Source organism: Acinonyx jubatus, chromosome E3 (genome assembly GCF_027475565.1).
Source record: "Acinonyx jubatus isolate Ajub_Pintada_27869175 chromosome E3, VMU_Ajub_asm_v1.0, whole genome shotgun sequence".
NCBI classification, from domain to species: domain Eukaryota; kingdom Metazoa; phylum Chordata; class Mammalia; order Carnivora; family Felidae; genus Acinonyx; species Acinonyx jubatus.
In genome coordinates this window covers 30,975,453-31,219,245 of record NC_069398.1, presented here as the reverse complement: position 1 = coordinate 31,219,245, position 243,793 = coordinate 30,975,453, and the positions used below count along the sequence as shown (strand labels likewise).

The 243,793-nt window shown below is 45.9% G+C and overlaps 7 protein-coding genes across 14 annotated transcripts; 3 read left to right on the top strand and 4 right to left on the bottom strand.

Annotated features, from left to right (window-relative positions):
• The first annotated feature begins 583 nt into the window (after positions 1-583).
• Positions 584-31,744, top strand: EIF2AK1 (eukaryotic translation initiation factor 2 alpha kinase 1). Of its 3 annotated transcripts, XM_027042248.2 has the most exons (15): positions 584-799; positions 6,750-6,908; positions 9,730-9,863; positions 10,993-11,030; positions 11,758-11,857; positions 12,611-12,691; positions 13,806-13,905; positions 14,705-14,762; positions 15,042-15,363; positions 16,570-16,681; positions 19,846-19,946; positions 26,106-26,220; positions 26,680-26,762; positions 27,839-28,072; positions 31,380-31,744. In XM_027042248.2, exons 1-15 carry the CDS (start codon positions 682-684, stop codon positions 31,548-31,550), a joined length of 1,926 nt encoding a protein of 641 aa, XP_026898049.1. In that variant the 5' UTR covers positions 584-681; the 3' UTR covers positions 31,551-31,744. The 3 variants fall into 3 exon arrangements, with proteins under 3 accessions (XP_026898049.1, XP_053069572.1, XP_026898050.1); XM_053213597.1 differs by lacking the exon at positions 9,730-9,863 and having other exon boundaries at positions 640-799; XM_027042249.2 differs by lacking the exon at positions 584-799 and having other exon boundaries at positions 6,759-6,898.
• On the bottom strand, positions 20,725-24,779 carry ANKRD61 (ankyrin repeat domain 61). Of its 2 annotated transcripts, none has more exons than XM_053213598.1 (3): positions 24,484-24,779; positions 23,451-23,545; positions 20,725-21,834 (listed from the first exon to the last, which is right to left on the bottom strand). In XM_053213598.1, exons 1-3 carry the CDS (start codon positions 24,703-24,705, stop codon positions 20,889-20,891), a joined length of 1,263 nt encoding a protein of 420 aa, XP_053069573.1. In that variant the 5' UTR covers positions 24,706-24,779; the 3' UTR covers positions 20,725-20,888. The 2 variants fall into 2 exon arrangements, with proteins under 2 accessions (XP_053069573.1, XP_026898052.1); XM_027042251.2 differs by having other exon boundaries at positions 23,451-23,548; positions 24,484-24,777.
• A 675-nt stretch (positions 31,745-32,419) lies between the features above and the next one.
• AIMP2 (aminoacyl tRNA synthetase complex interacting multifunctional protein 2) lies at positions 32,420-40,504 on the bottom strand. Of its 3 annotated transcripts, none has more exons than XM_015080790.3 (4): positions 40,350-40,504; positions 36,247-36,453; positions 33,760-33,991; positions 32,420-32,938 (listed from the first exon to the last, which is right to left on the bottom strand). In XM_015080790.3, exons 1-4 carry the CDS (start codon positions 40,362-40,364, stop codon positions 32,550-32,552), a joined length of 843 nt encoding a protein of 280 aa, XP_014936276.1. In that variant the 5' UTR covers positions 40,365-40,504; the 3' UTR covers positions 32,420-32,549. The 3 variants fall into 3 exon arrangements, with proteins under 3 accessions (XP_014936276.1, XP_014936275.1, XP_026898053.1); XM_015080789.3 differs by having other exon boundaries at positions 40,230-40,497; XM_027042252.2 differs by lacking the exon at positions 40,350-40,504 and adding an exon at positions 39,304-40,000.
• A 60-nt stretch (positions 40,505-40,564) lies between these two features.
• Positions 40,565-68,482, top strand: PMS2 (PMS1 homolog 2, mismatch repair system component). 3 transcript variants are annotated; one of them, XM_015080797.3, is made up of 15 exons: positions 40,565-40,732; positions 42,584-42,723; positions 43,343-43,429; positions 43,852-43,954; positions 44,692-44,875; positions 47,913-48,080; positions 48,862-48,959; positions 50,664-50,763; positions 51,880-51,964; positions 53,033-53,188; positions 55,856-56,741; positions 61,073-61,240; positions 63,500-63,600; positions 63,808-63,977; positions 66,707-68,482. In XM_015080797.3, exons 1-15 carry the CDS (start codon positions 40,710-40,712, stop codon positions 66,848-66,850), a joined length of 2,613 nt encoding a protein of 870 aa, XP_014936283.3. In that variant the 5' UTR covers positions 40,565-40,709; the 3' UTR covers positions 66,851-68,482. The 3 variants fall into 3 exon arrangements, with proteins under 3 accessions (XP_014936283.3, XP_026898045.2, XP_026898046.2); XM_027042244.2 differs by lacking the exon at positions 40,565-40,732 and having other exon boundaries at positions 41,282-42,723; XM_027042245.2 differs by lacking the exons at positions 40,565-40,732; positions 61,073-61,240 and having other exon boundaries at positions 41,282-42,723.
• On the top strand, positions 68,329-131,407 carry LOC106981222 (radial spoke head 10 homolog B-like). The gene is made up of 20 exons (XM_053213599.1): positions 68,329-68,482; positions 70,061-70,402; positions 75,872-75,947; positions 80,155-80,223; positions 81,942-82,115; positions 83,929-84,014; positions 85,626-85,746; positions 94,439-94,615; positions 95,936-96,074; positions 97,291-97,412; positions 99,281-99,470; positions 101,145-101,259; positions 102,271-102,350; positions 102,453-102,601; positions 105,243-105,350; positions 109,785-109,916; positions 111,411-111,536; positions 113,388-113,481; positions 130,110-130,308; positions 131,135-131,407. Exons 2-20 carry the CDS (start codon positions 70,152-70,154, stop codon positions 131,307-131,309), a joined length of 2,583 nt encoding a protein of 860 aa, XP_053069574.1. The 5' UTR covers positions 68,329-68,482; positions 70,061-70,151; the 3' UTR covers positions 131,310-131,407.
• A 2,573-nt stretch (positions 131,408-133,980) lies between these two features.
• CCZ1 (CCZ1 homolog, vacuolar protein trafficking and biogenesis associated) lies at positions 133,981-167,496 on the bottom strand. Its single transcript, XM_027042239.2, has 15 exons — positions 167,285-167,496; positions 166,238-166,335; positions 166,041-166,134; positions 165,664-165,741; positions 165,239-165,286; positions 164,587-164,670; positions 162,906-163,081; positions 154,024-154,105; positions 152,007-152,068; positions 151,637-151,748; positions 145,521-145,554; positions 144,766-144,883; positions 136,225-136,383; positions 135,389-135,516; positions 133,981-134,331 (listed from the first exon to the last, which is right to left on the bottom strand). Exons 1-15 carry the CDS (start codon positions 167,408-167,410, stop codon positions 134,276-134,278), a joined length of 1,455 nt encoding a protein of 484 aa, XP_026898040.1. The 5' UTR covers positions 167,411-167,496; the 3' UTR covers positions 133,981-134,275.
• Positions 167,497-178,118: 10,622 nt separating this feature from the next.
• On the bottom strand, positions 178,119-181,982 carry OCM2 (oncomodulin 2). Its single transcript, XM_015079341.3, has 4 exons — positions 181,665-181,982; positions 180,845-180,977; positions 180,287-180,396; positions 178,119-178,398 (listed from the first exon to the last, which is right to left on the bottom strand). Exons 1-4 carry the CDS (start codon positions 181,723-181,725, stop codon positions 178,373-178,375), a joined length of 330 nt encoding a protein of 109 aa, XP_014934827.1. The 5' UTR covers positions 181,726-181,982; the 3' UTR covers positions 178,119-178,372.
• Positions 181,983-243,793: the final 61,811 nt, after the last annotated feature.

The window sequence follows — 243,793 nt, the reverse complement described above, 5'->3', positions numbered from 1 at the left end:
GAGGGCAGAGGATTTTTGAAGCTAAAAGCTTCAAATCACAGTCAATGCAGTGTGGCCATGGGATAACTTGGAAAAGACAGCCGCAGGTTGAAAGCATTTCCGTTGAAAGTTCAGTCTCAAAAGCAGCGAAATTTTTGCTAGGTTGGATTCAGTTTGGCATTTCCCTTTTTTGTTGTTGGTCTAACGGTTGACCAAAATAGGTTCAGTTCTTGTTGAGATAGGTCTTGTAGATGCTTTTGATTTTTTTTTTTTAAACACATGACAAATAGTATTGCATCCGCATTAAGTATGTATTTGGATTAGAATCTGCAGACACAGGATTCTTACACTAGCATCCGAGTCTTGGCGTGAGATGTCAACACCCTGACTTGTGTGCGGGTACTAAGGTCTCCAGGGCGGCCGGGAACACAGGTGGAGGACCCCCGGCGTAGCGAGAACCCAGCACCCACAACCTATGGACCTCCGCGCGAGGACCAGCCCATCCTTTCCCCCAGGAAAGGGGGAAGGGCGGAGCCTGAGGTAGGACCCACCCGCGCTGGCGGCGCGCGGGAGGCCGGGGCGGGTCTTCCGTCTTGCGAGGGGCTACTTCCGGATCCGGTGGCGGAGGCTGGTGCGGAGTGAGGCGGTGTGGTGCTAGCTGGCTGGCGGGCGGGCTGAGCAGCTGCCCGCGCGCTGCGGGCGATGCTGGGAGGCGGCTCCGGGGCCCGGGAGCGCGAGGCGGAGGGCGACGGGGCGGAGGCTGTTCCTGCGCCGCCTGCCATTGAGTTCCCGGCCGACGGCTCGGACCCCAAGTATGATGGTGAGCGACCCGGAATGCTGCGGCGGCCCTCTTCTTGCACCCATCCACCTTCATTCCCGAGCGGGCAGGGCTGCTGCGAGCAGCCCCGAGCTTCGCCGCAGCCCTGGGGCGAATTCGGCTGGACCCCGGCCCAGCGACGGGGGGCGGCGGGCGGGCGGCATGGGTAAGGTAAACATTTGAGCGTCCCCGACCCACTGGTTTGTTTACGTTTCTGTTCCGTGGTTTCCTCTTTGCGGACTCGAAGTCCTTGGTAAGGCTTCGCTCAGGCTGCTTTCCAGCTTTCGAGCCCTGTGGTTTGGTCAGACGTTGAGAGTGAGCTTTGTAAACTACTAGACGGAGATTTTGCGGACCTGATACGCTTAACAGTTTGGGTTAAGCGTTTTAATTTGTAGTTTCTCACTGATAGGGGAGCTGAAGACTTATAGTGGGGCCGTATGGAAATCACCCTTTTCGGTTTAAAGAAAAACAATGCCTCAAGGTTTTTGGGGGGTGAAGGACCTTTGGTTACTAGGAGATACAGGGTTAAGCCAGGCAAGTTATGTTATAGTGAGAGGTACTTAAAACATTGACTCTAACCACTTCAAAGTATCCGCTATTTTATTGAAAGTTCTTAGGGTCTTTAATTAGTACCAGTTGTTTTGGCAGTTTTTAAAATTAAATTGTGCTGTCAGGAATGAATACATTGATTCAGGGAGGTTTTTAGTTTTCGGTAGTTAGGATGATTACAGGGAATACATGCTCAGTTTAAGCATGAAGCAAGTATTAACATGTTGCAGTGGATTTGAAGGTGCAAGTCAAGTTGAAAAGATTCATTTGTTTCTAAAGTCCTTTGAACTTCACCCAAATACTGTCTATAATTCTTGACCCTAATGGGAGACAAAAGCAGACTGCGGTGGTAATTTTAGTAGGTCCTTGACAGAATAGTTTTAAGAGAACTATCTTTTAATGAACCGATTTTTTCACATGAAACCTGGTCTACTAAGGCAGCACAATATTAGGTGAAGTGTTATGTCAGAGGAAAAGTCCCAGCTGTAAACATGCAAGTCTGTGTTATCTGTAACATTGTGATAAGGTTTTCTGCAAAGGAGAGATTATTTTTGAAGGGAGTGATCTTAGATAAGCTTTGGAAAACTTCTACTAGGTTACTAACAGTACTGTTGTGTTTACATATTGCCTTTTCTTCCAAAGAGGCCCAGAATATCCAGACATGATTTATCATTTTACGTGAAAAGTAAGGTCTATGGAAAATAGTTTCATTTTTTAGTAGACTTAGAAACAGAACTGTTACAGAATTTCTTGAAGGTCGTCTATATGATGTGAGGTGGTCACTCTGCCAGTTGATGGTAGAGTCAGAAAATTCAGAACCTAGATGTAACTCTATAACCTGTGTTCTTCAGCCGTCTGTTATGTGGGGACCAACTTTGATCAGTTACTGCATGCCCCCCCCCCCCCCCGCCCCAGCATGCCCTAGAAGGAGAGCAACAGTAAGCCCATTGTCAGACTCACTGGTTTTCTTCTTTCATCTGACACAAGTTTTCCAGAATTTTTTGGCTCAGATTAATCCTCCAGTTTCCTCCTTCATTTAATAATGGACCATTTATTAAGATCATACTTGTCTGAGGAGCCTGAAGTAGGTGATCCTTTTTTCTGTTTGTCTACTCACCTCCTACTTGGCAGAATTCTAGAACTCTAATTCACCTAGGAGCTCATACTATTTCTTATTCTTTTTTATAAGAGGACCCGACCTCATCTTTCCTATTACCCACTTAGATCTTCCTCTTCTACTTAACCAGGATTGAAGCGGGAAGCGTTCAGTGTCAGCCTTCATTGCCTTTCAGTTTTACTCCTTCCTGCGTCTGAGTATTTGTCCACTGGTCTTTTTTATCGTTGCTATTTTCTTGATTTAGTTAGTTCATTTGACTCCACTGATCAGTCATTTTTTTTTTGTTTTGCTTTTTTCTTATTAAAAAGTAGAACTTGGGGCACCTGGGTGGCTCAGTTGGTTGAGCGTCTGACTTCGGCTAGGGTCGTGATCTCGTGGTTCATGAGTTTGAGCCCGCGTAGGGCTCTGTGCTGACAGCTCAGAGCCTGGATCCTGCTTTGGATTCTGTGTCTACCTCCCTCTCTGCCCCTCCCCCGCTCACGTTCTCTCTCTGTCTCTCAAAAATGAATAAATGTTAAAAAAAAAGTAGAATTTAATTATTGTAGAAAATAGGAAAGTATGAGTGTAGAGAAGCAGAAAACTCTCCTAACCATCATTTCACCATTGTTGACAATTTGGTATATTAAAAAAAATTTTTTTTCACATTACAGTGTGTTTTAAAATTATAGAAAAACCTAAAGAAGAAAATTTAAAAACCACAATCTGATCACCCAGAGATTACTGTTTACATTTTGGCAAAGCTAGAGACAATTTATTCGATGACTTACATTTAAAACTATTGTTGGTCGGCACCTGGGTGGCTCAGTTGGTTTATTGTCCGACTCCTGATTTCAGCTCAGGTCATGATCTCAAGGTTCGTGGGATTGAGCCCTGTGTCAGGCTCTGCGCTGAGCACGGAGCCTACCTAAGATTTCTCTCCCTCTGCCCCTCTCTTGTGTGCATGCGCTGTCTCTTTCTCTCTCAAAAAGTATTGTCAAAGATCTCATGAACGGGTTAAAGATTTCTGAGTTTGTCCAAATAAACATTTAGAGAAATAATTCAGAAAAATTTAAGGAAATCAAGGAAAAAGGAGAAAGTCATCTGTACTCTCATCCCAGAGAACTCACTGCTAACAATTTAGTGTGTTCGTTTGCAAATATTAATGAGGGCTACTGTAAGCCAGGTGGATTCCTAGATAGTAAGATCCTAGATACTAAGGATCAAACAGGCAGACTATAAAACAGCGTGTTCACTGTAATTTCATTTCTTGTACAAATTCTATTGATGTATGGTTGAAAACAGAAGGGGCAGAGATTTTGTCTGTTTTGTTCTTTTTGTTGTATATATATATTTCTATAGCTATGAAATAAATGCATTTTTATTTTTTTTAATTTTTAATGGTTATTTCTGAGACAGAGACAGAGCATGAGTGGGGAGGGGCAGAGAGAGAGGGATACAGAATCCAAAGCGGGCTCCAGGCTCTGAGCTGTCAGCACAGAGCCCGATGTGAGGCTCGAACTCACAAACTGTGAGATCACGACCTGAGCCGAAGTCGGTCGCTCAACCGACTGAGCCACCCAGGTGCCCTGAAATAAATGCATTTTTAAATTATGATCATAGTATGGTAAACCTTTTACATTCTGCTTTTTATCTTTTTTTTTTTTTTTTTTAATGCTTATTTCTTAGAGCAGGGAAAGGGCAGAGAGTGGGAGGGAGAGAATCCCAAGCAGGCTCCTTGCTGTCAGCACGGAGCCCGACTCTGGGTGCGATCTCACCAACCATGAGATCATGACCTGAGCCGAAATCAAGAGTCGGACGCTTAACCAACTGAGCCACCCAGGCGCCCAACAAAAGTCTTTATTGATACCTGATTATTTCCTTAGACTACATGTATAGAAGTAGGATTTGTTGGGTTAAAAAAATAGGTTAAAAAAAAAAGTTTTGATACATTTTGATAAAATGATGACCAGAGAGGTTGTGTTAGTTCCTATGGAGCTATCTTGTCTCACCTTCATTAGTATTAGTGTTTTATAGCTTGCTCCTTTGACTGGATAATGGACTAGTCATGATTATCTTTTTATACACCATCGTTTCCAACAGCTGCATAATATTGTTATATATATATAACTTACCTAGCAGGTTTTCAGTATTCTAAACAGTGGTATGCTAAACATCTTATACATTGTGCCTTGTTTACTTATTTTCTTGGTAGATATTTCCAAAAACTAGAAGCGTGAGGCCAAATGTTTGCACATTTTGAATTCTGTATTTATTGCTAGAAGTTGCAAGCACTTTTACCCCCTTGTGATTGAAAGTGTTTGCTTTTCTGTATCCATAACAATACCATGCTTTAAGTTTTTTTTAATGTTTGTTTATTTTTGAGAGAGAGAGCGCGCGCGAGTGAGCACAAGTGGGGGAGGGTCAGAGAGAGAGTGAGACACAGAATCTGAAGCAGGCTTCCGGGTCTGAGCTGTCAGCACAGAGCCTGACGCAGGGCTCGAACTCACAAACTGCGAGATCATGACCTGAGCCAAAGTTGGACGTTTAACCGACTGAGCCGCCCAGGCGCCTCTTCAGACTTTAAAAATAGTTACCAATCTGATGGCAAATTCTGGTACCATAGTTATTTTAATATGTATGTCATTAGTTACTAGTTAGCTTAAACCTATTTGAATTTTATCTGTGCTTCATCTTCTTACTAGCTTATAAGAGCTTTATATAAATTTATTATCTTTTCTTTTTCTTGTCATGTATAGTACAGATCTGTGTATTGTATCTGAATGTGTTATTCAAGTTTTAACTTTAAGATGTCTTTACATAGAGAAGTTTTTACATGGGCACATTTTTCATTCTTTCCCCGCCCCCATACTTGGTTAAGTTTTCTTTTAAAACGAATAGCACATCTGTGTATGCCACAGGTGTTCTTTTGGTCTCCTTACAAGTCAGAGAGGAGATTGGTGATGAAGTCTGGACTTGGAAACTGACTTCTCGAGGACCTTAATAGATTATAGAGGAGGGTGGAATGGAATATTTGAAATGGGGAGGATTTTTAGCAGGTGTAGGATGTATGGTCTCTTTCTGCAGGGCATTTCCAATTGAATGGGTCCACAGCTCTTGAGGGTTTGAGAGGTCTCATCTTTTCTCTAACGGCCCCCTCTTACAGTTTTCACTCCCATTAATGCCTCCATCCTCCTTTTCCTGGTGTTGTATAGTTGGTCAATCCATTTCTTTCTTGACATTTCTGGGACCTGTTCTTTCCTCCATGTTTTTTCTTTCATTTACTCCTTTACTGGGCTCTTGACTGTTGCACACCCCTTCCCGTCTACATATTGCGTGTTTCCAGAGCAGTTTCCTCAAACATTTTTCCTTCTGACTGCTTTTGGCCTGTTCAGTAACATATTAAATAAAGAGTAAGTGAGAACTTACAACCCTCAACTTCAAGTGCCAACTCGTTCATCTGCTTGGTCTTGTGTAGTGGAAAGAGGATGGGCTTTGGGTCCCTGGGTGGCTCAGTCGGTTGAGCGTCAGACTCTTGGTTTCAGCTCAAGGTCATGATCTCACAGTTGGTGAATTCGAGCTCCGTGTTGGGCTCTGTGCTGAGACCATGGAGCCTGCTTGGGATTCTCTCTCTCTCTCTCTCTCTCTCTCTCTCTCTCTCTCTGCCCCTCACCTTCTCACTCGCTATCTCTCAAAATAAATGAACTTTAAAAAAAAAGAAAAGGGAAAGAGGATGGTCTTGGGAGTTATTCTGACCTGTCTGCTTATAAGTTCCTTAACCTCTGAGATCTATAAAGTGAGAACGGTAACACTTCCCTCCCACTGTTTTGTGAGGATTGAATGAGCTTGTGCACATGAAACACCTGGTGTAGACGTAGTGCATGCCCCAGGTGGTTTCCGTCCTTTCTCCCTTGCCCTCTTTCTGCTGCCAAACTCCCTTCTTTATGCCTAGGCCTCGGCTGTCCTCTCGAAGGAAAGAAGCCATCTCATTCCCTCTCGTTTGCTTGAGTGTTGAGTTATTCACCTACCTATTTCTGCCTTTGCACACCTCATTACTACCAAACTCCCCACCCCCCGCCCCCCAGCCCCCAGCCCCCCAATGGCATCCTTCTGCTAGTCTTCCAACTTCCAGAATTCAACTCAAAACTCAGTTCCGGTAAGTCTGTCTTGATTAACCCCACTGGGCATAACTATTGTTTTGTGTTTTATTTCCTTAAATGTAAATAGTTTGTGTTGCATTAATTAGATTCTGCTGTTTTGTCATTATGAGATATGTGTACTGTTAACATTTTTTCCTCTTTTAATTTTTAGAATCTGATGTCCCAGCAGAACTGCAAGTGTTAAAAGGACCCCTACAACAGCCGACTTTCCCTTTTGCGGTTGCAAACCAACTGTTGCTTGTTTCTTTGCTGGAACACTTGAGCCATGTGCATGAACCAAACCCTCTTCGTTCAAGACAGGTGTTTAAATGTTAGTAAATCTTGCTAAATAAGCCTTGCAGAAATACTATGTTGTTTGATGTTGTGGGTCTGAGAAGCAGCTGGTATATAAACATTTGAAATAGGTATTAATAGTTTCTATTTCTTGAATGTATTTTATATTCTTCTTTGGGTAATTGCTAATGAATATTGTCATTGAGGAGCCCAAAAGATTAATAACCATATGATCGTGTGTATTTAAACAAATGAAAGATAGTTTTTTTGTTCCTATAACATGTTCCTTCATATAATTTTTGAAGATCTGTCATGGTTTGGTTGGTGAGCAGGTAAACGAAAAGCACAGCTACTCATTCTGAAGTAGTTCTTAACCAGAGCCCTGGAAGAGCTGCATGCCGTGTTGTTGAACAGGAAACTGTTTTCCTCTACGTGCTGGATACTTCTGACACCCAGTGTGTGGGTATTTTCCCATGCTGACCAGTTCTCTGAAACCAGCTGGGTGTCCTACCATTCAATTCAGTTCTGATACTACTTGGAGTTATTGTCAGTTCCCACAGGTTAAGGGCTCAGTCCCAGACTGCCTTCATTTTGGATGCCAGTTGGCAAGTAGTGGGTCCCCAGTGTCCTCAGGTTACCCATACTTGTGTCCAACTTGGCTGTAAATTGTTCACTATAAAGGGTCGACCTCTCAGGTTTGATAATTTGCTATAATGGCTCACAGTAGTTGGGGAGACACTTCTGCTTACTGGTTGATTATACAGTAGAGAGTATGATAACAATACAGGTGAACAGCCAGATGAAGAGGCACATAGGATGAGGACCAGTAGGATCCAGCGTATGGGAGCCTCTTTCTCCATGGAGATGGGGTGCATCACTCTGCTGGTAGGTGGATGTGTTCACCCAGAAGCTCCCTGGATCCTGTACCTGAGGGATTTGTATGGAGGCTTCATCATGGTGGCATGATCAGTGAACTCAATCTCCTGCTCTTCTCTCCCTGGAGAATGGAGGGGTGGAGCTGAAAGTTCCAAGCTTCTAATCATGGCTTGGTCTTTGTGGTGACCATTCCCCATTTGAAGCTATCTGGGGGACCCTCAGTCGTCTCATCAGCGTAACAAAGACACTCATCCCTCTGGAGATTCCAAGGGTGTTAGGAGCTCTTGTGTCAGGAACTGAGGTCAAAGACCAAATATTAGAACAAAAGATGCTCCTCGCCCCCTCAGCACTTGGGAAATCACAGGAATTTTAGGAGCTGTGTGAATTTTAGGAGATAAGACCAAGCATGTTTCTTATTATACCACAGTGGTTGGAATGTTTATTTTTATTGCTGTCATAGGTTATGTGTATGAGAAACTTGAGCCCCCCCAAAAATAAAAAAAAAAATAAAAAAAGAAACTTGAGCCCAGAAGTGAGCAGAATTACGGGTTATGATGTTTCTGGTCCAGCTCATTGAGAGCATTGTGGCCTCTTTAATAGCTCCAACCAGCCACAGATTCTGAGGATCTTTTCTACTGAAAAAGTCTAAGTCTTGTTTAGTGTTAGGAATCCTCAGACTTACAGATACCTTTATGCCGTCTTAGAACGGAATGTTCTTAGTTAAAGGCAGATTATTATTTTGATGAGCTCGGTGGGACATGAAAAATGTACGCGTGTACACTTATTTTTTTGAATGAGTGGTGGGGAGATGGGTTATACAAAAGCACGTGTTCTGTAGGCTCCAGAACATTGGTGGCTGGGGATTATTGTATTGAGCTCATTGAATAGAAAAGCAGGTTATAACCACCTTTAAGTAGTAATATTCTTCCTAATTAAAGCAAATCTGAATCTTGCTGATTTTAAGATACTTTTGAGTTCCTTTTTAGGTGACTGAACTTTTATTTTTATTTATTTATTATTTATTTATATATTTTTAAAATGTTTATTTTTGAGACAGAGAGAGACAGAGCATGAGTGGGGGAGGGGGAGAGAGAGAGAGAGAGAGAGAGAGAGAGAGACAGACAGACAGACAGACACAGGATCCGAAGCAGGCTCCAGGCTCTGAGCCGTCAGCACAGAGCCTGATGTGGGGCTTGAACTCACATACCGTGAGATCATGACCTGAGCCGAAGTCGGGCGCTTAACCGACTGAGCCACCCAGGCACCCTCACTTCCCCAGGTGACTGAACTTTTAAATGAAATATATTTAAAATGTTTTTGATGTTATTCAGTTAGTTAATAATCTAATGAAATTACCCATATAGAAAGAATATTCTCTATGGGGTGTGTGTGTGTGTGTGTGTGTGTGTGTGTGTGTGTGTGTGTGTTTATGAAAAAATAAAAGCCAAGCACTTCTGTAGAAACTTCTTTTTCTGAGGAGCCTGGTATTGTGACTTCAGACTTGACTTTCCCCCTGGTATTTGGTCTTGATGCACATGTGCTCTTTGTGGGTTAGAGAGGGTCCATAATTGAGAACAACTTTTGTTCTAATAACGTTTTCACTTTGCCTCTGTTCGGACCTCATTGCCTGTCAGCAAAAGGAGATGTGATGTGTTTGAATGTCAGAAGACTAGTAAATTTACATTTTTTTCTTGCCTTTTTAAAAACAGCTTAGTACTTTACCAACTATCCAGGCATGGTAAACAAGCAAGTGCTCAGTATCTAATAAGCGAATGTAGATGTGTTCCTGATCGATGAGTGACGGTTGTTCCTTCTCTATTAGAGGCTCAATATCCAAATTGTAATGTGTATAAAGATAACTTTTTTCTTGCAGAGGTTTTGTTTTTTTTTTTTTTATAGAGGCTATTAATACTCTTTAGTCTCCTTAAAATTGTCATCTTATTGATGGCCTTTCTAATAATAGTTTTCCGTGTTCTTTGTAGTGCTTTGTCAGACCTTTATCAAAATGGGACTGCTGTCTTCTTTTACCTGTAGTGATGAGTTTAGCTCACTGAGACTACATCACAACAGAGCTATTACCCATTTGATGAGGTCCGCCAAAGAGAGAGTTCGTCAGGTAAGCGCTGAAATACACTTCATATATGACAAAAACATTTTAATTTCAAGAGAACTGTATTGTAAAGCATTATGAAGTCCTGATTGTAATACAGGTTTATGAAAACGTTAACCTTAATTTATCCAACAAATATTTATTGAGTGACTACTATGTGTTAGGCTGGGATTCAGGCAGCAAACCAAATAGACAAAAACACCTGCCCTCATGGAGCTTATGTTCTTTTTTTTCTTTTGAGATTATGTTCTGATGAGGGGCAGTCAGCAACAGCAACATAAAAATGTATAAAAATAAATAGGGTGTTACATGGTGGTGAGTGTTAAGGAGAAACAAAGCAGTGAAAGGGCTTAGAAAATGTGAGTTATATACAGAATGGCCAGTTATTTAGGTGAGGAGCCCAAGTTGAGTATGAGCCGTGCACCTGTCTGGGGGAAGAGTGTCCAGGCAGAGAAACAGTGATTCCCGAGGTGGCAGTGTGCTTGGCTCACTGGCAGCCATGTGGCTGGAGTATAGGCAAGGGGAGAGTGTGGAAGAGGTAGGGAAAGAGGGCAGCAAGATGGACAGATGGGGTAGGATCTTGAGACCGTTTTAACATCTTTGGTTTTTTACTCCGAGTAAAATGGGAAGCATTACAGGATTTTGAGCCAAGGAGTGACATGATCTGACTTTCGTTTTAATGGACACCCCCCTGCCCCCCCCCAGCTGCTGTGTTGAGAATAAATGGAGGGAGGCAAGGGTAGAAGCAGGGAGACAGGTGGTCATACAGGGACAGGAAGTGATGGTGGCTTGGAATGGGTGGTAGCAGTGGAGATGTGAGAAGCGGTCTGTTTCTGCATGTATTTTGAAGGCAAAGCCAGAGTTATTTGCTGATAGAACTCCTTGGTCAGTTCTCAACTTTGGCAGTGGATGGCAAGAATATAGCTTTTTAAGTAGTGATCTTTTGGTTAAGAGAGAAGTGTTTTCAACCGTACACCCCTAGGTGATATTGAAAACGCCAGAGTGTTTTTCTTTCTTGGAATGTCGTTTGAGCATTTGAGACTGTTAATGTGAGATGAATCTCACATGAATTTTGTGAGATTCCTCATTCCATGAACTTTTCAAAATGCTTTTAAAAGCAATTTTCTAATTTTAGGATCCTCGTGAGGATAATTCTCATATCCAGAAGATCAGGTATGTGTTAAATACTTCTGTGATTGTGCAAGGAGTAAGCTCTCCAAAAGAAATTAAGAATTTATCCTGAATTAATCAGAAATTAGTTTGGGGATTAAAAATAATGTAGTTCGGGTAATTTATGAAAATTAAAATCTTTGTTCTGAGAAAATAGTTACTGCTCCAAGATTTGTATTACTTCTCATTCCCACTCCCTCTCTTGTCCCCCCTCCACTCCTTTTTCTGTGTGGATTCCACAAGCCCCACCCTTTATTGAGGGCACTGACACCCGGTCTCTGTCAGCAGAACAACATTGAATTTTGGTTGTATGTAGGAAATGCTAGTTTAAAATCTGTAATTGGTCTCATTAAGAAATTTAAATAGGTTTGTTACTGAGCTCAGCTAATCACCTGCTGCTTGTTAGTTATCCTTAGGATTCCTGCTTTAAAACATTGATAATTTCTAATTGGAATGCTAATTACTGGTAACATACTTGATTACTTGATTAATGATCCCTTTCCTGTCTTTATTTTTTCCCCACTCGCTGTCTGTATTACATGTTGATTTGCTTAGCAAATATTTTCTTCCTAGAGAATGAAAAGTGTCATTTTGGCTCATCTTTTCAAATCATCATAATTTAGTGATAAGTAAGGTTTGGTGGGTTAATAATACAATGAACGTGAAATATCCGAGATGCTTGAATCTCTCGTGTTTTGATATTGATTAGTTGTTTGTATTTTGCTTTTAGATCAAGGGAAGTAGCCTTCGAAGCACAGACTTCACGTTACCTAAATGAATTTGAAGAGCTTGCTGTCTTAGGAAAAGGTGGATACGGAAGAGTGTACAAGGTTGCTTCCCACATCCTTGTTTTGACCTCCTACTCTGAATAAGTGCATTTTGAGAAGTTGTTCTCGTGATTATTATTTATTTTTTTTTCGACGTTTATTTATTTTTGGGACAGAGAGAGACAGAGCATGAACGGGGGAGGGGCAGAGAGAGAGGGAGACACAGAATCGGAAACAGGCTCCAGGCTCTGAGCTATCAGCCCAGAGCCCGACGCGGGGCTCGAACTCACGGACCGTGAGATCGTGACCTGGCTGAAGTCAGACGCCCAACCGACTGCGCCACCCAGGCGCCCCATCGTGATTATTATTTAAAGCGCTCAAAGGAAATTCCTAGAAATCATGTAGGCTTACTCTTCGTTGAGATCTGTCATTTACGGGGAAGTCAGCAGGTTTTAACCTTTTCCTAACCATACTGGTGGTTTAGGCAGATTCCGGAAACTATATTAATTTTCTTGAAAACGTATCACTGAAGAAAGTTGTGGTATTGTATTTTGGGCCTTACATAGTTTTTTTTTGCTAACATTCCCATTTTTCAGACCTAGAGTCTCTAGGAGTTGGAGTCTCACTGCAGTTTGGAAGCTTCTAGTCTGGCTGGCTATGGCTGACTTCCCTGAACTCTTTACTATTAAAGAGGAGGCTTGTCTTTCACTTAATTTTATCTCTTTAGCTAGTTTGGATCCTGAGCTCAGGTTAAAATAACTTTCTCTGTTGGAATTTAATGGCACAATGTACTTTCTCTTTCCCTCTACTTTTTAGGTCAGGAATAAATTAGATGGTCAGTATTATGCAATTAAAAAAATCCTGATTAATGGTGCAACTAAAACAGATTGTATGAAGGTATGGTTTTTTAAGTGTATTTGTTTTGAATAGTTGAGTGTTTAAGTCCTTTTGAAAGAGTTGTGTGTGTGTGTGTATTTGGCAAATACTAGATGATATGGGGGCTTTTGGGGGGGAGGGGTTTAAGTTATTTAAATTCCAGTTAACATACAGTGTTATATTAGTACCATATAGTGGTTCCACAGTCCCATACATCACCTGGTGCTCATTAGGCTCTGATAGTTATTTATTTTTTATTAAAAATTTTTTTTAAATTAATACTAGGTGTTGTGGATTGCTGAATTTACTGAGTGGGTTACAGTAAAACAAACATCAAAAGTAAATTTTTATTTGACTTAATTTTCTTTTAAGTTTATTTTGAGAGAGAGAGAGAGAGTGCGAGTGAGGGAAGGGCAGAGAGAGTGGGGAGAGAGAGGGAGAGAGAGAGGGAGAGAGAGAGAATGAATCCCAAGCAGGCTCTGCACTGTCAGTGCAGAGCCCAGTGCAGGGCTCGATCTTACCAACTGTGAGACCATGACCTGAGCCCAAACTAAGAGTCAGACTCTCAACCGACTGAGCCACCCAGGCGTCCCTGACATAATTTTTTATAGACATTCCTGATTGACTACATTTCAGGAGCGTTGCTGGGGAAATTAATTTTTAAAGTAAATCATTCATATACAGTATAGCTTGTTATGAAAATATGAGTTCAGTTCAGGTTCTGGTCTTCCCCCCGACATGTTGTAATGTCCTGGGCAAATGACATAGTCCTCTAAGCCACTTCTGTCTCCTGTCCTTGACGTAGTGACTGCAGTGGTTTTATTTACCTTCAGGGACTAGATTTACTCATAGTATATGTGCTGCTGAAGCAAGCACTGGACTTACTGGTAGTAGTAAAATGAGAGAACGAATATAAATGGGCTCGGTAAAGTGTGAAGCACTCGGTACATGTACGTTATTTTGTCGCTGTAACAATTCCATTTGTCTCAATAATATTACGATTATCTTAACGTAGTTTAGATTTCCTGTTCAGATGGGTTTCGGTTGTTTTGCTCTGAAACAAGTGGTATTTTGGTACGATGGACAGTTAGTCAGCTGTCCGTGAAAGCCAGATCTAAGTGTGTTTCCTTTGTAGGTACTGCGGGAAGTGAAGGTCCTGGCCGGCCTTCAGCATCCTAGTATAGTGGGCTACCACACTGCTTGGATAGAACATGTTCACGTGGCCCAAACACAAGGTAAGCAGGTACACACGATGTAGCTGAAGGGTTGGCAAACTTCGGCCCGTGGGCCAGACCCGGCCCACCCCCATTTTTGTGCATCCCCTGAGCGGAGGGTGTTTTCTTACATTTTTAAATAGTTTAAAAGCGATCAAAAGACGACTATTTTGTGAAAGTTACCTGAAATTCAGATTTCACATCAAAGAGCAAAGTTTGCTAGGTCACCGGCTCATTCATTTGTGTATTGTCTGTGGCTGCTTTTGCACCACAACAGCAGAGCCCAGTAGTTGGGGCCGAGTCCTGGAAGACCCACAGAACCTACAGCAGTAACTCTCGGGTCTTCTGCAGGAAGTTTGCTCCCCGCTACCCTTTTTGGGCATAGTTGAATAGCTCTGTTTCTACAATTCCTAAAGTGAGCCAGGCATTTGAATACGCTTATTATATTTTGCCAGAAGGTATTGACATTTTTAGACTTGTGGTCCCATTTGCTGTTATTTTATTTATTAAAAAACTTTTTTTTTTTAATGTTTATTTGTTTTGGAGAGAGAGAGAGAGAGAGAGAGGGCAAGCAGGGGAGGGGCAGAGAGAGAGGGAGACACAGTATCTCAAGCAGGCTCCAGGGTCTGAGCTGTCAACACGGAGCTCTACATGGGGCTCGAACCCACGAGCTGCGAGATCATGATCTGAGCCGAAGTCGGACACGCAACCGACTGAGCCACCCAGGTGCCCCTCATTTGGTGTTATTTTAGCTCTGCCTTTGACTATGACTTAGAAAGCTAGGCTGCTTGAAGATAATGTTTTTGTTTTTGTCTGACAGATAGAATTTCTATTCAGTTGCCATCTTTGGAAGTGATCTCCGACGAGGACGACGACAGGTGTGTGCACTGGTGTTTAGTTTGGCCGGTTAAGGTATAACCTGCCCTGGGTTGTGTTTGTCTTTTTCCTCATTTTCATTACAAAATGTTAAATTGTTTCCTCCTCTCAGCCATTTCTTGTCAGTGTTTTCAGTAAATGTTGCTCCTAGAGAGATTTGATGCCATTTGCTTCAGGAGTTTACCAGTCGAGATTCTGAGGGCTCGAGGGGACAGCTGAGTTACTCTTTATCTTTTTTTTACGTCGGTTTTTAGCTTTACTGTTTTTTTTTTTCCTTCCAGAAATCAGTATGTTAAAACTGATGAAAGTAACAGCTCATCCATTATCTTCGCCGAGCTCACCTCAGAGAAAGAGAAGTCCTTAGAAGAATCTGGCATTGAAAATCGGAATAACAGATTGGTGAATTACACCACCAATGCAGTTACAAGAGATGCCAGTGAATTTGAATCATCCGGTTTACTCCAGGGAAATGGTTTGGCCGGTTTGCCTTCCCGATCGATCGTCGAACATCAGCTGCCACTTAGGCATCATTCCGACTTAGAAGAGAATTTCGCATCCACTGAGGAATCTTCGGAAAACTTAAGTTTGTTGGGGCAGACGGAGGTAGGTAACTTTCCCAGAACCTACCGATGATTTGATGCTCACCCATAGCAATTATGTCAAGGACCGTGACTAGCTGTGGCCTCTCCGTGCCCCCGCTGACTGCTCACCTTGCCCTCCCCCGTCTCCCCTCTGGCCCTTCATCTGCTCTGGTCAGCCTCTCCCCTCCACGTTCCCCCGCCTGTGGCCCTTGTGTTGGGTCTTCCCCCCTTTGCTTAGTTAGCTTCTGCCACTCCTTTTCTGGCCTTCTCTAGATCTTCTCATTTGTGCTCCCTGGGGCTGGAAGCATCATTCACACTTTTTGTGTTGTGTGTTAGCATCACGCTGCACACATGTGTTTATGCATAAAGGTTTTCTGTATTTTGGGACGTGACTTTAGGAGAGAGGAGAGGAGAGATCCCCAAGTCCATTTTCAGGACACTCATTAGGGTCACACTTACATGTCGGTGAGACTCCTGCATACCCTCCCTGGTGTTGGGAATTTGTGTTTAAAAAAAACAAAATAAATCTTAAACATTAACAGAATCTATATACAGTCCGCATGCTGGGATTACAGAGCTGTATGCCATCTGTATGTATGCAGAATTAATTCTCGTTGTCCAGGACCTTGTGGCTCCGTGCATGTGCTTTTCACGAAACACAAAACTTTGAGCAGATCCAAATCCAAATCCAAAGGAGATGAAGGACTGTTCATCGAAACCATTTCATTTCCCTGTATTACATTTGGGGGATTTTCCTCGGCACCTAAATGGGCTCTAGCAAGCTTAATTTTTTGCTTACCTTTTCCTTGAACAAGTTATTTATGGACCCGGTGAAGCCACCACAGTGCATATACCTTGAGGTATACAGAGAGTAGAATACCACACAGCCATTCTTTGACATGGTGTCTTAGCTTTGGAAACTGTTTGTGTTGTGAGCAGACCACATAGCCTCAGCCCCCGTGCCTCCGTGCCCCATTCAGGAGCTGCTCCCATTCTCCTACTGGGCCTACCCCTGCCCCCTTGGGTTATGACACACCGTTTCCGGTATTCCTTTATTTCTCTGTCTCCTTCACTAGACCCTGGGGCTTCCTGGGTAGACACGTGCTTGTCGTCTCTTTCCTGAGCACTTAGCCCCCGTGCTTGGCCTAGAGTAGGCAGGTGAGTATCTGTTGACTGAGTGATAGGAGCAAATCGTGCACAGGTGGGAGCCAGCTGTGTCGCCCCCCAGGTGCAGTACCACCTGATGCTGCACATCCAGATGCAGCTGTGCCAGCTCTCGCTGTGGGACTGGATAGTCGAGAGAAACCAGCGGGGCCAGGAGTACGTGGACGAATCTGCATGTGAGTACCGTATGTATCTGGAAACATTGGGCTGGGAAATCAAGACATGGGCGGTCTTCCACTGTAGGAACTACCTCCGTGTGCTTTAGGGGAACTACCTCCAGGTGCTGTAGGGGAAAAACATCACGTTTTTAACATAAACAAACAATGGTGCTTATTTCAACATTTTTTAAGAATGGAGGTCTATAAAAAGACGTGGTTTGTTGATACCTAAGCAGTAAGACGCTAGAATTCAGGTTAATGCTTTTGGGCAAAAAAGGTCTTTTAGAATTTTTGCAAGGAAATTTAAATATTTGTGTTATTTTTTGGAACGTGACACTGTGATACTCTTGCAAAATTACACCCTTAAAGAAATCGTTACAGAAGGGTAGGGGGTGAAAAGTTTGTCTCTCTGAAGATCCAGATCCCCTTCCTTCCTCTGTAGTTAGATATCCTCTAGAAATACTCCGTCAGGTTAGTAATTTCTAAAATTACCATCACACTGGTTCTCAACTTGTGCCGCACATTAGAATCACCTAGGGAGCTTTCAGAAAGGTGTCGTTGATGAGAAAGAATAATTTTAAGGTGGAGTAAGCCGACCAACATGACTTTGGCTGGTGTTCAAGTTCAGCATCTGCAGTGAAAACTCCTATTCATAGTGTGTGCCCTTGAGAAGGGGTGATGAGAGGGGCATTGTGTGTCTGGAGTCTTTCTCCCCAAAACCCATAATGCCATCTAGTTGTAAGAAAACATCAGACAAATCTCTGTCTGAGCATGTTCTACGAAGTGTCTGACCAGTACTTCTCAAAACTGTCATGGTCGTCATAAATAGGAAAAGTCTAAGGAACTGTCACAGACCCGAGGAGCCTCGTGAGACATGGCAACTAAATGTAATATGGTGTCCTGGACGGAGTCCTAGAACAGAGAAGGGACATTCAGTAAGAACTAAGGAAGCCTGAATAGTTTGTGGGCTTGTATCAGTATTTGTGCATTATTGTGACAAATGTACCATACTAATGTAGGTGTTATTAAAGGGAAACTGGGTGTGGGGTAAGTGGGAGCCATACTATCATCTCCATTTCTCTGTAGATCTAACATTGTTTTAACAAGTAAAGTCTGTTTTTTTAAAAAGGCTGTTGTCTGAGACCACGCAGTAATTTTTACATAATTGGTATTGGGATAGGGTTTGGCCTTTGGTATTTATTTGAAAATTCTCTTGTCGATTCTAATGTATATTCCGTTACCAAAATTGGGGACACAAGAGACTGGGTTTTAAGTAAAGCCTCAGCTAAATACTGAGTATTAATCATTTGCTGTTCACTCCTGATGACACTGTCACCCTTTATTTGGTCTAAAATACAGGTCATTTAACCCACCCAGAATCTTAGATTAGCTTCCAGTGAAGGCAGAAACATAATGCCTCCCTCAAACATTCGAACTCGACGGCGAACTCGACGTTCGCCGCTTCTTTGGTTTACCATGTAATCAGAACCTGGCACGCTTTTCTCAGTTCAGTCGTGGCAAGGAATAGGCAGGGCGTTTTCAGTGCCCTGTTGGGTTGTATCCGTTGCTGCACAGGCATCGTAGTGCTATACGCAGATGTTTCTACAAGAAGAATGGCTTATTAAAGTCTGTATGGAGTTGTTGATCTTTCAACTTCCGTTTGGAAAATAAGTGACGAGTCCCTCATGATGTATGGGATGTCTCCGATTTACACCATCCAGGACAGTAAGCCACCATCCAGGACAATGAAAACAGGGCAAGACCGTGTATGACGTAGCTAGCTAGCACGATACATATTTTTCTTCTAAAAATACTTTAAAATACAAAGGTTTTACTTTGTAGTACTCCGGCACCGTGTGCGTTCCTTCCTGTCGCGTGTCGTTTTACAGGAGCCATTCCCAACAGTCCAGAAGCGATAGACCCCTGTTTGTATCCTGCCTCTAGCACTCACTGGCCATAAGGCTTGGGTCAAGTCAGGGGGCTGTTCTCTGCCTGTTTCCTCCCCTGTGAAATGTGGATCGGCCCATGTGATCGGGTTTGAGGAGTGAAGCAGTCGGTGTGAAGGGTGCGGTGCTGAGGGAACGGAAAGTGTTCTCCCTGGATCGGGCCCGTGTGCGGCACCGAACCCTCTAGCTGGGGCCCGAGATGGGCACCTCTTACCGACAGACCCAAGGAAGGTAGTTGTTCCAAGGCTGTGAAAGCCCCAAAGCCCTCCTTCATCCCTGCGGACAGGGGGTCGTGGCCTCGGTGCGAGGGGCGCTGGTGGTAGAGGTGCTTGTGAGTGGTACCCTTGTGTACACACCCACGCACACACCCACGCACACAGTGTTCTGTCTTCTCAAGCACTGGGCTAAGGACTTGAGTTTCCTGAGGTACATGCCAGCTGGTGCAAAAGGGGAGTGTGGGGTAGGTGAGCTGCGTAACGACGTAGGCGCATCCAGGAGAAAGGAGCCTGTCTCGTGTTGTGCTTGAAAGTAAGCAGTCTGTTTAAGGTTTACAGTGGCTGACAAGAGAAAAGCTATTAAGTTCTCGTTACGATGTTCACCGAAATAGCTTAGCTGGAAAACTCCAGGATTTTTGTCTTTATCAATTTCTGTTTTAGTCCTACAGAACTTTCCCACCCTCTAAAGTTAGGTGTTATATCATCATGGTAATAGATGAATTAAATTATTTACTTTTCCCTATACTTCATTTTTCATTTGTTAGTCAATTTTGGAAACTGCAGCATTGCAAACGTCCACGTAATGGAAGCTCACTCCTCAAGCTAGCCTAATGTATCTGTTTTTTTATTCCGTTATTTGTAACAGTGTCTCTAATCCACAGTGGGTTTAGGACACCAAATTTATTAGCTGTGAGGGATGTCAGGGGTCGAAGAAGATTTAAACCTAATTTAATCTAGCCACCTGATGCCTGAAGAATGGTTTGCAAGGTAATTATTACAGGGGCTCTTGAGTGAAATTAGTGACACCAATTCTGTTCACTAGGGTGCTGGTTTGTGGTGGTTTCTGAGCCACCTGAGGAGCCCTTCTTGTCTAATTTCTAGCCATTTTGGAATGTTGATTTTGTTGAAAATCTGAACGATGTTAATGTGTTTAATGTATTTAGAACTATGTAACATTGAGATGGTAATGTAATGAGTAAAAAGACAATTAGAGAAATAAAACTTCCTCTTTTACTTGAAGGTCCCTATGTTATGGCCAGTGTTGCAACAAAAATTTTTCAAGAAGTGGTGGAAGGTGTGTTTTACATACACAACATGGGAATTGTACACAGAGATCTGAAGGTAAGTGGAGAGGCTGAGTCATTGAAAGCAGCAGTAATTTCGTATCAGGGAGGACGTGGCATTGGTTCTTTGAATTAGATGGAATTACGTATCCTCTTTCATTTATCTAGAGGATTATCATTATTTTTATGTAAATTATCGTCCTATAGGTCCCGAACTTTAGATTGAATTTAAAGGCAGTGATCTTTGGGCATTTGAAAATTCTCCCTGGAGGATTAGTACTGGTTTTCCAGGTAGTAAGTGTGCGGAGTACTAATATAATTGAGGACATTAAATGTATTTAATGCGGACAAAAATCCTCATAGGTTATTGCAGCCTTAGAGGTAAAATCTGTTTCTATAATTGTGTATCTTCAAGGGAATTTAATATGGCCAATTTTTTTTCTGCTGTTTAAAAAATCTGTGCTTATCCTGATTTTTAATCACAACAGGCTATCAAGAAAGAACACGTTTACCTCTTTGGCAGAAGAGTTTTAAGTGGCTTTTTTTTTTTTTTTTAAATTTTTTTAACGTTTATTTATTTTTGAGACAGAGACAGAGCATGAACGGGGAAGGGTCAGAGAGAGGGAGACACAGAATCTGAAATAGGCTCCAGGCTCTGAGCTGTCAGCACAGAGCCCGACGTGGGGCTCGAACTCACGGACCGCGAGATCATGACCTGAGCCGAAGTCGGCCGCTTAACCGACTGAGCCACCCAGGCGCCCCTTAAGTGGCTTATTTTTGAACAAAAAGTTGAATTGTGGAAAGTGTATTTAAAAGAGTATTTGGGAACAAAAAAGTTAACGTGCAGATCATTTTATTTTTTGAAAAAAGTTTAGGAACCAAATGGTTTGTACATCCGGGATGTGCAAGCTGATGGGTTCAGTGTTGCCCGGGTATGTGTCTTAGCCAGAAACCGCGCGGTGAGTTACTGAAATTCCATGGCCAGTGCCACTTGGGGGTGCTATTTCAGGAGGTAAGCTAAGTCATGAAAGCCATATACAGAATGCCACATCTTCGCGGGGAGAAGTCGCTTCAAGTGCCCTTTGTACTTCTCACCATAAATATTCCTGAGGTTCCTTTTGCAGATGTCCTGTAGGGATAAGGGTCTTTGAGATAGCTTTATGAGGGTTTCCCTTAAGAGGTGGAATTCTGGCAGCATGATTCCCGCAGGTAGAATTCCGTGGTTATTGGTCAGTCTCAAAGGATAAGAGCGATGAAGTAGCCTGGCCAGAAGCTCCGTGTCCCTTATGTTGGAACCGCGCTGAAGGTACATGTAGATGGGAGACTCCCCGTTTCTTGTTAATAGGTTGACATTTGCTTCAAATTCGAGCAAGAGATTGATAATTGCCTCTCTGCCTCCAAAACACGCCTCATGGATAGCCGTTTGACCTTCGTGGTCCCGGGCATTCACTTGGGCTCCGTGAATTAGCAGTAAACGGATGCAGTTCACGCCCGCGGCCAGCGTTCGGCCTGCTTTGCTCGACGCCGTGCACACCGCCAGCTTAAGGGCCGTGTTCCCAGTGGAGGAGATGACGCAGTTAACATCTGCTCCGCAGGCAATTAATGTTTCCATCATCTCCTTGTTGAGCATGTCTGCAGCCGTGTGAAGGGGCGTCATGCTGGATTCATTAACAGCATTGATGTGGGCACCATTTTGGGCTAAAATGGAGAGCACTGGATAGGTCCCGTAGGTTATGGCCAGGTGGAGGGGAGAGTGTTTGTTGCTGTTGTCTACCCGAGCGTTGACTTGGGCTCCGTGTTCGCACAAAATGCGGAGACATGTTATGGCATCGTTCTGAATGTCTGTCAGGATCCTTCGTATTCTGTTCCCCGGTTTTGTCCACGTGGTAGAAATGATCGGCCAGTGCAGCAGCATCAGGTGAAGTGTGGTAAGGCCTCTTGTGTCCCTAAAATAGTTATTCATCACAGATTATACTGTACCCACAAATGTCTGCGCTATATCCACAAGTATCTACACTGTATCCACGAATACCTATGCTGTATCAACGAATGTCTACGCTATATCCATGAATACCTACATTGTATCTACACGAAGAATTAGTGCTCAAGAAGGGAATGTCTATTTGAAGTAATTCTCCTCAACTACTTGGAAGAAGCGTTTGGAAATCTGCATGGCCGTTTAGTCCTCGGGGTATCACGGCATTTTGGGGGGACAGGGTGCTGCACATCACAGCATTGGAGGGGCCTAGCTTCCTACAGCAGTTTCAGTTTTGTTACCCCTGCTGGGACTGGCCTCTCCGAGGCTGTATGTTAGTTAATCCTGTGCCCCAGCACCTCACACGGTGCTGTGGTTTAGCAGCCACGCGGGAGAGTTCCGTGGGCCTGGGTGTGACCTGGTCTTACCGCAGAGCTGAGCCGAACCGGGCCAGAACCCCTGCCGACATGGCTCTTCGTGGCCCTGCATCTGCTCCCCGCGTGTGGGGAGGTGGAACAGAAGACAGAGTCGAATCTGGAGACCCACAGCCCCCAGTTAGTGAAACCAGTTGGTCTTCACTCCCTGCGCCAACTCAGGTGCAGCCAGGGTTTTACAGCGGCCCCCGTGCGCCCCTCTGCTGAGGTCTCTCCGGGTGGCCTCCAAACTTGCTTTATTTGGCAGAGAAAAGGGAAGGCTTATTATGAATAGCTGACCGATCTGCTGAGATTTGGAAATGACTTTCAGTTCGCGTGTATTTATGTAGCATAAGGCCCCAGGCTAGGGAGGGATAGGGTAAAACAGTCTCTGCCCTTGCAGGCCTGACAGTCTGGCACGAAAGGCGATTCAGTAGCTAGGCCAGAATTACCTGTGGGGAGAGTTCTAAGAGTTATGAGGGCCCACGGGGGCGGCCTCTGGTGGAAGGGTCGGAAAGGGTGCACCGAGGGGCCGCTGTGGAGGAGGGGGCGCGTTGGTGATGTCCAGTCGTGGAAGGACAGCGCGAGGGTCTGCAGAGCTGGGCAGGGGTGCGCAGGGGTGAGGGGGGAGCCACACAGGTTGGGGGGCTTTTCTGGAGCATAGTGAGGATTTGGGGCTTTACTTTGTTGTAATGTTATGGGGCCAAGAAGATGTTGCTTCACTAGGTAGTATTTATCGGGCACTTAGTGCCTGGCATTGGTCTAGGTGGTGAAGACAGGTTGAGGAGCCACACAAGCTTCTCTTTTGTGAAGCGTACTTTCTAGGGGTGGGTGATAAAAAGAAAATCCGTTGTCTGTTTCTGTTTACTTATTTTTCACCCTAGCTTAGGGTGTTAAACTCCTTGAGGGCTGCGACCAGGACTTAACGCATTTTCCACAGCATCATTGCTGAGCGCTTAATTCTCAGGATGCTTTCAGTGGGCTGCCTGGTGTGTATTCCTGCGTTTCGGCCAGTTTTTCAGAGGCTCTCATCTAGTCAGTAAGGAAACGGGCTCATTCGAGACCTAGGATTTTGTAGTCCATGACACCGAAGGATGGGTGAATCCGGACGTGACCGGGAAGGGTAACCTAAGTCATGCGTCTCCTCACTTAGAAGTGATCCCCGTCGAGTTACCTTACTTCGGGGTCAGCGCCATGTTCTAGCAAACAGAGCAAACTTTGCGCCTTGCGGTGTTTGGCAGCCAGATGAATGGGGATGATGGACTGCGTCTGCTTCGGGGGAGAAACCGAAATACGTTACAAGGAGCCCTTTGCAGGGAGAAGTGGCCATTGTGTCAGCCTGCTGTTTTGGAGGAAATACGTGTATTTAGTATCTCAGTTCGGTATTTTTTCTGGTATGTGCATGGAAATTTTCCTTCCTTTTGACTGTTTTAAAGGACCCCAAACCAGTGAGTTTCTTATTATAAAACCTGTGTTTTACATAAATGCAGATTTACCAAGGCAACAGAAATCACTTACTGAAAGCTTTGGAAGTTGATTCTTGTGGGGAGCTCACAGGGGAAAGTTAACGGTAATTGCTACTAAGTCACTTTGTCCTTAAATTAACCTGCAGGGTGATTGACAAGTGCGGTTTTGTGTTTTTTCCCACTTTGCCAGAGTTATAGTCTCAGGAGTAACACCCACATTTCCGGGGTCTCAGAGAGAACGTGGCGTGTGTCCTGTGACTCGACGAGCTGTTTATGCCGGTTCTTAAAATGCATATGTATGTAATCAGTGGCTTCACAGTGTGACAGCAGGATGAGGGAAGAAGGTGGGGTAAGGGAGAGGGTGACTTTTTGAAAAAATAACTATAAAGGTAATTGTATAAAAATGTAGAAAATGATAAAGCATATGTAAAAAGGGGAAAAGTAATCCCTTCACACAGCTGTCATCACCATATCTGAGAGGATGGCATCAGCATTGTGCCAACTAAACGCGTTCTAGTCCTTTCGCGTGTCCGTGTGTGTGTGTGGTAACTGGGGGGGGGGGGGGGGCACGTCAACTTAGGAGGGCCTGCTCTGGCCATGCGGTGCGCTGGGGGTGACCCGTGGGGCTGCGGGTGTGGTGGGGCCTCGAGGAGCCCGCGCGAATTACGTGGTGGGCCTTTGGAGCAGCGTGTCTTTTCTCTACAGGTGGCTGAGCAGAAAGTGGGGCGGGGGGGGGGGTACCTGGTTCAGGAGGAGTCGGTAGCTGGAGTCGGAGTTGGCCAGAATGGTCATGGGCTGGTTGACGGGGTGGCTTCTCAGGAGCACCCGGATGGCCGCACAGTCCTCCCTCATGATGGCCTCGTAGAGCCTGATGTGGAGGGCCGCCGCGGCTGGGCCTTCTTCCAGGGGCTTGGCCCCGTCGGCCACCAGCTCCCTGCTGCCTCTCTTGGTTATGTTTCCCATGAGCAAAACTTCAAAGAGTAGGGACTTGGAAGTTCAGGGGACACTTGTGACAGAATTGGTCAATTTTAGTCTCATTATGACCCCTTCAGTTCCATTCTAGAACTGTGAAGGCTTGTATCTGTGAACAAGGTTCACTTTTCTATCAGGCTCAACTTTTTAAAGCTTTGTTGTTAGGTCATACAGTGGCAGATAGAAACATGGTTTGGGGACTTTTTTCAGTCACAAAAACATAGCCAAATTATCTTGTGCATGAGATCATTTCTGTGTTATTCTCCATTCGGCGATAGTTAAAAAAAAAAAAGAACAAAGCTAAAACAGGAATTTATAGGTGCAAATAAAAAATTAAAATTATTACATTTAAAGTAAGAAAAGCCAACTTTTAACCTAAATACGTTTTTTGTTTTGAGTAGAAGGCCTCTTCCCCTCAGTGTGGGCGCAGGTCTGTGCTGGCACAGGACTAGTTACATTGGGAGAAGTTTTGGGTCTGCACCGGTTGCTTAAATAGAGCTGAATGCGTCCCTTCACAGTCGCATCCCTGGCTAACAGAAAAGAATCATCCAGGAGCTTTTTACAAATATCAAAATGTTCTCATTAAAAAAAGAAATCTGGGGCGCCTGGGTGGCTCAATTGGTTGAGCGTCCGACTTCGGCTCAGGTCATGATCTTGCGGTCTGTGAGTTCGAGCCCTGCATGGGGCTCTGTGCTGACAGCACAGGGTCTGCTTGGGATTCGTTCTCTCTCTTTCTCTCTCTGCCCCTCCCCTGCTTGCTCTTGCTCTCTCTCTCTCAAAATAAAAAAATAAACTTAAAAAGAAAATCAGTCTTTGGCTTGTTGGAGAAGATGATAGTTTTTAAAAGCTTCTCAGGGAATTCTGACGCTCGGCTGACCAGTTGTGAACAAAGTGTGCTCTGTGTTAGTGGTTCTCAAACTTGGAGTAACGTGGGGACTTCTATTACTATTTTTTTGTTTATTTATCTAGAGAGAGTGTGGGGCGGGGGGAGGGGCAGGGAGAGCGAATCCCAAGCAGGCTCTGTGCTGCCAGCCTGGAGCCCAATGCAGGGCTCGAACTCATGAACCATGAGATCATGACCTGAGCTGAAATCAAGAGCTGGACACTTAACCAACTGAGCCACCAAGGCACCCCAACATGGAGAACTTTAAATAATACTGCTGCCTGCGTGCACCCCCAAGAATTCTGATTTTATTGGTCTGTGGAATGGCTTGGATATTGGGATTTTTTTTTAAAGCTCCTTGGTGATATTAATGTGCACTTGAGTTTTAGAACCACTGCTCTAATTTTTCATTTTTGAGGGGCTCCCTGCTCCTGAGTTGAAAACTCTTAATGTCTGCATTTTTACAATTTGTTTAAGAACACCAAGGAATTGTTCTGTTTGTTTACAGCCTAGAAATATTTTTCTTCATGGCCCTGATCAGCAAGTAAAAATAGGTGACTTTGGTCTGGCCTGCACGGACATCATACAGAAGAACACAGACTGGATCGATAGAGATGGGAAGAGTAAGTTTATTTTGGTTGTGTTCTTTTCCATCTTTTTTTTTTTTTTTTTTTTTTGGCATTAAGGAAAAAAGAGGCATGATTGAACTTGTGGATATATTTTTACAAATGTTAGAGACATACAGTGCAGGTGGGGGAAGGGCAGAGAGAGGAGGAGACACAGAATCCAAAGCAGGCTCCAAGGCTCCGAGCTGTCAGCACAGAGCCCGATGCGGGGCTCGAGCCCACGAACCACGAGATCATGACCTGAGCTGAAGTCGGACACTTAACCGCCTGAGCCACCCAGGTGCCCCTGTGCTTAAAGAGAATCACAAAAACTTAATATAATAGCAAAAGTAAGATAAAAACAAAAAGCAACCATCGTTCCTTCGGGGGCTACAGTGCCCTGCTCAGAGTCCGTGTTCTTTATTGTAGACAGTGTGAACTCCGCAGTGTTTAAATATCTGGCTTTTCCAATCGTAGGAATGCCCACGCACACTTCCAGAGTGGGTACCTGTCTGTACGCCTCCCCTGAGCAGTTGGAAGGATCCGAGTATGATGCCAAGGTAGTATTCGCTGCCTTTCTCCCTTTTGTTAGACGGAGTCTGCGGTCATGAGTAGCAGAAGCGCAGATAAATGCGATGGCCGCTCTCGTGCAGAGGAACTGGGGAGATAACCGAGCAGGGTACCTTGTCTGTTACATCAAACTGTCAGAACAGGAAAGCTAGCTTTTCAGCAGAGTCTGACGGCACTGACTTTTAGGCTGTTTTACCGCTCATAAATCCGTGGGTGTCATAAATTATTTTTGAAATGAGCCTTCCCTTTAGAAGGTCACTGTTAACCTCAGGATGCTAGAATTCATAGATGCCTGTTTTAGCCTGCCTTTCTTCTGTTTTCTTAAAAAAATGCTAAATAACGCTACAGGAAACTGTGGTTCTTGATTCCCTTTGAAGTAGAATGAAGATACTGAAGAGTTTTAGTCCGTTTTGTTCCTTGAAGGAATGTCAAAGTAAATCCATTTCTCAGAATAACAGCCTAATAGATTTTCTTTCTTTTGATGAATGATTCAGCTTTTTAGTGACTAGGAATAAACTGTCAGAAAAAACCATGGTGGTTCCTAAAATCCTATCTGGCAAAGGCTTTTCTCTAGAAAAACTCTTTCAGGCAAAGTAACACATTTTCTGCAGCTTGTTGAACTTCCCCAGAATGCTTAACCATGTCTAGAGGCAGAGGGGGCACCACTGGAGCAGGCCGCAGGGACACTGTGACCCCCTTAGTTGGGACCAGCCCTTGTGGGCTCACACCTCTCGCTCTGGCTGCTCCAAGCCTGGATTTGCAGGGAAGTGATAGTGTGGTAGTGATTGTGGGTGCTGGGGGTTACCCTGCCGCTCGCCCGGCTGTCCATCCTTTGTGCCCGTGGATGCCCCTTTTTGCTGTTTAGAGACAGGGATTGTGACAGTACCAGTCACCTCTCCCTCAGGGCCATTGCTGCAGGTGGCAGACACATGCTGCTGTGAGGGGTGAGTCCGCCCACTAGGTTTCCTTCCTCGTGAGGTCTGTGAACCATCCTTCCTTACAAAGGAAAGGGTACTCTCTCCCTGTGTGTTTCACCACTAAATTCCCTTTCCTCCGCTTTCTCCAGTCAGATATGTATAGCTTGGGTGTGATCCTGCTGGAGCTCTTTCAGCCGTTTGGAACAGAAATGGAGCGAGTGCAAGTTTTAACAGGTTTAAGAACTGGTCAGATACCTGAATCCCTCAGTAAGAGGTGTCCTGTACAAGCCAAGTATATCCAGCTCTTAACTAGAAAGAACGCATCTCAGAGACCGTCTGCTGTTCAGCTGCTGCAAAGCGAACTTTTCCAGAATTCTGCAAACGTATGTATATATGTATTTTCTTCATTCTTTTTTTTTAAAGTAAACTGCCCAACGTGGGACTCAAACTCACAACCCCAAGATGAAGAGTCACGCGCTCCACTGACTGAGCCGGCCAGGTGCCCCTTGTATATGGATTTTTAATACTGGGGAAAATATGAAGCATAAAATAGAATTTGAATTGTGAATCTGATTTCACGAGGAACAGTTGAGCTTAGAATAAAGTTTGTGGGAGCCAGACATTTAAACTCCTTCCCAGAGTTCCCAGTAACACACTTTTCATAGTCCAAGAAGCGAGGTGACCACTGCCGACCGTCTACCGTAAACATGTAATTGTAGGCTGTGCTTTTTAGCCCCATCTTGCTAAGTCAGAAGGCTTTCTTTTTCTTTCCAACCGTGATGTATAACCTTTTCTAAATGATTATAACACACCTACTAGTAAAAAGGAGCACCTGGCAAAGGGTGAAAGCAGGAATTCGTGGGGAGAGGTGGAGGGACGGTGGCAGAGACCGCCTTAGCCCGTCTACGATCCTTCCGCATGCAGGTGTGTGTCTGGTTCTCAGTCCTGTGATCGCCCCAGGACACCCCCCTTCCTTTCCTCCTTCCAGACATGTTACAGAGCCAAGCACCGTCCCTGGTCTGCATGTACCGGAGAAACATCCGTTCTGTTTCTCTAGAAACTTTCTGAGGTTTAACGAAAGCTTGATTCAAAGATACATTCGCAGATCCTCTAGCGCTTTGCTCCTCCAAGTGTGGGGGAGGGCTGATGAGAATGCACAGGGTCTTGGGCTCCACCCCAGACCTGCCGAGTCAGAATCCGCATTTAACAAGACACCCCGAGTGAGTTGCACACCCTGTGCTGGAGCAGTATTGCATTCACTGCCCTGGTCCTCACGGTGCAGTCTCCAGGCAAGCAGCATAAAATCCTCAGGAACCTGCTAGAATTCTCAGGCCCTCTCTGGTGCCCTGACCTAGTCCGAGAGAAGTCCCGGGGAGGGCGAGGGAGCAGCGGTCTGTGCTTAACACACACCTGAAGTGGCTCTGATGCACGCTAGTCCGGGAACTATTTGTGCCATCTGTTTAGTGGATCTGTTTCCTACTTAAGGCTTACTAATTTTCAAGTAAAACCGTGAATTTCACTGGCTTGAATGATAAACAGGTGGGTGTAGTACTTTGCCGAGTCTTTGAAAATAGCAGATGTGGTTATTAAATTTATCTCCTCCTCCCATTTAAGTCAGATATTAGATGGGGCGCCTGGGTGGCTCAGTCAGTTAAGCGTCTACCTTCAGCTCGGGTCATCATCTCACAGTTCGTGGGTTTGAGCCCCGCATCGGGCTCTGTGCTGACAGCTCAGAGCCTGGAATTCTTTATGATATAGCCTACACATGCCTATAGAGATAAAATTTGTACATACAGGCAGTCATTGCTTTGCGTGGTCATACAGACTAAAAATGACCATGCTGAGCTCAAACCATGCAAATGGATGTTAGTAGTCAATGGGAAGTTACAGTTGTCCCGTGACCTTTAAAAATGTTTCTCAGAGAGGCACCCACATGGCCCAGTCTGTTAAGCATCTGACTTTGGCTCAGGTCATGATCTTGTGGTAAGTTTGAGCCCCGCATCCGGCTCTGTGCTGACAGCTCGGAGCCTGGAGCCTGCTTCAGATTCTGTGTCTCCCTCTCTCTCTGTCCCTCCCCTGCTCATGTTCTCTCACTCACTCTTTCTCAAAAATAGTAAAAAATTGTTTTTAAATAAAAATGTTTCTCCAAACATTAAAACTTGTCAGTTTCAGATGTACATGGAAACGAAGCCAGTTGTAAAACTAGTATTTAGTGCACTGTGATTAAGAAAGTGTTCAGGAGTGGCGTGAACAGCGCCTGCTTCCATCTCCTAAGTAGAATTTAGGATACAGAATGAACGTCTTTTCTATGCCTTGGTGCCTTGTGTATTCCTTTTCTTTTTTTTCTTTAACATGTATGTATTTAAAAAAATTTTTTTTTAATATTTATTTTTGAGAGAGACAGAGCACGAGGGGGGAGCAGGGGCAGAGAGAGAGGGAGACACAGATTCCGAAGCAGGCTCTGAGCTGTGAGCATAGAGCCCGATGCAGGGCTTGAACTCACAGACCGTGAGATCGTGACCTGAGCTGAAGCCGGACACCTAACCGACTGAGCCATCCAGGTGCCCCAGTGTTTATGTATTTTTGAAAGAGTGCACACACACACACAAGTGGGGAAGGAGCAGGGGGAGTTGGGGACAGAGTTTCTGAAGTGGGCTCTGTGCTGACAGCAGAGAGCCTGATGCTGGGCTTGAACTCGTGAACCGTGAGATCCTACCCAAGCTGAAGTCGGACGCTTAACCGACTGAGCCACCCAGGTACCCCTAACTGTACACTCCTAAGTTTGGATTGGCTCCCAACATTTTATCCTTTGCACTTCCAGTGTTGTGAAATATCTCCCAAGGGTTTTTCAACATGAATTTTGCTGTTACTTTCTCTGGGACATCTTCGTCCTTTTCCTCATTTATGTTAAGTCATCTTCCTGGGCCCTGGGGCTGCGCATCCCATCTGTCTGGTGGTGGCAGGAGCAGCAGCCCCACAGTCAGCTGTTTCTTCTCGAACATCACTTAGGTGTGATATGGTTTCCCCTCCAGCATCATCGCTTCTCATTAGCTTGGGGCACTTCTGTCTTGGTTGGCTGGTTCCGTTTTCAGTTATTCATTTTATTTCAGTTATTTATTTATTAATTAATTTATTTAAAAAGATCTTAATTTTTTTTAACGTTTACCTATTTTTGAGAGAGAGACAGACTGCAAGTGGGGGAAGGGCAGAGAGTCGGGGAGACACAGAATCTAAAGCAGGTTCCAGGCTCAGATCTGTCAGCACAGAGCCTGATGCGGGACCGGACCCCATGAACTGTGAGATCATGACACAAGCTGAAGTCGGACGCTTAACCAGCTGAGCCACCAGGGGACCCAGTTATTCATTTTTAAAAACTGTCTCATGGGTTTGTCACTGGGGACGAGTAGGCAACACAACCACACACATTGGCAGTACTGACGCAGTGACCAAGCACTGACAGTCAGAGTGAATGCTTGGCCCCTGGTCGTACATCGTGGACTGAGGTGCTGACAGTTGCGGTTACGCAACAGTGGGAACCTCCCCCTCGAACACGTTGCTGGGTGCCTGGCGCTGCTTCCCTAGCCGCGGTAACGGAATTCAGGCCCACCGGAAGCATGCGGAGGGAGGAATGCCTGGATGTTTAAAATGGAGGAAGCCGTTTTAATGGAGCTTAAAATGTTCTTCTTACAGGTTAACCTCACTCTACAGATGAAAATAGTAGAGCAAGAAAAAGAAATTGAAGAACTGAAGAAGCAGCTGAGTCTCCTTTCTCAGGACAGAAGGGCTAAGGACGACACGAAGGACGGGAGTGTGCCCGTCTCGCCTTCATCAGGCTCTGTAAATGTGAACTTGGACTTCTAATCCTTCAGTCAACTGGAATGTAAATTTTTGGTCTTTATTAGGGTATGGATGGTATACTTGTATTTAGTGAACCTGTACAAGACTTATTAAAGTTGTAGAAGTTCCCCCAAACTGCTTTTCCTTCAGGCATTCTTCCACAAGCCAGCATTCTGGACTGAAGCCTTCTCTAAACTAAACCTATTTTCTTGCCCTTGTCCTTGTCTATGAGTTCCTGATTTTTAATATCACGGTCTCTCCAGTCTCTGAAAGCAGAGATTTAGACACCAGGCTCAATTTGTTCTCCTTTGAGCTCTGCCTGTCGACCACCAAGCCCTCCTCTGGAACATTCTGCACAGATCTGGGTTTGTGCCTATCCCATCACTGCCCACGCCCAGGCCTGCACGCTCGCCGGACTTGATCACTGCCGGTCTTCCTCCCCCTTTCGTGCCATTGCTGCCAGTTAATTACCAGGAAGACATCTGTGCAGATCACTCCCTGGCTCAGAAGCTCCTGCTGGCTGTCTGCTGCCTCTGAGATACAGCTTCAGCTTCTTAGCATTACAGTGTGCATCATCCAGCCTTTCTGTTCCCTTCACCTTCAGCTCGGCATCCTTCCAAAACCACGCCCTTCTTGAGCTTTGTGCCTCTTCCCCCAAATGATCTGAATGATCTCACGGTAGCTCTGGGATGTGTGTTCCTGTTCTCCTCCCCGCCCTGTTCCCACGGGGCGCTCCTTTGCTCCCACAGGGCCGGCTCCTATGTTCCAACCTATGTTCCCCAAAGGCAGCCATGGGATATGTTCACTGCATCTCAGAAATGTCTGCCACGTAGCCTGCAGCCATCCTGGTATATTGCACACAATGTTGCTGAGTTTTAAATAAAGGAAAACCATAAATTATGATACCTTTATTCATTCTAGACAACTGAGCTAAGCAGACTTTGATTTTAGTACAAGTCCTTTACCCCCAACAGGCAGGAAACAGCACCATTCATGAAGTCAGCCTTTTACAGGTACCGAGATTCACTGAAGGAGCTTGAGGGCAGTGTGGAAGGGGGCCAGGTTCTCACACGCCCTCATCCACTTCTGCACGTTGGCCGGCACTGTCATGCTGCCGCCTCCCGTTTGCTGGAGCACGGACCACAGCACCACATCTGCCACAGTGAGTTCATTCCCAACCAGCCAGGGGCTCTTGCCAAGAGCGGAGTTCATGGAGCGGAACACAGCGGCTTTTTCTTTACTGCTTCCCTCTTTTAGCTGAAAAACCGCTATATCTACCCAGCTATCTATGAGGGTTAAATTCACAGCATTCTGCTTCTGGCCAAACAGAGAGAACAGAAACCGGGCGATGTTCCCTTCTCCTTCGATGGGACACATCGTTTGGACGCTGAACTTCATCTGCGTCTTCGGCACTGAAGGGAGAAAAGCACACCATGTAATGGCCATGAGAGGAGCCCTCAGAAGGAAGTGCCTGAACGATGGGGAAGGGGATTTGCCAGTTGTGAACTGGTGGCAAGGGAAAGGGGTTTCAAGATCACGATTTTAGCCTGTCTCCAAAAAGTGCACTTTTCAAGAGAGTTTAAACCGGATGGGTAGAGAACGTAAACTCTGTTGAAAGAGTAAGCGTTTCTGGTATTTGATTATGATGGTTTTCAAGCTAGAAAGGCCCTCAGACCATCTACTCCAACCTCTGTGCCTAACAATTTGCAGGATGAGGACTGGTCACCAGGAGTCCCACGTGCCATGCTGGGAGCTCCGTCTACTTTCACGAGGGCTCCTTACGGGTTGCTGAGGCGGCGAGGGGGTTCTGGATGAACGGTGCTCACTCCACTACCATATAAACGTAACCAGGAGAGGCATACATCAGAGGGATGGCGAAGAAAGGACAGCCTGCCACCCTTTCCAGGCTATTTGAAAAGATAACACTGATGTCCCTGTAATACGTCTGGAAATGGGAGGTCAAGGTGGCCAAGACTGCCCTTTCTCTCCTGCTCTAGCTGGTCAGACAGGATCCTCCCTAAAACCGCTGTCAGAGACGCTAACCTTCCTAGAGGAAGGAGGACATCTTTGCCTCAAGGTTCATCTGTGCTCCTTTTCTAGAACTACCTGACATGCTTCCTAGACTTTGAGAGAATTTGACCTGATAGCAAGTCATGGTCCTGGCCCCTTAGGAAAGGCACGGTGCACGGCTCAGTCAAGGGCGCGTGAGCCCAGCCCAGGGCCGTCTGCTTACCATTCTTCCAAATTAGAGTAAAACCCAGCTGATACTCGTGACGGGGCTGTTTTTTGGTCTGGTCGCCAAAGCACTTGAGGAGGTTTTCTGGCACACTCTTAACTGCAGAGTGCGTGTGAACGGTGGACAGGACCCTGTAGTGGTCACACAGGAGCCTGTGCAGCACGAGCAGGGACAGGGGAGGGGAGGCAGGGTTTGCGTTGATCACGATGTCTTTCAGCGCCCCGTAATCCTGCGGGAGAAACCCAAACATGAGGAACGTTAACAGCAACTTGATTGTATGTAATTGTACCAGGTGCCGTTCTTAGGGCCTGACCAGGGTTATTTAACTGGGTCCTCGACGCCCACGAAGAAGGTCCTGCTCTCACCCCATCTCACAGCTAAGGAAGCTAGTTCTGGGGGGCAGGTGACCCGCCAGGCCCACAGCTCGGTAAGAAGTGGAGCAGGGACGGGAGCCGACTGCAGCCCCTTCACCTCTGCGCTGCTGGCCCTCGACACCGTGAAATCAGGAAAACGACACATGAAGAATGACACCACTGGGGCAGCAGGGTGGCTCCGCTGGTTGAGCACGTGGCTCATGATTTTGGCTCAGGTTGTGATCTTGCAGTTGGTGGGACTGAGTCCCACATCAGGCTCTGCGCTGACTGTGCAGAGCCTGCTTGGGATTCCCTCTCTCCCTCTCTCTGCCCCTGCCCTGCCTGTGGGCGTGCTCTCAAAATAAATACAGGTAAAAAAAATAATGGCACTACTATTTGTTCCTAAGTTATTGAAGAAAAAAAACCCCCCACACACGCAATTACTCCATTTACTGAATCTTTCCAACACCAGACCACCTGACAGGACAGTTTCTATGTCAATTTGTGTGTGAGTTACGTGTCAATAGCAAGTCCCCTGAAAAAGGGCACAGTTCCAAATGTCCTTGGTGATGGCAAGTCTAAAAGTCTAAAAAACTAGGTGTTAACTGAAGTGCTATGAAGTGCTAAAATGTACTGCTCTTTTAGATGCAGACTTTATGCATTCATTTTAATTTTCTTTTTGAGAGAGAATGGGCACATGTGTGCAGGAGGGGCAGGGAGAGGGAATCCCAAGCAGGCTCCACACCCAGTGCCTTGGAGCCCTAAATGGGGCTCGATTTCATGATTGTGAGATCATGAGCTGAGCTGAAATCAAGGGTCAGAAGCTTAAGCAACTGAGCCACCCAGACGCCCCTCCCTCCTTTTTTATTTTAGAGAGAGTGGGCACAAGCAGGGCAAAGGGAGAGAGAGAGATATTCTTAAGCAGGCTCCACACAGCACAGAGCCAAATGCAGGGCTCAATCCCATGACCCTGGGATCATAACCTGAGCCAAACTCAAAAGCTGCACACTCAACAGACTGAAGCACCTAGGAGGCCCATGTTATAATGAATGAACTCTTACAACACTCTGGGGGCCAAGTTCCTCGGCTTTCTGTACACAGCCTGCCACAATCTGGCCAAGAGTCTTGCCCCTCCTGACCGAAGCCTGTCAGGTCAACCTACAATGAATGCGCCGCAATTCTCTGAACAGCATCACTTGACGCTGTGCCTTCTGAGGTAACAAAATTCATCTTATGCACCATGTGCCCTGGGAAGCCTTCCCAGCACCCTGACGCACTGGCACAGCTGTGTGTGATCGCCCACTCATCAACCCGACTGGCTCCCTGAGGAGCCTGGCTGGGTCTCTGGGTGCTCAGTGCAGGCAGACATACCGGATGAGGAAAGAACCCGAGTGCAGAGGTCCTGAGTTACGGGGACGCACTGCGACCACACCTCCACGTGTTCACGCTTCCCCAAGAGCTCCACGTCTATCACCGATTCCAGAGGACGGGATTAGCAGAGGTTCTTGGCACTCCCCTTTTGTGCCCTCAATAAACACCACTTTGAAATGAGATTCTTTCTCTGCATATCAGACTGTCACCTAAGCTAGCTAAATCCTGCAGACTGATCACTAAAGGCGGTGCGCGCAACTTAATTCTAAGACTGCAAACTGAATGTAACAAAAGACACTTGACATGTGAGACTGTAGCTGGGCAGCCAACACTCTGAAGTCCAGGCTGCTGTCAGGGTCAGGATGGACTTACGTGAACCAGAGAAATGCTCAGGTGACCTAAGGTCTGTTTCTCCAGGCTCGGAGGCCATGAATGACACCCACCTCCGGCCTGTGTCACACGTGGCATGGAATGGCGGGAGCTGTGACCGGACTCCTTTCCTTGCCTAAGGGGGTTCCCAGCTCTTCTCCACCAGGTCTGAGAAGTCAAGCAGCTTTAGTGCTTGCTCTGGCTTTGCTTATAGCTCACGAATCTTGTTTTGCGCACAGGCACAATCATTGAGGGGAGAAAAAAAAGAACATGCTCCTTGTACCCACCTCTGAGAACTGGAAAACCAAAGCTTGAATCACACGAGCACAACTTTCTGGCACTCACAGCAGCCGAGCATGCTGATGTTCTTTAGCTCTCCAGGTGAACTTACCTTTCCAAGCACTGAGTTTAAGTCCAACGCGCTGGTCGAGAAAGCAGCGGGCTCGTCAGCTTGGATTATGTTGGTTACGTCCACGTCTGCGTCTGGTGTCTGAATCATCTTCGAGAGGCCGTCAACCGCAGCTTTCAATTCATAGAGACGTTTTAAAATATCATCTTGGCGGGACTCAAGGGCTTGAAGAGATGGGTCGGACTCTTCCTAAACAAACCAACATCAACACGTTCATCTCCTCTAACGTCACAGAAGCATTTACATTTGATCCTTTGTCTTCTGCTGAGTTCCATGAATTCATCAATACCCCCCCACCTCTGAAAAGAATTAAAATGAAGTAGCAGAATCATCTCATTTTCCAATAGGTCCTGCAAATCGATCCACAAATGTTTCAGAACAAATAAAGAATGTGACTGAAAGCCATTCTGAAATTGTAGGACTATTTCAGGTAATTTAAGAACAGAGGAGAATGATGGATGAACATAAATCTTATTTCTTTATTCTCAGTATCAAATTAGTTCAAAATACTTTGCTTCAACAAACAGAAAAAGATGGGGGGGGCAATGAGAATGTAACTGAGAAATTTATACAAATAGGAGAGAAAATGGAGCAGAAGCAGGCTCAACACAAAGTGTCATTGGCTTGGAAAGGTATGTCCATGGAGTCAGATGATCTATTCCCCACATCGTTCTTAAGGCAATGCTGGCGCTCTCTTAGAGTCATCCAGAACTTTTTCACACTAACATCCTTTACTCACTGAATCTTTGCATTCTTCTTGCCTGGTATAGTCACTGCTACACAGTGAGTAACCAATAACATTCACTGAGGAATAAATCTCAAACCTCTACAGGCTTACTTTAAAAAGCACTAACAACCCTCTCAATAAAGTCACATCGTACAACCTATTTCCAGATTCACGAGCTCTCATAACGGATAATCCATTTTGAGCTGAGAGAAGAGTATGTTAAGCAAGAAAAAAATGCTCGTAACTAGAAAGAATAGTCAATACGGCAGTGACCTTGACGTGACTGTAAACGTGCACTCACGATGCACTGTATTTTGTGTGCTGGTAAGCCTGATGTTCTCAGGAACTTTTCTTCCTCGCACAGCCACTCATAACACTGCCCTCGCACAGATCTAGTTCATCACCAGGTGAGGTCCATTTCCTGGAGTTCATCGGCTTCTAAGCTTTCCTCAGCTGTCACTGCCCAAGTTGAAGACACCACTTTTCACCTAGCCTGCTTCCACTGGTCACCTTGCTCCCATTGGGGTCACCCTTCCAATCCGTCCCTAAGATGGCAGAGAGATTAAAACAAATGTTGACCCAGTCACACCACCTCCATGTTAACCTCTTAGGCTCTTTGCCTAAAAAACAAAGCCCTTAAGAAATAGTCTGCATTGGAGCACCTGGGTGGATCAGTCGGTTGAGCGTCCGACTCCAGCTCAGGTCACGGTCTCACGCTTCATGAGTTCGAGACCTGCATCAGGCTTACTGCCATCAGTGAAGAGCCCACTTTGGAACCTCTGTCCCTCTCTCTCAAAAATAAACATTAAGAAAGAAAGAGAGAAAGCAAGCCAGCCAGCCAGCCTGTCTGACTTGTCCTCTGGGTACTTCTCACATATCGCTCCCCCTGGAGCTGTGCTCTACCTATGCTGCCCTTCGGGTCCCTAAAACACACCATGTCCCCACCTACCACAGGGCTCTTATTTATTCTGTTCCCTCTATCTGCAACACTCCTCTCTCTTCTCCTAGACCTTAATCTGCACTTTCTCGCCTCCCCTAGCCTGCCACTCTGGTTTAAGCTCCAACAGCAAAGAAACGGAAGATAATTGGCTTGCGGGTGGAGCAAAGAAGAACAAAGACTTCAGTGTGCCAATTAAATAATTAGGGGCTGACTAGAAAGAAGTCTGAATTCAAGATGTGTGACAGGCACGGCAACTCCTGTGTAACGTCCTTATGTTCTTCAATGATAGTCCTCAAGTGCTCTCCCAGTTTCTTTTAATCAGCCTTATTGGTGCACTGTGTGTGCACAATGTTCTTCAATGATAGTCCTCAAGTGCTCTCCCAGTTTCTTTTAATCAGCCTTATTGGTGCACTGTGTGTGCACAATCGTGCTCCTTTCTACACATGGCAGCAGGGTGTCCCTGACGAGCCAGGGCAGAGAAGCACCTATTGTGTTCACCGTGCCAGTCAACACACCAGTCAACACACCGAAGACGGTCCGAAGACTGACTGGGAGCCCCACTCAGCTTGATTTCACGCCTTCTGGGGTGAGGAATGAGGAAGTGCTCACAATCTGCTTTACCTATGCCATTTTGCTGGCCTGTGGCTTGTTTTCCCGCTCGGATTAGCCTGTGACTCGGCATGTCGTGTTTATCCGTTTTATTTTTTTTTTTTTTTAATTTTTTTTCAACATTTATTTATTTTTGGGACAGAGAGAGACAGCATGAACGGGGGAGGGGCAGAGAGAGAGGGAGACACAGAATCGGAAACAGGCTCCAGGCTCTGAGCCATCAGCTCAGAGCCTGACGCGGGGCTCGAACTCACGGACCGCGAGATCGTGACCTGGCTGAAGTCGGACGCTTAACCAACTGCGCCACCCAGGCGCCCCTATCCGTTTTATTTTAGATGTATTTTAGAAGCGGTTTATTCTTTGTGTTGCTCCCGTTTACCTTGGAGATGCTTGATTTCTAATTCTCTGTCTACACTGTTGTCCTGAGCTTAAGAAGTGGGGCTGGCTGGCTTCTAAGTTAGAGGTTCACAGTTAAAAGTCCAAGGAAGTTAAGCAGCACACCAAGAAGAAAAAAAAAAAAAAAAAAGACTTGGTCTCAAATGAGACAGTGGCACTCCCAACTCTGGGTCTGGGTTTTGTTTTTAATTCCCTGCAACTGTCCTGTGTCCAGTGACGGGCATTGGATCATGGTGCTATTTCTGTCCTAGCTCCCTAGTGAGACAACTGTGTCACCATTTTCCAGCTAACCTAACCACCCGCCTTCCAATCTAGGCAGAAGGCTATTAAATTGAAGGATAACTCTCCCCGGGAGAACAAAAGTTACCTGTTCACTCATCTTCAGTCAGAATGGAGGGAAGGTGTCTCCTGTTGGAAACCTAAGAAGTGTATCTGCGGCCCATAAAAAACGAAACAAAAAACACGAAAGGCTTGGGCAGAGGCTTTGGAAAAGAGACCACTAGAATGGCCAGCCCTCAGGAAAAGGCGCTCCACTGACCCAGAAATCTGGAAAACCCGAACTGAAAGGACACCAGGCTCCCCCGGTCCACCCGCCCGCGCTGGGGAGGGTGCCAGCTCCAGGAGCTCCGGGCCCACCGCCGGGGCGCACACGCCGCTTAGGGAGGCGGTGCACCCGGTGCAGGTGCAGGCGGTCCAGTCCCAGGGCGAGCACGAGCACGCACACCCTAGGCCTGCTCGCGCGCGACAGCGGCCGCTGCGGACCCGCTGCCCGCGATCCCGAGGCAAGCCTGCGGGAGGCGGCACGACAGCGACGCGGCGGCTTGGGGACGCAGGCTTAGGGCGCAGGGACCGCGGAAGTCGGGCCCTGGGGGCGCTGACAACGTTAACCAGGGTGGCGGGGACATCGGGGTTCGCCTAAGGATTCCTCAAAATTAACATTTACGTGCTCCTCACTTTGCTGTGGCCAAAATTTGGTAACAAAAAACCTTAAGTAACCATAAGCGGGAAAAAGAGATACAAGAGGATTAGAGCTTTTAATAGACAAAAGCAGGTACAGAGAACTGGCGGGAGCGTGAAGCCGGGCCTCCACCACTCCCCACTGCAGCTTGTCGGATCTCAGGGCTCCAGCCGGAGGAGACGCGACCCTCAGCCCCTCACCCGCGACTGACCCGGCCAAGGCGCCTGCGCACTGGGAGGAAGACCCGGTGATGTGACTTCGCGCTTGCGCACTGCAAAAGGGTGGAAAACGTACGCACAGGGCGGGTGGGGGCGGGGAGGGACGCGCGCTCCTACCTGCACGTGGCCTGAGTCCGGCGCTGGACTGCCGGTTCTGGCGTGCACGTTGGGGAGCCGGTACATGCAGGTGGGAAGCTCTACACGGAGAGATGCGCTGCCCTCGTGATAGGGCTTTACCTGGTACATCGGCATCGTGGGAACCAAAGGACGGAAAGTGACAGATGAGGGACACGAACGCTGAGAAACCGTCCGAGACGACGACACACTGCGGCCACGTCCTTTCCGATCCGGCTGCGGCCTTTCGGGAAAGCGCAGTCCGTATGGTCTAATTGGCCCGCGCCCTCTTACGTCACGGCCTCGACCTTTTACACAACCAATCAGCAGGAAGGAGGTGTGGGAATCGTCGGCTGCCCCATCCGGAAGGGGCGGGGCACAGTGTCGGAAGCGACCAATGGGCAGCCGGGAGGCCGAGCCTCCGTGGGAGCGGCGACGGCGGGAACTGTCCCGAGTCCCGGAGGTGGGTCACATTCTGGATCCATGGAGCTAGCCGAAGGGCCAAGGTGAGAGGTGCTTGCAGTGTCCCCTCGCGGTCGCTCTCCCTGAGGTCCACGGCGTTCCAGATTCCTGGAATGGAATGGAAGGAGGACGCAGCGTTGGGCGAGCCGGCGCGGAGGCCCCGGAGCGAGCCCCCCTACCTGCTGCCCTTTGGGCTCGGCGGGAGCATCCGGTCGGCTCCGTGCAGACTCTGCTCGGACGCCGCCACACGTCCATGGACTGGAAGCCGGAGCACGAAGTGCCTGGAGACTGAATTCATTTTTTCTCTGCCTGGTTTCTTTCTTTCCTTTTTTTGAAAATTGAGGTTATTTTGGGGAGGCTTCAAGGCAAATGCTAATTTGCATAGCCGCACCGTTTTTGAAAATGCAGAACTTTTGTATCTCTTCGAGTATGTCATTGCTGGTTAGTAAACTGCATGCAGTTCAGAGCGGCGAATCTTCAGCTAGCACTGTTGAATTCAGTGTCAGCTTCCTGAACCCAGATTCGCGGTCTGTGTTTAAATGTTTCATCCCCAGTCCTTAAAATAAGTATCAGAAGTGGACTTGTTAGCCAAATAAATAAGTTTAAGAGATACTTCTTTCCATTTTATATTGTCATCTGCAGTTTCCACATTTAAGAGAAACCTGAGCGAAATTTTTTTCAAGGTAGAATGAAGAGTAAAGATGTTTGTTCCCTTTATCTTATAAGAGTTTATCGAAGGTCTGCTGTGTGTTAGATGCTGTGGGAGAAGACCCAAAGATTTCTCTCCCATGGAGGCTTCTGGGTTCTGTTACATCCACATTATCAATTAAACTGCTTACAAGAAATTGCTAAATCAACGAACATAAGGAATACGTTCTTGGGATGACAGGAGTTTGCCAGGCAGAGGAGGAAGAGGGGAGCAGTCTAGACCAAAAGATTTGTATGTGTGTCTAAAACAGCTTGTGATATTCAGGAAACAGTTTGCTATTACTAGAATGTAAGGGAGTTGGTGAAGGGAGAGGATTGGAGAGAATGAGAGAAAAGTAGACTGGGGTCCAGTTAGGACGAGATTTTAAACTTAATATTGGAGACAGTGGGACGCTAGTAGATTTTTCAAAAAAATTTTTTCCTAAAGTTTATGTATTTTTTTTAGCAATCTGTATGCCCAAGGTGGGACTTGAACCCAGGACCACAAGATCAGAAGTCCCATGCACCTCCGACTGAGCCAGCCAGGTGCCCCAACAGTAGTAGATTTTTCAGCAGAGAAATTATTTGGCCAGATTAATGATTTTTAAACTGATGGTTTCATGGAAGGTGGATTGGAGTAGGGAGAAAGTGGAAACAGATTGGTTGGGAAACTCTTAAAGCAGGTATAGCAAGGACTTTGGGGGAGTCTTTGCTACGGCAGCATCCAGCAGCCTGGATTGGGAGTGGAGATTCAAAGGCTTCTTTGGGAGCAGTAATAGAACCAGTACCCAGTTTCTAAGATGGTTTTGATTTTAACATAAACGCTGTGTATTTCCCACCATACTTGTGGTTTTTCAAATCGTGTGAGAAATGTTGCTTTCACTTTTCGGAAGAAGATCCCATTGTTGCCAAAGATTATTGACCTGTAGGTTTAAGGGTACATGTGTCTCCTCCGTGTAGATCCTAGTATAATAAATTTCTAAATACCCATTACATTTGAAGTATCTATTCAGATTTTTTGACAAATGTGTAAGGATCGTAGAACAACGTTTATATTTAAGAATATGCTCAAGGGATATGTTAATATAATAAATGAACATGTTAGATACATTGACTATTAACGGAGGTGAATCATTTCCCGCAGTTAAAGCCAGGATGAAAACACATAAATGCATATTTGCTTTGTTTCTTGTAACTGGTGTCTTTAGTACAGAACTTGCTAAGGCCATCAAGCCTATCGATCGGAGGTCAGTCCATCAGATTTGTTCTGGACAAGTAGTACTGAGTCTAAGTACTGCTGTGAAGGAGTTGGTAGAAAATAGTGTGGATGCCGGTGCCACTAATATTGGTAAGTTTAGAAGAGTTTTAAGCCACAGGAAATAACCAGTTTATACTGTATTATTCAGGAAACATTTGTGATTGTAATAGGACAACCAGATGTTGATATACTGAGAAATTACTATGTTTTAAACTTAAATTTAGCGTCTTTTATGTGCCTAGGTAGGTAGTAATAATAAAAGCAGTTAACTTTTATTGTGTTCTTACTAGTGCCACACAGCTGTTTCTAATCTGCCGAATAACCGTATGAGATAGGAATTATTATCACTACTATATTCATTTTATAGAACAGAAAATGAAGGCACGGGAATTTACTTTGAGGTCATAGAGCTAGGAAAATGTGATTCCAGGAAGTCTGATTGCAGAGCCTTTTTTCCGTAATGACTCTTGAAATTATCCTTTTGAAAGAAAGGTAGAAAGGAAGGAAAGAGAGAAAAGAGAAAACTATTTTATCTGGGTTAGTAAATTGCCAAGAAGTCCTTTTAAAGAAAATGAAATACACAAAATGACAGTAGTACATTTAAGTAAGTGTAATTATGATTCTAATTTGTGTTACATAAGTTATAAGTAATGTGAGTATAAAGGCTTTTTTACATGGATCAAATAAATTAATTTGTTAAACTTTTTAGATCTAAGGCTCAAAGACTATGGGGTGGATCTCATTGAGGTTTCAGACAATGGATGCGGGGTAGAAGAAGAAAACTTTGAAGGCTTAAGTAAGTGGAGTTTTTCTAATCTTTTTTTCTTTTTCTTTCTTTTTTTTTTTTTTAGTGTTCTACTTATGTTTTGAGAGAGAGACAGAGTACGAGTGGGGAGGGGCAGAGAGAGAGAGGGAGACACAGAATCAAAGCAGGCTCCTGGCTCCGAGCTGTCAGCACAGAGCCCGACGCAGGGCTCGAACTCATGAGATGTGAGATCATGACCTGAGCTGGAGTTTGATGCTTAACGGACAGGCACCCAGGTGCCTCTAGTCCTATTTTTAAATATTTGAGCAAAATGTTTCCAAACTTTGAGTAACACTGTCTTAGGAAACACAAAAACAGCTTTTTAAAACCAGTTGCTTTGGTAGGTGTGGTATTTATTCAGGGGTATATATCCCTTGAAATATTTTTGGTCTTACTGTGTACCTCTCTTTCAGCTCTGAAACATCACACTTCTAAGATTCAAGACTTTGGTGACCTAACTCAGGTTGAAACTTTTGGCTTTCGGGGGGAAGCTCTGAGTTCACTTTGTGCACTGAGGTGATAACAATATTTTTATCCACTAACTTGACCCCTTACGAAAATCTCTCTGAACCTGAAAACGTGGGGTTAGAATCATTGTTGTTTATACTTCTCCATCCTGAGTGTCTCAACTTCAAACTTCCACATTCTGTTTTATCTTACTGCCAATCTAAGTGGTAATACTTCCGAAATGTAAGCAATGAAATGAAATAGTATTGTAAAAGAATTATTACCCTTGTTAAAGCAGTAACTTCTCAATTTTAAAATGGCACGTAGATAATAAGTTACAGATGTGTTGGTTTTGATTTATTTCAGTGTTTAGGAAAAAATTTAACCGAAATACTTATCATATATAACAGAGTCTAGGTTTTTATGAATAATTACTTACACTTTGGAACTATAATATTTTTTGGATCCTTGTTAAAAGTTTTGTTAAACCAGTAGGAATAAAACTGAGAAATAAATCTTTATTTGTTAATATGTAAGCTGTGAGATCTTTTATTTTGCTGTTTAACCATAAAAACAAGTATCAAAGCTTTCATCAAAACAAAGCATTTATAGACCTCTCTGTCTTACTATTAGGCGCCAAGATTTAGATTCTATGATGACCCCTCACCCATATAAACTTTCTCGATTATCTCAGAGGGATCAGCATTTTTTCAGGAGAGGTTTTAGAGAACAGAAGTGGGACAATGAGCATGTGATGTCCAGCGCCTGTCAGTGTCTGACCGTGTCGCACCTGCTCTCTCTCACAGCGATGTGACTATTTCTACCTGCCACGCATCCGCGAAGGTCGGGACTCGGCTTGTGTTTGATCACAATGGGAAAATCGTCCAGAAAACCCCCCACCCACGACCTAGAGGGACAACGGTCAGTGTGCAGCAGCTATTTTATACACTCCCTGTGCGCCATAAGGAGTTTCAAAGGAATATTAAAAAGGTACGTTAGGGGCATCTGGGTGGCTCAGTCGGTTAAGTGTCTGACTTGGGCTCAGGTCACACTCTCGCGGTTCATGAGTTCGAGCCCCAAGTCAAGCTCTGTGCTGACAGCTTGGAGCCTGGAGCCTGCTTTGGATTCTGTGTCTCCCTCTCTCTCTGCCCCTCCCTTGTTCGCGCTCTCTTTCTCTTTCTCTCAAAGATAGATGAACATTAAAAAAAGAAAAATGTACAGTAAATCCAGAACTCCAGCCTCTGAGAGCATTGATACACATGTAGTGAGAGATCTACCACACTAATGTGCACTGAAATTAACTCTTCAGATGATTCTCTTCCCTGAGTTTTTTGGGGCGTGCTTAGTTTGTCTTTTCCTGACCGAAGACTGAGCTTGAGGTTGATGTATCCTCTCTTTTTTTCTTGGAAGAAAAAAAAAAAAGTCATTAAATCATATTTATTAGGTGTTCTAACATGGGAATGAATTCTTTAAGAAGTAACCTTTTTCATTCTGTCTGTAGTTTTTAATAAGATGTTTTTCTTGGTTTCCTGAAAAATGAAGTGTTACAACTTTTATGAATTTGAATGGAAATGAAATAAATATATCAATTGTGCTTAAAAAGCAGTTCTAGGGGCGCCTGGGTGGTTCAATGGGTTAGACGTCCGACTTCGGCTCAGGTCATGATCTCACAGTCCATAAATTCAAGGCCCATAAGTTTGAGCCCCGCGTCGGGCTCTGTGCCGACAGCTCAGAGCCTGGAGCCTACTGCGGGTTCTGTGTGTCTGCCTCTCTCTGCCGCTCCCCCACTTGCTTGCTCTCTCGCTCTCTCTTTCAAAAATAAATGAACATCAAAAAGAAAGCAGTTCTAAACTGTGCAGACGTGTATTTATGTGTGTCTGCGTATATACATGTAATCATATAGTTTTGTAAAAGCAAAGCAGTTAGCCGAAATATGCATAGGAAGAAGGCTGGAAGGGAAGACATGTGATTGTTACCAGTGGTTATTGATGCATGTGCGATCACAGGTGCTTTTTGCTGTCTTCCTTGCACTTTTCTCTTTTGTGTATCTATCTTTTTATAATCAAAAAGTTATTTAAATGGATGCAGCTAAACACTGTCTTGTACAGCAATTTGCACAAGTTATAGTGCAAATTTTACAAGAATGTATATTTACTGTGGATAAAACCATTTTTTCATTTTTATTTAAAAATTAAAAATTTTGAGGTGCCTGGGTGGTTCAGTTGTTTAAACATCTGACTTTGGCTCAGGTCATGATCTCTCAGTTCATGAGTTCGAGCCCCACATCAGGTTCTGTGCTGACAGCTCAGAGCCTGGAGCCTGCTTCGGTTCTGTGTCTCCCTCTCTCACTGCCCCTACCCCGCTCATGCTCTCTTTCTCTCTCGAAAATAAATGAACATTAAAAAAATTTTAAAAACCAAAAAAAATTAAAATTTTTTTGTATAGAAAAAAATTATTATTCATTTTTTATATCTCATGGTAAAAAAAATCAGTGCCTCAAAAACTATAGGAATAAAGAACTTATACTTGCTGGAAAAGACCCTTGTTAATAGTGTGATATATGTGTTTCCAGGCTCCTTTTAATTTCATGTATTTACAAATCTTGAGAAAAAAAATGCAAGATAAATTAATATAATGAAATGAAACAATACAGAATATAAAGATGTAAGTAATACAGGAGTATATGTAGTAGAAAGTTGAGATTGAGGGGCGCCTGGGTGGCTCAGTCGGCTAAGCGCCTGACTTCAGCTCAGGTCATGATTTCGTGGTCCGTGAGTTCGAGCCCCGCGTCGGGCTCTGTGCTGACCGCTCAGAGCCTGGAGCCTGTTTCAGATTCTGTGTCTCCCTCTCTCTCTGCCCCTCCCCTGTTCATGCTCTTGTCTCTCTCTGTCTCAAAAATAAATAAACGTTAAAAAAAAAATTAAAAAAAAAAAAAAAAAAGAAAGTTGAGATTGTGTCTGTCTGCCTCCCAGAGTTTGGTGTATATCCTTTAGACTGATATACAGGTGGAACCTTTATTCCATAGAATGGAGAATAAAGTCCGATCTTTGATTTTCTTTTGTAAAGGTTTTTATTTATTTATTTTTTTAATGCATACGTTTTATTTTTTTTCTTAACAATTAGGATCACATTATACGTTACGGTTCTATAACTTGACCATTTCTATAGTATGTCGTAGGTATCTTTTTTGACCGTGTATTTTTTTTGGCTGACTCGTTACTTTATTCTCTATCATTCTGCCATTATATGGATATACCATAATTTATTAACTCCTTGTTGATGGTAGCTTTTTAATTTTTTCTTTTTAATTTTTCACAATTACAGGGGCACCTGGGTGGCTTAGTCAGTTAAACGTCTGACTCTTGGTTTCAGCTCAGGTCATGATCTCACAGTCTGTGAGTTCAAGCCCTGCATTGGGCTCTGCACTGATGGTGTGGAGCCTGATTGGGATTTTCTCTCTCTCTCTCTCTCTCTCTCTCTCTCTCTCTCTCTTTCTCTTTCTTTCTTTCTCTCCCTCTCTTTCTCTCTCTCTCTCAAAAAATAAACATAAAAACATTTTTTAATGAGAGAAAAAACAGTTTGACCTAATTGACTCACTGTCTGATGAAATAACTTTTAAATAAACTTTTTTTCACAATTACAGACTGTTTCAGTGAACATTTTTGTAATATATCTTTGATTATTTGTGCCAGTCATTCTACAAGGATAAATTTATAAAGGAAGGATTACCAGGTCCAGTGGAATGCACTTTTTGATTTTTATAGCAGTGGGCGTGGACATCGTGGACACAAGAGAAGTGTGGTTAGGAACCTAAGCCTCTTGAGCTCTCTCTTATACTACGTGTGAGGGTATACGTTGAATACAAAGGTATACATGCATAAAGGTATTCACAGCTCCTTCTGTCAGGAACAGTTTTTCTTCTTTGTGCGCCGATATGAGAACCTTGAGTTGGATGTTTTAACTTGAACCATGTAGTTTTTGTAGGATTAAAGTAACGTCGAGTCTCGTATTTGTGTTTTTTAAACAGGAGTATGCCAGAATGGTCCAGGTCTTGCAAGCATACTGTATCATTGCAGCAGGCATCCGTGTAAGTTGCAGCAATCAGGTTGGACAAGGAAAACGCCAGCCTGTGGTTTGCACAAGCGGAAGCTCCAGCATAAAGGAGAATATTGGATCTGTGTTTGGGCAGAAACAGGTAGTGGTGGCCAGTTATTTAAAAAACATTTTATTCCTCTAGTAATTATGGCAGGTTTCCCTTGTCCTTTCCAAAGACGAGAGAAGGAAATCCAATAATTGATTTTGTTTTTTAGGATTTTTATTTTATTTCATTTTTTATTTTTTTTAAAGAGAGAGAGACAGATGGGGGGCGGAGAGCAGAGGTAGAGAGAAAGAGACTCTTAAGCAGGCTCTACACTCAGCACTGAGCCTGACTTGGGGCTCGATCCCACGACCAGGAGATCATGACCTAAGCTGAAATCAAGAGGGACGCTTAACTGACTGAACCACCCAGGCACCCCTAAAGATTTTTATTTTTAAGTAAGCTTTATCCCCAACGTGGGACTCGAACTTAAAACGCTGAGATCAAGAGTCGACTGCTCTGTCGACTGAGCCAGCCAGGAGCCCCCAATAATTGATTTCTTAATTAGGTACTTACCACAAGAGTTAATGCTGAGAGCTGAAAGATTTTTTTATTTTATTCTTCCAGAGAATAAAACCCTCCTTTTACTCTGCATCTGAAAAAGGGTGTTGTGGGCAATGTATTGATTATGGATAAGTATGCGCTCAAGTGGTCCATCCTTCTGATAAAAAAATCAAAATTTCAGTTATGAGAGCTGCCAGAATCAGCCACCGAGATTCCTTGTGCTCTTACCCTGAGTGGCCTGACCAGGAAAAGCAAACACACAAAACCCTTCCTTTCTGAAATTAGGTTCATCCTAATTTTGTTAGGAATTAACTGTGAGTCTTGTCTCTTTTAGCTGCAAAGCCTCATTCCTTTTGTTCAACTGCCCCCTAGTGACTCTGTGTGTGAAGAGTACGGGCTGAGCCACGGTGATGCTTTGCAGACTCTGTTTCGGTGAGTAGATTGCTGCTGGGAAAATTACAATCAAACATTTTGTCTGGGTATGTATGTATGTATGTATTTGTTTTGAGAGAAAGATAGCACAAGCAGGGGAGGGGCAGAGAGAGAGAGAGAGAGAGAGAGAGGGAATCCCCAGCAGGCTCTGTGCTGTCAGCGCGAAGTCTGAAGCAGGGCTCGAACTCATGAACCCATGAGGATCACGACCTGAGCTGAAATCAAGAGTCAGACACTCAGCCAACCGACTGAGCCACCCAGGTGCCCCTGGAGGCTTTTGTTTTTAAAGATCGTGATTTTAAGGTTTATAGTTTTTGTATTCGTTGTAAAGTTATAGGCATTATTATTGCTGAGAAAGAGAATTTTTATAAAGGGGTCCGTTACTTAATTCGTTCAATATCCTGGGTCCCTGGTGCACTTGAGGGGATTTCCTATTGAATTCTTTGGTTTCCTATTGATTTCCTATTGAAACCTTTGTAGTAAGGAAACTGCTTAGTGACAAATTAAAGTAATTTTTAATTTACATATATGTTTTGCCTTATGGGGATTTGACAGAGCGGAATAGTGTTTCCTTTCATTCATGCCTTACCCAGTATCTTGTCCACTGTCACTACTCTCAGGGTAAGAAAAATTGGCATTGCCCCTACTTGGGATTGGCCTTGTGATGGCCCACGCCTGCTCACTGTCTACTTGCCCCTGGCTCACATGCAGAGATTCATTTCTTTTGCGTGCACACCATTCTTACAGAGTGCAGAGTGCACATACCCCGGTAGATCACAGGCAGAGGGAGCACTGTAATTTTTTTTATTTTAGAGAGAAAGAGAGAGTGAGTGCGTTGGGGTGAGGGGCTGAGGGAGAGAGCGCAGCGCCCCAGCGCAGAGCCTGAGTCGGGGCTCCATCCCACAACCCTGGGATCGTGACTGGAGCCTAAATCAAGAGTTGGGTGCTCAACTGACTGAGCCACCGGGTGCCCTGAGGAAGCTCTTTAACAATACCTTAGGAGATAGGAGTTTGCTGATGGAGAACAGATTGTCTTGTCTTGTCTTTTTTTACTTTAAAACTTTTTTTGAAGTTTATTTAGAGAGACCAAGAAAGTGAATGGGGGAAGGGGCAGAGAGAGAGAGAGAGAGAGAGAGGGAGACATTGAATCCCAAGCAGGCTCCGCACTCAGTGCAGAGCCCGATGCAGGGCTTGAACCCACTAACCACGAGCTCTTGACCTGAGCTGAAATCAAGAGACGCTTAACCCACCGAGCCACCCAGGCGCCCCAAGGAGAACACATTCTAAAAGGGCAGGGAGTGCACGCAGAAATCCTGAATACAAGTAGTTGAGCTCCCTGGGCAGGTGGTGGGGACAGCTTGAAGATTCTAGAATGTGAGTTTTGGGTGAGACTCCTTCCTTGCATAGAGGCCAAGAATTTAATAGGGCAAGTGAGAGAAGAGCTGAAGCAAATCTGTTTTGAACCCACTGCATTTCCTGTGGTGGATTCATTGACCGTAGGAGCTGTAGAACATGCCAGAAGGTCTGTGTCCTTTTTATGATTTATCAGAGTGGAACACGGACACGCATCAACTGAAATGTTAATACTTATCAGTGTGTAACCAGGTGTTATATTTTATTTTGTTTTTACTTTATGAATGTGCCCTCTGACACGTTACTGTTTCCATTCTGGAATCCTGTCCTTACTGTGTGAACATTGTACAGCATCTCTGGTTTCATTTCTCACTGTGCTCATGGTGTTGGAAGAAGCTCAACAGACAGACAGTTTTTCTTTATCAATCGGCGGCCTTGTGACCCGGCAAAGGTATTTTTTTTTTTTTTTTAATGGTTGTTTTTTGTTTTTTGTCTTTTTTGAGAGAAACTGAGAGAACACAAACAGGGGAGCGACGGAGGGGGTGGAGAGAGAGAGAATCCCAGCAGGCTCAGCCCTTGTCAGCACAGAGCCTGATGCGAGGCTCAATCCCGCGTCTCTGGGATCATGACCTGAGCCAAAATCAAGAGTCAGACAGACGCTCAACTGACTAAGCCACCCAGGCGCCCCTAGACTGGTCATCTTGATAGGGTTTTAGTGTTTCGGTTTTGATTTTGCATTTTCAGCAATATTGTACCTCGGTCATAGATTCTGTTTTCTTGTGGCACTTGAAAGTGACTTCTGTCTGTTGGATATGGTTCAGTATTGTGCATGGTGCAGTTTTATAGTTTATCTCCAACACTTTTAACAATTATTACAGAATCACATAAATACATTTCTCTGTACGTTGGAGTGTGTTTAATGAGCATTTAAATTGCACCTGCAGCATGTTGGCACTGAAGTTAAAATAACATAATAAACAGATAAATAAATAGGCTGCACCTACATCTTTTGACATGTCTTCAAAAGCAACTTTGGATTGGAAAAAGATTCAGGTTTAGGGATTGATGACTAAAAATATCCCTTTGAGGGGCATGAGGAAACTTTTTTTGGGCAATGGATAGATATATTGATTATCTTGATTATAATCTTACTGATCTTGATTGTAAACTTGTCAAACTGTATAGTTTATTTTTTAAACATTTTTTTAAGTGTTTATTTATTTTTGAGAGAGAGAGGGAGACAGCGTGTGCATGCAAGTCAGGGAGGGGCAGAGAAAGAGGGAGAGAGAGGATCTGAAGCCAGCTTCATGCTGATAGCAGTGAGCCTGATGCGGGGCTTGAACTCACCAACTCTGAGATCGTGACCTGGGCGGAAGTCGGATGCTTAACCGACTGAGCCACCCAGGCACCCCTCAAACTGTATACTTTAAATACATGTAGTTTATTGCAGGCCCCGCTCTACCTCAGTCAATCTGTTAAGATACAGCCGTGTAGTGGCTGATTAGAGCAGCGTGTTGGGGGACACACAGGAATGTTTGTTCTTTTTTAACTTTTGTTTTGTACGTAGGTTTCCAGACTTGTGAACGAGGTCTATCATATGTATAATCGCCATCAGTATCCATTTGTTGTTCTTAACATTTCTGTTGATTCAGGTAAGTTCCACTGAGCTTTTCGTCACATTGGTAACTTACCCCTAAAAGAAAAAAATGAAATCATAAAGCCATGATATGACCAGAAAGGATTTTTGTGGCAACAGTTAATGGCAGTGTATTTTTTGTTTACAGACTTTTAATTATATTGTATAGACTTTTATTTTTTATACAGGCTTTCTTGCTTTCTGCTTGAGACCAGGTTAATGCTATTATTAGAAAAATAGGACTTTTTCATGGCACCTAAGGGAGAAAGCAAACCAAATGTTCCCCCGATTTTAAAAATAATGCTATTTTTCTTCTGATTGGGAAAATTCTGCTTTATTGTTATCTAGGATTTTTTCCTAGGTACTTAGAAATATGTGCACGCCTTAAAATACGTAATGCTATATATATATATCCCTACTCATATCGTTTATAAAAGGGAGAAAATAACTTTGGGAAGTTCGTATCAAGCTCTTTATCCTTTGACATAAATGGTTTTTTTTTTCCATGTCCTAAGAATTATTCAGAAACATGATTTTAACATCTGTACTCATTATATTCCAAGGTACAGATGTATCTTAAACTTTTTAAATTCTTAGCCTTAATTTAGCTGTCTTCAGTTTTTAGAAATTTAAATACTATCCTTATATTAAATTGTTACCTATATCATTGGTAATTTCTTTAAGATACATTCCTGGTACTAGAATTAGTGTGTCCATGACTAGGATCGGGCTGTACTCATTTACACATCTAGAGCCGTGTATTGGGTAGTGTCATTTTTAACCAAACTCAGTGGGCGATACTAGAAGGATCTTATTTTGGTGTGCGGTCTTCTATCCTATGTTTTCATGTGTTTATTTGCTCTTTCTTTATTTTTGCAAATTAACTGTTCAGATACTTGCATATTCTATCCATTTAATAAACGGTTCATCTTTTCCTTGTTTCTCTGAAAGTGCTGATTTTACAGTTTATGAATATTAGTCTGGACACTGTAGTGTTTTTGGTAAGCACAAGAGAATAAAATAGATGGGGAAATTTCTGTTAAAGGTGGTTTTAAACATAAGTGTCTTTTTTTTTTGGCCTTAGAATGTGTTGACGTCAATGTTACTCCCGATAAAAGGCAAATTTTACTGCAAGAGGAGAAGCTTTTGTTGGCAGTTTTAAAAACATCTTTGATAGGAATGTTTGATGGTGATCTCAACAAACTTAATGTCAGTCAGCAGCCGTTGTTGGGTATTGAAGGTAAGAAAATACACAGGTGTATGGACAGCTTCTGAAACTCAGTATCCTTTTTTTTTTTAATTTTTTTAAATTAAAAAAAATTTTTTTAAATTTTTTATTTAATTTTTATTTAGAAGAGAGAATCTCAGGCAGGGTCTGCACTGATAGCATGAAGCCCAGTGTGGGGCTCCATCTCATGAACCGTGAGATCGTGACCCGAGCTGAATTCAAGATTCGGACACTCAAACGACTGAGCCGCCCAGGCGCCCCCAAAATCTCTGAGAGGATGTGTCACACTAGGCAGTGTAGAGCTGCAGATGTAAGGAAATTGGGTAACAAGAGAAATGGAAGGCACATTTGGCACATCCGGGGATGTGTTCTTACCAGGACTCAACCGTTTTCCTTTAATAAACACTCTTGATGGCTGCAAACCTTTTGTTAATTTCCAGAGTTCTGAGAAAAGTCGATTCTGACCATTTTTGCCCATTTTTCTCATTTCTTTACGGAGTGGGGAATTTCTGGGGGCCCTCGCGCTGCCATTTTCCCACCCGTCACCCCTGTGCCTTCTTCGCTGAGTGGCGTATGGGAATGAGCGTCGCCACAAAGCTGATTCAGGATGTGTAGTAGTGATAGGTACAGTCATTATTTCATTGCCTGGCCCTACGTGATCAGATATTTAAGTGGTTTTCTTCTTTTTTATCCAAACCAAGAGCAGCTGGACTTCTGGGAGGGGGCCCAGTGTTGAGCTCCAGCCGCCTTCTTTGGCAGAGGGAAGAGTTGGCCATTACCCCCGCCCCCCATGACCACATCTCCTTGGGGTGCACACTCTCTTCTGTCGGCCAGCCTGCCCTGATCTCCATGTCTGTATGTGCAGAGGTGGTGGGCGCCCATCAGTGCGTCTTCCGAGGGGGGAAGACCAGAGCTGCTGAGGAAGCTGAAACTAGAGTGTGGCAGAAGGCTAAGGTGACAGACGGGTGTGGCTCCCAGTGAGAGGAGAGGTTGTGGGATGACTTTGTGAGCTGAGGGTGCGAGGAGGAGCTGGAAGGGGCTTGGCAAGGGGGTGGGGGAGGGGGTGGGGGTGAGGGGGGGGTTGTTGGCAGGGATCCTGAGCCGCTCTGTCCTAACATTCCTTACACCCCAGGGGCGGGGAGAGGTCGATTTGGAAGAGAGCAAGCAGGCTCTGGTTTTGATAATCAGGGCATAAGGTGGAGGCAAAGCTCCCGAGGGGTGGAGTGGAACAGGAGCGCAGAAATCCGGGCAGTAGAGTGGCAGAGCTTCGCTTTGGACGTGGTGGGCGCCCGTGAGCCCTGGCCGTCCTCGGCGTGGGGTGGCGTGGATGTGGATATGCGTGGGGATGGAGTGGAGGCTGCTCCGCTGTATATACATCTCTGTGGAGGGGGCCACTCACAGACACGCTTCGCCAGACGCTACCCTCTAAGGAGAAACTGCTCAAAATACCGGTGCCTCTCGAAGCCCAGTTGAACCGATGCCCCTTTCGTCCGTTGTATTGAAAACAAACAAACACGAGTGTATCAGCCCTGAGGTCAAGAGATGGCACCGTAGAACCACCCTGCTACCCCTTCTGCTTGCGCCGACCCCCCGTGGTAACCATCTTCCTCACTTCTGACACCACAGATTCATTTTATCTGCTTTTAATTTCTGCTTTTTTGCATCTTCTTTCTCTCATTACCTTGTGGGGTCTGTCCATGTCACATGGCAACTCATTCATTCGTTCTCGTTGCTGTGTGGCATTCCGTTGTAGCTCTTTTTTTTTAATTTTTTAATTTTTATTTTTGAGACAGAGAGAGAGCGAGCGTGAACAGGGGAGGGTCAGAGAAAGAGGGAGACACAGAATCCGAAACAGGCTCCAGGCTCTGAGCCGTCAGCACAGAGCCCGACGCGGGGCTCGAACTCACGGACCATGAGATCATGACCTGGGCCGAAGTCGGACGCTCAACCGACTGAGCCACCCGGGCGCCCCTCCGTTGTAGTTCTTAACGGCATGATTTCTTTGTGGACGGTTGGGTTGTTATGGCCAGAGCGGCGGCCGTGGACACCCCTGTCTGTGGCTCTGGCGGGTGTGGGTGTGCCAGGAGCGCAGTGCCAGGCCACAGGCCTCCACCTGCAGATGCGTCGTGTTTAGATTTAGGAGCTACTCCCAGAAGGTTTCGCAAAGTGACTGTACCGATTTCACTACCACCAACAGTATTTACACCTTCCTTTTAAGCCTCATCTTTGAGAACTTTTGTCGATTGTTAAATTTTTGCCCATTCTGGTGATGGTACAGTAACGTTAAAGTGTGGTTTCAATTTGTATGTCCCTTACGATTAACCATTGTTGTATGTTCTGTTAGCCATCTCTGGATCCCGACTTTTGTAAAACGTATCCTCTTTTTAAAAAAAAAATTTTTTAACGGTTGTTTATTTTTGAGAGAGAGAGAGAGAGAGAAAAAGCACGAGTGAGGGAGGGGCAGAGAGAGAGAGGGAGACACAGAATCCAAAGCAGGCTCCAGGCTCTGAGCCGTCAGCACAGAGCCCGACGCGGGGCTCGAACTCATGAACCACGAGATCATGCCCTGAGCCGAAGTCGGCCGCCTAACTGACTGAGCCCGCCAGGTGCCCCCAGAAATACCCTCTTTCTCCACTTCAGTGCAGCCCCTGATACTCTCCTCTGCTCCTATCTACTCAGGTAACTTAATAAAAAAGCATTCGGCAGAAATGGAGAAGCCCATGCTAGAAAAACAGGATGATCCCGCTTCGTTAAGGACCGGAGGAGAAGCAAAGAGGGCAGTGACCATTTCCAGACTGAGAGACACCTTTTCTCTTCGGCACACGACAGAGACCAAGTCTCAGGGCCCGAACACCACCGAACCGAGACGGATTTCTCCGAGACAGAAGAGACACGTCCAGTGTTCTGGAGCTCCAGACTCCCCGTGTTTCCAGAAGTGCGCCTCGGGCACAGGCTCGTCCGGCCCTGGCGGGGAGGCGATGCGTTTGCGCGGGGGCCCCTGTGACCGCAGGGACGGAGCAGAGACGGGGCAGGACTCGGGGCACAGCCGCACTTCGGCCGGCCCGCAGGAAGGGCCCGGCACCCCAGCAACGGGCGGTCGGTCCGGTGGTGTCTGTGCAGCAAACTCCCCTGAGGACAGGTTTTCACAGGGAAACGCGGAAGCTTCTGAGAAGTTGCCTGAACTTGACCGTCGCCCTGCAGACACGGAGCGCGGTTCCAATCACGAGGACGGTGGACGTCAACATAGGGTCTCGCCTCCGCCCGTAGATGCATCCTCCCCAAGCACACGGCGTTTCAAAAAAGACGGCATTCCTTTGAATCCTGACGTCCCCCAAGGGTTGGTGATTGCGCAGAACACATCAGCGTCTCAGGTCGACGTGGCTGTTAAAATCAGTAAGAAAGTAGTGCCCCTGGCCTTTTCCATGCGGTCTTTAGCGGCACGAATAAAGCAGTTACGTCACCAAGAAAGGCCACAAGAAGGCGAACAGAATTACAGGAAGTTCAGGGCAAAGATCTGCCCCGGAGAAAACCAAGCCGCCGAAGATGAACTGAGAAAGGAGATAAGGTAACGTTCTTTCATAGGATGAGCTGCCGGAGGGGACGAGGCTGGTCCTTCCAGGCCCTGGTTTTGCTCCAGGGCCTGTCAGGATGGTCCTCCCTGGGGGCCTTCTCTGCACCACAGACGTGACATCTCCTGATGTCACACTTTCCCAAGCTTCTGTCTCCCCCTCTCCCGGCCCCCCTTTCTCTCTGCCTTCTCTGTGCTCCTCGAAGATTCTAATTTGGGAGTCTGTTTCCACTCACCGGATTGCTCATTAGCCCTACCGGTGCATCCTTGGTGATGCTGTTTCCACTCGCTACGTTTTCATTGCCCCTCATATGCATCAAATTAACTTTCTTTAAAGAGGTCTTTCTCGGTGAAACCTTTCAAGAATTGTTTCCTTAGATTTTCTTAGCACATCCTGTCCATTTAGTTCAAATTAATCAGGGCCTCCTCAACCCCGATCTCATTCCTCTTCCCCAAGGTTTCACAGTGACTCCTCCCTGCACTGAATCCATGGAGGTTTTAGTGGACATTACTATTTCCCATGATTCATTAAAAAAAATTTTTTTTAACGTTTATTTATTTTTGAGAGAGAGAGACACAGAGTACGAGCAGGGGAGGGCCAGAGAGGGGGACACAGAATCTGAAGCAGGCTCCAGGCTCTGAGCTGTCAGCGCAGAGCCCGACATGGGGCTCAAACCCACGAACCGTGAGATAGTGACCTGAGCTGAAGTTGGACGCTTAACTGACTGAGCCACCTAGGGACCCCTCCCATGATTCATTTTAATGCATATTAGGAAAAATTATAATTTATTATCAAACTTGCGATTTCCAGAAGATTGTGTAGGGTAAGGTTAAGGAAAAAAGAGAGTCAGTTTCAAGAAAACTGTTAATACTGATAACAGAAAACACTGGTCACCACCACTTTCTTGACAGTAATCACGTACAACATTGTAACTTCTAAAAACGATGACTTCTCTTGAAATATTTAACTTTGATTTTTTTTTTTTAATTTTTTTAATGTTTATTCATTTTTGAGAGACAGAGACAGAGCATGAGCGGGGAAGGGACAGAGAGAGGGAGACACAGAATCTGAAACAGGCTCCAGGCTCTGAGCTGTCAGCACAGAGCCTGACACAGGGCTCGAACTCACAGTTTGCGAGATCCTGACCTGAGCCGAAGTCGAGGCTCAACCGACTGAGCCACCCAGGCGCCCCTTAACTTTGATCTTTTTAAAGCATTGTATATGTTTTGTCTCAGTAGATACTGAAATGTGCTGTGTCCTATACACAGAGCACCAGTAATTACGTTGAAATTTTATGGCACTTTTGGTTTGGACTGCACAGGCTTTGCCTGATTTTGATAATCAGTTCTTCAACAGCAAGCGTTACATTAGATAATTCCCTTGATATTCATGGTGCCTAACATTGGGAAGGGTTTTTAGGAAATAGTTCATTTATTTATTTTTTCCAAAAGTTTACTTATTTTGAGAGACAGAGAAAGAGAGCACAAGCAGGGGAGGAGCAGAGAGAGAAAGAGAGTCCCAAGCACTGATGGTGTGGAGCCTGTTGCGGGGCCTGAAGATCATGACCTGAATCGAAAATCACTAGTTGGATGCTTAACTGACTGAGCCACTCAGGCACCATAGGAAATAGTTCCTTTAAATTGTGTGTGATTAAGGGGGGGTGAACATCTTTGGGTGGGGTCTAGGGCCTGTGAACGCTCAGGGACACAGTGAAGAGCTGGGCTCCTGGCTTACATGCACGATCATGGAACACGTGCTTGATGGAGAAAGACCTGTAAGGTGCCCAAAAGGCAAAGTAATTATGCTTTCTCTTTGGGTTCTTTTTTTTTTTTTTTTTTTTTTTTTGAGAGAGAGAGAGAGTGCACACATGAACGGAGGGTGGGGAGGGGGCAGAAAGAGAGAAAGAGATAGAATTCCAAGCAGGCTCCAGGCTCAGCACAGAGTCTGACTCGGGGCTCGATCTCACAGACTGTCAGATCATGACCTGAGCTGATCAGTAGTCGGACGCTCAACCGACTGAGCCCCCCAGGCGTCTGACCCTGGATGCTTTTAGCCTTCTCAGTGAGTGAAATCAACTGTAATTTTTAAAAGCAGTGATTTTAATTCAACAAATATTCATCGATCCCATGTTATGGTAGTTCTTGAATTTGGGGAACACAAAAGAACCGCTTAGGATGCTTGTTCAGAAAGCGGAACCCGTGGTCAGCCTCTGGAGATTCTATTTCAGTAGATGCGGTAGATCGTGGGTGTGGAGCCCAGGAATCTCTGTTTTTGCCAGGTATGAGAAATGCTGATCTACAGTGGGCCTGGCATTGGCATCTGGCCTTCGGTGCACGGCTGCTGAAAGGCCTTTTGTTCTGAGCTGTCCTGCCAATGATTTTCCCAAGACATGTCCGGAGCGGAAGATGAGACAGTAATTGAAATACTGTGGTAGCATTTACCAGCTTTTGTGTTTCTATTTTGAGTTATAACCAAAGAGAGCAAGTCGTAGTTTTGTTTCTTCTTCATTGTTTGAGCCTGATGCTACTTTTTAAGTTTACGGTGGGAGATACACCTGCAGAGACAGAATGCCTGTGTCTTCAGGCCAGTGCAAGTTCTTCCCACGGGGACTCTATCTGGGGAACCAGAGCCAGGGACTTGGTGTTGGTGCTGCTTACAGGTGTGTTGCGTCTCAGTTGGAATCCACTGTAGGCTCCTTACTTTGCAATCTCTGAGGCTGGACCATGTGAGCATCTCTGCTGGTGCACTTCTAGACTTTGTCAGTAGGGGGCGGTAGAGGGACGCCGCGAGAAAGCACCGGAGCCCGGCCTCTCCTTCCTTTTGGCTACCTTGGTCTTTTCCTCCTACAAGGCAGCTGCCAGCAGGAGGCCCAGCATTGCTCACTCTGTTTGCTACCCCTGTGTTTCTTAGCTAACTAGTTAATTACCTTCTACTAGTTTACCATACCTGGTTATGAATTTCCTCTGTTCAAATCGCTGGTGTGGTTTTTGTGTCTTGATTGGACTCTGACACGAAATTACTACCAGGGAATGGTCCCAGGAGATGCATCCTCACAGACAGGGTTTGGGGATTCGTTTGGTCCTGACCTTGGACTTGAGCTCAGTGTGAGCTCCTTGCCAACAGGAAATGGGAGCTTAGTAATCCATGGCACACGGAGGTGTCGCTGTCACACCATCACCCGCGGTTGACTGTGGCAGAGCTCCAAGCAAAGCAAGTCCCACGGGAGCCCAGGTGGGTGCTGTGGTGTGGAAGGGATCTTCCTCGCTGCTCTGGAGCACTCGCAGAAAGAAAGAACCGTCTCAGGTCTCAGCTCGAGTCCCGTCTGAGCACCACAGGGCGGATCCTCATGAAAACCCATTTTCACAAAATTTGGTTGTGTGGGGTACAGAATGGCAATGTCGTTTTTTCACGTGAAGATCTGTGGCGGTATCTGTCTTGTCTGCACTGACGCACGTAGTCATGAATGGAATTGGATTTTGAAGCCACCCACCAAAGGACCTGTCCGTGAGCTTGGCAAATGTTAGAAGGATTGATACCCAGGATTAGTGAAAAGGCACTTTTACACACTTAACAAATCTAGGGATTTATCGTACAGAAATACCCCCAGAATAGAGTGGATTTCTGTCCATGAACGTTTGCTGCAGCGTCGTTTGCGTTACTCAAAATGAAAACACCCGAAAGTCGTTCAGTAGAGGATTTGTCGGACAGGTTATGGTACGTGCTCGCAGTGAGCTCCCGTACGGCCACTAGAAAGAATGAAGCAGATCTACATGAATGGGTCTGAAAAAGCACTGAAGATGCCTTGTTAAGGGAGGGGCGTAGAACGGCCTGAAGAATTATGATTCCATTTTTGGGTTTTTTTGTTTTTTTTTAATATTTATTATGAGAGAGAGATAGAGAGCAAGCGGGAGAGGGGCAGAGGGAGGGAGACCCAGAATGCCAAAGCGGGCCCCACAATGTCAGAGCAGAGCCCGATGTGAGTCTTGAACTCACGAACCCTGAGATCATGACCTGTGCCGAAATCAAGAGTTGGACGCTTAAGTGACCCAGCCACCCAGGCACGCCCGGTTTTTTTTGTTTTGTTTTTAATATGTAAACAAAGGTCGGGGAACATACACACCAAATGAACAGTAGTTACTGATGCCATCTCTGGGGAGCTGGATGAACGAATGAATAACTAATGTTACCTTTAAAAGCGGGATTATTAGGGACTTTCTCTAGTTTATGTTTCTGTATTGTTCATTTTCCTGTTACAGTCTCTTTTATAATCAGAAAAGTAATCTTTTAAAAATCACGATGTCTCATAACGAACATTTTCCACATGCAGTAAAACGATGTTTGCAGACATGGAGATCATTGGTCAGTTTAACTTGGGATTTATAATCACCAAACTCAATGCAGATATCTTCATAGTGGACCAGCATGCCACGGATGAGAAGTACAACTTTGAGATGCTCCAGCAGCACACGGCCCTCCAGGGTCAAAGGCTTATCGCGTAAGTTCTTTCTGGTGTTCAGAATCTTCCGTGTTCTTGCACCCCTAAAGCGTAAGACCCGAGAGCGTATACGTACGTGTGTGTGTGTGTGTGTGTCTCTTTTTTAGCCACAAGCGTCCCTGTGGCCGATTTTTTTGCTTGTCACACAGCAGTCGTAACTGCCATCTCTTGAGTCCTTACTCTGTGCCAGGCACTGTTGAAACCATTGACACGCGTTAACCATTGACACGCGTTAATTCATTTAGTCTTCCCCAACCTACAAAGTGGCGGCTGTTACCATCAGCACTTCACAGGTGATAAAATGGAGGCTCCCGGACACAGAGGTTAGGTGACTTTCCCAAGTTCACACAGCTAATGTTCTTTATTTATCAAGCCCTTTACCTCTTCCGGTTGGCCAGAAAATCTGACGAAGGCCAGTTTATAGTACGTAACGTGTCTGTTTATAGCACATAGAATTTAGCTGTGCAGAAGGGTGGCGCTGCCTGTGTGTCTGTCCTCAGCTAGCATAGATCAAGTTCAGTGATTAGTCACCACAGAGCTTGGTATTTGTCTCTCCTTTGCCAACTCCTGTTTTAGGCTGACCGCTTTACAAGGTGGTGGGATGGTGTATCATGCAGACCAGAAGTCTTTTCTTAAGCCAAGTGATAGGAAGAGGTCATGGATTTTCATTTGGGAAGTTCAGCGACATAGAGAAATACACTGATATCCCAGTAGGAGTAAATCCTGGCACAAACAAACAGTCACTCAGCTGGGAGAAAGCACCGAGTTTACGGAGTAGTCCATTTCCTATGGAATGGTTGAATTCACTTACTTTCAGTAGGTATTAATGGTAATGGAAAAGACATTTATTTTTTAGTTTTTTTAACGTTTGTTTATTTTTGAGAGAGAGAGAGAGACAGAACGTGAGTGGGGAAGGGCAGAGAGAGAGGGAGACACAGAATCCGAAGCAGGCTCCAGGCTCCAGGCTCCGAGCTGCCGGCACAGAGCCCGAGGTGGGGCTCAACCTCATGAACTGTGAATTCATGACCTGAGCTGAAGTCGGACACTTGACTGACTGAGCCACGCAGGTGCCCAGTGTAAAGACATTTAATAAGCTACTTTCTCATACTGGATTCTTCCTGCCTCTTTCACAGAGGTCTTTTCTTTTTAGCCATTTTGCATAAATAGGGTCTTGCTTGTGACATTTCAGGTTGCCCCAGGTAGTCACAGATCACTTGGGGTCCCAGGTGGCCCATGCTCTAAGGATAAAGACTACAGGTCCTTCCTTTCCTACCAGGCCCTTCGTGGTCTGGCCCTCCCTAGGTCCTTCCTCTTGGTTCTCCATGCTTGAGCCACCTGGCCATCTCCTTCTCAGGCCGTTGACAGACCTGATGAATTCCTACCTGGTCATTAAGGAGAATGAAGTAGATCTTTTGTACGTGGCTCTGGGAACATCAGTGGGCCATCCTCGGGCCTTTGCACAGACTTGTCCCTGCCTAGAATGCTTGTCCCTGTGCTCACCCATCCATCCATTGGCTGATAACGGGCGCTCACCCCAGCTCTCAGCTCAGAGGTCCCTTCCTCAGAGACACCATCCTTGACTCCTATCTCCAGGCCCATCTCACTTGCTCTGGCTCTTACGGCGCTGGGCGCCTCTGCCTCCTGATTGGCAGTGTACTTTGTAATTACAGTTTGTGTGACTGCCTGTTTAGTGTCCTTCTTCCCCACTGGTCTCTTACTCCATGCCCATCCTTTCTCCTGCCCTTATCAGTTCCAACTGATTAAGCACTCGCTGAACCAGGAGGACCGGTGGACAGATTGCTACGTGGACAGATGGCGCGGTCAATGATGCAGGCTCGGAAGGGGCGGGATAGCAAAACAGATGCTCTGTGTTCTGCTTTCCGATGCCTGTGATGACCCAGCCGAGCTTTTCACCTGGTCTGTGTCGCAGGAAGGAAAAATAGCGTTTTTATGTTGTATTGTTGTCTTTAAGGAGTGGATTGAGAGAAACATGGGGTCACTGGGATGGGGTGGCAGGCTGAGGAAAAGCCAGCTGCTTTGGTGGTCATTTGAACTTAAAAAAAAAAAGAAGAAGAAAATTAACGGAAATTCTCAGGCAGTTACGTGACAGGAAAGGCACACGGCTGAACAAAGCGTTGTCGCTTACCTGGCTTTTTGAAAGGAATTCAAAGAAGCACGTATTGGCTTTGTTTCATTTCTGCTTTACGGCTAAATGTTTGACTTCGAGACTGGGTTTGAATCTCTTCTCTGTTTTTTCAGACCCCAGACTCTCCACTTAACTGCTGTCAATGAAGCTATCCTAATAGAAAATCTGGAAATATTCAGAAAGAATGGCTTCGATTTTGTTATCGACGAAGGGGGTGAGTGACGACGATGACGGGATTGTCCTGTCAGAGCCGGGAACGGTCTTTGAGGTGCCCTAGATAAGTATATTTTATCAGAGATGGACACGGTTCCCCCAGAAAGGATTTTGCCTCTGCCCTGTGTTTCAGTGTTTGTTACACACAGGCATCAAATGAAACGTACTTTTCGAATCGTGGACTCTTCTCCAAATTTTATTCTTCCAGCTCCAGTCACTGAAAGGGCGAAGTTGATTTCCTTGCCAACCAGTAAAAACTGGACCTTCGGACCTCAGGACATCGATGAACTGATCTTCATGCTCAGGGACAGCCCTGGGGTCATGTGTCGGCCTTCCCGTGTCAGACAGATGTTTGCCTCCAGAGCCTGTCGAAAGTCTGTAAGTCAACAACGCTCTTCTTCCAGGGCCCGGAGGGTCTGTTCGGGCCGGTGGTGGCACGAGTTCTCAGGCCAGCTGCTGACCAGGCAGTGCCGTCGACTGTGGCCGAGACTGCCACGGGTCATCATGTGTAATATGGCCACATCCTACTCTGCCAGTGTGATGTGCGAGCTGGGCGAGTCTGCCTTATCTCTGGCCTCTAACCCGTAATCGCTGTGACGTTTCACCGCCGCCGCTCAGCCTGTCCTGGAGGTGGTGGCGGTGGTGGGTCATCAGCCTGATGTCAGAGCGAAGCAGGTGCGTCTGGATCACCTGACCCCTGGGAGCAGCTGGGATGCCCTTCCTTCATCAGAGGCTCCACCCAGGTGCCGCCCAGGACACAGAGGGGACAAGGCAGATGAGGTCCCCCCCTCTTTGTGGAGTTTAAGGTTTCGTGGGGAGGAAGAGACTTAAGTCAAAGTAGTAACTTCTGATACCAGTAGGCCCAGAAAAGAAGTTAAAACCGTATGGGGACAGGGAGTAGCCTCGGCTCCCGGTCGAGCAGCTGAGATTGGGAGGCAGGGAAGGGCCATGTGAGGAGGACGCATCTGGGCTGACGCCTGGAAGGGGCATGGAGCCCCTCGGGGAAGAGCTCTCCTAGTAGAAGAAACAGCAGGTGCACAGATGGGGCGGGGGGGAGCGTGTGAGCCAAGCCAGAGGCGGCCTGTCCTGGAGGGGGTCCCGGATGTGAGCCGAGCAGCGTCGGGACCCACACGGGGTCTTGCGATCCTGGTGGGAACCGGGGAGCTCGTGCGGAGGGCTGGAAGGGCTGAGGCGCAGGCTGTCGTGGGGGCACCCGAACTTCCAGAACAAGGTGGAGGGGAAGCAGCAGCTTGCTCGCAGTTGGGGGGGTGGGAGGCATAAAAGCTGATTTGGACGTGTGGTATTTGAGGCCCCATGAGGCTGTAAGTGCAGGGGTCTGGAAAACGGTCAGGTTAATGAATCCGAGCTCGGGGGGAAATGTCAGTCGGGAAGCAAAGTTCAGGGGCACCGTGCAGCCTGGGGATTGGATGAAGTTCGGGGCGGGGTGAGGGGAGGATCTGACTTCCGGCCACAGGTATTTCTTTGATGAAGACAGTGTTGGTGCCCCCACCCCGGGGTCGGTGAGCAAGAGGCAGGGCAGACTGGCCTGGGCCGGTGGCCAGGCGGTTTAGAGTGTCCTGCCTTAAGGTGCCACACAGACTCGGGGAGCCACAGGCTGCCCTGCCCTCCCCACCCTGGCGGGGCCGCCGCACTGTGGCTCTTCGTCCTCCCGTCAGCACAGCTGCTGACCGTTGTGGGTGATCCTCTGCCGCACCCCGTGGGCCCGTGCCCTGCCAGCCCCTCAGCCCCTTCTGCTCGCTTGGCTCCTGCCACACGGCCACGTGCCACGTCCCCAGCCACACCAGCCTTCCTCCCACCCGAAGCCCTTTGCACTTGCCCGCCTCACATGCCGCCTTCACACACCCGCCCAGCTCCCTCCAGCCCTGGGCTCTCCCAGGTCCCCCACGGAAGTGGGCTTTCCCGGGTGCCATCCCCCCGCCCTCCCTGGGTGACACCTGTTTCTCTGTTGACTTGTCTGGGGTCTGTCCGCCCCAGTGAGGTGGAGCACCCCACGCACGCTGCCTCTGGTGCTATGCGTGGCACAAGGAAGAAGGAAGGTGACACACGTCTCAGGTTTGTCGTCTCACACCACCTCTCCTGGTTTCTCAGGGGCGCTGATTTCCAGTGCTTGCTGGGGGGCCCGCTCACCTCCAGGAGAGTTCAGCTAGAGATGAGCTGAGTGCTGTTTCATCAAGAGGAGGCAGGGACAGGAGCCTGAAGGGAGGGCGAGTGAGACGGGCAGTATCTGGGGAGGGAGGACCTGGGCAGAGGGCATGGCCAGCACCAAGGTCCCAAGGTAGGTGCTTGTGTAGTGCATCTGTGCGAGAGGAAAGGGGCAGGTGCCTTGGCTGCCTGTGGCTCAGTCAGTCGGTTAGGCGTCCCCCTTCGGCTGAGGTCATGATCTCACAGTTTGTGGGTTCGAGCCCCGCGTCAGGCTCTGTGCTGACAGCTCAGAGCCTGGAGCCTGCTTTTCGGATTCTGTGTCTCCCTCTCTCTCTGCCCCTCCCCTGCTCGCCCTGTCTCTCTCTCTCTCTCTGTCCTCTCAAAAATAAAACAGAAACATTAAAAAAATTAAAAAAGGAAAGGGGGTGCCGGTGTGCTGGAGAGGGGCAGGGAGGGATGCGCTCTAGCAGATGCAGGCACAAGGCCAATGAGGGGCCAAATCCGCCGATGCACGTGGGCTTTTACCCAGGTGAGCAGCGAGCGCTGGCAATGTGATCTGACAGCTTTTGAAAGGAATCACTGGCCGCTGAGTGGAGAACAGGTGGAGGGGGAAAGCGGGGAGGTCTTCAGAGGCCCTGTGATTGCCAAGGTGACAGGTCTGGGCGGCGGGAGGGCCGCTGAGACTGGTTGCATCCTGGACAGGTGTGGTCAGTGTCTGTAACAGAGGTGTGTTGCCGTAAAGGAGCCACGGAAGGGCTGGATTTCACAAAGCGGAGGGGGGCTGAGATATCAGCGGGTAGGGTTCCTCGGAGGAAGATTTTTGAGGGACCGCTGTTTTGAGTAGTCATCGTGTCCATCCTCGTTCCAGAGAAAAATGTTGCTGGAGAGGTGCTCTTGTACCCAAAGCCTTTGTAAAACTTGGAACCGTTGTGTCTCCTACTCAGGTGATGATTGGAACCGCCCTAAACACAAGTGAGATGAAGAAACTGATCACCCACATGGGTGAGATGGACCATCCCTGGAACTGTCCCCACGGAAGGCCGACCATGAGACACATTGCCAACCTGGATTTCATTTCTCAAAAGTGACAACATCTCTCGCTTTCTAGAATTGTACGTTTTATTGCAGATTTTTCCTTTTCAAAAGCAGGGTTTTAACGAGTCAGCTTGTTGCCAAATAAACCTGTTTGAAAAAAAAGAAAATGACCAGATCCACTAGAAACGATCTTGAAAACCTTGTCAAACCACGCGGAGCAGTGCTCGCACCGGCTTTTGTCCCGCACCAGAATGTGTGTGCGCACGTACAGGCAAGAGGAGCATGTCTTACAGAAACAGGAAGAACGCTTCGAAAGCCACCTGGGCCTCTGCTGCTGTGGCCTGAGGTATCTTAGTCAGCAACTTTCAGCCCGTAGTATGATTAAATTCATAATGGCTTTATTTCATAAAATTACGGTCCTTTTGGGTTCGGGGTTGTCCACCCGAATGCACATTAAATTAAAAAAAAAAAACAAAAAAAACCCAAGAGAGATTCTCTGCCCAGCTGGAGGAAGATGGCCAAGTGGGGCCTGGGGTCACTATTTTTAAATGTTCCCCGGCAAACGTTCGTAGACAAGGGGAAATAAAAGATTGACTTTTCTGTAACTTTAATGCTGTGATGTGGTTTTTTGGGGTGGGAATCGCAAGATGTTCCCGTTACTGGTCCTGAGAGCAGAAGCCCTGTTGTCAGATAACTTTTCGTGGAATCTCGTCCTGCCGGAGACGAAAGCAAGCCCCTGTGGACCCAGACGGCTGTGGGCTGCACAGTGACCAGTGTGGCCTCCCCCCCTACTCAGCTGCTATTTGCAAACTTAGAATTCCTTAGACGTATTGAAATAATCGAGTAATTATTGTCCTAAGTGCCTATGCTGTGGTGCCCTCCTACAGGATCTCATTTAATAGTTGCAGGAACTCTACAAATGGGGGTCTTAGGCCACCCCCCTTCCCTCACCGCTGTGTCCTAATCCGAGAGCCCTCAAATACGTGACCCAAGTGGCCAGAGGGGCTCTGAAGATGTGGTTGAGGGGAGGGTCATGAAGCGGGGCACGATCCTGGATTGGCCGGGTGGGCCCAATCTACCCCGTGACTTAAAAACTGGAGAACCTTTCTCAGCTGATACCGAGGATGTAGGAAGGCCGCGTCGAGAAACTGGAAAAACAAAGAGATTCTCCTCTGGAGCCACCGAAGGAACCAGTCCTGCTGGACTCCTAACTTAAAATCGCAAGATGATAAACTCGTGTTGCTTTAAGCCACTAAGTTTGGAGTAATTTGTTTACGGCAGTGGAAGCCGCCTGGATTCCTGTGTTATGGTGAAGATAAACGCTGCGAGGCCACGCGGCAATTAACAGAGCTGGGAAAACCTGCGTCAGGTGCGTCCAGCTCCAGGTTGCCACCTGGACTTCTGGACCAGAGGGGCCGAGCCTTGTGGCTCAGCGGCTTCTCGGCCGGCGGTCCCTTTAAGGGCGGGGCGGGGCCTGTGGTTGCCTGGAGACCAGCCTCGGTCGGGACGCTCCGCAGTCGCCGCACCATCTCTGCCTCCTCCTGGCTGCGCCCCTCCGGAGACCGGAGCCGGAGCCGGAGCCGGGTGGGCGCCCCGCCGGTGGTCCTGCGTGCGCCGCGGCCGACTTCCCGGTCAGGTCCGGCTCTTCCGCCGCCGGGCGGACGCGGCCCCCAGGACCTGAGCAGGTGCGGTGGGCAGGAGTTGCGGGGAGCCCCAAGCTCAGAGAATGCGCGCCCCTTTTGTGCTGCCTCAGAAAGGAATAAATCGCCAGGGTAAAAGGGCCTCAAGCCAGGGGGACCAGAATATAAACAAAAGTTACTGGGAAACAGGCCTCGAGGAAGGAGATGGGCCTTAGTTGTAGTGAAGATTTCACCCAGAGACCGCAAACCTATCTGTAGCAAAGGCTCACCTGGGCTTCCCTGGGCTAGGGGCTGGAGGGAGTAATGGGGTTTGAAGGGCAAGAAAAGCGGGATCATGTTGGTGAGAGCAAAGCCTAGGGGTGTCGATGACTGGCAGGTGGGGTGTCCAGAGGATGCCATCCAAGCAGAGGATGTGGGGGTGTCCCCTTGGAACCCTCAGGGTGTAAGGAGGGACCAGACCTTGCCCCGCACCCCAGGACTCATCTGTGTATATTGTTTGTTGCACTGGGATGTTTTCAATGAGGCCAGTTTGGGAGGCCATGAAAACTGTGGCTTTGGGGACCTGCCCGTCAGCTCCGTGACCTTGGGCAAACGTCACACGGCTCCTTTTCTGGCATGGGAGGCACTCAGTCTGGCATATGGAGTGGGCAGCCCAAGATTTCAAGTTCAAACACAGGAAAGTGACACAATAATCACAACATCATTGATAGTGTGCTGTATCCCACACTTCAGAGGTTTTCTGTGCATCATTTCATATAATTCTTACAAATGAGTCAAGGCCCTGTTTTTTCTGTTTGGTATCTGAAGCAGATGGAGTTTAACCTGCTTAAGGACACACAGCTGGTGAGGAGCAGTGCAGGAACCTGAACACAGCTCTTGAGCACTTTACCACGCAGATATAGATATAGATATTAGTTTACCTATTTTTTCAGAGAGGGAGAGAATCCCAAGCAGGCTCCCCAACTATCAGCACAGAGCCAGACGTGGGGCTCGAACCCATGAACCACAAGGTCATGACCCAAGCAGAAATCAAGAGTCAGATGCTTAACTGGTTAAGCCACCCAATCGCCCCTCCATGCAGACGTATTAAGAGATGGGCTTTCAAAGTAGGAATTGCCAGCATGTAAGACATTAAGGGTTAAGTAGCCATTTTTTAATGTATCGGGTTCCCTTCTTGCTGGAACACTATTTGAAAAGAAATGGTAGGCAGTGTTTCCAGTTTTTAAAAATTTTAGGAATGGGGTGCCTGGGTGGCTCAGTCAAACAACTGACTTCGGCTCTGATCATGATCTCGCAGTTCGTGGGTTCCAGCCCTGAGTCGGGCTCTGTGCTAACAGCTCAGAGCCTGGAGCCTGCTTCGGATTCTGTGTCTCCCTGTCTCTCTGCCTCTCCCCTGCTCAGGCTCTGTTTCTCTCTCTCTCTCTCAAATACATAAACATTAAAAATAAAACAAAAAAAATTTAGGAACAACCAATGCGATATTTTTATAAACTGGTGATACTGGATAATCATAATTTTTCAAGCTTTAAAGAGGAGAATGATAATGACATTGGGTTGTAAAGCTAAAATTTTAGCTACGGATGAAACCCGCAAGTATGTAGAGCTACGATTTTTCTTTTTCAGATAAAACCGATCAACACTTTGAAACAAACAGCTCCCAACCGAAGGAATCATTTGATACTTACATATATAAACTTTAGGACTTCTAAAGACAATGGTGAAAGAAAAGAAAAGAGCGGACAAACGGGCGGATAAGTTTTCCCGCTCTCCCTCCACTGATAATCCAGACTTTTCCACACCAGACAGCAACGCTGCTAGACAAGAACTGTCCCCCAGGGCTGCCCCACCATTGGAAACGCATCTCAGTGAATCAGGGCTCAGAAAAGAGTCCAATGACGATGCCCAGCTGAATGAAGACGCCACTCAGTACGAAGAGCCCATTCTCACCAAACTCATAGTTGAAAGGTGAATTTGATGTGTTGTGTCTTCCGTGTTCCCCTTTCTAGTGTTTTCATGCTCTGTTCTCTCTCTCTCTGCAATCTCTTATTGTGGCTTTCCCTGTCACTCCCCTAGGTGACTGTAAAAGTCTGTGTCTTCAGCCCTGGTCTCTCTCCTGGAGTTTTATATTCAAATTTATAACTCCCTCCTGAACATCATCCAACCCGACTTCAAGCCCCCTGTGTCCAAAAGCAAAGACTGCAGGACTTGAAATAAGATCTGGACCGGAGTCCTGGCTCTATGACATCAACCCCATCCTTGAACCTTTCTGAGCCCCAGATTCTTCACTGGGAAAAACACACCCCATAGATGGTTCCTCTGGGTGCTGCCATGCCTCACCCCCCCCCCCCCCAGCCCTGGGCTTCTCCATTGGTGCCTATTTCTTTTTCTTTTTTTAAAATTTTTTATGTTTATTTCTGAGACAGAGACAGAGCATGAGTGGGGGAAGGGCAGAGAGAGGGAGACAGAATCCGAAGCAGGCTCCAGGCTCCGAGTTGTCAGCACAGAGCCCGACGTGGGGCTCGAACTCACAAACCGTGAGATCATGACCTGAGCTGAAGTCGGTCGCTCAACCGACTGACCCACCCAGGCGCCCCATCCGTTGGTCCCTATTTCTGTACGGGCACCACCATTTCCCTCCCTATTGGGGCTGCCCTCCTCCTGCCCTGCCCTTTTGTGTTTCTTTTTCCTCTGTGCTTCTCTCATTAACCCCTTTCTCTCTGCTTAGCTTCTTCATTTCCTCTTGACTGGGCTATTGGACTCACTTCCTAAATATTTCCCTGCTTCTAGGCTCTTCCAGGCCTCCTGTATGGATTTGCCCTCCTAATTGTTTACATACATCACTCCCGGGATTAGTTACTTACTTGTCTGTGTAACAAGTCACCCCAGGGCATGGTAATTAAAACAAATATCTCACATAGTTTATGGGGGTCAAAAATCTGGGAGCAGCTTAGCTGGTTGGTATTGGGTTAGGATCTCTGGAGGTCCAGCCAAGATGTGAGTCTAGACTGCCATCATCTGAAGGCTTGGCCGGCTGCACAGTCGGCTTTCAAAGGGGCTCCCTGGCAGGAGGCCTCAGTTCCTCATCACACAGCAGTATGTCCTTTGGTGTCCCCACCACCTAGCAGCTGGCTTCCTCAGAGAGTAATCCAAGAGAGAGCTAGGGCAGAAGCCGTGTGTCTTTTAGGACCTGCTCTGTCATCACCCTCTGCCCTTTCTTTCTGTCTTTCTTTAAAATTTTTAATGTTTGTTTATTTTTGAGAGAGAGAGCGCAAGCCAGGGAGGGGCAGAGAGAGAGGGAGACACAGAATCGGAAGCAGGCTCCAGGTTCTGAGCCATCAGCATAGAGACTGACATGGGGCTCGAACTCACAGACCTCGAGACCATGACCTGAGCTGAAGTTTAACCAACTGAGCCACCCAGGCGCCCATACCTCTGTCATTTCTGCAATACCCTAGTGGTCTCACAGGTCAGCCCTCTTCAGTGTGAGAGAGGATTCCACAAGGCTGTGACTCCTAGGAGGTGAGAATTGCTCTGGGGCCATTTTGAGGCTGGCTGCCACATTCTTAAAAACTTTTGATTTCTTAACATTGTCTACAGAATAAAACCCCTGAGCCTGATACTCTGACCGCAGCTTGCCTCTCTCCTCTCAAACTCAAGAGCCCAGTTAGACTTTCCCCCACAATCTCATTTTTATCTTTGCTTGCAAAGATGGCTTTGCTTCGTTTCTGAATGGTCAAATTCCAGCCTACTCTTCTGGTCCAAATCTTTTCTATTGATTCTTCCCAATAGGAAGTCATTTTGCCCAAAACTTTTTTTTATCATGCTTATCACTTTCTATCATGTTTTACTATATACATAGTATGTACTACTTTCTATTACATACATATGTAATATGGATGAATTACCATAATTTGTTTCCAAGTTTCAACTTCTCTACCAGGTGGGAAATTCTGTCCTAGCACAGACACGCCCAGAGTATCAAACACCAGACCTTAGGCATAGGGGATGCTCAGTCAAGATTTACGGTTTGAATGATTATCAGTGGCCATTTTTCTTTTCATTTCTTTTTACTTTTTTCTAAATATTGATTGTTTTGGGGGAGAGCACAAATGGGGGAGGGGCAGAGAGAGGGGGACAGAGGATCCAAAGCGGGCTCCGTGCCGACAGGCAGACAGCAGAGAGCCTGATATGGGGCTCGAACTCACGAACCATGAGATCGTGACCTGAGCCAAAGTCGGACACCTAACCGACTGAGCCACCCGGGCACCCCATCTTTTCATTTCTTAATTGAAACCATCTGTCATCACACAACACTATTGCAATACCACTGGCGGTATTCCCTATGCTGTATCCTTTATTCCCCGGGACTTACTCCACAACTGGAAGCCTACCTCTCCCTCTCCCCCTCGCCCATTTGGCCGATCCCCCCACCCTCTTCTGCTCTGGCATCCACCAGCTCTCTGTATTTATGGGTCTGTTTTTGCATTTTGTTTGTTTTTTAGATTCCACATATAAGTGCAATTGTATATTTGTCTTTCTCTGACTTATTTCATGTATAATCCTCTCTAGCTCCATCCATATTGTTGCAAAAGGCAAGATCTCATTCTCTTTTGTAGCCGAGTAATATTCCAGTGCCTATATATACACCACATCTTTTTCCGTTCATCCATGGACGTACACTTGGGCTGCTTCCAAATCTTGGCTGTTATACACGATGCCGCCATACACAGGGGTGCATTTATGTTTTTGAATTCGTGTTTCATTTTCTTTGGGCAAATACCCAGTGGGGGGATTACTGGATCATATGGTTTTTTTATTTTCAATTTTTTGAGGTACCTTCATATGGTTTTCCAGAGTGGCTGTACCAATTTACATTCCCACCAACAGTGCATGAGCGTTCCTTTCTCTCCACGTCCTCGCCAACACTTATTTCTTGCCTTTTTAAGTCTAGACCTTCTAACAGGTGTGAGGTCATATCTCATTATGGTTTTGATTTGCATTTCCCTCATGGCGAGTGATGTTGAGCATCTGTTCATGCGTCTGTTGGCTTCCTGTGTATCTTCTTTGGAAAAAATGTGTATTCGGGTCCCCTGCCCATTTTTTAATTGGATCATTTGTATCTTGGTGTTGAGTTGTATAAGTCTTTTATATATTTTATGCATTAACCCCTTATTGGACATATCCTTTGCAAATATCTTCTCCTATTCAAGAGGTTGCCTTGTTTTGTTGGTGGTTTCCTTTGCTATGCAAAACCTTTCACGTGGATGTAGTCCCAATAATTTCTTTCTGCTTCTGTTTTCCTTGCTGAGGAATCATATCTAGAAAAATGTTGTTACAGCTGATGTCAGAGAAATTACTGCCAATGTTTTATTCTAGGAGTTTTATGCTTTCTGGTCTCACAGATCTTTAATCCATTAAAAAAATTTTTTTAATGTTTGTTTACTTTTGAGAGAGAGACACAGAGTGTGAGCGGGGGAGGGGTAGAGAGAAAGGGAGACACAGAAACCCAAGCAGGCTCCAGGCTCTGAGCTGTCAGCACGGAGCCTGACGTGGGGCTTGAACTCACGATCCTCAAGATGATGACCTGAGCTGAAGTCGGGTGCTTAAATGACTGAGCCACCCGGGTGCCCCAGATTTGTAATCCATTTTGAGTCTTGTTTTGTACATGGTATGAGAAAGTGGTCTCAATTCACTCTTTGGCATGTATCTGTCCAGTTTTCCCACCACCATCTACTGAGAGGCTGTCTTTCCCCCTTTGTGTATTCTTGCCTCCTTTGTTGTAGATTAACTGACCATGGAATTGTGGCTTTAATGGACTGTCTGTTCTGTTCCGTAGATCTATATGTCTATTCTTCTCCCAGCACCATACTCTTTCGATAACTACAGCTTTGTAGTAGATCTTGAAATCTGGGATTGTGATGCCTCCAGCTTTATTTCTGTTCTTCAAGATGGCTATTCAGGGGCTTTTGTGGTTCCATACAAATCTTAGTGTTATTTGTTCTAGTCCTGTGAAAAATGCTGTTGGCATTCTGATAGGGATTTCATTGAATCTGTAGATTGCTTTGGGTAGCATGGACATCTTAACAATATTAATTCTTAATCCACGAACATGGAATATCGTTTCATTCGTGTTGCCTTCAGTTTCTTTCATCTGTGTTTTATAGTTTTCAGAGTGTAGGTCAGGTCTTTCACCACCTGGGTTAAATTTGTTCCTAGGTATTTTATTGTTTTTGATGCAATCGTAAATGGAATTGTTTTCTTAATTTCTCTCTTATTTTATTAGTGTATTAGTGTATTCCATGTATTTCTGTATTCTATTAATGTATAGAAGTGCAACCGAGGGGCGCCTGGATGGTTCAGTTGGTTAAGTGTCTGATTTTTGGTTTTGGCTCAGGTCGTGATCCCAGGGTCATAGGATTGAGCTCTCTGCACTGAGCATGGAGCCTGCTTCGGATTCTCTCTCCCTCTCTCTCTGCCCCTCCCCTGCTCGCATTCTCTCTCTCTGTCTCTCTCTCTCGCTCTCTCTCTCTCAAAATAAACAAACTTAAAAAGATTTTTAAAAATTATCATCATAAAAGACACATAACGTAGAACTTCCTATTTTCACCATTTTAAGTGTACAATTCAGGGGCACTAAGTACCCTCATCCTGTTGTACAACCATCACCACTATCAATTTCCAGAACTTTTTCATCATCCCAGACCGAAACTGCCCAGAACAAACCCTCACCTTCCATCTCTGCCCCTTTTCACTATTTCCTCCTGGCTGTTGGCTCTCCCTACAATCTCTTCTCCACACAGTGGCCATCCAGATGCTCTTTTTATGACATAAATCTGACCGTGGCCAGCTCCCCTCTTAGAACCTTCTCCTGATTCCTCCTAGAGGAACCCCACCCCCCACCCCAGCGTCTGTCTCCTCTCCTCTTCTCTTTCTCTCTCCTTCCTGTTCTCCAGCTGGGCTGCCCTCCTTTCTGTTGGCTGAACTTGAGCTGTTGGCGCCTTCCTGCCACAGGGCCTTTGCACTTGCTGCATCCTCTTCCCAGAGTTCTTCTTAAGGCTGTTTGTTTTATGACCTGCACATCTCACTACAACTTCTGTGTCCTTCAAGAGGCCCTGACCGCCTGTACACAGCAGCTGCCTCCTCCTTATTCTCAGCATCATTCCCCAATCATGTCTGTCATAAAAATTGAACATGATCTGGAATCCTCATGTTTGTTTGTTTCCTCTTTGCTGCCTGTCTCTCCGCAGTCAGCTAGGGTCACCCGAGGGCAGGAACTTTCCAGTCTTGTTCACAGTGGCCCTCGGGGAACATATGTTGAATGAAGGAATGTGAAATATTGTTTGTACTTCTTCATTGATGTTAATTATGACTTTAACCCACCATCGCTTGTGGTTGCTCACACCACTCATTACCTTGAGCTTTATTTCTTTGCAGCTATGAAGGGGAAAAAGTCCATGGACTGTATGAGGGAGAAGGCTTTGCGGTCTTTCAAGGAGGCTGTACCTACCACGTGAGTTACACGTCTCGGGGATGGGCAGGGAGGGGAGGACGGTGAGAACATTCTGGGAGAGTCTGAGATTTGTATCTCCAGAAAAGTCTGTTGAGTCTTCAAAAGAAATTGGAAGTACTTACTGCTGATTTGACTTTGAACCCAGTTACCTATTTTAAGGTAAAACCATGGATCCACACCTCAGAAGTCATCATTTTAGATTGTTTTCTTTTCCTGATTTTTAATAAATGTTTATGTTAGAGAGAGAGACAGAGCATGAGCAGGGGAGGGGCAGAGAGAGAGGGAGACACAGAATCCGAAGCAGGCTCCAGGCTCTGAGCTGTCAGCACAGAGCCCAATGTGGGGCTCGAACTCGTGAACCACGAGATCATGACCTCAGCTGAAGTCAGATGCTTAACCGACGGCGCCCCCCTTTTCCTGATTTTCATTTATTGTCCAAACAACCTGAAGGCGACTGGAGCAAATATCAAAGAGTAAAATCCCAGTGTTGTCACCCCTTTGCCATTAAATGTTTTGGACACGCCGCGTCCCTTTAATTCCTCGAATGGATGTGTCAGCATTTATAGGGCCTACTGATTTCGCAGATAACATCTTGAAACTTTTTTCACTTATGAATAATTTGCTGCCTTGCTGCATGGTTTTCGTAACTTAAATATTTTGTGGCAAAATATACATAAAACCTACCATTGTAACCATTTTTGAGTGTACAGTCAGGAGCATTAAGCACAGGACCCTCCCCAGCCTCCACCTCCAGAAACCTTCATCCTCCCAAACCGAGACTCTGGCCCCAGTTAAACACCAGCCATCCCCGTGTCTTCCTCCGTAATATTTAAAATACTGCATAGCTCTCTGATTTACTGTTCATGACTACACCATAATTATTAGATCACTTTTGAAGTGTTTTCATTTTTTTCCCCATCATTAGCAATGGCACAGTAGATCATTCAGATTATCAAAGAAACGTGTGCTTTTTAAAAAAAATATAATTTACCAGGGCGCCTGGGTGGCTCAGTCGGTTAAGCATCCGACTTCAGCTCAGGTCATGATCTCGCCATCCATGAGTTCAAGCCCCGCATCGGGTTCTGTGCTGACAGCTCGGAGCCTGGAGCCTGCTTCGGGTTCTGTGTCCCCCTGTCTCTGACCCTCCCCCGTTCATGCTCTTTCTCTGTCTCAAAAATAAATAAAAATTTAATTTAAAAAATAAATAATAAATAAAAATAAAAAACATAATTTATTGTCAAATTGGCTTCCATACAACACCCAGTGCTCATCCCAACAGGTGCCCTCCTCCATGCCCATCACTCACTTTCCCCTCTCCCCCCCACTCCCCCATCAGCCCTCAGTTCTCTGTATTTAAGAGCCTCTTAGGGTTTGCCTCTCTCCCTCTCTGTAACTTTTTTCCCCTCCCCCCTCCCATGTTCTTCCATTAAGTTTCTCAAGTTCCGCATATGAGTGAACACATAAGGTATCTGTCCTTCTCTGACTTATTTCGCTCAGCATGATACCTTCCAGTTGCATCCAGGTTGCTGCAAATGGCAGGATTTCATTTTCTCGTTGCCAAGTAGTATTCCATTGTATCTATAAATCACATCTTCTTTACCCATTCATCAGTTGATGGACATTTAGGCTCTTCCCATAATTTGGCTATTGTTGAAAGTGCTGCTATAAACATTGGGGTAGAAACATGTGTTTTCAATAAGAACAAATTTTTGTGGTTGGGGTCAGAAAGCATGGGTTTCAGTCCCCTGATTTCCCCCCCCCCCCCCACTAAACATACAACATGTTCTTATTCCTGCGTCATGTAAACTCTTAAAAACGCCATTAGCGTGGGTGAATGATAGTCATGAATGTGGCCATCCCGTCTGGCCTCGGCCAGTTTTGGAATCAGCTGTTGCGTTCATGCTGATCAGTCTCCTTTCACCAATCGGGGCGCTAAGTGCACTGCTGTGTGAATAGGACCGAGTGTGGAGGCTGCTTGAGATCCTCTCTCTTCCCCCACCCCCTGCCTGCCTCTCTCCCCTGCCCGGTGCTCACTCTAAAATTAAAAAAAAATTTAAAAATCAACCAGCGACACCCAGTTCTCGATTACACAAGATCGATCCCTCCCAGGCTGCTGAGGACACAGTATCGGCTCCCACTACCCCAGAGGGTCTTGTCTCCGGTGGCCTTCGGTCCACAGTGACCCGGTAGCTCCAGCCTGGCCCAGTGGCCTTGCCTTAACTGTTGATGTGGGGGCAAATACCCCTCCATTTCTGAGATCTCCTCCCCACCACTGCCTGCTGCTTCCTGGGTAAACTTTCCGTATTTTCCTCAGACTCAAATTATTTTCATTAAAAATAATCATCTGTTGGGGCGCCTGGGTGGCTCAGTCAGTTAAGCATCTGACTTCGGCTCAGGTCATGATCTCCCGGTTCATGAGTTCAAGCCCTGAGTCAGGCTCTGTGCTGACAGCTTGGAGCCTGGAGGCTGCTTCGGATTCTGTGTCTCCCTCTCTCTCTGCCCCTCTCCCATTTGTGCTCTGTCTCTGTCTCTGTCTGTCTCTCTCTCTCAAAAGTGAATAAATGTTAAAAAAAATTTGTTTTAAATAATCATCATTCGGCTCTCCTTTAAATTGCGAGAGCGGCAGACCCAGCAGAATGACTCTACTGTGGCCCCAGGCCCCGAGTCAGACCGTGGGTATGTCACATGTTTAGATCACATCCCCTAAAGATAGACAATAAAGCCAAACATTTCATGGAACATTTGCCCTTACCATGTAGACACAGCATGATCTTTTCTAGTGTAGTTTGTTAATTAAAGCACCAGTTGTTGCGACCGTAACTGATTCCATAATACAAACAACAGCCGGCCTGCGGCTGGAAAGCCCCTGGTTGCCCCGTGGTTTTCCTCAATGCCAGCCTGTCTCCTGTGAGCCCAGGCTAACCTGGACGCCTAACAAAATGTGTCTTCTTGCCAGTGAGTTAGGGCCGTGGTTCCTGAGTGCGGTCCTGGGGACCAGCAGCATTACCTGGGTATTTTTTTTTCAAAATGCTCATTCTTGGGCAACAGCCCAGACCTGCTGATGAATTAGAATCTCCAGGGTGGGCCCAGCAATCCCCAGGTGATTTCTGAAGCGTGCAAGAGTCTGAGATCCACTGAATTAGGGCACTGTTACATATTCCCCCTTTGCCCACTGACTCTAACAAGGTGATTCTAAGGAACAACTAGGAGTACTCTTTTTTTTTCTGAGTTTATTATATACTTATTTTGAGAGACACAGAGAGAGAGAGAGAGTATGCACAAGCTGGGGAGGGGCAGAGAGAGAGAATCCCAAGCAGGTTCCGTGCTATCAGCACAGAGCCAGACGTGGGACTCGATCCCACAATCCGTGAGATCATGATCTGAGCTGAGATCTACAGTCAGACGCTTAATGACTGAGCCCCCCAGGCGGCCCAAACTGGGAGTACTTTTCAGCCTCATTTTCTCTGATTACATTTAGGCATTCAGGCATGCGAAGTTTTCGGTGACTAGTTCCTATGTGTTAACAAAAGACACTAAATATAAGTGGACCCTCCTGACAACTGTATATTGTCTACATAGAGGAATATTCAGGGGGCACGGGTGCACCCATACGGATAAGTCCCAGTAAGTGGAAAACAGACGAGCGTGAAATTTACAAATGGGGTACTTTCTAACATCCAGATAACGGTTTTAACCAGGTCTACCTAGTTTAAATAATTTTAAAAAAATCCTTAAACTTTGAAATGCAAAACCAAAAGCATATGAATTCTTTTAGACTGTGGAATTTTTACCTAGCTTAATTAGGAGAGGAAGACACAGACCGAACTTAAAACTCACGTGTAAGTGTCACACAGGACTGCTTGGTGTAGGTTTTGGGGAATTTGGATGAGCGTATTCATGCAGATGGAAGTGGGATGGGGCGCCTGGGTGGCTCAGTCGGTTAAACGTCCAACTTCGGCTCAGGCTGTGATCTCACGGTTCATGAGTTTGAGCACCACATCAGGCTCTGTGCTGCCAGCTCGGAGCCTGGAGCCTGATTCGGATTCTGTGTCTCCCTCTCTTTGTGACCCTCCCCCCTCAAAAATGAATAAACAGTTTAAAAATTTTTAAAAAAAAGAAAGTGGGATAAGGCTCCATTCTGAGAACTAAAACCAGCTGTTACGTAGAATCAATGGTCCTAATGGTTTGTTGTTGTTCTGTTTTAAAGGGTATGTTTTCAGAAGGACTTATGCACGGACAAGGGACTTATGTTTGGGCCGATGGACTGAAATATGAGGTAAAGTATGTCCTGTGTTACAGTTTTACACTGTAATTAACACAATGTAACAGTCAGCTTCCCACAATCAAACATACTACTTTCACAAGAGTAATTCAGCTCACGGGTCTAAAAAAGTCCACAGAACCCAGGCACCTGGGCGACTCAGTAGCTTAAGCATCTGACTCTTGATTTCAGCTCAGGTCACGATCTCGCGGTTCGTGAGATTGAGCCCTGAGTTGGGCTCTGGGCTGACAGCTCAGAGCCTCCTTGAGATTCTGTCTCTCCCTCTCTCTCTGCCCCTCCCCTACTCTCTCTCTCAAAATAAAAAAATAAAAAAAAAAGACCGCAGAACCAAAGAATACAGGTGAAAAGTAACTTGTTAACTGCACGGGACCCTCTGGCAATCAGTACTGCGTTCATCCTTACACTCTAGATGTCTCCTGGGCGGGCACAGCACCCGTGCATTTATTTGGCCTGTCTTACTCTTCACAAACACAAGTAGAGTTTATTGTACACTCTCTTCTGTCCCTTTAGTTTTTGGAGATCACACCATAGCCGTTCGTCCAGATCCACCTAGTTTTACTGGCTGCTTTTATTCTATGATGTGGATTTCACTTAACCCATCTTGCCGGTTTAAAGGGAATATGTATTTTTTAAATCGATTGCTAGAAGGCTGTTCTCAAACTCGCAATTGCAGGGTTGCTAGTGATGGGGTTTATTAGTGGTAGTGACGACCTTTAAAACCTATGCACATATGCTCATATTCAAATAGCAGCCAGGTGAGGGAAGCAGAGACAAGTGCCGGCCAGGTGGGCAGTTCACTGGGCCTGAGAGCGGGAGACAAGCCACAGAGGTGGAGGGGCCCCTGAAGATCTGGTGGTTTGGGGCCAGCCTTTCCAGGGACATTCTTCCCCTGCAACACCCTGGCTTCTAGCCTGTGGCCCTTGGTTTATCGTCTCTGGAAGTTCGAAGGCAGGACTCCTAGGAGGCACAGACCCTCCCACGCCAGCCTAGACAGGAGGGTTTATGGGTGGGATTTGGGCTGTCACAGAAGTATCTTCAGGGAGGTCAGCTGGCCTCATGGGATCAGGCCAGGCTACCCTGTCCTCTTTTCTCCATTGGCTGGCCGCCTCCAGCCAGGTCTCCTTTCTGAGAGAGAATCCAGTGGCTCAGGGCTGTGGTGCATGGAACTGTGTGCTGCCCATTCAGCTGACGTCCTGGCCCCAAGAAAAGCGGATTCTCTGGAAGTCACCCACAGGGCGGGCAGTTGGCTGGTGTGTCTACAGAATATTTTGATGAACCACAGGCAGAAAGAAGGGTTGCCATGAGTTGATCACTAAGCCGGGCTAATCACCAGAGTCCCCTGGAGAGAACACAGGATCCCAGGGCATTGGGCCTCCTTCGAGGTGGGTTCCAAGACTCTAAAGTTCCCAAGGCCGGGATCGCAAACCACCACTGTTCCACGTCACCTGTTTGCTTCTTGGAGCCTTCTCTGCACTCAGCTATTTTATCCTGCTGGTGCTTCTGCCCAGGAGAGGGGAGGTGAGGGAGGATGGAGTGTGTAGAGAAGGAGGGAGGAGGGTGGAGGCTGGGGGAGGGGGGCGGATACTCCACTGTTTCCGTGGAGGAGAGACAGGAATAGTATCCAGTAGTCAAGGAGGCATCTCAGTGTGCCCATAGGAGAGGGGTCTCTCTACTGCCTTCTTTCTCTCACTCTCAGGGTCGTTTTGCCCTAGGGGGAGTTTGTGAAGAACATGCCCATGAAGCATGGCGTGTACACGTGGCCGGATGGCAGCACCTATGAAGGAGAAGTGTTACACGGCGTGAGGCACGGATTTGGTATGTTCGTATGTGGCACGCACCCCGTGTCCTACATCGGCCAATGGTGTCACGGCAAGAGACACGGGAAGGTGGGTGAGGCGGCCACTTGACTCCCGTCCATAGATAGGATGAACAAATAGAGGTGTGGGACGTAGGGGGCTGTCCTACAACTATGGTCCCTTCTTGTTTATTGACGTGAAATCCACATCACACGAAACTCACCATTTCAGAGTCTGCAATTCAGCGGCATTCAGTGCATTCTCAGTGCTGTGAGACTACCACCTCTGTCTAGTCCCAGAACACTTTCATCGACCCTCCAAAGTACAGCCCTGTACCCACCAGGCAGTTATTTCCCACCCGGACCCCCCGGTGGCCACCATTCTGCTTCCTGTCTCTATGGGTTTACCTACTCTGGATGTTTCATGTGAATGGAACCCTATGTTATGTGGCCTTTTGGATCTGGCTTTTTTTATTCAGCATCATGTTTTTGAGAGCCATCCATGTTGTAGGTACTTAATTCTTTTTTGTGGCTAATAGTCCACCATATGGATGGACCACATTTTGTTTATCTGTTCATCCATTGATGGGCACTTGGGCTCTTTCCATCTTTTGGCTTCTGTGAATAGCACCACTATGAACGCGTGTGTAAGGATTATTTGGGTCCTTGTCTTCAGTTCTCTGGCGTATAAACCTAGGAGTGGAATATGGTAACTCGATGTTTAACGCTTTGAGGAACCTCCCGACTGTTTTCCACAGCATCTGGCCCAATTTACATTCTCACCACTACCACAGGTGATACTTTTAAGCAAGGTTGCTGTTTCTGGCACTGTTTGCTTTTGTATCGGATGATAAAATACCGCAGCAGTGTTTTCATAAAATGTTAGAAGACAAGAAACAGTCTACCATTATAATCATCATTCGACTCGAATATAGACAATTCTGTCCATTGGCTTCCCTTCCTTTCCCTTCCCTTGTTCAGCTCTTAGTGGATCAATTCAGACTGGGGGTGGTGGCAGCTTCTAGACAACGGCCCCTGGATGGCTGCACGAAGGAACAAGCCAGCTTGGTAGTGGAGAAGAAGATAGAAAAATCACACACTCACACACACACACACACACACACACACACACACACACACAGAAATAAACCACCGAATAAAGAAGCAACCTGAGGCCATTCAGTGAAGGTCCTCATACGTGCATGGTGACTAGTACTATTCCTCAGAGGAGTCACTGAAGAAAGGTTACACCATGTTCACTTAAACTTGGAGGCAGTCTTGGGGTGCCTGGGTGGCTCAGCCGGTTAAGCATCTGACTTTGGCTCAGGTCACGATCTCATGGTTCGTGAGTTTGAGCCCCGCGTTGGGCTCTCTGCTGACGGCTCAGAGCCTGGAGCCTGTTTTGGATTCTGTGTCTCCCTCTCTCTCTGCCCCTCCCCTGCTCCTGCTCTGTCTCTCTCTGTCTCTCAAAAATAAATAAATGTTAAACTCGGAGGAAGTCAAATAAGGTGACAAATGGGTAAAACGAAAGTGGTTTAGGGACATAAAAGGGGCTGGCCTTCAGTTACACAGAAGGTGCTACTACTCGGTTTAGGTAACAACACAACGGGATTATTCAGGTACTTACTTGACTCACAGTTATCGAATATAATATATATAATATAATGATTAGCCCTAATGTGACGCCTCACTATTAAGGAGTCATTGATTGGTGGCATCTCTTTCTTACTTGGTGGATACTTCACCATTTTCTCGATTACAAGACAGAAACATATCATGGATTAAATGTCTTGCCTTCATAGGACATTGACTTCCACATAGTTCGGACTCCTTTAATTTATCTTTGCCTTTAATAAACACTTGCTGTATGACTTGCTTTGTTAAAATGATATTATTTGTTTTAGGGCTCTATTTATTACAACCAAGAAGGTACCTCTTGGTACGAGGGGGACTGGGTATACAACATCAAAAACGGCTGGGGGATAAGGTGGTAGGTATTACCACGGCCGCTCTGGGGGTGTGGGGGGAAAGGGTGTGGGGGCCCAAATGATTTTCACTCAGGTGCTTAAAGATAAGGTGCAGAGGGGCACCTGGGTGGCTCAGTTGATTAAGCGTCCGACTCTTGATTTTGGCTCAGGTCATGATCTCAAGGTTCGTGGGTTCGAGCCTCGTATTGGACTCCATGCCGACAGCACAGAGCCTGCTTGGGATTCTCTCTCCCTCTCTCTTCCCCTCCCTGCTTGTTCTCTCTCTTCTCTTTCTCAAAATAAATAAACTTTGAAAAAAAAAAGATAAGGTGCAGAAATTTCGGAGAACACATTTTCTATATAAGCACGGCGGAATATTTCAATTCACCCCAATGGAATCTCCATAGTGATGAAAATATTCTACAGAAAATTTAAAGGAACGTTATATTAAATGAGATCTAATGATACAACCGTACTTTATCACATGTAGAAACTTTGTTCTCTCGTTCATGAATATCTCGTATGTTTTCAGAAGACTCTTGACATGTTTGCTTGATTTTAGATCGAGCTGATGGAGTCATATATTTTAAGGATTGAAATATTTGGGGGTGAGGGGTGCATGGGTGGCTCAGTCAGTTAAGCATCTGACTTCATCTCAGGTCATGATCTCACGGTTCGTGGGTTCAAGCCCCACATTAGGCTCTGTGCTGACAGCTCAGAGCCAGGAGCCTGCTTTGGATTCTCTCTCTCTCTCTCTCTCTCTCTGTCTCTCTCTCTCTCTCCCTCTCCCTCTCTCTCTGCCCCTCTCCTATTTGCACTCTGTTTCTCTGTCTCTCAAAAATAAATGTTAAAAAACATTTTTTAACAAAAAGGGAGGAAAAATGTTAACTAATCATACTACTATACGGAGTTGTTTTTAAAAGATTTAATGGGGCGCCTGGGTGGCGCAGTCGGTTAAGCGTCCGACTTCAGCCAGGTCACGATCTCGCAGTCCGTGAGTTCGAGCCCCGCGTCAGGCTCTGGGCTGATGGCTCGGAGCCTGGAGCCTGTTTCCGATTCTGTGTCTCCCTCTCTCTCTGCCCCTCCCCCGTTCATGCTCTGTCTCTCTCTGTCCCAAAAATAAAATAAAAAACGTTGAAAAAAAATTAAAAAAAAAAAGATTTAAAATCCCTGCTCTTATCATCCTTATCACCTTAATTAAATGATCAGAGGATTTAATAAAGTGGGTTGTCTTATCCCTAAGATGATGATTTTTACCGCCTGTCCATTTGAGGAGACTGTATGGGCACAAGGGTTGGATTTCTTCAAAGGTGTTTAGAGAAAAAGTTTAAAGGACAGTCTTCTTAGGGGCGCCTGGGTGACTCAGTTGGTTTAGCTTCAGACTTCGGCTCAGGTCATGATCTCGAGGTTCATGAATTTGAGCCCGACGTCAGGCTCTGTGCTGACAGCTCGGAGCCTGGAGCCTGCCTCGGATTCTGTGTCTCCCTCTCTCTCTGTCCCTCCCCTGCTTGAGCTCTGTCTCTTTCTGTTTCAGAAAAATAGGTAAACATTTTAAAAAATGTAAAAGAAAGTCTTCCTAAAGATAAGTGTTGTATATAAAATAACCGATTGTTTTTCATTTTTCTCGGTCCCAGTTACAAGTCTGGAAACATATATGAAGGTCAGTGGGAGGACAACGTGCGTCATGGGGAAGGCAGGATGAGGTGGCTGACGACCAACGAAGAGTACACGGGGCAGTGGGAGAAGGGCGTCCAGGTACGGCGCCCGTGGGTGTGACCCGAATGCACCCAGACGGGGACGCTGCTGATGCCCTGCACACGCGTCACTTGGTATATCATCCGGTCACCTGAAACTTCAGCACTGCTAAATTTAGAAACCCAAAGTATGATTTGCTGGTCCAGACCATCTTTTTTTAGTGCCATTTTATTATTTAGGTTTCTCTAAAGGTCTTACACACGGGTGAGCAACAAAATGGTTTTTTTTTTTTTAATATTTATTTTGAGAGAGAAAGAGTGTGTGAGTCGCGGGGGGAGCAGAGAAAGAGAGGCAGAGAGAGAACCCCAAGCAGCCTCCACATGGTCAGTGCAGTTTGTGGGCTCGGCCCCACAAGCCATGAGATCGTGACCTGAGCCAAAACCAAGAGTTGGACCCTGAACCTACTGATCCATCTAGGCGCCCCCAAGCAAGCAGATCTCAATTCCCATGGCTCGTGTGTAGACCAAGACTATTATCTATGCCTTAGGAGCTGTGTATTTCCTGCACAGAAAAGAAAGGCTTCATACGGTTAGTTTTATATGGTTTATACAAGCTTGGGTTTTCTGATAATATCTGCATATTAATCTGGTAATTAGGGGCCTTGCTGAACTCACATAATAGTTCTGGTCAGTATTTTGTAGGTTCTTTGGGATTTTTTAATATAGACAATCCCGAGCACGGGTGCAGGGGCAGACAGCCTCGCATTGGGCCTGAGCCTAGTGGGAAAGCATTCAGTCTTTCATCATGGGCGATGTTTGCTGTGGGTTTTTCAGGGATGCTCTTTATCAGGAAGAGCCATCATTTATTAGGAGGAAGCGCTCTAATTCTTCATTTGCTTACAGTTTTTATCATGAATGGATGTGAAGTTTGTCCAGTGCTTTTCTGCCTCCAGTGGGAGGATCTGTGTGGTTTTTCTTCTCTAGTCTGTTGATCATGTTGAATTACATTGATTTATTTTCTTAAAAAAATTATTTTACTATTAAACTAAAATTAAGTTTTTAATTTTAATTCCAGTTAACGTACAGTATTGGTTTCAGGTGTGCAATTTAGTGATTCAACACTTGTATACATCACCCTGTGCTCATCATGACAAGTGCCTTCATCCCAGCACCTGTTTCTTCCACCCTCCTGCCCACCTCCCCTCTGGCAACCATCACTTTGTTCTCTGTAGTTAAGAGTCTGTTTCCTGCCTCGACTCTCTCTGGCTCTCTCTCCGTTTTTTTTCCCTTTTCTTGTTTTGCTTCTTAACTTTGCTTGTATTTGTCTTTCTCTGATTCATTTTGTTTAGCATTAGCGTCTCTAGCTCCATCCATGTCATTGCAAATGGCCACATAATCTTTTCGATGGCTGAGTAATATTCCATCGTGCGTGCGTGCGTGTGTGTGTGTGTGTGTGTGTGTGTGTGCGCGCGCTCGCATGTGTGCATGTACCACATCTTCTTTACCCATTCATCAGTCAGTGAACACAGCTCCTTCCATATCTGGGCTGTTGAAAATAATGCTGCTATAGGGGCGCCTGGGTGGCGCAGTCGGTTAAGCGTCCGACTTCAGCCAGGTCACGATCTCGCGGTCCGTGAGTTCGAGCCCCGCGTCGGGCTCTGGGCAGGTGGCTCAGAGCCTGGAGCCTGTTTCCGAATCTGTGTCCCCCTCTCTTTCTGCCCCTCGCCCGTTCATGCTCTGTCTCTCTCTGTCCCAAAAATAAATAAACGTTGAAAAAAAAAAGTAAAAAAAAGAAAAAAAGAAAAGAATGCTGCTATAAACATGGGGGTGCATGTATCTCTCAATTAGTGTTTTTCTATTCTTTGGGTAAATAGTAATGTGATTGCTGGATTCTAAGATAGTTCTATTTTCAGTGTTTTGAGGAACCTCCATACTGTTCTCCACAGTGCCTGCACCAGTTTGCATTCCCACCAACAGTGCAAGAGGGTTCCCTTTTCTCCACATCCTCACCAACACCTGTTGTTTCTTGTGGTGTCGATTTTAGCCATTCTGACAGGTGTGAGGTGATACCTCATCATCGTTTTGATTTGCATTTCCCTGACGATGAGTGGTCACGAGTATCTTTTCACGTGTCTCTTGGCCATCTGTATATCTTCTTTGGAGAAATGTCTGTTCGTGTCTTTTGCCCATTTTTTAATTGGATTATTTTTTGGGTGTTGAGATTTCTGAGTTCTGTATATACTTTGGATTCTAGCCCTTTATTGGATATGTTATTTGCAGACATCTTCTCCCATTCCGTTGGTTGCGTTTTGGTTTTGTTGATTGTTTCCTTCACTGTGCAGAAGCTTTTTTGTCTTGATGAGGTCCCAATAGTTTATTTTTGCCTTTGTTTCTCTTGCTTCAGGAGACAGATCTAGAAAAAAACTGCTACAGCTGATGTCATAGAAATTGCTGCATATGCTCTTTTCTAGGATTTTTATGGTTTCAGGTCTCACATGTAGGTCCTTAGTCCATTTTGAATTTTTTTCTCTATATAGTGTAAGAAAGCAGTCCAGTTTCATTCTTTTGTATGTGCCTCTCCAGTTTTCCCATTAGCATATGTTGAAAAGACAGTCTTTTCTTTAAAAATAGTTATTTTTTTTAAGTTTATTTTTTGAGACAGCACAAGTGGGGAAGGGGGAGAGAGAGAGAGAGAGAGAGAGAGAGAGAGAGAGAGAGAGAGAGAGAATGAGAGAATGAGAGTATGTCAAGCAGGCTCCATGCTGCCAGGGCAGAGCCCAATATGGGACTCAGACTCAGGAAACTGTGAGATCATGACCTGAGCTGAAACCAAGTCGGGTGCTTAACCAACTGAGCCACCCAGGTGCCCCTGTGTTGTTGTTGTTGTTGTTGTTGTTGTTGTTGTTGTTGTTTAGTTTTTTTATTTCTTTTGAGAGAGACAGAAAGTGAGCAGGAGAGGGGCAGAAAGATGGAGACATCCAAGCAGGCTCTGTGCACGGTTGGCACAGAGCCCGATGCAGAGCTCGAACTCACGAAACTGTGAGATCATACCTGAGCCGAAATCAAGAGTTGGACACTCAACTGACTGAGCCACCCAGGTGCCCTGAGATTGTCTTTTTCCCATTGGATACTCTTTCCTGCTTTGTCGAAGATTAATTGCCCATATAATTGTGGTTTTATTTCTGGATTTTCTGTTCTATTGATTTATGTGTCTATTTTTGTGCTGATATCATACTGTTTTAATTACTACAGCTTTATAATAGAACTTGAAGTCCAGAATCATGATGCCTCCAGTTTTGCTTTTCTTTTTCAAGATTGCTTTGGCTATTTGGGATCTTTTGTGTTTCCATACAGATTTTAGGATTGTTTTTTTCTAATTCTGTGAGAAAAGCTGATGATACTTTGATAGAATTTGTGTTAAATCTGTGGATTGCTGTGGGTAGTATAGACATTTTAACAGTATTTGTTCTTCTAATCCATGAGTATGGAGTGTCTTTTCATTTCTTTGTGTGTTCTTCAGTTTCTTTCATCAGTGTTTTATAGTTTTCAGAGTATAGGTCTTTCACTTTTTTGATTAGTTTCATTCCTAGGTATCTTATTATTTTTGGGTGCAATTGTAAATGGGTTTTCTTAGTTTCTGTTTCTGCTGTTTCCTTATTGATCTATAGAAATCCAACAGATTTCTGTATGTTGCTTTTGTATCCTGTAACCTTACTGGATTCGTTGTTCAGTTCTAGTAGTATTTTGGTGGAGTCTTACAGGTTTTCTATACTGAATATCATGTCATCTGCAAATAGTGAAAGTTTGGCTCCTTCTTTGCTGATTCGGGTGCCTTTTATTTCTTTTTGTTGTCTGATTGCTGTGAGTAGGACTTCTAGTACTATGTTGAATAACAATGGTGAGAATGGATATTTTTTGTCTTGCTCCTGATCATATTGGAAAAGCTCTCAGTTTTTCCCCATTGAGGATGGTATTAGCTGTGGGTTTTTCATATGTGGCCTTTATTACATTGGGGTATGTTCTAAATCTCCTTTGTTGAGGGTGTTTATCATTGAATGGATGTTGTACTTTGTCAAATGCCTTTTCTGCCTCTATTGAGATGATCATGTGGTTCTTGTCCTTTCTCCTATCGATGTGATGTGTCACATTGATTGATTAGTGAATATTGAACCACCCTCATAACCCAGGAATAAATACCACTTGATTGTGGTGAATGCTTTTTTTTAATGTATTGTTGGATTTGGTTTGCTAGTATTTTATTAAGAATTTTTGCATCCATGTTCCTCAGGGATACTGGCCTGTGGTTCTCTCTTTTTTTTAACATTTATTTTTTATTTTAGAGGGGGAGGGGATGGGCAGAGGGGGAGAGAGAGAGAAAGAGAGACAGAGAGAGAATATGAATACGAATGAATGAATCTTAAGCAGGTTCCATGCTAACAATGGAGCCCAGTACGGAGCTCAATCCCACTACCCTGGGATCGTGACCTGAGCCGAAATCAGGAGCCAGATGCAACTGACTGAGCCACCCAGGCAGGTTCTCTTTGTTAGTGGATGTTTTATCTGGTTTTGTATTAGGGTAATACTGGCCTCATAGAATTAATTTGGAAGTTTTCCTTTTCTATGTTTTGGAATAGTTTGAGAAGAATAGGCATTAACTCTTCTTTAAATGTTTGGTAGAATCTGGTCCTGGACTTCTGTTTGTTGGGAGGTTTTTTTTTGTTTTTTTTTTTACTGAGTCAATTTCTTTGCTGGTTATTGGTCTATTCAAATGTTCTATGTCCTCCTATTTTGGTTTTGATAGTTTATATGTTTCTAGGAATGTATCCATTTCTTCCAGGTTGTTCCACTTCGTTAGCCTATAGTTTTTCATAACATTCTCTTAGGATTGTTCATATTTTTGAGGTGTTGGTTGTTATTTCTCCTCTCTCATTTGTGATTTTATTTGTTTGAGGCTTTTCTCTTTTTTTCTTGATAATTCTGGCTGGAAGTTTATCAATTTTGTTGATTGTTTTTCAAAGAACTAGCTCCTGGTTTCATTGATCTGTTCTATTATTATTTTTAGTTTCTATATCATTTATTTTTGCTCTAACCTTTATCATTTCCTTCCTTCTGCTGATTTTAAGTTTTGTCTGTTGTTCTTTTTCTAGTTCCTTTAGGTGCAAATTTAGGTTGTTTATTTGAGATTTTTCTGGCTTCTTGAGGTAGGCCTATATTGCTGTATACTTTCTTCTTAGGTCTGCTTTTGCTGCATCCCAAAGGTTTTGAGCCATCGTGTTTTCATTTTCATTTATTTCCATGTACTTTTTAATTTCTTCTTTGAGTTACTGGTTAACCCATTCATGCTTCAGTAGGATTTTCTTTAACTTCCATGTATTTGTGGTCTTTCCAATTTTTTTTCTTGGGGTTGACTTCTAGTTTCATAACATTGTGGTCATATGCATGGTATGATTTCAATCTTCTTGAATTTGTTGAGGTTTGTTTTGTGGGCTAATACATGATCCATTCTGGAGAATGTTCCATGTGCACTCAAATGAGTATTCTACTGTTTTACAATGGAATGTTCTGAATGTATCTGTTAAGTCCATCTGGTTCAGCATGTCATTCAAAGCCATTATTTCCTTGTTGATTCTGTTTAGATTATCTGTCCATTGATGTCAGTGGGGTGTTAAAGTCCCCTGCTATTATTGTATTATTATCAATTAGTTCCTTTATGTTTGTTATTAACTGTTTTATGTATTTGGGTGCTTTCATGTTGGGTGCATAAATATTTACAATTGTTAGATCTTGTTGGATTGTCCTCTTTATGATGATACAGTATCCTCCTTTGTCTTTTGCTACAGTCTTTGTTTTATTTTTATTTTTTTAAGTGTTTGTATTTTTGAGAGAGAGAGAGCAGGGAAGGGGCAGAGAGAGAGGGAGACACAGAATCCAAAGAAAGCTCCAGGTCCTAAGCTGTCAGCACAGAGCCTGATGTGGGGCTCAGACTCACAAGCTGTGAGATCATGACCTGAGCAGAAGTCAGATGCTTAACCGACTAAGCCACCCAGGTGCTCCCACAGCCTTTTTTTTAAAGTCTATTTTATCTGATGTAAATATTGTTACTCTGGCTTTCTTTTGCCATCAATTTGCGTGATAGATGTTTCTCCATCCCCTCACTTTCAATACATTGATTGATTTTCAGATGTTGAATGAACCTTGTATTCCAGTGATATCAACCTGACGTGACCATGATTATATTATCCTTTTTATATGTTGCTAGATTCAATGTCCTAATACTTTGTTGAAAATTTTTGTGTCTATGATCATGAGAGATTTTGATCTTTAGTATTCTTTCCATTTAATATCTTTGCCAGATTTTAGTAACCAGGGTAATGTTGCCACATAAAATGAGTTGGAAAGTGTTCTCTTTAATTTCCTGAGTTTGTAGAATTGGTATTCTCTCTTCTGGAGCCATTTACCTGAAGATGCCAGTGAAGATTTCTGGGACTGGAGCTATCTTTGTGACAAGATTAACAATAAGTTAACTGTATATTAACTATAAAATAACACTTAAAAAATAGATAATGCACTATTCAGGTTATCTGTTTCTTCTTGAGTAAATTTTGGAAGTTTGTGTTATTGAAGGAATTTGTCCATTTCATAGAAATTTATTAGCATATGGCTGTGCATAACATTCTCTTGTTATTCTTTTAATCCATATTATAGGAGATCTATAGTGATGTTCCCTGTTTCTTCTGGTATCAGTACTTTGTGTTTTCTCTTTTTTCTTCAGTCCTGGCTAGAGATGTAGCCATGTCATGAAAATTCTGTAAGGGCCAGTTTTCATGCTATTTATTTTCTCTTGATGGTTTTGAGTTTTTAATTTGATACCTGCTCTTTGTTATTATTTTCCTTCTACGTGCTTCAGGTTTACTATGCTCTTCTCCTTGAGTTGTACTATGGAAGTTTTATTGATTTGAGACATTTCTTCTTTTCTAATACAAACATTTAACACTAACATTTTTTCTGCTAACACTGCTTTATCTGTATTCCATTAATTCTGATATGCTTTTAACTTCTGTTCAGTTCAAATATTTTCTAATTTCCCTATGACTTCCTCTTTTGAATATAAATTATTTTGATGTATATTGCTTAATTTCCAAATGTTTGGAGACTTTATCCAGATTTCTTTCTGTTGTTGATTTTTTGTTTAATTCTATTGTGATCAGAGAACACACTTTGTGTTCTTTACACACTTATTACATTTCTTTTAAATATGTTGTGGTTTATTTTATGGCCCAGAATATGGTCTTTTTCAGTGAATGTTATGTGCATTTCTGCTTTTGTTGAATGGAGTATTCTGTGGATGCCAATTAGATCAAGTTGGTTGGTAGTGTTGTTCTTTATCACATTTCTTCTATAGCACATTACTCTGTTCTGTCTACTTTTTCTACCCATTTCTCAGAGGAGAGTGTTGAAGCATCCAAATGTAATTGTAGATTTGTCTATTTCTTCCAAATCTATCAATTTTTGTTTTATATATTTTAAGGCTCTGTTGTTACGTGTAGGATTGTTATGTCTTCTTGGTGCGTTGACCCTTTTTATCATTTTAAAATTAAATGATAAAAATGAGGGTCATTTTAAATGACCCTCTTTAGCCCTGATAATTTCTATTCCTCTGAAGTCTTTTCTGATAGGAATAAAGCTACCTCAGCTTTCTTTTTAGTTTTTAATTGTGGTAAAACACACATAACACAAAATTTACCATCTTAACCATTCTTAAGTGTCCAATTCAGGGGCATTAAGCACATTCACACTGTTGTGAATCACCTCCATCCATCTCCAGAACTCTTCATCTTCCCAAACTGAGACTCTGTCCCCATTAAACACTCACTCCCTGTAACCCCGCCACTGGCTCATATCACTTAGCATAATGTCTTCAACAGACACAATGGGATGAATGCATAAACAAATGGATGATGATATAAACATACAATGGAATATAATTTAGTCTTTAAAAGGCAGGACATTCTATGAGGTGCCTGGGTGGCTCAGTCGGTTAAGCGTCCAACTTCGGCTCAGGTCATGATCTCGCTGTTCGCGGGTTCGAGCCCTACGTCGGGCTCTGTGCTGACAGCTCGGAGCCTGGAGCCTGCTTCGGATTCTGTGTCTCCTTCTCTCTCTGCCCCTCCCCTGCTCGCACTCTGTCTCTCAAAAAGAAATAAATGTAAATTAAAAAAAATTTTTAGGGGCGCCTGGGTGGCGCAGTCGGTTAAGCGTCCGACTTCAGCCAGGTCACGATCTCGCGGTCCGTGAATTCGAGTCCCGCATCAGGCTCTGGGCTGATGGCTCAGAGCCTGGAGCCTGTTTCCGATTCTGTGTCTCCCTCTCTCTCTGCCCCTCCCCCGTTCATGCTCTGTCTCTCTCTGTCCCAAAAATAAAATAAAAACGTTGAAAAAAAATTTTTTTTTAAATTTTTTTAAAAGAAGGACATTCTGACGCATACTATAAGATGGATGAAACTTGAAGACATTATGCTTAAGTGAAATAAGCCAGTTGCAAAAGGACAAATACTATATAATTCCACTTATATGAGGTACCTAAAGGAGTCAGACTCAAAGGGACCAAAAATAGATGGTGGGTGACAGAGGCAGGGGGCTCTTTGTCCCTTCAAATGAGTTATTGTTATGATCTATTATCTGAATTTTAAATGGATTCAGGTAAAAAGAGAAAATATTTTGAGCATTCCTCATGGAAATTTGCTTTCTTTTCAGAATGGCTTTGGAACACATTCATGGTTTCTAAAGAGAATCCCCAACTCCCAGTACCCTTTGAGAAATGAATACATAGGAGAGTTTGTAAATGGATATCGTCATGGCCATGGAAAATTTTACTATGCCAGCGGAGCCATGTATGAGGGACAATGGGTCTCCAATAAAAAACACGGCATGGTGAGTGCAGATGTGTGAAGAGTACATTTTAAAGAGTTTGTAAAGCAACTAAAATACAGTACAAGGAGTGTCATTCTCTGGTAAAGTGCATCATCCATTTTTGCATAGGATAACCTACTGTCTTATTATGATAACTATACAAATTTTAAAATTATTTCCAACATATCATCAATATCTAAAAGTGTATTTAGAAGTTATTTAGTTGGTTTATGTTATGTACATGTGTGTGTGTGAGGGTGGTTTTGGTCACAAGTAATGGAATATCTAGCTTAATAATCTGTAAGTGTTAAGGAATAAGTGGATTTGGGGGCGCCTGGGGGGCTCAGTCGGTTAAGCGTCCGACTCTTGGTTTCGGCTCAGGTCATGATCTCACGGTTCGTGGCATTGAGCCCTACCTCGGGCTCTGTGCTGATGGTGTGGAGCCTGCTTGGGATTCTCTCTCTCCCTCTCCTCCTCCCCCACGCTCATGCGTGCTCTCTCTCTCTTTCAAAATAAATATATTTTTTTAGAAAAGAAGTGGGTTGCAAGGTTGCTTTGATCCAGCAACTCAGCGATGTTGAGGGTGTCCTTCCTCTCCCCAGGAGACGTCTCCTGCCATGCTGTCAGCTTCACTCTTATGCTGCCCCTCCCTCATGACCATAAGTTGCTGTGGCTCCAGGCTTCATATCCACATACACACTAAGTAGAAGGAGAGAAGAAACTCTTTCCCAGGAAGCTTTCCACAGATGTCTTTAGTTTGGCTGAGCTGACTTGGGTCATGTGCTTACCTCTCAATCAGACTGACTATTGGCCTGGGTTGGACAGATCCCAAGAGAGCCCCTCTTTGGTGATAGGCACTCTGCTGGTCACTAGCATGGTTTGATAAGATACCTTCTGTGACCTAGGGGTAATTGGAGAGAGCTCTTGGGACAGATGGGAAAGGAAGAGAAGGAAGAGAGAGGACTTACAGTGATGTGAGACTCTAGGAGCCTGATTCTATGTGGGTTAAGTACATATTAAAAAAAATTTTTTTTAATATTTATTTATTTTTGAAAGAGAGAGAGACAGAGTGTGAGAGGGGAAGGGGCAGAGAGAAAGGGAGACACAGAATCCGAAGCAGGCTCCAGGCTCTGAGCTGTCAACACAGAGCCTGACGCGGGGCTCGAACCCACAAACCACGAGATCATGACCTGAGCCGAAGTCAGAAGCTGACTGGGCCACCCAGGCACCCTGGGCTAAGGGCATATCTTAAAAACAAACAAAAAAACTCCAAACCTTTGAAAAAGATACAGACGCACATTACCAGTGGTTTTCCTGAACTGTCAATCTCTCTGTCTGCAGGGCCGATTAACGTTCAAGAATGGGCGTGTGTATGATGGCCCATTTTCCAACGACCACATAGTGGAGTTTCCAAATCTTGAAGTTGAGTTCTTAAGTCACCTGGATGGGTCTTCAGAATCTTCCATCAGTGCTGGTAGGGGTGTTCTCCTGTCAGCTGCACACAAATTAACCTGTATTATCTACGGAATCCACTCATCGAAATACACCCACTACTTTAGAAAACAAGTTTCAGGGCGCCTGGGTGGCTCAGTCGGTTGAGCGTCCGACTTCGGCTCAGGTCATGATCTCACGGTCCGTGAGTTTGAGCCCCGTGTCGGGCTCTGTGCCGACAGCTCAGAGCCTGGAGCCTGCTTTGGATTCTGTGTCTCCCTCTCTCTCTGACCCTCCCCCGTTCATGCTCTGTCTCTCTCTGTCTCAAAAACTAAATAAATATTAAAAAAAAAAAATTAAAAAAAAAAAAGAAAGAAAACAGAAGTTTCCTGAGAGAAACTGCTTTCTTTAAAAAACTTTTTTTGGGAGCGCCTGAGTGGCTCAGTTGGTTAAGCGGCCGACTTCGGCTCAGGTCATGATCTCACGGTCTGTGAGTTTGAGCCCTGCGTCGGACTCTGTGCTGACAGCTCAGAGCCTGGAGCCTGCTTCCGATTCTGTGTCTCCCTCTCTCTCTGACCCTCCCCCTTTCATGCTGTCTCTCCCTGTCTCAAAAATAAATAAACGTTAAAAAAATTTTTTTAAGTATTTTTTTTACATTTATTTATTTTTGAGAGACAGAGTGTGAGCAGGGGAGAGGCAGAGAGAGGAGACACAGAATCCCAAGCAGGCACCAGGCTCTGAGTTGTCAGCACAGAACCTAACACGGGGCTCAAACCCATGAACCATGAGATCATAACCTGAACTGAAGTCAGATGCTCAACCGACTGAGCCATTCAGGCACCCCAAAATTATTTTCTTAATAGGTTTTTTGAATACTCTTGTATCCTACTTTGATGGAAAATCTTTTTTTTTTTTTTTATTTTTTTTAATTTTTGAGAGAGCAGATGTGTGAGTAGGGGAAAGGGGCAGAAGGAGAGAGAATATTAAGCAGGCTCCACGCTCAGTGTGAACCCTGACACAGGGCTCGATCCCATGACCCTGAGATCATGACCCGAGCCGAAGTCAAGAGTCAGATGCTCAATTGACTGACGCACCCAGGTGCCCCGGTGGAAAGTCATTTTGACATAACATTGAAAAAATTTTTTTTAACTTCCAAAATCATTTCATTTTTTTCCAAAAGCATTTTAATTTACTAGTTGAATAACATTGAAAACTTTTAACCTTGCTTTTCACAATTATCCCCTCTGTCTGCCTTTATTTGCTAGAAATTATCAGAAAGCTTGATGGCAGTGAAAGTAATTCTGTGTTAGGGTCGAGCATTGAGCTGAACCTAAGTTTTTTGCTGAATATGTACCCCAAGGAACACCAAGCAGAGGAAAAGAAGCAGGTAAAAGCCTTTTGTAATGTTATGCATTTACGTTTTAGGTTTAAATATTAATAGTCTCCAGAGTCTTGGAAACATACAGCTGACGGTGGATCTCCTGTGTCGAGTGTCTTTTACAGGCCTGATAGATGCTTCGTGTACCGTCCCATTTAATTTGCACGGCAAACTTAGTGAACAGGCTTTGTGAGAAAACAGAAGGCCAGATAGAGGGACTCAGCGAGTAAACTACTGCCTCAGAGCCCACAAGGCTAAAGTTAACCCTCACCCCCAGCTTGGTCTGAAGGCCAAGGCTGTGGCCACCCCACTCCACAGGACATGAATTCTGCTGTGCGTCATTATGGGCTGCTGGGATTCAAAAGAACTCGAAACCCTTAGAAATCAGTACAACTCTAGAAATCCACAGAGCCAGAGAAAATTCTGTGTTCCCAGACCTCATTTGATTAACATCTGGAAAATCACATCCACCAAATGACACGTTAGCATTGTGATTCCTGCTTTGGCTGGGGCTTGGTATGAGTCTTCCGTGAAACCATGGATGAAGATGTTTGCAACACACGCACCACTGGTGCCTCGAAATTGCAAGGCATCCTTGCCCCTTTGCCCTGCCTCGTTCTGGCCTCCTCTGGTCCCGGTTCTGTGGGTCTCAAAGTGGTGACTGTCCACTCCCATCCTCCTTTCTTCTCCCGGCCAGCGTCGTAATTCGGTCTCCTGGTATTACTCGCTTCATCTGCTGTCAGACTGTCATTAAAAACGAGAACTTCTGTGACTTTCTCGAGTTACAAAAATGGTACACAACACCTGTAGAAAATTTAGAAAATGCAGATAAGAAAAAGTAAAACAGAATCTTCACCCAGACAAATGCGGTGACCACCTTTCCAGTTTTGTTCTGAGCAAACGTAACTAGAATTGGGAGAATTCTGCTCCTATAATGTCTGCTCATGTGTATTTAATAATAGCCATTCAATGTTCTCCTACAATATCATTTTTAGATGAATAAACATCCATTGATACACCCAAAAAGGAGAGATTTTCTTTTTTTTTTTTTTTTTTTTTTTATGTACATATCATTCACTTTCCACTTTGGAGTTCTTTCCATGTCAACACAGGTAGGTCTTTTAAAAAGTACAGATTTGGGGTTGCCTGGGTGGCTTAGTCACTTAAGCTCCCGACTTCGACTCAGGTCATGATCTCACAATCTGTGAGTTCAAGCCCCACATCGGGCTCTGTGCTGACAGCTCAGAGCCTGGAGCCTGCTTTGGATTCTGTATCTCCCTCTCTCTCTCTGCCCCTCCCTTGCTCATACTCTGTCTCTGTCTCTCTCTCAAAAATAAGTAAACATTAATTGAAAAATATATGGATTTAAAGTCTATCTTACCTCATAATTACAAAAGAAGTATCAGATCTAGAAAGTGAAAAAATTCTGTAACTCAGTTCTTAGAAATGCCTCCAAAAGTGTTTTCTTATAGTTTTTTTGTTTTTTTTTAATTTTAGAGAGTGTGAGCGGGGGAGAGGGGTTGGAGGGAGAGGGAGGGAGAGAATCTTAGGCTCCCCGCCCAGCATAGATTGCCAATGGGGCTTGAACCCAAAGCCACAAGATCATGACCTGAGCCAAAACCAAGACTTGGATGCTTAACTGACTGAGCCACCCGGTCTCTCCTGATAACAGCACATTTTTTAATGTTATACAGAAATTGCATTTTATTGACCTGGGGATGAGCAGGGAAAATACAACATTTGCTGAGCCCTTATAGTGGTCAACGGTAAATGCTATTACTTCACTTGTATTATCTCATTTAATTTATAAAGCAGGTGTTGTCTCTCTTTTGTTCTTATTAGGTAAGATTAAGACGTGCATGGCTTTCTCTTTGTAGGTGGAATATGCTGTCTTAAGAAATATTACAGAATTAAGAAGAATCTATAGCTTCTACAGCAGCCTAGGATGTGATCGCTCTCTGGATAACACCTTTCTGATGACAAAGCTTCACTTCTGGAGGTTTCTAAAAGATTGCAAATTTCATCACCATAATATAACTCTTGCTGATATGGACAGGGTATTAAGCGGTGAGTGTCCCGGTCCTTCAGGTCTTTTGGGTTAAAGATTGGCGTGACGTGTCTCCATGAAACCAGTCAGGAAATGTGGAGGGAGTGACGAAGGCAAATCCCGGGAGAGACGTTCCAGAAATCAACATACCGTCTTCTCAAGGTGCTTAAAATGTACCTGAGACACTCTTGTGAAATAATGGCAACAGTAAAAGACCATCTACAGCAGGGCCTGTGAGCCAAGGTCAGCCCCCTGCCTGTTCTTATAAATAAAGTTTTATTGGAACACAGCCATGTCCATTTCCTCATGCATTGTCTGTGGCTGTTTTTGTCCTGTCATGTCAGAACTGAGGGGTTGTGGCCCACAAAGCCTAAAGATATTTACGTGTGTCTCTTGGCAGAAAAGTTTGCCTGCCTCTGATCTATAGTTTAAAACAACCCAGTAAATTGTGAGGTCCGAAGCAGAGAGGATCAGGGAGGGCCAGTAGCCGAGAAAACACTTGAGGTGGGCTTGGGCTTGATTTCAAATTAGAAAGTTCATGGCAATAGATTTAACAACTTCGAAGGTTCTATTCCTTTCAGCCGGATTCTGGGAAGCAGGCCTTGACAACCTCAAATTATCTACTGGGAAAACAAAATGTCAGGACTGATACTTACTTACTTGAAATGTAAGTGTCGGACACAGATTTTGAGTCCATTTAGAGTCAGAGTCGCCATTAGAATCAAACGTGGCTCAGACCACGCCAAACTCCGAAAGACACTGGAACAAGGTCTCTTGCAACTTTCCTGATAAGTGACTAGGTCTTTCGTGCGATACTTAAGTTTTAGGTGGGTGCGTTTACGCTGTTCATAGTATTCACTACGAGAAAAGGTACTCTGTCACACTCACTTCTTTGACTTGTATACCAGGAGCAAATAAAATAGAAGGTTTTAGAAAATACGAGGCGTCAAGAATGCAGTCTTGACATTTGCAACCAATGCAGATGGACCTTGAGGGTGTTATGCTAAGTGAAATAAGACAGAGACAAATAGCATAGGATCTCGCTTGTATGTCAAATCTGAAAAAACAAAGAAGGGGCACCTGGGTGACCCAGTGGTTTAAGCATCCACCTCTTGATTCCGGGTCAGGTCATGACCTCATGGTTCATGGGACCGAGTTCCTCGTGGGGCTCTGTGCGGACAGCTCAGATCTGGCTTGGGATTCTCCCTCTCCCTCTCTCTCTCTCTGCTCCTCTTCCACTTGAAGCTCTCTCAAAGTAAATAATGAAATATTAAAAATAATTAAATAAAAATTAAAGAACAAAGAAACAAGCTCACAGATACAGAGAACAGAGTAGTGGTTGCCAGAGGGGAGGGATCGAAGAGATGGGTGAAGGGGGTCAAAAGGTATAAACTTCCAGCTACAAAATAAGTAAGTCATGGGGATGTAACGTGCGGCATGGTGACTATAGTTAAAAATAACGGTTATTTAAAAGTTGCTAAGAAGGTCAATCTTAAAAGTCCTCACCGCCAGAATAAAGGAGAGATTTTTGTAACTACGTAGGCGAAGGGTGTCAACCAGTCTTATGGTGGTGGTCATGTTGCAGCACCTAGTGAATGGTGTCGTACACGGGAAACTAATACAACGTTATACATCAGTTCTACCTCGATTAAAAACAAAGTACTAGGCATCCTTTCCAATTTCCTTTATTGTAGCCAATAATGACATTCCGGTTGAAGAAATTCATTCTCCATTTACAACAATACTTTTGAGAACATTTCTGAATTATCTCCTGCAATTGGCTTACCACATCCATCACAAAGAATTCCGGTAAGTACCACTTCTGAAGCTCAGAGAGGGCAGGGGAGACCTAATCAGTCCTGAGCTACAGTGGTGCCCACTTTTCTTTGACGTGCGTGACTACTTTTACATACTCCCGAAGGGAAGGGCCAGAAACAAAAGCGTTTCACAAATATTAACCACAAAACCATCGGATGCCAGATTATACTTCTGAAGCCCCTTCCGAGGTGAGTCGTGTTTCAATGTTGAAACTTGCTCTCAGGGTTTTGATCGGAAATAGTCAACACTAGTCCTTCCTCAGGCCCGAATTTCCCCATCTTTCTCAGATGGGGAATAATAAATTGATTGATCCCCTGTCAGAGAAAATTGATCCCCTGTCTTTTTTTATTGGGAAATAAGTTTTCCAGGAGTGTTGCCATGTTAGTACTTGAGTTCCTACACACCCTTCACTCAGCTGCCCTTAACAATGACATTGTACACGACTACGATGCACCTGTGGAAGTTAAGAAATTAACGTTGGTATAATACCATTAACTAAGTCATGGACATTATTAGGGTTTCCCGGGTTTTCCCAATAATGTCCCTTTGCTGATCCATGTTCCTTGCGTTTAGTTGTCTCCTTTCTCCTTAGTCCTTACAACCTGTGATAATTTCTCAGACTTTGTCTTTTATGGCCTTGACGCTTTGGAAAACTCTTGGTCAGTTATCTTGTAAAATGTCCCTTGATTTTGGTCTGCTGATATATTTTTCATCATTGCACTGAGGCTTGGGTTTGGGGCAAGAACGGCGCGGAGGTGAAATGCCCTTGGCAGCCCATCACATCAGGGGGACGTGGTGTTGATCTGTCTTGGTACTGGTGACATTAGTCCCGATCCCTCAGTGAAGCTGGCAGGAGGCATGACGCTCTACCATAAACCTACTGTGTCTCCCCTTCTGTACCTTCGTGGTTCGAAGCAAATGACTGAATCCACCCCACACTCAGGGAGAGAGGAATTAGGTTCTACCTGCTGGACAGAGAGGTGACTAGATCTTTCTCGTCAGAAACAGAAGCCCATCACTCTTTCTGTGTTTTACCAAACTGATGACTGAGAACATTCACCCAAATGCCGGCCGCGTAAAAGGTAAATACAAAACCAGCAGCATTATATTGACTGTCGCTTCTTTTTCCAAAATGTAGCTTTGTAATCCTTTTTTGACAGTTTATCGTTGCATTATGTTTTTAGGCAATTTATTCAGTGGGCAACAGCGGATGCTCTATTCCATCAGCCACATCAACAAGAGCTGGGAGATTTACACGGTTTACTGCAGACCGCACGCGGCTCCTCCCCACGAGCCATCCATGAAGGTGCGACACTTCCTCTGGATGTTGAAAGTAAGCGCTCGTGACCGAGACTGGTTTCACATATATATATATTTTTTAATTTTTTTTAACGTTTTTATTTATTTTTGAGACAGAGAGAGACAGAGCATGAACAGGGGAGGGGCAGAGAGAGAGGGAGACACGGAATCTGAAACAGGCTCCAGGCTCTGAGCTGTCAGCACAGAGCCCCACGCGGGGCTCGAATTCACGGACTGTGAGATCATGACCTGAGCCGAAGTCGGCCGCTCCACTGACTGAGCCACGCAGGCGTCCCAAGACTGGTTTCATATTAACAGGCATTTGGGTTTTCATTAAAGAAAGGCAACGTGTTCTAGCAACGACACACACATCGTGAGATCCAGGATGGGTTTCCATAGCCAACGAATGTTTACTGGGCCTCTTTGGGCAGAAGCGAGTAATTCCAGGATCTGGGAACACTGGCCCCACATGCTTCCTTCCCAGTGAGGGAAGGGCCCAGGCGACGGGGCCACAGTGTCTTTGCTAATGCAGACCTTGCCGTGTAACAGAAGATGGGGTGGGGAGGGACGCCAGTGTCATTGACAAAAATTATTATTCATCAGAAAGTAACTTAAAGAAGTTATTAGTTTAAATTTTTTTTTTCCAACGTTTATTTATTTTTGGGACAGAGAGAGACAGAGCATGAACGGGGGAGGGGCAGAGAGAGAGGGAGACACAGAATCAGAAACAGGCTCCAGGCTCTGAGCCATCAGCCCAGAGCCCGACGCGGGGCTCGAACTCACGGACCGCGAGATCGTGACCTGGCTGAAGTCGGACACTTAACCAACTGCGCCACCCAGGCGCCCCAAAGAAGTTATTAGTTTAAAAGTTAGCGAGAACACCTAGTTTAACAGTATTCTCATGCCAACTTTTGGTAATTTTTGTTTGAATTCACACCTGTGGGAAGTTAAATGATAAAACGGGAAGGGTCGAATACTAACAGGGAATAGGGAAAAGTCTAACGGTGTCGTATGTATACGAAAACCTGACAGCAGCCTGGTGTCTAATACAGGAAAACAGCTTTTGGGAATAGGTGAGCTTTGGGGGGTATCGTACCAGCTGTTCGTTCACTCCCCCCTTTTGTCATGGCCCCTTACTGAAGACACGAGGTCAGCTGTCCCTCTGGATTGGTCACACATCCGCTTCGGGCTGGCTGCATCCTATCAGAGTTGATTACCCTGTTCTACTTTTCCCCGTATTTCCACTAAAGCAGGACAGTTAGAGGCTTGTATGGATTCGGGTTTTTTTCTTGCCTGGACAAAAGCCACAGGTGGTTCTGTGTACTTCCTGTCACCTTGCCTCAGGAATGTTCCCTTTTAGCGATGTTCAGACGGACCAGTGGTGTCAGCACGATCCTTCCATTAAAACCTAGGAGCCTTGGGGCGCCTGGGTGGCTCAGTCTGTTAAGCGTCCGACTTCAGCCTAGGTCATGATCTCGTGGTTCATGAGTTCAAGCCCCGCGTGGGGCCCTGTGCTGACAGCTCAGAACCTGGAGCCTGCTTTTGAGTATGTGTCTCCCTCACACTCTGTTTCTCTCTCTCAAAGATAAATAAACATTAAAAAAAAAAAGAACGTGGAACCTGGTTTGCATGGTGCTTAGGACGGAGTGGAGGGAGGGCCAGCATGGAGCCAGGCCTTATGAGGTGCACGTTCTCCTAATCCTGAAAAGCAGCACTGACCTTAGTGAAAATGGTCTTTTCTGGGCTGAATGCTCTCTGGTTCAGTATCTCAGCAAACAAACCTGTTTTCAGCGTTGATGCGGATAGGGTCTTCACCTAGACTTTCAGCGAGACTTCGTGTGTTCAGCCCCACCTGGAGTGTTACTTCCAGAGGGGTCTCCATCCTGAGTGCCCACGGCATCCGGGGTTCCTCGGTCCCCCGTCCAGCATTTCCCCACCTGTGTAGCTGGGTTGATATCTCATGTCCGGATCATCATACCCTCCATCCTGTGTTTATGCCTTTTTTTTTTTTTTTTAAGTTTATTTATTTATTTTGAGAGAGACAGAGACAGTGCAAGTCGGGGAGGGGCAGAGAGAAAGGGAGAGAGAGAATCCCGAGCAGGCTCTGCGCTGTCAGCGCTGGGTTTGATCCCTCAAACGGTGAGGTCATGACCTCAGCCAAGATCAAGAGTCGAACACTTAACCAACTGTGCTACCTGGGCACCCCTGTGTTTATGCTTCTAAAAACACTTTCCTTGCAGAGGAATTAGGGTAGGTCTAGAGAGGTAAATATCAATGTTAATCTAGAATGCTTTTCAAAAGGGTCGGTTTCAAAGATACTCATTTCTAGAATACCTCCTTAAAATGTTATATGGATATAAACTGACATTAAAAATATGTAACTATCAGGGTGCCTGGGTGGCTCAGTCAGTTTAAGGGTCTGACTTCGGCTCAGGTCATGATCTCACGGTCTGTGTGTTCGAGCCCCACGTCAGGCTCTGTGCCGACAGCTCAGAGCCTGGAGCCTGCTTCGGATTCCGTGTCTCCCTCTCTCTGTCCCTTCCCCGTTCATGCTCTGTCTCTCTCTCTCTCTCTCTGTCTCTCAATAATAAATAAACATTAAAAAATTTTTTTTTAAATATGTAACTATCTGTAATTATAGGCAATTATAGTTGAATTGGTTGTTTCTTTTACAGGACTTTAAAATGATAAATAAAGAATTGACACCAGCCAAATTTGTGGAGGTCATCGCAGAGGATAATCCTTTCATGCATGATGGCATTGACAGCAACTTTGAACTTGAGGTTTGTCAAGAGGTGTCACAAATAGAGCAGATACAATCCAAGAACCAAGATTAGACTGAAAGGCATTCTGACCCCAATATGTAAATATGTGTAGGGCTCTATACATGTGTATATATACATACATGTATGTATGTTCATGTGTATCTATGTAGCTATATCTCCTTGATTATATTAGAAAACTAGAGTTAATATAAAAAAGAATATTTCAGATATCAGGAAGTGAAATCAAAAGAATATAAAACTATAGTTGATCCTTGAACAGCACCAGAGTTGGGGATGCTGACACCCCCACGCAGTCAGAAATTCAGGGGTAACTTCAGACTCCCCCAGAACTTAACCTGCCTGCCGTGGACTGGAAGCCTTACCGATCACATACACAGGCGATTAATACATATTTTGTATTATACACTGTATTCTTACAATAAAGTAAGCCAGAGAAAAGAAAACGCTAAGAAAATCATCAAGGAAGAGAGAATACATTTTACACCGCTGTCCTGTATGTGTCGGAAAAGATGTATATGTAAGCGGTCCCATGGGGTTCAAACCTGTGTTGTTCAAGGGTCAGCTGTACGATGCTATTTCTTGGAGAATTTAGCGATTTAATACACGTGTATGTTTCTCTGGCGGGCCATGTGTCTCCTCCAGTGAATTAGGTGTATCTTTGGTTTTCAGCGCTCCTTGCCGAGGGGCAAGTCTCCCTCCCCAGGCTCGGTCTTTGCTTCTGCAAACGGAAGTGGGGCAACTAGTTGATGTGTTTTCGGTATACGCCATACCTCCCACCAGGAGTGTCTACTCTGTGCATTTGTGTCTCGTGGACACGTCCTAAAGGTGGGGTCCGTGTGGCTCCCTCCACTCGGCTGTAACCATTTGTGTTCAGGTCACCAGGGTCCCCACGATGGCCCACCTAGGGGTCCTGCCCAGTACACCAGTCCATGGCCCTGCCATGGCCCCCGAAACGCGGTCTCTCCCACCTCCAACACGTTCTTCCCTCCATGTCCCAGGTCTTCCCCTTCCCTCACCGCCGGCTCCTTTCCAGCTTCTTCGCAGGTTCCTCCTCTTCTGCCACACTCAAGACCGAGTGCCCTGGACTCAGTCCAGGGTCCTCTCATCTCATGATCTTAAGTGCCACCTTTCTGAAGACAAGGCCACCGTTGCTGTCTCCAACCCAAACCATGCTCCCTAGCCCCAGACGGCCTGAGTCGGAGTGGCCCCTCACGCTCCCCACAGCCCAGAATGTCCCACACCCCAAACGTGTGACCTCCGTCTTCCGCCAGCGTACCTCAGCCTCCCATGAGTGGGGCGCTGATGGCCTCAGCCCTTCCGTTGTCAGGGCATTGTCACAACGACTCCTTCCTCTCCTACCCCACATTCACATCTTCAGGAGATCCACCTGAAGAATGGATCCAGAATGTGGCACCTTCCGCGCCGGCTGAGCCACCGACGGTCCCCTGGAAAGCTGCAGTGGCTCCTAACTCATCTTTTGCGTTTGTCTCTTACCTTCCTACCTCCCGGGGCAGCAATCAGGTCACGTCCCTCCTCTGCTCACACCCCCAGGCTTCCCATCTTACGCGGAGTAAAGGCCCTCAAGACGCTGATGGCGCCATCTTTCCGAGTCCTTGTCTGACCGCTGAGTCCCAGCTGCCTCTGTGCTGTCCCCTGAACACACCTGTCAGGCTCCCACCTCAGAACGTTTGAACTTGCTAACCCCCACCCCACCGTTTCGGGGGGGCTTGAGTCACAGGAAAGTACTGCCTGCAGTTCTGAAAGCGAGTCGTCAGAAATAAGGTAGAGCTGGTTCCGTCTGGGGCTGTGGGAAAGGCCTCTCCCCTTGGCTCGTAGACGGCCATCTTCTCCCCGTGTCTCTTCACGTTGTCTTCCCGCTATGGGTCTGTCTCGGTGTCCAAATCTCCCTCTTATAAGGACAGTGGCCATGCTGGATTGGGTCCCCCACCCTCACGACCTCATTTTAACTTGATCTGTAAAGACATCATCACCAGGGATGCTTAGGTGGCTTAGTCGGTTGAGTGTCCAACTTCAGCTCAGGTTTTGATCTCATGGCTTGTGGGTTTGAGCCCCGTGTCAGGCTCTGTGCTGACGGCTCGGAGCCTGGAGCCTGCTTCGGATTCTGTGTCTCCCTCTCTCTCTGCCCCTCCCCTGCTTGCACTCTGTCTCTCTCAAAAATAAACATAAAATTTTTTTTGATAAAAATAAAAATTTTAAAAAGGCATTATTACCAAGTAAGGTCACATTCTGAGGTTTTGGGGGTTAGGACTCCCCACTCTTTTTTTGGGAGACACAGTTCAGCCCAAAAGAGTCTTCCCTCTCGCCTCCCCCGCCCCATTCCTTGAAATTCATGTCCTCTTATGTATAAAATACACTCACCACATCCCAGCATCTCCAGAGGGCTTTGTCATTCCAGCATCAATGCTGTGTGAACCTCTCACCTGCCTCTGTGTTACTTCTACCTTGTGATGCTTGTGAGTTGCCTTTGGATCTTATCCAACCTATGAGAATAACTTCATCTTGAACAAAATCTTTAGGCTGTTTTCTACAAACTGACAAGCAAACACATAAGCCGGGACCCACAGAGTTGGCTAGGATTGCAAATCTAAGGCAAGATTTTATCCGTCTGATGTTTTACAGAACAGCCAGGTGGCATGGTGTCGTCTTCAGAGTTTGCTCTCTGCTGGGAAAGATGTGGGAGTAGCATGAGCAGAACAGCTAATAAGAACGCAGACCCCTTCTTGTAGGTCCTGCTTCCAAGGTGGATGTTTGGTGTCACCTCAAGACCGGTGACAGTAGGTGCCTGGGTGGGGCAAGGACCTGCTGGCCTGTGCTTTTGCTTAACAGTTACAGGGGCGCCTGGGTGGCTCAGTCAGTTAAGCGTCCGACTTTGGCTCAAGTCGTGAACTTGCAGTTCGTGAGTTCGAGCCCCGCGTCAGGCTCTGTGCTGACGGCTCCGAGCCTGGGGCCTGCTTTGGATTCTGTGTGTGTCTCTCTCTCTGCCCCTCCCCTACTTGTGACCACTCTCTGAAAAATAAGTAAACAAACATTAAAAAAAATAAAAAGATAACAGCTACAAATCCCAGCCACTAATGATTCAGCACTTGAGACAGGCCCTTCACGCCGATTATCTCCTCCCATCCTTGCGACAAAGCATATGGTATCGACCCCGTCTTCTAGGTGAAGAGACTGAAGCTGAGTGAGGTTCAGCAACTCAGCAAAATGGTAGAGCCTCTGCAAATAGGGGTTGACATGTTGGTAGGACACTTGGGGAATTTGGCAGGTGGTGAGCAGGGGCAAGGTAGGGAGGGTCACAGGAAGAGTCAAATTAGGGCACAAGAGACTAAAAGTGTCCATCCAGCCCTTGAACTAAGCAGATGTCTCATTTACCGGCTTGACCCATCCTCGGGCAAGTGTCAGCACACTCTTGGCCTAGGGGGCACTGCTGCTGAGCCTGGCGCCTCTGTTCAAATGAGCAGACCTGTTCCGGGTCAGACTCAAAGGGCCCTGGGTTCAGGACCAGCAGACGTGACCGGTGGACGATCAGAGTCCAAGCAAGCCGTCCCTGCAGGCAGGTGCTGCCCAGGTGGGGGCAGGCCTGGGTGTCAGGTGCACACACAGCAGGGGTGGGTGTGGCTGCCAAGTGGGTTACACCTGCCCTTGTCACTTTGGTTCCCAGATGCCACTTCCCTCAATTTTTGTTCAACAAAAAAGGAACCCTTTTGAAAATGACTGTCCTCGGGGCACCAGGGCGGCTTAGTCAGTTGAGCATCCAACTGTGGCTCAGGTGATGACCTCACAGTTGATGGGTTCAAGCCCCACGTCAGGCTCTGTGCTGACAGCTCGGAGCCTGGAGCCTGCTTGGTATTCTGTGTCTCCCTCTCTCCTTGTCCCTCCCTCACTTATGCTCTGTCTCTGTCTCTGTTTCTCAAAAATGAATAAATGTTAAAAAATAAAGAAAACGTCCTCGATTAGTGAATATAAAATAAAATGCTTCTAATAGAAAAGTGACTTAACAAATCTACCAATAGAACACACAGTCTTTTACTTTTAAATTTAAATTTAATTTATTTTTGAATGAGACAGAGCACGAGCAGGGGAGGGACAGAGTGAGAGGGAGACACAGAATCTGAAGCAGGATCCAGGCTCTGAGCTGTCAGCACAGAGCCCGATGCGGGGCTCGAACTCACGAACCGTGGGATCATGACCTGAGCCAAAGTTGGATGCTTAACTGACTGAGCCACCCAGGCGTCCCATGCATAGCCTTTTAAATATCATAGTTTTTATTTCCATTCGGTGTGCACCCACGACACTTGAGCGCTGAATGAAGTGGCTTTCTCTGGAGACAGAAGCCAATAGCCACATGGATCACTGGTCCACCTCAGGGTGGGTCAGAATGAGTGAGCCCCTTTGTATGTTCTTATATTTCAGCTGGTCTTCCTGGAGTTCTTTGAAGCTCTCTTAAGCTTTGCACTCATCTCTGTTACTGACCAAATGACTAAATCCTACTTGAATTTTCTGAATGACGACTTGCCTGGAAACAAACATGGAAGCCCCCGTCAGGTAATAATAGTTTAGAATCTACAGTGCGAGGAATGGTTTCATTCCGGAATGGCTAAAGTGCCATCAAAACTATCTTGGGCTTTTGTAACCCTTCAGGAAATAACGTTAAGACTGAAGAGAAGACCTAAGACCCCCTTTCACATTTTGAAAGAATGTGTATTGCCTTTTTCTTTAAGTTAGGGAAAAACGTGTTCCCTGGTCATGATCCAGGGGCCTAGGCTCCTAGCCACATTAGTGGAGATGTCCTACAAGAAGGTCAGCGTGGCCAATAAAACACTGGGCAGACCAGGAGGCTTAGAACGCCTGAGGTATTTTGTTACGAAGTGTGTTGTTATGCAGTCTGGCATTTACAAGAGTGGAGAGCCTGTCCCAGAGTGAAGTCGCTAAGAAATATCTCCTGAGTGTGCATAAGATACCAGGTGGGTCCCTGAGGATGGGGCCAGCTCACACGTCAGGCCTGCTGGACACGAGACTCGACCGCAAGACCTCAGCGGATCAGGGCAGCTCCAGCAACCTACCGAAGGCTCCAGCTGCTGGGGCAGATTGACACAGACTGGTTTTGGGTGGGGGTGTCAGGCCAAGTAGGCTTAGAGGGTTTCTGATTTTCGAGCCGTTCATTTGGACCCACAGGGAGAATCTTGGGGGCCAGTGGAACCTCACAGCTGGGTAACTCTTTAGAGCCACACGTACAAGATCATCATTTGTTGCGTAAAGGGTGACTTCTCAGAAATCCCCTGATGTATCTCGGACTCCTCGTGTGCTAAGAGCTTGCTTCATGTTCCACTCCACCTCACAGTCCATCCCACCAAGTAGATATTCCTCCTCCGGCTTGAGGATATGACTGATGGCATCTCCAGGTCATCTGGGAGCCTTGTCATGGGCCACAGTCTGAGTCTGGGGCTCTGCTCTGAGGGAGACAAACATCCACCTTAGTTTCGTCCATGATTTCATGGATGGCATCACTCGCACTCCAGTAAACGAGTGCGAACACTGGTCTAGGGATCGTCCTCAGAAACCATCTGATCACGTTCACTTCTGGTCTTCAGTAAGTCATTCCAAATGTCCAACAAGCTAAATCCTATTATGTCCGCACGATGGAGTATGACTCGGTGATGAAATAACTCATGATAGAGGATACAACAAGGATGAATCAAAATTATGCTGGGTGAAAGAAGCCAAACCAAAAAAAAAGGTACATCCTGTTGTGATTCAAATTACATAAAATTCTAGAAAGTGCAAAGTAATCCGTAGGGACAGCAGATCGGTGACGATGAGGGAAGGGGGGTTGGATTCCTAAGGGGCACAGGACACCTGTGGGTGATGGGATATGTTCACTGTGTTGGCTGAGGGGAGCGTTTCACAGGTGGTGGACATGTCAAAAATCATCAAGTAGTACACTGTGGGTGTCGCTGACCTGTAAACTATACTTTGTTAAAATCGCGTGCGTGTCTCCACGGCAACCAAAAATCCTCTTACGTGTTTGTCCTTGCTCAGAACATCCAGCACAGGAGTTCAAGTGTAGGAACAAGCCAGGAATCTGATCTGCAGGACAGCAGCACCAAGTCCTCTTCAAGCAAGCTAGGACCCATGCTTGACCTCAGCAAAATGAGGAAATCAGAGGTTTGTTGTTGTTGTCTTAGTTTTCTTTTAAGTGTTTATTTTTGACAGAGAGAGAGCGAAAAGGGGAGGAGCAGAGAGACAGGGAGACACAGAATCTGAAGCAGGCTCCAAACTCTGAGCTGTCAGCACAGAGCCCAATGTGGGGCTGGAACCCACGAACTGTGGGATCATGACCTGAGCCAAAGTCAGACGCTTAACCGACTGAGCCACCCAGGCGCCCCCAGAGGTTCATATTTACAACCAACCTCATAACAACGGTTACCTGCTTGCAGTATCAGTAAGCTTCGTGTGCCTCCTGTGTGACGAGCACTCTCTGTACACTGGTGATCTGCCGGGAAGCGAGAGCCTGAACTCTCGTAGACTTGCCATTCCAGCGAGTGGAGGGAGACAAGTGAGTGGTAGTTACGGCCAAGGCTCCTGGGGTATTTACCAGGTGTGCTCACTTCCCAGTCTGAGCTCAATTAATACTCCCAACCCCCATCGGGTACTCTTACTATCTCTGGGAGGGAGCCCCGGTGCTGGAAGGTTAGGTAACCTGCCCGCAGCCACGGAACCAGTAGGGAGTGCACCTGGGAGTCTTTATGCAGGCAGTCCGCCTCCAGAATGCGCACCCAGGACCACAGTGCTACACTTCCTCACATGAGGCGTGAGCGATGTGGTGGAGATTGAGTGACACGGAGAGGTGGTGACGGGTCTTCTGATGAAGCGACATTTGAGCATGCAACGAGGAAGTGAGGAAGCAAAGCATGTGATCATCGGGAGGAAGACTGGTCTGGGCGAGGCCCCAAGGTGGAAGCATATTTGGGTTTTTGAAAGGAAAGCGTAGCAGTCAGTGCAACTGCACGGGAGGGGTCCGGGCACGTGAGTTCAGCGAGGCAGCAGGCTGGACCAGGAGGGCACTGGCCGTCGTGAGGACCTGGCTTTCATTCTGAGCGGGATGGGAGGGCCCCGGGGCACAGGATCAGTAGGCCCGCCGGGGCTTCACTGTTGACGAACCAGTAAGGAAGCTCTTGGAATTATGTGCAGGCCTGTGGAAGGCTGTGAAGTCTGAGAGGGAGAGATGACGAAAGAATGATTCAAAGCTTTTTGGCCCAAAGGACTGGAAGATGTGGTTGCCATTTGCCGTGAAGGACAAGGCTGGGGCGGGGGACAGGAATTTGGGGGCAAAATTAGGGCGCTGGTTTTGGACACCTTGGCTTAAGGTGCCGGAGCAGACGTCCAAGTGGTACAGATGGAGACACAAGTCCAGAGTTCAAGGGCCAGATCTATGTGGAGGCAGACATGTGGGTGTGAACAGCATATATATATATATGGTAACTAACACCGTCAATATCTGAACATAGGTACAGTTAACGGTACATAGTAAACCCCTTCCCAACAGACCCAGGGAAGACTTTGAAGTCTGGTTTCTTAGGAAGAACTTTTTAATGGATACAATAAATCTGTTATTCATTTCCTTAATTGTATAAGTAGCAATGTTTAATGCAGGTTAAAATTAGAAATAGCCTATTGTTTTTAAGTTTGTTTATTTTGAGAGAGACAGAGACAGCGTGAGTAGGGGAGGGGCAGAGAGAGGAGAGAGAGAATCCCAAGCAGGTTCCGTACCATCAGTGCACAGCCCAATATGGGGCTCAAACTCACGAAACCGTGAGATCGTGACCTGAGCCGCAACTGAGAGTTGGACACTTAACCGACTGAGCCACCCGAGTGCCCCAGAAATAGTTTTGTTAGTTTAAAAAGAATGGCTTTGTTAATAACTTTCTAATTACTTATAATGCAGAAAATTAGTTTGGGTCCACAATGATGCAGAGATCATATTTTGCTTTATGATTTTTTGTTTTTATGTAAAAGCCCAAGATCAGGAAGTCTCTGAGTGATGAAAGAATTTCCCAATTGAATTTTAAATCTCCAGGAAAAGGCCTAACCTTTTTTTTACCTCAAAATGGTGAGTAGTTTCATTATTGAACGCTAATGTTTGCAAACTGTCACTCGTAAATAATATAAAGTTGATAAAAACATACAAGCGTCTTTTTAGAATGTAATTAGGCTGCCAGGGCCACTTCCAATCCTGACACCCGCTTAACAAAGTTTACTTTCAAGGCCTGATCTTGCTGAGTTTTTTCTCTTTGCCTTTATATTTTTTTCCTGTGTGACTGAGATGTGATTTACGATGCTGCCGAAATTTCAGGTATACGGTGTAACGATTTGACATACGTATATTGGGAAATGATCGCCAAAGTACGTTTTGTTAACATCCGTCACCTCGTGTGGATAACTGATAAAAAGAAAAAAAATTTGTTTTTCCTTGTGATGAGAATTCTTGGGATCTACTCTCTTAACAGTTTTCTTCTGTATCATATGGCAGGGCTGACTATAGTTGTCATGATGTATATCACGTCTTAGTACTTACCTTTCAACCGGAAGTTGACTGACTTTTGACCACCTTCATCCAATCCTCCTTATCCCCATCCCCAGCCTCTGGTAGCCACAAGTCTGGTCTCTTTTTCGATGAGTTTCTTGTTTTGTTTTTAATTCTACGGGTAAGTAGGAGCATACAGCATTTGTCTTTCTCTCTGGCTGGCTTATTTCACTGAGCATAATGCCCTCAAGGTCCATCCAGGTTGTTACAAATGGCAGGGTTTCCTCCTTTTTAACGAATGAATAAAATTCCATTGTGTCTATTACCACAGCTTCTTTATCCGTTTTTCCACTGGACACTTCGGTTGTTCCCATGTCTTGGCTATTGCAAATGAGGCCGCAGTGAGCGTGGGGGCGCAGACATCTCTTCCACATAGTGTCTTCCTTTGGCTATATTCCCAGGAGCGGAATTGTGGGGTTATGTGGTACTTCTGTTTTGAATTTTATGAGGAACCTCCGTATGGTTTTCCCCAGTGATTGTACCAATTTACATTCCCTCCAACAGTGTACAAGGGTTCCACTCTCTACCCGTCCTTGCCAGCATGTGTTACCTCTGGTCTCTTCGATGCTAGCCATTCTAACAGGTATGAGGTGACTTCTCACTGTGGTTTTGACTTGCATTTCCCTGATGATGAATAATGTTGGGCATTTTTTCATGTACCCGTTGGCCACTCCTACATCTTCTTTGGAAATATGTCTATGCAGATGCTTCGTCTATTTTTTTTTTTCTGTTGAGTTGTAGGAGTTCTTTATATATTTTGGACTCGCAGCCCTTATCAGATATATGGTTTGCAAGTATTTTTTTTTCCTATTGCATAGGTTGCCTTTTCATTTTGTGCATTAGCTGAGTTTGATGTCATCCTAGTGGTCTATTTCTCATTATGTTGCCTGTACTTTAGGCATCATATCCAAGAAGTCCTTGCCAAGACCCATGTCAAGGAACTTTTCTCCCTGTGTTTTCTTCTGGCAGTTTTATGGTTTCTAAACTTATATTTAAATTTTTAAATAATTTTTAAAAATTTAGTTTATGGGGCGCCTGGGTGGCTCAGTCGGTTGGGCGTCCAACTTTGGCTCAGGTCACAATCTCGCAGTCTGTGAGTTCGAGCCCCGCATCGGGCTCTGGGCTGACAGCTCAGAGCCTGGAGCCTGTTTCAGATTCTGTGTCTCCCTCTCTCTCTGACCCTCCCCTGCTCATGCTCTGTCTTTCTCTGTCTCAAAAATAAATAAACGTTAAAAAGAAATTAAAAATTTAGTTTCATTCTTTGTATGTAAATGTCCAATTTTCCCAGCACCACTTATTGAAGAGACTATCTTCTCTTCATTGAACATTCTTGGCTTCCTTGTCAAGTACTGACTCTACATACTGGTTTATTTCTGGGCTCTTGATTCTCTTCCATTGGTCTATGTGTCTGTTTATATGCCAGTACCATACTATTACGATTACTATACTGTATAGCATAGCTTCAAATCAGGAAGTATGATGCCTCCTGCTTAGTTTTTCTTTCTTGAGATTGCTTTGGCATCTCTTGTGGTTCCAAATACATTTTAGAGCTAATCATGGTCCGTGGGTTTGAGCCCCATGTCAGGCTCTGTGCTGACAGCTCAGAGCCTGAAGCCTGCTTCGGATTCTGTCTCCCTGTCTCTCTCTGCTCTCACCCGCTCATGCTCTCTCAAAATAATAAACATTAAAAAATTTAAATTTTAGAGCTATTTTTTTCTACTGCTGTTAAAAATGCCATTGGAATCTTGGTAGGGATTGCATTGAATCTATAGATGATTTTTGATAGTATTGACATCTTAACAGTATTAATTTTTCCAATCCATGAATGTGGGATACATTTCCATTTATCTTTGTCTTCAGTTTCCTTCACCAGTCTCAAAGTACTCAGAGATCTTTGACCTCTTGGTTAAATTTATTCCTAAGTATTTTATTGTTTTTGATGGTATTATAAATGGGATCATTTTCTTTCTTTTCCTGACAATTCATTGTTAGTATATAGCAACCCTATTGATTTTTGTATGTTAATTTTATATCCTGCTACTTTACTGGATTCATTGATGAGACCTATCAGTTTTTTGGTAGAGTATTTAGGATTTTCTATGTATAAAATCATATCATCTGTAAATAGAGACAATTTTACCTCTTCCTTTTGTATCATGATACTTCAAAATTCTTTTTCTTGCCTAATTGCTCTGGCTAGTACCTTTCAGTATTATGTTGAATAAAAATGGTGAGAGTGGGCATCCTTCTCTTGTTCCTGATCTTAGAGGAAAAATTTTCAATCTCTGACCCTTGATTATGACATTAACTGATGGCTTGTAATATATGTTGAGGTTCATTCCTTCTGTATCTAATTGTTCAGAGTTTTTATCATGGGGGTGCATGGGTGGCTCAGTTAAGCATCTGACTTCAGCTCAGGTCACAATCTCATGGTTCATGAGTTCAAAACCTGCGTTGGGCTCTGTGTTCACAGCTCAGAGCCTGGAGCCTGCTTCGGATTCCGTGTCTCCCCCTCTCTGTCCCTCCCCGCTTGTACTCTGTCTCTCTGCCTCTCTCTCAAAAGTAAACAAACATTGAGTTTTTATCATGAATGGATGTAGAATTTTGTCAAATGCTCTTTCTGTGTTTACTGAGATGGTCAGATAATTTTTTTTCTTTCATTCTATCAATGTGATGTATCACATTTTCATGTTTTTTTCATATGTTTTTCATATGTTGAACCATCCTTGCATCCCAGGGATAAATCCTAGCTGGCCACAGTGAATGATGCTTTTAATGCGCTGAATTCAGTGTGACAGTATTTTATTGAATATTTTTGCACTTATATTCATCAGGGATACGGACCTGTAATTTTCTGGTAGTGTCGTTTTCTGGCTTCAGCATCAGTTTAAGGCTGACTGTAAAATAAGCTTGGGATGTTCCCTCCTCTTCAGTTTTTGGGAAGAGTTTGAGAAGGATTGGCATTAATTGTTTTTCAAATATTTGGCAAAGTTCAACAGTGAAGCTATCTGGTCCTGGGCTTTTCTTTGCTGGGAGATTTTTGGTTACTAATCAACCTTACTGGTAATTGGTCTGTTCAGATTTTCTATTTCTTCTTGAATTTGGTGTTGGTAGGTTGTATGTGCCTAAGAATTTCTCAATTTCTTCTAGTTTGTCCAATTTGTTGGTGTATAATTATTCATAGTAGCCTCTTATGATCCTTGTATTTCTGTGGTATTAGTTGTAATGTTTGTTTTCATTTATAATTTTGTTGATTTGGTTCCTCTTTTTTCCTTGGTTAGTCTAGCTAAAGATTTGTCAATTTTATTTTTTCAAAGAACCAACTCTTAGTTCAGTTAGTTTATTTGAATTCTTTCTTGTTTTTTAATGTAGGTGTTTATTGCTATGAACTTCTTTCTTAGAATTCCTTTTGCCACATCCTTTAAGTTTTGGTATATTGTGTTTCTATTTTCATCTATCTCAAGATACTTTAAAATTTCCCCTTTGATTTTTTGATCCATTGGTTGTTCAGGAGAGTGTTAATTTCCATGTGTTTGTGAATTTTCTAGTATTCCTCCTGTTACTGATTCCTAGTTTCATATCACTGTGATCAGAGAAGATACTTGGTATGATTTTAATCTTCTTGAATTTGCTAGGACTTGTTTTGTGGCCTAACATATGGTCTATGCTAGAAAATGTTCCATGTGTGCTTAAGAATGTTTATTCTGCTGCTGTCAGAATGTTCTATAAATATCTGTTAGGTCCAATATGGTCTATAGTGTTGATCAAATTTGCTGTCTACTTACTGATTATCTGTCTGGATCATCTATCCACTGTTGAGAGTGGGGTATTAAAGTCTCCAACTATTGTTGTATTGTATATTTCTTCTTTTTGCTCTGTTAGTTTTTGTTTTATTTAGGTGCTCTGAAGTTGGGAGTGTAAATACAATTATTATGTCTTCTTGATGGATTGACAGCTTTATCATTATATAATGACCTTCCCTGTCCCTTGTTATCATTTTTATTTTAATTTTTTAAAGTTTATTTTTTTATTTTGAGAGAGAGAGGGAGAGAGACAGTGCAAGCGGGGGAAGGGCAAAGAAAGGGAGACGGTCAATCTCAAGCAGGCTCCGCACTGTCCGCGCAGAGCCTGACTTGGAGCTCAAACTCACCAACCATGAGATCATGACCTGAGCTGAAATCAGGAGTTGGACACTTAACCAACTGAACTATCCAGGCACTCATCTTGTTACCATTTTTATATTTGAGTCTGTGTTACCTGTCTTTTTGGTGGTGTTGTTACCATTTGCTTGAACTGTCTTTTCTACGCCTTCACTCTCTGTGTGTGTCTTTTTTTTTTTAATTTTTTTTTTAACGTTTTATTTATTTTTGAGACAGAGACAGAGCATGAACGGGGGAGGGGCAGAGAGAGAGGGAGACACAGAATTGGAAGCAGGCTCCAGGCGCCGAACCATCAGCCCAGAGCCCGACGCGGGGCTCGAACTCACAGACCACGAGATCGTGACCTGAGCTGAAGTCGGACGCTTAACCGACTGAGCCACCCAGGCGCCCCATGTGTGTGTGTCTTTAAGGGTAAAGTGAGTTCCTACAGGCAACTTACCATTGGACTGTGTCTTTTTATCCATTTAGCTGTTCTGTGCTTTTGATTGGAGAATTTAATCTATTTACCCTTAATTATTGATAGGTAAGGACTTACTGCTCTTTTGCTAATTGTTTTCTGATTGTTTCAAAGAACTGCTGTTCCTTGTTTTTTATCCTGCTGTGCCTTTTTCTTGTTTTTATGTCTTTGGTATCAGTACACTCCTAAAAAAATTTTTTTTAATGTTCATTTTTTTTTGAGAGACAGAGTGCGAGCAGGGGAGGGGCAGAAAGAGAGGGAGACACAGAATCCAAAGCAGGCTCCAGGATCCAAGCTGTCAGCACAGAGCCTGATGCGGGGCTCGAACTCATGAACCACGAGCTCATGACCTGACCCGAATTCAGATGCTTAAACAACTGGCCACCCAGGCGCCTCCCAGTATGCTCTTTTTAAAATCACATTCTTCTGTGTTATTACTATAGATTTTCCCCTTGTGGTTACCATAAGGCTCACATAAAATGTCTTTAAATTATAACACCCTATTTTAAACTGATCACTTCATTAGAGTTCCTAAACTTTACACTTTTACTTCTTCTCCCCCTCACATTTTAAGTTACTGATGTGACTTACCATTTACATATTTTTAATACTGTGTAACTAATAACATGTTATTGTAATTATGGTTATTTTTATTATGTTTTTAAACTTTTGAACTAGAGTTTCAGTGAATTATGCACCATCATTACCATATTACAGAATCGAAGTGTTCACCATTAGCAGTGGGTTTAACACCACCTTCTTGTTTTTATGATGTAAATTAGTGTCATTGAATTTCCACTCAAAGCACTCTCCTTAGCATTTTTAAAAAAAGTTTACATCCAAATTAGCATCTAGTGCAACAATGATTTCAGGTGTAGATTCCTTAGTGCCCCTTCCCCATTTAGCCCATCTCCCCTCCAGTAACCCTCAGATTGTTCTCCATATTTATGAGTCTCTTCTGTTTTGTCCCCCTCCCTGTTTTTGTATTTTTGTTGCCCTTCCCTTAGGTTCATCTGTTTTGTCTCCTAGAGTCCTCATATGAGTGAAGTCATATGATTTTTGTCTTTCTCTGACTAATTTCACTTAGCATGATACCCTCCAGTTTTCATCCACATAGTGGCAAATGGCAAGATTTCATTCTTTTTGACTGCCGAGGAATATTCCATTGTACATGTATACCAAATCTTCTTTATCCATTCAACCATCGATGGACATTTGGGCTCTTTCCATACTTTGGTTATTGTCAATAGTGCTGCTATAAACATTGGGGTTTATGTGCCCCTTTGAATCAGCATTTTCATATCCTTTGGGCAAATACCTGGTAGTGCACTTGCTGGGTCATAGGGTAGTTCTATTTTTAGTGTTTTGAGGAACCTCCATGCTGTTTTCCAGAGTGGCTGCATCAGCTTGCGTTCCCATGATTAGCGTTTCCTAGAAGGCAGGCTTAGTGGTGATGAACTCCCTCAGCTTTTGTTTACCCAGAAAAGTCTGTCCCTCTCCTTCATTTCTGAAGGACAACTCTGCTGGGTAGAATTCTTGGCTGACCATTTTTTGTTTCCGTATTTGAATAGTTCATTCCATTTCCTCGTGACCTGAAAAGTTTCTGTTGAAAAATCAGCCACTTGTCATACAGGGGATCCCTTATCTGTAACTTCACACTTGCTCTCAAAATTCTTTGACTTTTGATGATTATAGTGTACATAAGTGTAGCCCCATGGGGGCTAAGCCTATTTGGGGTCTTTGGTCCTTTTCTCTCCTTAGGTTTGGGAAATTTTCAGCCATTATTTATTGCTTTAAATCCACTTTCTACCCCTTTCTCTTCTCTTCCTGGAATCCCCATAATGGGAATACTGTTTCTTTTGTGACCCATAAGTCCCAACATCTTTCTTCACCTTTTTTCTGTTTGCTCTTCTAACTTCAAATGCCCTGTCTTCTGAGTCACTGATTTTTCTGCATGATCAAGTCTGCTTTCAAAGCCTACTATTTAAAAAATAGTAATAGGGACACTTTAGTGGCTTGGTCAGTTGAGTGTCCAACTTCGACTCAGGTCATGATTTCACAGTTCATGGGTTCGAGCCTCACATGAGACTTGCTGCTGTCAGCGTGGAGCCCGCTTCAGATCCTCTGTCTCCCTCTCTCTCTGCCCCTCCTCTGCTCACACTCTCTCTCAAAAATAAACATTAAGAAATAGTAATAAAAAATAAAGCTCACTAATGAATTCTTCAGTTGTAGTTTTCAGCTCTAGGATTTCTGGTTTTGCATTTTTTGATGGCTTCTTTGTTGGACTTGTTTTGTTCTTTCACTGTTTTCTCAATTTTGTGTAGTTGTGCATTCTTTGTAGTTCACTGAACTTCGTCAAGAGGATCGTTCTGAATGCTTCAACAGTTCGTGGATCTCCATTTCTTTAGGGTCAGCTATCAGAGCTTTATTAGATCTAATTAGCTCTACCGCCCTTTGGTGGTGTCTTATTTACCCGATTTTTCATGATCCTTGATTCCTTACTTTGGTATCTGTGCATTTGAGCAAGTGGTTTCCTCTTTCAGACCCTACAGGTTCGCGTTAGCAGACAGTGGCTCCCCCATCAGCTCGGTTTGGGCGTCGGGATGTGTCTGCTGGTACTTTCCGGGCAGGTGGGCTTGTTATCGGGTCTGTTTTGTGGTGAGGCCAGTGCCCGAGCTCTGAGGTAGGCCGGGGGGAGGGTGAGTGAGAACTGACTGAGAACAGTTTTGGGCAGGACTGGTGGCGTGGTTCCCTGGCCAAGTGAGGCTATAGGATAGGCTTTCCGGTTGTCTGGGTGTTCTGGTCAGGCTTACCAGCTGGTTGGGATTGGGGAGTATACTCAGCTGTAGGCGGAACGATGAATTAGCTTCCCTACCCTGGCGGGGAAGCAGGACGGGGCCCAGGGTCTGCATGGCTTGTTTGGGTACCTGAATCAGGCAAGCACGTACAGTGAATTCCCTGGCCAGGCAGGTTACTCGTGTTTCTCTGTAGACACAGAAAGTCCTAGGCTGTGCTCTCTGTTCAATTGCAGATCTGCTGGGTGGGCTAAAGACTGCTTCCTCCCACCCCACTCCACCTCATTGCTGGACACAGTGTTATCAATTAGTTTCCTCGGTTGAGTGGAGAGGGAAAACTGCCCCAAGGCGGGCAAGGCTATTCTCTCGTGACCTTGGCTCAAGACAACCCATGCTCCCATGTTCCCTGGATTAGCTCTGCAGACTCCCTGCCCTGCTCAGAGTCTGCTCAAGTGTGGCTGGGCTACGCGGCTTTCCAGGTGTTCTGGCCAGGCTTTCTGGCTGCGCAGGGCCGGGAGCTTTACTCAGGCCCTGGGTGGGGCTGTGATCAGCTCCTCTGCTCGGGCAGAGCGGTGGAACCCTCCGTACGTGGCTCTGCCTGCCGTACTTTCCGCTTGAGTGTTGCTGGCCTGTGCCAGCGGGAAGGCAGGTGTCCCTGCCTTCCTGGTCAGATGGGGGCGGTTGCTGTAAGGGAGGCTCTGACTCCGCTCCCCTGCCTGGGTCGGGGGCCGACCAAGCTCCAGGGCTGGCGCAGCTCTTCATTTGAGAACATGAATCAGGCTGACCTGTACCCCACGGAGTTTCCCCGTCAGACTTCACCGTCAACTTGGTTCTGTAGGGGGGCAAAGACGCTCTCTGGGGACGACCACTCGGGTGTTGTGGGTAGGGACTGTCTGCCAAGATCTCAGTGCTGTTTCAAGCCCCTCATCCTTCTGTCACAATCAAGTCCTCCCGCCGCCCCCCCCCCCCCCCCGCCGCCCTGATTCCCTGGCAATTCCATGGGGTGAGACTGGAGCAGGGGTCCCCAGGAAATGACCCACAGTGTTGGGGGAGTTGGATGCCTACCCTGGACTCTCTTTTCCCACTGGAGGAAGCACAGACTCAGGGGAGGCCTCTCAGTTTGACGCTGTGCCAACCTCCAGGGCGGGGGCTGGGGGTGGAGTGTGGTCGGCATGTAGCCATCCCTCTTACCCTTCCAGGGCTGTTTTGCTCTTTGTGGTGCAGGGGTGCTTCAGCTTCACCCCTGTATTTGAGGGTTCTCTCGGCGGAGTCTTGTCCATGAATAGTTGGTGGTTCTTCTTTTGGAAGGGGAGTGAAGTCGGGGAATGACCTATGTCACCATCTGGGTGACGTCACTTCTCTTGGAGTTGACTTTTATTTATTTTTAAATGTTTATTTATTTGAGAGAGAGCGAGCGAGCGGAGGAGGGGCGGAGAGAGAGGGAGACACAGAATCCGAAGCAGCTCCAGGCTCTGAGCTGTCAGCACAGAGCCCGATGGGGGCTCGAACTCGAGAACAGTGAGATCATGACCTGAGCCACCCAGGCAGCCCTGGAGTGGCCTTTTAAAAGCAGGATCTCACCAAGTTGCATCAGTCTGCCAGGACGGTGGTTCCTCCACATGGGCCCTGCACGTCCACATCTCGAGCCTGATGCTGCTGACTACATCCTTCTACGGTTGAGTTCTCTCGCGTGAGTCTCATGCACTTTTTCTTAAACTGAAGTATAATTACCACAGTATTAGCTTCAGGTGTACAATATGATTCAATAATTGTATATACATTACTCTGTGCTCATGAGGATGAGTGTACCCTTGAACCCACTTTTTAAACTTTCACCCATCTGCCCACTTGCCTTTCCAGCAATGACCAATTCTTTGTATTCGAGTTTGTCTCTTTTTTCCTTACTCATTTGTTTTGTTTCTTAAATTCCACATGTGAGTAAAATCAAATTGTATTTGTCTGACTTTGCTTAACAGTCTACCCTCACAGTCATCCACGTTGTTGTAAATGGCAAGATCTCATTTTTTTTTACAGCCGAGTAATATTCCACTGCATGTATATATGTGTATAAATATGTGTATATACATACATACTTGTGTATAAACATTTATACGAACACAGCTTTATGCATTCACCTATGGATGGACTTTTGGGTTGCTTTCCTACGTTGGCTATTGTAAATACTGCTGCGATAAACATAGTGCGTATGTTTTTTCAAAGTAGTGTTTTCATTTTCTTTGGATACATACCCAGTAGCGGAATTCCTGGATCATATGGTAATTTCAATGTTTTGAGAGACCTCCATCCTATTCTCCAGAGTGGCTGCACCAGTTGGCATTCCCACAACCAGGGTACAAGGGCTCCTTTTCCTCCACATCCCTGCCAACACTTGTTTGTGTTTTTGACTTTAGCCATTCTGACAAGTGTAGGTGATATCTCCCTGTGGTTTGATTTCCATTTCGGATGATCAGTGATGTTCACCTTTTCTTTCTTTTTTTTTATTTAAAAATTTTTTAATGTTTATTTTTGAGAGAGAGAGACAGAGCGTGAGTTGGGGAGGAGGAGAGTGAGAGAGAGACAGAATCCAAAGCAGGGTCCAGGCTCTGAGCTGTCGGCACAGAGCCCGACGCGGGGCTCGAACCCACTAACTGTGAGATCATGACCTGAGCCGAAGTCGGACACTTAACCGACTGACCCACCTAGGCTCCCCTCATCGTTTCATTTGTCTGTTGGCCATCTGTATAATGTCTTTGGAAAAATGTGTATGCAGGTCCTCTGCCTGTTTCTCAATAGGATTATTTGTTTCTGGTGTTGTTTATATATTTTGGATATTAGTCCCTTATCAGATATATCATTTCCAAACATCTCCCATTTTGTAGATTGCTTTTTTGTCTTGGTGGTGGTTTCCTTCACAGTGCAAAGGCTTTTTATTTTGGCATAGTCTCAATAGCCTATTTTTGCTTCTGCTTCTCTTGCCTGAGGAGACACATCTAGAAAAATGCTGCTAGAGCTGATGTCAGAGAAAATACTGCACATGTTTTCTTCTAGGAGTTTTCTGGTTAAGTCTTTAATCCATTTTATTTTTGTGTATAGTGTCAGATGGTTTTTAAAGATGCTCAAGTTAAAAACAATGAAACTCTGAATTGGTGCCTCATATTCCTTATATATTTTTTACATTAAAAGAATTAAATCCAAGTTAACATAGTGTAATAATAATTTCAGGAATAGAATTTAGTGATTCATCAATTACATATACCACCCAGTGCTCAGCCCAACAAGTGTCCTCCTTAATGCCCCTCACCCCTTTAGCCCTTTCCCCCACCCAACACCTCACCAGCAACCCTCAGTTTGTTTTCTGTATTTAATAAGAGTCTTTTATGGTTTGTCTCCCTGTTTTTATATTAATTTTGCTTCCCTTCCCTTATGTTCATCTGTTTTTTATCTTAAATTCCACACGAGTGAAATCGTATATTTGTCTTTCTCTAATTTTGCTTAGCATAATACCCTCTAGTTCCATCCATGTGGTTGTAGATGGCAAGATGTCATTCTTTATGATCGCTGAGTAACATTCCATTGTACATAGATACCAAATCTTCTTTATCCGTTCATTAGTCGATGGACATTTGGGTTCTTTCCATACTTTGGCTATTGTCAATAGCACTGCTATAAACATTGGGGTATATGTGCCTCTTTGAATCAGCATTTTCGTATCCTTTTGGGCAAATACCTGGGCAAATTGCTGGGTCATAGGGTAGTTCTATTTTTAGTTTTTTGAGGAACATCCATACTGTTTTCCAGAGTGGCTGCACCAGTTTGCATTCCCACCAGTAGTGCAAAAGAGATCCTCTTTCTCCACATCCTCACCAACATCTGTTGTTGCCTGAGTCGTTAATTTTAGTCATTCTGACAGGTGTGGGTGGTATTTCGCTTTTTTTTAATGTTTATTTATTTTGAGAGAGAGACAGACAGACAGTGTCAGCAGGGGAGAGGCAGAGAGACAGAATCAGAAACAGGCTCCAGGCTCTGTGCTGTCAGCACAGAGCTGGATGCCAGGCTTGAACTCACGGACCCCAATATCATAACCTGAGCTGAAGATGGATGCTTAACCGACTGAGACACCCAGGCATCCCTCTCATTGTGGTTTTGATTTGTATTTCCCTGATGATGAGTGATGTTGAGCATCTTTTTATGTGTCTGTTTGCCATCTGGATGTCCTCTTTGGAAAAGTGTCTGTTCATGTCTTTTGCCCATTTCTTCACTGGATTTTTTTTGGGGGGTGGGGGTGTTGAGTTTGATATACTCTTTATAGATTTTGGATACTAACCCTTTATCTGATATGTCATTTGCAAATATCTTCTTCCATTTTGTTGGTTGCCTTTTACTTTTGCTGAGTGTTTCCTCTGCTGTGCAGAAGGTTTTTATCTTGATGAGGTCCCAATGGATAATTTTTGCTTTTGTTTCCCTTGCCTCTGGAGACCCATCAAGTAAGAAGTTGCTGCATTTGAGGTCAAAGAGGTTGTTGCCCATTTTATTTTGATGGCTTCCTGTCTTATGTTTAGGTCTTTTGTCCTTTTGATTTTTAGGTATGGTGCTGTCCAACTTTCCCAACCATTTGCTTGAAGAGAGTGGTCTTTTTTCCACTGGATATTCTTCCCTGCTTTGTCAAAGATTAGTTGGCCATTCCTCCTAATGTTCTCTCTTTTCCTGGTAAAATACTTCTAGCATTCTATCTGCTGCCTCCTCTTCTCCAACTCCCAAGTGATTACTCGGCCCTGTTCACACTGGCTTCCAACTTAACCTCTCTCCTTTTGCTGGGGTAGTCCAATGCTACTGTACTCTTCCTATTAAAGAAGGGCCAAGTGTGTGTAGTTAAAAAAAAAAAAAAGTATCATACAACCCCTTCAACATTAAAAGCAAAATCAAAGTGGGGCGCCTCAGTTGGTTGAGCATCTGGATTTTGGCTCAGGTCATGAACCCAGGGTTGTGGATTGAGCCCAATGTTGGGTTCTGTGCTGAACGTGGAGCCTGCTTAAGATTCTCTTTCTAACATGAAAAAGAAGCAAAACCACAATGACAACAAAAAGCCCAACTAAATGTGAGGTCCCTTATTCAAAATAATTCTCAGAGAAAAATGAAATTACATTTCTGAAAATAATTAGAAAATTGAAATAATGTAAACATTCCCTAAGAGACATGGTCAAACTATAACCCAAGAAAATGTATAGTATTAATATGTTTTCGCTATTAAGAAAACCTAAACATTCAGCCCAAAAGGGTAGAAGGGAGGAGTAGTAAGATACAGGAGAGCATCAGGGGGCGCCTGGGTGGCTCAGTTGGTTGAGTGTCCAACTTCCGCTCAGGTCACCATCTCGAATTTCTTGGGTTCGAGCCCCATATTGGGCTGCGTGCTGATGGCTCGGAGCCTGGAGCCTGTTTCGGATTCTGTGTCTCCTCTCTCTGCTCCTCCCCCACTCATGCTCTGTCTCTTTCCTTCAAAAATAAATAAAAATATTAAAATTTTTTTAATAAATTTGAAAATTTTCAATTATTTTCTAGGTTATTAATAACAAAAATAGACTCAGGATAATACAGAAAACCTGAATGATCATGGGGAAAAAAACTGTCCAAAAATTACTCTCCTAAATTGAATTTTATGATCAAAAAATTAAAGTACCAATATAAGAATTATTCTTATATTCTTATTTTTAAAACTCCAAAGCATAAAAAACCCTTTCAATTCATTTAACAAAATCTGTATAACCCAAGACCTGAAAATTTAGTAAAAAAAAAATGAAAGTAACAGATTCCTGTTTATCCCTTGGGAAAGAGTTGGGGGAGGTGCGCATGAACCCAGCGGAGCGGTAAGGTCAGGGACTTGGTTATAATCTCTGAATTCCCAGAGCCTAAATGGTGCCATGTTGATGAAACCTAGACATTACTAATTCAAAAGTTCCTTTTAATCCACAGGCTCTTTCTTCTGCGTGATCCACTCTGTGGGTGATGCTCTACTGTGCTTCCATTTCATGCAGCCCCACAATTTGTTTGGTTGTGATTTTCCATGCCCTTTTCATAAACTGCTTTTGTTCGTATGCTGTTTTCCCGATTTCACTGCACCGTCTTTCCGTGTGAGCTTGTAGCTCCCAGAGTGTCCTTCCAATGGCTATTGTAAACGTTCAGGTCAGTCTGGGGCTGGTTACTGGAAGACTGTGATCCCGTGATGGTGTCACGTTTCTTAGATAGTTCGTGTTCCTTGAAGCCTTGTGTTTCTGTCTTTGCATCTCAGGAATCAGTCACCCCCTAGTGTCTACTAAGAGTATTTTCCATCAGCCTTGCTAGGGGTTGAGGCTTTGTCAGACCACCTAAGGACACACCTGCTCCACCTTCCTTGGTCGCTCTTGTGGCAGAATTCATAAGGCCACCTGTGTTCTCGTGATCCTGCAATGTACCAGGCCGAGTGCTGGCAGCCTCCCTTTTGCTTTTCCAAAGCTGGTGCTAACAAGCAGGTTTGGGGTCTTTCCCTGGCCCACGTTCTGTGAGTGCTCCCCAGCTCACTGTCACTACTGGCATGTGGGTGGCGTGTGTGGAGTGTGGGAGGTGGCGCCAATGACCTTGCTTTCTTCGCGCATTTGTTCTTGGATGTTCCACACGAACGGCAGCATCTGGCTTCTTTCACTTACAGTTATTTTGGGATTCATTCACGTTGTAACGTTTATTTTGTTCCTTTGTATAGCTGAGTAGCGTCTCATTGTCTGAATAAACCACATTTTATCTGTTCATCAGTTGACAGTTGGGCTAACGTGAAGAGTGAAAAGGACAGGCTCGGAGGACATATTTTCACTTTTCTTGGATAGCTAGCTAGCAGTGGAATTGTGTCATATGCTAAGTATATACTTAACGTTTAAAATAAATTGGGACGCCTGGGTGGCTCTGTCGGTTGCACGTCCAACTCTTGATTTCTGCTCAGGTCATAATGTCACTGTTGTGGGATAGAGCCCTGCCTCAGGCTCCGTGCTGGCGGCTTGGGACTCCCTCCCGCTCTATCCCTCCCCTGCTTGCTGTCTCTTAAAATAAATACACATTTAAAATAAATAGGCTGTTTTCCTAAATTGGCTGTGCCATTCTCTATGCCACCAGTGATCTAGGAGGACCTTTCTCTATGTCCCCTCCAACACTTAGTGGTGTCTTTAAATTTTTTCATTGAATTGTGTCACTGAGGCCAAAGATAGGAGCTATTTTTGTCACCTGGATACAAGTCATTGTTTCATCTGGTAGGTTTTGCACTTGATCTTAGCCAAAAGGCCGAGAAGCGATCATCTGGTAGGTTTTGCAGGTATTTTCTCCCAGTGTGTGGCCTCTTATTCCATAATTATTTGCCTGTGGAAAAGCCACAGCCTATCACTGAGCGCTTACTTGTCCCAACGTGTCTGTGAGGAGGGTACCCCACGGTTCCGTTATTGCAGATGAGGGAGCTTGGGCACAACTAGTAAGGGGCAGAGCCGAGCCTGACTCTGACTGGTATGGTCTCGTCCGTGCTCTGAACTGCTGTGCTCTGCTGCTGAAGCCAGAGGCCGTGCAAGCCCCTTGACATGGTGCCCAGAGTCTGGACCCGGCTCAACAATCACAGTGAGTCACTCTTCATCAGTTACCTCCACGCCCAGCACTCCCCCACGCCTTGGCACGCCACGGGTTACGCGGATGGTTCAAGAACCTAGGAACTCACCGGGGAAGCGCAGATGAAGGCTTCCCTTGGTCTTTGTAAGACCTGGCTGTGGTATAAAGTCTCTTCCTGTCAGCGTCCCACCCTGTGCCCTCCACGTGGCTCTTGGGACGGGAGAGTGAATTGCTGACAGGCCCTACCTTTCCGTCATACCTGTCCCCACCTGCCTCACCCCTGCCCGCCCTCACACAGCACAGAAACCCAAGCTATAGACAGTCTAAAAATACTTCCTGTCTTGAGAGATCCCGGAGTTTCCTGATATTGTAAAACTACCCAAAGCCTGATCTTTCCAGAATCAACTATGAAACACATTCCAAAGTAGACATCTGTTGGCCCCACTGGATGGGAAGCAACTCCTACAAAGTCAGTCATTTTACCCACGTTCTTATTCAATTCGGAGTTAAAAATCCTTTATTTTCTCAGTGAAAAGTGCCTTTAAAGACAATGGATGCAAAAACAGAGGGTTTTTTTTTTTTGCCCCTGTGAAACATGGAAAATGCAAATTTTCAATAGTTTTAATTAAAAAAAATTTTTTTTCCATAGTTTTAATTTTAGAAAACCAAAATACACCATTTATAGAAAAATACCAGGAGACTCAAAATGTCGATGATCAAAGCTCTGGTCTACTGCCCCCCACCTTGTTTCAGGTTGTCAGTAAAAATTTTATGGTTCCCTCCCAAGGTTGTGGGGAGCACAGCATCACCCCATCGTCCAGGCCATGAGGACACTTAGTCCTTGTAGGAAGTGGAAGACCTGGAATTGTATTCGTGCTGATTTTTTCTATTTTTGTTTTTTGAGTTTTTTTGTTTTTGTTTTTTGTTTTTTTTGAGAAAGTGAGCACGAGTTGGGGAAGGGCACAGGGAGAGAGAGAGTCCCAAGCGGACTCCACTCAGTGCAGAGCCTGACTCGGAGCTCGATCCCACAACCGTGAGACCATAACCTGAGCGCAAACCAAGAGTGGGCCGCTTAACCGCCTGAGCCACCCAAGTGCCCTTCGTGCTGATTTCAGTTAAACTTTCTTCCAGAGAGAAAAGAGAAATCTAAGGACGAACAAAAGGAAAAACTCACCGTCTGGATCACGAGTATGTATATCTTTTTTGTGAACATGCTTTTCCAAGCACACAAACGTGTAGAAGCCCTCAAGGAGAAAGTCAGCAAAGACCGGCTACAGGACGCGGCCATGGCCCATCGGCGGAGGCTGGAAAACGAAGAGCTGGAAGCCAGGTGACCTACCAGAGCCCTTCAGCCCCCCTCCTGCAGGAGCCTCCCTTGCCTTGCCTTCCCGTCTTTACACGTGTGTGGCTTCCTGAGGGAGGCAGCTCTTCCCCTGGCACCGAGAACACGGGATGGCAGGGAAGGGTCCTGCTTGCGGCCATTGGCTCACTTGGGGGTTGAGGATGCCTGGGCCCCAAGGCTCCAACGGAGCCCAGAGGCCCACGGGGCTAGGCTGCCGGGTTCAGATCCCAACCCTACCCCTTGACACGTAGGTGGCCCCGGGCAGGGCCCGTCGCCATGCCTGTTTCCCTATCTGTAAGTGGACACGAACCCCCATAGGGCTGTGGTGAGGATTTAGTGAGCCGATGCTGTAAGGTGTCAAGAACAGTGCCTGGCACGTGGTGAGCAACCCCTACCTGTTGTTTGGCTACCTTTCTAGAACCACGGTCGAGAACCATACAGTCATGTCTGTCCAGGGTGCTGAAGCCTGCTCTTTGCAAAGCATGCCTTGAGCCTGTTGCTAAAGAAAGCATTAAACTATACTTCAGGGCAAAGACCCCGAGATTTTTAAAGGCCACTTACTAGCGGCTAAGTTGCTACAGAGGAAAGGGGTTCAGAAGTCTGTTCGGCTATGTGAAAATGTCATTCCGGACTGTCTGGGTATGGCATCACTTTCTATTTCAGGCAAAGTGATGAGAGTTTACAGTTTTGCTTGCAAAAACTGTTGAAATCTAGGTGTGGCCTACTTTACACCAAATATAGCATAAAACAGGTTTTGAGATTGCAAAATAAAAAGTAAATAAGGCTACCTTCCTGAGTTTGCTTCTTGCCCTAGGCTGAATAGCTTGAGAGGGGAAGAGACCAAAAAACAAGACTCTGAGGTGGACATCACTGTGATCAAGGAGCCGATCGACGCCCCGTCCTCCAGTTTCACATCGAGCCCCCCTAAAGAGGACACCGTCGTGTCCCAATCCAGCAAGCCCGTCACAAGCAAGAAGAAGAGAAAGTAACAGTTACTGGGTTTGTAAACAAACCCCAAGAACGAGATGTAAAAGCTTAGAACCAAAGCTCTGTAACACGTTTCCTAATAAAATCGTGTTGTACCTTGTTTTAGTGTTTTTGAAATAACTGCCTGGGCCCACTGCAATTCAGGTTTCTTACACAGTTAAATCACGGACATGCCTGAAAACAGAGCTGAATGAAAATACACACATAGGTATTAAATGAGCATGCGTTCAATGTATTTTTTTTAATCCAAGTACGGTATCGGTGATGAAATTTAGAATCTGATAAAACTTATCGGAAGACAGGTGGTAGTGTACAAATTTAAACATTTCTTCAGGTCCCCTGCCTAGCCCGGCCCCCCCCCCCCCCGCCCCAGCTTTGCCCCTGTAAGTGACCCACGTGCAAGTCCTACCTGTCCTCACGTGCGGCCTTTTCTCCGGCCCCGTGCCTTCCCCAGCACTGCAGACACCGCAGGGACGAAACACCAAGGCAGAAAAGCTGACGAACAGGTGTGCTCAGCACTAAGTGAAACTTTACGTCTCAGACACTGTTATACTAATGATTTGTGTTAAATATAAGTGACCACCCGAAGCATAAAAATACACTCTACGGCTTCCAAACTAGCAGAGGGAAGGAAACAATCGTTCAACATGAAGCTGGGGAAATGGGAAAACAACAAAGACGCTGGGAACCGAAATCGCCAGAGATGGTGGGACAGCGCTAACATACCTCCCCAGTGTGAGCAGGTTCCCTTCCCAATCCCCAAGCCCCCATATCATTAGCTGGGTTCAAAATAGAAACTCATTTTGGGGCACTTGGGTGGCTCAGTTGATTAAGCATTCGACTTCGGCTCAGGTCATGATCCCACAGCTCATGAGTTCAAGCCCCACATCAGGCCTGCTTCGGATTCTGTCTCTCTCTGCCCCTCCCCTGTTCATGCTCTCTTGTAAATAAACATTTAAACAAAAACAAAAAACCAAAATAGAAACTCATTTCAATGTTATTCATTATAAGAAAACCCTCTTGGAGCACCTGGGTCCTTGGTTAAGCATCCCAACTCCATCTTGGCTCACGGTTCATGCGTTCGAGCTGTGCATCGGGCTCCATGTTGACGGTGCGGAGCCTGCTTGGGATTCTGTCTCTCCCTCTCTGCCCCTCCCCTGTTCTCTCTCAAAATGAACAAATAACAAAGGATAAAAATAGAGATGGAAAAAGATGGACCAGGAAAATCTAATCAAAATGACTGGAATCATGAGCAATATTAAGAACAGAATTTAAAGGAAACACCTGAATAGGGATAAAACTAGAAATAATGATAAAAGGACCAACAACAAAAAGATGCATGATTCCTCAGCATCTTACATACTAGCCTTGCAAAAGCTAAAGGATTACAGAGAAGAAACAGATCAAAAAGACAGTTATTTAGGGGGGATATAGATATTTTTAGCAAGCAAACTAAAAAGTTTGAACACACAAGAATGCAACAGAGGATAAACACGGACTATGTTTTATAGTCAAAAGTACAACTTTAAAGGATGTATTTCCAGATGATGATGTAATTATGCTGCAATTACTAAGTCAGCAATGAACACTCAACACAGGAAGCCTGTCGCTGGAAACTAATAAAACACCACCTCAAGTAGCTCATGGGTTAAGAATGATTTGTGATTTCATAACCGAAAACGTACATTACGTAAGACACGAGAGCGACAAGAGTACTCCAGGTGGACGAGAAGTCATCCGTCCTCCGCCCTGACAGCAGGCTCATGCGGGCTGCCTGAGGGCCAACAGTGAGGAGCCCTGCCTGGACCTGGGGTGGTACCAGTTTTCCCAGACCGTGCCTGGCTAGCTTCTGCCCAAACTGGGATGTCGAGACTACCAACAGGTTAACTTAGGTAAAATCCAGGGGTGCCTGGGTGGTTTAGTCAGTTAAGCGTCCGACTTTGGTTCAGGTCATGATCTCACAGTTCATGAGTTCAAGCCCTGCATCAGGCTCTCTGCCTGAGAGCTCAGAGCCTGGAGTGAGTATTTTAAAAATTAATTAAAAAACCCTTGGCTCAGAGCTTGGCATAGTGCCGGGCAAGAAATAGGATCTCTGGGGGCGCCTGGCTGGCTCAGTTGGTTAAGCTTCCGACTTCAGCTCGGTCATGATCTCACAGTTCGTGAGTTCGAGCCCCGCGTCGGGCTCTGTGCTGACAGCTTGGAGCCTGGAGCCTGCTTCGGATTCTGTGTCTTCCCTCCCTCTCTGCCCCTCCCCGGCTGGCGCTCTGTCGCTAAGATAAATAAACATTAAAAAAAAATTTTTTTTTAATTAAATCCAGCCAGACTACATCTCAGCTGTGAAGACACAGGCAGTTGTGACCCCTCAGGGTTCTACAGGACACATGCAGAACGCTTTATGTTTAGACCATGGCTGGGGCACTTTCGTGAAGTTCTATTATACGTGGTCTAAAAATCACATCAGTACTCAAGAGAAAAACCAAGGTCTAGCAATTACTTTGGGCAAATGCCTCAGAGTTCGCCCCTGCAGGTCTAGTGACCGTGGGGGGGGGGGAGAGGGGCGAATTCTGGGAGCTCTAGCAGCTCTAGAAAATCCCCAAGGATGATCCACAGCCAGCGCCCACTGGGCGGAGTGCTCTACAAACAGCAGGCGCGAGACTCCAAGCAAAACCAGAATTTTAAAAACCTTAACAATTTATTAGTCTTATTTCCCAGTAAAATATTCACATAATGTCAAAAGAATGGAATGATGGGAGATGTAGCCGACTGCCTTTAATTATTTCCACATAAATATGTAAAATCTAAAAACCCCAGGGGATCATCAGACTGAGTAGAAATTTGATTCTTCAAAGCAAGTATTGCTTTACTATTGTCATTAATTCAGTCAATAATATGACCGAGAACCTGCAGTGGTAAACAGAATGCCTGCGGAGTTGTTTTTTTAAAAGATGTCCCGGCGAGCCGTTATCCGTCAATCCAGGAAGAATATGTTATTGAACTGCGTCGCACAAAGTTTCTTCACCTCTTCTGCAAAAGACAGAAACAGGGAGTGAGAAACAGAGGTTTTCACTGGAAAGGTTCTATGACACAGACTGGTCCCTTAAACTCTTCTGGAATACAGCTGCCAGCAAATGGCCGCATTTGCAGACCTTCAGTCTCAGGCCTGGGCAAGAAACGTTCATGAGTCAAGACAATGGGGAGAAAAAGCCTACTGTCCCTGGGACCTCAGTGCCGTGTCACAGCCACAGGCCGCTCCTCCGGGCCCGGGAAGTGCACACCCAGCCCCACAAGCGCCTGAGACACCCACAGGCTGGGGGCTGCAGCCCAAGTCTAAAATGTTGGGTGCCATGCCCCAGAAACCCTAGCTGCCACCCGGGCCGTAGTTCAAGTGCTCCGCGGAGGCGGCGCCATCGTGACACCACTCAATTCCCACTGCCCCCGGGGCCGCGTTTCCTGCGGTTTCTAACGCGCACGAGTCTCACTAGAGGCACCGATGGGAGAGACGAACCGTGTCCCAGCAGACACGTGCGGAGAATGAAACCTCAAACCTCACTGTTGTCCATGCGGCGCTCTCCCAAACGTCCCACTCCTTGCTCCAGGCCGTATGCGGTGCAGCAAGGGAGTGGAGGCCGTGAAGGGGACACGCTCCCCCCTCCGCCAGCGCAAAGAGCTGTGAGGATCAGCCAAGGCCGGTGCTGGAACAATGCGCGCACGGGGGCCTGGAAGCTGCCAGTGAACCGGCCCGCCCTGCCACGGGGTGGGTCTTCGTCACCAGGGATCAGAGTGGACATCTGTATACACACTGTATGAAGCCACAGGATTTTTTTTTTTTCTTTTAGCATTACAGAAAATCATTTCCTTTGGCCGGTGCCAAGTTTCCGAAACACAGGGACATTTTCCACAGGAAACGTGAAAACTTTTTCAAGGAACTTTTTCAAGGAACTGTGCTTCTGGAGAACACAGGATGGACCAAAGGACGGTTTCCTTTGACATCAACAGCCGTGTCTCCTCTCTAGCGGGTTTCCGACCACAGTGAAAGGACAGACAGCGGCGAAGTTCTGCACCACGCCCAGCTTCTATTTACCATTTACTTCGATCAGGTTTGCATTTTTTTGATTCAGGATAACATACAGCTCCCGCTGGTCAGACTTCTTCCCGACCACCCAGTAGTCGCTCATTGCTTTTACGATGATCTCCTCGTCTTCATCCACTCTGCAAGACAAGGGTTCCAACAGGCAAGAGTGTGTTAGCTGTTTAGCTGCAGCGTGAGCGACACACACTCTCACGAGAAACTGGAAACTAGGGGCGCCTGGGTGGCTTAGTTCACGGAGCGTCGACTCTTGATTTTGGATCAGGTCATGATCTCACGGTATGGTTTGTGACACCGAGCCCCGCATCAGGCTCTGTGCTCTCGGCTGATTCTCCCTCTCAAACATTAAAAAACTAAAGCAAAAACCTTTGAAGAAAAACAAAAGAAACCAGAAACTAGCCATCTGAAAAGTCTGGGGAGTCCCGTGCAAGTGGCCAGTGACCCGGGGGCCTCCTCTACTCTGTTCGCAAGTGGGGCCCTCTGCAGCGGCTCTGGGCCACTCGGCTTCGATGAGGATTCCTTCAGCACCTCTTCTCCCGTTAGAAAGAGGACACCTCGGGGCGCCTGGGTGGCTCAGTCGGTTAAGCGTCTGACTTCGGCTCAGGTCGTGATCTCATAGTCCGTGAGTTCGAGCTCCGCATCGGGCTCTGTGCTGACAGCTCAGAGCCTGCAGCCTGCTTCAGATTGTGTCTCCCTCTCTCTCTGACCCTCCCCCATTCATGCTCTGTCTCTGTCTCAAAAATAAATAAACGTTAAAAAAAAAAAAATTAATAAAAAAAAGGGGGACACCTAATCTGAGAAGTCCGAATTTGAGAAGTTGTTTGAATTACCTGGTAAAGTCACTGTTGATGTCACCCAGAATCTTCATCAAATCCGGATGCACAGATGTGAGTGACACACTAGGGGTTTTCCTCATGTGAATTGTACTTTTCTCTGCTAAATTCATATGGTTGAAGTAGATAAACTTAAACTGGGGCTCTTTCTCAGACCTGTGAAAACATGTCATCAAAATGGTAACGTTCTCAAAGAATAATTCTCCAAACGATACAACCACATTGTTAAAACCTTAAATCCGTGTAGCTACGTAAGGCCTTATATTTTCGACGTCTGGGCCTTCAAATCAAGAATCTCAGTGAAGACGTAACAGGCTCTTCGTTCCCTAGTAACTTATTTCAGATCCATGAGGTATTCAATAGGATGGAATTTTCCAGAAAGCTGAAGCTTAGCTTTTGAAAAACCAGTACTGTAACCACTTTGCAATAACAGTGCTTTGGAAATGGCAATCACTTGATTATTTGCTGCATTTTGAATTTTTGGAAATAAATGCAAACTCAATACAGGCCATCTGTCTTCTAGCAGAGGGGTCAGCAAACAGATTAGTGGCCCTGGGACCAAATGTGGCCTTTTTTTTTTTTAAATCAAGTTTTATTGCAACGTGGCCATCCCCGTATGTTCGGGTATTGTCTATGGCCACTTTCTGCAACATATACAGCCGAAAGAATCTGAAATATGTATTATTTGGCCCTGTGCAGAAGTTGTTTGCTGACCTGTTTTAGGAGAATGACAGCTCATTTATCTCCGTCCTGGGGGGTGAACGTGCCGTGCCCCCTGTGTTTAATCTGCCACAGAACTGAAGTTGGCTAGTCTGAGTCACAAAGCTCTCATCACCCTAAATGGAGACCATTCTAAGGCGTTTGAGGCGCTTCTGCTGAACAGTGATGAATATTTTCATTGGAATACACCTTATTATTTGGAATGGCTGGACAATGCTACTCCGCCGCCTCCCGGGTCAGAGGCCGGACCCCTCGGGGAACCACTCCGATGGCCAGGCCACAGCTCCCGGGGCCTCCCACCCTCCCTCTCACTGCACCCTTACTTAAGTGACGCTCGGGGGTCTGGGGACAGCCTGAGCAGCCCTGCCACTGGAGGGGGCTCAGAAGCCTTCTCTGCTTACTTCAGGGTTAGCAGCCATGTTCTGGTGGGCTGAGGGTGCCGGAAATCCGACCTCCGGAAAAGTGGGTTACTACTGTAATACTTTACATCTAGGCAAAGAAAGAATGTGGATGGCTTAGTTTCCAGGAAAATGAAAAGAGAATTCTTACAAAACCAGAATATGTTTTCAGTAGGCCCCTAAGACTAAGAACAGCAAGTATAACCCCAAGAAAAACTGGAAAGATGAAACGTTTAAGATGCTTGGCCAGAGCTGTGAATTCAGTTGTCTGAGTAGACAAACTTCCACCCAACCCTGATCGGGCCTGCAGTTCCGGTCTTCTAACCCCAAAACCCTCTCTGTGGCCCCCCTCTTACCCTCATTCAGAATGTGTAAAATGCCTTCTTAGAAGATCTAAATTCTTTCTTTGGTACCCCTCATGGAGATTTACGTTAGCAAATGTTGTTCAGTGGTGAAGACAGGGGCCAATGTGGCCTCTTTCCACCGCCTTCCACGAAGAGAACACAGAGAAACAGAAAAACTGCTACTTGCCCTTTCACCATTAACTTGCGCCGCTGAAGAAGGAGAGGCCCACTCACAGTGAAAACAGGACAATGTCCACCCTACAGGCTTCTTAGCTACATCCAAAGCACCATGTGACCAACGGTGAGCTGGTTTGGAAGGAGCAGCCACGGTCACCTGGTATCTTTTCCCAAGAGCTAACACGGACGCCCCTTAAACACCCAAAGCATGTTTCCCCCTAAACACAGAAACACAAATTTCTTGCCGCCTTAAAAAAGAACACACTGCATACGGTTAATGACATCAATGTAAAACACACTGAACCCGGGGAAATACTACAGAATTCTTGCTGACGGTTTGTTAGGAGGTTAGGCTGACAAGACGGGAGCACAGTAATGACAGCCTCAAAGAACACGGGAAGGTGGGGCCTGCCTTAAGTGGTTGTATTCTACGCTGAGTGTCCGCTAATTTTTTTAAAAAAGATTTTCTGTTTTCTGTCTGCCCTCTGCCCCTTTCTTCTACTACTGGTAGAAAACCCAAGTAGCTGTGATTGGCAGGGTCACAGGGACGTTTCCCATGAGTAAACGGCGTCAGTTTTAGGAGACGTTTAAGGACCAGGTACGTGAACACCTAGCCAAACCTCAGAGGCGTGCCAGGGAAGGTCACTGCAGGCTCTGAACCAAGGGAGGAGGTCAGCAGATGTCCAGCAGGTGTTTGACCACTTGCAGCGTTTCCCTGGGGACGTCAACAGCTGGCTGGGGCCCCGAGACCATCTGGTGGCTTGACCTGTTCTGGGCCTCGTTCCAGGTGGCTAAGGTTTGCCAGACGCACGGTTTCTAAGTGAGGATGGCCATTCCACACTTAACAAACCAAACAAAAAGGGAAGATTCCAAATTGACTGATATGGATATTGTAAGAAGGAAAACTGGTCTTCATGTGGGAGTTACATGTTACAGCTATTGCTTCTCTGCGTGTCCAGGGGGATTAGGAAGGGAGGCACAGCTGAGCCCTTGGACTATGCCCATGAACCATGCCCTGGAAGGAAGGCTTTCCTGCCCTCGCTCCCCCGGCACCACCTCTGCACGCCCGCCAGGCCAACCCACCGCCCTCGCCTTCTTCCTGCCTGTCATCCCATCCCGGATCTCATCGTTACCAATGTTCAGTCCACGGCTGCACTCCTCACTTCTTGTAGAAAGCCTAACGTCCTCACCTCCGGAGCAACTGGGTTGAGATCCCCCCTACAAATTCATTCAAAAAGACTGATGAAAAGGATTATAAAAATTGCCCACAGCTATGAGGGCAGCCTTTTTAAAGTAGGCTTTGCGCTCAGTGCAGAGCCCAACGTGGGGCTTGAAATCACGACCCTGAGATCAAGAGTTGGAAGCTTACCTGACTGCACCATCCAGGTGCCCCAAGGGTCTCCTTTCCTAATACCTCTGTACTTCGCCCTCCTCACACCTTTTCAAATTCAGTATCACAACTAGCCAGTGAAGAGACATATGCAAAATAGAAACGAACATCTCAGACTCAGCAGTCTCAATTTGGGGGAAAACTTAAGTTAGAGCGCTGCCTCTAGTCCTTAAAAATTCCAGGTGAAATGGATGAAAGACCTAAATGTGAGACAGAAAACCATCAAAACCCTAGAGGAGAAAACAGGCGACAACCTCTCTGACCTCAGCCGCAACAATTTTTTGCTTGACACGTCTCCAAAGGCAAGGGAATTAAAAGCAAAAATGAACTACTGGGACTTCATCAAGATAAAAAGCTTCTGCAATGCAAAGGGCATTAAACGGCAACTAACGGAACGGGAAAAGATATTTGCAAATGACATTTGGAACAAAGGGCTAGTATCCAAAATCTATCAAGAGCCCACCAAACTCCACACCCGAAAAACAAATAATCCAGTGAAGAAATGGGCAGAAAACATGAATAGACACTTCTCTAAAGAAGACATCCGGATGGCCAACAGGCACATGAAAAGATGCTCAATGTCACTCCTCATCAGGGAAATACAAATCAAAACCACACTGAGATACCACCTCACGCCAGTCAGAGTGGCTAAAATGAACAAATCAGGAGACTATAGATGCTGGCGAGGATGTGGAGAAACAGGGACCCTCTTGCACTGCTGGTGGGAATGCAAACTGGTGCAGCCACTCTGGAGAATAGTGTGGAGGTTCCTCAAAAAAATAAAAATAGATCTACCCTATGACCCAGCAATAGCGCTACTGGGAATTTACCCAAGGGACACAGGAGTGCTGATGCACAGGGGCACATGTACCCCCAATGTTTACAGCAGCACTTTCAACAATAGCCAAATTATGGGAAGAGCCTAAACGTAAATGTCCCTTGACTGATGAATAGATGAGTAAGATGTGGTTTATATATATTATGCATGTTTATATATACAGTGGAATACTACTTGGCAATGAGAAAGCATGAAATCCTGCCATTTGTAGCAATGTGGATGGAACTGGAAGGTGTTATGCTGAGTGAAATTAAGTCCATCAGAGAAAGAAAGATACCGTATGTTTTCACTCACACGTGGATCCTGAGAAACTTAACAGAAGACCATGGGGGATGGGAATGGGGAAAAATAGTTATAAACAGAGAGGGAAGAAGGCAAACATCAAAGACTCTTAAATACAGAAAACAAACTGAGGGTAGACAGCAGGGAGGGGGGAATGGGTGATGGGCACTGAGGAGGGCACTTGCTGGGATGAGCACTGGGTGCTGTATGGGAAGCGATGAACCACGGGAATCTACTCCCAAAACCAAGAGCACACTGTACACGCTGTATGTTAGCCAATTTCATAATAAACTATATTTTTAAAAAAATTCCAGGTGAATTAGATGGAGACACAGAAGATAAAACCATAAAAGCCCCTGAGATAAAAATGGTACATTCTTAGGCTACTGGGGTGGAAAATCACAAGCATGACAGTGAAAACAGAAACCTAGAGGGAACGACTAATAAAAATGACTACGTATAAACCCCAAACATATTATGACAAACAGTAAAACCAAAGTTAGAAAAACACGTATGATATGACCGAAGGGTATTACGTTAAGAGCACTGACGTAGAAGAAAGGATACGAAGCACTTCAGTGAGAAGAGCCAATGGACCCAGACTGGCAATTTGTGGAAGAGACAGAACCACCAACCTCGGCGTCACCTATCAGGCATCAAGACATGACACGGAGAACTAGGGCTGTAGCCCCTGTGGGAGGGGACTCACACTGTCACTATGCATTCCCTGTGCCCCAGACCTCCACTCCAGGGACAGGTCCTAAGAGGATGGGTAGATGTCTGCACCAGACTGTTTAATGCAGAACCATGTTAATGCTAACAGCCAGAGGCAGACTGCCCGTCGACTGGAACAGCGACTACACAGACAGAACACAAACAAACTATCCAAGTAAGTACCGTGAAGCCACGGAGCAGAATAGGCAGATCCGTATTTGTTGGTTTAAAATGATGTTCATGCCACATCGTTTTTACAAGCTACAGATCTACAGCATGATCTATTTTTAAAAACCCAACAGTAAAGGGGCATCTGGGTGGCTCAGTCAGTTGACCGTCCAACTCTTGGTTTTGGCTCAGGTCATGATCTCGTGGTTTGTGGGATCGAGCCCCCCTTTGGGCTCTGTGCTGACAGCATGGAGCCTGCTTGGGATTCTCTCTCTCAAAATAAATAAACAAACATTTTTAAAAAACCCATCAGTGAAGAACACTATATATACCACTGTTTACGTATGTGTATGTACAAGTCTAAAAAGATACAATATTTACACTTTTGAATTTAAAAATACGGCCACGGGGAGCCTGGGTGGCTCAGTCGGTTGAGCATCCGACTTCAGCTCAGGTCATGATCTCACAGTCCGTGAGTTTGAGACCCGCGTCGGGCTCTGTGCTGACAGCTCGGAGCCTGGAGCCTGCTTCAGATTCTGCGTCTCCCTCTCCCTCTGCCCCTCCCCTGCTCACGCTCTGTCTCTCTCAATAATAAATAAATGCTAATAAATAAATAAATAAATAAAATTAAAAAAAATAAGGACATAAATTACTCTCAAAAAAAGAAAAGGTTTAAAATAATTGAACTCTAAGTACTTGAGTAGAAAAAAGTTGAGGCATCATACAATAGAAACCAAAGACCAAACAAACCCACTTCATGCCATTCTGTAAAGGAGTGACCTCAATTTCACAAGGAACATTAAAAGCCGTAGCTTATGTGTAGGGATTCGACATTAAATATTACGCCCTGAGCTGGCCCTACGGGTGCTGTCCAGTGGGGGTGGGGCTGAGACAACAGGCGGGCACGGAGGCCCTGGCGCTGACCTGTCCTGCCGAGCGCAGCAGCCCCCCACCTCTCAGCAACTGTCTGGAGGGGCTGACGTGGGGGTCTCTTGCCTCCCTCAGGCCTCCCTCCCATTTCTCTGGGACGTGTCTCCCAGGTCCTGGGACTGGCATGTAAAACGGTTTGATCTGGGTCAGGAGGATTTCCAGGAGAAAAGCACAGTATCTTTTGTACTCAAAAACATTTCCCTCTAGTCAGCTGATACTTATGGTTTGGCAAGTGAGAGCCGCTTACATATAAAATATCAGATGCATCCTTAAGGTCAACTTAAAAAAAAAATTTTTTTTTTACGCTTATTTTTGAGAGAGAGAGAGGGAGAGCACAAGCAGGGGAGGCGAAGAGAGAGTGAGACAGAGGATCCGAAGCGGGTTCTGAGCTGACGGCAGAGAGCCCAATGCGGGGCTCAAACTTAGGAACCCGGGAGTCGAGAGATCACAACCTGAGCCGAAGTCGGACGCTTAGCCGACTGAGCCACCCAGGTGCCCCAAAATTGTTTTCGAAGTCAAAAACAATACGCCTCTGAGTCCCTGTGCTTCGGCACACCCTTAAATTGTATGCTTTACCATCAAGTCTTCCAGGCGCCCCACCTTTCAGGGACTGCTGAGGCTACACAGTGGTTCTGGTAACTGTCAGAAACCGTCCTCCGTGACAGATGGAGCTGTGCCAAACCATACACGGCAAAGTGTTAACCGTGGAATCTACGTGGGGGCTGTGTGTTCACGGAGTCATTTTTCCACCTTCCTATATCTGGGAATTTTCCTAATAAAATATCAGAGAGAAAACTGTTTCTAATGAAAATAGATAAGTAGATAATATCCAAGGCCCTGTCCTTTCTTGAAACTGTATCAATTTGGGAAAAAAAATCTTCCTTCCTTTAGCCCTTAAAAATTCCAGGTGAATTAAAGATCGAAACACAGAAGATAAAACCATGAAAGTTCTGGAGATAAAAGTGGCAGTTTTTTGGGGTTTTTTAGTTTATGTTTTAAGAGAGAGCAACAGAGGGCAGAGAGAGAGGGAGAGGGGGAGGGAGGGGGAGGGAGGGAGAGAGGGAGAGGGGGGTGGAGAGAGAGAGAGAGAGAGAGAGAGAGAGAGAGAGAGAGAGAGAGAATATCCCAAGCAGGCTCCACACTGTCAGCACACAGCCCCCACGTGAAACTCAAATTCATCAACCATGAGATCGTGACTTGAGCCGAAATCGAAAGTTGGACTCTTAACCAACTGAGCCACCCAGGTGCCCCCCACAAATGGCATGTTTTTACAATACTGGGGTGGAAAGCCTCAGATATGACACTCAAGATAGAAATCTAATGGAAATGACTAATAAAATGAACTACATATAAATCTCCAATTGTATATTATAAAACCCAGCAAAACCAAAGTTAAAAAAGGGAAAAATGGGTGTGATTTCCGTACAACCCTGAGGGCAGTGGGACAGAAGGTGCCTGACAGCAGGACCACCTCCCACGTCTGTCACCGAGTTACTGCACATACGGCACGTGGGAAGCACAGGCAGACGTGCCCAGCAGTGTCCCCGGGTCTTGGGGAAGCAGGGAGCTTCACTTTCCCTCGCTCCACTCAACAGTTCGTCCTCGCACGGTACCAAACACATCTGACTCCTGCTTCCTTCAGAAAAGACCATCTGGCAGTTTCGTGGTGACAACCTTAGACGACGAAGCAGCACTGAAAGACGGAGCGGGCAGGTGGGCTCACTTCTCGGCTTTATCTTTTCTCACGCCCAGTAAGCTGCGGCCGGGAACAATCCACACACAGACACGCAGCCCACGCACACCTCCACCTGCACCCTGCCTGGGACCTCTCCACAGGCTGATGCTTACGTAAGACCACACCCAGCAGGACATCACCGTAAACACAGGTTATACGTAAATTCACATGTTAGTAACTTCTCAAAATACGGACACCCATATGAAGAGGGCTTTTATTTCTCAAAGTACTTCCCCTGTGCTCACTTCATCTTTCCAGCAATCTGACCTTACACTAAGAGAGGAGGAGGAGGTTCAAGGACTCTCCAGTGTTCTCAGAACCAACGGGAGTTTAACGTGAGTCTCCCGATACTCGAGCGAGGGCCCTGCAAGGCACGAGACTCAGGCCCAGCGCCCTAAGGGCCCACATCACACCTACCTTCACCCCACACATTTCTGCACAAGAGGCAAAGTGCTTTCTGTCCCCAAGAGGCAGAACCCTGCTGGTTACCACTGCCAGTGTGAATTTCACAACTGGGCTGGTCAAGGGGGATGTGAGGGGTCCTCACGAGGTCCAGCCCACAGGCACAGCCAACACACCGAACCCCGTAGTTTATGCCACAGTCAGGGGACAGTTGAGGGAACGTGTCCACAGAAGACTCAGCCCCACCCCCCCTCGTGGAGGAGAAAAACTCAGGAACAGTTCTCCAGGGAGCTTTTCAGACAGGAGTGAACCACACATTTTTTCTCTGGATTCAGAAAAAACACCGTTGATAATACCATCCATATTCTTATATAAAAACTACCCTTATTCTTCCCAAACCAGTTAAGTGCTAGAAAGTAAACACGAAGCAAAGTACAAACCCAGACATTCTTTTGTTGATGTTAAACTGCTCACAAATGTCAGATGCCAGCACTGTGAGCTGGGGCCCAACAATGCTGTCCAGTCTTCGGCAAAAATCCAACGTGGGCTGTACAGAGGCTAACGAGTAATTTAAAAAATAGTGTTATAATTCTTTGCGTTGAAAAGGTCAATATTCATCTAACTGTCTTAATTATAGTATTCCAATGAATACGTTTCTGATCTGGAAAATCAAACAATTAGATGACTGGATTCCCCCCCCCCCCCCCAAACAAGAGAAAAAGAACAGTCAAAATCAGTTATATTTAAGGAGAGAAAGAGTCAAAGACTTGTCTCACTGTGAGTATCGATTTAAGCACACCCTGTGGGGCTGGCTGTAAATGGGTGGCCTACCCCAAGTAGGCCTAAGAAGGTCAAATAAACACGACGTGGCTCTCACAGGCCAGGTGCCGTCTGGTGCTTTACCAACATTACCTCACTGAATCCCCAAAGCCCCCTTTGCAAAAGGTCCTCTTGTGATATTTCACAGGCAGGGAGGCACAGAAAGGTGCCCAGGGCCAGCTGTTAGGAAGCAGGGAGGCTAGGATGTTAAATATATGAATGAGAGCTCATCACCACGGCAGAGATCACAGAGGTGAGCCATGCTCACAAGGGCCTCTGTGACGGCATGGTTATTGTTTAGGAAGAGGACACGGCAAATTGTAAAGAGAAAAGGCTTATCTACTCAGGCTCAAGTCAGATACAGGTGGGTACCTACCATCAATCATAAAGCACACGGCTGCACTCATGGCCTGGGAAGAGAAAACAAGCCAAAGATTACAAAATGGCACCAAAAAGGTCTCTGATAACCAAACGCAGTGGCCCTGCCTGAATTTGCAATTAAATCACCTTTTTTCTTTTTTTTTGGTCAACTGGAGAGATGTGGACACGGAGTGCCTATCGGGGATGCTAAGGAAGTGTCGTTGATTCTGTCAGCTGTGCTGGTGGTTATGTGAAAACAGACGCCTTTATTAGAGCCAACTGAAGCCTTTATGAGTGAAATGACATGATCTAACATGCTCTAGCAAAAAACACACAGAGGAAACAGATGAGAGATTAGCATGCCATTCATTCAATCAAGCTGTGTGATGGGCGCCTGGGGATTCATTATTCCAGTGTCTCTCTATTTTTGCGTATGTTTGAGAATTTTCACGAACAGTCAAAAAACCCCTAGCAAATGAATGTCTCCTTGTCTCCCTTCTGATCACAGCAAACGTTACAGTTACGACGTTGGCTGCAGGAGCCAGACCAGGAATCAACCCAAAATGTTTCCATTTCTCAGTATACGGAGTATACACAGTACACAGAACCTACGGCTTCATGGGAAAAAGCCAAAGAGATCCTCCGGAGGCCTGCTCCTCTAGGCAGCCACTTCTGACCGTTTTAAATACCAAGGCTCTACCACTGTGACCTTCAGATGCCACACTGATTCCCTACTCGTACCATGACACAAGTGACCCTTCATCAGCCTTCCTCTTCTTCCCTGTCGTTCGGAGCCACTCCAGTTTGTCCACTGGCCACCTTATGGTCCCAAATGGCCCATTTCTCACACCACAGCTCCAGGCATGAGCTCCTAGATTGCCATTTACCATTTTAAAAGTTCATTTGGGGCGGAGGGTGAGCATGAGCCGAGAAGGGGCAGACAGAGACGGAGAATCCCAAGCAGGATTCATGTTGCCAGCACAGAGCCTGACACGGGACTCAATCTCATGAACCATTAGATCATGACCTGAGCTGAAGTCTGATGCTTAACCGACTGAACCACCCAGGCGCCTGGATTGCTGCTTTTTAAACGAGGACACTTAACCTTCCCCCGTCTCTGCACCCCTCTCCACATCCACTTCCCCACCTCCAGCAGCTGTGACTTTATTTTCACACACTCACACTTGAGAACGTCTGCACTACTTTGTAACTGAATCACAATTATCACCTGCCTATAAACAGGCTGCAAAACTGGGGGCTCACAGGCGAGTTCCATCCAATGGGTGTTTCTTCCTGGGTAATTCTGACTTCGATGCCAACTAGTTTTCTACCAAAATTCCACCATCCAGCCTCTCCTGAAATATCAGCCAACCTGGGACCACTAGCTGTGCATTTCCAAGGTGCTACCTAGCGGACGTGAGTGGCCGCTGGCCTCCTTGCGACACGTACGACTCTGTTTCACAGAACCCTCCATCCTGAAGCCCCGTTCACTTCAGGGCTAATGGGACCCATCTGCAGGGTCCCTGCGGGGATGCGCATGTGTGACCCCTCATGGGCTGACTTTTTAAAAGTGCCTTTCAAGACTCCGTTTAAAAACCTGAACTTTGACTACACAGAAAAGCACAGAGAATGGCACGATGAACCCAACAGACCATCACTTTCCCAACAACTATCAGCTGACGGACTGTCCTGCCCACCTCCCCGCCTGCCACATGTTCATGTCAGACACCACATCAGTTACTCCAGACACAGACCAGTAGCTATCTACAGAGGACCAGGACTCGGGAGCACATTCAAAATGGCAGCATGAGGAAGTCCACACTCTCTCTTCAAACACCATAATTGGAGGAAATTATAAAAAACAGTAATTTAAATTTCCAGAGGGAAACTGTTCTAAGGGCAAACGGCAAATGGAGGTCTGTTTCTTCAAGAAAATCTGAGTCCGAGTATTAACTTCAGAACCGTCAACACATATACTAAAAAGAAGAAAGATCTCAAATCAAGAACTTCAACCTCCATCCTCAGATTTTGGAAAAAAGAAGAGCAAAGTAAACCTAAAGCAAGCAGAAGAAGAGAATGAAGATTAGAGCAGAAATAAATGAAATAGAGAGTAGAAAAATAATAGGAAAAATACCAAAAGTTGGTTCTCTGAAAAGATGAGCAAAACTGAAAAACCTTCAGCTAGATCAGCTAGACCAAGTGAAAAGGTGTAAACCACTAAACAAGCAATTGAAGAGGGGACATCACTACTGACTTATAGGGGAAAATAAGATTTTTAAGGCTTTAAAACTATGAAACATTCTATGTGAACCAACTGAAAAACAAGCAACATGAACAGATTCCTAGTAGGACATAAGCAACTGAAACAGACTCAAGAAGAAAGACAATAAAACCTGTAACAAGTACAGAGGCTAATAATTTTAAAACTTCCAACAAAGAAAAGCCCAGATGTAGATGGTCTACCGTGACCAAATACTCAAAGAACCAACAGTAGTTTTTCACAAAGTCTTCCAAAAAACAGGAGAGGAGGAAACACTTCCCAGCTTATCCGGAGGCCAATTCTACCCTGATAGCAAGCAAAGCCAGACGACGATTCAAAAGGAAAGAAAACCCACAGGCCAACATCCCTTCGGGCCCTGAGCCCACCCGGCATCAGTGGACCTCTGGAGGCCAGTGACTCTGGCGGTCAGCTGAATATGCGTGGCCAACGCCCATTAAACACTCTGGACATTGAGGCCCATCAAGCTTCCCTGGATGACAATTCTGCACACACATCACACGTCACTGCTGGCAGTAACAGGCCCTGCGCTGTCTGCACGGTTCCACCGCGAGAGGACAACTGGAAGCCAGTGCCTCCTGGATCCTGCCCCGTGTACCTCCTCCCCGGGCTGTCCTTCACCCATACTCCTTTGCTGTCATTAACTTTAACTGGGAGTGCACCGGCCACTCCGGGTCCTGTGAGTGCCTCTAGCGAACTCCTGGCCTGACGGTGGTCCTGGGGGCTCCTGAGCCAGCAGTGTGTGTCCCAAGTGACGGTGGTCCTGGGGACCCCTGCACTGTGCGGTTAGAAACGACTGAACTGAATACATTAAAGAGGCAAACTATATGGTATGTGAAGTACAACTTGATAAAGCTGTTTTGAGGAAAAGAGAACACCGTGAAGTAACTGTGATGTCCTCTCACCACATTTAAAATTCTATCTATTGATTTGACTCTAAAAATGGAAATCCAATAAGAGACTGTACCAGGGTATTTCTTCCATTAGGGTTCAAAGTCATTATCCCGAGTCACTCAGAGGAGAACGATTTTAAGTGTGACAGAGAGGCGGGCCCTTCCCTACCCCTGTATGCCACACTTCACTTCGGTTCATTTTCAGACACATCTGTTTGTGTGTCTTCCCTGGAATTCTCTCCTTCTGGACCCCTCCTTATGACACCCAACAATTAATCAAATCTCTTAGTCCTGCTAGGTCATGAACTCAACACCTTTTTGTTCTGGAGCCCCTGTACCCAGGACAGAGCCCCCTTTCCTCTGACTGAAGGAAGGACACATGGGGTAACCTTCCTGAAACTTTGCATGTTTAAGAACATCCTTCTTCGATGTCATTCGTGATGGATAGTTTGGCTCAGCAAAGAATTCTACACTGAAAACCATTTTCTCTCAGAACTTCTCAAATGACCTGATTTTCCTTCTGGAAGCTTCTATGATCTTTATACTTCTGAAACTGCCCATTGTATGGGTAGAAATATGTCTTTTTGGTTCACCATGCAAGACATTCAGTGGGCCTTTTCGGTCCAGCAAATGTGTACCTCTTAAGCAAGAGGTGTCTCCATAATCACTTTGCTGCTCTCCTCTCCTCCACATTGTGAATCACATGCTGAAATCCTCCTCTCCCATTGTTCTTCTGTATTTTCATCTCATATCCTTTCATCTCATGCTCCAGGCAAGACAATTCATCTTTAACCCTTACAATGAAGTTCTGTCAAAAATTGTAATTTTGCGGGACAGGGGCTGAAAAGGTTGTTGTTTAATGGGTACAGAATTTGTGTTGAAGGAAAGTTCCGGAAACGGTGATGATGGCTGCACAACAGCGTGAATGTAGTGACGTCACTGAGCTGTACACTTAAAGATGGTTAAAACGGCGGAGTACCTGGGTAGCCGAGTCGGTTAAGTGTCCGACTACTGATTTTGGCTGAGGTCATGATCTCACAAGTTTGAGACCAAGCCCCACATCAGGCTCCGTGCTAAGCATGGAGACTGCCTGGCATTCTCTCTCTCCCTCTCTCTCTTTCTCTCTGCCCCTCCCTGGCTCACACTTTCTCTCTCAAAATAGACATTAAAAGGAAGAGGGTTAAAATGGCAAATTTCATGCCACGTCCATCTTGCTCCAGTCAATACGCTTAGGAACTGTATTTTCAGTTAAGCCTAGTTCACGCTCGTTCACAACGCTCACCCGGACTCTTTTGTGTCTTCCTGGTTCTATTTTATAGATACGCTTCTCTAATCTCTGGACGCAAACTTTTTCAAGTTCTCTCTGTTCCCAGAGTCATTTTTGTTTCTCTCAGGACCTACAGTTTTGTTTTTCCAAACATGCTGAAGGATGAGGGAGTGCGTGGCCAAGCACGGAGGGGGGCTTTGCTCTGGGGACAGGACGAGGGCAGCAGTCACACGGGTGCCTGGGGACGCCACATGCTCCCAGGTGCTCACACCCACACCGGCCACTCTAGGGCTCCCTGGATCGTTCTTCTTTAAAAGGACCCTCGACTTTCACCCGGGGATAGGTGTCAGCTGCCTGTGTGCAAGCACAGGAAAAGGGGTGGCTGGCCGATTTATACACATTTCACCTACTCCCCTTCTTTCCAAGCTCACGTCCCCCTCCCGACTCCTCAGGTGTCCCCCCAAGCCGGGAGCTTCTCTGGGCTTCTGGGGGGCGGGTAGGCTCTTGCCCAAGCACACTCCCTCCACTCATGTCCTCGGCCAGACTTCCTCCACCAGCATCACACTTACACCCCCTTTCTGCCTTCCAGGGAGAGACAGCCCCCTCGTGCTCTGATGTGCACTCCTCCCTGCGCTCTTACAACATCATTTCTAGGCCTTTACAAGTTGAAACATAATTGTACTCTCAGGTGGGGAAGAAGATAAACATACATGCTTAGCTTTCTTTCTTGAACCAAAACCACCTTTAAAAAAATCCAGCTTCTGGGGCACCTGGGTGGCTCAGTCGGTTAAGCGTCCGACTTCGGCTCAGGTCACGATCTCGCGGTCCGTGAGTTCGAGCCCCGCGTTGGGCTCTGTGCTGACAGCTCAGAGCCTGGAGCCTGTTTCGGATTCTGTGTCTCCCTCTCTCTGCGACCCTCCCCCGTTCACGCTCTGTCTCTCTCTGTCTCAAAAATAAATAAAATAAACTTAAAAAAAAATCCAGCTTCTAATAATGGGGCACCTGGGTGGCTCAGCTGGTTAAGCTTCCGACTCTTGATTTCAGCTCAGGTCATGATCTTGCAGTTCATCGGTTCGAGCCCTGCATCGTGCTCTGCGCTGACAGGACAGAGCGAGCCTGCTGGGGAATTCTCTTTCTCCCCCGCTCTCCTTAGCCCTCCCCCGCTCTCTCGCATGCGCTCACTCTCTTTCTCTCGCTCTCTCTCATAACAAAGAAATGAACTTAAAAAAAACAAAAAAAACAACCTAACAAGATGATACCCTGAAACAAACGGACACTAAGGTTATAGAATCAGCAAGTCCTCAGCTTTCAAATCCGCAAAAGCAGAATTCACTGAGGCGTAGCCAGGCCCACACCAGAAGGCACCGGACTACGAGGTAACACAACCTTCGGTGGCCTCTGGTTTATGAGCGCCCGGGGCTTCAAACCCTGGTGAGTCAGAACAGTATTTGAATACAGATACAGTATCTGTCACTCTGATTCTTTCGCTAATAACAAAAGTACTGAAAAGGAGCTGAAAATCAGCCCACTGTTCCAGAGGAGCACTCACTGTGAGTCATACGGTGATTAGAACTCTCAACTTTCGTTCCGAGAAACAACGAAGAGGTATGTACGTGCACACACTTGTGTACACATGCAAGAAGGATTTACTTTTCACGTTAATCTGTGACACTGGAGGGAAAAACAGTTGTTACCTTATAAACAATTAAATGCAGGGCTTCATACGTGTCGTCCGTATTTACAAAAATCTTGGGGAATCTGCATTTTGCTTCTGGATCATTAAGGTTCAAGGGTCCAGTAAGAAATCTGCAAAGTAAGCACGGAAATGACTCCATTCAATTAGGCAAAGTACAAACAGGAATATATTCCTACTTAATATATATTCATTTTGGGGGGAAGACACCAAATCAGAATACGATAAAGTTTTAACTCACTGGAGACATCAACTTCCTTTGCTGATTATTGCCAATAAACAGCACAAAGGTAATTCAGTGTTGATGATCTTATCTTTACCAAAAGAGATCATAAAATCTAATACTGTTTTTCAGAGAACACAAGTTTTACCTTCCATAATGTTGAAGATTTCCTGGCATCTCTGTCCTTATTGGAGAATCTCTTCCCGCCAACTGTAAACAGATACAATGTTTAGAAATGACTTCTTAGATATTCCTACTGTTAAAGCTTTGAAAACAGCACTCATATCTACTAGTTGGCTCCAGACCATTTTTCTGTTATCATTCTCTCCTCTTATCCCACCAAAAAGAGACAGGAAGGATTACAGAGGGAAAGAAGGCACTGATATGAAGCCGAACCATCATAACTTGATCATAACCTCAACTCCATACACTGACTTAGTTCCTTTTATGCCAATAACCAGAATCTCCCACGGGGTTAACAGACGCTAGGCGATGACCACCTCATAGGACCCCTAGAGAGAACACACTCTTCCTATCTCCTGGTCGTGGAAACTCAAGTTAGCACAAGTTCACCAACGCACACAGGTCCTACATGGCAGAGCCAGGCATTGACCGCAAGCCTCTGTGACATCAAAGCCCCTGCCTCGGCCAGGACATCACGCCCCCTCGTGGATCTGGATGTGGAGCATGGAGCACACTTCTGACATTCTTTCTCTGAAGATGTACTGCTTTCAACACACATAGGAAAAGGAAAAAAATTCCAAGTCGTGTTAGCTAAAACCTGTTACTCTAAAAAGTTTTGACATTCTTTCAGTCTATATAAAGTTTTAGCATAGAGGTCCCCTCCCCAAAGATTGAAAAACATTCTAAATGCAACAGTAAAAACATAGCTCCAACTCTCCCACGTGCGGTGGTCATGAGACAAGACCTCATGCATCCACACTCACGTTGCCACGTTGTATATTGTGGCTTCCTATTTTGTAAGCCTGGCTCCTTGGACTTGTCATCAAGCACCAGAGTTCCCTGTTGCAGCAGTGGCACGGTCACACGTGGAAAAGCCTCCCGACGGTGTGCATGTAAGCAGGTAATTTAGCATCAGGCAGACCCTGAGATCAAGTCCTGGCCCTGCCACTTCCTAGCTAGTGACCCCGGGCACATCACCAAAGCCCCCTTAAGCCAGAGTATCCGACGTGTAAGATGGGCCTCAGGACGCCAGGAGATCGTTCACGTTTGCTGGTCGCTCGGTTCGGTGTCTGGTATGTGGTACGTTCTCAAGAAACACGAGTCACTGCACTCAAACCGCCTGGAAAGGGACTAGGTACAGGACTAGGTCCTTCTTGGAACCTTCCTTTCAATTTCTTCTTCTTTTCCTTTTTTCTTAAGTAAGCTTCACAACACGGGGCTAGAACTCGCGACTCTGACATCGAGAGCTGAGCGGATATTGAGTGGGACGCTGAACCGACTGAGCCCCCCGGGGGCCTATCAATTTCCTACCAAAGTCATGTTCTTCCTGTTGTTTAACTCACAGTCTTAAACGGAGGGAGGGCAAGGAGAGGGCAAGCACATATATGCACCTGAGCCAAAATGGTTTCTGGGCTTCAAGTATTTTTCATCTTCAACCCGAGGAGGGCTGCAGAAGGGCACTCTGGGGAGAAGGCTGCAGCATTACTTACTGGTCTCTGCATAAAACTGGGAAGTACGGCACCACAGTGGAGAAGCCAGGCAGGCAACAGAACATCCACTCAATGACACCTCACATTTGTAATGACAAGGCTACAGTATTAACCTTTGTTCTGTCAAAGATCCTGGGCGTTTTCAAGTTCCCAGAACCCTACCTAAAATCCCAGCTTTTCCTCTGCTCGATGAATTGCTCCTCTTAAGAACAGACCTTTCTACTGCATTTGAACCTAACAAAACCAAGAGGTGGCATATGTGGTTTTCTGGGCTAATGAAAACACAACCAAATACTTATCATACCAGCAACGTAAAATACAGATCAGAACTGCCCCACCCACCACCGCGTTACTCCGCCCTCCTCCCCAGCCCCCCAGCCTGGGCGCGCAGGTGTGCGGGGGTGTGTGCGTGTGTATACATACAGGATACACACACATAGAGACGGGGGTGGGTTGGGGGGGCGGGGGAGAGAGACTAGTACCCGGCCATACCTCAGGTTCAATATGCCTTGGAAATAGAGATGTGGTGAGGTATTTGTATAAAATTCTCATGTCATCTTGCTCTAACCCACTCCTGAAACATCAGAAAAGCACGGTGTTAAAAGCCTGGAACTGGTCTTCCGTCTTCCTATGGCTCTGATTGTAACAGAGCTCCTCTTTTCCTCGTTTCCATTTTATCAAGATGCCGTCTCTTTATCAAGTTCCAGAAGGGAACGGACTCAACTAGTCTGGCCCCGGCAGTGATCCTGACCTGGCGAAGGCTACTATTGCGTCATCTTGTACTCTACGTGCCATTTTAACAAAAAGCCACCAGTCTGATTTGATGGGACTTGATTCTCTCCTTGAATCCCATGGAGGATTCTTCAGGGAGCATGAATGACCACAACGCTCCACTTTGGGCCGCCGATTTCCCTCCGCTTTCTAGACCATGCGGAAATGCATATGCCATCGCCCAGCCTCCCGGCAAATACTGGCATGCTGTAGACGGGGGATGTGCTCCCGCCGGGTCTCAGAAACATACGAGGATTTTAATTCTATGATTTCCGTGTAGGCAGAAAGGAGCAAGAGAAAGAGAGAAACTTTCAGGCAGCTCTCATCTGACATGAGGCGAGAATAAGCATGTGGAAACGGGTGCGGAGACACTAGCAGGCATCAGGCCCTGTCTGAAATCATGTGTCTAGGTAGGGGTATAAACAGACGATGAGGAGTCTGTCTGGGGTTTTTTCTCTTCAAGAGAACAGAAAAAAAAAAAAAAAAAAAAAAAATCCTGCACTAAGATCCAACTCTATATAAATCAAGCCTCTACAGCACATTCCAGAGGCTTGCTCTGCTTTTCCCAGAAAGACCATCTGTTAGAAAAATCTGGCTTGTCCTGGCAAATACATGCTGTTCCCTTACTGAGACTGTTCCGAGGCTGTCTCACCTTTTCCTCTTCCTATGCCACCCTCTTCTTTCCAGGTTCAATTTTCACAAGGTCTGGTCCACAGCTGAAAGTGTAAGGGGGCTCTGGCCCCTTAAGCAGGTTTGTTCTGTTTTCCACCAAGCAGAACCTTTAAGGTTTGTCCTAGGACAACCCTAACTCTCCAACTCTCACGCAGCCAAACGAGGCAGACCAAATTTCCAAATCAAACGTGTGAAGTCACCTACTCTTTCGTTTTGCAGAAAAACAAAAAAAACTCAGGTAAGGAGAGAGAAAGAGAAAAAGGAAAACAAAACAGATTCTGGATATTACTATCCTTTCAAGAGAGGAGTCAGAAGTGCTGGTGGGGCAGGGTCGTCGACGGTCAAGTAGAAGAGATCATCACGTGAAGTACTACATTCTGGGCCATTTCTAGCACTGCCAGTAACAGCAGCTACTGGGCCCATCTGGCCACTGAACACTTGAAATGTGGCTGGTTGCGGTAAGTGCTAAAATACACGCTAGAGTTTTAAGATTTAGCACCAAAAAAAAAAAAAAAAGTCATTAATAATTTATGTTTTTACAAGTTGAAATAAATAACCTTAGAAATACTGGGCTAAAATATTAATTTCACCAGTCTTTTTTTTTTTTTTTTCAACATAGCTACTGGGAAACTTAAAATAATACACGTGGTTTGACCCCTATTCATTCTGGATGGTGCTATTCTAGACCACAGGGCGCAAAGTAGAAAAAACCCTGTAAGAAGAAATGGAAGAAAACACTACTTAACTGCTTCTTACGTGTGCCACGTTAGGGCTTGGTTTTTATCACTTAAGACTCAATGCTAGGCACTAAATACTTTGGTGGTGGTTTTCTGGATTGAAAACTTAAAAAGAAAAATACTGAGTTGCAGCCAGCTGTCCCAAGCACAAAACCCGAAGCAGACAATTCCTGCTTTGCCTGCACTAAGGCCTGCCCTAGTGGTAGGATCTCCGTTAGCAACCCTCTCTCCAGTGTTTGCCACCCAGCCCTTCTTCTGCTCCCCTAAGAAATAAAACGCAACATACAAATACAGATACAAAAATAAATGAAGCAGTAATGCATTATAATTATAGAGGATGTTACTACTGGGGAACAGGTTTTAGGAAAAAAAATAACAGTTAAAAAAAAATCAAAAAGTTCCTTCCTTAACACAAATAAGCAAACAGATAATACATAAAGCAAAAAATTCCTGCACTGGCAGGTCCAAATGATTCAGGATTCTATCAATGGCTCACATCAAACAGGAAACAGACCGCTCATGTTCAGACGTAAAGGTGTTCCTTCAAAGTCTCTCAAATATAGTTATTTAATATGAATAATTAAAAAAAATTAAAGTCTGTTTATTTTGAGAGAGAGACAAAGAGAACATGAGTGGGAGAGGATCGAAGAGAGAGAGGGAGAGAGAGAATCCCAAGCAGGCTCAATGCTGTCAGCAATGAGCCCAACACAGGGCTTGATCTCACGAACCGTGAGATCATGACCTGAGCCAAAATCAAGAGGTGGACGCTTAACCGACTGAGCCACTCAGGCATCCCATTATAATTTTTTTTCTTAAAAAAAAACAAACAAAACAAACAAAAAAACACAAACTTTTCTTCAGCTTTAATGTCAACTGATCCACTTGTGTGCAATGCAAAATCCTTTCCATCAGGATCAGTTTAGTCTACGATACGGACTACATTACTGTCGCGTATTAAATGTAAAATAATCTAGTCCAGATTATGCTCAACTTTGATTAACTTAAGTATCTAAAGCAGTTATTCATAAAAGCATTAACCTCGGGAAACTAAATCCATTCACTAAAAAGAAAATACTCTCAAAAAATAGGCCAAGGGGGGGTGCCTGGGTGGCTCAGTTGGTCAGACGACCGACTTCAGCTATGGTCATGATCTTGCAGTTTTTGAATTAGAGCCCCACATCGGGCTCCGTGCTGACAGCTCAGAGCCTGGAGCCTAATTCAGATTCTGTGTCTCCCCCTCTCTCTACCCCTCCCCTGCTCACACTCTGGGTCTCTCTGTCTCTCAATAATAAATACACATTAAAAAAATCTTTTTTAATAAAAAAAAAAAAAAAACAGGCCAAGAAAAAGCAAAATAAAACAAAACAGGCCAAGAACTCTGGACAAGAAAGCCGAATGACCTCCTACCAAAGAGCAGTAATGTCGAATGCTATCATGGCCCCTGTAAAACCAAATCCATCCATGAAATGCAACACAGTTCAAACAGAAGAGATTTTCTACTAACCATTTGCTTTGAGCTCACAACCAACATTTACTGAGCACATAGAGTGTACCAGGTTCTGGCCATGTCCTGGAACAGACAGATATTTCTACCCTCAATCAGTTAATTTCAAAACAATACAGTAAGTAGCAAACCAAAACCATCAATACATTAAAAAAATCATATGCCGCGATCAAATGGGATTTATTCTCAGAATGCAAGGGTGGTTCGATGTTCATGAAACAATCAATGTGATGCAGCACATCAATAAGAGAAAGGATAAAACCCATATAAACATTTCAATAGATGCAAAAAAAAAAAATTCGACAAAGTACAATATCCATTCATGACAAAAACCCTCTGCAAAGTAGGCCTGGAAGGAATATACCTCAACATAATAAAGGCCATATATGAAAAACTCACAGCAAACACCACAGTTAAAAGGGGAAACATTGAGGGCTTTTCCCCAAAGATCAGGACCAAGACAAGCATGCCTATCCTCACCACTTTTACTCAACATCGAACTAGAAGTCCTAGCCACAGTAATCAGACAACAGAAAAAATAAAAAGGCATCCAAATTGGTAAGGAGGAAGTAAACCTGTCACGATTTGCAAATGACACGATACTCTGTATAAAAACCTCTAAAGACTCCACCAAAAAACTGCTAGAACCGACAAATAAATTCAGTACACTTGCATACTAAATCAATGCACACAAATCTGTCGCATTTCCATACACTAGTAACGAAGCAGAAGGTGAAATTAAGAAAACAATCCTATTTACACTGCACTAAAAATAATAAAATATTTAGGAATAAACTTAACCAAAGAGGTGAAAGACCTGTACTATGAAAACTATAAAACACTGATGAAAGAAATTCAAGACAACACAAATAGACATTTTGAAGAATATCGTTAAAAGGTCTACACTACCTTAAAGCAATTTACACACTGAATGCAACCTCTGTGAAAATACCAACAGTATTTTTCACAGAACTGTAACAATCCTAAAATCTGTATGGAATCACAGAAAACCTTGAATAGCCAAAGCAATCTTGAAAAAAGTAATTCCAGATTTCCAATTACATTATAAAGCAGTAATTAAGACAGTATGGTACTGGCATAAAAAGAGACAAATGGTGCTGGGAGAAGTGGACAGCAACATGCAGAAGGATGAAACTAGACCACTTTCTCACACCATTCACAAAAATGAACTTAAAATAGATAAAAGACCTGAATGTGAGACAGGAAACCATCAAAACCCTAGAGGAGAAAGCAGGAAAAAACCTCTCTGACCTCAGCTGCAGCAATTTCTTACTTGACACATCTCCAAAGGCAAGGGAATTAAAAGCAAAAACGAAATATTGGGACCTCATCAAGATAAAAAGCTTCTGCAAAGGAAACAATCAACAAAACTAAAAGGGAACCAATGGAATGGGAAAATATATTTGCAAATGACATATCGGACAAAGGACTAGTATCCAAAATCTGTAAAGAACTCACCAAACTTCTCACCCGAAAAACAAATAATCCAGTGAAGAAATGGGCAGAAAACATGAATAGACACTTCTCTAAAGAAGACATCCGGATGGCCAACAGGCACATGAAAAGATGCTCAACGTCGCTCCTCATCAGGGAAATACAAATCAAAACCACACTGAGATACCACCTCACGCCAGTCAGAGTGGCCAAAATGAACAAATCAGGAGACTACAGATGCTGGCGAGGAAGTGGAGAAACGGGAACCCTCTTGCACTGCTGGTGGGAATGCAAACTGGTTCAGCTGCTCTGGAAGACAGTGTGGAGGTTCCTCAAAAAATTAAAAATAGATCTACCCTATGACCCAGCAGTAGCACTGCTAGGAATTTACCCAAGGGATACAGGAGTGCTAATGCACAGGGGCACTGGTACTCCAATGTTTATAGCAGCACTTTCAACAACAGCCAAATTATGGAAAGAGCCTAAATGTCCATCAACTAAGGAATGGATAAAGAAATTGTGGTTTATATATACAATGGACTACTACGTGGCAGTGAGAAAGAATGAAATGTGGCCTTTTGTAGCAACGTGGATGGAACTGGAGAGTGTGATGCTAAGTGAAATAAGCCATACAGAGAAAGACAGATACCATATGGTTTCACTCTTATGTGGATCCTGAGAAACTTAGCAGAAGACCATAGGGGAGGGGAAGGAAAACAAAAGTTAGAGAGGGAGAGAACCAAACCACATGACACTCTTAAAAACTGAGAATAAACTGAGGGTTGATCGGGGGTGGGAGGGCGGGGAGGGTGGGTGATGGGCATTGAGGAGGGCACCTATTGGGATGAGCACTGGGTGTTGTATGGAAACCAATTTGACAATAAATTTCATATTAAAAAAAAAAAACCAGACATACAGATCAATGGAATAGAACAGAGAACTCCAAAATAAACCCACAATTATACAATTAATCTTTGACAAAGGAGGAATGAATATCCAACGGGGAAAAGCCTCTTCAACAAATGGGTATTGGAAAAACTGGACAGCGACATGCAGAAGAATGAAACCGGACCACATTCTCACACCATACACAAAAATAAACTCAAAATGGATTAAAGACCTAAATGTGAGACCTGAAACCATAAAAACCCTTGAGGGGAGCACAGGCAGTAACGTCTCTGACATCGGCTGTACCAACATTTTCTCTCCCGAGGCAAGAGAAATAAAAAAATAAACCATCTGGGACTCATCAAAATAAAGTTTCTGCACAACAAAGGAAACAATCAACAAAACTGAAAGGCAAACTGGAATGGTAGAAGATACTTGCAAATCCAATAAAGGGTTAATATCCAAAATAAATAAAGAACTGATACAACTCAACACCCAAAGAACAAATAACCCAATCAAAAAATGGGCAGAAGACACGGATAGACATTTCACCAAAGACATCCAGATGGCCAACAGACACCTGAAAAGATGCTCATCATCACTCATCATGAGGGAAATGCGCACCAAAACTACAATGGGAGATCACCTCATTCCTGTCAGAATGGCTAAATTCGACATTCGACAACCCAAGACACAACAGCTATTGGTGAGGATGTGGAGAAAGGGGAACTTTCTTCCACTGTTGGCTGGAATGCAAACTGGTACAGCCACTGTGGAAAATATTATCAAGATTCCTCCGAGTGGAAACCAGTATGGAGGTTCCTCAAAATATTGAAAATAGAACCGCCCTATGATCCAGCAACTACACTACTGGGTATTTGCCCAAAATATACAAAAACACTAATTCAAAGGGATACATGCACCCCTATGTTTATGGCAGCATTATTTTCAACAGTCAAACTACAGAGGCAACCCAAGTGCCCATAAACAGATAAATGGATCAAGAAGATGCGGTGTACCCTTGTTAAGATGAACACAGGGTGTTATACGTAAGTGATGAATCGTGGAAATCTACCCTCAAAACCGAGAGCACACCGTACATGCTGTATGTTAGCCAATTTGACAATAAGTTACATTAAAAAAAAAGATATGGTGTATATATACAATGAAACATTATTCAGCCATGAAAAAATGAGATACTCCCATCTGCAACAATATCAAGAGTAGTGCTAAGTGAAATAAGTCAGAGAAAGACAAATACCATAGGACTTCACTCATGTGGAGTTTAAGAAACTAATGAGCAAAAGATAAAAAAGAGAGAGAGAGAGAGAGAGAGAGAGACAGAGAGAGAAACAAACCAAAAAACAGACTCTCAACTATAGAGAACAAACTGATGGTTCCCAAAGGGGAGGCAGGTGGGGGTAGGCAGGAATGGGGTGTAGGGATTAAATAGTATACTTATGATGAAAAAAACAAAACATTAAACACAGCAACACCACCACTGGGCTCCACTTGACAAAACAAACCATTCAAAACTAAAAACCATATGTATATCTACGGTAAGCAATAAGAGCAAATACATATTCTGTCACGAAATACGAAATACTTCATAGGTATTTTCATACACTAGCTTTGTGATTAACAGCCGCTTCTCAAAATGTGCTGTTTTTCTTGAAGCTCCTTCTTGTGGTGACTGTCTGGGACCAGCTCTGTCTGCCCTGCCAGCATATTAGGGTGGGACCACAAAGCAGCTCTGTATGACCACCAGAGCTGGGCACTGCTTAACCCCAGGGGGTGTCGGGACATCCTTCACAAAGACAAAGATACCAAGAGGATCCCAGGAGCTGGGTAACATTTAGCCCTGTGAGCTTAGATTTCTGGAACGCAGCCAGGCTTGCTGTCAGGCTGGCCCCACAGCCTCTCAACAGGAGCTACTGACCTTGAGGGGATCCTCTTGCTCTAGGCCTGAACCCTTTCTCACCTCCCGAGCTCATACCCGCGTCAGGCCTTCTGCTGTGCCTGGCGACTGGAATCTGAGCTGCCCTTCCTCTGCCAAGGGCACCAAGGCTACAGACTGCTGTTCAATTCCAGCTTGTCCCTCAATCTCGTCGCCGTGGCCGGGTGCACCCTTCCCAGCATCTCCCTGTTAATTTCTGCCTTTGGAAAGCTACCCCCTCTCCAGACCTGACGCCCTCCAACCCCATGTAAGTAACTCCCCTTCACCTTCTCACGGCAGAATTAAGAATTTCATTTCACTACTACAGCATGCATAACATAAAAAGCACCTAGAACAGGGCCAGCTAATACAGCATCAGGTTCCCTGCTAAATAATTTGTTAAACAAAAAAGAAGAGGACTTTTCATCTGGAATTTGTTGTTTTCATAGGAGAAAACAAACTCTACGTCAAAACTCATCAATGTGTTTAATAAACAATGTGTTTAACTTCTTCCAGTCAATTTCTCTCCCTAAAATGAGGCTACAAGACCTTGGCAGGGAGAGGACGGGTTTCGGGGAACCGTGGAAAGTTTCAGGGAACCGTTACTGCCCTGTTAGCTGAACTCGGGTTTAGCGCTCAAACGTGGCCGCAGCCCTAACTGAAGAAAGGGGGGTATTAGTACAAGCAAACATGAAAACTGAATGCGTGCGAGCACCCGAAGAGCTCCCGAACCCCAGCAGCCCATCTCAGACACAGATGAACAGCCGGCTCCACACCCCCTGCAGGTCTATGCAGTCGCATGCACGTTCGCGTGGCTTTGCTGGAGCTGTCTTGCCGCAGTTGAAAGCATTAGTTACAGTTTATCTTTTCTTCTCCAGGATTAACATTCTCAAAGAAGTTATGTTTTTGTTCTCACTACAGGTGGCACAGTTTGTTGCTAGTGGGTAACTTCCTGGTTTTATAACACATTTAACTTCTCGGGGATTTTTTTTTTCATCTAGCTTCTTTAAAACAAAGTCTGAAAAGTATGCTTTCCACATTTACTATATTTACTATACGGTAAATATACTAAACGTATATTTACTATACGGTTTCTTTAAAGACGTTTTTGGAAGAACGCCAAAATAAAAACGGGCTTCTTAAACTCAGCTCGGCAGAAACATTTTCTCCACCTTGCATGGCGCCAGTTTTAAGCTCCCCTGCTTGGTCGTTTTAACCCAAATCACCCTACTTTTGGTTTAAGTCATCACTGCTTTATTTTGACAGGATCTATAAAGACGCTTCCCACCTTGCCCTTGCCCCCTTGCTATCTGTTCCGGTCCAATAGCCTGCTATCAACCCAGTCACTGCGGTTTTTATGATCCTCAAAGATTTTCTTCTTTTACAGGCCAAGCCTCAGGAGCATACATACCAGATCAGCTGATCGTTATAGAGGAAGGCGGTGTATTTGACTATACTCAGGCTTTCCTCCATTCTATTAATAAAGGATTGGATTTTCAAATAAGTCATTTTATCCAAAGGGAAGAAGCTGATTCCACCAAAAATGTCGAGGAGATCACATGACTGCAAATGCAACGTTTGCAAGTACTGTAGGAAAAAAAAAAAGGCGTCAAACTTAGAGTACACGGAATAGAGCACTGACAGTTCAGGGTAATTAGTCAATTTATGATACGATTACATACTACTGTGCCGAGAAGACCAGTAAGGGGGTGAGCCACAGCTAAGTAGATGTGCAGTCAGTACCAATTTCACGACATTAAGCTCAAACATAACTAGTTAATGTTTGTTCAGGATTGTGTCTTGTCTCTCTGAAGCGCTAACTCCTTACGCTAGCGCTCCTCAAGTTATATCAACCTTATCAGGGATGTCAACAGTGACGTCGCGGACAGACACTGCCACCTCCTACCAAAATAACGTTGAAAGGACAGGTAGTCAGTTGTTGATGGACAGGAGGGTAAAGAAGGCAAGAACAGGAATCAGGAGGCAGCAGGAGGGTAAATAATTATGGTCAGTAAAGTGAAGAAACAGGGGCGCCTGGGTGGCTCAGTCGATTAAGCAGCTGACTTCGGCTTAGGTCATGATCTCATGGTCCGGGAGTTCAAGCCCGGCGTCGGGCTGTGTCCTGGCAGCTCAGAGCCTGGACCCTGCTTCAGACTCTGTGTCTCCCTCTCTCTGCCCCTCCCCTGCTCACACGCGTGCGCTCTCTCTAAAATAAACAAATGTAAAAAAACAAACAAACAAAAAAAACAGATCAAAGATAATTTAGGGAAAAAAAACTGAGAATTATTCCACTAAAATAAACTGATTTTTACCAGAGGTAGAGTATATAAAATGTAACTTACCATAAAACAGAGTGGCAACTATTTAGGGACACTCATTCATCATTTGGGAGGGAAAAATCACATTAAAAACCACTATGGGGGGGGGGGGGGGCGCCTGGGTGGCTCAGTTGGTTAAGCATCTGGCTCTTGTTTTTGGCTCAGGTCCCGATCTCACGGTTCATGCGTTCAAGCCCCACATGGCGCTCTGTGCTGGCAGTGGAGAGCCTGCTTGGGTTTCGCTTTCTCCCTCTCTGTCCCTCCCCGCCTCACGCTCTCTCTGAAAATTAATAAACTTAAAAAAAAATAAAATAACCACTAATGGGATAAAGTCTGTGTCATAGCCAAAAATTTTACCTTGAGTCAACACAGATTACTACTCACTAAACAGAGTATTGTTTCATCAATCCATAAGAATGTACAACTCAGGCAAAGAGTTTAAATTCTGCTAATTAACCAATCACCATGCAGTAAGCCCACACTGGCCAACCCAGGCAGAGCAAGGATGAAGTCACAGGGTGTCTCCAGGATGCTGTGGGGGTGCACACAAATGGCAGGATGCTCTGATCCCGCACAGAGCTGACAGAGAGATTCAAGAGTGCACATCTAAAAAGTTTCCTCACTGGTCTGGTTTTGCCACTAAAGATCTTAGGCTCTCTGCCACTTTCAAGTCCTAAGTTTTTTTTGTCAATGAGTAATGAACTTATGTATGTGTATTTCTAAGGGGTCTGTTTGAAGACTACTAAGATTATAAATAAAATTCCAAGTACTTACCCGATGGAAGAATTTCTCTAATCTTTCTTTTAGGAGCTTGACACCTCCATCTTCCATGGCCCTCAGAAAAGTACCATTAAAAAGCTAATGATGTAAAAGATTTTTTAAAAAGTCAATTTCTTATGCCCTTCAATTTCCCAAGATAACAAATTCTTCTTTTCCTTTTACATTGACTAATTCAGCTTATTTAATCCCCTCCCCCTCCAATCCCGTTCTTTTTAAAAGGGGAAAACATGTACAGGAGAAAGCCTGAGTTATAAAATAAATCACAAAAAATCAACACACTATTAAGTGATATCATTTCCATGTTATCACCTAATCATTTAGGACATTTTTTTTTTTAACCTCAACTCATACTTAAGTTTCACTTTATATAAATTCTATCACCAGAATGTCTCTTCCTCAAGAACATGGAGTTTCTTGTTTACCAATGGGGACACATTCCTAGTACAAGGCTGGGAATAAAGAAAGACTGACTACTCAATGAATAAGTATATGCATAAACCTCAACCCTGTTTCAAAGGCCCCATTGTTTCCTCCCCTAAAACAGATACATAGTCACCAGGCAGTCATCTAAAGAATTAAGATTTTTAAACAATCCCTGGAAACAGGTAACTGGCTAGACTCCATTCAGAAAGAGCATCATGCTTACCTTGTACATGCTGTAGCACTGCTGTAGTACTGAACTATAAACCTTGTCCTGCAAACAAAGACATAGATGTCAATTTTAGGGGGAAAAAAGTCCGCTGTATAACAAATTTACAAAGACTCTTGGCAAAGCAATATAATGCTTACAGACTCAGTCCCACAACAGTTGTGTGCTGAAAATAAAAGGTATTTAAATTCAGTTATGAAGCAGTAATTTTAGGAGGGCCTTGAACATATGACTAGGAGGCACTGGTGAGACGGGATGTACATTTTTATAAAATTGTGCTAATGTAAGCGATAAACATAAAGCTTCACTATGCGTATCCTGAGAAGCTTCCGTAAAAGTGACCCGGCTTAAATCTGACCAAGTCACTCAATATATTCAGTAATAAACTTTCAAAAAATAAGAAATAAAAAAGGACACGTTACCAGCAACTCCTCCTCTTGATATTCAACAATTGGTTTCCCATCTTTACTTTGCTTTTCAATTATAGGATTCCGAACAACCTATGCAATTTTGATAAAATGAAGTTACACAATGAACCAATCATATACATTTTTAATCTTCCCTTAAGTTAAAAAATTTGAGCAGGTCACAATACCAGAAACACACCTTCCGAAAACAGCCCCAAGAACAAATACACTGAATAGAAGTCTGACCTTAAAACGGCAACCCACCCTACTGTAATCCTACTTTGCAGCAGCTAGAGGACTTTCCTCAAGTCCTAAGAGTAAAGCAAAGATCACCCATAACTTCACCGCACAAATTCAAAGAGATCAAAGAGATATACTGTGTATGTAAATACCATGACCATCCAGAAATTTTCTTCTGGCTCATTGAAGAACTGTCTGTTCTTCTGCGTATGTAAAGATTTTGCAGGTTTTGATGGACTAAAGGTCCTAAAAAGAGTAATAAAAAAAAGGATAATTGGGGACAGTTCTCCAAGTCGTAGAAGTTGTAAGAACTCGCTAAGCTCGGCAAAAGCACTTTAAAAGGTATTACCTGGTAAACTGTACAATAGCTTCACATAATCCGACGTTTCTAATTTTTTCATTCTTTTCTACTTCGTTTGGGTAATAAAACAAAATTTTATTTTCCTCCTAAAGTATGAAGAGACAGAATCGCCACATTAGTATCAGCATTTTTCCCATCTCAGCTGTTGAAAAAGCTGTTCAAAGTCAACGTCTGACGTCACACGTGCTAACAAAAAACCAAAACAAAAACCCTTTTCAGTGAATCCAGAATTATCTTTTCCTCACTATGTAAATAACGCTCATGAGCCTGGAAGGCAATTGTGATAATCAGTAAGTCACATGTCATCTGAAGGAGCACTCAGGCAATTATTCTGAAAACTCGATCTTACGGTTTCTTGCCTCCTGCTCATTTGTAAACCAACGATTGTAAGAAATGAGCGTGTGCGCACGTGCGCAGACGTACGCCTCCAGGCGAGTCAAACTCAGCAGGTTCACGGGCACTGAGACTGACAGCCTCTGAAGCTACCGTGATTTTGCTGCCGGCGGAACCGGACATCCTTGGAGGAAGTCACCGTCCCCACCTATAAAATAAACAAAACCCACCCCTGGAATTTAAATATCAATTCGGAAAAGAACTTTCCAAGGGCCCTCCAAGCCTGCGTTATTTTCGGGTTTACAAGTCCACCACTCTCGATCCACGCTTCGGGGGGAGGGGGGGTAACAAAAACATTAGCTCAATTTTAGTCACCCAGGAATGATGCAAAAAACAGAGCCTCAACCCGTGTGGAGTGACGAGCTTGCTGAAGCTTCATTCGACACACGGGCTTAGATCCAGGACTCGGAAGAGACCCTGCCGGCGTGGTCCGGCCCCCGTTTACTCCCCGGCTCGGGCGTACACCTGGCACAAAAGCAGCCTCAATAAAAGCCGCTCCAGGAGCGCGGTGACAGGTGCTGGCCGGGGTCGCCTCCCGGGCGCGCCCCTCGGCTCCCGGGGCCGCCGCCGGCCTGCCGCCCCCGCCCTCGGGCCCTCCTCCGGCCGCCGGCTGATACCGACGCGCGGTCCGGCTCCGCGTACCTCGCCCTCACGCGGCCCGAAGCGCGGGTTGTAGATGAAGAAGCTCAGCAGCGCCGGCGGAAACTGCTTCTCCTGGGCCGCCCCGGCCCCGGCCCCGGCCCCGGCCCCGGCCGCCGCTGCCGCCATCCCGGCCCGGCCCCCCAGCCTCGGGAGCCTCCCTCTGCCCGCCCAGCGACAGCTGCCCCGAGGAGACCGCACTTCCGCCTCGCTCGCGGCCGCCCCGGAAGTGGTCGCCGCCGGCCCGGAAAAAGAACCCGCCACCCAACGGCCCCTTCTGGCGAGCGCCCGCAAGGGTTGGTTCCCCCTTGTTTGCTGGGCAGGTGTTTCTCTTTTTTTGCGTTAAGATGGAGGCGAAACTGCGCCCAGATGTCTGCCCTGGCGGAAGGCGAGGGCCGCGTAGTTGAAGAAAAAATAGAACCGGTATAGTTTTCTAGAAGTAGGTGAAGGCGCAAAGGAAGCTTCTGCGGTGAAAGAAACACGTGTAGGGGCGGACGGGCATTCAGCTGGGGCGACTGGCCCACTTCCATCATCTACAGGGTCCGTCCTGGCATTTCTGGGTTTTCTTAATCTCCGTTTGAGAGACCGCAGGTGACCGCTGGATCAAACCAACCCGACGGGGTTTGCGCTCACCCCAATTCCCCAGGCTCAGGCTTGGAAGATTGCGCGCAGATGTGAAGGCGCCGGGCTCCGCGAGGCGTAGTGTGTGCGGTCCAAGCAGGACCAGAACGCGGCCTTCTCCGCGGAGTGCCTGATCCCGGACCTTGGCCAACAGGGCATCGCCCTGCCTTAGCTTTGAGGACTCCCCTGCTTTTGAGCTCTGCACGGGGACATGATTGGAACAGCTCGTTACTTCTAGCTTCTGGCATTTGGAGTTCAAACCCGCGCAGCGGACCGCTTTGCAGGTTCAAGACGACCTTGCTTTAAGGTCGTTTCATTTGTCACAGATGAAGTTTAGAAACGGGACCTCTTATTCAGTCTGGAAGAATAGATCTTCATGTTTAGGAGCGAGATGCATTGGAATTTAGACATGAGATAGATCTGGGTACTTAATCCTAGCCCCGTCGCTCGCAGGGTGTGAAACCTTGGACCGATCACCTAGCCTTTCTCCAGACTCTAGTTCGTATTTGTAAAATGTCTAATGGGGCGCCTGGGTGGCACAGTCCGTTGAGCACCAGGACTCCTGATTTCGCTCAGGTCATGATCACAGGGTCCGGGGATGGAGCCCCGTGTGGGGCTCGCTGCTGAGTGTGGAGACTGCTTAAGATGCTCCCTCTCTCACTCTCTCTGCCCCTCCCTTGCTTGCTCACGCTTTTTAAAAAATAATTACAAAATAAAATGACTGATAGTAAATGCTTAACTGATAAGAATTTTGCTTTGAGAAGTCAGTGCGACTATGGATTTGCCAATAGTACTCAGCACTTCATCATTATTCAACAAAATGGTTATCATTACTTGATCTTGAAAGACTTTCCCAACTAGCTTACTCCAGTGGATGAAATTCTCCATTAGATAATAGTGTTTTGGTACTAAAGCAATAATTTATGAGTATTTGATAGTAGAACCCCCTTCCTCCCTCCTTTTGTCCCCCCAAGTCTCTGGGGACTTCTAATACATAAAATAGATGCAGGGCTTCCATGGTTGAATGAGAGCCCCAGGGGTATGACTGAGGCCTAAAAGCACCTTTTTTTCTACTTGCTTCCCATCATTCCCATCTCCCTTAGAGACCCTAAAGCACCTGCCTAGGTCCCTGCAACTTGAGGAATACTTTGAATACTCCAGGTGAAAGAAGTCCCTCCTTTGTCTGAGTACATACTTCTGGGAAAAGTAGTAGAAAGAGCCCAGGGCTTAAGTTGGAAGCCCTGAATTTTAGTTCTGGGTTTCGCCATTTCCCAGTTGAATGACCTTTGACTCATCACTTCTTTAATCTCCGTTTCCTCCTTGGCAAAATAAGGTCGGTACCTGCCTCACAGGGTTACTGCAGAATTACACTGGATGATACAAATGAGAACACCTTGTAAAGTACAAAGTACTATATAAATGTGGCACGAGGGCACTTAACAGTGTTAGTCAAGCTTTCTTCCCAGCACACTTCTTCCTTGTATGCTTTGCCTCCTCTGCACGCATTCAACTAATTGAAATAATTGCCACGGGAAAGAAAGGATACAAAACCAAAAGGAAACCAACAAAACTCCAGAAATCAAAGTGCTTTCTCAGTTTCAAAAGGCAAGGGAGCAAAACAGCGTAGACCTTGGCAGCCCCCTCTCTCACTGTCGGAGGGCAGACCTGGGTGCCAGGGGGGTGGAATGGGGAGGATGCACACATAGGTATGTTGGGAGACCACAGAGTGGAGAGGGTGTGTCCTTGCTTCCTTGTGAAGCCGGGAGGTAGCAAGCCTTGTAGTTTCCCTCTGCGTCAAGCATGGTGCTGCAGCTGTACCATATCCTCATGAGCGTCCAGGCAGTAGGCTGTACTTGGCGCAGGACGTACCCAAATACTAATATACAGAATCCAGAGAAAGCCAGACCTGAGAGGCCTTAAGGTCAGGACCAAGTGGAAGTAGCTGTGGCCTTGAGGGGTAGGTCAAGTGGACCTAGAGGGGTAGGTCAAGGCCACAAGACTAGAGAGGAACGAGGAGGACTTAGTGGTCGAAGGGAGAGAAGGAGGCCAAACTGCCTGACTTAATTCTGGATTATTCTATCACCTGCACGATGGGGAGTCCAAACTAAGTTCAGTTACAGAAATAGAAGATTACATCTTTTGGGGGCACCTGGGTGGCTCAGTCAGTTAAGCATCCGACTTCGGCTCAGGTCATGATCTCATAGTTTGTGAGTTCAAGCCCCACATCGGGCTCTGTGCTGACAGCTTTGAGCCTGGAGCCTGCTTTGGATTCTGTGTCTCCCTCTCTCTGCCCCTCCCCAGCTCATTCATTCTCTCTCTCTCTCTCTCAAATAAACATTAAAAAGATTAGACCTTTTGCACAAATAATTGGGGAACTCACAGAGAGGAACCCACACAGAGGCCCCTGAACGTCTCTCCTCCCACAACACTGAATATACAGCTACACAGAGCAATTCCTTCTGAGAGAAGAAACCCAGTAACCAGCCGAGTGACTCCCACACACCAGTCGAAAGAGGAAATATCCAAGTCAAAATGGGTAGGAAAGGCTGAGACACACTCTCGCCAGCTACAACCCCCACCCCGGCACAGTTCGGACGGAACCCTCAACTCCTAGCCTCTTCCTGGGTTTGGACTGCACATTTAGCACCCCAACTTTTAAGACTCCCATCTGCAGCCCTACCCCCAAAACATCTAACTTTGAAAGCCCATGCTGTTACTAGACCCACAGGACTATAAGAAACAAAGAAGCAGATCTTAATGAGCCCCGAAGCACTCACCAAGACTATCCCCCCAAAGCTCAGTGCAGGGGGAGCAGGCAAAATGCCTATCAGTCTTTCCCTGGAAGGGATTTAGCTGTTACTTTGCAAGCTGCTGCCTGAGGGTCTGGCTTCTAATTTAGCACACATTTAGGGGCTGGCTGCAATCCTTCCTGGAGCCCAAAATAGCTGGTTGGTAACACACCGGATTTCTCCCTCTGGTTCACTTCGAGAATAAAACCACGTCTCCCGGTATCTCTCTGGAAGGAGCTTATCCACACATATGGTGCCCCAACATTTACAGGCACTCCCCAAGAGGTAGGCCCCCAAATTACCTGGTTCTGATAGCCAACAGACACATGAGCCCCACAGCACCATAGCAAACATAGGCCAAGGGCGCCCTCCAGTGGCTATAGTCCTGGGCTCGGCTCAGAGAGAGAGCTGGTTCCTCTGGATGAATTCCACTGCCCGTCTTTGAGTTCACTCATCCCCCCTCCAGAGGATCAAGAAGGAAAGATCGGACATAAAGCACAAGTTAAAGCAAATGTCTCCAACAAACATTTATAGAACATGCCACCCAAGAGCAGAATTCTCATTCTTCGCAAGCCCACACATTTTCTAACATGATAGATCACGTTAGAGCACAAAACAAGTTTTCTTTTTAATGTTTATTTTGAGAGAGAGAGACAGAGAGGCGCACACAGAGGAGAGACAGAGAGAGAGGGAGACCCAGAATCCGAAGCAGGCCACATGCTGTCAGCACAGAGCCCAAGTCGGGGCTCAACCTCACAAACCTCGGGATCATGACCTGACCCAAAATCAAGACTCGGATGCTTAACCAACTGAGCCACCCAGGTGCCCCAGAGCACAAAACAAATCTTAACAAAATTAAAAAGGTTAAAATCCTATCAAGCATCTTCTCTGACCACAAAGGACACTGAAAGGAGAAATCAGCTACAAGAAGACTGGAAAATTCCCAAATAGGTGATTAAACAACATGCTCCTGAGGAACCACTGGGTCAAAGGAGAAATAAAAATGGAAATAAAGGGACGCCTGGGTGGCTCAGTCAGTTAAGCATCCAACTTCGGCTCAGGTCATGATCTCACAGTTCATGGGTTTGAGCCCCGTGTCGGGCTCTGTGCTGACAGCCCAGAGCCTGGAGCCTGCTTTGGATTCTGTCTCCTTCTCTCTCTGCCCCTCCCCACTCATGCTCTGTCTCTCAAAAATAAATGAAAAAAAAAAAAAAAAAAGAAATGGAAAAGTTGCTAGAAACGTATAACCTAAGACTAAATGATGAAGAAATAGCAAATCTGAACAGACCAATTAGAGAATTTAAACTGTATTCCAAAGTTTTTTTCAAATGATTTTAAAAAGCTGTAGTAATCAAAACAGTCTAGTATTGGCATGAAACACACATGGATCAAATGGAACAGAACAGAGAGCCCAGACATAAACCCATGTATGGTCAATTAATTTGCAGCAAAGGAGCCAGGAATATACGATGGGGATAGTACAGTCTCTCCAGTAAACAGTGATGGGGAAGCAGGACAGCCCCACACAAAAGAATTAAACTAGATCTATTTTATATCAGACACAAAAATCAACTCAAAATGGGTTAAAACTTGAATGCAGGGGCGCCTAGGTGGCTCAGTCGGTTGAGCGTCCGACTTCGGCTCAGGTCATGATCTCGCGGTATGTGAGTTAAAGCCCCATGTCGGGCTCTGTGCTGACTGCTCAGAGCCTGGAGCCTGTTTCAGATTCTGTGTCCGCCTCTCTCTCTGACCCTCCCCCATTCATGCTCTGTCTCTCTCTGTCTCAAAAATAAATAAACGTTAAAAAAAATTAAAAAAAAATAAAACTTGAATGCAAAATTAAAGACTTAACTTGGATGTAAAGACTGGAACAGTAAAACTCCTAGAAGAAAAAGAGGTTAAGCGCCTTGACATTGGTCTCAGTAATGATTTTTTAGATTTGACACCGAAAGCAAAAGCAACCAAAGCAAAAGCAAACAAGTGGAGAAAATACCTGCAAACCGCATATCTGATAAGGGTGAATCTGAAAAATATCAAGGAACTCATGCAACTCAATACAAAAAGACTCAAACAACCCAATTGAAAAATGGGCCAAGACGTGTGTCCAAATAGACATTTGTCCAAAGAAAAAGGTCAAAGGTACATGAAAACATGCACAACATCAGTAATCAATCATCAGGCAAATGCAAATCCAAACCGCAAAGAGATGTCACCTCACACCTGTTAGGTCAGTTTTTCTTTTCTTTTCTTTTTTTATTTTTTTTAATGTTTATTTATTTTTGACAGAGAGAGAGAGAGAGAGAGAGAGAGCATGAGCAGGGGAGGGGCAGAGAGAGAGGGAGACACAGAATCTGAAACAGGCTCCAGGCTCTGAGCTGTCAGCGCAGAGCCCCACGCGGGGCTCAGACTCACGGACAGTGAGATCATGACCTGAGCTGAAGTCGGACGCTCAACTGACTGAGCCACCCTGGCACCCCAAGGTCGGTTTTTCTAAAGGACAAAAAATTTTAAAAAAGCTGTCCAGAACACGGAGAAAAGGGAACCCTTGTACACTGATGATGGGAATGTAAATTGGTGCAGCCACTATGGAAAACAGTTTGGAGGGTACTGGGAAAAATTAAAAATAGAACTACCATATGAACCAGCGATCCCACTTCTGGGAACATATCCAGGGAAAATGAAATCCTTATCTAGAGATCTCTACACTCCGTCTTCATTGTGACATTATTCTCAATAGCCAAGGTAGAGAAACAACCCAACGGACGAATGAATAGACAAAATGTGGCACAGGTGCATACGACAGAACATTATTCCACCGTGAGAAAGAAAGGAAATCCTGTGGTTTAGGACAACATGGATGAACCAGAAGGGCATGATGCTAAGTGAAATAAACCAAACACTGCATGCCATCGTTTACATATGGAATCTTAGAAAACAAACAAAACCTCATAGAAAGGGAGTTGAACGGTGGTAGCCAGGGATTAGGGAGCGAGGGATACGGGGAGAGGCTGCGAAAGGGTCCAGACTTTGAGCTGAAGTATCCAGAAGATCCGTCCTGCCTCTGTAATAGCTCTCTCGGCAAAACCAACGCAGAACGCTCTTTTTGGGTTTCCCCTTTCTTTGTCAAAGCAAAAGCGACTTTGGCTTTCTTTCACTTAGTGAAACCACGTACTAATGCAGGTCTTATTGTAAAAGGGAGGCGGTGTAACTTGAACTTTTGAGGAGCAGGAACTACCTGTATAGGCCTGTCTCTTCTACAGGTGCTAGCGAGAGCCGGTTAAACAGTCTCTGTAAGGCGACTGCCTCCATGGATGCTGAAGTTTGGAGTCTGCAGCCAGGAAGCTGGGTAGGGAGAATGGGGGAGAGCGAGGACAAGCTGGCCCCCGAGAGAACAGACTGGAACTTGCATCAGTCTCTCCCTGCCTCTGGTTCTGATGCCCGCAGGGGCTCCTCCAGGAAAAGCTGGTAAAGTTTGTCACAGCAGGAAAGACACACCCGGAGCTGGGAGCTAAAGGAAGACCCCGCACCACGGAGAGGAGCCAGCGGATAAATGACCACCCATGCTGACTTCTGGAGCCTAAATACCATGGCTGCCTCTTCGCTTGAAAAAGCGAGGGAGGGGGGAGGCTCACAGGCGGATCATGTTGTCGCGTATTCCCATCTTCATGTTTGAAATATTTCACAATTTAAAAATAATTTAAGGATGTGAATCCATTTATTTACCTTCATTGTAGCACTCCTAGGGATTCAGCATCTACTCCTTACCGGGAAAAGCGGACTCTTTTTGAAGCCAGTTTAAACCTCATGTAAGAAGAGTAATCCTCCCAGTGACTAAGTTAACAGGCCAGGTGGAAACGAGCCTGGCGATTCCAATTTCATCGGTTGTCTTAAGTGTTTGCAAAGTAATACTATGCCTTCACATTAGCAGGAGAGATATAAGATAGGTTTTTGCTTGAAAATGGATTCCCGAGTACTCATTGCACAAAAGCAAACTGCATCATCACACAGAATGAACTCTGTGCTTTGCAAACCTGAACAAACAGACGATGCCTTCACATCCTTGCTGTTTTCCTATGCTTTGTTTCTGAGCTGGGGATAACTTTGGTGAAAACCTGTATACTTAAAAATTAATATATTTTGTAATGTCCAGATGCTGCAGCAAAACACCCAATAATGTTTGAAGTGTTTTGGCAATTCTTATTGTTAGCCTCAACAATTAAGCACTTTCAGGGGACTGGCTTTCAGATCATGTTCCATTAAATGATAAACTACGCCACCAAAGTGTAAGTCAAAATTACAGTTAAAAGTAGTCCAAATTAGGGGCACCTGGGCGGCTCAGTCAGTTGGGTGACTGACTTTGGCCATCTGGAGGTTCGTGAGTTCAAGCCCAGCATCAGGCTCTGTGCTGACAGCTTGGAGCCTGGAGTCTGGAGACTGCTTCGGATTCTGTCTCCCTCTCTCTCTGCCCCTCCCCCATTCGTGCTCTGTCTCTGTCTCTCAAAAATGAGTAAACATTAAAAAAAAAAATAGTCCAAATTAAAACCACTTTCGCAGCCCTATTTTAGAAGCAATTAGGAAAAACAGTCTTCTGTAACCTATCATGCACTCGTTTCAAAGTCGAAATTCGTCATCCTACTACTCTCTTGAGGTAGTTTGGTGGTCATCTGCAAATTAGTTAAAAATCGAGAAAGCAAGCACAAAAATAAAGTTTTTTACGTACTTGTCAATTTCTTTTCTGGATTGTTACAATTTTAGGATTTTTTTTCCACTTTTGATTCGACTCCGGGTATGCTATATTTAAAATCTTTCCTCAGTATGTAAAAATACAAATGAGTGCAAAGGGATGAGTAGAAATTTCAGGAACAGAATAGTATGCAGGCTTTCATTCATTCGCGTGTGGGGTACATCTTTGGCGTGAAAGTTTTTTAAAATCAAAATTTGTTACTTTGGCTCAGTGACAAAAATTGGGTGAATTCTACATCTGTTTTTCATTTCTCTAGTTACTATGCTCCGTTTCTTAAAAGGCTTCAGTCTTATCGCATTGTTGTATAATCCTTCCAGCTGGAGATAACCAGTGTTAACATTTCACTATGTACCGTTTCTCTCTTCTTTGGTGAGGTGCATATTAAATATGAGTCATTTTAAAATGAATTGCTTTGGGGGTGCCTGGTGGCTCAGTCAGTTGGGCATCTGACTTCGGCTCGGGTCATGATCTCACAGTTTGTGGGTTCAAGCCCCGCATCAGGCTCCGTGCTGACAGCTCAGAGCCTGGAGCCTGCTTCCGATTCTGTGTCTCTCTGTTTCCCTCTCTCTCTGCCCCTCTCCCCCCCCCCCCACCTCTCTCTCTCTCTCTCTCAAAAATAAATAAAAATTAAAAAAAAATTTTTAACTCAGAAAATAAAAATCACTAATTAACAAATACATTCAAATGCCCAGACTTGTTACCTGAATTCAGAGATGGAGTTCCTCCTCCCAACAATGTAATTAATCAAAATCCAAACAACATAATTAAAAATTGATATGAGTAAAGACAAGATTGTTTTATTTAAGCGTACCACCCAACACTTTTTGGTTGTTAAATACAGAGAGATGGCTCCTTATGATTGCTACTTACTATCTATTTGATGGCGACTCTGAAATTAAGCTCCTAAAACTGAGTTGGAACAAGGGAAGAGCAATGTATCTGCATTGGGCAAAGCATAGTTGGACTTGTCACTTTGAAACGGTTGAATGAATAAAATTCATGAATAACCAACCATAACTCTATCCGTGGAAAATGTGTGGCAATTTTCCTTCCGAAGACATCCGTCTTCTGAGGGTCTTCCCCAAGGCAGGATATCATCATGACCCAGTGCACAGTGGCCCCTGGGTGCTCCATATAGCCCCTCCAGTCATTATCCCTAGACAGACGCCCTCCTGAGGGAGAGAAAAGAAATAAGAGAAACCCAGGATCTTCACCTAGATTAGGGAGATGTTGCCTTCACAGCTCCAGCGGGTGATGGATTGCTTAGTCAGCTAATAGCTCATAACCTTTATTTTAAAGCATCATCATGTACCTGGCTTCTCGGAGGCGTATGGTGGCCAGAGCCTCCTGGAAGAGTGTCGCAGGCTCACTCTGAGGTATTTAGAGTTGTAGCTGGGATAGAGAACCATTCGCTGGGAAAAGTTAATGGAGCCAAGTGAAATAAAAGAAGGGGTCGCATGGAGAAGAAGGCACCATGTGGATCGTTTGAAGAATCAAAGCTCCGAGGTTTATCAGTATTGGTCGAAAAGGCCCTCTTGATGTCTCTCTTTTGAGCGATTCCCCGATGCACCTGGGAGACATTTGCACACACGGAGGGGAAGCTGAGGTGGGGAGAGCCTCACCCGCCAGATTCCTGCCAGGAAGGCTGGGGCGTGAAGAGGGAACAGGAGTGCCATTTAAGGGCTTTGTCCCTCAAGATACCACCTCTAATATTCCTTGATTGTTCTTCCAATTGATGCACTTTGAAATCTCTGATGTTCCCTTTAGCCTCAGTCTAACGCAGCGCTATAGAAATCACGTGCTTGTGCCGGTTGAATTTTTTTCCGAATGCATATGCAAATACATACGTAGTTATGAAAATACAAATGTTGACCCCTGGCCCCCTCAAGTCACCTAGAGGCCCCCTCGTATACACCTCACATTTTGAAAAGCTGCCCTAACGCGGCCCTTGAAAAAAACGGATTCAAAACTCGCTAAGCTGCGTGGTGTGATGGATGCAATCCAGGAGAGCCCAGGGCCTTATAAGCTTGGGGGGTGCAGTGAAAAGTGGGAGCCTTTCAGCAGGCTCCCAGGAAAACGCCTCAGCTCCCAGGGTCAGCCAGGAAAGTAGTGACTGCGAAAGACAAGGAGCAGGTGGCAGGGGGCTGGGTCAGAGTGGGCGGGTCTCAGATACCTTGCTTTTCTAAGAACAAACAAACAGACAAAGGCAGGCTTGAAAACGGGTCTGCTTGTGCCCACCAGCTCAGCAAGTCTCCTTGGCTTTGGGGCCACTGCAGTCACACAATGGTTTTCTGTCCTGTCCCATTTGCTTTTAAGGCTGTCTTATGGTGATCTAACACCCAGCAGCAGAAAACACATAAGCAAGAGTGATTTTACGCTCTTTATAAATCTCTTCATATTAATTTCAGACTCTGATAACTCCCTGACCCAAATCCTGCCCTGACAGTGCCATTTGTGACTCCCCCCCCCCCCCCCGCCACCCAACCTGTTTTCTCTGATGGCTGGTACACTCCATTGTGACTTGCTGAGGGCTTGATGGGACCAGAAATCTTTCTAAAAGCCTCGGTCCCCAGATTGTTCTCATCCCCCTACCTTGCTGAGAAAAAACAAAAAAATAAAACAAAACAAAAAAAACAAACAAAAAAACCAACCACACACACACACACCCCCACACATCAGCAGATGATGAGAAACGTATCTTTATTGGGTGAATTTTAAAGGCATCGTCTGCCAAGGGCCTTACAGGAGTCATCAGGGCATACTGACCACCGAAAATTCACGAGTGACTGCCTTGTTACCTCGCTAAAACAGGGGGCAAATTGGAGAAGCACATCCGGGGGAATGAATACATAAATTAGGGGCAGGTAGTGGGTTTCCCATTTCTAGGGGCTTTGGAGCCTTCTGGCTGATTGTCTCTATCTCCACAGCCTGCGGCTTTTAAGAATGCACCATTTCCTGGAATTCTAGAACAGAAGAGGGTGAGAAAACGTCAGTGGAGATGGCTTGGTATTTTACAGACAGGCCGTGTGGCCAGTGAGAGCTCAGAAGAGGAGGTTGTCAGATGGTGGGCTTGGCACCCCACTCAAGGGCACAAAAGGAGGGGGAAAAACGTGTCACTGACTGCAGGTGCGGGAGGTCTAGAGCGTCCCATCTTCCTGCATAATCTAACAAACATCTTTAGCTCTGTAGCAGAGCCCCTTGTATGAGAACTTGTCAGCCCAGGGGCACCTGGGTGGCTCAGCCGATTAAACATCCGACTCTTGATTTTGGCTCAGGTCATGATCTCACGGTTTCACGGGTTCGAGTCCCACATCCTGCTCTGAGCTGACAGTGTGGAGCCTGCTTGAGATTCTCCCTCTCTCTGCCCCTCCCCTGCTTGTGCCGGCTTTGTCTCTCTCAAAATAAATAAGTGAACTTAAAAAAAAAAAAAAAAGAATTTGTCAGCCCAGCCATTTCTCTCTGACGATGCATGGATTTGGTATAACGGCCTGTCGCAATCTGGGGCCGCTCAACTTTCTGTCTGGCTACTTTAAGATAGAGAAGGAGGGTTTTCTTCCTTTTCTTCCTCCTTTCTGCAGACGTAGGAAGCAATTCATAGAGTGGGCCTTTGAACTCCCTTTTCTCCCTTTTCTCTGTTGAACCCTAACCTTACCCTCAAGAGCTTAGGTTACTAAAAGAAAGATGACAATGATGATGGTAACAATAATGATAGTCGCTGCTACTGGTTGGAGTCGAAAACCGGAGATTTGCTTTATAGCTCTTGGTACGCTTCGCCTATTTGGAATTTTTCCGTGGTTAGATTTAAATAAATCCATCTTCTTTTACCTAAACTCTTGTTCTGAACTATCTATAGAAGCTACATTAACTCCTGCATAGTAAGTTATAGCGGTATCATTTGGACAGGTTTTTAAAATGAGAATCCAAAGTAGCAGTTTTTAATTTCCAATTAGTACCGCCATAAAGACCAGGCATAAATTCTCCCAAGTTGGCATGCACAATGTAGCTAAGAAGCATGTAAGCAACATGACTGAATCAGATTAAAATAAGCCATGTAGTTATACTAAACTCTGAAATAGGGCTCTGCACACAGAAGACCCTGTACATGCCGTTTGATCTATTCTCTAATATTGTCCACTTGGGCTACTGTCCAAGAAAATGTGTTTGTTTAACCCCTTGAAAGCTAAGAGGCTTTCCTGTGCAAGTCAATAGACATTTTGGGGGCGCCTGGGTGGCTCAGTCGGTTAAGCATCCGACGTCAGCTCAGGTCATGATCTCGTGGTTGGTGAGTCTGAGCCCCGCGTCAGGCTCTGTGCTGACGGCTCGGAGCCTGGAGCCTGTTTCGGATTCTGTGTCTCCCCCTCTGCCCCTCCCATGCTCATGCTCTTTCTCTGTCTTTTAGTAATGACTAAACATTAAAACTAAATAAACATTAAAAAAATAGACATTTTGATATGAGACACACTTGAGAATGTCAATCCATCCCTTGTTCAGAGGGGCTCAAATCCCACCAGTGGCAATTCCTTATATTATTTCCAATTTGCATTGGGCATCTTGCAAATCATTAGCCAGGCAATAGCTAGTCCCCTGGTCAAGTGAAGGCTATTTTTTGGGTCATAGACAGTGAGTGACTCACAGGACCAGCTTCTACGATACATCCCCAGGCATCACGCTAGTCTCTACATATATCATTTGTATCCTCACATTAGGCCCATTTTACAGATGGCAAGACTGAAGCGCAGCAAGGTTAAGAAAGAGATTTTAACTAACCACATCTGCCCGATCTCATGGCCCAATCCCCCGGGTTGCTTCAGGAGCTAAGTTCTTTTGTGCTGTGTACAGGTGTGAACGTACCATCAGCCCCGATTTTCCCGTCACCGTCATTATCTGCAGCTGCCATCAAGGACTTGGTTTCTGACTCTGTCAGCTCTCTAGCGCTGCTCTCAAACTTCTGGAGGAAAAACCTGCAGGGCAATAAAGATTATGGAACTTTTCTGAAAGACCACACACGTCTGTGCTAACCCTCTCTTTTCCTCTTGAAGCCAATCATCCGTTCCCAGCAACCGCGATATTCAAAGGTCTCTGCAAGCCAAACTCGCCTTCCTTGTAGAAACTAACAGTGGGCATTTTGTTTTTAAAAGTTTTTCTTTCTTCTTCTTCTTTCCAGGGGCGCCTGGGGGCTCAGTCGGTTAAGCATCTGACTCTTGATTTCGGCTCAGGTCACAGTCTCATGGGTTCATGAGTTCGAGCCCCTCGTTGGGTTGTGTGTTGACTGTATGGAGCTCGCTTGGGGTTCTCTCTCCCTCCCTCTTTCTCTGCCCCTCCCCTGCACACACACACACACACACACACACACACACACACACACACACACCACTCTCTCTCTCTCTCTCTCTTTAGGACAAAACTTACTTAAGCTCTTCTTCATCCAGATACCCACTCTGGTCATTGTCTATGAACCGAAAAACATCCTTCACCTGACTGGCCGACATCTTGGAGAGGCCCGATGTCTGGAAGAATTTTTGGGGTTCAAAAGTATCTGGGTCTGAAGAACAGAGAGAGGGTTATTCTCAGGCTCACTGGATCACCTTCTGTATCGGGGCCAAGGTGCTGAAAACATAGGTCATCAAAAACCCTCCTCGGGCCATCATTGAGCTACAAGGACGCTCTGCTCTCCACTTTTACCAAAAGACAAAGCCTATGTTAACTGACTAGAATTGAAATAAAGACTTGGAACAAACAAACAAATAGATAAAAAAACAAAGACAAAGAGGGGGCTATGACTGGTGCAAGATTTCGAGGCAGCCAAGACTGGGCAGCTTGGTGATGGCATCTCCTGTGTCCCTCCCCACCTTACCTGTCCACTTGCTTTTACCCATCTCTTGTCCCTCTCCTCTGGGCCGCCCCCCCTCCCTTTCTACAGGCTGTGTGGCCAAGAGTCACTGGTCTAACTGGTGGGGCGAAACGCAGTCACTGGGTTCCAACAGGCATCCACAGGCTTCTTCTTCTTCTTCTTTTTTTTTTTTTTTCACTTTTAGTACATTCCTTTGGCCTTACGGAAATGTAACCATATGCTCAGCTCTCGTATCTCTATAATTTTAGTTCTTTGGTTGAGGACCGTTTTATTCTCTGATCCCACGAATTTTCAAATGTTCACATTTTTAATTTCCGTGGTTTTGCTGGAGGCGTGACTACGTGGGAAATACGCACCCCTGCCTCACTCTCCTTTTACCTTGGCACTCCTGCAGGGCTGCGGCAATGTCGTCAGCACTAAGGACGTCTGTGATGCTCATTTTCCACCTGTTCACACAGAACACATGAGATGTGGTAAATGGCAAGCGGGAACACGCACGTCCAGGAGCACGACCCCTTCCCAGGCCCCTGAAACTGTCTTTGTGGGGAAGGTTTAAAATGTGATAAGCGTGCCGTTGTATTAAGTGATGGGACAGAACACCCCCATAAAAACCATAAGCGGGAAGGATCCCAGCCCCCTTTGTCTCCGTGCCTTCTCCTGAATGTTCTTCAAAGACAAAATTTTAAAAAATACAACTTAAAGAATGACTCGATCCCGTTTTCTTGTAAAAACTGTATTTGCACAATCAACCATTCATGTAGCCGTCTACAAAACGTTCAGAAGTAAATCACGTTACAAAGGCAGTGGCAGTTTCCTAGACCAGCCTGAAAATACAGTGCTACCAATTCCTCTCACAGCTTGGCCTCCTTGGAGACCTTTGGTGGAAAAGATGCTATCTATCCTGAAGGATGCGAATCAGAGTCACGAAAAAGCCAACTGCCAGAGGTCAAAATCCTTCCAGGAGTCAAGCCCACGGGGAAAGAGACATCTGAGCACAGCCTGCACCAGCCTAATAGGAACGCATTAGGAAAGAAAAGTCTGGGGTCTCGAAGGTCCACCAGCTACTTACCGTTTTAGACTTTCCCTCAAGAAGAATCAGGGAAAAGAGTCGAAGGAGCAAAAAACAGATGTGCTTTTGCTGCCTTACTGACCTATCTTATATAGGATCGAAAAAGTGATAGTAAGAACCTCTTAGATTTCCTTTTCAAGGATCAAGTAGACATAGCTCAAATGTCTTGCCTTACTAATTAAACCTCTTTTTTTTTCTATTTATATCACAAGGGAATGTGGGTGGGAACAGCCAATACTGAAGAACAAACCTCAACAAACCTTAACTAGGGTTTCAGTTCTGCAAACGAACCCCACTGGCGGTGTGGAGAAGACGCCAGAAGCCTGGCAAAGAGGACACAGTGGCTGAAACGAGGTGAACGCAAACGGAGGCGCTCTGTAAACTGGAAAGGGCTCCCCAGGTGACAGTGGCTGCCGTTTGAGGCAGGTCTGCTCTTAACCTCTGAGGCTGTGGACGTGCGAGGCTGACTTCGGTCCAGGGTTGACCCCAAGTCAGGGTCAGATGGACACAGTAGACTTGTCCATCACAGCAAATGGCACTGGATGGACGACTTTCCAAAAAAGTCTTGACTCTGATATTTCCCAGCTCTCTCCTACATTGCACACACTAAAAAGGCAAAATGGAGGAAAGCACCCAACCATTCCCAAACCCCAGATCTAAAATTGCAGGAAAAACGGGAGGCCGGCATTTGAGACCTCCCTCAAGGTTTTTTTGCTTTTGGGTTTTTTTTTTTTTATTTTATTTTTGAGAGAGAGGGACAGAGCATGAGCAGGGGAGGGGCAGAGAGAGAAAGGGAGACACAGAATCTGAAGCAGGCTCCAGGCTCTGAGCTGTCAGCACAGAGCCTGACGTGGGGCTCGAACTCACGAACCGTGAGATCGTGGCCTGAGCCAAAGTCGGACACTCAACCGACTGAGCCACCCAGGCGCCCCTGCTTTTTGTTTTTTGTTTGGTTTTTTTTTGTTTTTAGCTTTAGCAAATATTTGTTGAATCCCTATGTAGCCAGCACTGTGTTAGACTCTTTTCTTTAATCGTGGTAAAAAATACGTAATATAACATTTGCCCTTTGAGCTGTTTTTAAGGATACGTACGGTAGAGTAGTGTTAACTATATGCTCACGGTTGTACAAGAGATCTCTAGAACTTTTTCCTCCTGTAAAACTGACCTCTATGCCCATTGAACAAGAAGTCCCCCTTCCCCCTCCCAACACCCTGGCAACCACCGTTCTCCTTCCTGTCTCTGGGAGTTAGACTACTTTAGACACCTCTCGTAAGTGGGATCTTGCCTCATTTGTCTTTTTGTGACTGGCTTATTTCCTTAGCATAATATCCTCAAGTTTCATCCATGGGTTCATCCCTGTAGTGACATATGCCAGGATTTCCTTATGTTTTAAGGCTGAATTCAAATTAAAAAAAATATTTTTTAACATTTATTCATTTTGGAGAACGGAGAGAGACAGAGTGCGAGCGGGGGGGGGGGGGGGCGCAGAGAGAGAGGGAGACACAGAATCCGAAGCAGGCTCCAGGCTCCGAGCTGTCAGCACAGAGCCCGAGGTGGGGCTCGAACTCACAAACTGTGAGATCATGACCTGAGCCGAAGTTGGGCACTCAACCGACTGAGCCACCCAGGCGCCCCTGGATTCAAATTTTTTTTTAAGTAAAAATTTTTATTTTAGAGTACATGAGTGGGGGAGAGGGGCAGAGGGAGAGAGAGAATCTCAAGCAGACTCCACGCTCAGCCAGGAGCCTGACGTGGGGCTTGATCCCACGGGCCTGGGATCATGACTTGAGCTGAAATCAAGAGTCAAGATGCTCAACTGACTGAGCCACCCAGGCACCCCTGAATTCAAGTTTTTTTAAAGTCAAAAACCAATCCCATGTTGCAATCAGAAATAGTCAGTGGCTTCGAAGAAGACAATTCAGGATCGTTAGACTCTTCCCTGGGAAATAGCGTCAGGATAGTCACCTTTAGTTTGTCCCCAAATATACCCCCCTACGTACTCCCAGCATTGCTGGTGTCGTCAATGAGAACTTTCTCTCCGGAACACCCACAGCATTTCTTAAATTACCAAACATCAAGTCGGCACTATTTCTGTCTTGCCCACATGATATGCCCCAATGCCTGGTACAGTCCCTGACCTAGTTAGGTGCTCAGTAATTATTTGATGAATGGATAAATGAAATCGGAGAAAAGAGCTTGAAAACAGGATTACCAGCCAGCATCAACTTGCCCAGCCCTAAGAAAGCAGTTTCTGAAAATCAGTCTCAAGAATGTAGGTTGCTGACATTAAGTTGCCATAGAAACTCGCTGAGTCGTTTCTTTCCGTGGAAGGGCTTACAATTGTCCATACAGATAAAAAAACATTTTTAAACATCTTCCCATTTAAATGAAAATAGCATACAGGTTAAACCAAGACACTTTAGATTTTCATGCTACTTTTCTGATAGGGAGTAAAGATAAGAAAGACCCAGTAAACATATCCTCTGAATCAACGAGGCAGCCATGATTATATGTGAATTCCAGTGTGTGCAATCTGGGGGTCAAAACGTTGGTTCATGCAAAAGAACAAATATTGTATGGCTCCCTTTTTATGAAGTCCCTCAAGTCATTAAATACACAGGGACAGAAAGAATGGTGGGTACCAGAGAGTGAGGGAGAGGGGAGAGGGGGTAGATGTTTAATGGGGGCAGAGTTTTGGGGCACCTGGGTGGCTCAGTTGGTTGAGTGTCTGACTCTTGGTTTTAGCTCAGGTCATGATCATGCAGTTCGTCAGGTTGAAGGTCTGTGTTTGCTCAACTCTGTATCCCCAGTGTGGATGCAAGTGAAGACCAACCAAATGAGAACAGGCAAAGGCTATTAATCCAGAGCCTCCCCGAGCAAGGGAGTGAGCCCTTGAATTCAGCAGAGACTCAAAGGCACGCAGAGGAGCGGGAAAGCTTTATAGCGGAAAAAAGAGAGGGTTCACATATGTCCTGAGAGGAGGCTGTTGGCCTGGGAAAGCTGACCATCCTATGTGACGGTGTGAGGGGACATACTTGGCTTCCTCTGGTCGGTCCTAAGTTGGAAGCAAAAATTAAAACGAAGGAAGCTGGGGGCGCCCGGGTAGCTCAGTCGGTTAAGTGTCTGACTCTTGGTTTCAGCCCAGGTCACAATCCCATGGTTCATGAGTTGGTTCATGAGTTCAAGCCCCGTGTCGGGCTCTGCACTGACAGCGTGGAGCCTGCTTTGGAGTCTGGCTCCCTGTCTCTCTCTGCCTCTCCCCCCCTCAAAATAAATTTAAAAAAAATAAATAAAAATAATACAACCTACTCTATAGGATTAATGACAGGGAATACAGGTGAAGCACTTGACATTGGGCCAGGCACAGAGTTAGCCAACAATAAATGGTGGCCATTGTTGCTGTTATTTGCTTTACAGCCTTTCAAAACAAAGATATTCTGGGTAAAGCTCATCTAAGGTGCTAGAAGGGACAGTAGTTACCCTTGAGGGGAGGGCAGGGACTGGGGGTGAGGAGGTTCTGCTGTGTTGATATTGTTTTATTTATTTATTGTTAAGTTTATTGATTTGATTTATTTTGAGAGAGAGAGTGGGGGGGAGGGCAGAGAGAGAGAGAGAGAGAGAGAGAGAGAGAGAGAGAATCCCAAGCAGGCTCTACACTGCCAGTGCAGAGCCCAATGCAGGGACCGAACTCACGAACCACGAGATCATGACCTGAGCCAAAGTCCGATGCTTATCCGACCGAGCCCCCCAGGTGCCCTGGTGCTGGCTACATTTTTATGAAAATTTAGTATTTTCTGTGTGGGTGTTTTACTTCCACAGAAAGTTGACTTAAAACAAATTTTTTTAATGTTTATTTTATATTTTTTGAGAGAGAGAGAGAGACAGAGAGACAGAGTGAGGGAGGGAGGGGCAGAGAGAGAGAGGGAGGCACAGATCCGAAGCAGGTTCCAGGCTCTGAGCTGTCAGCACAGACTCCGACGTGGGGCTCAAACTCATGAACCGTGAGATCATGACTTGAGCCAAAGTTGGACGCTTAATTGATTGAGTCACCAGGTGCCCCAAAAGTTGACTTTTAATAAATGGTTGAGCATGGAAGAGTGGAGGGTCCTGCTCTGTGATCTTGGCCCTTAAGTGTGGCGGGTGAAGGCTGTGGGACCAGGCATTGGCCAACTGTGACCTCTCTCTGTCCTTTGGGCTGATTGATCACAGGGCTTTCGGGACATCAGTGAGTGAGGCCCAGACACTCAGCTGTGGTGCCTCCTGTGTCCATAGCAGGGCTGAGAAAGAGAAGCTTAACAGGAACCATTAGGTGACTGTGCCCTGTGACTGAGGGAAATGACCTCACAACTCAGAAAGAGAAGCCATTCTGGCCCTAAGGGGATCAGACTCTGCCACCCCAAAATATGCCGCTTGAACTATTTTGAGCCGAGGGCAGTTGAGGAACAATGAACACAAGAGGAGGTCTCTGATCTCTGCTTATCTGTCTAAAAGTAGGGCATAAATTTCCCGAGAGGAAAGTTCCTTCCCTGTACCAGGAATGGAGAGCAACCCATCTCTGGGGATGGAGAGTTGATGCCCGGAGAAGTCTGCATAAACAGACCTTTCTAAAATACCCCTTCTCTTCCACTAGTCCCCCATGTATTTCCTAGTCACTTCCCCATGGTTTATCACTCCCAGGAGCCCGAATCCCCTTTCCTTGGTTTAGCCACTTCTCCAAAATTTATCGCTCCAAAATATATAAGCTCCTAGGTCTAGTTGTCCTTTTGAGTTTCGCTTCTTTGCTGCGAACACCGTGTAAGTAAAATCATACTGTGCCTTTTTTTTTTTTTCCTGTTAATCTGTCTTTCGTTGGTTTAATTAGCATGTCCCAGTACCAGAACCTAAGAGATTAGAGAGAAAGTTACTTCCTCCCCTACAGCCCCATCACAGAGAGGCCTCCCTGTCTACCCATCAGTCTCATCACCTTGTGTTTTTTCTCCAGAGCACTTACCATGATCTAGTTTCTTTTGCTTGCTCAGTGTCCATCTCCTCTCCAAAAACAGAAGCTCCTGGAAGGTAGGGACTGGGTGTGTCCTGTTTACTCTCAATCCCCAGGGCTTGCCATTGACTAGCATCAAAGACTCCAGCAGTGGAGACTAGAGGGCCTGGGTTCCCCTGAGGGACAATGACAGTCATAAGGTGGACCTGGTGGGAGTCTCAAGTCTTACTTAAATAATGGCCAGTACGGTTAAAACCATCCATCATGCTTTGTTGTTCCCCACCTATTCCAAAAGAGTCTCAAATGTCTTACAAGACTGCAGCAAATTATTTGAAAACACGAAGAGCTGAGATTCTTAAATGTCAGGGATGAAAAAGCTAGGATCACGGGAAAGCAACTTCTGGCTGGCAAGATAAGAACCCCCCCCTCCCCCAAATCTGAATTTTAATACCTCGCTGATGCATCTGTACAGTGATATGGGGAGACATCTAGTTGCTGGAGTTTATTTACAAGTGAGATGTTTCTCTGGTGAAGGCTTTCCTTTACCCACCCAAAGAGACTTGGAAAACATTTATTAAATAGGTTTTCACCCAGGAGCTTAGAATAAGCTCCTTAGTGAGAAGATACTGCTATTTGCTAACAAAAAAACCTCACAACGTCTTAGGGGTGAATGGAAAGGACAGCTTGCAGGTTTCACAACAAAATGAGTAACAAGGTATGGTAGTTTCTCAGAGGACACAGTCTGGGCCTGTAAGGATTGACCTCCACTGGGTTTAGAGTTTTTATGAAACCTTGGGTAGGATGCATCCCTGTGACCTCCTGTGGGTGTGGCCACGAAACGAGGTTTGTAACCAACACCAGCTCCATAATCTGTGGGACCCGGTAGAAAAATTAAATGCAAGGCTCCTTGTTCACAAATTAAGAATTTCAATATGGCAGCAGCAGAGCATTAAATCAAGCGTGGGGCCGTTCCTGGGGAGCCTGGGGGGCTCAATCGGTTAAGCGTCTGACTTCCGCTCAGGTCATGATCTCACAGTTCGTGGGTTCCAGCCCCACGTCGGGGCTGCTGGTATAGAGCCTGCTTGGGATTTTCGCTCTCTTCTCTCTCTCTGCCCCTCCCCCACTTGCACTTTCTCTCTACCTCTCAAAATAAATAAACTTAAAAAAAAATAAAAAGAAAGCGAGCATAAGGTCCTTCCAAGTGCAGATCGCACCCACAGAGCTGACCCTGCTCATGACTTACGTTTGTTCAACATCGCCTGATTTGCCAATATCATGTCACGTCATTAGTCGTCCCAACAACTCTGTGAAATATTACTATCCCCACGAGGAGAAGGGGAGGTTAAGAGACACTCCAGGTCAATTAGCTACTTAAGTGGCAGGGCCTGAACTCATCCTTAGAATTTTCCTTGGCGTCAGCTGAAAAGTTCCCAAGACAGCCAGGCTTCTGGGTTTCCACAACCGCTTCTTCCCCCTAGAAAGAAAAGGGTTTAGGTTTGCTTTCAAGCCCACTAGACAAAGAATGACAGCTTCTCTGGCATAGGTGAATCATCACCCCAATCCATTCCCTTACCTCCCCCTGCCCTGGGAGAGGGTCACGATAGGTGGTCCTGAAGCATCATTGCAAGTTGGGGAGCTGGCAGCTGTTTGGGAAGTTGAGTATATATATATATATATACACCCACCTATCGATTGCCCTTGATGGTTCACTTCAGATCCAGGGAGTCATGCGTGTTTCCTTAGGGAGAGTTTGTAAGGGCAGGACAAGATACCACACTTTAACAAGATGGTAGCTTCACTTAAGCGTAATGTGTGTCTAGACATACACTTAAAATTGGGAACACTAACACAGTACGTGGCTAGGCTAGGACACATTCAGCAAATGAGTGAACAAGCTTCTAGCCTGGCTTATATATCTCTCTGTCTCTTTGCCACTTGCCCCCACCCCACCCCATGTGCATGTGTGCATGTGTGTGTGTGTGTGTGTGTGTGTGTGTGTGTGTGAAGGTTAAATAATTTTGAAAGTATTATTAAAAACATGCTCTTGGTAGAAAACATAGAAAAGAAAGAAATAAAGAAAGGAAGGAAGGAAGGAAGGAAGGAAGGAAGGAAGGAAGAAGAAGGAAGAAAGAGAAGGAAGCAGAGGGGAAAGACAAGGAGAAAGGCAGAAGACAAATGAATGTAATTCATCACTAACGATGACAATGTGAATATTTCAGTGATCCTTTAAGATGTATTGATTTTTAAAAATATTTTAAACATTAAAATGGAGCCATGACCTCAACAACTTGCTTTTTCACTTAATGCACTGTAAACATTTCCCCCTGTCAATGAGTATAAATCTATATACCGTGATTTGTAGTGGCTGTGTATAACTCTCCTGCACGGGGCGGGGGGCTCTGATGTCATCAACCCTGGACCTCTAGGTTTTTTCATATTTTTACTATTATAAGAAGTGCACGGGGCACCTGATTGGCTTGGTTGGCGAAGCATCCGACTTCAGCTCAAGTTGTGATCTCACGGTTTGCGAGTTTGAGTCCCACATCGGGCTCTGCCCTCACAGCGCAGAGCCTGCTTGGGATTCTCTCTCTCCCTCTCTCTCTGTCTCTACCTGTGCACTCTCTCTCTTTCTCTCTCAAAAAACAAAGTAACCATTAAAAAAAAAAGAAGTGCACGGATGAACATCCCCATAGCAAAATCTGTGAGTCCGTCCTTTTTTTTTCTTTAGGGTGCATTCCCCGAAGTATCTTGTAATACTCATTTGTTTAGCCAGTATCTGTTGGATGCCTTCTACACGCCAGACATTGTGTCAGAGGCTGGCTTTTAAACAATGAGAAATTAAGTAATTGCCCAGTTAATTTCATCTAACGTCCCGTGCAGTGGTTGGTGCGGTTGGCAGAATTTCTACAGACGTCCCTCAAAAGTCCATACCCCAGTGCCTGGACCTGCAAAATATAATCATGCTGATCACTAATGAATGAATACTTACAAAATGAGGAATTATTTGCAAGACTTTGTTGGCCACGTTAAGAAGTTGGCATTCAGAGCAAAAGGGATCCACTGAAAGCTCCTATGGAGGGAGCGACTGAATTAGATTTGTATTTTCAAACAGTGCCTCTGGGCGCTGCGTGGAGAAGGATTGGCAGGGGCCAGAGCGATACTGGGGACCAGTGAGAAGATGACCGTTGTCGTCCAGGGGAGAGAGGAAAGCTTGGAGCAGGGGCGGTCGTGGAACTGAAGAGGAATGAGTAGATTTGAGAGGTATTAGGGGGTTAAGCAGCCTGAGTTTGGTCGTGGCCAAGGGCAGGGAGGGGCACAGGCGTCAGCGATGGCTCCAGGCGTGCTGGTGTTACCCTGCACAGAGGCAGGGTGCCCAGGGAGGCAGCTTGGTCTGTGGGAGTTTGGCCAGGTTGAAGGGAAACATCCATGTGGAGGCATCTAGTTCGATGTGTGCCCCTGGAGCTCAGAGGAGAGGTATAGGCAGAAAGTGCACATTTTTGAGTCCTTTTTTTTTTTTAATGTTTGTTTATTTTTGAGAGAGAGACAGAAACAGAGACAGAGACAGAGTGCGAGCAGGGGAAGGGCAGAGAAAGGGAAACAGAATCCGAAGCAGGCTCCAGGCTCTGAGCTGTCAGAACAGAACCCAAGGCGGGGCTTGAACCTACAAATCGTCAGATCAGACCTGGGCCGAAGTCAGCCGCTCACCCGACTGAGCCACCCAGGCGCCCCCACTAATAGCTATTTAATTAGTTAGCCAATCAGTTAACTGATAACATTCTTAGTACCAGGCACATAACAGGAACTCCCTAAAAATGTATCAAGTAAAGGAACAAGCTGACAGTCTAAGAGCTTGGGTGACTACCCCAAGGTCAGACAGCTGGGAAAAGTCAGGGGAGGGTGGGCTCCCCAGCCTTCTGATTGTCTGTCTATTCAAGGCCACGTCTAGATAAGAACATGTAAGGGACTCTTGAGGCTTAGAACGGTCTCCTCAATTTGAACCTGACTCTGACCTCCGAGGTCTCTACCACCTTTGGATGACAATGCCCCCTCCTTGAAGTGTCTTATTGGCTCGTTTTCCTGGAGACCTGATTCCCTGGGACGATGTCCGGCCAATCCAAGGAAGCTCCCCAGAGCATCACAGGGAAAAAGAGACTGATAAGAAGAGTGTGTTCCCTGGAGGAAGAGTCGCGGTCCCTCTCTCATTATGTTGGGTTTAGTTGCGATTTCTTTTTAATTAACTCACTTGGTCTCCATTAAACATTACCTCCAGCCCAACAGTAAGTTGACACGGAGATGCTCACATTTCTTGTTCATGAAAAAATCAGCCTTCTAAAGCATTTTGTTTCTTTTCTCCTCTAACATTTCATATGTGCCCGAGAAGTTTGGGGCTCTCCTAATACTGTTTTGCCCTTGGTCAACAATCGATAAGATAAAATAAAAATTGACCAAATAAACCACAGAGTTGGCCAGATGGCAAAAACATCGAGGACAGATTTTTGGTGAAATGCGCTCAGGAAGTTCTTGGTGAGAAGTCCTCAGGTGTGGGAGCCATGGGGCTGGTCCCACCTGCTCTCATGGGCAGCTTGAGCAGGGCTCGAACTCACAAACCCCGAGATCATGGCCTGAGCCAAGATCAAGAGTCAGATGCTCAACTGACCGAGCCACCTAGGCGCCCCGTGGCTGGTCTTTTCACTTTGGGACACACTCCTTGGCACGTAGTGGCATCTTGTTGTGGTTTGAATCTGCATCTCTCTAGTAACTAGTGACCTTACCCATCTTTTCATGTGCTTACGCTGTGGACTGAATGTTTGTCTCTCTCCTCAAATTCAAATGTTGAAACTGAATCCCCAAATGTGACGGTATTTGGAGGTGGGGCCTTCAAGAGGCCATTGATGAGATCGTGAGGGTGGGGCCCCCATGACTGGGGTAACGCCCTATAAAAGAGACCCCAGAGCGCTCCCCTGCCCCCTTCTGCCTTGCAGGGGCGCAGAGAGCAGGCACTGGCTGCGGTCCAGGAAGAGGGCTCTCCACAGGCACGAGGTCTGCCCGCGTCTTGATCTGGGACTTCTGGCCTCCACAACCGGGAGAAAGGAGTTTCTGTTGTTTAAGCCCCCCGGTCTGTGGCATTCTGTTATAGCAACCCGAATAAGACAGCTTATCTGCCGTCCATATGGAGAATTACTTTTAAAGATAAGATCAAAGGGCGCCTGGGTGGTTAAGCGGCCAACTTGGGCTCAGGTCATGATCTCACGGTTCATGGGTTCGAGCTCCGCGTCGGGCTCTGTGCTGACAGCTCGGAGCCTGACGCCTGCTTCGGATTCTGGGTCTCCCTCTCTCTCTGCCCCTCCCTCCCTCCCTCCCTCTCAAAAAGAAATAAACATTAAAAAAAAATTTCAAGATAAGATCACTAACAGCATGTTTGGGTGAAAATTTGGTGATGGAGGAGAGGGAGGGGGCGGTAAGTGAAGAGATGTCCATGACTGGGTGGGAGGCGACGGGGTCCGGTATGCACCTGGAGAGCCACCTGGTTCATCTTAAAGGTGAGGCAGGAAGGCAGGTGTGTGTGGGGGGGGGCAGGTGCCGGGGGAGGGCAGTAAAGCTCTCTTCTGATGGCTTCTATTTTCTCAGGTAGGGAGAGAGCAAGCCATCTGCTGAGAATGAAGATGTGTTGAGGTTTGAGGAAGGAAAGACTGACCTGGGTATGTGTTGGAGAGAGAGGGCGGGAGAGAGAGACAGGGAGAGAGGGAGAGACAGGGAGAACGAGAGACAAAGAGCATCGTGTCCCAGCAGGAACTCTCACTTGCAGGAAACACTGAAGATTTCAAGGACCTGCAGAATGTGACAGGCTCTGTCTGTAGTTTAATACCAACTGGATCTGACCCGGGATTCCCATTAACCAAATGTGGTGTCATCGTGACCCAGTCACCTGATCTAGTCACCTAGAGCCTCTTTGTAAGTGCTGAAGGTGTTTTTTGGCCAGCATCAGCACAACTGAGCAGTATGATGGGCAAATGTCTGAATTATTCATGTTTTTGACCTATTCTAACGAGAACTTTGTCCAAAAGGCTAAATTATTAAGCACCCTGGTGCAATCTTGCAGTATGCTGTCTAGAAAACTGGGACACAGTGAATTTTCTTGCTGGTTTTGCTTCTAAAGGGAGTTGAGACTTTACTAACCATTCACGGTTGCTCCCCAAATAAAGACGGTGATGCCGACAGAAGAAAATTAAATTCAGGGAACCAAACATACTCAGCAGCGCCGTGGAAGTCCAATGAGAACAACTGAACACTTGGACAACACATACCCTACGCATTTAGAGAAAGTGAGTTCAGTTATAAGTGGAAATAAGTAGGTAATGGCAATACTGAAATCTTTAGTTCTTTTACTCAGTTTGGGAAAATGAAACTAATACACACATGTAGATGCGAGGCAAATACGCTAATCTTTTAATAATGGTCGAGCGGTCTGGTTTTTTGCGCTCCATTTAGATAAAGATTTTAAAGCAATCCCATAACTACAGGGCGGTTTAAGGGCTGTTCCTGAATATTATATGGATTTGTGGAAAATTTCAGGGCTGCAATTTTCCATACAGATAACACTGAGGTTTCATGATTTGTATTCAGGGACTTCTAGGGATATTGCGTATTATTAGAAGGACATTATATGCATGCTGACGGGTGAAATGACATATTCTGTCTTGGATTTGCTTTACTGCCCAGCAAAAAAAAAAGGGGGGAGGGGCAGTGGGAATAGGACACTACTGGAAAAATAATTATGGGTGACGGGTGCACAGCAGTTAGATTATTCTACTTTCGTGCATGTTTGGCCATTTACAGAATAAAGTTTAAAAACATTCCATAAGACCCTCTTCTAAACCGACATTAGGAATAAGCCCGTTACACTTTCTGAACTGAAATTAAACGTCCATGAATTTCCCATTTCTGTGACTTCATGTTCCGGTAGTTCCTGACAGACCAAAACCAAGATGAAGGTCTCGAAGAGATGTTTATACACCTATGTTCATAGCAGATGTTTGCACACCATGTGGACAAAAGTTAAACACGGAGGCAGCCCAAGCGTCCATCAACCAATGAACGGATAAGCAAAATGTGGTCTATTTATACAATGGAGTATTATTCAGCCTTAAAAAGGAAGGAAATTCAGGGCGCCTGGGGGGCTCAGTCGACTGGGCATCTGACTTCGGCTCAGGTCACGATCTCACAGCTTGTGAGTCCGAGCCCCGCGTCGGGCTCTGTGCCGACAGCTCGGAGCCTGGAGCCTGCTTCGGATTCTGTGTCTCCCTCTCTCTCTCTGCCCCTCCCCTGCTCGCGCTCTGTCTCTCTCTCCTTCAAAAAAATAAATAAACGTTAAAAAAAGAAAGAAAGAAAGAAAATCTGCAGTATGCTACAGCTCTGACGAAGTTTGAGGACATCATGCAAAGTGAAATAAGCCAGGCACTGAAAGACAAACATTGTATGATTCTACCTATAAGAGGTACTTAGAATAGTCAAAATCATAAAGACAGACGGTGGAACAGAACGGTCGTTGCCAGACTGGGAGCTAGTGTTGAACGGGGACAGAGTATCAGATTTATGAGACGAATGACTTATGGGGCCGGATGGCCGTGGCAGCTGCACTCCATGGGAATGTACTTATTGCACACTTAGCAATGGTTACGAAGGTAAATTTTGTGGCTTTGTGTATTCTAACACAATCAAAAAGAAGTAAAACCCACGATGAAGATTAAATCAAACTCCCCTACTCGAGGGGCAGAATGAGTCTTCAAACTATTTGGCATTCATTCTTTTAAGTTTATCTGTGGAGCGCCAACTGCATACAACACGCTTTTTTTTTCCCTCAGTGGTGGGGATGCAGGGGCAGACAACACAGACGAGGAGCCTCCCTTCCCAGAGCTCAGTGGCTGGTTGGGGAGACAGACTTTCAACCATCAAATAGGTGCATAAACATGACAAGTGACAGCAAACTAGAGAAGATGCCTTTTGATGGAAAGAACGGTGGGGGTTCGTGGAGCATATGGCATTGAACCTGAGATCTGAAAAACGTGTAGGGGGCTAGCCAGGCAAGGTTGTTGGAGCGTGGCAGACTTTGTGGGGGGCGGGGGGGAGGAGTGGTCCACACAGAAAGGACACGTGTGTGAAGACCACAAAATGCACCTTATCCTAAAATCACTGGGGGTTCTGAGTTTGCTGTGGCTCTTTAGAAAAGTTGTAAATGCTTATTTATTATCGAGAGAGAAAGAGATGGAGTGTGAGTGGGGGAGGGAGACACAGAATCCAAGGCAGGCTCCAGGCTGTCAGCACAGAGCCTGACGGGGGGCTTGAACTCACAAACTGTGAGATCATGACCTGAGCCATAGTCAGACGCCTAACCCACTGAGCCACCCAGGCGCCCCGGCTGGAAGTGTTTTAAAAGTCACTCCAAAACTTAGTAGCTTCAAACTCCAACCACTTTCCTTGCTAACAGTTCTGTGGGTCAGCAATTCGGTCGGGCCTCAGCTGGGATGGCCCATCGATCCTGTGTGGTGTGAGCTGGGCGTACTCACCTCTGGGGCCTCAGCCAGGACTCCTGGGGCAGGTCGATGACGGGGCCTCTCGCCCAAAATGGCCTGTCGTTCTTAAAGAGGATGAACTGGTATTCTTTGTGGTGTGGTCGTTTCCAGACTCCAGCATGCGACTCTTGATCGTAGGGTTGTGAGTTCGAGCCCCCTGTGGGGTGTAGAGATTACTTAAATAAATTAGAAAAGGCGGGGAGGGGGGCGCCTGGGTGGACCAGTCGGTTAGGCATCTGACTTCGGCTCGGGTCACAGTTCATGAGTTCGAGCCCCACATGGGCTCTGTGCTGACAGCTCAGAGCCCGGAGCTTGCTTCAGATTCTGTGTCTCCCTCTCTCTCTGACTCTCCTCTGCTTGCACTCTGTCTCTCTCTCTCAAAAATGAATAAATGTTTAAAAAAAAAATTAGAAGCAAAAGCCTTCAAAAAAGAAGGTTTATAGATGTTTTAACCTTTAACACTATTTTTACACCCAGTACTCTATTTCATTTTTACACAAAATTTTACAAAGAGTCAACCATAACATCCATGCATACGTGAAGTGTGCAGGTCCCGTGTACAACTTACTGAAAGAATCGCAAAGTGATCACATCTCTGTGACCGGCCAGCCCCTCTCCTGGCCACTTCTCTCTTTTCTCCTCCCAAAGATAATCGCTGTCCTGCTGTCTAACATCATAGCTGAGTTTTCGGACTTCATGTGAATGGGATATATTGGATGGATGGTTTCATGTCGCTGACACGTGTCAACACAGGGCACACTGATTCTCCAGGGCCAGCAGCCTCACCAGCCCCTTCTTCAGACTCTGTCTCCTGGACCACCTACCTGTCTAGCTCATCACATACCTGTCAGACACCCTGGTCACTGAAGTTGGAAGCACAAGATGACAAAAGGTGGGTGGGGGCTGTTTTATGGCCGTGGGGTAAGATGGGTGTTGGCCCAGGGTGTACCCCAAGCAGCAAATTCCTTGTCAGTCTGGAGGTTTGCCAGGCGGGAGCTTGAAGGGGTGGGGGGCACTGGTATCCTAGGGACATGCCCGGGAGTGTTAGAAACCAAGTCTCTCAGGGCAGGGGAAGGGGGAGGGGGAACGGGTGAGGAGGGGAGGGGGCTGACGGAACGGATGGTGCGGGAAGTTTGCAGTTCTCACAGGTCAAGGCTGAGGCCTGGTCCAGAGCGGGGCTCAGAGAACCTGCCTAGTGGGGACAGCGGAAGCTCAGATTTGGAAATTTCCCTTGGGGGACTTCAGTCTGTCTCCTTGGCCGGAATAAACCCTAGCCGTGAGTACGACAGCTCTCGGTGAGTCCTGTGAACCCTTCTAGAGAATGATCTAGAAGCTGAGGGTGGTTTGGGGGAGCCCCTCAGACTCGTAATGGGTGTCCAAAGTGAGGGTGGTCCCCGGGGACCTTTCCCTGTGACTTTGTAGTGGGCCAAGCTCCTGGCGCCCCATCTTTGTGGGTGCTGTTGATGGGGTTTGGGGGTGATGGTGGGGTTCGTGGGGTCTGGAGCCGACAGCCAAGAAAGAATTCTTGAAGACATCTTTGGTGCAAAAAAGGGATTTTATGAAAGCACGGGAACAGGACCCGTGGGCAGAAAGAGCTGCGCCGGGGCTGTGCAGAGTGACTGGTTATATCCTGTGGGGGTGGAGGAGATACAGTCAAGAGGAAGTTTCTTAAAGGGGTTTCCATACGCTAGAGAGGATTTACAGATCACCGGAGGGCTAGTAGTGTCCAGCTAAGGTTGTTTTTCCCTCCAACAAAGCATTAGCATTAAGACAGTGGGGAGTTTCTGATTTGTAAACTGATGGAGACTGTCAGTTTAACCATTTGTTTTCCGTCCTTTCCTTTGTTCTGGGGCAGCCAGGAGTGCCTGAGGGGCATCACATGTGTCCCACCTGGGGGGAGGGCGTCGTGCTAGGTTGTGCTTGGCCTTCAGCTTGCCTTATGTTCCCTCGACGCTGGGTCATGCGTTGTGGGTGTCGCCCGGCAGGGTGTGGGGCCGGGAGCATTGTCACTGCCACGAGGTCCTTAGGCCGGGGCCTGGTGACCACCTGGCCGCTCTGGACACACGCTCTGCTGACCACAAGCAATGACTGGTCCCTGCTGCTGCTGCTGTCCGTGAGTCTTGTGGATGGGATTCGGGGGGTCCCCATCCTGCTGTTCTCCATCTCACCCACACTGGCCTCTCCCAAGGACATGGATTCGGTGGTGCCCATAGAGAAAGCTCCGGACATTCCAAGCCTGGGCCGCTCTGTGGGGGAAGAAGCCTCGCTCTTCACATGGGGCTGCTCAGCCTCCAGACAGTTCCGCTGGCTCAGCATCCCCCCACTCGCCCCCCTGTGGTCTCTTCTTTTTACTGACTTCTCTCACCACACTCTATTTCCAGTGGATAGATCTGGACTGAAACCCCAATCTGGGGCTAAATGTCATAGTTTTGGGAGCCAAGTCCATGCTAAAAAGAGACTCCTAAGGATAGGATATAGGATTCCAAATACCAAATTCACGTGATTTTGTAAAAAAATACCACATTACTCTTTCTTCCATACGATGCCCTTTTGTCCATAACATCTGACAACATAGACAAGTCAACATAATGTCATCAAGAACATCAATCTGTTAAAAAAAATATATATGGAAATCCATATTTCCAGGTCTATGGACGTTCTGCATGTTCTTTCTACCCCCCTCCCACCTCGTTTGAAACTTAATTCCACAAAAAGAGTAAGGTATTTTCTCTCCTTATTCATTGTAATATCCGCCGAACAAATGTTCAAATGTCTCAGAATCATTGAGAAAAGGAAAAAAAACCCACGCAAGTGTGAATAACTGAGATTCAGCACGTGTGCACAGAAAGCAGTCATTTTGGATCTGAGGGGAGACAGGATGCACACGTGTGCTGTGTATCTCACCAAGCCTCAGTGCAAACAGTGATCGGTTATGTGCATGTATCTGCCACCTGTGAGTTGTAAAAGATTTATTTATGAAATGTTACATCTGGTTCTAAGTATTAATAACCCCTTGAGGCCGATGGTGGCAATTAACCACGTGGGTAGTATACAAACATGTGTTTCTAAAAACTGAAGCTTTGCAAAGCTCCCCCTGGGTCTCAAAGAAGCCTCCATGATGCACACGGGAGTGCAGAAAGGGCTGGAAGAGAGAGGGTGCCGTGAAGGGTTCCTTGAGGACTTGGTTTGGACCAAGGCTGTTAAGAACCTCCTTCATGGTGGGGGGCGGGGCCTGGGTGGCTCAGTCAGTTAAACATCTGACATCGGCTCAGGTCATGATCTTGCGGTTCGTGAGTTCGAGCCCCACATCAGGCTCTGTGCTGACCGCCTGGAGTCAGCTTCAGGTTCTGTGTCTCCCTCTCTCTCTGCCTCTCTGCCCCTCCCCCATTCTCTCTCTCAAAAATAAATAGACATTAAAAAAATAATTACAGATCAACATTAAACCATCCTGCACACTAGAAAACTGATCTGAGGATTAACATAACAATCTGCACAACTTGAACCACAGAACTCAGCAAGTATGCGGTGCAGAGAGGTGAACTGGGGGAGAGAGAAGGCATGGAGGGGAGGGAGCTGTTTCTTGCTTGTGGAGAGAGGACAGGGACGGGGGTTGGATAGAATAGGGGAAAAGCAACCCCCCCCCCCAAAAGCAGCTGGAGATAAGGTGGAAAAGTGGAAACAACTGCAGGGACTGAACAAAAAAGGGAGAAAGGAGAAAGGAGAGGGTTTAAATTCCATTAAGACTCTATAAACAGGGGAGTACAGAGTCTGAAACTCCACAAATCAATACCCGGCGGTGCTCTGGTGAGAAGGGTGAATCCTCAGGAACAGAGTAGGGACCAGGGGTCTTTAGGCCACATGGGGAGAGGTGGTTCCCCTGCTGGGAGGAAATCGGGTAAAGGCTGTGCAGCCACCCCACAGGCAAACCTCACAGCAGACCCCGGAGATCAACCACATTCGCTAGTGCTGGAACAAGGTCATCGAGGTTGAAGCCTGGTGCCAGATGCGTGTTGTGATTTTCCATAGTCCCTGAAACACTGCCACTACACGATCACGTGAACTTTCTCTGAGGCAGGCTGGCACCCGGCCGCAGTCTTTGGGTTTCGGTCCTGCAGATGTTCCTGGGTGTGGCCAGCACTGGCCATTGCTCGGTGAGACCCTCCTTCAGAGGGGCAGAGTGGGTCAAAGCCGCAGTCCCTCAGAAGTGAGGGGTCAGGAAACACAGCCGCATCTGAGATAAAACTCAGGAGGGAGGTGCCACCTGGCAACCTGATGGCTTGGTCACGGACAGTGTAAAAGCGGGGAGTGGATGGAAGCCAGAGAGAAAGGACGGCTGCACGATTGCTGATGGGGGAGAACAGAGTTCTGATACTAGAGACTGGGTAGCTGGGTGACGCCATTTTCACCACTCCCACACATGCGCATACGCACCCACAAGCACCACAACAATCCACCCCAGCAAGCCAAGCAGCTCCATCTAGTGGAGAATGGAGCCGTTACACTAAGCCCCGCCCAACTGGGCCAACCTCACTCTTCAGGAACACAAGTCTCTCCACCTGCTTAGTTTACAGACTATAAAGCGCTTCAGAGTTTGACTTCTAGGAGAAAACGATATAATTTCAATCATATTTCAGTCTGTTCACTGGTCCATCTATTCAATTTTCTTTTTTTCTTTTTCGTTTCTTTTCTTTTTCTTGAATACAGAAAGAGAAAAAATTTTTTATTTTCAATTTTTATTAAAAATATTTTTCTTTAATTTTTTTCTACTATATTTTTTATGTTTTTGTAAATTAAAAAAATGTTTAATGTTTATTTATTTTTGAGAGAGAGAGACAGAGCGTGAGTGGGGAAGGAGCAGAGAGAAAGGAAGACACAGAATCCAAAGCAGGGTCCAGGCTCTGAGCTCTCAGCACAGAGCCCTATGCAGGGCTCGAACCCATGAACTGTGGGATCATGACCTGAGCTGAAGTCAGACGCTTAACCAACTGAGCCATCCAGGTGCCCCACATATTTGTAAATTTTTAAAATTATATTTTACTTCCATCATATCATTTTATTCTATGTCATTGTATTAATTTTTTCAAATTTTCAAATGTTTTCTGTCCCTCCCCCCTTTTCTCTAATATATCAAGCTCCTTTCAACATCCAGACCAAAACACATCTAGGATCTAGCATCATTTATTTGATATTTGTGTGTGTGTGTGTGTGTGTGTGTGTGTGTGTGTGTGGTGTTTTTAATTTTTTAATTTTAATTCTTTTGACCTTATTAATTCCTTTTCTTCCTTCAAAATGACAAAACAAAGGAATTCGCCCCAAAAGAAAGAGCAGGAAGAAACGACAGCAAGAGACTTAACACAGATTACAAGCAAGATGTCTGAACCAGAATTTAGAATCACAATAATAAGAATACTAGCTGGGGTCAAAAATAGATTAGAATCCCTTTCTGCGGAGATAAAAGAAGTAAAAGCTGGTCACGATGAAATAAAAAATGCTATAGCTGAGCTGCAATCTCGAATGTATGCCATGGCGGCAAGGATGGATGAGGCAGATCAGTGAATCAGTGATATAGAGAACAAACTTATGGAAAATAATGAAGCAGAAAAAAAGAGGGAGACGAAGGCAAAAGATGTTTTAAGAATTAGAGAAATCAGTGACTCATTAAAAAGGAACAATATCAGAATCATAGGGGTCCCAGAAGATGAAGAGAAAGAAAAAAGGGTAAAAGGGTTATATGAGTAAATCATAGTGGAAAACTCCTAACCTGGGGAAAGTCACAGACATCAAAATCCAGGAAGCACAGAGGACTCCCATTAGATTCAACAAAAACCGACCATCAACAAGGCATATCATAGTCAAATTCACAAAATACTCAGGCAAGGAAAGAATCATGAAAGCAGCAAGGGAAAAAAGCTCCTTAACCTATGAGGGAAGACAGACCAGGTTTGCAGCAGACCCATCCACAGAAACTTGGCAGGCCAGAAAGGAGTGGTAGGATATATTCGATGTGCTGAATCAGAAAAATATGCAGCCAAGAATTCTTTGAATTCTTCATTCAAAATAGAAGGAGAGATTAAAAGTTTCCCAGACAAACCAAAATTAAAGGAGTTCGTGACCACTAAACCAGCCCTGCAAGAAATTTTAAGGGGGACTCTCTGAGGAGAGAAAAGATGAGAAAAAAAAAAAAGACCAAAAGCAACAAAGACTAGAAAGGACCAGAGAACACCACCAGAAACTCCAACTCTACAAGAAACATAATGGCAATAAATTCATATCTTTCAGTATTCACTCTAAACATCAATGGACTAAATGCTCCAATCAAAAGACATAGGGTAACAGAATGGATAAGAAAACAAGATCCATCTATATGCTGTTTACAAGAGACCCACTTTAAACCTAAATACACCTTCAGATTGAGAGTAAGGGGATGGAGAACCATCTGTCATGCTAATGGTCGACAAAAGAAAGCCAGAGTTGCCATACTTACATCAGACAATTTAGGCTTTAAAATAAAGACTGTAACAAGAGATAAAGAAGAGCATTATATCATAATTAAGAGGTCTATCCACCAAGAAGACCTAAAAATTGTAAACATTCATGCTCCAAATGTGAAAGCACCCAAATATATAAATCAATTCATCACAAGTATAAAGAAACTCATTGATAATAGTACTATAATAGTAAGGGACTTCAACACCTCACTCACAGCAATGGACATCTAAACAGAAAATCAGCAAGGAAACAATGGCTTTGAATGACACACTGGACTGGATGGACTTAACAGTTATATTCAGAACATTTCATCCTAAAGCAGCAGAATATACATTCTTCTCCGGTGCACATGGAATTTTCTCCAGAATAGATCACATACTGGGACACAAATCAGCCCTCGACAAGTACAAAAAGATCAAGATCATACCGTGCATATTCTCAGACCACAACACTATGAAACTTGAAATCAACCACAAGAAAAAAAAAATTAGGAAAGGTAACAAATACTTGGAGACTAAAGAACATCCTACTAAAGAATGAATTGGTTAACCAAGAAGTTAAAGAGGAAATTAAAAAGTACATGGAAGCCAATAAAAATGATAACATCACAGTCTACAACCTCTGGGACGCAGCAAAGGCAGTCATAAGAGGAAAGTATATAGCAATCCAGGCCTTCCTAAAGAAGGAAGAAAGGTCTCAGATACACCACCTAACCTTACACCTTAAAGAGCTGGAAAAAGAACAGCAAGTAAAACCCCAAACCAGCAGAAGACAGGAAATAATAAAGATTAGAGCAGAAATCAATGCTATCAAAACAAAAACAAAAAACAAACAAATAAACAAAACCACCCCCCCCAAAACCAAAAAAGCCCCAGTAGAACAGATCAATGAAACCAGAAAGCTGGTTTCAAAATTGATAAACAAAATTGATAAACCACTAGCCAGTGTAATCAAAAAGAAAAAGGAAAGGACCCAAATAAATAAAATCAAGAATGAAGGAGGAGAGATCACAACCAACACAGCAGAAATAAGAACAATAATAAGAGAATATTATGAGCAGTTATATGTCAATAAAATGGGCAATCTGGAAGAAGTGGACAAATTTCTAGAAACATATAAACTACCAAAACTGAAACAGGAAGAAATAGAAAATTTGAACAGACCCATAACCAGTAAGGAAATCAAATTAGTAATCAAAAATCTCCCAAAAAACAAGACTCCAGGGCCAGATGGCTTTCCAGGGGAATTCTACCAAACATTTAAGGAAGAGTTAACATCTATTCTCTTGAAGATGTTCCAAAAAATAGAAATGGAAGGAAAACTTCCAAATTTTTTTCTATGAAGCCAGCATTACCTTCATTCCAAAACCAGACAAAGACCCCACTAAAAAGGAGAACTATAGACCAACTTCCCTGATGAACATGGATGCAAAAATCCTCAAGATATTACCCAACCAGATCCAAAAATACATTTAAAAAAATTATTCACCACAACCAAGTGGGATTTATACCTGGGATGCAGGGCTGGTTCAATATCTGCAAAACTATCAGTGTGATTCATCACATCAATAAAAGAAAAGACAAGAACCACATGATCCTCTCAATAGATGCAGAGAAAACATTTGACAAAATACAGCATCCTTTCTTGATAAACAGCATCAAGAAAGTAGGGATAGAAGGATCATACCTCGAGATCATAAAAGCCATATCTTTTGGGGAAAGACCCACCACTAATATCATCTTCAATGGGGAAAAACTGAGAGCTTTCCCCTAAAGTCAGGAACAAGACAGAGATGTCCACTCTTGCCACTGTTATTCAACATACTATTGGAAGTCTTAGCCTCAGCAATCAGACAACACAAAGAAATAAAAAGCATCCTAATTGGCCAGGAGGCAGCCAAGCTTTCACTCTTTGCAGATGACATGATACTCTATATGGAAAACCCAAAAGATTTCACCAAAAAACTGCTAGAACTGATCTATGAATTCAGCAAAGTTGCAGGGTATAAAATCAATGCACAGAAATTGGTTGCATTCCTATACACCAACAATGAAGCAACAGAAAGAGAAATCAAGGAATCAATCCCATTTACAACTGCACCAAAAACCATAAAATACTTAGGAACAAATCCAATCAAACAGGTGAAAAAGCTATACACAGAAAACTATAGAAAGCTTACGAAAAAAATTGAAGAAGACACACAAAAAAAATGGAAAAATATTCCATAATCCTGGATAGAAAGAACAAATATTGTTAAAATGTCAATACCGTGCAAAGAAATCGACATATTCAACACAATACCTATCAAAATAACACCAACATTCTTCACAGAACTAAAACAAACAATCCTAAAATTTGTATGGAACCAGAAAAGACTCTGAATAGACAAAGCAATCTTGAAAAAGAAAACCAAAGCAGGAGGCATCACAATCTCGGACTTCACACTGTATTACAAAGCTGTAATCATCAAGACAGTATGACACTGGCACAAAAACAGACACTCAGTTCAATGGAACAGAATAGAGAATCCAGAGATGGACCCACAAACGTATGGCCAACTAATCTTTGACAAAGCAGGAAAGAATATCCAATGGAATAAAGACAGTCTCTTTAGCAAGTGGTGCTGGGAAAACTGGACAGTGACATGCAGAAAAATGAACCTGGACCACTTTCTTACACCAGACACAAAAATCAACTCAAAATGGATGAAAGACCTAAACATAAGACAGGAAGCCATCAAAATCCTCGAGGAGAAAGCAGGCAAAAACCTCTTTGACCTTGGCTGCAGCAACTTCTTACTCAATATGTCTCTGCAGGCAAGGGAAACAAAAGCAAAAAATGAACTATTGGGATCTCATCAAAATACAAACTTCTGAATAGCAAAGGAAACAATCAGCAAAACTAACAGGCAACCAATGGAATGGGAGAAAACATTTGCAAACGACATATCAGATAAAGGGTTAGTATCCAAAATCTACAAAGAACGTATCAAACTCAACACCCAAAAAACAAATAATCCAGTGAAGAAATGGGCAAAAGACATGAATAGACACTTGTCCAAAGAAGACATCCCGGTGGCCGACCGACACATGAAAAAATGTTGAACATCACTCATCATCAGGGAAATACAACTCAAAACCACAGTGAGATATCACCTCATACCTGTCAGAATGGCTAACAATAACAACTCAGGCAACAACAGATGTTGGTGAGGATGCGGAAAAAGAGGATTTCTTTGGCACTGCTGGTGGGAATGCAAACTGGTGCAGCCACTCCGGAAAACAGTATGGAGGCTCCTCAAAAAATTAAAAATATAGAACTACCCTATGAGCCAGCAATACACTACTAGGTATCTATCTAAGGGATACAGGTGTGCTGTTTCAAAAGGGCACATGCACCCCAATGTTTATAGCAGCACTATCGACAATAGCCAAAGGATGGAAAGAGCCCAAATGTCCATCGATGGATGGCTGGATAAAGAAGATGGAGTATATATACAATGGAGTATTACTCGGCAATCAAAAAGAATGAAATCTTGCCATTTGCAACTACGTGGATGGAACTGGAGGGTATTATGCTAAGTGAAATTAGTCAGAGAAAGACAAAAATCATATAACTTCACTCATATGAGGACTTTAAGAGACAAAACAAAGGAACATAAGGGAAGGGAAACAAAAATAATATAAAACCAGGGAGGGGGACAGAACACAAGAGACTCTTAAATATGGAGAACAAACTGAGGGTTCCTGGAGGGGTTGTGGGAGAGGGGATGGGCTAAATGGGGAAGGGGCATTAAGGAATCTACTCCTGAGATCATTGTTGCAACATATGCTAACTAACTTGGATGTAAATTTAAAAAATAAATCAAATAAAAAAATAATTTAAAAAAGAGTACAATAAGATGTTATTTCTGGGGGGGATGAGGGTTGACATCGCTGCCCAAGGGCCACTACAGTCCCCTTTGATTAACAATTATTGTTCTAACGTCTGTAACTTCAACCCAGAGAATATTTTCCCCTCACCCTGTAGGTGGGCCCTGTGGCCACCCTGTTGAGAGCAGAGCAGTGGTGAATCTGGTCACCACAGTAGTGGCTGGAAAAATCCCCCATGGAGAGCGTGGAAGTTAGTGCCCCCAAGCAACAGAACCCCAGAGTAGCGGGTGTTGACTTGCCAAAAGCCACCCACACTGGTTGGTTGGGGCTCCATGAAAAAGCGGATTGTATTAGGACATTGGTGAGTCTTGAATGCCCGGAAAGGTGACAAGGACATGGCTGGGAAAACAGGAATAGGAGAACGTCTTCCCTCTAGGATTCACTTGAAAAGACAGATGCTTTATGTAAATGAGAGGTCCGCTGCCCTCTTGTTCACACGCGGGGCGCAGTGATCCTGAAGGGCAGAGCGAGTAAATCCGAGGGAAATTCTACCTGGAGCTGAACTCTGGGGGAATAGAGATTAGTTACATCCAGTTCTCTGTTGTCCTCCTCCTTAGTTCCGTTTTAGGCCTCTGTTTTCCGGTTTCCTTTTCCACTTCCGGTTTATGTTATCTTCCTCTACTCCGCAAGACATCGCGGATCCATTGCTGAATATGGTTGAGCCATTACCATGTAAGCAATGAAGCGACTCCTTAACAACTGCTCGGAGGCAGAGCTGGTACTACACCGACTCTCTGTCCATTCCCAGGCCACTGAATATACCCATTCTATAGATGAGCCCACTGAGGCCCAGAGAAGCAGTCACTATCCTCCAGCTACGGTAATAACCGCTACCTTTAATCGGCTGCTTCTCTTGCTAACCGGCACTGTTCTGAGCGCTTCAGCTGCATGAACTTTTGCAACCCTCCATAAAAGGAGGTGCCGTGGGGGCGCCCGGGTGGCTCGGTCAGTTGGGTGTCTGACTTTAGCTCAGGTCACGACCTCACGGTTCATGACTTGGAGCCCCACGTCGGGCTGTGCACGGATAGTGTGGAGCCCGCTTGGGATTCTTTTTCTCTCTCCCTCTCTCCCTGCTCCTCCCCTGCACGCGCTCTCTCTTTCTAGCCCTCAAAATAAATAAATAAACTTACAAAAAAATTAGAAAGGCAATTTTAAAAAAGGAGGTGCTGGTATTGTCCCTCTCTTTGCAATGAGGAAACCAAGGTAGGTCACTCAGCAGGAGGGAGCAGAGCTGGGATTGGAGTCTAAACAGTGTGGCTTCAACGTGCCAACTCAAGCCTTTCGAGCGACAGCACAGAGTAGGGGGCAATGAACGTCAACGGAACAGACGGAGGGAACGGCACGGTCCCACCTGCCAGACCTTTTCACTCAATGTCCCTCTGTGGTCTCTACCTTTCTCCTGTCGTCTTTATTTGGGTACCCCCCAAGGTGGACCCTGAGACAAGGACGGGGTGCAAGTGGTTTAGCCGGGAGCTGCCCCCAGGAATCCCAGCGAGGGAGTGACAGAGGGAGGAAGGCCAGCAAAGGTCAGAACCCAGAGGCAGGTGGGCCTCCGGGTGGGTGTGAAGGATGGGGAAAACATGTGACCGGCTCCCGTTTTTGGCTCCAGCAGCGGGAACAAGACAGAAATTGGCATTTCGATTAGTCCTTACTGTTTTGCAAAATAAAGGTAGCTAGCTGCCCTTTGCACGTGGTTCTCAATCCACCGGCGTGGGGGGCCTTCGCAACCAGGTTGAGGAGGAGCATGTGAAGGCCAGAATAGGCAAGACTGGAGTGGAAGCAGGCAAGACGTAGGAGGTGTTTTCATAGACTCCGCAGAGAGTTCTCGCGTGAAGCTGTAAGTTCAGGGGCTGGAGTTGAGAGGAGCTGTGAAGAGTGGATTCTCTTCAGTCATGAATGCATCGGGGACCAGGGCCGGGTCCCTGCTGCCTGGGGAACTGTTCAGTGATCGTCTCCCCGTCTCCCTGCTCAGAGGAGCCGTGGAACCCCAGGCACACGTGGCTGGAAGGGCCCTCCGCTCTCAGGGGAGGGGGAGGACGAGAAGGTGGTAGCAGGGAGAAGCTGTTTCATTGGTGGGACTCTGGTCACAAGCCAGGGCGGAGGCTTCTGAGCCTGAGCTTCCCTGAGCCCGAGCCTGGGATCACGGGAGAGTAGGATCTCTGCTCGGGGGAGAGGGCTGCCCGAAGCCGGCGGCCGGCCACCCAGGCTTGCCTAGAACATGACCTTTGACTGGGACCTGTATTCACTACGTTCTTATTTTACTTTTTTTCCTGATGCTTTGACGTCCTGGGGGCCTTGCTAATACGGGAAGCACTGCCTTTCCAGAGACAATGATCCCCAGGGATGGTAAACAACGGGTCTGCAGTAACATTTTTCACAGGCAAACCAGCGGATCCAGAGCCCCCGCCCCCACGCCTACTCTATGGGGCTCTGGGCCACGAGCCCCCTGCCCTAATCCCCCAGGGCCAGGTGCCCACCAACTAGAGACAGCCCCTATGGCCCAGAGCCCGCTCTGGAATTATTCAAACCGGCTGATCCTGGCTCCCTCTGCCATACCTGTTCCTTCTCAAAAACCACAATAAAGGCTCTTGTCCATATCTTCCCCTCTCCTTCTGCCTCCCGACCTCAGGGCCTCCCCATGTGACTGGGCTTGGCAGGCTGTGGCCTGGTGGGGGACACCCCCTCCTCCTGGGAACTGTGAGGGATGAACTCTCTCCACAACAGCAATCCTCTCCCAATCGGTTGGCCTCCCCACACCCGAATGATAAAACCTACATTTTCTTTATTTTTAAATGTTTGCTTGTTTATTTTTGAGAGAGAAGACAAGTGGGGGAGGGGCAGAGAGACAGGGAGACACAATCCGAAGCAGGCTCCAGGCTGCAAGCTGTCAGCACAGAGCCCGACGCGGGGCTCGAACCCACAAACCCTGAGATCGTGACCCAAGCCGAAGTTGGACGCTTAACCGACTGAGCCACCCAGGGGCCCCTAAAACCTACCTTTTAAAAGACAGCCTGGCAACAAAAGCCTTTCCCTTTATGTAGGTCGTGGGACAAGGAAGGTTGAGGGAGGGAGAAAGAAGATAGAGGCTGGGCATCTGATACTTGTTCAGTACAGTCAGAGAAAACAAACAATTTTGGCTGAAAAGCCAGTCACTCAGAAGAGAGGGAGGTAGGGTGACACAGAAGGTCCAGAGGCCAGGGTCAAGAAAGGAAGCGTGACACTGTGAAAGTCCTGGTCAGTGTGTGTCCACTGACCCAGCAAGTGAGACTGAGGCACGGTGATGGAGGTTTGAGAGAGGTAAGTGGGTAGAGGGAGGGCCGGTTCTCTCCTGAAGGAGACGCCCCCTTCCTCCCCTGTAGGGCTGAGGGCAGGGACAGAGGCCCAGGAGAGAGAGGTGATCCTAATTTTTTTTTTCCTTTTTAAAATTTGTGACAAATGCATATAATATGAAATTAACCACCTTCATGATTTTTAAGCGAATGGCTCAGGGGCATGGAACACATATCTCACAGTGGTGCAGCCATCACCACCGTCCGGCTCCAGAACTTTCCATCTTCCCAAACTGAGACCGTGTCCCCGTTAAACACTGACCCCCATTGCCCTCCACCAGCCCTGCAACCACTTTCTACTCTCTGTCTCTATGAATTTAACAACTCTAGGTACCTCATATAAACGCAATCATACAGAATTTCTGTTTGTAACTGGCTTATTTCATCCAGCAGAATGTCCTCAAGGCTCACCCACGTGGTAGCAGGTATTCAGAATTTTTTTTAAGTTTATTTATTTATTTTGAGAGAGAGAGAGAGAGAGAGAGAGAGCAGAGAGAGAGGGGGACAGAGGATCCGAAGCACGCTCTGGGCCAACAGCAGAGCGCCCTATGTGGTGCTTGAATTCACGAATCGTAAGATCATGACCTGAGCCCTAGTCGGGCGCTTAACTGACAGAGCCACCCAGGCCCTCCCAGATTCCTTCTTTTTTAAGGCTGGATCATATTGCATCGTATGGATGGACCGCGTTTTGTTTATCCACTCATCCATTGATGACTGTTTCCACCTTTCGGCTATGGTGAATAATGGTCTATAAACACGGGTGTACAAGTATGTTTGAGTTTTGCTTTTAATTCTTTTGGGTGTGTACCCAGAGGTGGAATGGTTGGATCTGCTTTGGTTTTTCAAGTAGGTCAGTGGTGCGCCCGGGACCAGGCTGCCTCAGCTCTAATCCTGGCCGAGAAGTCACTTTACTTGGGGCGCCTGGGTGGTTCAGTCTAAGCGTCCGACTCTTGATTTCAGCTCAGGTCATGATCTCATGGTTCGTGGGATGGAACCCCTCATCGGGCTCTGCGCTGACAGCGTGGAGCCTGCTCGGGATTCTCTCTCTGCCTCCCCTCCCCCATTTGTGTGCTCTTGCCCTCTCTCTCAAAATAAATAAACTTAAAAAAAAATGTTACTTTACCTCTTAGTACAAAGGTTTCCTCAACTTTGAAAAGGGATGATGATAGGGGTTACTCGGTTGGCTAAGTGTCCAACTTCAGCTCAGGTCATGATCTCGCAGTCTGTGAGTTCGAGCCCCACGTCGGGCTCTGTGCTGACAGCTCAGAGCCTGGAGCCTGCTTCAGATTCTGTGACTCCCTCTCTGCCCCTCCCCTGCTTGCACTCTGTCTTTCTCTCTCTCTCTCTCTCTCTCTCTCTCTCTGTCAAAAATAAATAAACATTAAAAATTGTTTTAAAGAAAAGGGATGATAATAATGGCAGTGATCGTGGGGTTGTCGTGAGAGATATCTAGAATCACACGTTTTGCACGTTGGCGGGGACCTGGTACCTACCCAGCTTTCCATCATTTTTGCTATGTTTGTAGATTTCAGAGACAGGGGGCGCATTCTTTGGCACGTCCACCAGGGGTCGCCACTGCCCGCAGTACCGAGTCCCTGGCTGGACCATGCTGGCCTCCGCCCCTGCCCTCCAGCAGCCGCCTCTGTTTTGCCCCTCTCCGCCCGCAGCTCTCTCCTGTCGCCCAGTCCCTCAACTCTACAGTTCCATTTGTCTTCCTAACATAGGAACAAGAAGTTCCCGAATTACCCAGGCCGGATCACTTGTGCTCCACCCCTCAGGGGGAAGTTCCTTCTGCAGGAATTTCAGATCATTATGTTGGCATATTTATCAGGCCCAAACGATCTGCTGCTGGCAGGTAATTACCATGTCCTGCTTGAGGAGGGTCAGCTCAGGTCATGTGTGGGAAAGCACCGCATAAACATTGGGGACAGCTGTAGTGGGTTTTGGGGCCTGGGGCCCCAAGGAGTCCTCCCTGTCAGAACACCTTTCTGGAATAATTGCAGTTTCTGAGCAGGAATGGAACAGATGTGGCCTGGGGGAGAGGCCAGTGGGCACCGTGGCTAACTGTACGAGGGCAGCCGCTCCTGAAGCTCAGCTCAAGGTCTCTTGTTGGTCCTTAACATGGGCTCAGTGTAGGCAGATATTCTGATTTTTCAAGAGCATCGGAAAATGCAGATCTTTTTTTCACACGAAATCTCCAAAATTCTCAGTATTGGCAGTTAGTAACAATCTTTTTTTTTTTTTCCAAAGTCAGCGTGAGCCAATCAAAACACTCTGCAAGACGATCTTGGTCTGTGGGAGCCATTTTGCAGTCTCTGATGGAGTCTTGTTGAAGATCGTGGTCAGTAAATGCCATGTGACGTCCACCGGGGGGACCGGATTTTAAGCCGTCTAGGTGCTCTTTGGTGCTCACTGGTCAGGGATGAACCAGGACTCCTGGCTTCTCCTATGCAGAGGTGGAAAGGGGTGCCCTTTGGCTGTCTGCCCCAGGACCCAAGGCTAACCAGTGACCTAGAGATGTGAGAAGCCCCGTTCAGTCCCGTTCCCCTGAGCTGTCCAGCTTCACTCCTCCTGAGAGACCCTTGATAACCCACTTAGAGCATCTGCACTGGGCTCTTACAGACAAAGAGCATCATACTCCTCTCTCTGTCACCTCGATGGCATTTCTGGGTACACACAAAGAGGGAGCTCCCCAAGGTCCCCAAGAAATATCTACTGCTAATTGCACATGAATGGTCCAACCCTTCCGGGAAAGGTCAACCCCATGATGCCCATGGACAGTGCGAAAGGTCCTTCTGAATGGAGGGATGGATTGTCTTTGCAGCCCCAATGATGGGAGCCAGAGGCGAGGGCTGGGAGGAGAGAGTAGCCCTGGGGGTTCGCTTGGAAAGTCCTGATGCTCAGCTCTTCACACCCACTCAGCCAGTGTGATCGCGGCTGCGAGATGGAAATAGATGTGCTTGGCAGAGGGCCTCTTAAGGTGCTGAAATGGAATTTCACATGCCGGGCTGATATCTGTATGCAACAAGAAACCAGAAACTCTGCTCCCTGCATCCCCCATCCCCGCCTCGTGTATCCGGGGGACCAGACTTCTTGTGGAGGTTCCAGATCGTTCTTGTTTTTGACCCTCATCAGGCAACTGGATGGAGCTCCACGGGAGGTGACCGATCTCACTCATTTGAGAAGCATTAAAGGGTGAGATGCTGAATGTAGTACTTCCAAACGCCTTGCCCCAGGCTTACCCTTTATGGATTGCAACAAAGTCCGATTTTAACAAAGATGATACAGCTGAAGGCAAAATAATTCTGGTTCTCTCTCTCCCGTAGCTTCCCAAAGAACTGGCCACACACACACACACAGTTGCTTGGTTTATCACAGCAACATTTTCCATGTTCAGAAATTTGATACATAATCAAGAGAAAGCTCTTCCCCTTGCCCCTGCTGAGAGAGGAAGGTAAGCACAGAGTTCGAGGCATAGCCTCCTCGTGGGAAGTGGCCTGTGTCTCCGGGGAAGGGAGAAACACGCCGAGTTTTCACTGAGGTCTCTTTCTGCTGAAGCGAGGCTCGGATCTGAGCGGAGCAGTTCCGGAGGGGAGCTGAAGTCGTGACCTTCACTCTCTTCTCATCAGCCAAAACTCCGGTCTCGTTTCTCCTCTTCTTTTTTCCAAGTTAGCAAGAGGCTCTCTTCTCGCTTCCCTTCCCCCTGCAGTGGCCCTAGCTGTGAGAGTTCCCAAAGAATCACAATCACAGCTGGACTTCTTGGGTCGTACATGGGCTGGACCCAGTACGTGCCTTAGGTGGGCACCATGCGATAGACCCTCTGCCGTGATGGGCGCGTTCTGTATCCGTGGGGCCCAGCACAGTAGCCACCAGCCACACGTGGCTACTAAGCCACACTTGAAATGTGGCCAGTGCAACTGAAATTTATTTTTAATATCTCTACCTTTAAATAGCAAGATGGGGCTAGTGGCTATCCTACTGGAGGGCACAACTTCAGATCTTCGCCACAAGCTTAGAAGTGCTGGTGTTATTCACCCATTTTACAGATAAAGAAACCAAGTCTCTGAGGGATTAAGTAACTTGTCCGGAATCACAGAACTAGCTGTATCCACAGTTGTAAACCTTCGCGTTTGGGGCAATATTATTTGGGACGATTCATCCTCAGCTCTCCCCTTCCCCCTGTGGTCCTGGTCTGGGTGTGCAAGTGAAAGTGTGTCTGTGCATGCCTACATTTGTATAGTCCTTTTCTCCCCCCTTCCTTTCTTTAAACATTTTTTAATGTTTATTTTTGAGAGAGAGAGAGTGTGTGTGTGAGAAGGGGAGGGGCAGAGAGAGAGGGAGACACAGAATCCCAAGCAGGCTCCAGGCTCTGAGCTGTCAGCAGAGAGCCCGGATGCGGGGCTCGAAAGCACACACTGTGAGAGCATGACCTGAGCCGAAGTCAGGTGCTTAACTGAGCCACCCAGGTGCCCCTCTCTCCCCTTCCTTTAAAAAATATGTTTCTAATTACTGAGGAGACTGGTGGGGGGAATTCTGGGAAAACATAAAAAGAAAAATAATTATAATTCCTTCAACTAGATAAAACCACTATAGACAATTGCATCACAAAGAGTAAAACACCTAGGAGTAAATTCAACCAAAGAGATGAAGGACCTACAGAGTGAAAACTGTAAGACGCTGATGGAAGAAATTAAGGAAGACACAAATGACTGAGACGGTGCTCATGGAGTGGAAGAATTAATTAATTTGCTAATATATGTTTCATTAATTTTGCTAATATGTCTAATTAATATTGCTAATATACATTTAATTCATTTTGCTAATGTTTCATTATCTTGCTAATATATGTTTCATTAATATTGCTAATATATGTTTCATTAATTTTGCTAATATGTTTAATTAATATTGCTAAATATGTTTAATTCATTTTGCTAATATATGTTTCATTAATATTGCTACTATATGGTTAATTAATATTGCTAATATATGTTTAATTAATTTTGCTAATATATGTTTAATTAATATTGCTAGTATATGGTTAATTAATATTGCTAATATATGTTTCATTAATTTTGCTAATATGTTTAATTAATTTTGCTAATATGTTTAATTCATTCTGCTAATATATGTTTAATTCATTTTGCTAATATATGCTTAAAAACATATTCATAAACACAGATTCGGCGCAATCCCGATCAAAATTCCCACGGCGTTTTTCCCAGAAATACAACAAACAATCCTAAAATGGCTATGGAATCACAAAAGACCCTAAATAGCCAAAGCAATCTTGAGAAAGAAGGCATCACACTCCCTGATTTCAAACTATACCACAAAGCTGTATAATCAAAACAGTATGGCACTGACATAAAAACAGATACATGGATCAACGGAACAGAGTAGAGAGCCCAGAAATAAAGACACACACATATGGTCAATCAATTTATGACAAAGGACCCAAGAATATGCACTGGGAAAAGGACAGTCTCTTCAATAAATGGTGTTGGGAAAGCTGAACAGTTACGAGCAAAAGAACAAAACTGGACCCCTATCTTATGCCACACACAAAAATTAACTCAGAATAATTAAAGACTCGAATGCAAACACCTGAAGTGATAAAACTCCTGGAAGAAAACATAGATGGCAAGCCCCTGGACATCAGTCTCGGCAACGATTTTTTGGACCCATGACACCCAAAGCAATGGCAACAAAAGCAAAAATGGGGGCGCCTGGGGGGCTCAGTCAGCTGAGCTTCTGACTCTTGATTTCGGCTCAGGTCATGATCTCACAGTTCGTGAGTTCAAGCCCCGAGTCGGGCTCTGCACCGACAATGCAGAGCCTGCTTGGAATTCTCTCTCCCTCTCCCTCTCCCTCTCTCTCTCTGCCCCTTTCCTCTTTGTGCTCTACCTCTTTCAAAATAAAGAGATACGTTTTTTAAAAAAATTTTTTAAAATGAGCAGAGGATCTGAATAGACATTTTTCCAAAGAAGATATCCAGATGGCCAACAGGTACATGAAAAGATCACTCTCACTCAACATCACTCACCACTGGAAATGCAAATCAAAACCACAGTGAGATATCACCTCACACCTGTTAGGATGGCTGTCATCAAAAAGACAAGAAATAACAAGTGTTGGTGAGGATGTGGAGAAAAGTGAACCCTCGTGCACTGCTGGGAACGTCAACTGGTGCAGCCACTCTGGAAAACTGTGTGAAGTTTTCTCAAAAAAATAAAAAAAATTAGGACTACCCTATGATCCTGCGATTCCAGCTCTAGGGATTTATCCAAAGCAACTGAAAACACTAACTCGAAAAGAGATCTGTACCCCCATGTTCACTGTTGATCATTCGCAACAGCCAAGACATGGAAACAAGCTAAGTGTCCATCAACAGATGGATGGATAAAGAAGAGGTGGTGTATATACACAATAGGGTATCATTCAGCCATTCAAAAAGAATGAAATCGTGCCATTTGTGGCAACATGGATGGAGCCCGAGGTCATCATCCCTAGGGAAATAGGTCAGGCAGAGATACATACTGTATGATCTCAGTTATACGTGGAATCTAAGAAAGACAAAAACCTAGCTCAGAGGTACAGAGAACAGACTGCTGATTGCCAAAGGGCAGGGGACGGGGGCAGGAAGGACAGTGACAGGAGCAACAACCTTCCAGTTATAAAATTTTATAACAAGCTTTCGGTTATAAAAGGACTTTTGTAGTCTATAAAGCTTATAACAAACTTCTAGTTATAAAACAAGTAAGTCATGGGGGTATAATGCATAGCGTGGCAACTACAGTTAACAATACTGTAGTGCGCATTGGGAAGTTTCTAAGGGAGCAGGTCTTAAAAGTTCTCATTGCAAACAACACTAACAACAAAGAAAACCCACCATAAATGTTCACCTATTCGTTCTCTGTGTTTTTCTGTATACACATGCATGCTGACGGACCAAAAAATATAGGAATATGTATATATAGATTTTTAATTTTTTTAATGTTTATTTTTGAGAGAGAGAGACAGAGACAGAGTATGCACGGGGGAGGGGCAGAGAGAGAGGGAGACACAGAATCTGAAGCAGGCTCCAGGCCCTGAGCTGTCAGCACAGAGATTGATGGGGGGGGGGGGGCTCAAACTCATGAACTGCGAAATCATGACCCAAGCCGAAGTCGACGCTTGACCAACTGAGCCACCCAAGTGCCCCAGTATACACACATACACACACACACACTTTTTTTTTTTTAAGAGTCTTACCCCATTTGCCAAGTAGGTTTTGGAAAGTGCATACGAATTTATACCCCAGCAGCAGTGTGCGAGACTGTTTTCCTCCCTTAGACCTTCATTAGATATTATCATTGTTTCTTTTGTTAAATGAATAGACAAAGCATGGCATCTTATTGTTTGTATGCATCATTCTGTGTGTGTGTATTCATTATCTATGTATACATTTTTATAACTTTCTTTATGTCTTAGTATTTTTCATCTTGATTTGTGTGATATCCTGTTATATTAAGGTTATATCGTTTTTGTTTTAAGAAAAACTATTTTGGGGGGATATCTGGGTGGCTCAGTTGGTTAAGTTTAGGACTCTTGGTTTTGGCTCAGGTCACGACCTCACAGTTTCATGAGTTCAAGCCCCACGTTGGGCTCTGCACTGGCAGCACAGAGCCTGCTTGGGATTCTCTCTCCTTCTCTTGTTGCCCCTCCCCCACTTGTGCTGTCTCTGTCTCTCTCAAAATAAAATAAAAAAATTTTTAAAATTAATTTTTTTCTTTTCTTTTTTTTCTCTTTAGAGAGAGAATGTGTGCACAAGTTGTGGGGAGGGACAGAAGCAAAGAGAGAATCTTAAGCAGTCGCCACACTCAGCATGGAGCCTGTCGTGGGGCTGAAATTAAGAGCCAGACGCTTAACTGACTGAGCCCCCCAGCTCCGCAAAGGTATGTAGTTTTTGTGGGTCATGCTTGTGGCAAGCGCTTCCCCAACTCATTGGCCTTTTCATTTTTTATCATTTTTTTTGTTTTACTAGTGCTTCATTATCAACTGCTATTTTCTTTCATGGCTAATTCCATTGGTTTCAAGCTCAAAATCTTTCCTCTTCCATAGATGAGCTGGCTGTCCTGTATGTCTGATGCTTCTGCAGGACAAATCGGGCACACCTCTATCTCCCAGCCTCAGTTTGCAGAACCCGAGATGCATGAAGCCATTTGATTTGGGGTAAAGCCTAAGGAGGGTGAAGGGGTTCTGTGCAGGGGGACTAAGGAGCCAGAGGAGGGAGGAGAGAATGTGGGGCAAGGGAGTAGAAGGGGAAGGGAATTGCAGGGAAGATCTGGTTGTGGGTACAGACAGAGGGAGGAGAGAGGTCCAGGAGTAGAATGAGGCTATTTGGGAGCCCAGGTGACTGCCACCACATGGGCAGGGAAAGGACTTTTATCCTCTTCATTCATGCAGGCATGCATGCATGCATCCACCCATGCACCCAACCATGCATCGTGCATCTCTCCATGCACCCATCTGTGCATCCAACCATGCATGCGTCCACCCATGCATCCACGCATCCATCCACGCATCCGTCCATCCATGCATCCACCCATGCACCCATCCATCCATGCATTCATCCATCCATCCATCCATCCATCTATCCATGCATCCATGCATCCATCCATGCATCCATGCATCCATCCATCCATCCATGCATCCACCCATGCATCCATCCATCCATGCATCTATGCATCCATCCGTCCATCCATGCATTCATCCATCCATCCATGCATCCATGCATCCATCCACGCATCCATGCATCCATCCATGCACGCAGCCATGCACCATGCATCTCCATGCAACCATATACGCATCTAACCATGCATGCATCCACCCATGCATCCATGCATCCATGCATCCATCCGTCCATCCATCTGTCCATCCATACATCCACCCATCCATGCATCCATCAATGCATGCATTCCTGCTTTCAGTGATGGGGCAAAGGCCACACGTGGTACACTGGGATGGGCCCAGAGCTCAGGCTGAACCAGGTCTAAATGGATCATCCTCACACCTGCATGCACAGGACAGGCGAGTCCCCGCAGAGACAGAGAGACAGCAGGTGAGGTCCCAAAACACAGGCAGAAAGCACCAGACCTCCCCAGACACACTGCAAGAACAACTGTGACAGCGGACAACTTGGTGTCATTTTCAAACAGAGTAGACAAAATATACTGTGAGAAGTAAAAAGAATTCATAACTTCCTAACTTCAGTTCAAGCTCCTATCTAGGGGTCAAGCCTCAACGGACATTCTTTTTTTAACCAGCAAATGGGTTTTAGTTAATGGCCTACATGGTGTTAGATTACAAAGTATTTTTTAAACCTTTTGAACTCACTCCCACCTCACTTCACCTAAAAATCAGGATTTCCAGTTGTTGAAAATTAGGCACTCAATGACGCCCAGCCGGCCTCTGCCCTCCTGGAACAGAGGTGGCTGGAACAGAGTGGCAGGTGCCCTCTGACGTCTCTTCTTGCCTCGGGACCCATCAAGTGGCTCCCCACTCCCCCAGACTCATGACGCGAAATTTCCCTTTATTGGATGCTAAGCGGGGTCAGGATCCTGGCTCTACTGTATACCCTGCTCATGTCCAGTTTTATTTTTGCCTTAATCATTTTTCTATTGAGGTAAAATATAGATCACATGAAGTTTACCATTTTAACCGGTTCTAAGGCTCCAGTTCTGTGGCCTTCACAGCGGTACATTCACCTTGGGCAGCTAGTCCCCACCGCCCATCTCCCGAACTTTCTCATCTCACCTCCACAACCCATTAAACACGGGCCCCCTCCCCCACTCCCTCCCCCAGGCCCCGGAAACCTCTTTTCTACTTTGTCCCTACGCATTGCACTGCTCCAGGGACCTCATACAAGTAGAGTCACATGGTATACATACTTCCATGTCTGGCTTATTTCCCTCAGCATAATGTCTTCAAGGTTCATCCAGGGTAATCTCACTTTTTAACTGTCTTGTTTTGTAGTGAAATTCTCCTTTTCTAGCATTAATGCCAACTCCCTGATGCTTTTTTTTTTTTTTTTTTCTGCCTTCTTGTCCCAGCATTGCAATCCAGGCAGATCAAACCCTCCACTGGACCCCACGGACAAAGACACCCATCCAGTCACAGGCAGCCGGGCAGCTGTGACAGTCCATGCAGAAAAAACAAAAACAAACAAAAAAACCCCCATGCATTTGTAGGCTGCTTTTTGCTTTATTTTTTTAACCTCCTAGTGGAGATGTCACTTGTGACCTGCCACACTCTCCCCAGCTCTGTCCCTGTCGGGACCCGTGGCCATGTCACCGCAAATGCCAACTTAGTAACCGGTCCCAATGGCTCAGCTCACAGCATCCGGTCGCTTGATTCATGCACAGTAACAACAGAAAGGAGTGGACAGCTGTGCCCAGGCGCACGAGGAGACGCAGGGATAATGCGGAGGTAGTCCTTGGGTTGGAAGCCAGCTAAGCCTCTCAGGGATCTTAGAGTTCTGGCAAGAGAAGCAGGTACATCAAAGATGCCTCAGGGAGGAAGTCATCAGTGTGAAGCCAGGCAAGACCCGAGATTAGATCTGGTGACTAATGTGCCCAGGAGAAAGGAGCAACCGGGCTTGCATGCCTGAGCTCAGATGGGGACCCAGAGCCCCAGCTGGCAGCTCCCTAGACCCGCCTCCGTGAGAGGGTTTCCTCCCAGCAGAGCACTTCTGGGGGATTCCCAGGCAAAGACTCCGGCAGCTGGAGTGTCTTTGTGTGGCGTTAAAATCACAGAGCTCAGAACAGGGTGGGATGGGGTTCTTTAGTTCAGAAGGCGCTCCCTTGTGAGTGAGGCCATGGGAGCAGATCCGGGCTGCTTGTCTCTGGGCCCTGAGCCACCTGCAGCGTGCCCGGGGGCCAGAGCTCCGGGTGCCGGGACCAGGCGGCAGGGCTGGAGGGGAGCAGGGGCTGTTGGTGATTTATATAATTTGATGTCCTATTTGAGTCCCTGGATTACAGGCTCAGAATTGCCACTTGAGTGTTCTCTCCCGGGAAGTCTGTCCCTGAAAATCCCACTAAGACAAACATTTGTCAGCCTCCAGGACACGAAGGGCAGGCAGGGAAGGGGGGTGTGCGGGAGCCTGCGTGCAATGCCTACCCGCTCATTGTGTCATTTCTCCACCTGTGCCCAAAGTCCCAAGTTCTATTACATGAGGACACAGTGTTTGTCTAGAGCAGTAACACAACTGTAATATTCTCCAGGTTCCTCCCAGCCAGGATGCAGCCGTGTCTCCCCCACCACAGGTGCATGGTCAGCTCCAATCTGGGGTGATAAACGGATATTCTGGTTGACGGAGGGAGAAAAGCATCACAAATTTCATCTTTCAGAGTGTCGGGCTCACAGCTCTGTATCTCAGCCCGAGCTGCACACGCAGAATCTTTCTGATAAAAACGTGATGTGGGTTGCATGGTGGAATCCTCAAGACAGGCTTCTGAGAGAGGCACGACCATGACACCCATCTTACACACGGGTACCTCGAGTCCGGCTTGGAGACCCGGTTGTAAAAGGCAGAACGAGGACGGGAACCCCCGGTTTCAGAGCTCAAGTTCCAAGCTCAGTTCTTCGACAGCTTGGCTCGTACGTTGGTGACACGTTGCTATGTCTCCACATATCTGCGCCTATGGCATTTCTCTGTTGTCAATTCCCTGCCCCCATCCTGTTCGTGTTGTCTCTGTCCGTCCTCTGCCCGTCTGCCTCTGTGCCCCACACAAAAGGCAGAAGCTGCTGGAAGGAAGGGCAGGTCTCTCCAGGGTCAGGAGGAGCACGTGAATGCCAGCGGGGGGGTGGCTCATGGCCTTGATAGCCGCCCTCACTCTCAGAAAGCACTTGGAAAAGCACTTGACATTGTTAATTGGTTATATTGATTGCCAAGTTATTCATTCGCATGAGGGAGGGGGTACTGCTAACTCTGTTTTACCCAGAAGAAAACCAAAGTTCTGAGTGTTAGGTGCACTGGTCACACAGCTGTCAAGTCGGGGAGCTGGGGTCAGGGACGCAGCAGCCAGATCCCAGTCCCTGTTCCTCCCCTAAACCATGATCTCCCGCCTCCCACATCCCCTCTCATGGGCTAGTCCTCACAGAGATTCAGCGAGGTAGATGTCATTCACCCCATCTATGGATGAGCCCACTGAGTCCTGCAGGGCTGGGGGAGGAGCAGGGAGTGGGTGGAACCCAGAGCCACTTCTTCCAACGGGAGGCAGTCCTTGGAATTTCAGAGCGTCCTGGAGATCTCAAGAATTCTCACCATTTCTACCGGATCACGCTTATTCAGTTCCCATCCTATTCTGCAACTATCATTTCCTTTGCTGCTGGTTTTTAATGGAGAGGCATAAATTTGATGAATTATTTTTTTTCCAGCATATACTCCCCAGATCAAGATGTGGAACACTTCCATCGCCACAGAAACTTCCCTGGGGCCCCTTTTCGGTCTTTTACACAATTATTTTTAGCAGTTGCGACACCCAGCCTCTATTCTAATGGTACTTTACAATTGATAGATTTTCATTGACTAAAAGTTTAGATTCTGAAGTCATGGCTTTTCAAACAGAGTATTTGCGGAGCCATAAGATTCCGTGAGTACATTCTCAGGGGTCCCGACCGAGACTCTTCTTTTGAGGGGAGCCTGGGTGGCTCAGTCGGTGGAGCGTCTGACTTCGTTAGGCTCAGGGCATGAGCTCAGGGTTCATGAGTTCAAACCCTGCATCCGGCTGGCTGCTGTCAGCACGGAGCCTGCTTCGGATCCCTGTCCACCCCACCCCACCCCTTCTCTGCGCTTCCCCTGCTCATGCTCTGTCTCTCAAAAAGAAACATTAAAAAAAACAAGAAGCAGGAGAAGACTCTCCCTTTAAAATGGTTCAAAGTGTACCAGGGTTGCAGAACCGGGAGACCTGGATCCTCTCTGCCAACATACACAGCCACTAGCCCACCGCAGGGTTTCTGCACCTTGGCACCGCTGACATTTCGGGAAAGATCATTCTTTATTGTGGAGGCCGTCCTGTGCCTTGTAGGATGTTTAACTCTGCCTCCACCGGCTAGATGCCCATAGCACCCCATCCCCCAAGTTGTGACAAGAACAAATGTCTCTAGACAGGACATCACCCCTGGTTGAGAAGCACGGTCCTGCTTAGACAGGCTTAGCTCTGGAGAAACTAAAGATCTTGTAATAAATCAGACTGAGGGTTCCATAATGATAAATAACAACAACAACAATAATAATAAGGGAGGAGGAGGCTGGGTTTGGTGGGGCAGGCGGAGGAGAGTGTCCCAGGAGGAGAGGGTCCCAGCCTGCTCACTGAAAGCTCCCACCCTTGAGGAAGCCCTCTGTCTCCTTGTCAGTCGGGCCCCAGGCAGAGTGCAAAAAAGCCCTCCAGGAACAGCCTATAGGCACAAGGCGCCTTTTGGGAGCCAGGAGAGAGGCCCAGAGGTGCTGAGGGAGGCTTGGAAAATCAGGTCACCTGACCCTGGGCACCGTCCTCAAATCTCTGCACGAGCCACAGCTCCAGGGACCTTTAACCCTGGGTTTATCCTTTCTCCTCCCCGCCTGCCCCCACAACTAAAATATTGGAGAATTCTTACTTACCCTCTTCTTCAACGAGGCCATTCCTGTCCTGGTCTGGGCTTGCAAACGCTTTCCTGGTAACATTTTTCTGGATAAACCCACCTGGGAGGAGAAGGCTTTGTGGTTGAAACTGCCAGGTTCTGAGAGACACAGAGACCCCCTAAAGGTTTTTTTTTTTTTTCTCTTGTTTTTCACTGGCGATGTAGCCCAACCTAAATCAGTGCCTGGGGCCCTGATCTGCCTTCTGCCTGAAAGTTGCTTATAGATGAGTTACAGGTGTGTGTGCCCGAGGCTTGTGTTTACCAGGTGCAATTTACTTGACATTAACCATTTTATTTATTTTTATTTTTTTTAACGTTTATTTATTTTTGAGACAGAGAGAGACAGAACATGAACAGGGGAGGGGCAGAGAGAGAGAGAGGGAGACACAGAATCTGAAACAGGCTCCAGGCTCTGAGCTGTCAGCCCAGAGCCCGACGAGGGGCTCGAACTCACGGACCGCGAGATCGTGACCTGAGCCGAAGTCGGACGCTTAACCGACCGAGCCACCCAGGCGCCCCGACATTAACCATTTTAAAGTGAACAATTCAGCGGCATCAGGCGCTCGCAGTGTTGTACAACCACCACCCACTGCCTCTATCTAGTTCCAAAACGTGTTCGTCACCCCAGAATGAACCCCCATACCGTTGCTCCCCAAGACATTGCTCCCGATAACCTCCCCCTGTTTGTCCTGTCAACTGCCAGGTCTCACAGCTCAGAGCCTGGAGCCTGCTTCAGATTCTGTGTCTCCATCTCTCTCTCTCTGTCTCTCTCTGTGCCTCCCCCCGCTTGTGTTCTGCCTCTCTCTCTCTCTCAAAAACAAACATTAAAAAATTAAAAAAAAAAAAAGGGGCGCCTGGGTGGCTCAGTCAGTTAAGCGTCCGACTTCGGCTCAGGTCATGATCTCGTGGTCTGTGAGTTCGAGCCCCGCATCGGGCTCTGGGCTGACAGCTCAGAGCCTGGAGCCTGCTTCATATTCTGTGTCTCCCTCTCTCTGCCCCTCCCCTGTTCATGCTCTGTCTCTCCCTGTCTCAAAAATAAATAAACGTTAAAAAAAATTAAAAAAAAATTAAACACACAGGGGTTTGAGTATCTGTTGTCAATTCTTTCGGTTGTATACCTAGAAGTGGAGTTGCTGAGTCATAGGGTAATTCTATGTTTAACTTTTTGAGGAGCTGCCATACTGTTTTCCACAGTGGTAGGGCCATGTTTCGTTTCCACCAGCAACGCATGAGGGTTCCTATTTCCATATCCTTGCCAACACCTGCTTGTTTGTTTGTTTGTTTTTTAAGTTATGGCCATCCTAGTGGTGTCTGAAGGGATTTGGGGTTTTATTTATTTATTTATTTATTTATTTTTTAGCTTTAAGTAAACTCTATGCCCAATGTGGGGCTCGAACTCACAACCCCGAGATCAGGAGTCTCTACTGACTGACCCAGCCAAACATCCCCGGGTTTGAGGTTTTTATGGGATATATACGGCATATTTTAATTAAGGAAATCAACTAGCCTCTTCTAGAGAATTCAAAGCATCTGTGGTTAGAGGTGGTTATCACAAAGAGACTTAGAACTATTTTTTTAATGTTTATTTATTTTAGAGAGAGAGAGACAGAGAGAGAGAGAGAGAGCATGCGCAAGTGGGGGAGGGGCAGAGAGAGATGGAGACACAGAATCCAAAGCAGGCTCCAGGCTCCAAGCTGTCGGCACAGAGCCTGATGCGGGGCTCGAACCCACGAACTGCAAGATCATGACCCGAGCTTAAGTTGGATGCTTAATTGACTGCACCACCCAGGCGCCCCTCAAATAGACTTTTTAAATTTATATGCTACCTCCAGGCACGATGGGATGTTAGTGGCAACTTGAAGGAAGCAATACTTCGGATTTACAGACCTGGCCACAGATAGCAAAGGAGTGCCCTCATTTCCTCCCACCAATTATAAATTATTTCTAATTCACAAAGAGGCCTCAGTTAAAGATGTCAATATTAATAACAATAATGTCTAAAATTTATTGAGTGCTTGACCACACGTCAGATACTGGGCATCTATTGTATGAAACGGCTTCCATTTTTTATCTTCCTTTTATAAATGAACTGCCTCAAGGTAAATGGCTATTAAATGGGAATTAAATGGCCATTTGGTATCCTGAAGTTGGTAAGTGGCCAAGCAGAAGCTGAATCTGGGAAGTCTGAGCCCAGGGACTGTGCACTTAACCCGTGACCCTGTGCTGTCTCTTGAGGCATTCTGTTCCCTTACATCCCGATGCTACAGGAAGAGCCGTGGTATCCATGCTGGCCTCAGTTTCCTTATGTGAAAGCAAGAGGATGGGACTGAGTGATCCTCTCTGATGCCCCAGGACTCTCCCCATTTGGGGAAGAGATCAGAGCCCATCACCTTTGCAGCTGGAAAGAAGAACATTGATGTCTTTTGGGGAGACAGAATCGGTCGTCACCATGGCTGGGCTAAGAAGTAACACGCCAGAGTAAGTCTCTTTCCTGGAGTGCCCACTCTCCCTCTACTAACACTTGAAACCAAAACCAAGCCTGAGAGGTTGGGATCTGTCCTCAGAAACAGGCATAGGAATGGGGGAGAAGGAGATCCTCTGTTCTGGGCCTGTCTCTGTGCTGGCCCATCCACACACATGGTCTGGGGACCAGAAATGCACTCTTGGTCACCATCCCAGGGGCTGATTGCACTGGGGGCCCTGCAGACTCTGAATCCAGCCCTCCCCCAAGCCTGGAATCCGTAACTTCTGGCTGGCAACTGCACGCTCTGTCTAATCAGGAAAAGTGGATCCCTGGACCTTACTGCCTCCACGCTGAGCTCATGCTTTGGTTTAGGTGTTAGGTTTGCAGTCACGGAGGATGGCAAAGAAAAGCCTTTTTGCCTTGTCACTGGGACTCTTTTCAAAGAAAGCCAGAAATAGCCATGCTGGGAAGGGGTTCTGTCCGGGAATGGCAGGGTCCCCCCCCCCCCAGGGGGAAGGTCTCAGTGTGGTCTTTTTGAGGAACTCAAAAGGACCTATCTAATTAGCACGTCAGAGACCTTACAAATCCCTCTGTACTTGGCTGGGGTAAGCTTTCTCTTTACCGTGAACAAGCACATACTCCAGAGAGGCAGAATGATGTTGGCAGAAACCAATAAAAATAGGTGACTTGTCCGGGGGGTGGGGGGTGCCTGGGTGGCTCAGTGGGTTAAGCATCTGACTTTGGCTCAGGTCATGATCTCACCACTTGTCAGTTTGATTCTGTGTCTTCCTCTCTCTCTGCCCCTCCCCCTTGCATACTCTGTCTCTCTGTCTCTGTCTCTGTCTCTCTCTCTCAAAAACAAATACTAAAACATTAAAAAAAATTAAAATAGGTGACTGGGGTGCCCCACCCCCTCTCTGGAACTACTTCAGACAAGTCTTACGTGCAATGTCTCAAATTTTCATATGGAGAAAGTATTATGTGTATTATTTGGGTAATTAAATTTTAATTTTTAAAAAGCCACTCTGTTGGAAACCACCACGGTTTTTCTCCTGCAGTGCTTGGAAACACCCTGATCTTTGTGTTATTCTGTTCTCAAATTCAGGTCTTCCTCCCCTGTTTGGTTTTCTCCATGAACATGATGCCTTTGAAATTCTCTTAGGTGTTGGTTTACTTTTGGGGGAGGTCTGTCTCTCCACTTACCAGAATGCAACCATAATAGCATCCTGTAGACATTACTCTGCACCAGGCATCATTTTAAGAGCTTTGTATGTAAATTAAACCATGTAAATATCACCACAGACCCTCCCCCCGCCAGGAAGGAATATTCCATTAACATCCCCCATCTTACAAGGGGGGCGTGGGTGGCTCTGTCAGTTAAGCCTCCGACTCTGGCTCAGGTCATGATCTTGTGGTCCATGGGCTCGAGCCCCACGTCCGGCTTTGTGCTGACAGCTCAGAACCTGGAGCCTGCTTTGGATTCTCTCTCTCTCTCTCTCTCTCTCTCTCGGAAATAAATACATATTAAAAGAAATATATCCCCATCTTACAGATGAGGACACTCTGCCTCACACAAGTGAAATGATCTGCCCGATGTCACGGGGCCAGGGGTTAAACTCAGTCACAGACTCTAGAGTCTGGCTCTTCACCACCAGCCATGATGTCACGGAAACTGGCTTGCTGGGCTTAAAGACACATCTCGGAACTTAGTGATCTTTCAGGGTGGACTTGATGATGGCCCGGGGAGCACGTGGTGCTGAGGAGAGAAGAGAGGCAGTTTGATCTGTGTGCAGGGTGTGTGCAGGTGCTCTGCTATCTGCTTATCCCTAGGGTCTGTCCAAAAGGGGTTCGTGAGCCCTCCAGGAAAGGGCTGCTCCCAGGGGCTCCTGGGTACTCCTGGCCCCCGGGGGGTCCAGGAAGCAGGGTGTTGCCTCCTGTGGATTTCTCACTTTTTTAAATGACTTTTTTAACGTCTGTTTATTTGTGAGAGAGAGAGTGAGCATGTAAGCAGGGGATAGGCAGAGAGAGGGGGACAGAAGATCTGTGCCGACAGCACACAGCCCAATGTGGGGCTCGAGCTCACGAGCAGCGAGATCATGACCTGAGCCGAAGTGGACACTTAAACGCCTGAGCCACCCAGGCGCCCCTGGATTTCCCACTTTTATCCACCCTAAACTGAGTCCATATAGCACGGACCCCAGCCCTGGCATCCACGTGGGCCAGTGTCAGATGGACCCTCCCAATGGCCACCTCTTGCTGTTTTTATCTTGAGACAATGCATATGACATTTGCACATGAAACAAGATAAATGGCTGAATCTGGGGAAGGTGCTTGGCCGGATCGAATTTCCTGCGATTTAAGCAGAACGTTTCTTTCAGCTTCTCAAGCCCACGGCCAAGGACAAAGACAAGTGCTGGGCTGTGCCCTACGACGCAGGGTGAGCCAAGCTGACGAGCGGGAGGCAGAAGGGAGGGAAGAGCTAGTGAAATGTGCTAACCTGTCCCTGCTGGGTGCAGACAGTGCTGCTGACAAGGCCCACCTGGCCAGCGTCTGGGGCAGAAAGCAATCCTGCCCCGCGCAGTTCGTTTTGTTTTGGAGCAAAGGGACAGGAACACTGTTGACTCAGATGTTTGACCCAGGAAAAGAGGATGGGACTCCTCTGTTTTTTCCCTCCTTCTCAGAGAAGGGGTTCCTGTCTCCTGAGAAATCGGGGTCGCTGCCCCTGTCTGCCCCTGGAGCCACTCCCTGACTTTTGGGTTGGGAGATTTCCAGATTTCCTCCACATTTATGAAGGGAATCTTGTGCTTAATTTTTTTTTTTTTTTTTTTTTTTTTTTTAGTTTGATAGCTTTTTGGCTTTGTTTTCTTTTTTTTTTAATTTTTTTTTAGGGTTTATTTATTTTTGAGACAGAGAGAGACAGAGTGTGAACGGGGGAGGGTCAGAGAGAGGGAGACACAGAATCTGAAACAGGCTCCAGGCTCTGAGCTGTCAGCACAGAGCCCGACGCGGGGCTCGAGCTCACGGACCTCGAGATCATGGCCTGAGCCGAAGTCGGCCGCTTAACCGACTGAGCCACCCAGGCGTCCCTTTGGCTTTGTTTTCAATTTCAATTTTTTTTTATTTTTATATTGCCTTAAAACACACAGACTATAAAATGTACCATCCTAACCATTTTTTTTTTACATTTATTTATGTATTTTGAGAGAGAGAGAGAAAGTGTGAGAGGGGGAGGGACAGAGAGAGAGAGAGAGAGAGAGAGAGAGAATCTCAAGCAGGCTCTGTGCTGTTAGCACAGAGCCCAACTCAGGCCTCGTTCTCACAAACCTTGACATCACGACCTGAGCCAAACTCAAAAGTCACCACTCAACCGAGGAGCCACCCAGGTGCCCCTTAATCATTTTTAAGAGCACAGTTCAGGGGCTCTCTCTCTCTCTCTCCCTTTCCCTTTCCATCTGCCCCTCTCCCCAGCTCATGCACGCGCTCTCTCTGTAAAATAAAATTAAGGGGCGCCTGGGTGGCTCAGTCAGTTAAGCGTCCGACTCTTGATTTCAGCTCAGGTCATGATCTTGCAGTTTATGAGATCGAGCCCCACATGGGGCTCTGTGCTGACAGTGCGGAGCCTGCTTGGGATTCTTTCTCTCGCTCTCCCCGCGCCCCCCCCACCCCATCCCCCATGCCACCAATGAATAAATAAACTTAAAAATAAAAGAGCACAGTTCAGGGGTATTAACCACACTCACACAGCTGTGCGGCCATCACCACTGTCCATCCCCATAACTCTCGGAAACCTGAAAAGCACCTGTTAAAATATAACTCCCCAGTCTTCCCTCCCCTGAGCCCGTACCAACCACCATCCATTCTTCTGTCCGTCTTTAGGATTCTGACTGCTCCAGGTACCTCATATAGGTGAAATAATACAACATTTGTCTTTTTGTGACTGCCCTTTTCACTTAGCATAATGCCCCCAAGGTCCCTCCTGCTGGAGCAGGTGCCAAGATGCCCTTCCCCTTTCAGGCTGAATAATAGCCCGTTGTATGGATAGGCCACACTCTGCTTATGGGTTAATTGGTGGATGGATGCTTGCCTTGCTTCCAGGCTATAGCCCTTGTGAATAGTGTTGCTATGAACACAGGTGCACAAATATGCCCCCGGGGCCCCTGCTTTCAATTTTTTTCAGTATATTCCTAGAAGTAGAGTTCCTGGATCATATGTGGCCATTCTGTTTTCAATTTTTTGAGGAACCATCATACTGTTTTCCACAACGGCTGCACCATTCCACATTCCCATGAACAGTGTACTAGAATTCTAATTTTTCCCCATCCTCGCCAACAGTTGTCATTTTCTGGTGTGTGTGTGTGTGTGTGTGTGTGTTTGATTTAGTAGCCTTCCTAGTGGGTTGGACATAGCATCTCATTGTGGGGTTTTTGTTTATTATTTTTGAGAGAGACAGAGCACAAGTGGGGGGGCGGGAGGGCAGAGAGAAAGGGAGACACAGAATCTGAAGCAGGCTCCGGGCTCTGAGCTGTCAGCACAGAGCCCGAGGCGGGGCTCGAACTCACAAACTATGAGATCATGACCTGAGCCGAAGTTGGACGCTCAACCGACTGAGCCACCCAGGCACCCCCTCATTGTGGTTTTGATTTGCATTTCCCTATGATTAGTGACATTGAGCATCGGTCATTTGTGTGTCTTCTTTGGAGTAGTGTCTGTTCATGTCCCTTGTCCATTTTTAATCGGATCGTTTGGGGGTTTGGCCCTTGTGGTTCCTGAGGTATAGGAGTTCTTTATGTATTCTGGATACTAACCCCTTATCAGATGAACGGTTTGCAAATATTTCCCCCCATTCCGTGGGTCGTCTTTTCACGCTGGCACACAGGAGTTTGTTTTAGTTTTGCGGCGGTCCGATGTATCTGTTTTTCCCTTCGTTGTCTGTGGTCGTGCTTGATTTGTACAAAAACCGTTTTCTCAGAAACCACCGTGGTTATTCTCCTGCAGTGCTTTGCGAAGTCCTGCCACCTGTGTCACTGTGTTTTCCTAGGAAGGTCTTTCTTCCGAGTGATTCCCACGGGTCTGCCTTCTGTCCATCCTGCGAGACAGAGTCGGTGGCCCGCACCAAAGGGACCGGTCCATATACACAAGCTTCCCCACTAAGGTGGCGATTCGCCTGCAACCCCCCCCCCCGCCCCCCACCCAGTGGCCCACATGGATCCTGAAATCTCCCGGTTAATCACTGTTCTGAGTTAGGACCCCTTGGGGAAAGGCAGACTGTTCCCAGGACCACGGCTCTTGGACCCCCGTCAGGCACGAAGTCCTGGGAGGTGGGCTTCCCATGAATGCTGGGCATGATCTCAGCACTAAGACCAGCCCCGGACAGACGTTCAGCTCCCCCAATACCGCCCCAACCAGAGGCAGAGAAAGCTCCAGAAAAGGCCTCTTGATCCTTCTCTGCTGGCTCTCGCTTCTGCCTTCTGGGCTCAGGGTTCTCCACTGCACATTCCCTCAGGGGGCCTTGAAAACGGCTCATTCTGGCCATTCTTTTCCATTCTGGCACTTAATCATTGACTGCCATAGACAGAATCTATTTTGAACTGCCTTTTTTGTCTGCTTGCTTCATAGACGTGGGTCTCCTGTGGGCTCCACGGCAGAGATGCTTCATCCCCTGGCTCGTTCTCCGAAACACAGCCAGCCACGTGGGGAGGACTGCTCTCAGGCACAGATGGCACCCGCAGTGGAGACGACAGCACTCTGCTTCCCTTCCACCTGCACCGTGGGACCAAGGCCAGCTTCCCGGCCCGCCTTCCAAATCAGAAAGAGCTGACCACAAAGTTCCTTTCAAAGCCACTTGCCTGCAGCCCTGGACCTTGAAAACACATCCCACGGTTGTTTTCCGTCCCCTGGGCTGGGATTTCGGTGGCTTGTAGGCTGGCGTCTCTTCAAATTCGGATTCTTATACACTACCACTTAGTGATGCTGGTCTGTGGCCCGCTGATTTGGGGGTGGGGGTGGGAGTAGGGGCTTCCGGAGCAAAAGCCGTGTGCTCTCTCTGGGTTGGGTTCTGAACTGCTGTGCGGGGGGGGGGGGGGGGGGGGGGAGGGGGGCAGGATCTGGGGAGCTGGACTGTCATCCAGACTCAAGGGTATTTGTGTATGGCCATCCACGAGGGCCCGCTGCACTTTGGGGGACCCTGGGGTCTTGTCACTCCCCTACACTCTGCAATAACTATTTTAAACTCAGCCTCTGATTCCTGTTCCCTCCCACTCAGCCAGGGACCTTGCCTCCCACTTCACAGAGGTGGTAGAACCTTCAACCAGAAACGCCCAGTGCCCCTCCCCCAAACACACAGACTGCCTTCACCTGCCCCGCCCTCCGCTATATCTGCTCTGCTGTCTGAGTCTGCACCCCACCCAGGACTGCTCCCCACCCAGCCTTCTCCCCACCACTTTCCCTGTGTCCACAAGATCCTCCCCAAAACAAAACCCATAAAGCCCTCCCTGGGCCCCTCACCCCTTCTAGCTAACGCCAGCTTTCTGTCTTCCTTTTGCAGCCAAACTCCCCAAAAGATCTAAACTTACTTCCTCCCAGAGGCGCCTGGGTGGCTTAGTCGGTTAAGCCTCCGACTTCGGCTCAGGTCATGATCTCACGGCTCATGAGTTCGAGCCCCGTGTCGGGCTCTGTGCTGCCAGCTAGGAGCCTGGAGCGTGTTTTGGATTCTGGGTCTCTCCGCCCCTCCTCCACTCATGCCGTGTGTCTCTCTCTCTCTTTCTCAAAATAAATAAACAAACATTAAACTTACTCCCTCCTATCTCCCACTCTCTGAAGAGTCCCACTTTCTCAGCATCACTAGAGTCGGGGGCATCTCAGTCCCTTCTCACCTGTCCTCTTGGCCAGAGAGACGCCAGAAGGTTCTCTTTGCCCAGCTGGCAAAGTCACCCCCGCCTCATTAGAGCTACTCTTCTGCATCTCCTTTGGGGGCTCTCTTCCTGCACCAGGCTGGGCACGGTCTTCGATATCCTCACACACCCCACCCCTGCCCCATGACACCGGTTACGGTCAATTCCCATGACCCGTGGTCCTTATGTTCGATACAGAAACTGCACACTGAATTAGCAGATACCAAACCTCTGCTCTCAGGGAAAATACAAGGTTAGCTTACTTCCAGCCTCGGATCACATTTTCACCAACCGATCAATACATAACCTCATTGTGTGTGGGTTTCTGTTTAAAGACACCGTGTTTCATGTCTGTTGTTGGCTCATTAACAGTGAACTTGGGACCGACCGCACTGTATCTCCTGCCTGAATGAAGATTATCTAACCAACACATGTATTTTCTCCATACTGTGCCCCACAGGTTTCTTGCACTTGGGAACACCTTGGCACTGTATGCGTGGGGCCATCTGAAAGAGCCTAGTCACCAACAAAAAAGCACAGAAATGCAAAAAACGGTGGCATGACACAGACCTTGAGAGGGACCTTATGAACAGCGCCAGCTGCAGCGAAAAGACAGAGCCCCCTTGTTCCATCTGTCCGAATGAGGACATCGGGAGACTTTAATTTTTCACCCTCTTGGGACGTCTGTGAACGACTGCAAGACGCTGTGAGGGTTGGGGGCGGGGTGGGGGGTGACAGATCAAAGTAGCAAGCAGGCAAACTCACAAGTAGGGAATCCCTGAATCACGAGCACGGACTAGACACCCAGAAGCTGATAGTCACGGGCTGAGCGTCTTCCTTCTCGGACCTGGCTGTGCCCTGCACAGCTGGTGTGGCACATCTCGATGGAATTACACATTTAACTGTCCAAATTGTCCCCTTGAGCTTGTCCCCCTTAAACTGGGTCTGGTTCCAGTTCTGTCCCCTCCTTAGGAATGGAGCCACCATCCAGCCTGTCACCAAGAGTCATGGCCGACGCCTCCCCCTCCCCCCCAACACCTCGGAGTCCATCCATCCTAGGCCTTGGTGAGTTTATATCCCTCCTCTCCACCACCACTGCCCAGCCAGGTGAACTGACCTGGTTCAAGTGTGGATTAACCGACCTGGTTAAGTGTCTGACTCTTGGTTTCAGCTCAGGTCATGATCTCACGGTTCGTGAGACTGAGTCCCACGTCGGGCTCTGTGCTGACGGTGTGGAGCCTGCTTGGGATTCTCTCTCTCTCCCTCTCTCTCTCTCTGCCCCTCCCCTGCTCTCTTGTGTGTGTGTGATCTCTTTCTCTCTCTCAAAATAAATAAACTTAAAAATAAATAAATAAAATATTTTTTAAAACCTCTGATTTTTTTCATATGGAAGTTTATAGTTTCTTTTTTCTAGATTTTTTTTATTGTTTATTTTTTTTGAGAGAGAGAGAGCAAGAGTGAGCCAGCAAGCAGGGGAGGGGCAGAGAATGAGGGAGACACAGAATCTGAAGCAGGCTCCAGGCTCTGAGTGCTCAGGACAGAGCCCAACTCGGGGCTCGAACTCACAGACCACAAGATCATGACCTGACCTATAGTCGGCCGCCCAATCAACTGAGCCTCCCAGGTGCCCCATGGAAGTTTGTAGTTTCACACAAACACACCTATTTTTACTTTACATATATCTATAATATATGTGTGTGTGTGTGTGTGTCTGTGTGTGTGTGTGTGTGCTGTCTTCTCTTCTAAGGACACCAGCACTGGATTAGAGCCCACCCTGCTCCAATATGACCTCATCTTAAACTTACATGTTAATTACATCTGCAAAGACCCTACTTCCAAATGTCACACGAACAGGTACAGAGGGTGGGCGCTAGGACATTAGCATATCTTTTGGGGGGATATGGTTCAACCCCCAACCCAATAAAAAGCATCCATCTCCATTAAGAGGTTCCCCATTGGGGTGCCTGGGAGGCTCAGTCGGTTGAGCGTCCGACTCTTGATTTCCGCTCAGGTCGTGATCTCACGGGTCATGAGTTCAAGCCCTGCATCGAGCTCTGTGCTGACAGTGCGGAGCCTGCTTGGGATTCCCTCTCTCTCCCTCTGTCGGTTCCTCTGTGCTTGTGGTTTCTCTCTCTCTCTCTCTCTCTCTCTCTCTCAAAATAAATAAATAAATAAACTCATAAAAAAAGTTTTCAGAGAGAGGTTCACGTTTTACTCTGCGCCCCTTGTCTTGGGTGCTGTTTGTGAACCACGCCCTGAATAAAGCAGAGTGTGGTATCTGTCCATCCTTAGTCTGTTCATGGACAGCAGCCTAGTTTGGGGGTGTGATGTGTGGCTTCTGCATCCGTTTGACCATCCCCAGTGGACTCGGAGCTGGATCACCTGGCTGAAAGACCCCACTCTTTCGCTCTTCCCAGAGACCCCCTGGCTGTTTCCAGCCACCCTCAAGACGCCCTCTCTGATTCTGAGGACTGATTAGGCTCAGCTAATCAAAGTGCCAAGCCACCTTTGACAAGGGATTTATTTTTTAATTCATTTTTACTTAACAAATACACATGCATAGTGTTTTGTGTGACTCAAATGCTAGTCTGAGAGTTTTAAAAATGTTAATTCGTTACATGTCTATTTTTATCTCAATAAAAAATAAATGACATTTCAAAAAGAGATGTCAGCTCATTGAATCCTTCAGCCTCATGAAGTGGGAACTGCTGTTATCTAGCTTTTTCAGATGGGGAAAGTGGGGCACAGAGAAGTCAAGGAACTGGCCCATAGACACACAGCGTGGGAGCGATGGAGCTGGATTGGAACCCAGCCAGTTGGGCTCCACAGTTGGCACTCTTTGTCCCCACCTTATGAGGTGTCCCCACCTTATGAGGTGACTGAGGCTTCATCATCTCTACCCCTTCTCTCTCAGCCCAGGTCTAATCGACCTGCTCATCCTGCTGGCTCCGCCTTCAAGGAACATTCTTTTTTTTTTTTTTTTTTTTTTTTAAAGTAGGCTCCATGCCCAAGGTGGGGCTTGAACTCACAACCCAGAGACCAAGAGTCGTGTGCTCTACCAACTAAGCCAGCCGGGCACAAGCCCCACCTTCACAACTCATCCTGCACCTGACCCTTCTCACTCTCCCCCATCCCTGCACCCCATTGCGGGTCTCTGTCCCCTCCCTCCTGGAGGACAGCAATCACTTTTTTCATTTTTAAAGTTTATTTATTTACTTTGAGAGAGAGAGAGAGAGAGAGAGAATCCCACACAGGCTCTGCACTGACAGCACAGAGCCCGATGCAGGGCTCGAACTCGTGAACTGTGAGATCATGACCTAAGGGGAAACCCAGAGGCGCACCCTTAACCGCTTACCCGACTGAGCCAACAGGCAGCAGTCAAGTCCTTACCGGTCTCCCTGCTTCCACCCCTCCCCTGCCTCTGTCTTCCCCAGGCTCTGTCACACAGCAGCTCACATGGCAGCCAGATGTCCTTTTAAAAATGGAAGTCTTGGAATAACGTTCTGATTCATGCCACACTGTGGGAGAGCCTCGGAAACATTCTGCCAAGTGAGAGAAGGCAGACACAGAAGGAGAAACAGTGTATGATTCCCCTTCCCTGTGCAATCTCGAGAATAGATGAATTTGCAGACGGCGGTAGAATAGGGGCTCCCAGGGGCCGTGTTGGGCACAGCAATAGGGGAGTTGTTGCTGAATGGGTGCAGGGTTTCTGTTCGGGGGGAGGAAAAGCTTTGGGACATGGATAGTGGTGACGGGTGTATGATATCGAGAATGCAACAAATGTCCCTGATCAGTGTGCACATGAATATGATTAACGGGGCAGATTTTATGTCGTGTCTGTTTTGCCACACTTGTGAAAATTAATAATGTACTAAGGGCGCCGGGGTGGCTCAGTCAGTTAAGCGTCTGACTTCGGCTCAGGTCCTGATCTCACGTCTTGAGTTTGAGCCCCGCGTCGGGCTCTGCGCTGACAGCTCGGAGCCCGGAGCCTGCTTCGGATTCTGTGTCTCCCTCTCTCTCTGCCCCTCCCCGACTCGCGCTCTGTTTCTCAAAAATGAATAAACGTTAAAAAAATTTTTGAAAATTAATACTGTACCAAATAAATAGCATGCCAACACCTTTAAAATTATACATTTTAAATAAGTGAATTGCATGGTCATGAATTATACCTCAGTAAAGCTGTTTTTTTGCATAAATGGGTTACCTTATCTGGGATCAGTGCCCTCCTGGGATGAAATCCTAGACTTGACCAGGCCCTTGGTGATCTGCTGCCCCCAGTGCCCTTCTCAATGTCTCCCCATTCTTCACTTGCTCCTCAAATCACTTGGGCCACTTAGCTGTTCCTCTAGGGTACCAAGGACACCTCTACCCCAGGGCCTTTGCACGTGCTCTACCCACTGCATGGAACTCTTCCTTCAAGTATCTGCACTGTCCACTCCTACTTCCTTCATCTCCCTCCCCAAATGTCATTTAAGGCACCTTCCTTAACCAATAAAATAGCAGACACACAACCCCGTCACTATCTGCTTTTTATCTTGCTTTATTTTCTTCTCAGCACATTTCACCATCTGAATATTAAAAACGTTTAAAAAAAACCTCAAATCCTCTGTCTCCTCCAACTGGGAGCTTAATGCTGTGAGAGGAGGGAGTTTGTTTTAGCTCTCAGCCCCTCAAAGAATGCCTGGTCGCCATAGGTGCTTAAGTAAGATTTGTTGAGACAATAAAGAGCTGCAAAGCATTTCAGCTTGTGGGTGCTACATAATGTCTTTTGCTATTATCAACAATGTTGCGACAAATACCCTTGTATCCAGGTCTTGGGTACTTGGTAGAGTTCTCCTGTGGGACAAATTTCTCACCAATGGAACTGATGCCTCAAAGGCATGTGCATGTTTTGGCTTCCTAGATATTGCCAGATTGCCTTCCGAAGAGGGCATCAACCATCCCATGGCTGACCACCCCGCTGAGACAGAGAAACTGGAGGGATTTCACGGAGGACTGCCTTTTTTCCTCCTTTCCCTGCTTCGGATTCTTGCCATGATGGGCACCCACACGTGTATGTGTGGTACAGACAACGTGTCTTCCTTGTAAAGGTCAAGGAGTTAATGATTTCTTTGGAGTTTTCCAGCACAATGTATAAAGTCTGAGGAGTGACTAGGCAAGGTCCTCATGTCCCTTTTCCCAGAGCACTGACTCACCAAGACTCCTGACTCCAGGGCATAAGTGGCTTATAGAGGACACCTCAACACTCATTTTTGTTTTGACCAGTTCCTGGATGCCTGAGAAGACACACACACTGGACCACAGTCCTCAATAAAAACCCCAGACCCCAAGCAAAGGCAAGACTCTGTCTCTTTTCCTTTCTGAGTCTTCCAGATGCTCTGTCTATTTCTGCGCTCTCTCTACGCCTTCCATAAACTCTGCTCTCACTCTCTCTCTGCTTATGTTTGAGTTCTATCCTGCACGAAGCCAACAACACCCTCTTGGCTGGTCCCGCAGGACCCCCACTGGCCACCCTCCATCACCACCAACCACTGTAGACTTTCCTACGGCCTAAGCAATGATGTGCCATCTTTTATCTTTGCTAACCTGAGAGGTGGGAAGTATTTTTTTTTCCTTCTAGTTTTAACCTGTATTTCTCACTCTGAGTGAGGTTGATCACTCTGAGTTGCTTTGCTCTTGCTTCCAGGAACTGATGTCTAAGCCCTTGGAATGTCCTGTCTTAGAAGAGTGTGTTTCTTTACCTGGGGGCCTCAGACCACGCCAGAAAGTGTAACAATGTGATTTAGACTTGGCCACACAGTGTCAGTTCAGCCTCTGGAGGGGCTGGAGACTGCCCGTCAACCACCTGGGGAGTCTGTCATGTCAGTGTGTTGGAGCCCCAATAAAGTCCCTGGACACCAAAGCCTGGAGGGGCTTCTTTGGTGGGCAGTACTCCGTGTATGTTGCCACACGTCGTTGCTGGGAGATGTTAGCACTCTCCTTGACTCCACTGGGAGGGGACAGCTGGAATTAATTCTCTTGGACCTTGCCCCAGGAGCCTCTGCCCTTGGCTGACCTTAATATGTATCCTTTTGCTGTCATAAACCATAATCATGAGTGTCATGGCTTTGCTGAGTTCTCTGAGTCATTCTGGCAAATCATTGAACTTGAGGTTAGTCTTAAGGTGCCCCAAACTTGAACTTATCCTTGCAAAAGTTTGGTGGCCCATATAGGCACCTGTGCCTCTTCCCCTCTGCCTGCCTTTTGGGGCCTTCTACTGGTTCCAGTCCTGTGTCAACCATAGCAATTTGAGCTCCTGCTCTGTCTCATGGGGTTCTTGGAGACCCTCTGGGGTGTGGCCAGGGAGCACCTTCCCAAGCTGGTTTGAGACTTAAAATCTTGAGGCACTGAAGTGCTCAGCTGGCCAGGCCACTCCTTAAAGCTGTGGATGACTGAAAACGGGCCACACGTCCAAAAGGCGAACGGCAAAATAAATTATGGTACATCTACCAGATGGGATGTTACGCAGCTCTTAAAAATAACAACCACGAGGACCGCAGCAATATATTTAAAGAAAAGTGCCCACAACGCTTAAAACAAGCAGAATCCAAAGCTCTGTCTGTGCCGACCGGAACCTATAAACGTGCGCCTGCAGGTGAACAGAAACCGGAGGGAACGTAGAACAGAGCAGAGGGTGGTGTGGATGATTTCCCCCTTGTTTTGTCCTTTGGTGGTGGCGGTGCAAACGATCGGATGGAGAGAGAGAATGAGTTCAGAGCCCCCCAAGGAGGGAGAGGCTGTGGACCTCACGCCTCTGCCCTGAAGGGCTGCCAGGGAGGGGGCTTGGTGGCTTCTGCAACACTCTGCACTCGGCAGGGGGGCGGGTGGGGAGGGCTGGGCACCTTGCAGGGAGCAGGTTATGCCGATGTGCTTCCTGGTCCACCCAAGTTCACGGCTGCCATCTGGACCTGTGTTTCCCTCAGCGTGATACATGTCCCACCTAATTTCAATACAAGTGGTGTGTGTGTGTGTGATGGTGATTTTCTACCATGGTAAAATACACCCAGCATAAAATTTCCCATTTTCGCCATTTATTAAGAGTACAGTTCAGTGGCATTAAGTATGTTCACATTGTCAGGCAACCATCACCACTGTCCATCCAGCAGAACCTTTCCATCTTCCCAAACTCTGTCCCCACCAAACAACCCTCCAACCCCTTTCCTCCAGGCCCTGGCACTCGCCATCCTACTTTCTGTCTCTGTGGATCTGACTCCTCTGGGAACCTCATCTAAGGGGAATCATACAATATTTGCCCTTCTCAAAAATTTTTTAGTGTTTATTTTCGAGGGGGAGGGGAGGAGCAGAGAGGGCGGGAGACCCAGAATCTGAAGCAGGCTCCGGGCTCTAAGCTTAAAAGGGCGTTGAGGGGGAGGAGAGGAGCAGAGAGAGCAGGAGACCCAGAATCCAAGCAGGCTCCGGGCTCTGAGCTTGAAAGGGCGGGCCTACGCCGGCCAACTCCTTCTTGTTCTGTGTCCTTCACCTTGACCACGCTCCTCCCCTTGAGTAACCTCCCTCTCACCTGCCTAACAGGACTCGGACCCTTCCACCAGCCAATCGGCTGAGGCCACAGCCATTACCTCACCAACTGCCCCTAGGCCCCAATAAAACCTTTGTCCTTTTGAAACTCGCTCTCTCTCCCCGGTATCTCACCGCTGCTGCGTTGGTGCAGGTAGGGGGATTGACCTCGAGCTAGCTCGAATAAAGGCTCTTTTGCTTTTACATCGGACTCGGCTCCCTGGCGGTCTTTGGGGATCACAAATTCTGGGCGTAACAAGCTGTCAGCACAGAGCCCGACGCGGGGCTCGAACCTGTGAACTGTGAGATCATGGCCTGAGCCGAAGTCGGTTGCTTAACCGACTGAGCCACCCAGGCGCCCCTGATTGCCCTTTTGTAACTGACTTATGGCACTCGGCACGCCGTCCTCAAGGTACATCCGTGCTGCAACGTGTCAGAATTTTCCTCCTTTTTAAGGCAGAATAACACTCCACTGTGTGGGTATACTGCATTTTGGGTATGCGATCATTTGTGATGGATGTTTGAATTGTTTCCACCTTTTGGCTCTTGTAAATAATGCTGCTGGGAACATGGGTATACAAATATGTTTCAGTCCCTGCTTTCGACTCTTTTGGGTACCTACCCAGAGCGGAATCGCCAAGACAAGTGGGTTTGGTTTTTTATATACCTAGTTAGGTATTCACTTAATGCGTTGATTTGGTTACACAATAGAGGTCTGTGAGCAACGACCACGTGCCCGATAGTACTTCTAAGCCCTGGGGATACAGATCAGTGAACAAAACCAAAAACCTGCCCTCACGGAACGTACATTCTAAAGAGGAGAGACAGACAATAGACAAACGAGCGTAAGTAAAATACACAGAATGTGAGAAGGTGATAAGAACGAACAGAAATGAGAACAAGAAAGGCAGGGTGGACGTTTGGGAAATGTTGCTAAAAAATACTAAAATACAGGGGTGCCTGGGTGGCTCCGTCCGTTGAGCATCCGGCTTTGGCTCAGGTCATGATATTGCAGTTCACAAGTTTGCGCCCCACATCGGGCTCTGTGCTGACAGCTCAGAGCCTGGAACCTGCTTCAGATTCTGTGTCTCTCTCTCTCTCTGCTCCTTCCCCGCTCGTACTCTGTCTCTGTGTCTCTCTCTCTCAAAAATAAACATTAAAAAAAATACTAAAATACAAAGCTTTTTTCTTCCTTCCATGGTCTCTCTCTTGACCATAGAGACCATGGTGTTTTTCATTTGCTACTTCACTTGATCTTAGCCAAAAGGCCGAGAAGCGATTTTCATTTGCTACTTAACATCTAAGTAAAACTCAAAAATCTACCTCCAGCTCATGGATGAGTAAGGATTGAAAGGAAAAGGACTTGAGGTTGCCTGATCTTTCTCTTTCCTTCGATGCCATCATTTGCAAGACAGGTGGGTGGCTAACATGAGAAGTCACACAGGAAGGAACAGGTGATAGGGTTCCTTGGTGGTTCATGATTCTTAAACCACCATTGCCCACCTTCTGCATGTGAAGCAAGCTCCGATGTGAATAGAAAGCGTGGCCTCTCTGGACTGTCAGGATCCCCACTTATTAAGTATTTTGTGTCACATGCTTATCATGCCCTAGCTTTGGATCTCAAGGAACTGCCCTGCACTGTGGGTCTGTTGGAGCACCAGCTCTTAAGCAAACTGGTGTCAAACAACCACAGGCGCACTTGTTTCTGGAACCTCTTTTGTTCATGGGCATGCTTCAAAGCCCCATGAAACCTCACTCAACAAACACAAGTTCAAAGATAAAATTATAAAGAGTTTCAAAATGGGGGCACCTGGGTGGCTCAGTTGGCTGAGCGTCCAACTTCGGCTCAGGTCGTGATCTCGTGGTTCGGGAGTTTGAGCCCCACATCAGGCTCAAAGCTGTCAGCACAGAGCCCATTCAGATACTCTGTTCCACCCCACTCCCGCCTCTCTGCCCCTCCCCCACTCGCATGCACACGGGCTCTCTCTCAAAAATAAATAAAACATTAAAAAAAAAAAAAAACCACGAGTTTCAAAATGGTGAGAACGGAGTATTAAACCAAACATGGGACTCATCTGAGCATGGGGCCAACTGCACAGGCTGTTGTTGGTTCGCAACCCTCCTGGGAGCTCCCCTGGTGTGATGTGAAGTCAGCCCCTATACTTGGAAGCAGAGAGAGACCAAAGGAAGAGGCAGGCTACTCCAAGGAGGTAGGGGGCAGTTGCTCTTTGTTTTATTTTCTTTTATTAAGTTTTATTTATTTTTGAGAGACAGAGACAGAGCATAAGCAAGGGAGGAACAGAGAGAGGGAGACACAGAATCCGAAGAAGGCTCCAGGCTCGGAGCTGTCAGCACAGAACCCGATGCGAGGCTCAAACCCATGAACTGTGAGATCACGACCTGAGCCAAAGTCAGAGGCTTAACCGACTGAGCCACCCAGGCGCCCCTAGGTGACAGTTTTAATAAGCAAAGGGAACCCACGTACGAGGTTGTCTTGGGTAGCACGTGACCCCAGGCTGCATGCCAAGTCTTAGAGGTTTATAAAGAAGCCTTAACTGTGTTCAGTCGTGTATACCGTGCAGGTGTTCTCAACCCCACATCACTGTCTCAAGACTATGACCTCAGAGCAGCTTCTGAGAACAGGAAAGGCAAGTGGAACCCACATTCCAAGGACAGGGCAGGGGGTGAGGGGCCTCTGAGTACCCTGGTCCAGCCCATGGGTCACTCAGCAGGCACATTTTTTTTCAATGACATTCCTCGACAGTCACTCACCCACGAAGCCACCCCTGGTCTGTAGACTTGGCCTGGAGTAGGCAGCTTCAGAATGCAGCGAGGAAGGAGACGGTTTGGGAGGGAGAGGACACACAGGTGACAAGGGCTGTGGTCAAGGGCATTTATTCTGATGGCACTATGAACACTTACAGAAAACCGATAGCCCCTGGGGCGGGAGCCGATCCTGCTCCCCCACTGGTGCGCACACAAGGAGAAATTGCAAAACATAAAAAAATGCCCATTGGGGATTCGGTTCAGAGATCAGCCACCATTATAGCAAAGAACCACCTCTCGCTGCCCAGGAGGGCAGGCAAGAAGACATCGGGCTGAAAAAGTGAAAGGGTGACATCACTCAGTGCTGGCGAAGATGTGGGGAAACAGGGACTCGCCCCCTACTGGGGGCTGTAGAAACTGCCTCATTTTCTTGAAACATTGGCAATCCCTGGGGACTGGAGGTTGCCCACACCACATACCCCAGAACTTGGTGTTTCTAGACACATTCCAGAGAGAATCTCTCACGTGGGGAACCAGAAGCAAGGTGCAAAGGTGTTCATTGCAGCACTGAGCATAATAGCAAAAAATTAGTAGCAGTATAAATGACCATAGTTGTTTTTTTTTTTTTAATCTAAGCTAGTTAACATGTATTGTAGTCTTGGTTTCAGGAGCAGAACCCAGTGATCTGTCACTTACATATAACACCCAGTGCTCATCCCAACAAGTGCCCTCCTTAACGCCCATCGCCCATTTAGCCCATCCCCCACGCACCGCCCCTCCATCGACCCTCAGTTTTTTCTCTTTGTT

Excerpts from the sequence above, each read along its gene's own strand:
- CCZ1 (XM_027042239.2), bottom strand. The coding sequence starts at position 167,410 with ATGGCGGCAGCGGCGGCCGGGGCCGGGGCCGGGGCCGGGGCCGGGGCG. Across the intron at positions 151,749-152,006 it reads AATCTTCAACATTATGGAAG|ATTTCTTACTGGACCCTTGA; the intron begins GTAAAACTTGTG and ends CTTACTTTGCAG. Across the intron at positions 136,384-144,765 it reads ATCAACAAAAGAATGTCTGG|GTCTGAGAAAGAGCCCCAGT; the intron begins GTTTGTACTTTG and ends ATGTTTTCACAG.
- EIF2AK1 (XM_027042248.2), top strand. The coding sequence starts at position 682 with ATGCTGGGAGGCGGCTCCGGGGCCCGGGAGCGCGAGGCGGAGGGCGAC. Across the intron at positions 800-6,749 it reads CTCGGACCCCAAGTATGATG|AATCTGATGTCCCAGCAGAA; the intron begins GTGAGCGACCCG and ends TTTAATTTTTAG. Across the intron at positions 15,364-16,569 it reads GTTTGTTGGGGCAGACGGAG|GTGCAGTACCACCTGATGCT; the intron begins GTAGGTAACTTT and ends GTCGCCCCCCAG.
- PMS2 (XM_027042244.2), top strand. The coding sequence starts at position 42,468 with ATGAACATGTTAGATACATTGACTATTAACGGAGGTGAATCATTTCCC. Across the intron at positions 48,081-48,861 it reads CTGTGTTTGGGCAGAAACAG|CTGCAAAGCCTCATTCCTTT; the intron begins GTAGTGGTGGCC and ends TGTCTCTTTTAG. Across the intron at positions 63,601-63,807 it reads TTTTGTTATCGACGAAGGGG|CTCCAGTCACTGAAAGGGCG; the intron begins GTGAGTGACGAC and ends TTATTCTTCCAG.
- OCM2 (XM_015079341.3), bottom strand. The coding sequence starts at position 181,725 with ATGAGCATCACAGACGTCCTTAGTGCTGACGACATTGCCGCAGCCCTG. Across the intron at positions 180,978-181,664 it reads AGCCCTGCAGGAGTGCCAAG|ACCCAGATACTTTTGAACCC; the intron begins GTAAAAGGAGAG and ends TCTGTTCTTCAG. Across the intron at positions 180,397-180,844 it reads CTGGATGAAGAAGAGCTTAA|GTTTTTCCTCCAGAAGTTTG; the intron begins GTAAGTTTTGTC and ends ATTGCCCTGCAG.
- ANKRD61 (XM_027042251.2), bottom strand. The coding sequence starts at position 24,705 with ATGGGAAACATAACCAAGAGAGGCAGCAGGGAGCTGGTGGCCGACGGG. Across the intron at positions 23,549-24,483 it reads ACCGACTCCTCCTGAACCAG|CAGACGCAGTCCATCATCCC; the intron begins GTACCCCCCCCC and ends TCTCCCCCGAAG. Across the intron at positions 21,835-23,450 it reads GGCGCTGACCCCGAAGTAAG|GGACACAAGAGGCCTTACCA; the intron begins GTAACTCGACGG and ends TAACTATTTTAG.
- AIMP2 (XM_015080789.3), bottom strand. The coding sequence starts at position 40,364 with ATGCCGATGTACCAGGTAAAGCCCTATCACGAGGGCAGCGCATCTCTC. Across the intron at positions 36,454-40,229 it reads CGGACTCAGGCCACGTGCAG|GAAGAGTCCGACCCATCTCT; the intron begins GTAGGAGCGCGC and ends TGGTTTGTTTAG. Across the intron at positions 33,992-36,246 it reads TAAACTCAGTGCTTGGAAAG|GATTACGGGGCGCTGAAAGA; the intron begins GTAAGTTCACCT and ends TTTCTCCCGCAG.
- LOC106981222 (XM_053213599.1), top strand. The coding sequence starts at position 70,152 with ATGGTGAAAGAAAAGAAAAGAGCGGACAAACGGGCGGATAAGTTTTCC. Across the intron at positions 101,260-102,270 it reads ATCCATCACAAAGAATTCCG|AAACAGAAGCCCATCACTCT; the intron begins GTAAGTACCACT and ends CTTTCTCGTCAG. Across the intron at positions 102,602-105,242 it reads ACTTCCTCTGGATGTTGAAA|GACTTTAAAATGATAAATAA; the intron begins GTAAGCGCTCGT and ends TTTCTTTTACAG.